This window comes from Patagioenas fasciata, chromosome 5 (genome assembly GCF_037038585.1).
Source record: "Patagioenas fasciata isolate bPatFas1 chromosome 5, bPatFas1.hap1, whole genome shotgun sequence".
Lineage (NCBI taxonomy): Eukaryota > Metazoa > Chordata > Aves > Columbiformes > Columbidae > Patagioenas > Patagioenas fasciata.
Window position 1 is genome coordinate 41,660,045 of NC_092524.1, and position 288,358 is coordinate 41,948,402.

Sequence of the window (288,358 nt, forward strand, 5' to 3'; positions counted from 1 at the left end):
AGATGAAGGGAATCAGAGAAAAGGAAAATGTCAAGGAGAGGGAAGGAAGGACTGCAATGAGGATGGGTGAGTGAACTGCAAGGCGCAGGGCACTCACCAAGTGGCATGTAGGGCTGAAAGTTTAATTAGTACCTCCTTCTGTTCTTTTTGATCTTTGCACAAAGCCTTTCTTCACACAAAGGACAGAGAGGTTTCTGTGGGGCTGTATGGGAAGGACAGCCAGTGTCCCTCGGTGCAGGCATTTCCCGGAATAAATGGGGTGCCTCTCCCTGTTCCTTCTCAGCCTCCAGAGGAAGACATTCCCGAGACATTTCACTGACACCAAACGCATTAACCCGTGTGAAAGCAGTTTCTCTGGCACGCAGTTCGCTCTCACCACCAGACCAGATGCCACACTAGCTCAAGACAAGTCAACACCCGCTCCCCCCCGCTCAGGGCTGGGCTTGAGCTCCCATTTTCTGCCGGCCCCTCAGCGCAGCTGGCGGGGAGCGGCGCGATGCCGGCACCGGGGGGAGCCCTCGGCCCCTTCCCTCTCCGAGCGAGGCATCGCGAACGGAGTGGGGCTGGGTCGGTTCGCCACCACGGCCTCAAAAATAACGGGGAAGAGCCGCCGTCGGCACTGCTGTGCGCAGGGCAGGCATCTACTCTGAGGTGCTGTTCGGCTTCCCAGAATTTTTTCTTTAAAAATAAAAATTAAGTAAGCCCCCTTCTCTCGTAACTACCGCAGCTCTGAGAAAACCGTGAACCGGCGGCTGCAACAGAAAGTGCGAACCATTTCTGAAAAGTGGCGAGCACCCGATGTATCTGCGGGAAACACCTCAGGGAGAGGCGAGCGCAGGGACAGAGGTTTTAGCGGTCATTGCCAACTCTTCCATTTATGCCCAAAGGCGAAAGACCCCCTCGGGTGAAGCCCTAGTTGAGGAGGGAGCCTGCTGGCCATCAGTAATTCTTGGACGAGCTCTCAGGATCCAGAGAAGCTGAGAGAAACACCAGCAGAACCTCCTGACATCTGCATCAACTGCCTTGGATAGTTTTGCATTTGCGATGCTCCCGTAGAAGACCACGCCATGAGGGAAGCATGACCACCTTTGTCCTGTGTGGGAAGCATAAAAATGTGCTTCTGGGGAGATCAAAGATTGGGGTGGAGGAGGGCAGTGGTGTTCTTATCGTTTCTGCACTTCACTTGAATTAAACTCCCACCCCCCAAAATTACGAATAACTTACCTGGCCATGCTTCCTATTTTGCTATGGGCGGCATATCTCTGAACGCATCGCAGTTCTCAAGTGCATTTATTTTCAGTTACACGAATAGATATTTCAGAATGCTGCCTCCCAATAGACAGCTGCTGTCGTGCCCGCTCGCTCCCGGAGCTGACTGCAATGCCTGCACTCAATTTTTTGCCTCGGCAAATCCGTTAACATGCTAATTCCTATGAATTCTGAAAGTTTATTTATATTTGAAAGTTTATGTCTGCGAACAGCCTTCCCAACAGAAGTTAAACAGTGGATGCCGGCAGCCAGCAAGGAATCCGATTTTAAGGCATTTGTTGAAATAAACGCGCTCCTGCCTCTTTTCCCACCCATTCATAAGTAATCCGATCATTTCACATTCGTGCCAGCTGATACTTTATGCCACATATGCATTGAACCACGAAAACGAAGCAGGCTGTAAAGTGGAGTGTTTTGGTTGGTTGGTTTGCTTCTGGTTTTATTTTTCGTGGCGAGCGGGGGGAGAGAGGGCTGTTTTTACTTTAAGCAAAGTTTTGCTCAAATGAAAGGTAGGTACCCGTAATATTTACGCTGACATTTTAGAACAAATACAAACGATGCAACAATGCTGATCGGGGTATTTCCATCTCTTCGAAAGACTAAATCAGGCTAAAATTCCCCAGTTCTCTCCTGCAGTGCCCAGCGGGACGAGTTAACGCCACAGCACGGCTACGGCTCCGCCGGGCTGGCCCGGGGCGGGCGCGGGGTGCAGGCGCCGGGGGGACCGGCCGCTCTGCCCCCGACAGCGCTTCCCGCACTGGTGCTGGGCAGGGGGCGAGCGCAGACTTGAGCCGGGTTAATGCTCGTGAAAGCTTTGCCCCTCCGTTCGTTTTCGTTGAAGGGCCAGATGTGGCGAGCTAACCGTTGGCTCAGTCACATTTCTGAATATATCTGGAAGAAAGACATCTGAAATAATCTATTTAATAATTAATATCTGAAATAGGGATTCAAAACCTGCAGGTGGACGGAAGCTAAAATAGTGTGCAGTCAGATTTGGAAAAGCAAACGGCAAAGCCGTGTTCGCCGCGCACGGGAAGTTTCCCATGCCCCCGCTGCCTGTCTGGAGTGGAAGAGCCCCTGCGGGCCGGGGCGGCGGGAGGTACCGGGGAGGATGAGGTGCTTCACCCGGTTGTTTGAGGCGGCTTTGGGGCGTCGTTCCCGGAGGACCCGGGCTGAGCCCAGGTGAAAAAGGTAGACGGAGGACAGACGGCAGCACCTGCCGGGCCTTGCCCAGCGATGGGGCCGCCCAGCCCCTGCCCGCTCCCTCCTTCCCTCCCGCCCCGGCCACCCTCGCCCGCCCCAGTGCTCATGCGCCCCGGGAGACGTTTAAAGGGGGCGCGGCGGGCTGCTGCCGGTTGTACAGCTCCGTGGAGGGGACAGTAGCCCACGATAGTGCAGCTCGGTGGGCAAGCTGTGCTGCCTTGTGCTGTGCTGCCTTGTGCTGTGCTGCTCGTCTCTGCTCTCGGCTTCCCCGGGGCACGGGCGCGTCTCGCCGCCATGTGGTTCGCCCCACTTCTCCTCGGTGGGTACCGTGGGGAGCGGATCGGAGCCGGCGGGGCGGGCGCAGAACATCGCCCCGACCCGCTCCCTATCTGTTCACAGGCGCCTTCCTGCTCTCCAGCCCCGTGCGCGGGAGCGACGGCTCGGGTGAGTTGGCCGCCCTCCCTCCACCTCCCCATGGGGGCTTTCCCCCTCGGATCGTCTCTGCCTGTGCTTCCCCGGCGCACCCGGTTGCGGCCGGCTCTCGCCGGGATGCGCTGGGAGTCCCCGACGGCTGCACCCCGCCCGGAACCCCGCGGGAGATGCCGCGGCGAGGCCGCCCCGTCCCGGGGAGCGGCTCTTGCTGCGGGGCCGCTGCCGCCGGGGAGCGCAGCGCTGGGCCGGCCGGGCACCGTCATGTGAGTCTCCTCGGGAGGTGTCCTCGGGGGAGGCTGCAGAGGGGCACGGAGGATGTCAGGGAACACTTAAAACGGCGGTGAAACTGCTTCCTGTCACAGGTTGAAGAAGATCAGTGGTGACAAGTGTCCCAATCAAGGGGAGCGCTGATAGCAAGAGTGGGTGGGAGTGTGTGTGTGTGTGTGTGTGTGTGTGTGTGTTATAAAGGTACTTGCACAATGTTTGGCAGTTTGAGGATCTCCAACGTGTTTCTGACCATGGAATCGATTAAAAACTTTTTAAACTTGCCCTACCATTACTTTGACCTGGAAAGCGAAAGGACACACTTCAGATGCCCAGCAGGGCAGGGGCTGTGTGTTGCATCGTGCCTTATTGGACTGCACCCCTGCTGCTGGAGAGGGGCTCTCCTGGGGTCAGAGTGGATCCACACGAACCAGGAGCCATGGGAAGCAGTTAAAGAAATAATGCACCAGAAGGACACAAGCAGCTTGTCTGCCCCTTCCAGCGGAGCACTTCACCAAGGGGGAAGCAGGAGCCTCCAGAAGAACGCGCTTCCAGACTCAGGCCTGGCCTGCAGAAGGTGAGTGACCTCAAGCTTTTCTGAACGGTTCTTCAGGATTTTGCAATCATTAGGAAGCAGGATTTGCTCCTCATTTTGTGTTCGATCAAACATTTGGGAAAATATTTTGGGATAAACTGATAATAGCTATACGTCAAAGAAGTGCTATGGCTAAAAAGGAGAAAAAACAAAAAAAAGCACAGCAATAGAAAAACCTATTCCAGTCCCGGTTCCTTTCCTTTTTATTTTACAGGTGAAGTGCCAACAGTCTGTCAGGAAACAAATGAAAAGTTTTCTGTGATGCTTCCTCCCAGGGTTGGAGAAGAAGTCACCGTAATGTGAAGGTATTTGGAACCAGCTAAAATAACATTAAGGAAATATTGGAAAAATGAAATATTGTTATCAGGATGTGCTTGTAATATAACATGTGAACTGTTACTGTAAGATATTATCTCTTATCATTATTCTGAGCCTAAATTCAGCAGCCTAAATTCCTTGCAGGAATTTTTTTTTAGGTGCTTAAGTTCTGTTGTTTGAAGTAATGAAAGAACATTAGTCCTTATACTTCCCTGAAATGCACACAAATGCTGCTGAGTTTGGCAGTTCTGGTTACGCTCCATAAGACTGTATGGGTGGATGAACATTGGCATGCGATGCTAAGCGACCTTAATTTGATCAGAAAAGAGCAAGTCTTAGATTGAAATGAATGAAATAGCCCCGATGGGACTTTTAAAATTCCACTGCCCGTGTCCAGATCAGGATATGTACTTAATATTACATGAACTAGTGTGCAATCTGTGAACCTGTTTTCCAAAATATAAACAGGTGTATTTCTACTAGTATGTCTTTTTTTTTTTTTTTTTTTTTTAAATCCCTGGCTTGAATAAGGTTTGTGGGAGTATTCCTTTCATAAGATATAAGAAGCAGGCTTGTTTGAATCATCAAGATAAAAAAGGACTTAAAATTTTCCTGTTTGGCAAAGAAACAATACTAAATACTAAAAGGAATAAGAAGCATATAGGGATGTACTGTTTGTTTTATAAGGCTAGTCTTAGGAATCCCTAATGTTTTTTAATAATGTGCATAGGGACTTATGTATTTGTGGGGTTTTGTTTGTTTTTTTTTGGTGGGGATTTGGGTTTGGGTTTTTGTTTGTTTTGTTTTTTTTCTTTATGTAAACAAACTGCTTTCCCAAAGCGATTAATGAAAACCTAAAGATTAGAAAACCTCAGATTTTTGCTATAGATTCTGTTTTTCTAGCGTCTTTTAAACTAGTTACTCCTGTTAGAAATAAAGTGAGAACTTTCGTAAGTGGACATAAGAAACAGCTATTCAGGGCAAACTGGAGTACATGGGATGAGGCACCAAAAAGATGGAAACTGATTGGAAACATGTTTATTGAATGAATGTTTTACCAAAGAAGTGAGCCTTTGCTTTTTTTTTGTTTCTTGTTTAGGTCAACGGTGATGGAGGACATTGATCCCTACCTTTAAATATGGCTTAAATCAGGAAGAAATGCAGTTTCTTTTCTTTGTACTTTGTTTTCATGGCATACCCTGACACAGTGTGTTTCTGCAAGGCTTAAAGAGTGTGTGTCTTGACAGAATGGGATGATGGTTATTTTATTACAGTTCTGAAGGGCTAATTTTATATCACGTAACAGAGGTCTCTAGTCTTCATTAGAGTCCAGAATAGGTAGGAGTCTAGGACTGACTCCTTCCGTGTTAATTACAATCTTTCCTGCTTCCAAAAATACATGGATTTAGAGTATCAGATCACATAAGTACCAGAGAAATGCCTCTGCTGCTACTGCATTCTTAAATAACAGTAATTAAAACATACAGATTTTATCTCAGTTACTTTTTATGTATAGCTCTTTGGCAGCTTCTGCTATGATGAAGTATCTTGGATAGACTAATAAAAACAACCACATTCTTCAATTTTCATTCTTAAATTTGGGAGAATGATTAGTATAAATTTTACTGTTTGGAATGGACTGCCTGTAGTCCTACGGGTTGGATAGCTGATGATGCATTAGCAGGGAAGAACAAAATCCTCTGCAGAGTTGGTATCGTTAAGTCGTAATTTTGGTACCTAGTACTACTTCTCATTTTGATATTCCACCTAATATTGCTAATATTAGTCTCGGTTAGATAATTATATCTTATAGACAACGGTTTCTACCTACACAGAAAACCAAAATGAAACTGTTGCTTTTTAATTAGCAGAATAATTTACTTCCAAGTGTCTTTTTACTTCTGTGCTGAAACTGCTAAATCCCTGGCTATGGTGTGGCAGCTCTTCGGTTCACACAGCAGCAACTTGCTCCCTTCCCTCGGAAGCCCCCCTGTCATGATGTGGTCAAGGACTGTGACAGTCTTCAGGCTATCAGTACATAAAAATCCCATGGCTGGCCTACAATGGATTTCTGTGTTTTTACAGCCAGAGAAAACACAGCATGTTTTGTTTTGTTTTGTTTTCCTGTCTTCTGTGCTATGTTAAATGTTAGCCTGACATATGACTGTAATTAGTAAGTACCTTGTACTGAAGGAAATACAGATCTCCAAGTGATAAAGAGTTCATTAACTAGACATGTCTAATTATTGTCTTTGTATGCACAGCCTGCCAAGGAATTCAGTCCAATACAGTATATTAGAAATGACAGGCATTAAAACTTCCTGTGATGTCTTGTACTTTTGGAGGCTGGGGAAATGTTGCAGTAATGTGTGCATGGCACAAGCAGTACTGTGAGAGCAGAGATTATCAGTGATGCTCATTGCAGTGTTTCCTCCAAGGATATCCAGCCTTCCAGCTGCTGTTTTATTCTTTATAGGTAGAAATCTTCTATTATCCTGAGAAAGAAAAAATGAAGAGGTATTTACTGCTTTTTCTTTTTCTTACTCTGGACTATATAGACATATTTGGCATATTCAAGTCACATCTTTCTGTTGACAAACAGCAGCAAAGATTTTTCAGGGATGGACTCCATTTGTGTTCTGCAATTCAGCAAAATTTGGTCCATTTTTTTGAAACACCCTGTAGCATTAATGAGCACTACATATACTTAAGAGTAAAACTACATGCATGGTTTATTGACATGTGTTTGATTTACGCAGCCTGAATGAACAGACACTTCTCTGTGCATCTCTGGCTGTAACTGTTCTGCTTTTCAGCTCTAAAGTCAGTGGGATTAGCAGGAGCTATCATCTCTTTTGTCCACTGATGAGGAGCAGTGTATGCTCCAAATGCTTTCAAATACAATGGTCAGTAAACACCCTGGGGTAAGAGTGGAAAGAGTGGGCTGATCCCTGAAGCATGCTCTAATGCTGTGGTGTGTGCACGGATACATGGGCCAGCCTTTGTGAGCTCTTAACATTGTGAGGAAGTAACACTCCGAATGTATATAGAAAAGGCTCTTGTACCTTCTAGTGCCCAGCAAGGGCAAGATGTGCTCTTAGAAGTTTGGAATAAATATCCAGTCATGCGTTGAACTTATGATGCTGAATCAATGACAATCTAAGTAAAAGCCCTCATTTGCTGTGCTACCAGACCAGTTGAATGTGCTGTCCTGTGTAGCAGAGGATGGCAGTGATTATCCAAGATTATGACCTCTAAGTTTGAAAATTAAAAAAAAAAAATCAGTTTTCCAAGGAAAATGATATATTGGTATAAATCTGTGTCTGCATACTTATATTGCTCACATGCAAGCACAGTGAAAGCATTGTGATTATAATCTGAGAAGCAACTTTTAAGAAAAAAAAAATAGGCAGAATTCTATGTGAAAAATGCATGTGTCTCAGCTGAATAAATAACGTCTGTCTCACTAGGTGAATCTGACAGTCTGTTGTACAACGATAATGATGTGAACTTCATTGCAATGAATTGATATGAATGTATTGCTTTTTTTTACCCTGGCCTCAGTAGAATTTATTATGGACATTAAGGGAAATGCTGCTCTCAACCTACTTCAGGAATGCCACTGGAGAGAAAATTTGGAGTTTCTCAAGTGATTCATAGATGTCTTATAGCTGGAGATTATTGTGGGATGTCAGTCATTTAATTTCTTGCTTGGTCAGTGCTGCCTGGTCCTGTGTTCCACCAGCCCTTGAAGGTCCTCCCCTTGCCCTTCTACTTCTGCCATAAACTTACAGATGTGAATTGCTTTTTCTCATGTAATATTTCTTGAGTATTATTTTAATGTTGTTTTAGTGTTGTTTGCTCATATTTATTTGACACTTTCCACCTTTTTCTGCCACAAAGTGTATTCTTCCTTAGCATAATTGTGTGTTTGTAAGCTCCAAAGATGTCTTTACAAATGTACTGTAGCATGAGATGAGACACTACGTAATTCCAATTTCAAACATTGCTTTAAGCTTGGAAACTCTAGAGAGATTAAAAACAAACAAACAAAAACACAAAACAAAAAAGCGTCACAGGTTTTTCTTTTTTCTTTAGCTTCCACTGCTATCACCTGCTTTACAAGAGGACTGGACCTTAGAAAGGAGACAGAAGATGTCCTTTGCCCAGCAAACTGTCCTCTATGGCAATTTTATGTCTTTGGGGATGGAATTTATGCCTCTCTTTCCAGTGTCTGTGGAGCTGCCATACACAGGTAAGTCAGTCAGATGACTGGTTAGCAATGTGCTAGGCAAGTTTGCATAGTCTTGCCACACTTTCACATCTGAACCTTTAGATGTAATCATAACAAAGGTCTTTCTGGACTTCGGGAGTCATATTAACTCAATACGAATGTCATTAGGAGAAGACAGAGCAAGGAAGAAAATAATGTCTGGGCAGCTTGCAAGTTATCTGGGTTGCGTTTAAGTGCTCCTGAAAACCACTTTATTAACTTCTTCTGAAATGGCGCAGCAGCAGATGGATTTTCACTTAAGATTACTGCTGCAACACTGGTAGGCATGGAAGGATATAGTGTAAATTATAAGTAATTGGACAATAAAAGCAGATTCACTTTCTGACTTTCATTTACATGACACTCTTTCTGAAATTGTTGAAATAAGTTTAAGCTCCTGTGCAAACAGACCTACCCATGATTTGGTTGAATATGGTCCATAGACTATTACTTTTAATCAGTGTTGTGGTTTTTTGTTACAGCATTTCTCTTCTGACCATTGCTTCCTGGGTGTTAGTCTACTTAATGATCTCTTAATTAGACCAGGATCTAGCTGAATTCACTTCCACATCAAATAGAAACTAAAGACTAAGAAAAGTATCCAGATAAAACATGTTAAATAGATGTCATTAGAAAAGCAATAATAATTCCACAGGGGAAGGAAAACAGGCTGGCAGATATCTTATTGAGGTGATCTGGGGACTTTGGGGGTTGGTGGGTCTTGTTTTGTTTTGTGTGTAGTTGAGGGGGGAGGAGTGGTGTGTCTGTTTGGTGTGGGGTTTGGTGGTGGTTTTATTTGTTTGGTTTGGGGTTTTTTTTGAGGAAGGAGAAAGATTTAATTACTTATTCACAAGGTAAATTCTCTCTTGGATCAGTTTTTAATAAGGGAATGTGGGACAAAACCAGCTGAAGATGGTGAGATATCCATTTTGGATACCTGTGGAAGCCACATTGATTCCTGACTGTCAGTTTACTCAGAGTTTTAGATTTTGTTTTTAATACTTCGAAAAAGCTTTTGATTTTTAAAGAAGGATTTTTAGCTTCATATGTTAATTGGCTGTACAACACGATACTTCTTCCCTTAGAGATTTCACAAAGTAGATTTGAAACTTTATAGTGTTATGGCTCTTAAGATAGGACTGACTATTCAGCAACAGAAATTTGGAGTGGGTGTGGAAAAAAGTCTAACAATAAGGACAGTTTCCAACATCACAGAATCACAGAATGTTAGGGATTGGAAGGGACCTCAAAAGATCATCCAATCCCCCTGGCAGAGCAGGAACACCTACATGAGGTTACACCGGGAATCAGATAGAAATCCATCTGTCTAGAATAAATAGATGACCATAATTGATCCAGTCTTGAAGCAGAAGTATAGATTAGGTCATCCTGCCCAAATTTTTCATAATTTCTGATAATTATTAATGTATTTCAAATTATGTTTTCATCATGCCTATAATCTAAATTACTTGGGTTTCAAGAGGTGCCCTTGACACAAATCATTATATTGAGATGTTGTACTATATTACAGAGACCTTTATTCATGTCTTATTCCTATTAATGATATTTTAGTATTTGTGGATTACAACATAAGTTATCCAGTATCCCCTCAAGCATCACTGCACTTCTTTAAAACTAGTTTCTAGGTACGTTCATGTTAATATATACATAAACTACAATTAAAAAAAAAATCATGGCATCTTATTATATTTATATATTCCAGATAATACTACTGCTGCCCTTGCAGGAAGGCTGAGATTAAAAGCTTAAGGAAACAAAGTGTTTAAAGAAAGGGGGAAATAGTTTCAATCTCTTTTTTTATGCCCAAGCAACAGAAAGAAACTCTTTCAGAATATATTGACGTGATGCTGAACTCTGATAGCAGTTTTTGTTTGTTTTTTAATAAAACAAACAAACCTCATAACAACCTAAAATTTTACTGATAAATAAATTACTAGAAAATAATGGAGGAAAACAAAGGGGTTTTTGAGTTAACATGCATTGCTTGATACTTTAAATGCCATAAAATACATCAAAGCATCTTAAATAATATCTAGGTGGCTATCATTACTGCCCAGAAACCTATTTAAAATGTCAATTAAAATCCTGTAATTTTTAACAAGACTTCCAAAATTCAGGTGACATTTGTAGTATTAAAACTCCAAAGTAACCTAAAATGAACTTCAAAAAAAATATTTTAAATTGGGGTGGGGTTAAGTAGAAACTCCGAAATTTCTCAAACGCTGTTAAGGAGACTAAGAGCTAAGGTACTATAGGGGCAACTAGAAATAACTTGGGAGGCATAAGGAGGGTCTGTGTGTATTTGTTTTTAAAGCTTGAGAATTGGTTTCAAAGATAATTGCATGTCTCCATGTGTGTTATTGCTAGAACAGGCTTCCTTTCGATCCTTCTGTGAAAAGAATTAATGCCTCCATTCAGTGTGCTTTAAGTGTCTTCGAGTGGTTATACCTAGTTCAGGTATATACAAATAGTTTGTGAAAGAATGTCTAGATCAAATATATATATATTTTTTCAGAGAAAAGAAAGGTTATGTAGGAAAATCGAGATTTCTTCCCATTGTCTTTTTTTTTTCTAAAAGGCAGTGTTTGTTTTTAGTGACATAGACATTTCTTTTAGTTTTCAATTTCTTTACTAGTCGCCAAAGATATCTGTTGGGGTCTTTTTCCAAAGGGCCTGAAGACTTGAGTGTTTTGGAAGGTTGCAGAAGTTCCTAGCCAGTTCAACTAGGCACCCACACTAGTGGTGACCATGACTGTGAGAGAAGTCCCACCAAGAAAGCCAGTGGGGCTCAGTTCTGTCACAGCTGGGGAATGTTTTTACAAAAAGAGGAGGTACAAGAAACAGAACATGCAGATTTGTTTTCAAGATTTACAAAGTCTTCCCCTAGATGATAAAGCACAGGTTCTTCCCTGAAGTCTGTACCTCGTAAACGATGTGTATTATTGTTCTCCAGCCCAGAAGTATAGGAGTATAGAAAAATCTGTATTTTTCCATAGTAAGTGTCAATATAAATTATACTACTTGTGAAATGTGCAGCCCTGTTTGTAAAACTTGCATCTAACAATGTGCCTCCACATATGTTGCAAGAACAATGAGGGCTGTAATAGCAATGAAGCGATTAAAATATACTCACGCTTCTAGCCTGTGTCTTGCAGTAAGGATGTAAATTAACAATGCTCAAGTATTCTGAATATGACTAATTGTAGTAAAGCATTTTGAAGAAAGCAGAATATAGGTTAAAATCTTCTCTTAAGGAGAACTGCTGAGTCTTTGAAGACCACCTTTAAGTTGAGGGCTATTAGTCCTGTCGGCCTTTCAGAACAGAATTTGCCACATTTTGTTTGTTTTGGTGCAGCTATTAGCAGCCATAAATACTAGTCCTGGTTAAACAAACAATAAGAAAAAAGTGATTAAAGGAGGAGAGGTGATAGCTGTTTAGTTCTCAGCTAATTTCAGTGCAGGCTGCAAAATCCAACAAAAACATACAAAATACTCCTCCTTGCTCTGTGTTGCAATGGCAAAACTCCATATTGGTGAAATTGCCACTAGGTAATCATTGTCATTTGCTGTTATCATTATGTAACTAGATATGTGCTTTGAAAATTTTATACATTTCTTCCAAATAACTGAGACAAGCACGTCTAGTTTAAAACTAGGTACACCCTACATCATACGTTGCGGTGTTAGTGCAACACAGCTCTATGCCTTAAGCACCATTGTGCACCAGACCTGGGCCACTGTTGGTGTTACCACACAGAAAGCACAGTCGGACAACCACCCACCATTTCAAGAAGCACCGGTCTGAGGAGCAGTGCTCATATTTTTATACCGAAAATGATTGCATGAGCATGGGTCCGTTCCCCCTCCACATACACTCCAGTTTGCGATAGGTCCAAATTGAGGCCTGAATCCTTAGTTTTATATAAACCAAATAATTCTTATTCCGATGAGTAGTTCCTTACTGTGAGACAATTATTAACACAAGAAAATACTGTGTAATGCCTATAAAGAATTTAGCAGAATTCAGCTGTGAATAATTCTGTATACTGCAGATGAATAAGCTTTCTGCAGGTTTTAGTTTGTTATATTTGGCTTTTTCTCTCCTTATTTCATGTGTAATTACTCTCAGGGAACAGAATATTTATTTAATATTGTTCTTTTTTCTGGGCAGAAGAATAAAAGATTTATTTGTCAAAGGAAGAATGGAGAACCTCCTACCAGGCTGATGCTATGTAAGCATGAAGAACAGAGTTAAATCTACCACTGAGTGATTAATTGGATTAATAATCAGAACATCAAATGGAGGACTAGGTTCTCAGCTTGTGCAGTTCTGTTCTAGTGCCAGTTCCACTAAATTGAGACCTAGCTCAATGTAGTAGTTTTTAGATGCTAAATTGGTATGTACATTTTTCGTAATTGTCCTAACTAGTCACAGGGTGGAACCATTTTTAATTAAGTATTGGGGTCCTAGAACTCAGGCGTAACAAAAGCATATCATGGCATTGCCAAGCTGGCCACAAAGTGACCACAAACACTGATGGCCCCTGAGCTGCCCTAGTGTTTGCTACAAGAATATTGACAAAAGGGTTGTCTGGCCAGAGAGATTTCTGAGCAGCTGCAGATCCCCTGGGAAAGTTTGGTGTAGTGCCTGCTTCTGCTGCTGAGCCACTTCCCTGCCAAAAGCAATAGGGGTGCAGAGGAGACAGAAAGAGCACAACCCAGGGGCCAGGGGATGCTGGCATGAAACCGTGAGCAGCTCTGTGTCAGTGATTGAATGCGATCAGGCAGCAGTGGGAGACTGTGCTTTGGAGAAGAGGAGGATGCTGCTTAGAGCAATGGAGAAAGCTGGATGATGTGGAAAGACTTTGCTGCGGCTGCAGAAAGATGGGAAGCTGGGTAATTCAGCTGTCCTGTCTAAATCCTTGAGGATAACTGTTTTCATCCAAGGACCCTACAAGAAAAGCCAGCTGCTGTCACAGCCAGCACTCAGGTCCAAATTATGCTCTTGGGTAGGATGGCAGGCTTTCACAATTCTGCTCTCTGCCTTCTGCTGAAAAAGCAGATAGCCTACCTATAGGTATATATGATGAGCATAATGATTAGCATAAAAACATACCATGTGAGTTTCTGAGCAAACGTTTTGCTTCTGGGCTGCAAGACTAAATCAGCTCAATATGTACTTTTAACAACTCAGCTGCAGTGCTACTGCCCTTGGGCTTGGGAACTTTCCTTGGCATAGAGTATTTAGATCATGTTCAAATGCTTCTCTTCACTCTTTATTATACAACATGGGGAAAAACATTCTTTGCCTATTTAACTGACGATGTTTTGTCATCTTTAGCCATTTCTATCTAGCTGATCCTTGCCTTACACCTAGAACTAAGCTCATTTAAGGGAACAATCACTTGGCTCTGTCTCCAACTTTTTTAAGCAAGTGAATAGTTTATAAGCATGCTGCAAAAAGTGTTCTCTCCATCAGACAGATCTGTCATCACTAGAGAAGCAATGGAAAATTTACCCAGAGGAAAAAGATTTTTACCAGGCAAAAATCTTGTGTTTCCTCTTTCTTTTAACAGGAGATGGTATTTCCGTTTCTCCTGCTGTGTCTAAGGTTACTGACTGCAGTTACATCTGTAAGGGTCATCTCCCATGGCTGGAAAGAGTCTCTTTGTGGTCTAGGCATCAGTTTTGATGTGCAGGCTGCTTGAAAAACACATTCAAAATTCATCAAAGGCAAGCCACTCTCTCTGAGAGTGCAGATAAACAGTTCTTGCACTTTGCTTTGAGGACATGCATGAGGCTCTAAAAAGCTTCAGTCCCATTTGCTCACTTGCCTCAATTCAGATTTTAAAGTTTGTTTTACATGAAATTGCTGTATTTTGTAAGACCTTCCCGTATCGTCTGCTGCCCTTGGCCTATATACTTTCTTCCATGAGCTACTATGCAGTGAGCTATGCGATTGCTTCCTCATGTATCTGCTTTTCTGCTTAAATTGTGTGCATTTTTTAGTGAAAAATACCACTTAGGTATAAATTATGATTTCTTGTTAACAGTGAAGCTAGACAAGAGAAGGGACTGACAGCTTTTACGTAAAATTGCCATCAAGCAGCACTGGCAGTAGCATGAAATATAGTGAGTAAGGAAGTGAAAGCTGTTCCTGAAAAATCTGCAGAGTTCCAGCTAAATCGAAACAGCCATGGCATGCAAGTCGCTCACACAGGAGCAAAGAAAAACAGTGAAAATTACAGCAGATTTTAATGGCATAAATCATTCTGAGGGAATGCATAGGCACTTCTCCACTGTTTAAATACCATCGCAGATCTACACAGGATGAATCCCAGTTTCAACTGTTTAAATACCATCGCAGATCTACACAGGATGAATCCCGGTTTCAAAGTCAGTCATAACTGATTGCAGAAAGGAATTTGCCAATCTGATTCAGAATATGAAGGCAGACTGACAATATGGTTTATTCTCCTTCAACATATTTGAGCATGCACTCTAAGTAAGCTTGCTGGAAGAAACATCCCAAGTAAAACTGATGAGATTGTAAAAGATGGCTTAAGCAGTAGTTAATTTACCTACAGAACAAAATGGCAAGAAAAGTGGAATAACTTTCATAAAGCTATAGTCATGTTATATTCACATTTAGTATCAGCCCCTCAGTTGCATTAAGAACAGCAGAGCTGTTACATGGAAATTGAGTATCTTCAGAAGGCAGTCTAGAGCTTTATGACTTGTGATGAAATACAGGATCAAATGTTTTCAATAAATAAGGAGCAAATAAATCTACTCTGGTTTCAGTGGAAAGTTTCTGAATTCAGTGGAGACGATCTAGATTATTTTTTTCCCAGAATGATTACATGGTAATCACAATGAAAAGACCAATAGAACAACACAGAAAAAAGTGGTTCCACTGTGCCTAAAATAAGCTGAAGTAATTGCTTCCAGGAATAATTCTTAGGTTGTGCTTTCAGTGTGAATGTCATCTTGAGTTTAGTTCAGGCAGCACTCAAAGGTGCGAGTCCACAACTAAGGAAGTGGGAAGAGATACTCGGCTCTTCTTGGGAGGGGACCTTGGCATAGATCAGGTTTGCTGACGTTGAGCCCAAAGTAGCTTCACTAAAATTGCAAATATAAACTTAAATTAGAAACGGTTAAATTTAAACACATGTATTCTATTTCTGACACATATTTCCTTATCCATTAAAACTGAGACACTGGTGAAGGCTTGAATGCCAGAGAGAACCAGGTTATGAAGAAGAAAATATGTCCTAACTAGACTGAAATATTCTAAATACATTAATGTGTTTTTTTTCCTGAAGATAATATTGACTTACTGAATTTTCCTGTCATTTAAAAATAACCAGTTAGAGGTTCTGGTCTGATTTTTTTTCACCATTTTTTTTAAAGAACTGTGAAGTGCTGTTTGTATTTGCCAACTTTATAATCTGATTTTAAACTCATTCTGGCTAAATTTACTAAAGCTCATACATTTATGTATTGTACATGGTATTCCTAGATGAGAAAATATCTGTATATTTTGAAACCACTATCATCATCTTCCAAGCTAAAAGAATTAAGTATGTATAACCACAGTCCAATTTAGAAATGCAAATCATATGATGAATGAGGAATGGATTTTAACAGCAGTCCACAAGGAGATTTATGTGGAGGTTGCCTTTGCCACAGATACCCAGAGCTCATATTACCAGAAATACATGCAAGGTTTTCTAAACTCTGGTCTTGATTATTCTACTTTCACAATATGTTAGATAAGGTCAGGACATCTTTTCAAGGAGGAAGCTGAACAGATAAGAAAAAACAGTCACAAAGGCACATATTTTTGTGTTTAAATAGTCTTGAAATGGTTGTTTGTCTCTCACAGTACTATACCTGCCAAGTACTACAAAGTGTCAAACTTCTACTCACTCTTAGAGAAGCTCAACATTGAATTTTGGCCTCTAAAAGTAGCACATAAAAAGTGATCTGAACAGTTCTGATGCCTATTATAGTCACTTCAAAATTGTTATGTCCTTGAAACATCACTCTTCTGTGTCAGTTTGAAGACTACCTGAATTTCAGTATTTTCCTGCCATGTGTCTAAATCTGTGTGATGCTCTGCAGAATAGTTTCTTTTGAAAGTCTTTTCGGCACCTTATGGCTTGTTTTAGCCTGAACACAACTGTCTACCTTGATGGCATCTTTTTTCAGAAGGCTAGTGTCCAATATACTAATGATGGTATAATTGTATTGAATTTTCTTGTGATTAAAATGATTTTTAACAACTCTTTTTGTATGGCAGGGGGGTGATCACCAATGCAGGAGGAGCTGTGAGGGTACAGACTCTCCCAGGACAGGAAAACTACCCTGCTGTGAATGCCAATGGGATCCAGTCTCAGGTGCTCGCTAGATGGGCTTCATCCTTCTCAGTGACCCGTAGGTGGATCACACTATTTTGCAAACTATATTTAAAATATTAACAGAACTGTAGAACACTTCTTAAGTGCTCCCATACGCATAAATAAATGTGATTGCTATCTGAACTGTAGCTTTCACTTTTGAATAGTTATTTTATCTTCATTTTTCCACAGTTCCCTTAAAACACTATTCCAGCTAGACTAGCCAGTCCGTAGCAAAAGCCAATACATAAAAATGGATCACAGTTATTATAATATAATGAGACATAGTTGAAAACTTAGTTGAGGTTAAACCACCCTCATAAGACTGTATAAAGAAGCCTACGGGATATATACGTTGTTGTAGTTTCAAAAATATTAAAGTGTGTGTGTTTTCTGGTGTTTTTCAGAGCTTGGGAAACAGATCTCTCTGATGTGTTCTTACTGTTTACATAGCTAAAATGCAGCCTACTGTCTCTAAGATACTAGTCATCCTTGTGTAGTGTCTATTGCAGATTAGTAGCTAAGAACTTGGAATTACAGGTGCCTTTGGTGGAGGTGCAAGTGAAACCCAGTTCTCCAGATCAAGTCCTGAATCTGTCTGCTAGAAATAATGACTACTGCAGCTAAAACCTCTCATCAATTAGATATGTGGTAATTACTCATCAGCTGCTGTTGTTTCAAATGCAGAAGCTCAAAGAAGTTCAGTGCCTATGAAACAAGGAGTGCAATACTGGATTATACCAAAGATCTATCTAGGCCTGCGTCCTCCTCTCAGGATAGCTAGTGGCAGATGATGAAGAAAGGTTATTGGAAACAGTATTCTTTGAGCACTTGTAATTTCGTCTAAATGCACTAAAATAGAATATACTAAAATACACTAAAACACAATATTTTAACAGGTACCAAGAACATAGCACTTGAATCAGTTGGACGTTCAGTCTCAACAGCACGTCCTTCTACAGGTACGAGGTCTCTGCGAGTGTGTGCATCCCTGGCAAAAATGATGTTTCATATGATTCATTTATTTTAAAGAAGAAAACATATACAATATTTGGGTTTGCATTACATTTTTCATCAGTAAAGAGAGGAATGATTTATAATCAGGGAGATTGATTCTGATTTCAGCAATGTTTGTGTAAATTAAAAAAATCATGAATTAATTTGGAAAAGTAATACAGATAACATGAAGGAAGGAAAGAGTTCATGAACTCATAGGATATTCATTCCTGGGAAGTGACAGAGAAGACAGAGATCATACATTCTTTCTCACAGAACTACTCAACAGCTGAGTGCTGTCAGGGCTTGTGTAGCAGAAATACAGATGTGTGAATTTCTCTGCAGAAAATGCTGCATTAAAAGGCTAGATCAGTTTCTATGAAGGGTTGGCGATATATAATTACTGGACTTCTATATAATTTGTGAATAGACCATTTGCTTTACAGCTTAAGTCATGCTTTGCTTCCAAAGCATTAAAACTGCGCGCCGTACAGCAGGACTACTGAGAAATGGTAGCACTTGGGATGGTGAGCTGCAGCAATCCACCCAGCTTTCTGCATCCCAGTCATCGGCTAGGTGGGTGTAGGAAGGAAGGTTAAACTGTTTCATTTGAAAAAGGGTATTTGCCAAGGAGCAAAGAAGTAGTGCAAGTTTAATAATTAAACTGATTGACAGTTCCTACTGCAGATAGATTTCAATGTAATTCTTGGAGTCTGAGCTTTTTCTGGTTCACTTTTGCCCATTTGTCCTTTTGTTCTTAAATGATCCATGTTGTTTCCTTCACTGAAGGTAAAAGACCTAAGAAGCCACTTGATAAAAAGGCTGGGAACAAAGGTAAGAACCCACATATTTAACTTTTGCAAAGCAAAATACTATCTTTTTTTTTAATGTTGAGTAAGTCTAGTTATTTTGGACATTCACAGACTGTAAAGCTGATATTGCGTTTCTCATCGATGGAAGTTACAACATCGGCCAACGTAGATTTAATTTGCAGAAAAACTTTGTTGGAAAAGTAGCTGTGATGTTGGGAATTGGAACAGAAGGGCCTCACGTAGGAGTTGTACAGGCCAGGTAAGAACTGATCTACACAAAATATACCTGAGTCATTAATAAGATAAATCAATTAATATATCAGTCCCCATTTTGCAGAACAGTATTCACTCCATAATGGCTGGTACGCAGCGAGAGAAGCAAACTCTTTCTAGCTGTAGCACTGTTTGCTGTGTGCTACACAGAGATGTCCATGTGAGAGGACAGGACAAATTTGATCATCTACATTGCCTGTGCAATATCTGATATTTGGCTAGAGGGAGCAGCTGGACTTTTCACGGCCCCTCTGCTGCTGACAGTTTCATAGGTCATCCTAATAAAACAGCAGAAAGCACTCTGCAAAGGAGAGATGGAACTTCTTAAAAATTGTAGAGAGAATTGTCACAAATGGCTACGTGCAAACCAAAAAAATAAGCACTCTTGCCAACCTATAGGTTACTATAGCTAATATTTTCAAATTGTAAATAGTCACTTTTTTTTATTTTAAGACTATTCATAGAACCATATAGGTTGGAAAACACCCTTAAGATCATTGAGTCCAACTGTTCATACTACTATGCATGTTCACAGACTGCAAAACAGTCTAAAAGCAACTGTGACAGTCAACATGTTGGCAGGAATGTTTTTGGAGACACAGTTTAGTCTGCTAGTGTTCGGCAATAGCATTTTTTCAAGGCTTGACCACTTTGGCTACAGCTTCTGGAATAAAGGAAGCATAAAGAAACCTTTAACTCACTTATTCCAAGAAGATGAAACATCTGCCAGATAAACACAGGGTTTCTCTATCACAAATTTCATCATTAAAGTCTGTTCCTCTCTGCTGTCTTCAGACGACTGTAGAGTAGATGTCCAAGTCTGATTTAATGACTTCGGCTTGCTTTTGTAGTCACTAGAAAGAAAGAGCACGTTCACAGCGCAAAACACCTGAAGCACTTTGGATGCTTCTTTTAGGATGTGATGCATTGCATCCTGAAATATCCAGTTTCTGCCCACTGTAGGCATCAAAAACTCAGGGAAATGAACCTCGCTCTTGCTGTCCTGGGTTTAAATACTATAACATGAGGAGCAATTGATGGAGAAACTGAGCAATCAGTTTAGCACCTTGAATATTCAACCCCTTTTCATTAGGAATTCATCTCACAAGAAATAATATTTATATCTCAAATTGTACCATTTTAACAGTTATTGTGCCATGAGATTCATTACCACAGACCAGCTCTGCTGGACACAGGGGTTAATTCTAGTGATCCTGATGCAGGATCAGGCCATTTAGTCATAGCAGCAGCTTTTTGACCTGCAGGTGTTTACCTTCCTATTCTTCAGATGGCAAAAGTAACTTTATTTCTTTCTATTTTCATTTTCTACTGTAAATCAAAAGTGAAATCTGGAAACTTATCATGGCTAAAATATTTTGTTTCTTACATGGAGTCAGTAGCTAGCATACCTTAAAACTTCTCAAATGAAATAACTGAAACTGAATTTCACAGGAATTTTTTATAAAGAAGGTATTTCTCACAGTAGAAAACACGCCAATTTTCAATTACACAAATGCATTTAGTTTAACATCCGGCAGGTTCAATTTTTTTTTCCGTATAAATTTTCAACCTGATGTTTTCAGCCATTTGATAAGCCTAAGAATCAGCCTGTTCTTAAATAATTCCTCTTCTTAAAGATTGTGAGAATTATGAAGTGAGGAGCATACTTCTATTTCAGTAATCAAAAATACAGAGAAGAATATATATTAGCAAGGACAAAATTATTCAAAGTGTATTTTAGCTTCCTAATGCCATAATAGTATGGAAAGTGAACTACATACTTTATTATCCTGTGGTTTTGTTTGGTTGGGGCTTGGGCAGGGGCTGTGTGTGTGTGGTTTTTGTTTGTTCTGTGGTGTGGGTTTGTTTGGGTTTGGTTTTGTGTTGGTTTTTTGTTTGTTTGTTTTTCCTCCACAGTGAACATCCCAAAATTGAATTCTATCTGAAAAACTTCACTGCTGCAAAAGAAGTTTTGTTTGCCATAAAGGAATTAGGATTCATAGGAGGCAATTCTAATACAGGTGCGTCCATACTTCTATGTAAATAGAAATTACTTTTTTACATATTTATGTATGTTTGTGTTTATATAAATGTGTGCACATATATACTGAAGTTCTTGTAATTGTTACGTAAGAAAGCGTTTTAAATGCCACACTCATCTTAGTCAGGTTCAACATTTTTCCACCAGAAAATTGCCCCATCTTACATTTCATTTCCAGAAATTACACATTTTGTTGGAGTAGAAGTGCAAATACAGTTTTCTGTGTTTAAACAGTAATTGAGTTTTCACTAGTAACAGTGATATCTTGAGACAAATTCATATCTGAAAGGCTTAACGTTTCTTTCTTGTTGAGTGGCTAATTAGACTTAAAATAAACTTGGAATAAGTAGTAAATGGTTGTGAAGAGATGTTTGCCAAACGAGGAAACCGAGCATTCTCAATATGTTGCATTTCAAAAGCTAAATTTAGGTAACTCCTCAACCTTCTTCCTTCTAACCCATTTGGCAGGCACAAATGTATCTACTTCCTAGTACAAAACTAGACCTGTGGGTGAAAAAATGTCAGCAGTATCTTCCTCAGATTTATACATGTGGGTTTTGTTGTTTTTTAACTTCTAAGTTGCTCAAGCTTCATGGTTAGCAAATTTTCTGGGATGCTATTTCACTATTAAACTGCGTTAGACCTATAATCATAAGAGAAACCCCACACAATTTTATATAGAAAGCTGGTACCAAAATGAACTATTATGGTATGCATTATTTCTTTGTATTATTTTTCTGTTCAAAACTAGGGAAAGCATTGAAGCACACAGCTCAGAAATTCTTCTCTTTGGAAAATGGAGCACGCAAAGGAATTCCCAAGATCATTGTAGTGTTTCTAGATGGCTGGCCCTCAGATGATATCGAAGAAGCTGGCATAGTGGCCAGAGAATTTGGAGTCAACGTATTCATTGTATCTGTGGCAAAACCCACAACAGAAGAGCTGGGAATGGTACAAGACATTGGTTTTGTTGACAAAGTAAGAGAGAATATTATTTGTAATGGATTTAATTCTGGACAATTTGCTTCACACTAAAATTCTAATGAACTAATTAATATATACATAGAGGAACTCATATATATATGTTTATACATATATGTATATTTTCTCTAAAGAGCCAATGAAATAATCCCTGCTAATCAGTGATTGAAAAGAATAGCACTAGGAAGGCTGAAAAAACAGTGGGATTTTTTTCCTGCTAACGGGGCTACACCAGAGTACCACTGTCCTCCCGGTTCAGAGTCTTGGTCAAGTTGTAGCTTCTGGACTTGGAGCATCTCTATGTAATGAGAGTGTAGGAGATTGCCCTATCGCAGGTGTGGTTAAATGTGCCAAAGCCATGAAATGCAGATATGGTAACTCCTGTCCTGAAATCGCAGAAGGGAGGTATATCTTTCTGTACCTGCTCTATGGATAATTATTTACTCACTTGCACTATAAAGAGGACTGGAAAAAGTCCTACAGAAAAAGATATCACAGGAAGTTCAGGTGCAAGACATTCATCTTGAATGAAGAGATCTGGATCTGGTTCTGTATGAGTTAGGGGTTAATTCAAACACAGATCACCTACTCTCAGATGAGCTTTCTAATCACTAGGTCTTTACTAACTTACTCTCCAGTGAGAAAACGTCTCATTTTCCACTGAGAGGTTTTAAGTGTCTAATTTCAGCAGAAATTTCATAGCTCAGAGCATGAACAGAATTAAGCACTAGAGCTCTGCTGCTTCTGGGCACAAGATACCTTGCTGCTGATCCGAGTGGCATTGCAGGCAGGTTCAACCCTCATGTACTTATAAGCATGGAAAGACATGACCTTAGGTGACTGAAGCCTGTCCTGCCCTTTTGCATTTTGATCTCAGCCAGATTAGTTACCACCTTGGAGAGCTAATTTTAAATTTAACTCCTTTCTTAATTACCTTGTATGACTTAATTAATTTTCAAAAAACATTATTATAATTTCCAGTTGTTACAGTTCTTGTGGATAAAGTTAAATTTTTAAAAATTTCTAGATGTTGATGGGCAGGGTTGACTTCATTACTGGATAAAGTAAGCTATATTATAGCTTTCACTGACTTCAACTGCAGATGTTCCTGTAAAAGCAAACAAGCCAAAAACCCACCCCAAAATGGCCACCATCAAGCAATTTGCCTTTGAAAGAAAATTGCATAGGTGTCTGGATATTATACATTCAGCTGCCGTGTCAGTATTCACCTGCTGACTTTTTGTTTTCAAACAGGCCGTTTGTCGAAACAACGGCTTCTTCTCTTACCAGATGCCCACCTGGTTCGGTACTACCAAATACGTAAAACCTCTTGTCCAAAAACTGTGTTCACATGAGCAGATGTTGTGTAGCAAGACGTGCTACAACTCGGTCAACATCGGTTTCTTGATCGATGGTTCCAGCAGCATCGGAGAAAGCAACTTCCGCCTCGTGCTGGAATTCATCAGCAACGTTGCGAAGGCTTTTGAGATCTCTGACATCGGCTCCAAGATTGCCGCTGTGCAGTTCACGTACGACCAGCGTACCGAGTTCAGCTTCACCGACTACACCACGAAAGAAAAGGTCCTCTCGGCTATCCGGAACATTCGCTACATGAGCGGTGGCACTGCGACTGGTGATGCCATTTCTTTCACAACCAGAAATGTGTTTGGGCCAGTGAAAGACGGAGCTAACAAAAATTTCCTTGTTGTTTTGACGGATGGTCAGTCTTATGATGATGTCAGAGGGCCCGCTGCTGCTGCACAAAAAGCAGGTAAATGATGCATCTTTAAAAGCAGTGGGTGCTGATTCATCCTGTTTCCGTGGTACTGTAAATGTAAACATTTTAAAGTTTGCCCCAGTGCACAAATCAAGTATCATACCTGTTTTAAATTCAGCCAAATGTAAGACCCCCAGAACCGCTTCTATTAGGATGAAAAAAACCCAATGTTATGGAGCCAGGTATGAATAGACTCACTCCTGGCAGCTTAGTGAAAAACATACACCCAACCTCATTTCACTAAAACCAAGAGAAATTAGTAAATTAAAAATAAAGAACCAAGTAGTGAAGCTCCAATCAGTGATGCGATCTAATATAGCATAACTCCTGTTCCTCATCATCATCTAGGAAGGAAATAAGCAGTTTTGGGCAAAAAGTTTATGAGGCTGCTGATTCTTGAAAGCACTAAGCATACACCAAGGATCCATGTTTATTTTCAAAATAATTTTACACAATGTTACTTGTGTTGCAAGATTGGCATTGTAACAGCTACATTCATATGTGTCTGCACAAAAACAACTAAGACACTAGCTCTTAAGATAGTAAAAATCCTGAAGGAAATATGCATTGAGACAAATCTTCTAATTACTGATATTTAGTGGCAAAATCTAGCCATCTTTGACAGACTGCAGGTATTGAAACACAGTTTTCTGATCCAGATTAATTAATGGGTGTAGAAATTGCTGGTTTTGTTTTATCTATAGGCGAAATAATAACAACTTTTTTTGTTCATTGTAGGAATAACCGTCTTCTCTGTTGGTATTGCCTGGGCACCTCTGGATGATCTGAAAGACATGGCTTCTGAACCAAGAGAATCTCACACTTTCTTCACGAGGGAGTTCACAGGACTGGAGCAGATGGTTCCTGATATTATTAGGGGCATCTGTAAAGATTTTTTGGACTCTAAACAATAAAGCAAAAAAATCTTCTGTTGGATATTACTACTTTGAAACCAAAAATCATGAAACTGAAATGGTCTCTCTGAAGTACAGATGTTTTATTCATATATATACTATCTTAATGCAAAGGGAGAGGAAGGGCTACTTTTTGTTTTTGTAGTCTGTCAAGGATTATCGTGAGCTTGTTTAGAAGTACAATACTTAATACTGGAATGCAGAACGTGGCCAACGGCTATTATTTTCAATACGTATATAGCATCCCAAATTTTAAAGCTATGCATATTGTGCACTTAAGGCTATCAGATATCAGCAGAGGAAACAATGCAGCTCTGACACTTTTGCTGTCACTTGCTAGATGTCTTCTTATGAGTTAAAAATAATATAATTTTAAATACACAGTACTATGCTCCATAAGCCTTTTGTAGCTTAGGATTCTGTATCTTTTCAAGGAGTTCTGCTGATAGCACACAGTACTTTCTGTACTTCAGTTGTGCAACATCTATTATTGCCAGGCAGTTTAAGGAAAGCTATGACAGATTGTAGCTTAACGGTCTATTTTTACTAATTGAGGTTTTGCTGTTGTGACTGATATTACCATCTGGTTGGCGAAGTTTACATGAAAAGACTTTGAACTTCTAACCACAGGTTTTTGTGGATCTATGTAGTTTGGTTCTTTTGGCACAGATTTGGAAAGGTACTTGAGGCACAGTAGCTCTTTTTGAGGATCTGGATCCTAACACACTAGCTGACACTACTGCTTCCCACACCACTCAAGTCAGCAGTGATATTCCTAATACATCTGATAACCAGATTTTTCCCCTCTACTGCCTTGTACTGTCTTGAATTTAAGAAGTTGTTATTGGCTAGGCAGAGACAGGAATCTTGGGCAAAGAGATTAAATTGAACCACACACTGGGAATAGAAAGCATTCAAATTCAAATCCAAAGGTATCATCTCAAACCTTGAAACCTAACTGGTTTATATCAGATTACATGGCTAGAAGAGAGTGGGCAGACGTGTAAGTGCGGTTAACTAGCTCACAGAATAACAGCTCTCTATGCTAGTAAAAACATCTTTACAGATGTGTAAGGTTCTCTGAAGATGAATGGTTTTCTTGAAAAAAAGGCTTTGATTATGTACTTGGTAATGTATTGATATATTTATACCTATATGTGTGTGGTTAAAATGGTGCAATATTCACTGAGTTTTTCTCAAGTATTCTTTAGAAAATAAAGGGTTTTGCAAGTAAAATATATATTAATAGTAGAAACCAAATCAGCACTTTCCCTATCAATTTAGGGTTTCCCTTTTTTCTTCCCCTCCACCTCCACTATTGATGATTGTAAAATTTGTAGTAGTTATGGAGTGGCACAGAAGGGATTGTATTCATCAGGCTTTTGTTGTGCATTTTTTAATAACTTATGACTGGCTATATATTACACTAAACATGAATGGCAAAGATGCCTTGTATTTTTCTATTAATTGTTATCCTTAATTTTGTTAAGTGTTTATAGATAAGAGTATTCAGCTATTGCTGTATAAATTCATATGCAATATCAACTTTGTCCAAAAGTTAAATTCATTTAGTTTTTCAGCTTTTTATAGAAATATATATTGCAAGAAAACTGGGATTGCTGCTATCTGTTTTAATACCCTGTAATATAAAAGTCTTTTTGTGATGAACCTCACATAGTATATCTTGAGCAAGTTGCACGTGATGCTTCCTGCCTGTATTATCTTATATCCCAATTTGCAAATGAAAAAAGCCTAAGTCATCCTCAAACAGCAAGGATACTATTTATACAAATATTTTAATTTAAATTAAGTCAATATAAAAGTTTTAGTCACTGTTCATACTAGGTATAATGCCTGTTGAATCTTTTGAATATAAATCACATGCTGGCTAGCAGAATCACATTTTCTCACCCACTTTCTTTTTACTATTGCAAAGGAGGAGGCAGCTTTACTCATGTTATTGACTCACCAGGGGAAAAACAGTTCTGGGTCTCTGGGACACCAAAACCTGCAGAGCTAAATGTCCAAATATTTCCTTTCACAGGAACAGTGATGCCACGTAACTTGCACCCTTCATACAGCCCAATTACACTGAGGTAGAAAGTGGGTAAAGAAAATACTTTTTCAAATATACAAAGTTTATGTGTCAGTAGGCATTTGTGAGCAAAATTTTGATCTGGAAAAACATCAGTGAGTTACGGATAAAAGGATTGAGGCCTGGTGAGATAGAGAGCCAGGGTGGAAAGGATGTGGATTATGCTGTAAGTAGAAGGTAAGTTTGGAGGAAGAACAGCATGGCAGAGGGTAGCAGACATGATTAGATGCTCTTGTTTGGGTAAAAAGTTTTATGTTGCTGGACCAAATAGTACAAAGAGTGTGAACAGAGCTGCAGCTACTCTCACTTGTGCAAACTCCACTTGGGAATGTTGCCACAGGTATTAGGAGTGTCAATCAAGAATATGTCCTGCAGGGGATAAATTCTGTTCTCTAGTGAGGCTGATGAAAACCCCTATAATGAAAATCATGGCAAGGGGGCTGGACTAGATGGTATTTAAAAGGTTCCTTCCAGCCTAAACCATTCTGTGATTCTCTATGTCCTGTTTTCCTGAATAGTACTCGCAAGGCTGGGGGGGATTTGCAATCTGAATGCTGACGACATACCACTGCACATAAAAAAAAAAAAAATCAAGATTCCTTCACTCAGAAAATAATAAAATATTCTAAGCTTAGAGATTTAGGCATTTACTGCAACTCCCAAAGCCCTTTCGGAATTTTACATTAAACAGTTAACGCAGTCCAAAACCCATCCTTCCCAGTGGAGCTCCCACAGCAACTTAAATTTACAAAGTTCTATGAATTTCCTGTCCTAAATAAACTGAAATTACTTTTTGTACCATGGTAACTTCCAGTAAGAACTGCAGCCTACAGCCAGGCCTGAGCACTGCCAAGAAGACCAATCAAGAAACCAAATCTCTTACATTTCCTGGGTGAATTCTTTACTCATACGCTATTTTACAACTGAAAGAAGCGCACAGGTTCCTCTGTCATCGGCAGCCTGCTTTTCTCAGTGCTGGAAGGAAACTCAGGCCAGGGTTTCTGATTCTGCTTCAGGTTTTACACCTCACACAAATGTTAGACATTTAGACCTCTCTGATCATGAACCACCTTGTATACATACCTTTTGATACCATGACTCTTGCTTGCTATACAGTTGTCTGACAAGCGCAGTATACAGGAAAAGCAGGTACACAGCCCAGGACTGAAGGTCGGTAAACTGCAGAGAAGTCTTAGCACTGCCAGGGCTGAGACCTGTAGTCTTTTATATTACATCCTCAAGCAGAGTGCAAGAAAAACAGGTCTCAGAAGTTGAACTTTATTACCATTTGTGAAATTACTAATAATGAACCAGCGAGAAACAAGAAAGATCCAAAAGCAAGAGCATCCCAACATTCTTAAGATAAAACAATCACTTCAAAAGTCGTTACCTTGCCTTTCAAAAGCAATGCCAATAAAGAAGAGCTATGTAGTAATCATCCAAAAAAACCCAAAACCCTTTCATCAAAAGTTAATGACTATAATTCTCTACAACTTACAAAGTAATTTTGAGGTGGGAAGAGAGGAAGAAGAACAGGGCTGTTTTTCTGGCACATATGAAGTAGTATAGTTTCATCAGAACACCAGTTTCTCCCATAAGTGTTCTTAATTACTTCTATTTGCAATTTGTATTCATATAATCACATAAGCCTTCTCTTCTGTCAAGGATGGCCCCATACAATACAGGTATTACCTTTTCATCTCCCCTGTTCTGGAGAAGAAAAGTGGTGACAACATCTTATGCCTTGCTTTTAAGCCATATTTCTAATGGGGCAACTCTCAATATTACTACCTAGCTTCATCAGTTTTGTCAGCACTTTCCTTCATGTCATTAGGCTGAAGGGTGAGTCAGCTCCAGAAACCATCCAAGCCACAAAAATCACAGAAAACTTCTCTCTTGCACACAAGTTCCACAGAAGGCCTGAGCACACTGTCAAAGAAGATTGACTTGTATCTTAAACAAACTGTGTGGAAACTAGAGGCTTAGATCCCCAGCCTAACAAAATCAATCAAAAAAGTCTTACTGACTGGCTTTGGTTTGGAGCTGGGACAGTAAACAAAATGGTTTCCTTGAGAAGCTGAAGCAGAACGTGTTGGAATAGCTTGTGGTGAACTGTCGTCCAAATAAAGATGCCAAATATATGGAAACTTCCACTAAATGTTTATTATTTTAGAATAACTTTACATTTATATACGTCTGTCAACTGGAGCACACATTCTTTTGCCGCCTTTGGCTTCAACAGGAATTTCGCCTCTGACTTCAGCTGAAAGAATAGGTCCTGAAAATGTGATGTCTATGATTAAATCCAAGGTCTTAATCTCTGCTTTGAAGCAAATGCCCAGTTTAAATTTAATCTCATTAGGATCAAAATTTCTTTTCCTTTCAAACCATCAAGTTTGGTTAGTGAAGTATCTTTGATTATAAGCCACTTTCATTACCTGAAGGGTATTTATTGTTTTCTTACCCTAAAATTTATTCACATTCATCTGAGTCTACATAGAAACACGTGTCCTTACTACTTTTCTTTGCGTTCTACACCCAGAGCAGTTGTTTGCAAACACTAGCAGGGTCAGCTGAACTCCGGCCACCCCAGGGTGACGAAGGGAAGCAGCGATGCTCTGGTCACCATGTTTACTACAGCCAAAAGGAGCGGGGCGTCGCTGCCAAGACACCAAGACCTCAGGCCGAGGGCACCCTCCTGGAAACCAGGTGCTGTTGGTCGGAACACACCCTCTGCCTCAGGGTCCAACTGAACCTACAGATGAACTTCACACTGGACCAGTTCCTAAGACACCAGCATGAGAATCCTGCAAAGCTGTTTTTACTTGCAAATGCTAACTAAACTTTTCCAACCTTTGCTGAGGTCAGATATGGCCTTTGCTACTTACCAGCAACCGGAGCACGGTAGAATGTAAGCAAAGGGATAAGAGCTATTTTTCTGCCCTGGTATATGTGATCAGATTACAAATATGATAAACAATTCTCTGCCAAAGAATACAAGTTAGAGACAACAACAAGTCAAAAGACTGAGAAAAAGACTGGAAATTAGATGGGAAAACAAAAATTACTTACTAACTTAGCACTCCTTTTACATTTTTTGTAAGTTTCAAATCAAACTATAGTATTAAAATAGCCCTCTTAAAATCAAAACCCAATTCACTGTTACTTAGTTTCTGCAATTCTCTGAGACTTACTCTGGGTATTTTAATAACATATTGATACTACTTGCTCAGAAAAGGAAGATGGAGGGAGACAACAACTTTCTCCCATCTAAATATTCTAAGTGAGATGAGGTACACAACTTGGTCCCGTTGACCTGATTCTGGTGAGGACTCAGAGCCAGTTTAGAAACAGATCTGTCTGGCACAGCATGCTGGTAGCAAATGCATCAACAAGGACTTCACTGCCCAATGGTCTGATTTGCTCAAATCTAAACAGAGACTAGACTAACACACACGATTAAAAGAAAGTGACCACAACCAGTTGCCTCTGTAAGTCCACATATCTGCCAAAGCCAGAAAATTTCTGACAGAACGTAATGCATATGCACCATGGAAACTGTCATGTACTAGATCACTCAAACTGAGGAAAATACTTCTTCTGTATGGCAACTGTTAGCTAACATCATCTTAACAGAAAACTTCACTTACTGAGAATGGCAGAATCAGTCACCTGGGTTATCAGTGGTGAAAGAGTCAAAGCACTAATTCAGGAAGCTAAAATACAGCTCCTGTTTTGCAAACAACTACCCTAGTAATTAAGTGGCATTGAAAAGCATTTTAAAAGATTTGCTGTCATTAAGATGCAATGGTACTTCTACATAACGCACGAAAACTCCAGGTAAGGCAATCCAGAGCAAACCTGTGGCTACCAACCAGTCCACCAAAAGCACCAGGCACACAAAACAGAGCCATGACACAGACCTCAAGGTGCGGCCCCTGCGTGCAGAATGTCTGCCCGGACCTTGCAGTTTCTGCTTGGAAGCTCCTGCCGCAGTGTCTACAGCATCCGACTCCTGCTTCTCCCCAGCTGAGCCACAGCAGCAGCAGCCACACACCCTCCCCTGTGCCTGCCTTCCTGCTGCACGCAGGGTGTTTTCCCAATAGAACTGAAAGGTTTGAGATTTTTTTTTTTCCCCCTCCCAGCCACTGCTGAGATCTCAGGGAAGACATTAGTTCTGCATCATGCAGGTGCTCTTTATTCCCACTGAATTAGAAATCTGACCAGAGATAAGATGCAAGATGTCCCATTTCAAATTAGAAGCATTTCCCTTAGAAAATCCTCCTCTTTGGAAAGAAAAACCCCACATATTAATTAAAAAAAAAAAAACAACTCAAAACCTCAACAAGAAGAAACCCACTCATTCCAAGATACGAAAGAGCAACTGGAAATGAAAGGCACCTGAAACAACAGGAAAAAGTCTGCTTAAAAAAGCCAATGAGGTCTGTCACCAGACAGCCACAAAAAGCACGAGACCCCTCGGCCAACTCTCCTTTCATGAGGGAAGAACACATCCCCTTGGCCATTGGCCGTTCATGAGCAAACCTCAGCAGCTCTCAGGCTAAGGGTGGGGGAGCCCAGCTACAGTTGGTTGCTCCCCCCACCCAGCTCCAGAGTCACCAGGATGGCCCCAGGCTGGCAGCCAGAGGAGAAGTATCAGCTCCCTGAAGTCCCACCGCAAGCCCAGGTGCAGGTGGAGGCCAGTGAGAAGTCTCAGGAAACACATCAGGGGTATGTGACCAACCATAGACAATGAGCAGCTCTCCCTCTCCACAGACAAGGCTGCAGGCAGAGGGCACAAGGTCTCTCCCAGCCTGCCTCCTCACAGCTTGCTGCTGGACTCCAGATGCTCTGTTTCCACTCCAGGATCAGCCACTGTGGCTCACTCCACTGGCACCACCAGCTGAGCCCCCTCAGCTCTGCCCCACCCCCAGCAGGTGTGACACAGGCCTCCGTGCATCTGGCTTATAAAGGCATCTTCTCAGTTCCAGAGTTCACATGGACACAGAGGGCTGTAAATAACACATGGATTCATGACCTAACATTTATATGAGCTACTCTTTCCTCCTACAGGTTTCTCAAAGCCTCTGGAGCTTTCCAGAAAAGCAGAGTTGAGAGACAAAAGCAGATGAGAGAAGGCAGTCAGTCAGCTAGCACTAGTGAATGCTTAAAACTGAATAGAATTAAAAGTCTTGAAAATATTATCAAAAATGTTCAGCTACAAAAACCTCCTATTTGAAAACAGTTTAAAAAAAATGGTCACATAGACAATCATATTTTTTGCCATATTTATTGCTCTGAGGACAGAGCTGCAACTCACCCTCTTATGGCAGTATTCTCCCTTCAGGTTAAAGGGTCTTCAAAACATGCAAGTCAAAGACATCCCAAAAGTAAATACTCCTTGATTGACAAGTGAAATGTTTATTCTAAGGGGTCCTCTACTCTGAGTAGAATGGAGCATTTCACCTTAAGAGGTTATAAATCTCACTGCATATCTTCTGTGACAGAAATGAACAATTCTACAAGCCACATATTAAGTTAGTGTTACCTTTATTTCTATTTGAAAGACCATCGCTTTTCAAAGGATTAATGCCATTTGTGAAGAATAGGGCAATATCAATACTTTTGAATTTGGCTAAAAGAGATACAGCTCCCAGTAATACTCAGTTTAAAGGAGACAGCCTTTAACTCACAGAGCTAGTACAAGATCATTATTAAATTCCTACCTGTAGCCTCAGTTTTACTCATATATATATATAAAATAAATTCACAGCACTGATCCTTTAGTTTAGAAAGTTTAAAATTCTGTAATAAATCCACTAACTTGGATCATTTTAAAATGAGAGCATCAGAAGTCCCAGAGCACTGGTAAGATTTGTATAACAGAACACTACAGATATTCCCCATGTAACTGAAGACAACTGTGTATGTTGTTTGCCTATAAAGATATTAAATGGCTAAAGCTGCTACTTGCTATTTGCCTGAGGCCAATCCAAAAAAAAAAAAAAAATAGTATTTTGTTGCTATATATGCACTTTCAGAAAGTGTAGATGATTTCTGTTATGGGGGGGCTGTTACGAGGAAGGACTAAAAAGCAAGCATGTTGTTCTCCATTATTAAGTCAGTCAAAATCTGGTTTTATGTTAAAATTAGAAAGCAAAGTACTGTATTTTTATTACATCTGTAACGCTTTGTAGCTTGAACTATTTATTTTGAAAAAAATCTAATAATATAAGCCATTTAGTCTGCATAGGACTCAAGGATGTGTATTCTCCAATAACCAACAGAGCAAGAATTAAATATGGAACTCAAACCTCCATTCATGCTCACCTCAGACGTAGCATTTCAATATAATTCTGGTACCCTCTCTTTTTGTATTTTTTCTTTGAAAAAAGTTATTATATATATATATACACACACACATCGCAGTGAAAGCAAGACGCAAAAGGTAAAGTCAGTCATATTTTCATACCATGTACCTTCTCTGGGAAGAGAAAGAGTTACACTTGTTTTCCCAGCAGGATTCATGTAGACCACCTGATCTGTGTGTTTAGCCTCTCTGCAAAAAGATCAGTTGCTCTGCTGGGATGCATTTGTTTGAGACACGTTTTATGTGATATGGTACCCAGCAGGAATTGCAGTCAGCACTGTGTGACCAAGAAGCTTTCCAGTGATTTGAGATGGGAAGTGCTAGAGAAGCACATAACACTAACAGTATGCCAGGACAGAGAGTACTAGCAGTTTTGTAATAAATCAATTGGTATTGAATAAGGGAAATGGACAGCCTCTGACAAGGTATCCTCAAGACCACAGAGTTTTTTCCTACAGGAAAATCTACCAGTTATCTACTGGCAAATAAATTCTTCCTTAGGATTTCTAAAATAGGGAAGGGCTTGTTACACCCTTTTTCAGATGTATTTGATACTTATGCAGACAAGATGCTGGACTACACTCACCAATCATCTGCTTAAAACAGTTCCTACAACAAAAAGCAAGACCGGGAATAAGTCTGTTAATGCTAAATGTATTATTAAACACATTTAGATATCTTTCCACACAGGTTCTGAGCCCAAGTCCTTTGGGTCTTTCTTACAAAAGAGAAGTAAATCAGTCCTTTCATAGGTTGAGGTGATTTTGCTAAATGAAAACACTTATTTCAGCACTATCATTTTTTCCCCAATCGCCAGTACTACAGCTCTTCTGTTCTAAAAAAACAAATAAAAAAAAAAATAAGGTTTTTAGCATGTTATGACCCACAATAAACAAACTAAGACTCTATTAGAGACAACTGTCAATATTCAATAACAGAAGCCTCACTACAGCATTTGATCCACTATAGAACAGTGAACTAAGATGACTGTTAAGATTTCAATTAAGGAAAATAAGCAAATATTTTTGGTTTTACCATTTCGATTTTAATACAGTTAAAAAAAAAAAAGTAAATGTTATGCATGGCAATGTTTATTAAACAATCACATTTCATTTAAGCATTAAAATGCAGCAGTCTGGAAAAGCTGCCAGAAACAATGTTTGGCTTCAGAAAAGGCGATTATGAAATTACTTCCAACGAAATTACTTCCAATAAAATTCAAATACTCTCTTGTCTGTTGATTAGTTGAATGCTTTAGACTGGAAGGAACAAAAAGTGCAAATCAGCTGAATGTTACTTTCAAAAGTAAAGTCTTAGTGTCCTACAAGCAGTTACTGAAAGGCCTCACCTCAATCTTCATGACAAAGGACAAAATTCTCGAATTTCTATACAATTATAATTTACTGCAACATTTCAAACAATGTAACATTACTAAAACAAAATTAATTTCAGAATATAACTGCATTATCCTGCCTACCATGAGCACCTTTTATTCCCTTTGTTTTAAAAAAATCTAATTTGCTTGACATGAGATGGCATGAGATACATTCTCACTGCAAAACTGGAAACTTACATGGAACAATACAGTTACAACCACTTACAGGAACATGTTCCATCTGAAGGTAATTTATATCTAAACATAATACTTTGACATGAAAATCTAAGATTCATATTGCGGTATTCTGGTTCTGTTGATAGAGGAAAGTGACTAATCACAGAGTAGCTCAATGTTGACCTGCAGCTTATTGGAGGACTTGTAAAGAAATGGACCCAGGTGAATACATATCATTTGACATATGGTCAAATTTTAAACATTTAAAATATTGGGTTTTTTTTTAATTCAACACAATGATTCAGTGGCAGTTAAAAATAAAAAATAGTATCTTTCTGGCTCCTAAATCACTTGAGAATCACTTCCTATACTGAGTGAAAAACTGTGATTTCCATCCTATAAAGACTCTAAGAATACATGGGCAATTTTCAGATCGGTCTTGTAAAAATTTTTAAAAATACTGTGGAAACATGTTCTTATATGTGGGTACTGCTGCTTGAAACTGAACAGTTGGTTGACATCCAGACAACTATTACAATTTTCAAAAAAAAAAAAAAGCAGCTTATAAGCATAATAAACGGTCATTCTGCTAAAATTTAGACCTAATTTAGTAATTTGTAGAATGACACTTTCAAACTGTGCAACACAAAATAATGTAGCCAACAGTAACATACAGGTACACCATTTAATATTTATTATATGCATTTTATATACATTATTTTTCAACAGCTGTACTTTTGTTATGTGGTACAATCTTAAAAATTCGCTGATTCATAGTTTGTAAAACAGAAACCTTACAAAACTCATCAAAACTCGCAAACTGATCAGAAAAGTTTTGTGGAAGACTAGAAAAAATACTTTATTGTATTAATCATGCATTACACAAACAAAATCTTTAGTTACACCATAAACTGAAGCACATCTGAAAATAAAATAAAAGCAGGGAATAACTATAGTCAAAACACAGCAGATTTATGAATCTTGAATCAACTACTTTTGTATTCTATTTGAAATGCAAATAAAAATAATTTTCACTCCGAAAGTTCTGAAACAAGATTGTTATTTGGAATCAACTCCATTCCAGGTACTTAACCAGAGGAAAAATAATTTCTTGGTTTGCAACTTTAGAGTTATCAAATGTCCCATTTTCTCATCTACTTCAGACTGTTCAAAGAGTGCCATAATAGATATACAGGGCCCTTGAACACACTACATAAAAGGATATAAAGACCAACAAAAAGTGAAATAAATAACAATAGGCCATTAGCAAGATGGGTAATCCTTGATAAATAAACTCGTAAATACAGTAAGATGTACAAAATATCACATAGTGATAGGATGCCAAGATTAATTTTTTTTTAAGAGTTCATTCGGGGGTGTTAACCCCTCCGTGTTTCATCAGAACACATTTTACAGTCCTTTATTTATGAAGACAGTTATGCGATGATGATGAATTAGCATCCTTATGCAAGGACTTAGCTGAGCGGTATTAGGCAAAAGAAGGGAAGAGTGTGGTTACACGGCAGCGGGTCAGTGAGATCTCTGTGTTTTAGGGTTCTATAATGCAGAAAAACATTATCAATACAATCTTGAGCACTGTTGTGACAGGCTAAATATATAAAAAGACTTATAAAAACTAGAATTTTATCCAAACATTTTGTGCAACTAATGCTAAAATATTTTAAGTTAAATTTCCTTTTCTTTAAAGCAAAATAAAAGTTTAAAAGGGGAATCTGTGGCATTCAACTGATAAACAGAAGATTACTAAGAGATGAAAAGAAAGCTACTCTTGGAGCTCACTTCCCCCCACAAGAGCACCACATTCCTAACCCTAAGGCAGCACACAGAGTCCAAAATAAAAGTCTTTTGTAAGATCAGACTCCACGTTTGCTTAAAGACACCTAAAGAACAGACATACGCTCAGTTCATATCCAGTCAAGGCTACAAATACTGGTTTTCTTTTTTGTATTTCTCCCCACCCCCCCCAAAATACAGTAATTACAGTTAAATGAATGAGCCTGACACTGTTCAAGATGTGGTGGCTTTTCACCAGCTTATACCTGCCCCACACAAGAGCCTTCACCCAGGCAGATCAGATGTAGTGTCTTATTGGTAACCTTATCATTGATGGCAGTGACGCATTCCCTCTTTTTTGTCCAAACAGACCTGCTGTTATGACGCAGGTTTGTTCTGCTGTGTCACACGAATACTTTGGCAAGGGCATCAGCTCCTGCACTGGCAATATATGCTTTTGATGGATGAAATGCTACATCATAAATGGATTCATCCAGCTTTTTCCTATGAGCTGTTATTTCTTGCACACATGTCTTGCTGTCCAAATTCCATAACCTAATGGAACAATCATGGCCTGTTTACGGAAAAAAAAAAAAAGAGAAGAGAAAAAAGACAAAAATTTGTCAGACACTTAAATGCATCATAAGTGCAAAATCTATATTGTATATAGAATATGAAAAAACCCTTACTTCCAGACATTAAATAGATTCCATTAGGATCTACAGCTAGACTTGTGACTGCATCCAAGTGAGCAACCATAGAATGGATCATTTTACCTAAAAGCAAAATAAACAGTGAATTTCCTCTGAAGTATTGTTTCTTATAAAAATAACATTGCAATTAAATGTGATATAGCATAACACACTTATTTGTTGTAGATTTCAACAATATTTGCATGATACAGTTCTATTAAAAATCATTAAGTTTCAACTGCAGACTCTGGTACAAGTGTAAGGGTAAATGACACAGAGCACTCAAAAAGGCATCCCCATTCTAAGCGCTCTTTTTATCCATCAGGCATCTTTACTCGCAGCAATGACAAAGAAGCAGCTTGTTTTTCCTTACATGCATCGTTTCACATTTATCGACACGGAATTTGATTTGATTTGCCTGCTTTTAAGTCTATTAAGATCTTCAGTTCTTCCTTATCAGCGTTCATCTTTAATACCTTGAATTAATGAACGTCAGTAAACTGTCAACATACTGTCTCCTGTCCAGATGATTCATATTATGTTGAACCCTTGCTGGACCTGGTAATATTTTATTCCACAAAATGATAATTTACTTCTACCTTCTGTTTTCTGTCTTTGACCCAATTATTTGTTTATGCAAGATTTTCCTCCTCATTCTACATCTTTATTTCTTCAAAATAATACATTTTAATTTCAGGACAATCACTGCAACGAATTTAATGACCAAATTCAAATAGATAGATTCATGGAAGATGAGGAGGGGAAAAATGTCTAGCTTTTTGCCTTTAAACCCCAAATCCCAAGAACACCATCCCCTACTCTGCTCAAACCACGGTTAAAAAAGGGGTTTTCCACACGTGCCTACTTAAAGTCATCTTATGCTGATTTTTTTTTTCCAACTTTGGTAGGATAACATGCAGAAAGCAACCGATAATTTGACAAACGGAAGTCCATCTTTGTTATTACAATTATTTCAGCCTTTTTAGGGCTACAAAGTTGGTGAGTAGTTTGGAGGGGAAGCCGTATGAGGAGCGGCTAAAGTCACTTGGTTTGTTCAGCCCGAAGGCAACTGAGGGGAGACCTCATCACAGCTACGGCTTCCTCACAAGGGGAGAAGGAGGGGCAGGCGTCGAACTCCTCTCTTTAGTGACCAATGACGAAACCCGAGGGAATGTCAGGAAGATGTGCCAGGGGAGGTTTACGCTGGACTTTAGGAAAAGGTTCTTCACCCAGAGGCTGGTGAACACTGGAACAGGCTCCCCAGGGAGGTGTCACAGCCCAAAGTCTGACAGTGTTCAAGAAAAGACTGGACAGCACCCTCAGACACATGGTGTGAACTGTGGGGTTGTCATATGCAGGGACAGGAATTGGACTCAATCATTGTGGGTCCTTTCCAGCTCAGGACATTCTATGACTCTATGATTCTTTTAGTCATGACAGACTGTGCGGTTTTTCCCTACACCCTTCTTTCCTGTTTTATCCAGATTCTTTTCTGCTTCATGAACTTAATTGTGTTTTTAAAGTACAGCACAGGATTCCATTACTACAATTAATTTAGGGTTATTTCTTGCCCTAATAGGTACCAAGCAGTGTTCTTCACTACTGAGAGTTGAAAAACATAATTAACATATATTCTTACAGTTAAAAGCATGGAAATGATGAAGACAGGAAGAAAATGGCAGACATGTTCTGTATAAATTAACAATGCTCTAACTTAAAAGGACTTCCTTGTCCCTCACAACTATCTCTGCCTGTTTTTAGAGAGTATTTTCTGACTGCTGAAGTCACAATTGCAATGGATATGACTATATCATAGAGAAGGTACTGAAGAGGCTTAATCTTACAAATACCAAAAGTTCTCTTTTATATGAAACCACATCACTAATAAGTTTTCTACAAATGGATTCTCCCTATGTCTGCCCAGATTTACTTCAAACATATTCATACATACAAATCAGGGTCTCTTTTATCCTTACCCGTTTTGTTGTCAAAAAATTTGATGTGTCTATCTTCATGTGCTGTAATAGTTACAGGAAGTGTGGGATGACTTACTACCTTGTTAATATGATTATTTGATTGTACACCTGAAAATAAAATTTTAAAAAAATATTAACCTGCCTTACAGAAAGGGTTAAAGTTAAAATGAGAACATTCTAGCATTACACTTCAGCTTAGTATATTAACTAGTATTATATAAGTAACATTTTAGGAAGAGCTTCAATGCATCTCCTAATAAATAAATATAGCCAGGCAGGCTCTAGTCAATGTAATGTAAGGTTAAAGCTGTACAAGCGGTTTACACACACACAAGATTCTCGATGGAAACAGCAAGCAAACAAAGTACTGCAGAGCAGCACTCGCCAAGTAGAAACAAACTATGGTATCAATATGTTTAAGCACACACCTCTTAGAATCTTGAGAAACTTCAGCTTAGAAAACAAGAACTGCTGCTTTCACTACCTCTAACCACTTTCAAATCCTGCTAATCCACAATCTTTTCCGTCATGTCCAAGCACCTTTAAGCATCTAACCAACTCTCAAATTGCACGATGTAGGAGAGGAGCAAAACTTTTTCATTTACTTTACTGTATAATAAAACTTGGATAAAGGTACCTCATCCGAGATGGATATTCAATACAAAAGAGCTTTACTTACCAGATTCTGTTTGTGATGAAAGCATTACCACTGACTGGGATGTTTCTAAATCATAGATGACTGTGCTGCCAGTGTTAAAAGATGCCACCATATGAGCAGGGTCACAACCTATGAAGTCAACTGATGTAGGTATTCCATGCTCTAGAAAGACAGAAAAATGTCTTTAGAAATAATGAAACACTTGAAAATTCTTGACAGTTTATACATTTAGTTTGTTTTATACTCATACTTTAAAGAAGAAATTCACTCACTTCTTTAAAGTAATGCTACAGCACCAGGATTACTTTAGTAAAAGATCTTTTCCCTTTAATTCTGTTATGTAGTTTTGACAAACGGAGATAGAGAGCCTGGACGCATCATCAGCTGCCTCATAACAGATTTTCAAAACCACTACAAACCCCTACCTTTCTCTCCATTGTAAGTGCAAATACAGGGCATTTTTTCTGGTGGGTTCCACAATCTAATAGTGCCATCTGCTGAACAAGATAGTAAGTGATTCTTTACACTACTGTACGCAAGACCCCAGACTGCATCTGTGTGAGCAATTAAGGTGCCAGCTAGAACGTTTGGCTCTGAAAAAAACCAAAAAACAAAAGTTCAGAAATGAAACCTTTGTAGTGAAGAGACATTAAACAAGTATTTCTTGTACTTCAGTATAAATTAAATTCCACATAAAACTGTTACAGCCCTTCCTGTTTAAGCAACAACCAGAATATTACATACGCGGTCAATTTGTACAACCACTGCCATCTTTCTCAAAAAACACACACCAAAAGGACAGACAAACAAAAAACCCCACCAAACCAAACCAAGCTGCCATATGAGGAAAGGCTGAGAGAACTGGGTTTGCTCAAGCCTTGAGAAAAGGCGGCCTAGGAAAGACCTTATCACCATGTTCCAGTATTTAAACGGTGGTTACAAAGAAGATCAAGACTCCCCTTCTACAAGGAGTCACATGAAAAAGACAAGGGGCAATGGGTACAAGTTACTCCTGAGGAGATTCCAACTGGACACAAGAGGGAAATATTTCATGATGAGCACAATCATCCATTGGAATAATCTCCCCAATGAAGTGGTGGATTCCCCAACACTGGACACTGTTAAGATTCAGCTGGACAGGGTGCTGGGCCATCTTGTCTAGACCATGCTTTTGTCAAGAAAGGCTGGACCAGATGATCCTTGTGGCCCCTTCCAACCTGGTATTCTATGGTTCTACGATTCAAAATACTGATCACCATCAATAGTAGGACACTGATGCACAGTTTTCCAAGCAGTTATCAGCTCTTTAATTTTATAGACATTGGTTATGGGAACTGAGATGGAAATCAGAAACATGGGACATAGAATTTGAGTACACTTATCTTAGTTTTCTGAGAAATCCCTATCAGAAGAAATAATCATTCAGAAACTTGGAATTTTGGTCCAAAGTAGTAAGCATACTTCTTAAAAATAAAGATGTACAATTAATTTTTTTCTTTACTGTTTAATCCCCAGAAATTGCCAGTCTTCCTATTACAATTCTACACAAAGCATGTCACCAATGCAAGTGGGAATACATAATTAATGTTTACCACACAGAAAAAGTTGAAAACACAATTTACTTGATAAATGGTAGTTACATTTCACAAAAGCTCTAGAAAACAGATTAGCATCAAGCAACAAATTAATGTTGAAGACAATCGTCATGAGTTACTTATTCTTTAAAAGGCACTTACCATAGGTATCATATGGATCCACATTAGGGCTAGGCATGTTCCACCACTGGATGGTTGCATCGATACCACCACTGAAACACTGTTCTCCATTGGAACTAATTGCCAGTGACAATACAGGTCCACTATTGGGAGACAGGGAAAGAGAAGTTTATTGATACTGCCTACACGGTAGAAGTAAAAATTCGTGATCTACTTTCAAAATGAACTGGATTGTATCAAGCAGTTAAAAAAATTCAAACCACAAAGAAGCAATTTTGTTAAAAGCTTTTCAAAATCTCAAGAGGTGATATCAACCTCTATTAAAATATTAATAACAAATTAACTAGAACTACCCAAATCCAAGAAATTCAAAGACCACCACCTTACTTCTCAGAAGCAACAGTAACTACATCTACAAATGCTGAGTTTTTACCTTGCAGCTAGACCAATCTAGATTGTACTGAAAGAGGCGGTTGTAGCCTCCCACCCAACTATCTTCTCATCCTTTTTTATGAACCGACAGTAACCTATGTCCCAGTAAACTGGCTCAGAAAAATGACCCTAGAAAGTACTTTTTGGCCAAGGTTAGACTTCCACTGGTTTAACTTCTTCAACCTGTTCGCTGTGATATGAGACAAGCACAAGCTGTAGTCTGATGGAAGATGCAGGCCTACTCCTTTAGACACACTACTAAGTCAGGTTTAACTGTATTGTAAAACCATATCCCCAAAATTAGATGCCTGGCTCATCTGACAGGCCATGCTCAGGATATAAGGAGTTTACCAGTCATTTAAGTGCAGATGAGCAAACTAGAATTACATATTTGAAGATAGTGAAAAGGAAGACCATCGGTTGAATCCACCTGTGTATTTGGCAAAGAGCAGAACGAAGCTGGGATGAGAGGGAATGTTGCTCAACGCATATGTGAGGTAAAAAAAAATAACAAAATTACTTTGTTATCAGCCCCACTGGAAGCCACAGGGTGTAGATGAATTCTGCACCAAAACTTTCCCAAACCTTATCTTTTTGTATTCAGTAACAAAAGCTCAAATAATAGCCCAAATTTAGACAGAGGAAAAGAACTGAAGGAGAATTCAATTAGTCAGTGGTCCTCTGTCACTCAAAAGAACATTTGTATTTTATCATGAGGACATACTACTCACCCTGTCCTAAAGAAGAGTGTTTTTTTACACTTCAGTTAATAAGTGCAAAAAATAAGATGTTACATCCTATCAAGTAAATGGCTTAAGGGAATGAGGAGGGTGATGATACTATGTGCAGATGTCCAAGTACAAACTACTTTTTTTTCTTTTTCCCCCATTATCAAGGCCAGCACATGAAGTGTTATCGACTTCCACACTTACAAAGAGCTCTCGTGAAGCTTATCTGGTAACTGGAGACTGGATCTTTAGTTACATAGGGCAAGTACACTCAAACTACTGTGACTACCTACAGACCATGAATTTTTGTCTTGTGTTCTTATCAGAAGGAAGCAGAAATCAAAATTAGCACGCGAAACTTAGGCAGTAATAAAGCAGTTAATGCTTTATGGAGTTTTACAAGTTCCAGCTCAACTTGCACATTTTACTAATGTTGTTTAATTCAGGTCAGTTCACTGTCACCATCTGCCACAACAAGGATCTTTCCTTGTTTCAGACTAGTTTGTCCAATCCGCTTCCCCAATATCTTGGGCCAGGGCACAACCAGAAATGAGAATATTTGTAATAAACCACCATCTGCACACAAAGTAGGCACGCTTGAGATGGGAAAGGAAGCCTGGGTTGACACTGGAAGAGAACTGACTGTGGTTATCAGAACTTCGCTCAGGTATTAATAGACTTTTTGATTATAATAGTTACTTCATTGATTTCCAAGTTTCCCCCAGCACTGAGAGGCATATGTGCTGGTGAATACCCATGCCTTATCTACTACTTTGGCCTATGCTGGCAATGAAATTTTATCTCTTATTCTTGTTGAAGCCCCTAAAAACAATTCAGAACCTCCCTACTCCCTTGATGTCCTGATTTTTCACTCATTGAATCGGCCTTATTTTTTTGATCCTGATGATTGCATTTGTACTTCTAATTTCTCAGACCTGTATCTGAAAACACTAGGTACAATTAATAAAGTCTACCCTGCCTATCTTCATATGTTATACATAAAATCCACAGTCCAAGATACAGGCATCACTCAGGTCATTTTTACTATCATCTTCTACAATCTCTCCTTTCCATTTCAACTAATCACATTTATCACTTCCTGTTCTTCTTGTGTTATCATGGACTGTGTGACTCATGACAGGGACTCAGTATTTGCCTGTTTTCACAAAGTACGAGGGCCGTTGTTGATAAAATGTAAAAATAGAGCACATTTGTGGCTTTTACACTGAAGTGTCTTACGAATCCATCAGATAACGACAATACATTTATCAAGCATTAATTATGTCAAACACTTACATGTGGGCCCTAAATGTGTAGATTGGTTCTACATCTAAAGAGGCACTCCTGAAAGAAAAAGGAAAGTTATTATGCTACATGAAATCTCTAGAGGAAAACTCCGAAAACTTATAAGAGTTTAATCAATTTCAAAGGCATTTAAAACATAATTGATATTTTATAAAAACCCATATACTTGCTTTTTGGCAGGAACCGTTTTCTGCAAATTCCAAAGTTTTAGAGTGTGGTCCTCAGAGGCTGTAACCAGCACAGGCTCTACAGGATGAAAAGCTAATGCCCGCACTCCATCAAAATGACTGCGTAGCGTGTACTTAGGGTTCCAAGTCTTCCGGAAGGCATCTTTGTTAGCTGGCAGCTTTAGGTAAACAAAAAAAGAGAATAGAGGCGTAACTTTATCCTGAGTTTAAAAATATGTATAATATACATCTCCCCGTATTTTAGGAAAACACGCTACTTTTGATTCAGCTAATGCACGTTCAATCTTAAGTTTGCATTTATCTACTGATCTGTCTATATGCATCTGTAACTCCATCTCCGGCCTGTAAGGCAGTCTGCAAATTTTTCTACTATCATAGTTTCTTCCGGCCCAGAGTGAAATGGAGTACAATGCTGAATACACAGACAAGAAGCCTTGATTTTCCAAAACTAGTTTTAATCTTTTTGTGCAATGACACTTTAATTCTTCCCTGAAAAAAGACAAGGTTTCATTGCTTATCATGTTGTCTGCACCCAAAGGAGAGATTACAACTGTCAAAAGCTCATTTATCACTTAAGCTTAACAAAAATGAACCTCAGGTGCCTAGTGAGTGATCATTCTCAGACGAGCAACCTGACTGAAAAATGACAAGAAACATAGAGAATTCTCAAATACTTCTACGCATGAAGGTATGTACACATAAGTAGGTAATACAAATTTAAATACACATTTACAATGATTGTAAACCTAACATCACACATAAATATTTTTAATGAGTTTTACATATACTTGTGAGCCAATAACTTTGTTACTATGTGAAGCAATATATACAAACTTTACTTTTATATACTGTGAATTCAATTAATACTCTTACCTATAGACTGTTAGGCTAAAATGCAACATTTAAAGCTACTTAATACTGACTATAGGTAACTCAGAAGAGTTACCAGAAAACCTCAAAGTCTTCTAGTGAGTGAGAGAGACTAACTTAGAACTTTGAAATCAATTTATATTCTGCAGAGAGCAGACTCTTCAAACACTACATCCCATTTGTCCTAAGCCTCCACCATACGGAGAAATACATCTGCAGGTACTTCTCTCTCTTCCCCTGAAGTAATTATAGAGAGTTTAAAAAACTGACTTTAGTTAGATGAACAAAATTAGCAAACTAAGAATTGATGGAAACTAATCCTATTGTCTGCCTTACACTCTATCTAGTCACCAAGTAATTGTTAAAGTGTGTATCTTAACCACAGGCCAGAATCTCTCAGTATCCAAAGATACTTCCAGCAACACTATTAAGAGACTAAAAATCTCCCATAGCTCCTAAAATCTTAGTACCTCATATCTGTCAGGACTGAAAACAAAACTCAAGATCATCACGTAACATAAACTGTAGTAAGTATTCTTGGACCAAATCTATATCCTGGACTGAATTATCGCTATTCACTCACACTAAATTTGATTCTATCCAGTCAAAGCAAATAAAGGCTCATACAATAAAATTTACTGTTCTGAGTTACAGATTTGCAGGCATTTGCTTTTCTCGTATATTAATGTACATTTCTGGCCTAAGTGCAAACTATGCCAAATGCAGATCAAACACCAGAACTTGTTATACCAGACATATAACCTGGATTTCTTTTTTTTTAATACCATCAAACAAATACATTTCATAACAAAGCATTTTGTTTTCACTCTTCCTACTTCAGAGTATACAGAATACCACAATATTTTTATTGAGATTTAAGTTATTTAGCACTACACTGCATACTATATACAAATTTCATAAAAAGAATAATCTTTTCTTCTGGGGAACAGAGTGGAATTCTGGAGTTCTGTATTAAACTTTATAGATTTCAGCCCAAACTGCATATTTATTCATATGTCTAAATTTAAAGTGGATAAGGGGATTAAAAAAAAGGGGGGGGGGGGGGAGTGTGGAAAATGGGAAAAAAGTGGTATTTTTCTATCAGTCCCCCAGTATTTTTAATCCTCATTATGTAAGGTATTCATCCACCTGGCTAACTCATGTTGCCTCATGTACTTGTGGTGATCTGAGGCTTAGAGAAATTAAAGCTAAACATTTGAAACCGCAATGGCTAATTTTAGGACATGTTGTTATGTCCCAGATTAGACAGAAGACCTTGATTATTTGGGTGTGACATGCATCCACACCACACTGGTTTCTATTACAGTTGTGAAGAAGAGCCACTCAAAAAACCCAGGATTCAATATAGTGGTCCTTCTGTTTCAAAAAAGGGAAAACAGAGTTCATTAACTTTGGCAGACTTTACTACACAGGACCAAGAAGGAACAGCTGGACCCTTGATCCTAGTCCCCCCTCAGCAAACAGCCAGAGAGCAGATGCTTAGAATAATAGCACTGACCACAACCAAGAGTTGTTGTTCCCCTACCTAAAACCACCCACAAATACCCAAAACAAAAACTCTGTCTCCATTAGGAGAAACAAAACACTTTACATGTCCTGAAAAAACCTTTACCACACAATCTCCCTAAACTTGGAGCAAAAAATCCCCATACAAACCATAAACCACAAGAAATTGCTAAACAGATTAGAGAAGCAAGCAGAATGGGAAATGCCTGCTTTGTAATACTTGCTCCATTTAACCTAATGAAAATCCCGATTTGCCTTAGTTTTGTCTGTATGGGAACACAGGCCAGCAACCTATTCATTCTGCCTTGTAAACAACCAGCATTCCAGACTGAATGAAACTACACCTGAGCAAAACAAAACAAAAAAACCAACAAGCAAGCAAGCAAACAAACACAAACAACAAGAAACAAACTAGCAAACCAAACGAAAACATCCCATGAAAACCAAAACAAAACACATGAAAAAAAGAAAAAAAAAGATACCATGGAAGGAAGCTACTCCTTGCCCCTGCAGTCAACAGAATCCTTGCAGTATAGTAAGGAAATGCATATTTCCCTAACCCAATCAACTATGCATCTCCAGCAAACAGGTGAATTAGAAAGCAATAATTAATAACTACAGTCAGAGTTTCCTAATGTTTTACTGTTTTTTCCTCTTGATACTGTTGTGACTGATTAGAAATTTCAAAATTTTGATGCTCTGAAAAATGAGGACTTTCCATTTCTCAGCCACAGTATCACAGTATCACAGTATGTTTGGGATTGGAAGGGACCTCAAAAGATCATCTAGTCCAATCCCCCTGCTGGAGCAGGAACGCCTAGGTGAGGTCGCACAGGAATGTGTCCAGGCGGGCTTTGAATGTCTCCAGGGAAGGAGACTCCACAACCTCCCTGGGTAGCCTGTTCCAGTGCTCTGTTACCCTCACTGAGAAGTTCTTTCTCAAATTTAAGTGGAACCTCTTGTGTTCCAGCTTGATCCCATTGCCCCTTGTCCTATCATTGTTTGCCACTGAGAAGAGCCTGACTCCATCCTCATGGCACTCACCCTTTATATATTTATAAACATTAATAAGGTCACCCCTCAGTCTCCTCTTCTCCAAACTAAAGAGCCCCAGCTCTCTCAGCCTTTCTTCATAAGGGAGATGCTCCACTCCCTTAATCATCTTTGTTGCCCTATGCTGGACCCTCTCCAGCAGTTCCCTGTCCTTCTTGAACTGAGGGGCCCAGAACTGGACACAATATTCCAGATGGGGTCTCACCAGGGCGGAGTAGAGGGGAAGGAGGACCTCTCTCGATCTACTGACCACCCCCCTTGTAATACACCCAAGGATGCCATTAGCCTTCCTGGCCACAAGGGCACAGTGCTGGCTCATGGTCATCCTGTTGTCCACCAGGACCCCCAGGTCCCTTTCCCCTACACTGCTCTCTAATAGGTCATTCCCCAACCTATACTGGAACTTGGGATTGTTCCTGCCCAGATGCAGGACTCTACACTTTCCCTTGTTAAATTCCATCAGATTATCCCCCGCCCAACTCTCCAGCCTGTCCAGGTCCCGCTGGATGGCGGCACAGCCTTCTGGCGTGTTAGCCACTCCTCCCAGCTTAGTGTCATCAGCAAACTTGCTGATAGTACACTCAATTCCCTCGTCTAAATCATTAATGAATATATTGAATAATATTGGCCCCAGTACTGACCCCTGAGGCACTCCACTAGATACTGGCCTCCAACTGGACTCCGCACCATTGACCACCACTCTCTGGCTTCTCTCTTTAAGCCAGTTTGCAACCCACCTCACTACGCTATTGTCGAGACCACACCTCCTCAATTTAGCTGTGAGGATGCTGTGAGGGACTGTGTCAAAGGCTTTACTGAAGTCAAGGTAGACCACATCCACCGCTCTGCCATCATCCATCCACCTTGTTACATTCTCATAAAAGGCTATGAGGTTGGTCAAGCATGACTTACCCTTGGTAAAGCCATGCTGACTGCCCCTAATGACCCTCTTATCCCTGATGTGCCTTGAGATGGCACCAAGGATAAGCTGTTCCATTACTTTCCCAGGGACAGAGGTGAGGCTGACCGGTCTATAATTACCCAGGTCCTCCTTCTTGCCCTTTTTAAAGACTGGAGTGACATTTGCTTTCCTCCAATCCTCGGGCACCTCTCCCGTTTCCCAAGACTTGGCAAAAATGATGGATAGCGGTCTAGCAATGACTTCAGCCAGCTCCCTCAGCACCCGCGGATGCATCCCATCTGGACCCATGGATTTATGGACGTCCAGACTACTTAATTGTTCCCTAACCCAGTCCTCATCGACTAAAGCAAACTCCTCCATTAACCTGGCTTCATCCGGGGTCTCAGGGGTACAGGGTTCCCCAGGACAGCCTCCAGCGGAGTAGACAGAGACAAAGGCGGCATTCAGCAATTCTGCCTTCTCTGTGTCTTCTGCCACCAGGGCACCCACCTCATTCATCAGTGGGCCTACATTGCCTCTGGTATTAGTTTTATCTGCTATGTATTTGAAAAAGTTCTTCTTGCTGTCCTTGACCCCTCTCGCCAGCTGTAATTCTAAGGAGGCCTTGGTTACCCTAGCTGCCCTCCTGCATCCTCTAACAGCAGCCTTATATTCCTCCCAAGTGGCCAGCCCCTGCTTCCATGACCTGTAAACTCGCCTCTTCTGCTTGAGCATACCCAACAGATCCCTATTCAACCACGCAGGCCTTCTGGCTCCCTTCCTCGACTTCCTACGTGTGGGGATGCTCTGATCCTGAGCATGGAAGAAGTAACCTCTGAATGCAATCCAGCTCTCTTGGGCCCCTTTTCCTTCAAGCAGTCTTGCCCATGGGATTTCCCCCAGCAATTGCTTGAAAAGGCCGAAATTAGCCCTGCCAAAGTCCAGGGTTGCAATTCTACTTGCTATTCTGTTCCTGCCACACGAGATGCTGAACTCCACCATCTCGTGGTCACTGCAACCCAGGCAGCCCTCAACCTTTACTGCTTCGACCAGACCCTCTTTGTTAGTGAGGATGAGTCCTACAGCAGAAAAACACCATCCAGTGTAGCTGTGGAATCCAAGAAAATAGAAACAGGAGTATTTGTTTTGATAACAAAATTAATCCTTCAGCATAGGAACCACTACACACACTGGAGGTAAATATAAAAACATGAAAACAACATGACTTGAGTTGACTGTACTGTACTACAGATAACTAGTCTTGTGGACAACTGGTGGACTAAATCACTGACATACAGAAAAACTTTCAGCTATAGTTGAAATTCTTAAAATTTAAAACATTATCCCCATTCTGTCCACATATCCTCTCGTTTTCAAAATATAACCCTCATCAGGGATTGCAACATGAAAGCCAGTGGAACCCTGTTGTGGCTTTATCTACTCATGCACTACTAATGGCTCACACAAGCATTTTAAGAACATGGACCTATTGGGAAAAAAATGCAAAAAGTGGGAATATTAAGTATTTGGGATTCTGTTGTTGTTTTACTTAAACATTAATTTTGCTTAACATTATCTGCTTATCTGGAGATTCACTGGAAAAGCAGTTGGCTTCAGCTAAGCTCAAAGGGGCATGAGATTAATATGTCCTACAAGTGCTGTGTTACAGGTACAAGATAAGACATGATCTTATTGCACTGCAGATCCACAGTTATGTGGAAACAACTTTAGAAATCAAGAACTATCAAGGAATTTTTAACCTGAAGGAACACTGTGATGGAGAACCAACAGTCTCTTCAGATCCGTGACAGGACAGAGATTCCCTTCTTAAATAAAAGTATCAAAAAAATTCTTTCAATCTGTGTTATTGGATACTTCAATTCAGAAGAAGTCAGAAGCCATCACGCATTTTTCAGATATGCTTTAAAAGATAACAGATATCTTAAGAGCACTGGGAAAGCAGGACTGGATAGGAAGGAAGGAAACCAAGTGACAACTATAATAATCACTTCTCATTCCTGTTTGGTGAATGAAGCAGTAAGAGAGCAAAAACTTTTGTCTCCTGTATCAGCCAGATATTAAAGCATGAAATAACCTCTCCACACACACCTCTCAAACCAAGCTGTAATTAAAGAGCCTTTAATGAAGTGTCTCAACGAGAAAATTTTAGATCTCCAGCTACACTGAAGCAATAAGATCATCTTCATCTACAGAATAACTGACACCCTCAAACCTTTGACAAATTTGTGAGGTACTGCCTTCTGCTGCAAATTCCTTGCTAGCTCAGGCAGCATTTCATACTTGTGTATTTATCACTTCTATTCTCTAAGTTTCCCAAGGCAGTAAAGCCAACTCCAAGTTCTATTCTGCATTGCTCCTTGCACAATAAAAACTGTATTGTCAGGTTTGTCAGAAGTCCCACAGATTCTTCTGAAACAGTTTGATCAGTTGGTATCAACAACTCATTTTAATGCTTCCTGAGTGTGTCTTGGCTCACCTGTAAATACTCCTCCCCCTTGGAATAAGCAAAATGGCTATGCACTGTTCTATGAAGAAGCTGTACCTCACAAAAGAGGAAAACATATTGCAAAGTTGCAGCATTGCAATCAAGCACAACATTTTCCTCAAAACAAATCTTGCTTCTGAAAGTCTCTCTCTCACAAGGCATCCTCTATAGGCCAACTTTCCCTACACTACTGGAGTTCTTGAAGGAGACATCACAAATTCCTTCTTTTACATCATAGATATTCTTGTAATCTCTTTAGCAAAGAAAGACGTGGTATAGATTTGCTATTACGGCATCAGAACTTTTATTATTTCATTATTAATTACTGCATTATTTTGATCTAAGATACTTCTGGCTCAGCATGGGCCTCTGACAGTAGTTAAAAACAACCAAAAATGCTTAAGAAAAAGTACAAGATTAGTGATGCTTCTTCTCACCCTCCTTCCAGACTGCTATAATTTCAGCCCAGGAACTTCTTGTTCCTTCCATGTATACAGTAATTCTCAATGGACAGCTAATTGGAGAACAACAGATAACAGTCTACAATAGAGATCTAAAGTATTCTGCTAATACTGGAGTTGTACAGGTATTAGAACTTATGCTACGAATTCTGACTGATAATCATTCTCATGGCATTAAAAATAGCCAACCAAAAATGGAGCCATGTAAAATACAATATTACAGATCAACCATATGGGTCACCCTACTAATTAGTCCATACATTAACTGTCCAGTATATGGGTTGATTTGGGATTTTGGTGGGCAGAAGAGGAAAGAAAGGTGCATAACAAATATTTTAGTTTTTAAAAGAAAAAAAGAAACAGAAAATTCTGTGATTATGAACATGTGCCTTAAGATCCAAATATTGTCATGTTACCTTTATAAATTTAATGAAGAGCAAGTGTGACCCACCAGACCTCAATACTCCAAAGTTTTGAACTCAGGAATAGGACAGACATAGAATGCAATACAACTGCAAAAACAATTTGTGATCTAATCTCACAACTGTAGCTGCCTCACTACTGAAAATATACCATTTAGTTTTCGATGCCTCATACTTACTGTCAGTAAAACCGGGATAACACTTGAAGAAAATAAAACAATCAATAAACAAGTTCAGAAGCTGGATTTGAGATTCTAAACTGCTTTAAAATAAATACCATTAAACCAAACTTCTCTTCACTCTTCGATGAAGATACAGACAGGAGCATTTAGCAGTTATTCAACCAAGTAAATACAGTACTATGTAAAACAACCCCCGACTATTCAACTTCATAATTTCCAGGAGAGATTAGTACTAGTTAGGAGTAGTGATTCAGAACATCCAGTTCCAAATGTTTCAAATTTAAGCTGCCTTAAAGCACTTACAATTGAAGCTTTTGAAAAACTTTTCTTCGAAGTTCACTTGTTCATACATTTCACTGAAACTTTACAGAAAAATAGTAATTTTCTAAACACTTGTACATGACCCTCCAGGTCAGACACATCATACACATGATTACACAAGAGATTTAGCTAGGTAGACGGCAAAATCCTGAGAAAGATAAGAAGCAAAGAGCTGAAACTGAACTCTGATATTAAGTTATCTGATTTCCCAGAAGTGCTATATCATTTGAAATGAAATGGACAACCTGAAGATGAATCTTTATTGTAAGAAGGACAATTTATTATTAAAATTTTAAACCTATTCACAATATTTTAAAAAAATCTCATCTATTTTTATACAGTCCAGTAATACCCAGGATGGATCATTAACATTTTAATTTGTTATTCAGGAAACGGAACTACATAACATAACACTCTGCCATAATGGAGAAATGGAAATATTAGCTCTTACTTCATTACAGTAATTAAGAATCCTTCCTTTTGTGTGCAGTCACACAGAAGTGTTTTCAGACTGTGTAAAAAGCTATAAACAACTTATTTCTTCACTTTGGAGAATCTAAGATTTTAATAAAATCCCCAGTAATGGTTGCCAATACAAACACCATGTATCTAACTCAAAATGTTACAGAAACAGAGAGGTTCCTTACCAACAGCAATTTAAAAAAAAAAAACCCAAAAAACCAAACAGTACAACCACAAAACATAAGACACTTTAAATACAAACAATACCTAGGACTTACCTGAACACTTCCCTAACCAGCCATCAAATGTTACTAGCCAACAAAAAAATCCTATAAAACTATTGGTAGTAGCTTAACAAATATGGTCAAAGGAATCTCAGAATACTCTGGACTGTAATAAAAACATACTCTAAAAGCTTACATCTGATATATACTACTATATACAGTCTATGCTGTTAACACTACATAAACCCACAGAAAGCAAACAAATAAGTTAATGTCAATATTTATGGTTTTTGCCATGTCTTCTGAATACTCCATGTGAGTGTAGCATTGCCATTTTTGATCAAATAAATTCACATTAAGATGTCAGTCTGTATTTTATGTCATAACACATTCCTCCAGTGACAAAATCTAAATTAAGTTATCTAAGTAGAAAACAAACAAGTCATCTCAGTTAACTTTTAATATCCACCTTAGCCCATTCACAAGGTGCTTCCTCCTCCTCCCAAGTAATAGTTTTTGCTAATGAAATCTCTGTTCTCTGCATTTATAATGTTCAGGGTTGGGGAGAAGGGACCCAGCTACTATTGATTAAATTAAACTGTATAAAGAATTTTAAAATAAAATTGCACTTACATCATAACTATAGTCTGCATCATTTGTTACTGTCAAGTCTGCAAGGTCTCCAAGGCCCAGTACACTTAACAACACATCATCAGAACCCGTAATAAACGACTTGCCTCCTCCAGGTGGAAACATTATTGGCTCAGCTACAAAGAACAAAACAGTTTCTTTAAGTCTCAATGTAATAATTCAAACCGATGAAAAATTGTATTATTCATCACTTAAAAGCAGAACAGAGTTTAAAACTGAACATGTACACTCTACATACTGCCCCAACTAAAACAGAGCATGATGACACACACACGTGCAAACACACACACATATTAATTACAAAACTTTTTTTCATGATTCATCATTTGATTTCAACTTACTTTACAGAAGTGTTCAATACTACCGACAAGTGACTTGACTAACATTTCTTTACATTGCAGCACCAAGTGTATCCAAGTTTTCAGCTAGATGTTTCACTCACTACACCACGCCATTTGCCTTCTAGCCGTTTGCAGATTAGTCTCTGTGGTTTATAGTAGTCAAATATCTCTATTTGCATGTGTAAGTAATTTTTACCTCTCCGGGTAAAGGCACCCTGCAAAACATCTCTTCTACTTTGATTTTTCAGATGATTAAAAAAATTAAAACATCTGTTATTCATGAATTCCCGCCTTATTCTCCCAGCATGATTTTGGATTCTAATTTAAAATACACCCAACTGACATTTATCTTAGCTAGCTGTGCCTTCCCCCAAATTAAAATTTAACATTGCTGTTAATTATCATGTAGAATAAATAAGAATTATATATATAACCATTCATTCTGAATAATAAAGTTTCAAATATTCGCCCATTTTCTTTACACTCTGCAACAATTCTGTATATATTATTCTACTCACAAATATCAATTTAGCAGTAAGGAACAGGAATAAAGGTTTAAATATTGTAATACTTCAGCATATCTTAGAAGCTGTTTTTACTTATCAGTATTCCTTTCTGTGCAAAATTTAGGACACTTGTTAGGTGGAGTACTTAAACTTTAGCTAAGTGCAAACGTGCAACATATGTTAAATCATATTTGACATCTTTAAAAACTAAACTTGCTTGACTTTTGGATTTCACTGATTTGGAATAGAGTGTCATGGTCTCACTTTAATGTCACCCCTTGTTTCTAATCCTCTCAGAAAAAAACACTGAAACTGAAGAGAAAATAAAGCTTCCAGATCTCAAAACCACCCATATTTTGGGTTTTTTTATCTTACAAAAATAGTTCCAAACAAGCCAACTAATAATCAACACATTCCTGTTTTGAACGTGCATATTTATTATTATCACCACTATCTGAATGGTAACCTAGTTATGTTCTACTCCAGCTGAAGAAAAGTAATTAAGACCCGGTGTAAAGTTACAGATGCCTGGCACCATTGCTATGGCTACGCAAAGAGGAGCCAATCAAACCACATTGAAACTCACTTCTCAAGATTAAAACAAGTTTCTAATGCTTGCGAACCACCGTAGTACTGAAAAATGTAAGCTTATTAGCACAGACAACACATCTCTAAGTGAGAATCTAAAAAGATAATCTACGTAAGAATGAAGACTGCTGTTTGTATAACTGCTATGCACAATCACCTCTTTTTAAAACATTCTCAATGCATACACAGATCTTGACTCATCAGAATACTACATTAAATTAAAAGCCAAAAATAGCTTACCATGCCTTTAGATAAGTAAGTTTTTCATTTCGCTTACTATTTCACTAAACCCCTCAAATTTGACAGTCTATTCCAAACAACTCATATTTCAGAAAAAGGCATATTCATAGAAAATACCTAATTATTTTCCATATTCTCATCTACTTCCCTTATTATTAGTTTCTGGGCTTTTTTGGGAGGTGTGAGGGGGTATCTAGTCATCCATGCTTATTAGATGAGATCAGAATTTCTATGGATTGATTTCTTAATGAAAGTGTCTGAGTTGAGTAAAAAAGGAGATACAAACAATACTTTTATATGAAGCAGGAAATAAAATAACATCGCAAATATTCTCTGGGCAAACCTAAACTATTAAATCCTCAAATGAACAGCAATTAGCCCCTCAAGTACTTCAGAGACCAAGTTTTTCCTGGGCCTTTTCTAACAGAAAATGAGTAGAAGGGGAAAAACAAAAAAAAGGGCCACAGAAGAAACAGAGGGCTTTTTAGAGGTTTTGTTGTTGTTGCCTTCAATGTTTGGTTGAAGTTGTGCATGCATGTGTTGTGTGTGGTTTTTTTGTTTGTTTGCTTGCTTGTTTTTTCCTCTCCCCCCCTTTTAATCTCCCACAGAAATACTGCAATCCTTACATTGGGAGATTCCAAAACTGGCTCACCTCCACTGTCTTGACAAGGTCCCAGCCTCCCAAATCCATGTATCTATTTATAAGTAAAACCTCCCAAGTCACTACAGAAGCCACTATACAAGCTGCTGATCACTGGGTAAAGGAGGTAAAATGCTCATTTTAAATTTGAGGACACTTTCCATTCCTGTTGTGATGCTGTGACTCCTATTTGATCTTTAAGATAGGCTCACAACATTTAAAATAAGCCCCATAACTTGTCACACTAATTCTTTGTGAAATTAATATCATCTGTCCTTAACAGACTGTCATATGCTTTACACTAGGAGTCTAAATCATAAATTTATCAAGTTTTATTTGCATCAGAGGCGAATATTTATTAAAAGCTTCCAATTAATGCTATCCAAAATTTATAAGCATATTTCTCAATACTAATGTTGCCAGTATGTAAGCATAATATGTTGTATATTTTAATTTATTTGCACATTATTTTCAAATGAGACCTATTCAAATAAGTTTAGAAACTGGTTGCAAGCTGCTTTTATAAAAAGAAAAGCCTGAAAAGCAACACAATGAAAGATGCATGATGACATAGCTACTAAAAATAAAGACAACTCTGCCTAACAAAAACAACACATCAATAGATATTTGCAAATTATGAAGTTAAATTACTTTGTTGAATACTTTTCATCTTTAAAAAAATCCAAGTATTTTTCTAACACACACAGAGTACAATATTATCCTCAGAGCATAATGTATCTGTTTAATGAGTTTGCAATTGTTAAATATCAAGTAAAAATTGAAGTGATAGTACAAGTTTGGTTGCAGGTGAAACTATGTGAAAAAAATACAATTATTAAATACTTGCTTGGTCAAGCCTAAATCAGCACTTCTTACTCTCAAGTCCTTGACATCATACATAATCAAGTCAAAAATCAAGCAGTAATATTTGTACAGACTGAAACTGCTTAAATCTCTATTTAGATATGTATGTTCATATATGCTGTTGTTGCCTGCTCTATGACAGGGACACCTTAATCTTGTTTTCTAGAAAGGTAATACATGGTATACCAAAAGTAGCAGTTAATACCTGAGCAATTAGCTTACTGCTATTTTTTTTCGTCAATCTGTAGATTGACACCCCCACAATCTATAGATGTTAAAAAACAACCCAAAGTAATAATTCTCTGTATAATACATTGAATTGAGCATCGTACTACAGTTGATTCTGTTTCTGAAAGACACGCAATGTGGTGGAATGGAAGCCCCACATTTTTATGGCCAAAACTATAAAGTTTAATCACAGCATAACAATTTTCTCATCATATTTAACCAGGCACTTGAGTGAAAAAAGAAAACCACCAAACCAAACCCCACACTGTCAGATGTATAAAAGATATATTCTCAGCTAATTAGCACCATGGTTTATTTTCCTCTCTGGAACTTCTCCTCCTCTCAAGAAAAAAAAAAGTGAGCTAAACAACACTTTCTTCTCTATACAAAAACCAAATTATCAACCACTGTCTCAGAACCATAACATTTCAGAGTGTAGCATAAACCTTACATACAGTTACATGGCTTGGTAACATTCATCAGCATAGGCCAGGGTGTCCCACTTGTCTGCAAAAAACTTAGCTTTTAAAACACAGCTGAACAAAAAAATTAAGCATTTTATGATAAAGAATCATTTGGTCTTGCTACCAAAAGAGAGACCTAGAAGACACCACTACGCTTGTTTTTATTGCAACTTTGCACCATATGGTATAGACAAAAACTCCGAAAGCCACATAGCATTCAGGATAGACTTTCTGATCCAACAGCAAAATTTAAACTCTAATATTCAAGTTTAAAAGTTACGCAGAAACCACAATTAGCACATATGATGGCAGAGATATTCATATTACTACTCCTAGTGAATAAAGCCCAAAATACACTGGTAAGCTGAAAACATATTCATACATTAAATAGCATGAAAATATAATCCTGAAATACAGTTTACTTGAAAATAGCGTGGACAATCTTTACATGAAGCAGAGCACAATGTTTGTGCTACAGGAACCAGGCAATAAAAATCAGTCCCAATCAAATGCAAATTTAGCATCTATTTCTTCAAAAAGGTTGATTTGTCCAATATAATTTTTCATGTAAAGTCTCTAAAACAAACAATATCTGTATGAGTTCTCCTTAACACATATGGTCTAAGAAAAAATACCCTAAGACAAACTGAGGGACCTGTAACTGAAGGGTCACATGCCCATAATACCCTTAAAAGGCTAAAAATCAACCTAAAGCATATAAATACTAAGCCTAAACACAGACTAAATGTATGTCCACAAATGTTACCAAGTGGATCTTCAGCAGTAGGTTTTTCGATTGCACTCCACGGGTAAATTTGATACTGGTTTATCTTTAAGTTGTAAGTAAAACGAAGATTAAAAGGAAGGCAGTAAAAGTAAAGGTGGGAAGACAAACACTTTTGTAGAACAATAGTTTGGGAAAACAACACCCCCCCCAGTAAAATTTATATTTTCGTGCTTCCTGGTAACAGGCATTTGTGGGGGCAGTGATGAAAGAACAGGAGAACCAACAGATTATCAAGATCAGTAATAACACAAATTCTTTCCACTTCCAGTATAGTTGACACGAGGCCCAGTCTAATGGCTCAAAGATGATACAAAGGAGCCAAATCTGAATTCAGCCGAGTATTTTTGAATAAATATGTTCTGAATAGAGGAATTTACATAATGAAATTCTAATCTCAAAATTAACACACAGAAAATAATTGATTTAAAACAAAAAACTTAAAGCTGAATACAAGATTTTAGACTTTTTAGATAACAGTTTTCCAATAACTTCCATTGTCTAAGATAATCCTGAAACTGAAATCAATACTTTGTAAAGAAATAGTGTCTTTGTACATTTGTGTATATAGACCAAGAGAATTTCAAAAAAGAGAACATTAACCTGAGGAAAAGAGACAAATTAGTCTTGTAACTTAAATACCCACTTTTAACTTTCACTTTAAAATCCAAACTATGTATCAAGTGTTAATACTCACCTTTTTCCCCCCTCAATCAATAACACCCTATTTGTAAAAGGTTTTGCTGACAGGTGGGGTCTGCAAATGGGGATTTAACAGTGAATAATTTTAGAACACACTGCTGTAAATAAAGTTTTTTAAGAAATACTTATGAAAGAATGGTGAATTACGATAAGCCACAGAAACTCAAGGCATATTCTCATAAAACCATTTGGGAAGAACTGCAAATAAAATAATAATGTGGCAATCTGCAATTGCTTTATACTTTATAGAGGGGACAGTAAATTACAGCGTGTGCTTTGTAAAAGAAAACTCCTGGTATATAAGAAGTAGCTGAATTTTTTGTACCTTCCTCTGCTCTTGCACCTTCATGATCAGTCATTCTAGAAGAGGGTGACCTAGATTGATTAATGATTCCTGAAGGGATGTGGGGTATCTCATCATCGCCCAGATCAGCTATCATGTCGTGAAGTTTTGTCCTGTTGACTCCTGTAAATTAATGTCAGCAGCAAAGATTCATTTGATTGCTACCGCTTGACTCGATTGAAGTCTAAAAATCCACTAAACTAATTAAACAAGAATATTAACGATGGGACCTCCTTCAAAGAAATACATTGCTTTGCTTTCGTCTTTGTATATTAAAAAAAATGATCTTTTGGAAATTAAAAGAATGAGTTAATACATCAAATCTGAAAACTACAAGTAAACAGTTTTAATTCACTAAATCAAAGAATAATTCCTTAGTGTTCTGTAGATCTATTCTACAATTTCCTGTAGGAGAGAAAAAAAATCATCTTACAGTTCTACTGAAGCCAAGGCAAATATCAAAAGAACATTAATTATTAAAACACAAATGAATTAAACATTTGCTAATAATATAACACAACTTTAACTATACTAAACAATTTAACACTTAAAAACAGAGCGCAAATAAAAAATAAGCTTAAAAATGAGGGAAAAAGTACAGACAACTCATAACGGGGGTGCAACAAACAATTAACTTTCCCTGCTTTTGAATGGTATTTAAACTGTATAAAGTGCTTATTAAACACAAGAGCAAGAATTATTCCACCACTCTATGAAACTGCAGATGTATGTTATCCTTATTATACAAGCATGCCTCTAGAAACAAAGCATACTGAATTGTATTGTGCACTAAATTAATGAAGCAGATACTAGCAAATAAGAGTAGTATAATTTTTTTTCATTAATAAATTCATTCTTGCTTACAGCTTGAACATCAAAAAGTCAAACTTCAATTGTAAAGTGAAATTTCAGTGACAGAATCCCTTTAAAGAAAACAGTCCACAATGACTCAAGACTTCTAATGGGTAAAGGATTCCTTTCTGGGACTGCAGGTAGTTCTATTGTAGAACATTTAAAATCAAAAAAATCCACCACCCTGCTGCCAAAAATTATGCTTTTGAACTTCCTAAAATATAAAGTGTTTACTATCTTTAAAAGGACATATTAGAGCTTAAAAAATTTTCAAATACGTCCCCTTCTTAGTAAAGTAAGCATTAGGAAACAATTTCTTATATTCTGAGGTGACATGTACCACTTTTAATAAAAAGGAAATCAAACCTAAACCAAAGTCTTTATTCTCGAAAAAGTAAAAGGTACACACTATACTACTTCTTAAATGGTTAAATGTCACTCCAGTCTCAGGTAGAAGTGAGTCTAGAAAACTATGATCTCAATTAATGAAGTGAGTGTAAAATAAAATAAAATGAGGAATATCTCTTTTGCACCAACACTTTTTCTAATAGCCACTAAACAGGCAGGACTTCATTTCAATATTTAATTGTAGTCAGCAGGTGAGATCTCATAGTAAAAAGCTTTTCTTAAATGGCCAGGTCTCTAACACACAGGCTACAAAGCCTGCTTTTGTCTTAATTCTAGTTGGCGGTCAGCCAGCCACCTCTAGTGACCAGCAGCAGATGCATTCTTGAAGATACCATAGAGCCTAAACTGTCTACTTTAGTACACCCTTTGCTTTCTAGAAGAAAACCCATTTGTCTTTTTTATGTCAATAAGCATGAATTGTTCAACATGTGAATGCAAAATGCCAAAAATGGCTTAGAAACTTACTCACATCCCAACTGAAAGCATCTTTTGGAGGTGCTTTCACACCAAACATACAGGCATAAGAAGTCTGTCTCAGAGCACACTCAGAAGTAACTAGACTAAGCTCTCCTGCTCTGCTACTTTGAACCAGACAGTCATTTAGTACATCAGTGATTAGAGGACTGTTGGCCTTGCCTTTTAGTGTTTTTCAGTATGTTTAGTCACTTCTTGTCTTTCAGACGTAACTTCAGAACAGCCTCAATCCACCACACAAAATAGACAGAAGCTTCATTCTGAAGTTCACGAAAGAGCAGCTGCTGTTCCCAAAAACCTCTCTGTATTTCATGCTGAAAAATATCAACATTCAAGACTATGCCACCACCACAGAAGACTCTGCAGATTTCTGCTTTCAAATAAGTGTACCTTCACATTATTGCTGAAGTATTTTAAATGCTACAAAGAGACTTTCAAGGATAAGAATGTGCTGTCTCTGCATAAGCGGCTACGTTCAAGGCATGAACTGGATGCTGTGTTTTATACTCAAGATTAGGATAAAAATAAAATCCAGTAAATAGGAACTTGTTATGAACAAAAGCAAAGCACCTATAATCCCATCTCGGTGGATTCTCCTTCAGAGATCAAAAATGAAAAAGGTAATTGAATATTCAGTGCTGAAAAGTTGTAGCCTGAGAAGCCACAAGCAGATTTCTATTAGCTCCAAGATGTAATAGCCCAAGTCTGAACATAAGGATCCTCCTATATAACAGGTAATAGTAATGAAGATGGTAAAATCCAAATCTGTTTTCATGTCTATCAGCTCTCACCCTGTATTTCCAGAAATCAAGGCTAGCAAAGTAAATGGGACAAACACTTTCAGAAATACAGAACAATTAGAGAAAAGAGCACGAAAGCAAAAATGAGGAAAGTTTCAAGAAAACTAATGAAAAATCAGTAAAAGTATCTTCATTTTAACAGTGACACACACATACAATTAAAGATGTGAAAACTAATTTTAAAAATTACTGAGAACACAATAAGCTGACCTGACAGTATTGTGTCCTGAAAACGTGACAGACTGTGTGTGAAAAAGTCATCCCTTGATTCACCTGCCAAAACTGATCTTAACAAACTTGGGCAAGAAACTGGCCTTAAATTCAGCATACTACTGGAAAACGTAAGCCTGGTTTTGTAGAAATCAAACCTCCTTATTTATTTATCACAATGAAGTCCAGAATAGGTTGTAGGTGATTTCTGGTAGTGTTGTTTGTTTGTTGAGTCGGTTTGTTTGTTTTTAAAAGATCTTCTCATAAGGAAGTAGCATTTCCACATAACTTGTTAACTATCATGACAGGGAGGAAAACAAACCAAAACCACACAATGCAACAAAGAAGTATTACATTATGAAAACATACATGCTGACAGAAGATGACCTAAATTAAGGTGTTTCACCAAAAAGAAAACACATGAATGCAGACTACAGAAGTACTAGTAGTAGAATACCTACTTCTGTTCACTTATTTATCTGTACATTTGGAATGAACGTTATCATACCTGGACAGGGCTATGAAGACAAGAGTCTAAACACAGACTGTGGTAGCTACCAGATGCATATTCACCAAAAGAACCTGTTAGAATATCTGCCCTATTATGCTGTCCTCCAAGTGTTGCAAGAGGTGACAGCTGATGCATGTTTATTTGATCTTTATCTGCATGGCAGTATATATCATCACAAATTCTGATATTGCTCAAAACAAATTCTGATAAAAGTCTGACAATACACTGCGGAACAAAGTAAGAGATGAATATTCAGAATGAAGTTCACGAATGATCTGACATGAGAAGCAGGAATAAAGGTGGCCTTCAACATCACAGGACGTTTCAAAATGATGGACGAAATCTCAAAGCAGTACACAGGTTGTTTCAAAAAGAGGGACCCAATTTGAAATCCCTGCACAACCACAAAGCGCCCATGAATGAAACTGTTACCGCTGGAAACGGTGGGACACAGAGTTTCAAATTATTATCACTTCATAACTCATTAAACAGTTTGTGAACTTCTATGTAATTGTAACATGTTGCCATCATGAAATATACTCCTTTGAAACTGGGTCCATCTTTTTGAAACACCCTGTATTTTCAGCCTCACCATGTTAGAAAGGTTGAGAAAAAGGTCTATGAATCAAATAAACAGAATTTAAACGAGCCTGCCCGACCTTAAATGCATACCTTTACTGTGTGTGGGGGGGGTATCTTATTCAATTAGTTCTGTGATTTAGAGGCAAATTTTTAATCAGAAACTACGACCGTCAACAAGATACAAGGACGGAACTCCACAAACCACCCCGTGAGACTATCTATATAAGCTCAGGGTTTCCCAAAGGAGAATTTAAACTCAAAATCCAAAACGCTAAACAGTGACTTATGTGACCTCACAGCCTTGTGACACACAGTTGTCTCCTGAATATTCTATAAGCAGGCTTCAAAATTACTTTAGATGAAGAAAACACTCCTTTAAGTTTTGATAGTGGAAAACACATTGCTGAAAAACTATATACATCAAATAATAATCACTCAACATGTCGTTCCATTCATGGTACAGAATTTAATGTTATATTGTTCGCAGCAAACGCACAGAACTGGACAGGAGGGCAAGTCTTGATTATAATGTTGCAAAGTTCTAAATTTTGCAACAGGACAGTGCAGAAAAAATAATTACTATTTATTTTAAATGATGGCCACAACCAATTACATCCACAACACAGATCATAAAAATGCCAATTTTTGACAAAGTGCTTATTTTTGGTGGGTGAAATTGCACTCCTCTTCTGGAAATTCTAAGATTTACAGATGGAAAAACAAAAAGATAGCAGATATTGATTGCATAGCAGCCAAAGAAGCAACAAGTGCAGGAAAGAGAAATTCTTTCTAGACAAGCCAAAATAATGCCCCTAAAACAAATTTGGAGGCCTGAGAAAAGTTTTTCATACAATTTATAATCCTAGAACAACACCACTTGTCTCTGTTCTACAGCTGCTTAGCTTGCACAAGCCAGAAGCAGAAACTAAGTGGTGTGGTAAGCATGAAAAGCTTGGAGTCAGAATAAAAGTATGCTTTTAAGAACTTTCCGTGTGCAAAAGACCTAAAGGCATAACTTCCGAGAGAAATATAAAAATCCCCTACATACTTCCTTTTTTCCCCAGAATTCAAAACATTTGCTGTTAGTTTTCAGCCACTGTACTTCCAAAAGGCTAAAACGTGAAGTTTAATAAGAAAATTTCAAATAAAAGTAGGTCATTTTATTATTACAAACTAAATTAAAACTTTCTAACCGTACAATACTTTATGTGAATTTGGTGTCAACTGCTGATTTACATGTTAAATGAGAACACCCATTAGTATCCAGATTACTACTGTAGGTTCTAATCAAGCCAAAGACTTTGTAAAAATTTTTACTTCAAAGCTTTAATATTTTATGTATGTATGTATACGTGCAAGTCATGCACAACTGCTGAAAAAATAATCACATGCGTTAACTGAATTTTAATTTGTTAGCTGTTACGAAGTAAATTCAAAAGTTAATAATTAGAGAGTTCTTTATGACACATTATATTTTAATTACCACTTAATTTAGTCAGTACATACTCTCACAATTTTTCAAATTGGGGGGAAAAATATTCCTTAATAAACATTGCCAGAAACTGCTATATTATACTTCCAAAATAAAAACACTGCAAACAAGGAACCTTCTCTAGAGTGACAGTGATTTAATAACATTTTGTCCACTAAGAGCTTTGTATAGCTGATGACATAAGCTAGAAAAGCATTTTTACCAGGTGCTTCAATATTGAAGTTTGATTTAACTTACATAGTTCAAATAGGTCAACTTGTCTAAAAACTCTTACAGAGTAAAGAGGAGTCACCCAAAAAGTGGTAACTGCACAGAGAAGTGGAGGGTACCATAAAATAAAGATGATATCCTAAACAAAGCCACAAAAATTTCATATTTACATTACAGGCATTTTTAAAATTCTCATTGCCTTAGACTGGAAAAATAATTACAAACCCATAAATAGCAACTATAGACTCATTCAGGCTCATGTTAAAAAATGAGAAACACCACCCCCCCAACAGTACCATAGCATTAAACTTCAAGAAGTAGATTAAGTCTTTCAGAAAGCTTCTCAGAGTAGGAATATCCTCAAAATGCAAGTTGTTCATTATTTTTACACTCACATTTTGAAGCATTTAGCTCTCTTTTCCCTTTTAACCTTAAATATTTGTGTTTTCAAAATGTATACACCTATATGGCTGTCAAAGCTTTTGACATATTCACATTCAGCAGGTAGAAAGTTAAAGTTGGTTGCCCCCGTTAGAGAAAATGATGCTTAATGAAAAAAAAACAAAAAACCAAACAAAAACAGAAAAACAGAACTTGTGAGGAAAAAAAATATCTTCTATATAGATAGGCAAAAAAGCGTTGCATACAAGATTCAGAATCTGCACTTACTCTTTACCCCTTTCTTCCCCTTTCGTTCCTTCTTGTACTGTTCCTTCAGTTTACTTATTAGTCCCTGGTCTACATCCCAAACCTCAGCAGTTGGGGACAGGTCATCTTTGTCTACATGCAGCATATTATTAAAAGAAAAAAAATCAGCAATTGGCAATGCAAGCTGTTGATGTTTTACTATCATAGCTGTATAAGAGCATTAATAAAAGTTCTTAATAAATCTTTACTTTAAAGGTGCAGTTTCAGTTTGAGTTCACAAAATACTAAGTCTCATTTCATACAGTTTTTCAAGGCACTGTATAATATTAGTTACATATTCAAAAATTTTATGTTAATTTGTTACTAAGGAGCAAACAACATAAGCTTCATAAGTAACTGTTCATGTTAGATACTTCAAAATACACAATTCATGTGTGTTCAGAAACAACTACTGCATCTTTAGAAAGACAGCGTTAAGAAATTATTCAGCCAGTGTTGAATAAGCAAATAAAAGTATTCATGCTATATCTCTCATGAAAATGCAAGCTGAGTAAGTCAGTGCCAGTCTGTTCATGAAGACAATCATGCATCCTCTCGCACTCATTCTACATGCACAAGAAAGAAACCTTGGTCCTACATATAACCAGAGGAAAAAAAGTCTATAAATACAGTTTTTTACATAAAGATGAAGAAAAGGAATTCATATAGGTGAATGACATCCCACTGCATTCCAGTAACTAAGTTATAATTAGCAAAAAAACAACATTCCATAGCAACTTCAGAAGACACATCTTCTGTTTGAAAAATATTGCTAAGCTAATTACTGTCCAAGAAAAGTCAAGTCTCTCACTTTTCTACACTACCCATCTCAAAGATTTCTGGAAACACAGAATTAGTAAAAGGATAAACTTATTCCTAAGATAAGGAAAATGTAACCTTTGCAGAAGGCATTTTTGCTAGCAGGCAAGTAGGCAGCAACCAAATTTGGTTTGTGTGCCAGCTAAGTTTATGCTTACAAATTCTTTAGGCATAAAATAATAAAACCAAGTTCCTCAGTTCCCAACTTCCAATTATATGATAGTGTTTCCATAAAGCAGCAATTTTTGAAGTTATAACTGTTACAGTCATAAAAGTACACAAGAGAAGCCATACACAACAGAAAGAAACATGCATTTAGGATGCAAAACTGTAGGAGTTATTCCAAGTACATGTTTCATAACAAAACATGACATCAAATCAGAAGATATTCTAGGATACTGATGCATCTACCATTATTCAAATAAGGTTGATCAATGACAAAGAGAAACAATCTTGATCAAAGAGGTGGAATATAGGAATAGCAAGGCTGCAGCAGGCATGAAACAGGCAGCATCACAGTGAAGTCCCTGAGCTGTCCACCAAGAACTGAGAGAGGGGAATGGGACAATGACGTCCTACACCAAACTGCAGCTACAACTATCCAACTGCAAATACAGACACCTCAATCTTTGATTGCAGGGCCAGAATATTTACAAAGAAGAACACTTCTGTAAAGGCACAGAAAGATAAGTCGGAGGATATGCCCAACCAAAAGAGGAAGGCAATAAGGAAAAAGAAGAAAAAATCCCCTAAAACCCAATGAAAGGAAATTCAGTTAAGAACAAATTAAAATTAAAAAAATACATCCAAAGTACCACTAATAAAAAGAAAATAATCAGCTAGGCTGCAGCACTGCAGAGAAGGATTCAGGAATGAAACTGAACCAGAAGCTGACCATACTTAACAGCAATGCAATGCTGTTGTAAAAAACAAAACCAAACAAAACACAAGAGCCACAAGAAAACTGTCATGCTGGTCTGTTTTCAAAGGTGCGGTGTATTAAACCAGAAGTAGTCCACCTAATTCAGTGATGGTGATGACAAAAATCAAAGTAACACATCCAGTCTGTATTCTACACTAGAAGTTGAGAAAATGCCTGTAGATTGCAAAATAAACAGGGCATTAAATATCCAGACAAAGAATTGGAGGGAACCAGCTCATTCAGTCAACAGAAAACAGGAAAAACGTAAGCCTGCAAATATAAATACTTAATGCTATCAGCTACTAAAATGTCATAAATAAAAAACTAGATAAAACACTAACTCTAAGTGGAGAGGGTGTGAAATAAATTTCAATGAAGAATTTTTAGGAAAATGCAGCAGTGTTTCTCTCAGGTATGCCTAGATATACTTGACTATGTCAGAAGAGAGCCACGTAACTAGGAGACCTCTGTAATTCCCCACTAGCAGTGGAACTTCTTCCAATTGCCTGCAGCCCTTATCACCCACACTGAACTGACACTGGACAGTGCGGAGGATTCAGGATGTTCATTAGTCAATACCATTTAGTGGAGAAAGGATCTATTCATTTATTTAATTATTAAATTTAAAAGACGACTTGAGAGACTTTCAGTTCCAGTCACATTCTGCCACCTGGAATCCTGGGCACAGTCAGTCATTCTCTGACTCATGGTCCATCTGTAAACAGAACTTTTGCGTTTCATGGAGAAAAGAAATATGGTTATGAACGTGTAGTTAGTCATTGAAATCATAAGCAGAATAAAAAGACTACATATTATGTGACATCTGTAATTTGTAACGTAACATAACAATATGTATTTATTTCTGTTTGCTTAAGCAAACAGAAGCTCTATATGCATCTTTTTCTTGATGATACTATATCACAAGGCATTTATGAAGTTTTTAATCTAAAAATGTACATACATTTTTTAATGTGCTGCATACTTTAATTCTTTATTTAACACTGAATTTGCAGTATGTTTTACTGAGCATGACAGGACACTTTAAATCACAGTGTTTGAAAATACTTTAGGAGTCAAAGTATATTAAATGAGGCTCTTATAAAAAAGAATGTGTTCATAAAAAAATGTATTATAAGGGGCAGGGGTGGGAAAGCAAACCAAACTTCCACACTCAGTAGCTGGTTTGCAGAAATCTCCAATAGTAAAAACCTAACTATCAAATTTGGTGATAAAATATTTTAGTGTACACGAAGTTAGACCTACAGATAATATTGAAAGTAATAATAAAGCAAGACTATGTAATAGGTTTTGAGCCTAAACATCAGAAGTCTGGCTTCTAGATACTAAATAAAAGCATTATAAAGAAATACACATGTAAACATTTACATATTTTCAGAGCCTAAATATTTGTAACAGTAAGAAGTGATAGAAGTATGTCAGTGACAGGAAAATTAAAACAGAAGAAAAAGAGAAGCCTGAGAAGAAAACAGAACAGACCAACTATTTACATTATAAAGAAAAATATGAACTATATTTGAAATACTAAAGTTAATGGTTCATGCAATCGTTTAGAAAGTAATGGCAAGTATTCATTTAAATGAAGTTCCTCCTCAAAAATTAATAAATGGATGGATGGACCTGGAGATTTCAAACAGTAACAGTTTCACATAGCTCAAAATATTGTGGCAGGCTAAAATAAATCGGTTTAGGCAATGTATTATTTTATTTTAGAAGGCATTTAAATGGGGCAATATTTAAAATGTTATTTTTGATAGGTAATAAAGAGGTATTGTCTTTAAATATTTCAGATTTACACACTGATCTTAAAAAACCTGACACTTAACCCCAAGCCCTGATAGACTGTATCCTTAAACAGCCGTGTAAGGAAAGAACAGCTGCACTAAAATCAGTGACATACTATGAAAAAAACATTGCTACTACAGCTGGAAACATCTTCTGACTCATTTACATAGTTAGTACAAAACACACAAACAACTTATGGATACTGTGTTCATATGACTAAACTTAGAACACACAGTTTTTAAGATGAAAGGAGGTGCATGTTCACTTCCTCCACCCCACTTCCTTGCCTCAGACATGAGTGTTTTGCTAATAATGGAATTAGTGCAGTTAAACTGGTTGTCATAAAAAAGCTGTCACAAGTCTGTACAAACTCCTAAAACATTCTGCCTCACTTCTGCTATGGGTTCAAAAAAGACATTCAAACTACTCTCTGAAAAGCGTGGTGGGTCAACAGGATTCTTAAAATAGATTTAAAAATTTGATTTCATTTTTAAGTTTGGGATGGTAATCGAACTGCTCAAAAGTAAGTTCAAAAAAATTTAACTTGCAAAGTCAGCATTGCAAATAAATCGGAATCCCCCCATTCAGGGTAACTACTTGAGAAAACAACAGAGATATAACACAATGGAAAGTAATTTTGGAAATCAAGGACTTCGAATTTCAAGATACAGTTTAGTTCAGTAAGTTTCAGCTGCCTGCTCTGAAAAATGGATACATCTTTGACTGTGTGAATTATAGCATCAAGCTGTCTTTACTTCTGTATACAATAGTGGTAAGACTGATGGTAGAACCAGAAGTTTCTGCACCACTGTACATTTGAAGGGATGTTGCAAAATGAAAGTCAAAACCTTGGTTTCAGGGTCTATGAGATGTCTTATAACAAGAGATTTGCCTGTTCGGCTAAACAAAAAGATGATCAAGAAATTCATCAAATAACATCGCCTTCAAAGAGGAACAACACCAAACAACTAAAATGCTTCTAAAAGAAAAACCCAGAGGTATTATCAAAACCAAAGGTAACAGCTTGTCTGGCTTCATCTTCCAACTAGAAATAAGACTGAGTTTAAAAAACAAAGGTGATTGACCCTTTGATACTAATTTCCAGGAAGGAATGCTTTCTAATCTTTGGTACCTTCAAAATCAAGACTGAATGATTTTCCTGGAAGAGTTTCAGTATTTTGATTTCTATAGATCTTTATATTCTCTTTGTTCACCACGGTGTTAGTATCTAAGTATGAAGAAGTCATTGTCTCAATGGCATAAAATGGCTGAACAAGACAATCTAGTGACACTTTTTGGCCTTACAACAAAAGACTTACAGTATGCAACCACAGAATTGCTTGTACCACAATTCAGAAACTATGATGGTCAATCTTCCACTTCAAGGTAGATGTGAATTACTTGGTTCATTATTCTCTTTCCTACTCACATTCTCTCCCTCTTTCTATTTCTTCTTTTGGAACATGCAGGCTCTGGAAGTTTCTGACAGGATATTTTGTTTCACAAACTAATAACGTCCTTAATTTTATTATCTACTCTAAAATTAAAATAAATAAATAAGCAGTCAGACCAGTAGAAAACTATTCTTGTGATTCTACTAATGCAAGCCACATTAGCAACGACATCTAAAAATCTCAGTCAGAAAAACTAAATATACTAATTGCCTATTTTTACAAGCACACCAAAGAAATTCATTCAACTTACGCACAAAAAATATAAAGATCCTGATCAGAAACAAATAGGGGGAAAAATATCTAGACTTGAAAGCAAATTTAATTTAGGTATAACAATGTTCAGAATCCTAGTCTTTCTTATTCAAGAAAGAAAATATTCTCATTTTCTAGTTTTGGAATCAAACTCAATACCTGAAACAAATGTAACTATGATTGCATTTGTGGCAACCACAACAGCATATACACATGAAACTTTCACTATACACCATTACCTAAGCATCGGCATTTGATCATCACAATCATCCACACTTTCACACTGTCTTAGTAAGTATGACAATTCTTATGTACCATCCCGAATAAATATTCCTGTATTTCTAAATGTTTCTGTTAGCATCTTACCCCACTCTGTTCCATCTCCTGAACTTCGAGCTTCTCCAGCTCCCTCACCATCTTCAGCTGTCACTAAAAAATCAAATTCTTTCAAAGCTTCTTCAGTATCAGGGTCATCTGTAAGGTCAGCAGCTAAACCTTCATTACCAATCTGCAAGCAGATAAACATTTTTCTGAATTTGAATCACAAACAGATTTTCTACTCAAATATTTAAGTTAGAAGTGATATAGACCACTCTCACTTAGTACTTGGTTGCAGGGGAAAACATTTTTCAACATGAAATGCAGAAAAAGACACAGATACAGTCAGATTTAGAGCTGGTGTATAAAAAAAAACACAGAACAGAAAGCAGTGCAGTCTAGTGATCAATAGGAAATAAAAGAATACTGACACTGGGTTTAGCAACAAAAACAATCCCGTACATCCCAGTCTTCATTTTTTATTTAAAACACATCATCTGGAAAATTTTGTTGTTTTTCTTGTAACATCAATAGCTCTGCAATGCAGGTTTACAAACAAACTGTGTTTTCTACTGGTCCAGAAGTCTTTTTTTCTTTTTTGCTTTTCAGTTCTGCTTCAGTGTCAAGCATAAGCTTAGAAAAGAAGGTGTTTTCAGAAGTGTCTTTTTACTAGTTCTATCACACCTTCACTTTAAACAAAACAAACAAGCCCCCAATAAAGGCCTGAGTGAAAAGTTTTGTTTCATTCTGCAGGTGAAGAAAACTTCCACATACGGGGTTATGTTTCTATGACTTGCACAATATTATTCCACTTCTGCAGAAAGAGACAATTTTACAAACAGAAGGTTACTGGAGACAAGCTCCTACCAGGCTCTTAACATATTCAGTAAAAAGCTGCATAAAAGGAAGAATTAAACACGCATTTGGCATGGAACTGATTTTTTTTTTTTCCCCATTACATAATTTAGTTGCTTCTAAGGAACTGTCCCTACCTTCTCCAAAATTCAGAAAGGATGCACACTGTATTGTGCTAAATTTGCCTCATAAAGGGATTCAAAGTATGCAGAGAAGCCAAGATAGTCAATTCAGTTCCCTTTCAGCAATTAAATCACATTTGCAAGCAGGCTGGTTGGCTGTTCTTAAGTTTTCAAGGTCGGAGATTCACTAAACCAAGAAATTTATCAATAACGCATCTGCTTACAATCCGTTCAGATGACAAAGGTACAACAACAAACATTTTAACATGACACATTTATAATCATCTGAAACAAGATTTCTTTTCAAAGAGGATTTCATAGCTACATTAAAAAATATTACTTTGTGTTTCTTATTTATCCGGTGCTTTTCTTTTCCTTCTGCAATATCTTCTATCATGTCACTCTCTTCTTCTTCATCACTATCATCTGCGTTTTCTAAGAAGTTAAATGTTTCAAGAACATCACCAGAATTCCTACATAAAGACATTAACAGAGAATCCGTTTTACTTCCTGAAGAGATTTTTAGAAGATTAATCAGATTAAATGCAACTGCTACTTAACACCTTAAGAGCCTTAAGACTAGCAAAACAAGAAATGGTTGTATGGAGAACTTTCTACAGCTGCCTAATTCCTTAATAAAAAAGCAACACTCAACAGGATCTTTCCTTAAAATAACAACTCTGAAGTGGTGATACAACAGAAATTTGACTTGAATACTCTATATATTTTCCTGTATATGATATATATGTATAATATACATATATATATATAATATAGATACATAGGTCCCTATGTCTAACCGATTTAAATTAATTTCATAATCATTTACAGTCACCTACACTCACAGATGCACAGAGGTTCAGACTCTCCAGTTGAAAGCGCAATGCGAACTGACCAGGACATATCAATAACTAAGTAAAAAATACTTTATGCATACTTTTTTCTTTTCTCTTCCCTTACCTTTTCATATCCTGTCCCTTTTGTTTTGATGAAGGAGATTCACCCCCATTGAGGATCTGTTCTAAGTTCTTTGTCTCTACTGAACCATTTGGTTCTGAATTGGAGAGCCCAAGCAAAGACCTTACCCGCTGGGAACGCACATCCAATATTGTATCTGTGTAACCTACTTCCTGAAGATACCTAGATGCATTAAGAGAAAAAAGAAGAAAGCACACTTGAGGGGAAAGGAAAGACATCAGTATTGACTGGTAAAAATGAATGCCGCTATTGTATCATTTATGGAAAAATAAGCTTCATCGCTATCCATCTCACACGGAACACCTTACACTATATTGCTTAAAGATCAAGACTAACAAGTCCTGAAAAATGAACCACTAATTGCCCCCCGCAATTACTCTCTTTCATAGAGTAAGCATGTATACAGCTCCTCATACTTCAGGGAGAAGTTCGAATACACCAATATTCAATCATGTTACTTACTGTCTTAGTAACTGTCTGCCTTGCTTCCAGGTCAATTGGCTATTTTGAGGTACTGCAGGAACCTCTGTATCTTTGGTTTCTTCTGAAAGATAAAGTGTCAAAGTTGTTTTTTGTGGTTTTCCGTTGTTGTATTTTAATCAACTTACTTTTTACAACATACCAATGAAACTAAAAGCAAATCTTAAAAAAAAGCTTTAAATTAGATGCAGTCTTATGTAGTGTTTTTCAATTTTTTTTTTAATTCTTTGCTGAAAGCATCAAGCAAATAATTTAGCAGAACAGAATCAGTTAAAAAATTCTGACCTCTTACATGCAGAAAAGGAAAAGGAAAAATATTTAACCTGCACACAAAAGAAAACCTTGCCCTGATTAGCTGAAGTGTTACTGCTTAGAAAACAGACTATATCTTTTTCACAAAAAGCAGAGCTGCTTAGAAAGCAACATGGAAAATATAGTTAAAATAAGAGAAGCAGTGATGTGTCAGCCTTTGGAGAAAACAAACATGTCAAGTTTAACACAAATTCCATTAGTTTACTATCAACAATTAAAATCTAGACCCACTGCACTTTTACTGTAACAGACTAGAAAACATGGTTCAAACTAATAGTTTAAGAATTTTAACATCCAACTTATTCTGCTTTTAAACAGATTAAAATAAAATCCCATCAAGCAAGAAATACAAATTATGATCTGTAGTTTCACTTGAGTATAAATGTACCCCAAATGTGGCACTTCTAAAGCAGAAGAAAACAGACAAACAAAACCAAAAAGGGGGAGTGTGGAATACAAATCTGCGGGCCGTAAATGTAAGGCTCAAATACAGGCCAACAGTGCAACTTCCCAAAGACCTACATTTCAAGAGAAGTCACATGCAATTCTGTTTATTAAATAGCCCAATGTTATTATGAAAAATTCCCTCTGCTATCTGCAATATTGTGAAGAACAAAACTTATGATCATTTTAATACCTACACTGCAAAATCAGATGTGCTCCAGAGTAACAATAAGGATAGCCTATTTTTTTCTCTTAGGACTCTTTTCTTTGATTTAGGAGAAAAACAAAACATTTTTTCCAGGCCAATGCGGTACAATTTTTTTCCTTATTCTTTAAAAACTCGCACCCTGTAAAAGCAACAAAAGCCCCCAGATTTCTTATGTTTAGTCTGTGCTTAGGGTTTCCTTCTGGATGGATAGCACAATGGCAAAAAAATATTAAATCCTTCAAGGAGGGTTATTACAAGAAGCAATGAGAAGCAGGAGATTAATAAGAGATTGTGTAACCTTATTTAAAGCTTTCTTCAACATTCAGAGGTCTTTCAAAAAAGGCAAGGTCAATTAATTTTGATTTTCAGATGAAACAATATTTACCCAATACCAAACCTTTCCTAGACATCATCTCTGTAACATACATAAGGGGAGGCAGGGGGAAGACTGAAAGCTGCAACAGATTGAGTGGAGCAAACTCATAACACATTATACTAAAACAGACTATTGTAAAAGTTACCTGATTCAAAAGTTGGCATTTTCAAGTCACCTTGGTTCAATTCTGTGCCATATTTTAATTTATGATATTTTGCCCTGAAAAAGTAAATAAATGTTTAACAAATTAGGACACTTTTATCACATCAAAACATTTTATTTTCCCATTTAAAAGAACCATACTAACACAATGCAATTTATTCAAATGAAACTGCTGTATTAATTATTGCATCACACAACTATTTCTAGTCTTTCAAGAACAGTTTTGAGATAACCCACTTACAATTATTCACAATTATCAAATAATTACAGATGAGAATTTAGTATGTTCTCCAAGAATGAGGGTTTTTTCACGTGTGTCAGCTACTAAAAGAAACCTTGAAAAAACATTAGGTTCAACTATTTAGCAGAGAATATATTTTCACCTGTAGCACTGTCACAGCTAGCCAATCACACTGCAATGAATGAACCTCATATTTGGGACTCCTGCCTACTTGCCACCCTCGATTTCCACTTCAGTTTCTATCCTGTTCTGTGTGTGGTTATGACAGAGATGATCTCCTCTGCAGAACCATGTTAGTGAGCCAGTTTCCCTCAGCACAAGTATTCTCTCACTGATTTTCTCTCATTGACCAGAGGCTTCACTGCTCAGTGTCCCTATGCAAACATGCCTCTTATGCCTCTTTCTTTCTTGCCTCCTGATCTCTGATCCCTCAACCTCTCTTCCCCATCACTTTTTTAAAAATCAGCCTTCCAAATCTTAATTTCTACCCAAGAAGGTAGAAAAAGTCCCAGCTCCCTTTACTTCCAGCAATATCACATGAACTACCCACACCTGTATCCTGGAATTCTCTACCTTTATCCTAGCTAGACCTTTCACAATTTGACTTTTGCTTCATAGATTCTTTGCAAAAAATACTCAAAATCTCAGGGACAAGAACTCTAAATGTTCTGCAGCAAAGTCAAGGTGAAAGAGCTCTGTAAAAATGTTAGCGGCCACATTTTAAAGCCTCTACAAAAGGCAGCTGTCTTTATAATTCTATATTAATCATTTGACCAAAGTTTTAAAAATAACTGAACTGTATCTAACTCCCACCAATTTTAAGGACTACTGTCAAACACGCAACTTTTCGAGAAAACATACATAATGGAACATCTGCTGGACAAAATAACGACTTTCCAACAAACCGCAAATGTCTGAGCCACTGCTTCATGTTTTTCCAAACTGAAGGTAGAGGTTCATCTCAAATGCTGCCTGATATATTGGATGCTATAGAAGTTTGTCTTCTAAATTATAGAAGTTTCTGCTAAAATTGCAATTAGGAACAGGCTCATTAACAAATGGTCAGTAGATGGCACTATTGACCCTTCATAGTAAAATGAAATGCTGCATTTCATACCAATTACATTATAACTGAAAAACTGCAAGGCTCCTGGAAGACTAAATATTTGCATGACCTGAATGTGACTGACTGCCAATAAAATAGAATCATAATCTTTTAATTATTTGTGAATGTGTTCATGTTTCATCTGTGCACTGTAAGACAGTCTACCCTAGGTGCTGTCTTTAAACTGAGATACAAAGCTTTGTTCAACATTGTAATAGGGTAGTGTTCCACCAAGCTTTTTTGGTTTTGCTCAGTTCATAAGTGATGCCACTGTAACTGAAAGGCCAACCTAAATTTGTACCATTTAGAGCTGTGGCAAACACTGTTTAGGAGCAGCTGGTTCCATTTTGGAGCTACAATTTCAAAACATTAATTAAAATCCTGCTTTAATTGTTCATTAGAGAAGATGGTGATGTATCCAATCTAAAATTATACCAATGACAGGCCACTAGGAATAAGCCAAAATATTGCTGCTTGTAATGAGATCAGTTGTATCTTTTATACCACATCTAATGCTCAAATTCAATTTTACAGTAAGAAATTGATCTTATTAAATTCTAATAAACTATATATTTGCACATATATTCCTCTCTGTATTGGAGCACAAATAAGGGTAATTATTACATATCTTAAAAATCGCTAACAAGCTACAGTGTTGGTGACCAAGTCAGCAGTGTTACTCCCCCGTACCACACAGGAGCTGAACTCTACAAGAGGCATCTTTTGAATCCTTTCAGTATTGACTTGCTATTCTTCTAAGGCTAGGTTTCCCTGAATGAAAAATTCAGGAGGAGAAACAATCCCTTAAGTTGATTTAACTGCTTGCTGCTATATAACTGTTGAATCCTACCACTCAGCTGCAAGGGTGTAAGCCAACTCCAGTTCAAAACCCATGAAGTCGAAACACAGCCACAGTTTTACAACCTCAGCAAGTCTTATTAATTTAAGCACAGTACTACACTAACGAAGCTTGGAGTAGAGTGGCTCAGTGTACACAACAGAAGAAATCTGGCTGGGTCTGCAAAGGACCATAAAGGAATATACACTAGCTACAAACAAAAAATGCCAAATATATAACTACTTAAGGCCAAATTTAATTACAAAAAAATGATACAGAACTAGCAAAATATTTAAGGACATTGAAATAATAAACAACATATTACTAAGCGTGTTGCACACACACTTAGACATAATACCAGAAATATCAAACTATGTTGTAAGTACTACTGTGCTTTATTTAATCTTACACAATGATGTCCTGTTTCATACCTTCTTCCTGAGAAAACATGACTGTCATCGTTGTCTGAATTAGTTTGTTTCTGACTCCCTATAATCTGATATTTCACCACATGAAACTTTTTGACAGCATCAGGGAGTTAGCAACAAGAGGAGGTGAAAGGGAATAGGGGGAATCAGGCTCAACAGCGAAAATTGCTGTCAACAATTTTCATATCTGAAATTCTCAGAATGGTTTCTTTTCATTAGTTGTGATTCTTCACTCAGAGCAACAATGGCAAAGAAATAACATCTCTTCTTATGAACTCTTCATTCAGTATAACAACCAAGAAACTAACATACTATCATTCTTGGATGATTTACTGACAAGTCAGTACCTTCTTGCTTTCCTTACTCAATCCATCATATTTTCGCAATTAGATCCCCTCAAACTATGGGGCATTTGTAGCAAAAAATAACAGAAAGCTTCCTCGTTGCCTCCCACACATTCACCAATCAGCCCCGGAGTTTCAGTTCCTGCTTTTAGCAATCTTCATGAGTATTCTGGGACTTCAGCAAGGATTTTCCTCTTGAAAAGTATGCACTGTTGGCTTGTACCCACTAGCCGCAAGAACTAAAGCAAACTGTATGTTTGTGCTGTTCTGCTTCTGTTGTATGTATGTTTACAAGCTTCTTGCCCATCAGATGACTTTTGGAATTTCATGGTAAGTCAAATTATAAAGGCAGCTGCCTTTCAGGAGAAAACAAGACTGAGGTTTCATCAATGCCATTCATCTTCAAATTCTGCATTCTGTTACGGGATGTCTTCACACTTCAGCTGTAATTAACTGCCTCTGATTTATCTCAATAAGTAGGCAATCGTCACAGCCTCATGGTGTGCATTTGCAGCAAGTCTCTCTGTGCAGCACACAGAGAGTTTATTATTGCCAAAACAATCAAAATGTTTTCCTTCAACTTCAGAAAGTTCTTTCTAGCCCAGACACTCGGGTCTGCAATGACAGCACATTATCCCTTTGATATGTTCAATGTTCTTTTAAGGAGAAGTACACACGCACCAACACTTTGCATACTTTTCATCTGCCTCGAATCCAGAGTGACTTGCACATTACCTGTTTGATATAACAACGTAGCTTTTAGTTTTACTGTGGTTGGAAACCACGAGTTACTTTCCACTTCAAGGACAGGGTTGAATGAAGAAATAGATCCTTTCTGTCTATGACTTCACTAAAAGACACACAATGTTCTGATACGGCTTTCTGTATGAACATATGCTGTTTTCTGGAGCACCTTTACACTGGACACTTCACACAGAGGTACATAGCCATCCTCACCAAAACATCAACATTTATTATGAAACCAACTAATCAAAGTTATTTCTGTACTAGTCACTTACTCATAGTACTAATTCATCATAATGCAAAACGTACTTACTCCGGGACAACTAACTTAAAAATGTCCTTACATGCCACTAAATTTTGCTACAAAACTATAAGTTTACTCTTGCGGGAATGTTCTCCTCAAATCAAAATAAACAAATTAAGGTTGCCTATTTTGTGGTCTGATCCTCAAGTTGTTTACACTTGAATTTATCAGAAAACATAGTGCAAAGATGACAAACCATAAGGACAGTTTACATGAAGTAACATAGAATCATCTAGAAAAGACAGTTCACATAGTGTGATGGAATTGCTGTTACTCTATAAATTCTTCTAGGTCAGATAAAAGCCGAACAGTCTGTATACCTACCTTTCTTGTTTTAATGCATATTCTAACATTTTTATTCTTCTCACTAAATCTTTCTTCAAATTTTCTTGGCCCTTTCTTTCCCCTTGTAAAAATGCTATCCGAGCCTGAAAATACACACACACAAAAGAAATATGAGATTTTATTCCATTCTGATCCCAAATCAAAGCAACAAAGTCTGTCTTAAAAAAAAAGGTACACAAAACTGCAAAACTGTTTAGCATTGATCACTTCAGTCAGTCATTAACAACAAAAATAATTCTGCCCTACAGACTGAGTATTCTTTTCTGTTCATAAATGCTGGGGTTTTTGCCTTGAAATAAACATATTGAAGTTAGTGTAGTAACTCTAAAAGAAGGCACAAACAGTACTCATATTAAACATTTTAATACATGCAAACAGTTTTGTCCATGTGGCATTGTTAGCATAAATTCTCTTACACATTTTCTTCCAAACCCGAAGCCATATTAAAACAGGCACACGGCATACTTTTAAGCAATTTAGTTTTTAATGTGAGTATACTGACCAGATTAAGAAATGGTTACATGAATTCAAAATCGGAATTTACAATTCTGTTATACAGGAAACAACTATAGTTATGGATTCACATTTTACTTACTACTGAAAACATATGAAGGTTAGAATATCAAGGGAGAACTGGTTATAGTGTGCTGTTCTATATGGCAAAAAATACTGGTGTGGGTTTTTTGTTTTGGTTTTTTGTGTGTTTTTTTGTGTGTGTGTTTTATTTTTTTTTTTAAGCATCAATCATATTACCCACCTATACTTACACAGAAGCAATGAAGCTTCCTACTCACCTGTTAACCTAGTGGATAGCTTATATGTCCTACCGAATTTATTGTTATCTCAACTAGCACAAAAGGTCGTGTGGAAAACTCCAGAGCAGTTGAAAAATAAAGGTAGTAAGTTTGAGAAAAAAGTAGTTACTTCACTACAAAGTGAAAGGGCTCATATTTTGCCTTTTGCAAATCAAAATCCTAGGCAAGACAAGGGAATTTTCAGATGTGAATACAAAATTTAAACAGCTAATGATATTACTGGATTGGTCATCATTACAGGAAACCACAAACTCTTTGTCATCATTATGACTTCAAACTGACTGAAGTCATAGGGTAGCTAACTCAAGGCAAGAGTCAATATAAAATTTTCTTGGAAGAGAGATTTACAATAATAAAATAAGGACTGTAGAGACCACATAGCTCTACAGAGGTTAAGATCAACACCACAATTTCATTATTAAAGGAGGCACAATTAAAAAAACAAAAGGGGGGAGCGGGGGCAGAACTGTAATTGGCACCTAACTTATCCCTGGAGATTTTTTGAAGTGAGTGGTTGTACATTTCACCATTCTCAGTGGTTAGAGCCAGAAACTGTCTAACCAGGAGGACAACATGCTTGTGTTGCTCCCATCTCAAGACTAAGTGATATCATCATATAAAACTACACACATCAGCCCTGATTATAGTCCCTCCAGCTTTCTGCTCAATGCTAAACCAAATTAAAATATGTTCTTTTTATCTTGCATTACCTAATTATTTAATCAATTAAAATTTAAAATCCTAGTGAGAACAAGGCAGTTATGAGTACTTCAGTTTAAAGTCCATCATGAAAGCACTCTCAACAAAACACCACAACGTGGTGAGAAAAAGTAACGTACCAAACAGCGCATGGTAATAGAGAAGAAAAAAAAAATACAACCTTTATAATCATTGCACAGGTATTTCATGATAAAAGGTAGAGACCAAGATCCAGAATCAGCTGTTTTAAACAGTGGGCTCCCAATGGAAGGAAAGAGAGGCAGCTGAGCAACTCAACTGCAATTATGCTACTCGGGATTCTAAAAAAAATACTATCAAACTTACTCTAATCCAACAGAAATTTAGCAGCCTTCTGAAGAAAACTTCAAGTATACATAAATTGCACTGTTCTGGTATCTAAGGCAGCAAATGACCAGACAATTTCACAAGCCCAACTTGTTATCCCAGTTTTCACTAGTCAACAAAAAGTAAACAGTGTCCTTACACAAATTAAAAAATTACACACAAAAATAGTTACAAAAGTAGTGGTTTGGTGTTGTCATTTTTTGGTTGGTTGGTTTCGGATTTTGTTGTTGTTGTTGCTAAGTAAGGTTATCAAATCTCTTATGCTTTTTGACTGGAATGCAGTTCTCAACTCTTTCCAAAACTCAGGTCTTCTGTGACAATCTTCACTCCTTCTACTAGTCTTGTTTCTTTGGCCTGGACCGTTTTACAACTCTTTGACCAATCTTAGTTGCCAGATACAACTGCTGGGCCTTATTTCATCCTCAGTTTGCTAATAATGAAGAGAAAAATAATACAGCTGCAATCATGCACAGAGGGAGGCATCTGCCTCCTAGATGCTCACATCTGAACTATATGCGCCTTCTGGAAATACTTCTGAAGTCCTTGGCCAAGCAGAATCAAACCTCCATATTTACTAGGTATTCCCTAGTTCTCATACTTTCAACCAGAGAAATTAATGAGCTAAGTGATCTTGAGACTTAATATAATACAGTAATAATGTTATAAAAATAAAAACAAAGAAAACCCAAAAATCCACGCTACAAAAAAAGGCCTCAAAAATCTTTATATGCAACAGTATTTATACACAACCTTCACATGGTCCAAAAGGTTGAATAGGAAGTTTGCCACACACAAAAGCATGCACTTTGTAGTTGGGTTTTTGACATTTTTGTCAATACCAGCAAACTTCTTTTAGCATCACTTTCTGTAATTGCTTCTATACGTATTTGACTGATTTTAGGGATTTTTTTCCCTCCATTGTAACAGTCACATGGCTGAAATGTAACAGATGTTATCTATGCAAAAGTTAAGAGCTTTATGTTTAGAAATATGGTAAATCAATTCAGACTTTGGGAACACTTAGTCGTCAAGACCCTCAATACAAAATCAAGAACAAGATCACTGCAGATATGCTGAATAAATTACATGAACTGACTTGCTTTCTCACATTTTGAACTGAGAAATTAGGTGTGTCAAAACTATCACTTGACTTGTTTCATGACTATGAGCCCTAAAAATTAACACACAATTTCCAACACTGACGTTTTTAAAGTTCGATAAAAACAGGTAAAGCAAACACATCAGTCTCCCTCGGGGCTGTTGTACTAGCTTAGGTTCTGTACACAAAGCCTTAAGAAATGCTCTATACATAATACAACTTTCTCAATCTTTAGATACTCTTTTCCTTTGAAACAATTCTTGGGATAGCTAGATTTGATATGATTTACAACTAAACCGATGATTAAAGACTTACTGGCACTAAAATTGGGAAACAAAATGGCACAGAACAACCTTCCCTCCCTCTCAGTTACAACAGAATTCTTTCCATTGTCTTAAACCAATTTGTAAGCCTCCAGGCTGATACTAAGAGGAGCAATCCTCCTCCTTCTATTTCTGTTCCCTCTGCTGTGCTGACTTAGCTGCTTTGCTGCCACACATTAAAACTACTGAGGAAATAGTTACATTTATTTTTTTTCTCAGTTCTGAATTACATCAGTTTCCTGATCCTACTCTGTATAGTCATGGGAGTACTTAGGCTGGCACAAGGGATACAAACAGGATACTGAAGTAACAGCTCCCTTCAGTGACAACATGGTCTTAGATCAGCCTAAATCGACCATGATATCACAATCTGCATGTCCAGAACACAAGAGTTGCAAAAACAAGAGTAGAGAGACTAAGAAAGTCAAATACAAGACAAGTCTTAACTATTTTGAATTATAGATTCAATCAAAGTGTATTTTTAAAAGTGCATTAGCCAGACCATTTCTTAAGGGGGAGAAATCATGTTCTTTTACAGAACATGTATAAAACACTAGTCCTGTAAGCAAAAATATGGTCTCCCATTGCTTTTAAAAATATCCCCTTGAATTGTGTACAGATTCTGTTAGAATATTTTTCCCCACAGACATGGCTAGGCTTCAGATTCTTCAAACAAGCTCAACGAGAAGCTTCTACCAGTCTGTGCATTTTCATATTTACAGTATTTTCACAGACCTCTGAGATCCACTATCTTTCTTTCTAGAAAATTCAGTGACATTTGATAACTCTGAGCTCTCTCTACACCTCGGCCCTCAGCTGTAAGAGTACTACCACATGAACTTGCCCAGTTTTATTACAAAAGTGAATTCAGGGACCTCTGAGAAACAGTTAGAATGACAGATACTTTGTATTTGTGCAAGGATGCATGAAATAATGCCTGAAACTAGGCAAGACAGAAAACAAGGATAAAAAGAATTACTGAACAGCTACTTGAATAGCATGGATCTCAAGGAAAAAAAAAATTGTCTGAGGTTGAAAAAACTACTGAATGCACATATAGAAGGGGATTGATAAAAATTTCAACATCTAATATTACAGACTTTGTAAACTTAATATTGTTTTAACAGCATGCTGCATTTCAGATATACATGCACTACATTTGTAGTTGGAAGGGTTTTTATCTTTTAAATAGGAAGTGTGACCATGTACAAGCCAGGCAACAGTCTTTCACCCAAACTCCAAGATCTCAAATAAGAAACTGAAGTTTTTCTTGAATGGTAAGAATTAGTAAATCTCTGATTACACTGATACTCCACATCCCTAGAATGCAATTACACTGCTTAATCAAAGTGTAACAGATTTTAAAAGTAGTTGACTAGAGAACTTCAACATAACTTTAAATTATTAAAAATACTGCACTTCACATAGAAATTGATAAATCAAAATTAAAAAGAAAAACTGTATTCTGAGAAGAAAATAAGGATTTTTTGTCCTTTTTAAAAAAAGCTTGAAAGAAGGGTCCTAAAACTTAAGAATTGTTGCTCTGCATTTCATGCAGTACTACCCATGATAGCAGCATTCATATTAAAAACTGCATTTTATTGCTTGAACTACACAGAAAATAAAATCTTCACATTGAGCAAACATATTTCTCTTAGCCATTGAGGACAAAGGAGGGAAGCTATTGCAACATTTTGGGCAGGTAAAATTGAATATGCAACCTAAAGGCTATACAATAACTATACATAGGATTTTATAGGCCTATTTTATTAATAAATCCTGGTATGTAGTATTTGAAATATTCATCCAACTTCTCAAACATATCGAAGTGGAAAAGCATGAAACCTGACTGGTAAAGCATGTAAGACTGATTAAAGGACTTATCTTAGGCTGTTGATACACTAAAACTTTCCAATACAATCAAACTATCAAATTCTAATGGATTTACCAATACGGGAACACATTGAGTATACTTCCTTTCCATTTCAGTTGCAAATACTGTTAACTCTCAGACTCTGGAAGTGTATTTCAAAACAATTCAACTCCATATAAAGCAACGCTAGTTGCAATGCAACGCTTGTGTTTTGTTTTTCTAAAGTCCGTTCAGACTTCTAGAAGGAAGGAAGGAAAGGCTGCAGTATTTCTGAAAGAAAGGGAATACACTGAAGTAGTTGGAATATACATACCCAGTGCACACGTGTTTGCTTATCCTACCAGGGCATGTCACAAAACTCAAAACAATAGTAAGATCATATATTTTTTAAACATTTTGTTTTAATCACAAGATTACTGTCACACAAGAAGACTAACCTAATCTTCATTTTTAGACATTTATTATGGCAAAGATGAAGCAGAACACTATTGTTGTAAACTAAAAAATACTGGGGAGGTGGAAGATTTGACTCATAACAGGAATTTAAGAGGGGACACACCTGTAGAGCCACTAATGTTCTAGTTCCTGTTCACAGAAGGGAAACTGAACATAAGAGGAGAAGCCATCAGTTTTCAACATACAGTCTGAAACCTCATCTCATTGAGGACATCTAAACCATCATACATGTAAAAGTACTACGCATTTAGAAGAGTTTTATGTAACCTTATAGACCTGATTAGATCTACACATTTATTACATTTCATCCCTAAACTGTCAGCTCAGGACTGAAGATATCTTGACTGCTTAACATACAATACTTATAAAATAAAAATAAAAATCAATCTTCATTTTGCCAATTAATGTCTCAAGCAAGATTCTCCCTCTAGTACACTGTGCAGTGAGACACGTGTCACTGGTCATATGAGGATCATACACATTTCAAAGATACACCACTTCTGAAGATTCTGTAGAATTAAAACAAAAAAAATCAGAAGACTTAAATTTGAAACACCAACTTTCATATGTCAACCTTCACATCATAAAATAAGATGTGGAAAAAAAAGATTTTGATAACTAGTTAAGACTAGTGAACATCTGAACAACATTTGCAACTAAGGAAGATAATTTCCTGCACAATCTTATGAATAGTCAGTTAAATATCAGATCAGTAACTACTGCACTTAAAGGAGCAATGGTATTGTCTCCTGAAGGTTCCCTTTTTATAGGTCTTACCCATTTGAGCTGAAAATTATTTCTTGCTCAACTGATACTTTTCCAAAGACTCATCTGATCACTTTCTGACCACTTTTCAAAAGCAATTCCCAACCATTAGAAAAGTGACATCCCTGAGCAACTGTCCCACAAGAATGGCAGACACAAGAAACCCGGCTGGGCTGGCTCTAAGGAGGAACCAGGCAAACTAATGACACAACTGACAGACCCAAGAGAATTTACTCATTCATAAGTCACCATCAGCCCTGCAATGGGTATGGCAAAGACCAAGCCTGCAAAACTCTCTCTTTCTCTGAATCTGTCCTTCCTCTTTTCCACTATCACCATATCACCCCCAGCCATTCAAATTCAAAAGTTTGCTTCTTTTCACTCCAGGGCCAAGTGCTGTTGAGTTTTCTCAGTTTCTTTGAACAACTTAAAAAAATTCAGCCTTAAATTTCCTCATCTTGTACACTAGAGTCAAATTTCTAAGCCACAACAAACTCAGTATAAGATTATGTTCATTCTGTCACTGTTCCTTACTAGAATTTTTTTATAGAATCCTTTTTTCTTGTGCTATAATTTTTATAGCCACTGTCCTAAACAATACAGTATTTGGGAATACTAGATCAACAAAACTCATACAACTTGCGGATGTGTTTTTAAAGACTAACACCCTCTAAATTTCATAATCTGGAAACTAAGTAAACCCATTGTCCATAGACCTCTATCCAGTACATAGAAGTCAGCAGCAGAAAAAAAAAAAAAAGGCAATTGAGACTACAAGTTCAAAAAAAGAAGCCACTAAAAACAAAGGACTCAAACTCTGCTACAAAGAGCACTCTCCTCAAAGACTAAGACACACATCTAAGAACTGGAAACTAAATAAAACAATTTTTTTTTTAATTACAGATATAAGTCTCTTAGAAGTTTATAATTCATTGACCATTCCTGTACTTGAGTGCTCCTTATGCAACAACAGGCTTCTTAAATTTTGTTTCAGGTAAAAACTTAAAAATATTGAGCACAGTTTAATTTATAAAAAAGTTTTTCTTCTCAATTTCAGTCCCAGAGGCAATCCAGAAAATTAAGTTCCTGCCTACAAATTTTCAAAGGAACGGTCGTCTTTCTGGAAGGAGATTCTATTCTGTAAGATTGAATGATTGCCGAAAAAATCATAGTCTTTCCATTCAAACATCAAATCAAATGTCATCACTCAGGACAATAGCCAAGTAAAACATAAGCAGCAATTTCTTACTACTTTTAAATGCTTACTACTCTATGAAGAGTCTGGATAATTTGAACTGCGTTCCTTTAGCAGGTTGAATGATCTATGAAACATGTTTGAATACAAGTTCCCAAAACTCTGAGACAGTCATGTTTCTAATAATAATTTAAGAAAGCTCTCCAAACAAAAGTAAATTAAACTAAGTTCTCTTTACAATTAGGATTGTTTGAAAACATAAGTATCCTTCCTCAAGAAAGTATGTACTTTCTAACGATCAAGTAATGTAAAATAAAACAAAGAATCCCACATCTATGGGGCTTTAAATAGTTTCACATCAGATTTTCCAATATAAAATAAGAGTATTAGTGTTCTGTGTCTTTTACAGAAAAAAGTTAATACAGGATGTTAAATAGTTTTACATATCAACATATGGCCACCTTCAATGCGACTACAGAAAACTGCAAGAACCCGAATTATGTAGTTTAATCTGCCAATATATGGTTTGGTTAATGCCGAAATTCAACAAAATTTATCCTACATTCATCTCCAGTCAGTACTACTTTATCAAACCACCTAGCAGGTCTCTGCCACAATATTCACAACAGCACAAACATCAAAGTTAGCTTTTGTTCATGTCCAAAATGGACTGCTGCTGAAAGCCTCTCACATACATTACCAAATGAAGCAAGAGGAACCACATCACGAACACCACCACCACAAAGCTCCCAAATTTCTTTATCATTCAACACAGGAGAGCTTGAGAGTATCTACCTAAACAATCAAGTTTCCTTAACATGTCTTCCACAGGCCTGATACATTTGCTGTCTCAATAGGTTTTATAAAGTCACACAATCTTTCATGAAATATTGGGAATAAATAGAGGACATAATAAACACCCTGTGTTTTTGCAGACCCAATGTTACATTCTTCCTTTGCCACATACAACATTTTTTTCACAGATGAAAAGAAATTCTTGTTACACTACAGTTTGGAAAGAAATTATTGAAGTTTTGCATTTTTAAAATCAATTAAGTCATGGCACTTTACAAATGTCTGCGCTGGAAAAAACCCATAACACAATTGCAACATCATTGTCAAAAGCTGAACTCTTGCCAAAAATACCAGCTATCAACCGTTAAGTGCTCCCTTACTCGATTAACAAGACTATATACAGAATTTACTATGTGAACTTTCTATTTTGGAACATTTCGTACATTATTCTGGCATGAAATGCTTAAGGGAAGCAAAGCTTGTGAGCAGTATCTTCTTTTTGGACAAATTAATGAAAGCAGACACAGACAAGCTTGTGGATAAGCTAGAGTCCCATCACCAGGTTTGATAAGCAACAGTAAAATACACCGCAACCACAGATTAGATTGTGTTTTAACCACTTAGGAAACATTCTTGATCATCACAGGTATGACACCACAGTAACGCAAGCATTCTGAAGACATTTAGCCTCTAAAGTACTTCTCTGTCCAGATCCAAGATCTCATATATATTTACCCATACCACAATAATCTGAGATTCAAAATAAACTCTTGAACATGCTTGTGTCTTCCCAATATATTACTGAAATACAGACATAAGAGCGCTATAGACAGGTCTGCAATTTACATGTGGTGCTACGTAATGGTTTTAGCTTACAGCACAAATTGATTGCAAAATGCAGACTAAAGTGCAGTGCAACCAGAACAATTTTAAGAGAACTTCCTAAAGAAAGGTCAGGATTATTTTGCAACTGGGAGTCCTAGAATTTACACTACAGGGTTCTTGAACATTTTCTTTTAATTTTAATTTTTCAACAACAGCTTCTAGCTCTGGACAGACATATGCAACAAACCACCAACAAGCTGCTAAACTACTGCATTTTGATACTGGCTATCAGTAATCTAATTAGGTCTCTACTTCAGTTAATAGATGAAAAGGTCATTGTCTTTCTTAGCAGAAACCAGCTATATTGAGTACACTTCACCTATTACAGTACAGATATCCCTGGCTTCCTTTTCATTTAAGACAGCCATTCAATACTGTGAATACACTAGATTAATCTACAGTACTCTCATGATCAAATTCCTGCTTACTACTGCAGTTTTCTCTGTAATTGGATTGGAATGCACAAAGCCAAGAGTGATACTGAAAAGAAGCAAACTATGCATTTGTGTGGCTGTATGCACTTATATACTCACACATATTTTACAGGAATTTGATTTGGAGAATATGCTTTTTCTATCCAAAGCAGGCAATACACAGCACTTTTTATTTGAATTCATAAAATTAAGAGATACATGTGTGACTTGAAGTCAAGGTGCTCAAGACCTAGTTTAACAGAAAAGCAGTGCAGTTAACTAATAATACACCTATAAATTCTCTGTCTTCCAAGAGGAAAACAATAGTCCTCTAGCTTCTCTAACAGGATAACTGGAGCAGGGGAATCTTAGAAAGCATGTTTTTGAACTAATAATGATGCAAGTAAGAATTATTTAAAAGACAATAAGATCAATTAAAGCAGTCTGACATTTAGAAAGACCATATTTCAATCGGTTACCTTCGCATTGAATCAAATGTTTGACCTGAAATTTAAAAAAAACCAGCCACACCACAAAACACCCCACACAACAAAACAGAAAGAAAAAAATCACCTAGTTCCCTAAGCAGCTTAATTCCAAGGGTCCAATTCTTCACTTAAGCATGATGCCTTAAGAAAAAGCATGGAAAAAAAAAAAACACCCAAACAGGTAAACTCAACAGCAGTAGAGTAGACTACAGAGTAATAAATGGTTTATTTTTGATCCCTTTATATTCTGTATCTTCATGTAGAAAGGTTTCATAATTTTTCATTGTACAAAAATTATTTCAGTATGTTTTACACTTGTTGCCCGATTATTTCTTCGGCTGTTGTACACACACACAAAAAGCAGTTACCCAACTTTGTACGTATCTCTGTCACACTATATATAGCCCCCTCATTGGGATATTTTTTTTCTTTAAGGTAAAATTCCAGTTTGCTGTGTCAAAGTCCTTAAACTAAATAGTTTTCTTCTTTAAATTAAAAAGCATCTCAATACATATAAAACCCGCAGAGGCACCTAATAAGGAAATCTCTCAGACTTCTTTTTGATTAAACTGAATTATAAATGGATCACTCTTTCCCTCAAATTGTTCTTATTTCAAATTTTCAGCATTCTTTTCAAAATTACCACTGAAGAATGGGACATTATATTGCGATATTGACCTTGCCAGTTCTGCACGGATCACAAGACAGAAATTGCTTCCCGATTTCTATATTTATAGCTCCTACTTGTAAGGCTACAGACCATTCAGGGGTTTTATGATTTTATTTTAGCAGGAAACTCACAGCAGTCCTGGAGGAAAGCAACTCAGCATGTTTGTTTCAGCACAAGTTCATCCTCAGATGCAGTTTCTCATTTTGCCACTATCATCTGTATTTTCTACATTTCTCCTAAATGCATGAACTTTGCAAGTAACATCTTTTAAAAATCAGAATATAGTTACCCGCGTCAGCCCATTTCTATCTAAAAAGATGCATGTACAGTCTTCAGAACTGGTGGGCATTTTTTGGAACTCATCTAAGCTAGTGAAAAGTGTTTTCTTTCCAAGAAAGTCACCAATACAGCCAGTAAGACTAATTACACACTGACAGTAGCACCAAAACATAGTATTTCAATTCGGTAAGATTAAAAATATCTTTACTGCCAGCATCACAATACCAGCGCATCATTCCATTAAGATGAAGTTACACTGTTAAGTTATACAGCTAATAATGAAGTGTCACAGTTAAAGCTTCATTAGACACTCAATATTAAACAGAACTAAAAATATTAAGCTCATTCTCTTTATTACTAGCAGCTGTAGTACAAGACCACAGAAATAAGAGTGAAGTTGTACACTTTGTAGTGTGGCATCTCCTTACAATCACTATAGAGTGGAAAGGGAAGGAAAAATTGCAGCATGGCAAACATCCTCAAGAACGTATACTTCCTTTCCAAAACTAGGAACATCTATTTATTATTTTGGAATACAGAAGGAGGAAGTATAACCCGCAGCAGACTGTGAACACAGTGACCTGAACTGACCTACACTGTTTCAGTGATGAACACTCATGTCAATGTCCATCAGCTGCCAGGTCAGTAACACACATTCCCAAGTAACAGACAGAAGACAGCAAAAACTATTGAAGTGTTAGAACTAGAATACAAGAAGCCATCTAGATATACATAAAAGAATACAGTATTACAGAGCTTAAAGAGCTCTGCATCATTAAGGCAATGTTGACAATAATAAAATCAAATACAATCAAGCTCATAGAAATAAAAGTTAGGAAAAACAAAAGAGTAAGACAGTTAAGATGCAAGTGTATAATATAAAGCATTTTAAGGGAGGCATCACAGAAAGTTGATGAGGAATGGGTATTTTGCACCTCCTAAAAGTTAATCCAGCCTCCTGGCACAGAATAGTGCCAACGCTCTCCGATTTACACCATGTCAGAGAGTTAACACAGCCAGTAGTCCTGCCTTCTACCAAGTCAACTGTACAAATCTTGCTAAAGCTATGACAGAGAAAAGGTCTTCTAAAACTTGTAAACATGTTTATATGTTCTCCTTGAATACTGAGAGTTCTGTTTGTGCAAGTAGGATCTTCTTCCTTTCCCAGAATCTATTCCTGCACCCTGGGGTCTGGGAGTTAAAGCACCTTATGCTCGAGGAAAGCAAACCATTTTAGTTTCACAGCTTTTGAACTGCAAAATGTTTTAAAGGGTTGAACTCATCTGGCTTGTTACCACTTCTTCTTATCTCCTTTAATATACAGTGATATTTGAAATAAAAGCAAATGTACAGAAGTTGTCTGCCACTAAACTGAGCATCAAGAAAAAGATCATAGTATTCACCTGGAAAACTGTATTTTGAGATTAAAATTATTTTACATAGAAACAAACCACAGTTTTGAGTTAAATACTACAATCAAGGACTCTCCAGCTTCTTAAAGTGGTCACTGGTATAAAGCCAAGAGGTTTGGTTTTGGTTTGTTTGTTTTGCTTTTTCTTCTAGAAGGATTATTATAGGATCATCAACCTCAAATTTGGCAGCATCTAAGGAGTGATCATATTTTGGGTGAAGAGAAATTAACATGAGCAAATGGAAGAAACTTTATTACAAGTGATCCTTAAAAAAAAAAAAAAAGAAAAGAAAAGAAAGAGAATCAGAACTTAAGGAATCCGGGATTTCTTAAGTTCATTCCCTATTTCAGGATCAGCATTCAGAGAAGCACAGTTTTTCAGACTGTTATAGCCAACATATGCAGGATTTTTCAACACAAGTGTGCATAATACCTTCTAAAAAGGCTAAGAATGCAGTAACATTAAACGGAAATTTATCCTGAACACAGAAAAATGTATTTTTACTCTTAATCGCTTAGCAGCACATTATTTCTAATTAGCCTTTTTAATAAAAATCCTCAAGTGGCAGTAAAAACTACAGACTGCTTTAATTTATGCTGTAGGTTCAGGACTGGCCCTGAAGAACAGTCAACTTCACCATTAGCTCTTAATACCTGTTGGACTTGTATAGAAGAAGGAAGAAGAGATTGTTAAACTCAATATCCTGCCAAGTAATTGCTTAGGATAATTCAAGAACAGTCCGAGTGACAAAAATAATAATCAGATATGCAAACAAAGCTCTGACAGATAATACATTTGTCTTGAAGATTTGATAAATCAGTGGAGGATCCAACTTCCCTAGCCACTCTTTTCATTAATTAGGAAAGAGTTAATTATAACTTTCTCTCAGGTTCTTAAATGAGAAATGAAGAACACACCACTACCTCAAAACCTACTTTCATTTTGAAATAAATCATTATACCACCAGATATTTGACCACCCAAAAAAACCTCCCCAAAGTGAGATTTCTCAAAGATCCATTACATATGCATAGGTGTGATGGTAATGAAACTAAGAAATGAAATGCATGCCCAGTGTTATATAATTTATCCACCACATACTTTTAGGCTGTGTCTAAAAGAAAACCTCACCAGAGTAACTGTTACAAAATAACAGTTCTGTGCATCGCTTCTAAGTAGTAGTGACTTTATTACAAACAATTATTTCTGAAAGAGTAATTATTACACAGCAAAAAACACTTTTATTCTGAGTGTTGACAGAAGAGAGTTATTTAGGAGCAACATTCCAGAAAAAATTACACTATAACACTGATCAATATCTTCCCATACTTAAACCTCATAGCTATCTAGGTACTTCCTATTCAATTTCTACATGGATCTTTAAGTAGCTCAATGTCGTGTATTCTTTTATTGTGTTTTGCCTCTGAGGTTAATACTGCAAGAAAAGTAAATATAAATGTAAAAGATTTAAATCAACTGATTAAAAAGTAGAATTGGAACAATGGGGCATAAACAGAAAGGTGATGAATGCTCTAACACTTCAGAAACAAACATAGTATCTCAATTTTATAGTGAAAGAAATGAAATATTAACAATGTACCTACCTTCCTTTCACAGGAAAAATCTCCTTATTCCCATTTACCTTGAAATATGTGAAGAAATCTCCTTCTAATATGTGTGCATATATCTTAGGTTAAGCTCTGCTATATGGCAGCCGTCTTTTAATTTACAATCAGGTCTTGTCTGTATAGGTTATTCATCCACAAAAAGGAAACAGCTCTGCACATTTTCAATTCGGAAGCCTTGCCAAAAAGCCTGCGAGGAACATGGGATTTACCCATCCACGTACACAAAGAAGAACAGACTTTCAACCTTCAGTAAACAAGAGGCACCTAAACTTCTACCAGAGGCTATCTGCCTCTAACACAGTTGACTAAACAGCTTATGAAAAGCCACAGTAGGCAAATCCTTGATTATGTCTAATTGCCCTCTACCCAAAACAGACAGAACTCTCAATTCAGTGCCTTAAAATGCAAGAGGGACTTAACTCCATAAAATATGTAGCTGTTTTTACCATTAGCTTAGCAAATGAGTAATGAACAGAAGTTTCTGGTTTTTAACTTGTATGTGAATAAACTTTACTTATTTGTACAAAGAGGTACTTTGCATCCCTGCTACAGCAAGCACCTTAACAGCTTGCACAAACAGAAGTTAGCCATTTCAGATGCATATATTACCCACACAACTCATGGCATTTACATGTATCACAAAGAAGAATGTTGATCAACTTTCTGCAACCTACTTCATTTTATTTTTGGTCAGTGTTAAGTATCCTTTGGGGTTTTTTTTAAGGACTGCTTTAGTAGTTAGTTAAGCTTACTTTCATAATAAATACTGAGAGACACCTGTAAGACCAAATGAAATTGCAGTTTATCAATTATGCATATTTTTTCCAACTTCAACTATCTAGAATGCAATCGATATACAATGCACGTGGTTAAAATACACTGTACTTCTCACAACTGCAGCATCTGCATTTCCTGCCTGCAACCTTTGCATGTTCTATCACAATTAATACTCCAATATCAATTTTGTTATTTAAGCAAAACAGTATCAAAACAGCACTAAGTGTATTTTCAAACAATCAAACCAAAACATTTCAAAGTTACCTCACTGGTCATGAGAGTACAAGAATGTCTATGTCTGGTCAGACCAACAGACCACTAAACTCAGTATTGCACTTTACCACAGGCAAACAGGCAGCTTTACGGCAGTAGCATAAAAACAGACGAATAAACCTCAGAAAACATTCTCATCCAAATGAACTCATCCAAACACTTTTTGCCACAAGAACATTTTAGCATCTGCAACAGCCCCCCTGCACAAAATTCCACTAATTCCCAAAAAACTATTTTTTTTTTAAATACTTAGTTTTATTTCATGCTTCCTCACTGCTGACTGAGACACACTGATTCTTTCCTTAACAAACTAATGACCATTCTGCAACCCTCGTAACTGCTTTCACTTCCAATCTATCATCAAAACAAATTATTTGCTTGCCAAAAGCAAGGTAAAGCCCATGCTATCAGAAGAATTAATTGCTCCTTCAACTTTAGGAGAGAAACATTACTAACATTATCTTGCCCTTCAAATCTGCAAAAAAGAAAAACAAGCTACATATAGCCAAATATTTCAGGAATTGATTCTTGCTACACTTTGTTAATGCTGAAGCTTTGAAAAATGCTGAAACACTGCACAAGTGTATCCACACTCTGAACATGCTTTCATCTAGTTCATATTAACACATTTACATATGTTTACAATTACATGTGAAGTACCTAATTTAGAAAATCGCTTCAAATCTGAAAGATTCCTAGGAAAATATGTTTGTTTGGGTTTTTTTAAAGAACGTCCTGCAATATCTATGAAGTTCCCAAAGCTCAGAAAATTCCTTTAATGAGCTGTTCTCCACTCCTCAGGAGAAGGAGAAGAAAAAAAAAAAGAGGGGGGGGGGAAGAAGCAACACATGCAAGTAAAATCTTTAATCTGTGGGTTGTGTTCTATTTTTTCTTTAAACACTTATGTAAAGAATACAAAATGTTAGATAACAAAATGCTCCCATAATGTCACTAAATAGATAGGAAAAAGAGCATTTGTAAAATTAGATAAACTAGGAACTTCAGTTGTATGTCACTAAAGCTGTCATTTTATATGATAGAAAATGCCTTAACAACCGTATTAATCTTTATGCACTTGAGTTACTTAAAACGATCCATACTAGTTACACTGAAATTGTATATACTTTGTTCTGAGTATTTACATTTCTTAATTATTCTTCCTATTAATTAAAACACGTGAAAGTAAAATCTACTGTTAATTCTCTCTCAGCACAATCTTGTGTGATTTTGAAATATCAGAGAGTACTCAATCTCGTTTTTATCTAGTTCAGAAAATGTGAAGAAACTGCACAGTTGAGATCTTATTTCAGCCAAGCATTATTAGCCTGTAAGTTCCAAAAGAAAGTGGAAGCCTACAGATTTTCCCCCCAAAGTTCTAAGTTTTCCTGCAATACTCCTTTTGGGCACAATATCTTGCTTGTCTGAGAGTTTCTCTAGTTCACCTCCAAAGTATTTTCCCATTCATGTTTTTGTTTGGGTGGGTGGTTTGTTTTTGGTTTTTTTTTTTTTTTTTTTTAAATGAGACTACAGAGCCACTTACCTCCTAAAGGAAACAGTTATTTCTAAGAAATAAGTAACATCAACCAATATGGGCTTGCTATAACATCTCTGAAGAGTGTGGAAGTCTTAGAAAACATGGACTGAATTTACCTCAGTATAACAGCTACCAACATCAAGGTCATTACAGTGACAGATCAGAGTTACAGTTACAATTACACAACATTGTTACAGTGAAAATCATTCCTTTAGTTCACAGAACAGAGACCAGATCCAGCTTATTACTTCAAGCGATCAACACACTATGCAAAGCCAGACAACCTTCTTTCAACACAGCAGTAGGTAAATGCTAAAAAAGTTACTATAGCCACCAATACTACAAGTGAAAGGAAAAAACTGTACTACGGTTCAATACTGCACTCCTGATATTTGATATTTCTGTACTTGATACCAATTTGCACACACAGTTGTCAAATAATCACGGTGCTTCACTTGTGCACACAGACAGAATAGCCAAGAACCTGAGTAGTTGGAAAGGATAGTGTAAAATTATTAACATTTAAGATTAAAAGTCTGATGTGAAAATAGACTTAAGACTACAAGTACAGGACTTCTCCAGGTCCAAAGGGTTGAGAGTCTGTGTCAGTCACGAAGTAACAAGTATTTTAATCACAAAAATGTGTCACATAGACAGGTAGAAAAATAGAACAAGAAGTTCATTACAAGATCCAAGAAATAAACTTGGGACAGATCATCTCTCCCTGCACCAACACACCATACACAAAGAGCACTCTTAGGAGGGGTGGACAATTCTTCCAGTCGCTTGAACTACACAGGAAACAAAAGCGTGTGAGTGGGGAGATCACTCGGAACACCCATTAATTTCATACTGCAGATAAGGAGGTACCACTCTTTGGAAGAATATAAGTTATAAATTCAGAACAGGTAAATAAAATCACACATATTGCTAAATCATTTGGTTTTCCACATACTTTTAAAAAAGCATTGTTTGCAAAGCAACTGAGTTAACTTAGAACTTGTAATTATCAACACTGTGAAACAATGTGTAGAAAGTTTACTGTCATGCTGAAAGAAGATATTTCCTGCATGAGGAGAGTTTGATCCAAACCATACAACTCTCACACTTCCATATTATTATTATTTTTTTTCCTTTCAACCCAGGAGGCCTCAATCATCAAAAAAACTCATATATAGCATGACACAGATTAATAACATTCTCAGAAGTTTCAATGGACAAAACTGTTATTTGAGATCCAAACTATTAAGGCTTTACTAGTCACAAAATATACTGGGAATTTATAACTTGAGCTGTAGCACAACAAAAACACGCAGGCCTGGTAAACACATCTCTTCCAAAAATATTCTCAACACATTCCTGTATCAGTCTTCACCACTGCACAGGTTGACATTTAAAATCCAAAGGTAATGCCCTCCCCGCCTTCTATCTTAGGCTTCCAAAGTCATAAAAAAAACCCCACCCTCGTGCATACGCACTGTGCAATGACTGTGCTGTCTGTCCCATGACCTGATGCACACATAAGGTACAGTGAATCAACGCACAGATAGCCAGGATCAGAACTACTATGGTACCTTCAGAAACAAGCAACTGAAACAGTATGGCCAAGTCAAACAAACAGCAACTACAAACAAAAGCAGCAGACTTGGCAAGAACACTTCACCATGTCTGGAGGACACACGAGTTCACAGTAGCACTTTTTCAGCCAGATAGAGCTTTCAAAGTCTCTGAACTGAGCTTTACATTAGAGTACAGAATGCGGTACTTCGTTTTAAAGTAACAAGCCTATACATAAAACAAATACTTCAAGATGGTTTTGCTTGCTAATGAATGGCACTAGTGCTATATTACTAAGACACTAGAGAAAACAAGAGAAACTGTCAATTGTTCTCTGGAAAAAACACCCACCAATGTCCACTAAACTGATTTTAAAAACAGCAGTTCCACAAGGCTTAAAATGGTAAGACAGACAGTAATTGAAGGAAACAGTAAAACCTCTTCATTTATTTTCCTTGGTGTTTTTTAAAAAATTCTCAATTATAGTTGTAACAAAAATAGTGCAGACTACACACTTTACAGAGATGAGAAGTCCTGAAAGAATTGCCCAGGCTCGGGTATAGTTTTTGGTTCTGAAATCTGAAAATCAATACCTTGAACACATTGGCTGCTGTTACAGCATGCTATTAAAAACTCTAATCAAAGTGCAATTTGTCAGAATGCTGATTCAAGACCGTAAACATTCACTCAATACAAAAATCATCAAAAATTCTTTGGAAGTTATAAAGTTTGTTAACTGTTATTGTCTACATTTCCGTGCTATAAAAGAATAATGACTCCTCTATGGATATCTCACATTCAGCAGATTTTGCAATCTGTACATAAACTTGTAACAGTCTATGCATGGATTTATTTTCACATACAAAGGTAATCATTAGAGGCATTCCTTCTGTTACTAAAAGCAAATATTAACAGCAAGAGATCAATACTGGAACTACTGCACAACCAACACTTGCTCTCGACTCTGAAGAGTTATTCAATTTTTGTTCCTGAGACGAAGTTCTTACTTTTAAGTATATTAAAACGACCATGCTGCAGACCCATCAACTCCTCACTATTCCTCAGCGGCTGCTTTCCCCATACGAAACCTCCAAAAAAACGAGACAGAGGAAAAGCGCGCACATGCTCCACCTGTCTCCGACCAGCGTGTCTGGCCAAGTCCCTTCGTTGAGGTTTACCTGGACACCCTCTCTCCGTCCCTCCGAGCTCGGCTGGCAGACACTCCTGCCCCTTCGCAACTCCCTCTTCTCCCCGCAGAGCAACCGCTCGCTGAGCTCCGGCGAGGCGCCAGCCCGCCCAGGCCCGGAGGTTTTTGCTCCTCATAACCCGCACCCGGGGCTGAGAGCCCGGCTCGGAGAGCCTCGCAGTCATTGTGCCGAGGGAGCTGATCGCAGCTGTCAAGGCGCAGCTCGCTCTACGGCGGGCGGGCGGGAGCCCGGTCAGCAGCCCTGTGCCGCGGCAGCGCCCGCCCGCCGCCCTTCGCCAGCTGTCCTGCGGGCCCCGCGACGCCAGCGCGGGCGAGAGGCCTGCGGAGCAGGGGCTGCCTCCGGAGCCCGGAGCCCAGGCAGGCGCCATTGCTAAAAACCAAAATGGCTGCCCCAGGGAAAGGAGCCCAGCTCAGGCCGTGAGGGGCTGCGCCTCGCCTGCCCCACCGGCCGGCAACGCCACTTGGCCCGCCGGACCTCGCCCAGGTACCGTCCCCAAACCACAGCGACCGGCTCGGCCGCAGGGGCTTCAAGGGCTCCGCTCGCCCGGGCGGCTCTGGGCCCGCACGCCGAGCACGGCCCGGTACCCGGAGCCCAGCGAACCGGTCCCAGCCCGCGCCTCGCTCCGCACGCAGCCCGCCCTCGCCACACGTACCTGAAGCTCGGCCCGTTCCACCTCCCAGTGCGCCCTCTCCATCTCGAAGCGAGCCCATTCGTGCTGGATGTAGTGCAGGATCCCCGGGATAGTGTAGTGCTGGGGCCGGGACAGCTCGGCGGGCCCCGCCGCCTCCTGCCCAGCCGGGGCCGCGGGGCCCTGAGGCTGCTGCTGCTGCCCTCCTCCTCCGCTGGCTCCGGCCCCCACACAGCCCCCACCCGACTGCAGGTTCATGTTCCCACCGGCCTGCAGCGGTGGCTGCTGCGGTCTTGGGGCGGCCGCCATCCCACCGCCTCCTCCGACTCCGGGGTGCTCGTCCATTGTCTGCGGGGAGCCCTCCTCCACGTCCCGCGGCGGGGGCCTGGAGCAGGGGCCAGGGAGAGGGTGAGCGGAGCTGCCTGGGGCGGGGAGGAGGGGGGCGGGCCAGGCGCGGGGAGGGGGGGGGCTGCGCCGAGCAGGATCCGGGTGTCAGAGCAGCGCCGAGCCGCCGCCAGCCGCCATTACAGCCGCCAAGCCGCCGGCCCACCCACCCACGGCCGGGCGGGAGGGGAGGGGGGAGCGGCGTGGTGCACGCCGGGAAATCGCTCTGCTCGCCGTCCGGCTTCCTCCTCCCGGTCGGGCAAGGCGCTGGCGTGCGCATGCGCAGGAGGGAGGTGAGCTCCATGCCCCGGGGGCGGGGGAGCGGGCGGGGAGTGGGCCGGGGCCGGGGCCGGGGCCGGGGCGGGGGCCGGGGCCGGCCGGGGCCGGGGCCGGGGCCGGGAGCCCCCTCACGGGTTGAGGTGGCGGCGCACGGCCTAGGGGACAGCCCAAGGGCAGCGGCCCCTGCTGCTGTCTGTCTCCGTCTGTCGTCTCGCCCCGGGGCAGCCCGCTCTCTGCAGCCGCCACCCTGAGGAGCGGGGAAGCCGCGGCCCGGCCCCAGGTGGGACGGTGTCGGGGCTGACGGCCCCAGGCCCGAGCGGTTTCCGTCCGCTGTGAAGCGGGGAGCGGAAGGGGCGGCGGAGATCGGGCTGCCCAGAGCCGCGCAGCCCCGGCAGTGCCGGGCGCGGCCGGGCCGGGCTCTGCTAACGCGGCGGGCGAACCGCACAGCGCGGCTTAACGTGCCTCGGTGGTGCGCTGAACTTCCTCTGTGAGGAGGTCATTTTAGAATCGATTTCTTAGGTTGATGGTGTGCTTCTGGAGGCTGGCTAATCCTGTTTTAAATGAACGGCCGTGTTCATGGTGTCTCAGTGGTGTGTAGTGTATTCCCTCCTCGATGAGAAGGGAAAGCGTACAGTGTTTGCTGTCCAGGTGTCTTTTCCACATGAGTCAGGTTTTGCAAGAAATCACAGTTTATTTCGTCTGGCTCAGTTTTGTCTGTGATACCAATTCTGTGTTTGATGCTGTGGTTTAACTACGGTGAAATTACCTCAGTAGTAAAATATTGCTCTGAAATGCAGTATTTACAAGTTATCATCACATCCTAATTGAAATGATCTGTAGGTCACCCATTGTAAGGTAGGAGTTTGGTTTCGCCTCTTTAGAATATTTACATGCTGTACTCATTCAGTTAAAAAAAAAAAAAAAAAAAAGTAGTTTCCTAAACAGGGCTCATTCTTGACAGAGCTGGAATTCTTTTAATTACCGAAAAAATATATACCACTTGTCTGTGTACTGGTGTTTCCTTTCTCTATTAATGTCTCCTCAGGTGTGTATTGATATTTCAGTTGGTTCATCCAGTACTTCCTTTCTTCTCCATTAAATCATTTCCTACTAAAATTTCATTCTGCAGTCTTCCTTATTCCATACAAATTAGCCAATCTAAATGCAAGTCCTTTCCAAGTCAACTGATTTTTTTTTCATTGTCTACTGACAGCATCAAATCATTACTAAAAATTAAGACTTACCTCATAACCAGTTTAGCTTTTTGTTTAGCTCCAGTCTTACAGGACATTCCTCATTCCTGAGAATATGGAAGTTACGGCAATTTAATTCCATTACTATATTCAGCCAGGATTTTGACAACTCAACAGTAAAGGAAAACTTTTTTACTCTTTCCTTCCTCCCTGACTTCCCTAGACTAATGAGGTTGCTTTTTTAGAATGCCTGTTCCTGAAGCTGAACACAGTATTTTATTTTAAAGCCACATAGACATAGTTGTTTCATCTTTGGATGAATTATAATGTGTACAGTAATAAGATTTAGAATACAGAAATAATTACTAATATGGATAAATATTAATAACACTGCATGTGAGTTTTAATAAAGCTTTGTTCATGGTCCTGACAAAAACAGGAAGAGCAATGACTTTGCTTATGTGAGCAATCTTCATTTGCTGCATGCTTCTGTACAATGAAGCCAGGAAGCTCAACAGCCTAATATATACATCAAAAATATTTGTTCCCATACTGTCACCTGCTTGTGCCTCTACAATTTAGTCTTTTTTTTTCCTTTTCATTAATGCTTTAATTCCAGTTTAACCCATTTTGTTCTACGTTTAGTGCACACATAAAGTCCTCTGCATCCAGAAAACCAAATTATTTAGAGTTTGGACAGTACAGTAAATTGTTGGCTTACAGTTCTATCTAATGTTTAATTCTTGGTGAAGCAGTTCTATGAAAGTGTACTCATCCATTTCTTGTTTGCTATTTGAGCTCTTATTTACATTTTAGCTGAGAGCCTTAGCACATTGCAAAACTTTGTTATAGCACAGTATGTAAAATACTTCTAGATCTGTGGACATTGACTAGAGTGGGTTTAGCATGAGAGACACACACCTGATTTGAATGGTAAGTGTACTGCAAGAAGTCTCAGACTCAGGTTTTGTTTCTTTTTTTTATAATTTCTGTGTCACGGTGTGTATAAATCAATTTTGAGTGCTTGTGTCTGCTGGAGGAATAATTAGACTTTTGTTTAAAATATGTTTTTTATTACTGCATGTATAATCTGCTAGGTTGGCTGTGCTGGAGACTTAAGTCGTTTTTATCTGCAGAACAGGTATTGCAGGCTTTGCCTCTCTAAGAGATCTCAGCCAGTATGTGAAAAGACAGCATTCAGGGATGTGACTCACAAACAGGGACAACTTCCTTTGAGGTGTCTCATGTGGTTATGCAGCCTACGGAGCTGGCACGTCCTGGAAGCAGTTAGTGAACCATCATAGTTTCTGTCTCAGGATTTTGAAGCAAACCAGGCAGGTTTCAGTTTGTCTTGAAATACAAGGCTGGAGTTACCTGTGCAGGCCGGGGGGGCGGTGAGCTTGCTTGGGGACAGTAAAATCAAGAAGCATTTCTCTTCATGTTCCCTATTCCTTAGTCTTCTGCACAGGTGCTGGCTGGTTTAGGAGTTAAAACCATCATATCAAAGACTACAGACGCCATCAGTCTACCAGTGTGAGTCACACAAGCCAATCATGATACCAATTTTCTCTCATAGATACTTATCTGTGAGAGATATTTTAATGAGAGTGAGATCTAACACAGTGTAACAGCACGTATTCAAACTGCAGTGGTTAAACTGTATGTTGTGTGTGCGCATGCCAAATTATCCTTACGGAAGAAATATTTTATGAAGGAAATAAAGGAGACTGCTACTCAGTCACTCTGGAGGTAATTTCTTTTGAAGGAAAGTTTGCAGTTTCAAGACCTCTTACATCTTCCCCAAGCGACACCTTCTGAGGTTTTTATTTCTAGGGAGCTTTCATTATCTCATAGAGTTTCGTAGGTGTTTTGCAGATCAGGTATGCATGAAGCACATACTGTAGGCTGTTCTGGACAGAATTTCTAATGCATGGTTGGCTGCGATGGAGAGAGCTGGACTTGACAGTTCGTCAGGATCTGGATAGTCCCTTCCAGTCTTCTGTTCCTAAGCGCATTTGTGATGCAGATAGTTGTCCAGTGACCTGGAATGAGGCAGCCTATTCATTTCTGACAAACAGCCTTCAGATAGTGATGTCTTTTCATTACTAAAATGAGCCAAATAATGGCAGAGATATGAAAGGCTTGCATCTTGTCACCAGTTCCCTCGAATCATTTGATTCTGCATGCATAAAAGCATCGTAATTTGTGTGTCTGTGCATGGATACACGCAGGCATGTGCGTGAGAATGCACAGAAAAACATGCAAGAGTTGTATCAGAAGGAATGGAGCTATCTGCGTGAGTGCCGATGATTGATCACAAAAGATAGCTTCTCGAATACATAAAACTTTATGAAGGAATGGGAGTTTCTCTACCCGTCAACATGCACAGATACGCTTTTTGTTTGTGGATCATACTTCACAAGTTTCTTTACATCTTACATATGCAAAACTAATTTTAACATGTTATCTGTATCTGAAAGCCAAGACGAAAGGAGAAGAAATAAACTTTGTTAGAAACAAAACTCAGTAATTTCCTTTTTTTGAGCAAATTATGCAAGCAAATGCTTGTATTTCTACAAGTGATTTTTTTTTTAGAACTATTTTTAAAGGAAATTAAAAAACCCTTAAGATATTTTTGACACTGGTCTTATTCTCAAAATCAGATTCCACAACCATGCTTGCGTGCTTCTTGTAAGTTTTTTAAAAATTGTTCTTTGTACATGTAAATGTATTCCAGTGTTTCCACACAAAATTGTATGCTTATGCTGCTATCTATATCAGCAAAATTTCTGTCTAAAATTTTGGAAGCTATCTTTGGGGCTGGTGGGAAAATACAAAAATGACTGGTGATACTAGTGAACCTCTTTCCTGCAGATTAATGTTAATCACCTGTTCTAATAGTGTCAATAAAGTTTGTCTCATAAATTACAGATAACACTTCTACCTCTGTTACAACATAATTCATTTTTTATGTCTATTCTGGATAAGAGCATTTGTGAGGATTAAAAGAAAAATCTGGTCTAAAGTATTTTCATATGTAAAACAATCCAGGCCATTCATAAGCATACACACAGATACAATAGTCATAACATCAGAAAGGGATTAACCATGTAGAAAGATTAGGTTAATAAAGGAATAATTAGGATTAGGGGCCAATCCTGCAATAGGATTCATACTGTCATATTTTTCCTGTTACATATTCTTAACTAACTCAAAGTACAACAGTTCTGCCAGTGCCCCTGCAGTAGTTTTATTGTCCTCCCGTTCTCAGGTCCCACTTGAATATCTGCAGACGCGTTAAGCTTCAGGTTTTGACTCTTCTAGGATGGATTCATGCAACTTGCTGATTTCTGAGAACAGGACTTAAACTCCTCAGCACCATTCGTGACTAAATTATTAAAGTAGCTTGGAAACAATTTGTTCAAAACAGAGGACTATTATCTCATGCTTCAGCTGTACCAAACACAAAAATGAAGCATAAAACTAAGAAAAAAAAAAACTGCCTGTGTCACTTTCATTACCTGTTCCACTTGGACAGACATGCTTTGTAGTTGGTAGGAGCAATGTGCATAACTTTTAGTCTCCTGTGTCTGAGCTTGCTATTTTTTCATTAAAACAATGGGAAGCATTTCCTAGGTTGTTTCTTTTTCAGACCACAACCCTTTTTTAAGTTGCTTTAACGCTTCAGGTTTCTTTTGCTTGTGAGGTTGGCCCTTGCTAGAGTGCGTTATTCTGAGCTGGAAGGAATCGTTCATTCTTATCCTTACTTCTTGGAAGGTTTGTGTCAAAAAATGACGAAGTCATCTCAGTCTTTTCCCTTTCTTTATGCCTCAGAGTATTAAGACATCTCTTCTTACTGCAACTCTAACTTTAAAGCCACAATATCAAATAAAACAGGGAAAAAGAGCCACACATGAAATGCAGAAAAGATTGTGTAGAGGGTTCTTTCCCATTTAGTTGTAAATGTCAGCCTGAGCCATCCAACAGTGAACATCCCATCATATGTTTCCGTCTCAGCCTTTTTTTGTCTTAATTACCTCGCTCATTCTTTCTCAGAGACCAACTGGTGCTCGTTGGACCAGCCGTGTGAATGAACCGCAGCAGCACTGGCCAGCATCCACAACTCTTCTGTCAGAGCAAATCAACAAGAGTGTGCTCCTGCTCTAGACCTGAGGACACTTCACTGTGCCTGGCAGAGGTGAGAACGCCCTGAGACTCACGATTCCAAATGGACTGCCTTGTCCTGAGGATTGATCCTGGACTCCTATTTCCTGGCGGTGTCCTATGTACAAGAGCATATTAAAGAGGAATTTACAGAATAATGGGCAAAATCTTTCTTGTGAATGTAGTATAATGCAAAGCAAGAGTCCTCCCTTCTAGCTGATGTATCCTTTGATATTTTCCTTCATCTGAGGGTCTTGTGAAGATTTAAGGGAGAAAATGTAGTCCTGGGCATCCTCTGCCCCTTTTGAATGCATTGTCTGTTTTGAAGAGTTGTGTGCAGGGCATAGTCAAGGCAAGAAGAGGATTTAACTCTTTGCCTCTGATGTTAATTCACAATTAAGTCTCTATTTTTGTCCAGGGCCAGCATGTCTGTTAGAAACGGATTTAGTCACAAAACTATATCTTTTGGTGAAGGTTTCTTTACAGCAACGTAACTGCTCCTAAGATGCTTTTCTGAAATAGGTCTGTGGGAACTTCTTTATCTGCTGTAGGAATTTTCCTTTTATTGTTGACTGATTTTTGTGAATTTGGTGTGTGATATCCACCACCACTGCTCCCCATCTAATTTTAAAACTATTTAAATCATGTAGTACTTTCTCAAGGACAAGAAATGCCCCTACTACTTTTTATAATATTTATGCTGATTTGTACTACTAATAGTGCGTATTTGGCAAAAAAACCCCGTTTTTTTTTCCAGTTCTTTAGCTCTTACAGTTGAAATTTTGGTGTTTCAAATGGTTTCAATTTCCATACTGGCAATGCTTCTGAGGCTGTAGATAACACTACACATAAATTATCAATCTTCACTTAGTTAAGAAATGAACTCTCAGTATCAGGTCTAATTAGTGAAGATACATTTAGTATAGAAATCTAAACAACTTTGTGTATGAAGTAAACTGCAGTACACTGAGGAAAATGGGATCACTTTCTTGAGATCCAAGTGATGATAATAGAGGTGGTTTCCCTTTCAGAAAATAATTAGCTGGCCAATGTGAATAAAATGTAAGCAATAATTAATGTCAGCACAATATATGGGAATTTTTTGTATCTTGAAGGGTTTAGATGGTATCACCCATGAATGGTATAGAGACACTTAATTCAAGTTGTTAATAATATTAAGCAGCACCTGTGCAGCTTGCCTCGTTACAAAAAATCAGCATGCGTTTATATGTTTATGAGGTTGCTGCCTCTGCATTTAAATGTCTATGAGGTTGCCGCCTCCGAGACCTGTTTTGGTTTTTGTATTTTTCCCCTTTTGCTTTTCTGCATGAAGATATACTGTTTTTACAGGAAGAGCTACACTGTATCATTCTGTGTATTCCTGATTTTTTTTTTCCCAGCTTGCACTTTCTCACAGGAGCTGTGAGATACTAGAAGAGGATATTTGCGTTATACCTTGGTAAAGCACCAGGCAAGAAACCACTCTTCAGAAATGGAGTAGAGAAACAGCTTTTGCGGCAATTGCTGTGTTTTCAGTGCATAAACCTCAAGAGCATTTGGGCCAAGAAATCTGGGATCCAAGTAGAGAGTCTGATGGAAAATGTTACAGGGATTGTTTTCTGGCGTCAGAGAAAATAACCCAGAACTTGTATTTAAAAATGTTACTTCTGCAGTGTACCTTTTCTGCATGCTTTTCAAAACATGAAAGATTTCAGTTGTTTAGCAAGCCGATTCTGATATATGTTGTGCTCTTTTTTATAGCCTTTTTCATTGTATATTGCATGTGGCATATTTCTGTTCTACAACTATATTTCAGTGGCATTGCATGGATTAATATTTATTTAGATTAAGCTGTTTTGAGTAATTAACATGAACAGATATCTCCTTAGCTATCAAAGACAAAAGATTATATTTCTATATTTATGTTTTGTCTGCAAACTCCGTCCTAGATATATGCAGATCTGGGCTGGGAAGCTTTTGGCAAGTATTTTATAACTCCTAAGCACACTTTACTTTTTTTTTTCTCCTCTCACAGAAATACTCTTCTTCCTTCCTGTACCCCATATTCAAATCTAGCACTGAGATCAACAAAAAAAACCAGAAATGATCAAATTTTTTCTTATGGTAAACAAACAAGGTCAAACAAGGCTCTCTAGGTATTATGAGCATGTAGAAATTAATAAACGGACAATGCTAGAAGCTGAAGTAATCAAAAACTGTCTCTCTCGTTCAAAGGATCAGGTAAGTTTTGTGGGTTTTCCACTAACCATTTTATTTTATCAACATCTTTCATACCAGTTTCCATTGCAGGTCCTTATTTCATTTGTACCCATGAAGAAAAAGACTATGTTTCTAGATTATGTTTTCAGTCAGATTAACTGTTATTCTGCATGGAATAAATGTTTTTCTGAAGCTTACAGAGATTTTGACATTTTGTGTACCACTGCCATAAAGATTCTGCGTGTTTGTTTGAAGAAGCTCAGAAGTCCAAGAAGAATTTATTTCATCCTGTTAATTGCTTGCCTGGTAGACACTGATGGAGAGATATTACTCCTGCTTTGTCAGAAGGTAGTAGGGGTAGCACTAACAGCTCCAAGTTTAAACAAAAGATTTACGAGGAAGGATCCCAAATCATTAAACTACTATCTAAAACACAGGGGGTTTTAGAAACACAAACTTTTAGGCCTCTGTATTGGGCGTTTTTATTTAAGAAAAGTGTTCACACTTTCTGCAAGGAAGTCAGAAAACTCTGAAGGTGTGAATTTTCTCAGAGGAACGTTGAGATTTTTATGGCTCCCTTAATTGAGCCATTGGTTCTTTAAGCAAAGTACCAAACTGAGCAGAACTTTTGAGCACATTGACTTGCATTGGAGGAGAAATCTGTGACTTGGGCTGTGAGAGGGGTTTTTTTTGTTTGTGTTCTGAAGTCAGCTGCTTTACTTTTCATTATTTATGCGTATCCTTGAACGGCGGTCCTCAGGTATTTAGTTCTAAAAAAACCTCACCAAAAAATGGCGGTTTCTATAAAGTACCTTAGTTCACAGAATTGACAGTAACTAAAGAAATTAACCTCCTCCACACTGCTTGCAAAAGCATCTCCAAACAGAAACTTCACCAAAAGAACTAATGCTATGCTGCCATTTCAAGGACTGAGGAAAGTGATACTTAAAAAAGGGATGCATTTTGTAAACCCGTGTATGACAGCACCATCTACTGGCTTCTGTCTTTTATGGTGAAAGATGTGCATTCCCCCCGGGTCTGGGAATTTAATAATCTTATTTTTTATTTAAAAATATTAATATTTTTTTAAAACATGAAAATGAACTTGAGGTGGTCTGTCTTGGAAGTGCTCCCAGTTGAAAATTTAGGGCAAATACTGACCATCTTAGAAACCTGAACAAATCACTTCTGTATGTTTCAGTTTTTCCATTTAATAAGAGGTAGCAAGTTGTCTGCCAGTACATGAAAAGTTTTGTGTAATAGTTATCCCACTAAATTTGTTTTGAGTCAAAATTGTTTGGTAAATCTTGGGAAATTCATTGCTAGGAACACGAAATCTTCAGCTCTTTGAGTACTCTCTGCTTAATACTGTCGTGTGCTTAAATGGCAGCTGCTATATTTGACTCATTTTGCTTCTTCCTAGTGCTCTTTCATTGAGTATAAAGACTTTAGGCTGGTATACCGACAGTATGCAGCGCTCTTCATAGTCGTTGGAATCAACGAGACTGAGGTAAGAAATTATATGCGCTCCTGAAATGAGAGCTTGTAGTAGTCATGGGCAAGAACTCAAGTCTTTTTCCAGCATGGAATTTTGCAAGAGCAAGTAAAGAATTTCAAGGAGTCGTTGCAAAAAAGATGTTTTTATTTCTGTGAAATAAGAAGAGGTATGAATGAACTGCTATGACTTCAGTCTATAGCAGTAGACTGAGCTGTTATCATTCTGCCCTTGAGCACTCTCCCCTGCTCTTGGTCCCTCTGCTGGGTAACCAGACCTCCTCTCGCCATGGGGGCCTGAGCTTGTGCGCTTTGTTGTAGGTCTTACTGTATCTTCTAGTTACTTTTCATACACCACAAACTGAAATAACACAAAGAATACTATTACATTTTCTAGGTATTTATTTAATATTGACTTGGTTTTAATTTCAGAATGAGATGGCAGTATATGAACTAATTCATAATTTTGTGGAAGTTTTGGACAAATACTTCAGCAGAGTGGTAAGTGAGATTGAAGCTATTATGAAATATTTATTATCTTTCAAAACTTTAGTGAATGTGTCATTTCAGCCAATAAATTAAAGGAGAAGTTTTTTTTTTTTTTTAGAATTTTGAATACTTTAGTATGAATATTACCACTGGGGATAAGGGGGGAAAGCAGTATTAGTTGATTTTTTTTTTCAGAGAAGTAAAAGTGTATGTGGGTTATAAATCATGAGACAAGGAATACCAGAAATATTTATTTTAGAAAAGTATGTTTTTATATGCTTATACTCAGGGGTTCTTTGTGTTATCTACTCTTAAAATAGCCACTGGCATTTTATACATTTTAAATAAATAAAAAGGTTTTTCTTCACAGTTCTTTTCTTGCAGTTTTTAACATTACATCCCCCACATGCACTTCATTCATGATAAAGATGGTGTAAGTATTTAGCAGGGAGCTTACATCACTCTCCCTGAGCAAGATCAGAGGGGATGGAGCAAACGAAACACCAAAAACCAATCTGTTCTTGTGTTCCCCATATTGTTGTCATGCAACAGTGGATATCTGATAAAACAGCTATTCTAGATGGGCATTTCTTCAAGGATTCAATATCAGACATGGCTCCAGTTAAAATGACACTGCTCCTTTTGGCGGGAGTTATTTTGCCTGTTTGGTTTTACAAAGTTTGAAAATGTAGCATTATAATCCTGGTTAGAACACATGCTATTTAATGTAGGATTTGTAATAATCTTTTTATAAACAAACTTGCCTGAAATCATACTTCAGCACAATTTCAGTTTATCTATGCTGAAATGTGTTGGATTTCCCTCTCAGAAAAGAGGAGTGGGTAGAGTTCCCTCCACAGTCCACACGCTTGAGGGCACTAAATTGGCAATTACGCACACAAGATATCAGTGTGTGGGGACTGAAACTGGCTTCCCAGTCCTAGTGCCACAGCAGACGTGACAGAGCTCCCTCTGTGAATTCAAGGACATGTTTGTAAAAGTCATCTGCACCCTTCACTATTCAGATGCCTGGCAAATGTTTTAGGCTATTATCTCAACTAATGTTGCCCCAGCCTGTTGAAGAGGCTGGTACTCCATATATCACTTTCTGACTGTAGTGAGTTCAGAATTTGTCTCTTCAAATTGTTATGATTACAGTCCCAACCTAAGCAGTGATAACCAGGAATGGAATTTGATCCCAGCAGCATAGGAATGCACAATAAAATTTAGTCACATCTTAGTTATCTAACTGAGCTAATAGCTGCCAACCACTTCTCAAGATTTATTTTCTTCACTTGAGGCAGAGGAAAAATAGATGCAGTTCTTAAAAATATAAATATAGTATATATAATTCCTTGACGTGGTATGTAACCCAGCCACTGAGAGTTGTTAGAAATTCGCTGAATTCGTCATACCAGAGTTTTTTGTATTTTCCGTAGCATTTAAGGTTTGAAACTAGGGGAACCAAAAAGGAGGGTGGTTAAAGAAATCTCTTGCCATTTCATGGTTCTGCTTTTAATAGCATAGAACATGATAAATGGCATAGCACTGCAAAAGAGGGCTATAATTCTAGCTGGGGTTTCTGGCAGAAACCACAGAGCAAGAAAGTACAAGTCTGTACTATTATGGATTAATGCTTAAGATTTGCAGAATTTTAGTGAAATCCCAAATTATGATTGTGACAACAGAGATAAAAGTCTGGGAAAGGAAGGAACATCTGTCCTGCTCTAAAAGAACATTTTGTCATCGATTATTTTTAGGCTTGTGAGCTTTAAAACATTCTCACATACTCTATTTTTATCTAATGGAGTGTACAGAGCTTGAATTCAAATATCAAACATTAACAGAATTAGGAAGAAAGCTTTCAAAGCTGCTTGTGAGATGTAATTGTGAGTCCCCTTCGCTTTTATAAAGGCTTCCCAGGGAAAACTCTGCATACTGTTCAGAACATGTACTCCAGTGTGTTCAACTACTTCTTAATATTAGGGAAACTTAAACTGATCAGGCTCTTACAATACAATTTTTGTGATGCATAAAAAATTTCTAATTGAAAAATGGCAGAGTCACTCAATGGAGGCCTGTAGACTAGACTCTGCCTAAAGCCAGGATTAGACTGTGAGTGGAAACCACATTAGCAAACTAAACTTGGTAGCAGATAAAGATTCCCTCTTTCAGCAGAGACTGGGGAAGCTCCACCCGAACTGTGCAAGATCTTAACTGCTGAGGCTGTGATTGTTTCTAAATTTAGACGTTTAACTGAGGCGCTTAAGTTAGAAGTTTGCTCATCCTAAGCTCCCATTACCAGCAGTGGAGACTGATGAGTGCCTCGATAAAGTGAGTCACGCCTCAAGCCTGCCGAGTCAACTGTTGAAGATCCCCATCTCTTCTGATGACTGCAGAGAGACCACGAGGGCTTCTCACTCGGACATTCCAGTTAAATGAATAAAACTACTTGGCCAAGACTAGAAGGGACATAACGACTATATGAAGAATTGTGTTGCTGAGGCTGGAGCTATAGTTAGAATTGCTGAGGGTCCAAAACCTTGGAGTTATTTTCCCTGTCCTGATACATCCAGCCACAGCTACCACAGCCATGGGTATATCCAATGTCTGGATTTTTGCGTTGAACTGATCTGCAGCAACATTTAAAATTGTTTTTATATAAATTGTAAACTTGGCATTAACATCCTGTTTTTGCATAAGGAGGAGGAGGAGACTATAAGGCTGGAGTTGCCATGATTAGAGATGCTGGTTTTCCACCCACTCATTCAGATGGCACTGTGTGTATTCAAATTGTTACTTTTGGGTGACCTCAGTGGGTTTTTTAGAGTACAGATTTCAGAACAGTAGTTTTTGTTACTCAGGCAGGTAACACATCAAAGGCAAAGGAGTGTTGCAGGAAAGAGCATGTAATCGTACAGTCCAGAACAGAAATCTGTATTGCCCTAAAATCCTGTATCTATATCTTGAAGACCTTCCTTATCCTCTAAAACGATGTGTAATGTTTAATGACTATGAGATGAAAGATCAAACTGTAACTAATGGTTGTCTATCTCTTTTCCTTACAGAGTGAGTTAGATGTATCCTTTTCAGTATCAGAAATGCATTTGTCTGTACGTTCCAGTTCATAGTGTCTTCACAGCACTGACTGTGAGGTGAGAAAATGCAGAAGTTTCACGAATTTTGCACTTAGAGTAAGTAGCACCATTTTGGCACCTTTTGGAAAGCCTGGCTGATGTTCATGAGGGTCACTAAATCCTCATTAAGATAAGCTTGGTACCATTTAAAGTAAAACAGGGAGAGCTTGCTTAGAGAAAGTACCATTAACACTTAGACAGGAAAAGCCATATTCATGAGGAAACTTTCAGGCTTAATTAATTGTTACTTCAGGGGTTCACTTTTTTCTTTAAGGTTTACAATAACATAGATATTGAAATGATTGCAGTAATAAGAACTGAATGTTACAGCTGGGTCTCGAGTCAAGTAGCAGTATCATCATTGTAAGATGCGGTTTGATCTTGCTTCATGAAAGTCTAAGTGAGTTTTACTTTCTATATCAATGGAAAGAGAGAAAGGCCTAGGAGGGGAAAATTTAGGAAACCAGGCATTGCCACGGATACCTTTTCCTTCCCCTTCCCCCCCTTACACAGCTGTATTTTCATGTGTAAGATTTTCAGGCCATTAACTAAAATATAATTTGGAAAATGAACTAGAATCAAATACAAACAAATACTAAATGCTAAAATCCAGTCCTGAACAATTAAACACAAATAGCAAGTAAATAAAATACTGAATTCAAAATTAAACCAGGAAATGTAGTGCAAACAGTCATCTTTCTCCTCAATTCTTCCAATCCCCCTGCCTGCTCTCTCTGCTCCAGCAATCCTTATGCCTATGTTTGTGGTTGGTTAAGTGTAGATCTACTGGTACAAAGAGATTTCAATTAAACACCTAAAATACAGCTGTCACCCTGGAATTAAATACTTCTAAGTAATTTTATTTACCTTATTTAAGAGGGAGTACATATGAAGGAAGTAGAAAAAAATTTGTCATTTTTCTTGTAATTGTTATCAATAATTTATTTCACTTTTATAACTATTTTAATGCTTACTACATGCTGTCTCATTTACTGAACTTAAATATGTATATGTATGTATACGTATGTGTATATATACTGTCTGGATTTCCTTCCTGAAATTCACAAGGTGCTATGGTATTAAGATAACACTCCTAAATTCACTCATTATGAAAGAGTAATAATTAAATTTCAGCATGAAGGGACTCTTTAAGGTCTCTGAGCAACCATATAAGTACATTTTTTGTATTCAGGTGCTGTAGTTAAGGATGAGAACTACGTGTACTTGAGCATGAGCTTTGCTGACTTAGAGACTAACCTGACTTATTCACTAATTATACATAAAAATAGCCCATATGTTTCCATATGGTGTACTTTGAGTCTGCAATTACCTGATTCTTTTTATATTAGATTGTTTGGAGTACTGATGATTCTGAATTCTGCCTGTGTCTGGTCATCGTTTTCATACCATTAGGAATTTCCTGTAGTTACACACAGTGAGCACCAGTAGCCCATTTCACAGGTGAGAAAGGCTCCTGCGTATCCAGGAGGTTTCTGCACACAGTGCTGCTCTGCAGTATTTAGAGATGCTGCATTATATGCTCACACTAATGTTTGCAATGGGTGCAATATAGTTTCTGAATGACTCCTGTAGAAATTAATCTTACATGGGTCTCATCTGCAGGAGGGAGTGAATATATATTTGCAAAATAGGAGTGTACCTTACTGTCTTATTTGCTAATACTGGAAATAACATTAGAAAAGCTCATGTCTAATATGTTTCTCCTCAACATGTATGACATATGCACGATATACATTGTTTTTCCATTCAGAAAAGCACTTTTGTACATTATACATTTCAGGAACAATTTTAAAATAATTCATTTTATTTCTACATATGTACACAATAATTCATTTAGGAAAAAGAACTTTTCCTAAGTTTTCATATGTTAAAATAGTTGAAATGAAGTGAGACGCTGTCAACATTAAATGTAGAGGTGTAAGGAAGTGGGCTGTTCAGGATTGTATTTATTTTTGACAACAGCTTGAAGAGGAGGCCCAGAAGAACAATGTAAGATCTGGACTACAAGCATCTTAGCCAGATGTTAATGCAGTGCAAGCAATAATCCATCACTATGCTTTTCATAGTGTGCAAGATAGTATCCCCAGCTGGGATTAAACCATTTCCTTTGCCAAATAGTCTTAAGATTAGTCTTAGATTCGGTACAGTTAGCTTGGATGCAAAATATCTGTTGGAAGCAGTACTGTCTGGAGGTCTGTAACAGCGAACACCAAGCAGTATTTACAGAATCTTTGTTTACAGAGTATCTGGTGGGAGACTCTCATGACTTCCTGTCTCCCTACTATTATTTTTGTGTTCAGATCCATAGGAAGTTTACTTCAAAGGTGGTAGTGGCTATTCTACATAGAAAGTAGTGTTTACTAACATGAAAAAAATAGTAGGAAATTACATGAAATCAAACAAACATGAAAACAGATCATAATCATTGAAGGCTATTCACCCACGTACACAGCAAACCAGAACTAAATCTGAAGGCTGAGACCATCACACAGTTGAAAGGTCCCTGCAGATCTCGCAGCACGTGCACCGGTTGGTTCTTGGCGCTCCCCAGCCGCAGCATCACCTCAGTGCACCTGGCAACGTAGCTCCTGCTAACACGCAGCTCCGGTGTTCAGTTCTGTCCAAACACCCATGTTCACCCAGAGCCCCCACATCCCATCTGGAGTCAGGAAGGGCACCTTGGGCACGAGGCAGAGCCTGGGTCTGACCATTCAGACATAATATTTATATATACATATGGCATGGGTGTGGGTGATGCTAAACAATACAAAGTTATCTCATGTGTACTACACAAATGAACACCCATTGGCTACTAGCCCATTAAGTAACTACTTTAATTCCAGAGTAGCCATGGTTGTTACAGAAGCTTTTATGTGTGAATTGTAAAGCATTTTTCCATTATAGGATGTCCACTTTCATTTTGAGTGACAGTCAGTCATGTACTGAAGGGGAGCTATGATGGAATGACATGACATTTCTCAAGTTGTTTGGTTTGTGTTTAAAATACCTGTAAGTAGTGTTGTGGGGCCAGTTGGATCAACAATACTGAAATTGTCCTAGTGCTGTTCCTTCCTAATGTGTTAATAGCACCAGAGGAGCCTCATGAAATCAGTGTGTGGGATTTTATGTGGCTCTAAAACTCCAGTTTGGATGGTGTAGGAGCTATTTTCTTGGTGTGAGGATGATAAAGAGACTATAAAAAACCACAAGTGTTACCCCTGCAGCTTTGTAGGGAATGATATGCTGGTAAGCATAAGAGTTTCTAAAAATTACAAGAAGTTTTCTGCTGCTTGAACTGGTGAAGCAGATCTTATTTGAAGATCCATTATTAACTTACGGAAGAAACAGATACTGATGTGCCCCTTGTGGGAAGGGAGGGGGAAGACAGGGTGGCTCTAGGACCAAGCATTTGAAGAATGTTGTCTTGATCCAAAAAAAACATTACATTCCATTGCAACTAGCTGCTGCTGTTCATAAGACAGATAAAAAGCTTTGCTAGAGAGAATATTTCATGTGAATCAACTGTATTCTTCAGTCCCCCCATGGAATAACACTTTCAGAATACAGTGCACTTCAGTAGTAAGAAAACTGAATACTGTAAAATAAGTGGCTGAAATGGAAACCTATAAGGATTAGCTTAAAATAATTGTTCATTAAGGGAAAAATTATCCTCTAGTGATGCAGGAGTAAATAGACATCAGGTAAATCAGCCACCTTTCAAACTTTGGTAGAAATTCACCTCAATGCAGTAGCAAATATCCTAGAATACCACAGAAATTGAAGGCACAATTTGTCTCCTATTTAATGTCAGCATAGTCACTTGAGGAAGAAGTGGTCAGAAAGCATTCCATGGGTTTCAGTGCCTAAAATCTGCTTACCACTAGGTAGACTACAAGTTACTTAAACAAATGTTAGCACAGGTGAAGTCAGAATGTGTGACTCTGGATTTAAAAAAAAAAACAGCAACTCTAACTAATCCTTAGTTGAAGATGAATGTCTATGATGGAAATCAAAGTTTTATAGTGCTGTATATTCAGTAGCAAACCCTCTGCCCCGTAACTACCCATGCTGTAATCTACACAGTTTTTGTTTGTGCTCCTGGGTGTGTTACCTGATCCCCAGGTGTTGACTGCACTTTATCATCTCTCAAGCCTGTACACACCCTTAATTAATTGCCTGGAAAACTCTGAGATGTCTTAAAATGCCTCTGTACAAAGAAGTTATTTAGCACATGCAAGTCCTAAATGTGCCTTTTTCCTTTCCTTCCCCCCTCCCCCACTTAACTGTCTGCCCATATAATGTTTCGGAGAAGGAGACACAAGACTGCGTCACATTTACCTCCTCTTAGTATGTATGTGCCATAAAAAAATCTTTGTGAGAGCAGAAAGTACCAGCATAACATTCAAATGCCAGTTGTAGTAGGTGTCATTTACCTCTACTCCTGGGTACACAGCCACAACAACATCAACTGAAACCCCTAAACCAAAGGCAGGAAGGGCTCACCTTTTGCCTAGGCTAACAAATCATCAGTATTTCCTATCTGGGTGCTTTGAAAACTTTAATTAGACTTTTATCTACAAATGCACAGATTAATACATGTTTTCAGCACACTTGTTTAAAAATGCCTGTTAAGCTCTGCATGGATCTAGTGAAAGTCCCTTAACTCGCTTTTGTGGGCAGCCAGGATTCTTACTGGAAGCAGGACCTCAAATGACAGCTCTGGGTGGCGCACGTGGCAGCGCACGCACAAACCAGATACTGCTTTTTCCTGTTGCCAGTTGCTCAAACTGGTTTGCTTTGCTGCTTTTCAGCTGGGTGTGGATCTGTGACTTCAGGGCTTTATACCCTGATATGCGGGATCACTTGCCAAACAAGTGACAGGTGGGGAGGACGAGCCTTCCTGGGGATCAGAGACACACACCCCTCACAGGGCAGGGCACTCAGCCCTGAATGGGTAAGCAGAGTGTGTATGATGAGATGTAACCATAGAGGACAGTCATGAGACTTACAGGAAGGGGAAAAAAGCCAAGGTTTCTCCTTGCGCAATCTGACTTTTGCCAAGAACAGCATGGTAAAGGGAGGTGGGAAGGGACCTGAAAAAGGGTGATGTACTATCAGCTCTTTAGGAAATGCAGCAGGGGAAGAGTTCTAAATACTTTCTCAAACAAGGTGATGCAGAAAAATAAGGCTGGAGTGGCGAGTTGCTGCATCATCACTGATCCTGGTTGATCCAGTCTTCTGGGTTTTAAATCCTCGAGACTCTCAAAGGAAGAGAAAGGCCTGGAGAGATGGGAGCTCTTGCTCCTCTGTAGGAACTGGAGCACTGTGAAGTGGTGGCAGAATGTAAAAATTAAAAGCCAACAGGAGTTGGCTTTATCACTTGTTGAAACCTGAATGGAATGTTATCTAACTTTGTTGAAAGATTCTCTTGCCCTGCGTCGAGCAGTGCCAGAGCTGAACTAAATAGCAACAGAAGACTTGTCTTTCTAAAAATTCTCACTGTACTGGAATAAAGAAACCCTGAGTTCTCAGATTAAAATGATTGTGTAAAGACTGATTTACTTGAGAAGTATACCATAAGAGGAAATTTGTTTTGAAATCTGCCCAAGTAAAACATCTGCCTCTGGAACCACAGAAATGGAGACTGTTGAAGTTCTAAGGACAGTACTCCTCCTCAGTATTGAAAGGCACAAGTCTGATTTTTAGAAGGAATTTAGGCCTATGGGCAGACTCAGGAAGAAGTCTTTGGCAGAGCAGTAGGGCAGACTGTTGTAGTTAGATCCACTAGAACTAGTGAGACTGAGCAGTCCTCGTAAATGCCTCAGTCACGTTCAAAAACTGAGGCTGAAGCTTTATCATGCTGAGCAGAGGAAGATGTTGATGATCCCAAAAACCTGGCTCTTGCAACTCCACTGATTAGAATGGATGACCGCTAATATAAATACAAGGACCAGAGCACAATCAGGCTGTCCTGCCAAGCTCAAACTGTAGCATCAAAAATAGCATAATGGTCAAAGTGGAGAAAAAGTATTGAAAGATGCATTTAGAAGTTCCTGTGAAGTATCTTGCAAGCTCCACTGCAGCAGTCCTCAATACACAGGCAAGAGCTGGAAGGAGCAAAACTAAAGCAAAGCTGATCTGTGGAGCAGAGGAAAGAACACACGTGAAGAGCAGCAACAGGTGGAGGGCGAAGCAGATGAGGGGTTATTCACGCCTCTCTATGTACATGCCTGTTAGTTTGGCGTAACAGATGCACCCAGCAGGCTTTTTTGCTCGGCCTGCTTCCATTTCAGGCTCTGGTGAGAAATGGCAACATCAGAGTCTTTTTTCACCCTGTAACTCTGCAGTTGTTCAGTGGACACACAAAACACTGGTGCATGCAGAAGAGCGCCTGCCACTTCATACCAGAGAAAGGCCTGTCACCACGTTTTCTTCAGATGGGTGCTGTTAGATAAGGTTAAGGGAAGACAGATGTGATTATGGACAAATCTCATATTTCACAACAGTACAGATTTGTATTGTTTCAGATTATTTAGGTGAACATTGAAGATTATAAATATCTTTAAGAAAGTATTTTAAGTACGAACCATTTCTTTACTTTTACTGTCCTTCATGAGATTTATTAACTAGATCAATGCCTCCACTTCACATACCAGCGTATTCCTCTTAGGAAGCTATTTTCAAGCAGATAAAATAAATAGTGTCAGTAACTTCAGGTAAGGAAAATTATATTTAAGAATCAAATTTAAGAATTTGACTGACAATTACCTTGCTGAGAAATGCAGGATATTTGCATTTTCACATACAATGCTGCTATCCCTCGATAACATTTTATATTCAAGCGATACATGGTAAAATTAACCACCTACATCTAAACTGAAGTTTACCTTTCTTCTGCTACTATGTGGTAATCTTTCAAGATGGGATCCTGTTGGTGGTTTAACTTCTCTGCTACAAACTTTTGACATTTCTATGGCCAGAAAAAAAGTGTCTGTCAAACTGTTTCCCTAACTCTATTAAAATAAACAGTCTCAAACTAGAATAATATAAGAAATACCTATTTTTGTAAAATTCGATCAAGGACTAAGGTGCTTAAGATTTTCTCTGAATTAGCCTAATGTTGTTCAAAACATCCTTAACTTGAAATGTTTCTAGATCATGTTCAATTTGGACAGAGTGCACATAATTCTGGATGAAATGGTGCTGAACGGCTGCATTGTGGAAACAAACAGGAACAGAATTCTTGCCCCTCTGTTAGTGCTCGACAAAGTGGCAGAAAGCTAGGAAGGTGCGAGAGTGACTACAGCGTTTTACGAAACACGGTGAAACCATCAAGAACGTACTGACTGCAGTTTTCTGATGTCGCAAGACCGACTCATGCAATATTCACATCGGTTGGAAATTATTTCCTGTTTCTTCTACGCCCAATGTACCTAATGGAAAGATACAGCTAAAGTGGAACCTTCCATTTCAGATGCAGCTTTATTGACTCAGCAGAGATCTTTCTAGAACAGTCAACATTTTTGAAAACTGAGGATAAAAGAATGGAAACTTACACACAACCATCTTCTAGGTATCACTTTGAATTACCTAACTTTGTGCCAGAGCTAGAAGACAGAAGATACAGAAATATAAAATTAAACTGTGTTTCAGTGCCTCCTTTAGGCACCAACTTGATTTTTTCACTTTCATACAAATGTGCTGTAAATTAAAGTTCTGTAATTTTTATGACTTTAAGCTAGATTCATCCTTCATCAAAAAGCTGATGTCACTCCCTTTTCCATGTAAGTCATCCTTACAAAAGAAATGTACCTAATAGAAGCATAGATGTATTTAATAATCCTGCATACTGTGTAAGTTGTAATTAGAAGCTGGCACTTAAATACCATAACATTAATAAAAGATAATTAAAATCAAAAGTTTTACCATTGATCACATTGGCTTCACAGATTACACAAAATCCTTTCTATTTTGATGCACCAGTGTATTTTTTCTCTTGTATATTCTATCCATGCATCATGATTAAAACTTTTACAAAAAATGAGTAACAAAAGATACACAGGTTTCTCAGTACCAACTAAGTACCAAACCTTCCTTCTTGAGTAGGAGGATGTAGTTACACTGATTTGTGTTCACAAGGCACACAATACGCTGATTCATACCCACATACTGTAAGTCACGCAAGAGTTACTAGTCTGAGCTTACTTGCACTTACCTTTCCAGAATTAATTATCTGGCTTCTCTTCATAACCTCCCCACCAACGCTGGGCATAACTTGATACTGAAAAAGAATTTACTGTGTGAAAGCACATAATAGTCACATCTAAATTGCACCTAGAAACCAGGGTCTGAGAAGCAGAGTGTGAAGTGTTGTGTGGGACAACAGTCCACATAGTTTTAAAATAACGTCACATTCAGCAAAACAAGTTGACGCTGGATCGGGAGCAGATACTTGTACACAAGGTTTATGCAACTGTTTTGTTGAAGCACAATAGGAGCAGGGGTCAGTTTTGCACTGGGGAAAATTTCAAAGATGATGCCTCCAAGTTCTATGCATAATGCTATGAGAAGAGATCTGGCATAAACTTGACTTGTATGTGTGAAGCAGAATCTTTTGGCAAGCCCTCCCTCAGCAGTGGTCCAAGCAAAGATTGTTACCAAAGAGAACTGGCACAGAACAAAACTTACTACACAGATTCAACTAAAATGATAGTTTTTCTTTTGTGGCACCAAGTACTTAAATATCTTTGAAGACACATTAGCATCTTGCTGATAAGCCACTTTTTACTAATAAATACCTCACCATATGCTGAAACCAGGACAGGCACTCCATCTCAGGCTCAATCAGCTGCATCATCTGACCCGATTTTTATCCCACTGTAATGAAGAACTATAACCTCAGGTCACATGGGCCCGCTGAAGAGCACCAAGAACTGCCACATGCAGCATTCTTATTGCCAGACCGGTGCTTCAGAAGTTGCACAGTGTAATTTTGAAAAGATTTGAGCACAGAGATGACTTTGTGACATAAATTATTGCCATGTAGTTCTCTTAAAGTATGGCACATCATTCAGAACATGTACAGCTATTTAATAATGTAATGAAATATTCAGAGGAGACAGTTTTATATGTTGCAAACATTTTAATGATTACTTTTGAGCTTACACATTGGGTGTTTTTTAAACTTCAAACTGCAACAAGTTAAATAAATGTTTATAATATACAAAGAAAATACAACCAAAAGTAAAACTTGCTTTAAGTGTGCCTTGCACTAGGAACCAGTGTTTTTTAATAGTTTTATTGTTGAGCTGCACACACACACTTAAGGGTTTGATCTTTATAGCAGGGCATTTGAGAAATCAAAATATATTCCCACTTGAAAGAAAAAAAAGGTTGTGCATGATTATATGCAAAAACCCACTAAAATACTCCAATAGTGCAGGCACCATTAAAAAAGAAAAAGCTGGAGATGCCCATTAACGCTAAGTTTTAAGGAAGCAAGTTTCTGACCAGTTAGCTTAAAGCCAGCAAAACAGGGATCAGTGATGGCAACTGTAGTGTACAAGGTATTAAATGACAAACTTTACACAAATACACTGTTAGAAGTCTGTATCAGTGAACACTGAAAATCTGATGATCTGTTCTTTGGAACAGTCAAACAGAACCACCTTAATTTCCAGTTGTGCAAGCCCTTGAAGCATCACACAGTGTTCTGTGCCAATTTCTTGCTGGCTGTGTAGTTACAAGGATTTATTTTGTTATTAGCAGCTAACAAACTTATTCCACATGTTCCTAAAGCCTCACAGGTGAAAAAAAAGGCAAGTCTCATCAGAGCACAGCGTGGAGATCATATTTTTTGCACACAAACACAAGAGGCTTCGCTAGTATCAAAAAAACCACTTCCTCGTGTCCCAGACTGCAGTCGGCGGCTCAGTTGAGATGGAAGCCTTTCTCCATTGTAGCAGCCAGCAGACGCTCTCTCATTATCTCCTCAGAAGAATACTCGGGCAGCTTCAGGTAATGCACACATGTATTCACAGATGGGTAACTGGCATCTGTAGCATCAACCTGAGGAAAAGAGCATTTTTTACTGCAGTGGTTCACAGCACTCAATATGGAAGTTAAAAGTTGTAAGGTCCTCTAATTCAGGGCATTTACTGCATACCTAACATCAAGTGTCAAGAAACAGTAGTGTCAGAAAAGCTACAGGCCAACTTAGAAATACATTTACATGTATATTAATTCTTTTGTATTCAAATATGAAGTCAGAGAACATACCTGAAACAGGTTAGTACTGAACGTTTAGCATAGCGCCATAAATTAAAAATAAAAGCAAAAACCAAACCAAACCAACAAACAAACAAAACCAAACCCACAAACCAAAAACAAACAGCCCCTTGAACAACAAAGAAATGAGTGTTATTTCTTAATGTAGCAACAATTACATCCAAAAGCCAATCTAGTTGGTTTGAAGGGCAACCTGAAGCAGCCGTACCTTGCGTACAACAGTGAGGCGGGGATGTAGGTTTGCCAGTCCCCCTGGTGGGAGTGTTGAACAACCAGTGGTGAACTGGAGAAAAGCCTTCCTTTCATCCGAAGACATACCACACAAGACTCTCACAAATCGAAGAAATCCAGGGCTTAAGATAAAGGTAAATAATTAGTTACGATAACATTAAAAGAGAGTGTTTTGTTTTTTTTTTTTTAATTTCTCTGGAGACAGTACAATTGCAATCTTGAGTCACATCTAAGCAGCCACTGTAAGATTCTAATGCCTGTTCAGTATTGAATTGAGAACATCATAAACCCCTTAGAAATAATTCCTTAACCTGACTGGTGAGTATCACACAGAAAAATGTAGGTAAATAAGAACTTTTCTCCGTGCTTATCTTGGAGCGTTATTTGGGTATTTTGCATACAAAAGGGTAGAGAAGTAGATAAAGCTGAAACCTACTGCAATAGAAGAATCCAACTGGCTACAGCCTTAAGATTTTTCTGCACCACTTCCGCAGTATAAAACCACTTCAACTTTTATATAATTTCTATCCTGTTAAAGAACCTCATGTAAAAAAAAGTAGGAAAAATGTAACAGACCACGTGGCTCTTCAAGGAGACCCCCAGAGCAGACACAGCTGCTTTCACCCCAGCAGCCCAGGGGGAGGAGAGGGCCTGAAGAAAGCTCAGCCTCTGGAACACGCCCTCAGCTATCGGGCACTGTCACCTCAGCTGCATCTCTGCATGCAGGGCAGGGGCGATAGAAGAATCCCTCCACACAGCATTCTAGACTGATCAGGATCCTTCAGCATGCTTATAGTAATACAGTTCCAGAATTAATTTGTATGTTATTGCTACCAAACATGACAAGCAGCAAAAATCCCAAACCCAAACTCCAAACCACTGAACAACCATACCCAGCTGAAGAGAAACCTGTTATTCATGTAGTTTTAGACGACCACTTGTTCTTCAGTGACCACCAATCCCATCCAACTTAGCATCTTTGTCTAATGAGTGTTCTGGACATTTTATCACCTAACGTATCTCTCAGCTACTATTTTAAAAATTGCTCCGAATATAAGTACCTATCTCGTGTATATCCCAGTTTCGGTTCAGTATAATTGATGATATCCTCAGCTGCCCAAGAAGGCGACTGATTTCCGCAAAGAATCATCTGAACTTCTTCATGGCTGAAGGAACTCAGCTTCTCCATTGGGAAGACTCTATTGAAGCCATCTTTAATTCACACAAGATACAGTTAACGTAAGTCAAAAGAACATTTATAAAATAACATCGGCATTTCAATTATATTTTAATAAAATCAGAATCAATCAAAAGTTTCTTAATTAAGGTAAATGGAACCTCTTCAAGATTAAAAATGGCATAACTACTGCAAAAGTGTGATGAAATTAATCTTACCTACTGCAATCTTAACTTTAAAAGTTTTTGAAAGCCATTTTATGCTACCACTTGAAACCAGCACACCCTGAGCACCAATTAGTCTACCTAACTGTACATATATTCTGCCATATGTAAAATTACCTCTGAATGCCTCCATCTGTTTCTGTATACCAGTATGCATGCAGAAGTCAAACATGAGATCTACATATTCCTCTGCATTATCCATTGTTACAGTCTGCAAAGACAATAGATGAACACTGTAAGAATTCACTTTGCATTGGTTACTGCTGAGACAGTAAAAATCCAACTGCTGTTTAAATTGTAAAGGTAGGTTGTGTTTCCTTACCTCATCCTCACCACCTGGCTTGAGATCCACAGCTGTAAACCCATAGACTTTGGATGAAGGGCAAAACTGAAAATTTAGACTTCAAAATACAAAGATAGTTATTAATTGGAAACAACCCTGCTACTCCTCTTGCAAATATGCCAGATTTTTAAATGCACCCCCCATGCCCAAAAGCATCTCACCACATTTCAAATCACTGTTTGTGGATCATTGTGTATATACGTGAGCAGTGGTACCACAGTACAGAACTATGATCAATAATGGACTACACAGGTAACACATTTCAAATCTATGGTATGCACATGCACGCACTCGCTATTTTTTTTTATTTGATAACCCTTGAAAATTTCCTAGAGTTTGATATCTTTAAATTATCAGCTTCAAAACTATTCAAATTCTTAAATTTAGTCCAAACTCAAACAGTCCTTTACATTAAGCACTAACAGTTATAGAGCCACTTAACATATCAGCCATTTAGGCCCTCAGTGGTGACACTTGCTTTATCTACCAAGCCATGCTAAATCCACAAGGCCAGAAGCAACTGCTGAAGCCTGACTACACAGTCCTTGTAGCACAACATAATTTTAACAAATAATATTAATGGTAGAAAAACAACTGTTGTTTCAAAAGAAATTATTCAAAACTACGCAAGATGATGACCTGATGCAAGTTTACACAGGTATGAGCACTTTTATGTCTTTAACGTTTATTTACTAGCTTTTAGCAAATATTCTGTTTAACATGGATGCAAACTCTACACTGCATGTCTGTTAAGACAATTTGAAATTTCACTGTTCTCTTTAGAACTCTCCAAAAAACTTGATAAATTTCAATAGTTGTCACAGCAAAGAAATTACTGATTCGCACTTTTCTAAAGGTCTTTACACATATTCTAGAGAGTCATATGGCATTGCAGTGCAGCCACATTTAAGTTTAAACATTAGGAAACTGAGCAAGTGCAAAGAGAAAAATCCTCAAACTAAGGAACAAGAACAGAGCTACAGATGGCAAACTGGGAGTTGCTGCATCTCCTATGGTTTCCCCTTGCAATGATACCATTTAAAATGAAGAACCTTCATTTTTAATTATATGAGTTGACATTTGTCTCTAACATAAGACTGTGTGCATATTTATAAATAAATACGAAAACTCTTACCCCAAATCCTCTATGCTAAGTGGAGGCCCTGAGCCTGATGGATTCTTCAGCATTAATTCCTGTAGTTTCGTGTTCTTTTCATCTTCTGACAGACTTCTGTTGCTTAAAATTTGACGTCTTTTAATTGCGAGGTCCTTAATTTCTTTTAGAAACCTAGCTCTATGTGGATTTACTAATTCAAAGTCTTCCCACGTTAAAATTCCATTAAACCAGGCAGGAGGCTTAGGTTTTGGTGGATCAAGAATAAATTCTGATTTGGAGTCCTCTTCCAGACTTCCTACTGACAAGGAATCATGCCCTTCTTCTGTAGAAGCCTCCGACTGACTTTCAGTGCAGTGCAAGTCTCTGTCACCCTGTGATTCATATATCAACTTACTCATGTTACTTTTAATGTCCCCCATGCACATGAGTTTAAAAAAAGGCTTAGAAATGGGTAAATCCACAAGTCTATTGTCCTGAATGCATTTAGCCAAGAAAATTCCAAGGAAGTGGAAAAGTTTGGTTATTCTTTCAAGTTCATCACTGTCTTGTGGGAATGGTGCTGTGAAGAGTCCACATGATCTCTGTACATAGTAGCCAGGGGGTTTCAATCCACCACCAATATCAACCTGAATTAAGAGAAACACAAAAAAGTTGACATTGTTAAAGGTGAATTTAATTCAATATCTGTGCTGGTTTACTTATAATACTTCTCTGTTAAACCCCTCCTGGATATCCAGCTCATTTTTCTTTTATACACATACTCAGTTTAAAACGCAAATTGACATCTACCTGACGAGACTCATCATCGGGAAAGTCGTCATCACAAAGCCAAGCTCCCAGATCTGTCCTCTGAAATTCTGCTGCCACCAATGCATAAAATTCCAAGGTGGGACCCAGGCCTGTTCCTTCCTCCCCTAAAAATTCAACCTAGAAGAACATAAGGAATGTTAATAATAAAATAAAATCCTAGTGAATGTTCAGAGCTGGTTATGGAACAGGATATTGAATATCCTGTACATGAGAAATAGCTATCTAACCTCACTCTGCTAGGCAGATATGCTTTACCTCTAGAACAGATTTTCTGTCTGCATGAATCTGCATGACATTTTCTGCCCATTCCATCAAGGATTCACCTCGCGGAACTTTCACTCTTTCATGTTTGAGGCGTCCAACTCTGAATTCTCCTGGATCATCACGTCGCACTGTGCTTGTGGTCCTTGTCCGTTCAACAGTGGCTTCACGTCTGTTCTGTAGCCAGACAATTGCTCTGGAAAAACAAGACAAAAACCACTTGTTTAAAACTTTGGTGTCTACCAGAATGGAAACTTGAATGCAGCCACTATGGAAAAGTTACCTTGTTAAGTACTAATTGCCTCCTCCTGTTTTTGTTTTTTTTTTTTAAACTTATATACCAAAGTATTTATCAGAAATACTCAAAATGCCCCAATATGGACTGCTTTGTATTTTATGAGGTTAGCAAACTAAATAATTTTTAATTACTATGAAGGACCAGTCATAACTTCTGATGTAACAAATAGCCCCAGTAAAAACATACAATTCTTGATCTGAATTACTACAGTTTTCACATTACAGTGGAATGAACAGGGCGAAGCACTTACTTCAGTACTTTTTAATTGCAGCTGCTCAAAACTGCTTATAGACACTAAGACTTCCACTAGATACCGCACGGCAGTTGTACATCACCCCGCTGATACTGGCCAAGTTTACAGCTAAATTTACTTATTAAAGAAACATGGAACCAAAGCTGAAATACAATCACACACATACAGGTGCATACCAGTGAAGGAAGAGCAGCCACCTCTCACAGTAATACTTACATGAAGTCAAAGTTCTGAATTCCCATGTGTATTATCTGTGCAGCAAAAAGCAACCTACAGAGCTACCATCTGGGGGCAGTTCTGCAAGTATGGTCAAGTGTCCCAACAGGGTGCACTTGCCCATGTGCATGTACACACAGAAGTCATATACAAGTTGTAAGAACTATTTCCAGTATTTTAAGAGCTTAAGAAAGCTCTTTACTTACCAAGTGAATACCATGCACGGTTTCCTGAAGGATATCTTTAAAACACATGTTTTCTAAAACATTACCTTTTTTCAAAACAAAACCACAAATACACACGGTCCAGTTGTCTGGACCATTTTTCTGTAGAAGTTCAATTCTTCCATATTAAGAAAATTTAAACTGATGTCTTGCAAGACAATACCTTTTCTTCTCTTCCTTTTTCTTTCTTTTAAAATGCCTCATTTTACACTTTTCATGAGGCATTTCTACTGTGTATTAAACACAACAGTATTCTCTGCAAATCACTGTCTGTGCTTTTCTCCCTCTTTGTAAAAAACAACCAAAAAAAAAGCCAAGGATTACAAAAAACAATTCTTTGCCAGCTTACTTTTATGTTATGAGAATAAAAAGTTTTACACTGTCTACATATTCTCAAGGGAATCACTGCTGCAATCAAAATATTAAGGATTCATAGGTAACCAAAACACTTCAGAGGGTACCCTTAAATGTTTTAATGTCTGGTTTTGTTACAATTTCATTATGCAGCTAATACTAACTTTTCAAATTACATCTATTTGTTAGATTTTGTCTGTTTTGTTAAGAGTTTATTGAATTTAAAAAAAACCAAACCACAAGCACCAAACAATTGTAGGAACAATAGAAATAAAAGATATGTGCTTCGGTGTATGTTTTCAAAAAACATTTAATTCACATTTATTTGCAGAATTTTTCAACTTTGTTTCTTACTTCTTTATGCAGTGAACTTCAACCCAGTCGAATTACTGCCTGATATGATAACCTACCTAGGGATACACAAGCAAGTCTTCAGCTAAAGTTGAGAAATGAATTTCCTGAATAACATCGAAGAGAAGGTAGGCTACTCATCATAAACCTCTAACACCATGAACAAGAAATGTTTCAAGCGTCCAGAAGTCTTTCTGAAGTTTTCCATCTTCTTCCCCTTGTTTCTACATCTAAAATGCTGTAAACTTGGCATATAAAATCTGTCTTTTTGGGAATACTTCTGTAAATTAGCAATTAAAAAACCTATTATTTTTGTTAAAGAAAAAAGGAAGCAGTCTTTATTTTTTTTTTTTACCTTGATGCTCCAAACGCTGTACATGTGAAGTACAACTGTCTTGTTTCAAATGGAATTAAGAAAGGACACTTGCTTGTTAGCTGCTCACACCAGTCTGGCAAAGCTCCACTAGCTAGTGCCAAGGGTTCCTGTAGTTTAATGCAAGAAAAAGAAAGAAAGAAAAAACAAAAAAGTTTCTAATATTAGACTCAGGTTGTCCCAACAAGTTTGTAGCCAAGTACATAGAGACCCAACACACTCAATTACGGAGTTTTCATCTGTCCTTGAGCAAGCTTCTTCCTTCACAGCAACTGCTACTTTTTTTTTTTCTCCTTTCTTTTCAACTCTATGAATGAGAAGTTCACAGAGCTTCTAGAGCTTAAGAGTGGACACAAGGTGCTTTGGCACAAACACACTAGAAGCTGTAGCAAATCTCTGGGATACTGTGCTACTGTGCACTGTGGGGAGATCTCAGTATACAATTACCTGGAGAGAACTACTTTTGCCCAAAGGTGATTAGATACTACCTCATCAATACTAGAAGACACAAAAGTAACCTGGTGGTAGTAAAGATGATCCCAGAGACAATATTACTATAGTCCCTCCTAAAATACAATTATACTAAAAAACAGACTGCAGAAATTATTACAACAAGGATATTCAGGGTGCCTGAACAGCCTTAAAAAAATATGAACAAACAAAACTTTTTTTTTTTAAGGAACACTTAGGGCAACCTAACAGTAATTTAAAAACAAACAAACAAAACCCCAAAACAAAAAAACCAACACTCAAAAAGCACAAGCACTGAGCAAGTGAAGAATCTTCATCTTCAAATCTTTGTTAAAGAAAATGTAGTTCTACCAAAGAACTACATCTCAAAGTTTTCCTTCAAAAGCATCTAACTGACCTAGTATAATACCAAGATTGTTTTCTAAATGCTATTTTTTGAAAGTTTTATGTAGAATGTATAAACAATAAAATGTTTTTGAACCTTAACACAATTAATTACCTTTGTTACAATGTCATCACGCAGACATACATACACTACGTGTCAACATGGATGTTCTTTTTCATAAGCAAATGATTGTATTGCAACTTTTCTTCTTAGAATGCTTTTATTTAGACTAGCCTGTTCTTACAGAATTTCCTCATCCAAAATATAAGGAAGTATCATATGAAACAATTTGAAAGTCAAAATAGCACAAAAGCTAATAATTTCAAAAAGTTAAAGTAAGGGAAAGTACACTAGAGTCTCAAAAACAATATTACATAGATACATGTGAATAATACATCAATGTAATACCTCAATCTGTTGCAGAATCTTTGTAGTAATTTTTTTGCTTGTGAATTCATCTGGTGGAAAGTTAAACTGCGGATGCTCATCACCTTCTGAAAATATCAAGAGAAAATTTGGCCTTTATTTTGTTTTCATTAAAACATTTCAGAAGCTCTGCTAGGTAACTGACTTACCTTCTTGAGAAGTTCGTGCTGTGTAAGGGTCACTGGCAACTATATACAAAATGCGAAGTAACTGCAGAACGTCTTCTACTCCACAGGAGTTCTGCCCACTGCCAGCTTTGGCCTGAGGTTGTTCCTTTGTCAAACTAAGGATATCAGAATTTTGAAGAGTAGAAATGGCCCCTTGATTTAATCCAGATTTCGATCCATGTTCACAAAAATCCTGTAAAACAAGAATTGTTAAGAATGAAAACTTTGTGTTACTATCTTTACAACTGTGTGCTCCAAGTTAGTGAGGTGAAAAATGAGAATGGTTGCTGTGTTTAACCTCAACGCTTAGATGAATTGTGGATGCTTCAAATAATGATTTAAATGCATTTTAACTTGACTATATTTGACAAAAGACATAGAGGGCAGCAAAAACTAAACTTGATATTGGCATGTGAACATTCAACTTTCCTATCCATGTCATATCGCTCCTTCACAAGATCTTTAAAGCTGCAAAACAAAGCACACAGCCATTCATAATGAAAAAGGTTGGATGCAGACATATACCTTGTATGCAGCTATGAGCTGGGAACAATTTCTGTTTTTCCTAATACTTTTATTAGTGCCGGTTAATTTCCAGTGGCGCAGGAAAGCTGAGTCTGCATTCTTCTGCAGGTAGGTTATCAAGTCATTCTTTGGTAATTCGTCAGTGCCAAGGTACTGCTCCACATGCTCTACTGACCAGCAACCCTACAACAGGAACCACCAAATGTTGGTTTTTCCTGGTTGTAAAGTCTTCAAGATTTCACATGCATTACATATTGTCTTTTTTAAAGGAGCATGCATTTACAGATGTACTCACTCATATCCTTCAAGTAATTGAAAACTGTTAGTTTTTTTAATGTAGCATTTCAAAAACTGCAATTAGATTTGTTTTGCTTTCGTTTAAACATCCATGAAAACATATACAAAAGCAAAGAACTAAGTCTTACCATTTTTCCACTTTCTTTCTCTTTATCAGAATCCTTCATTTCTCTGTACATGATTCTAGACATCAAAACAACAAGTTAATACTTCGTTCTCATAACACAACTTCTAAATTCTGAAGTTATACATTGACTTGTTAGATATTAATTACATTTCTATAACATGATGTAAACCAGCAATAGCAGCTGCTCTCTGCTGCACAGAAAATCTGGGATACCCTCACGCAGCAAAGTTCTTAAACTCACATTTTAATTTTAATTATGCCAATATTTATCTTGCAAAGTATTAATTTATGCTTCCTTAAGTGAGGTTTGAATAATCAAACAACCTTCATCATGCAAACTTCCCAGACCAGCTTCAGGTTCTTCACTAAACATACACCAGCTCTTTGAAATTTCAGGTAGTTTGTTGTGTATGAACTTTAGAGATACTCACACTTACAACTATTTCTCATGCTTTCTAACTAGAAAACCTTTTTGTTCGAGTACACAATTTTTGACATAAGAAAACTTAGAAAATAGGTGTAATATACAAGCACTGATTAAATCTAAAATACAGAGTTTAAAAAAAGTGCAACCACCTCACGGCAGTTTTTGCTTTCATACAGGTTAGTTTCCTAGTATGACTGAAGTTACATTGGTGTAGTAAACGGAAAATAAACACAATCATATAGTTGTATAATTTCTGTCTATTACTATAAAGCAAGTAAGGTCAAATTCGGGTAGAGGGAACAGTTGAGGTTGGAAGTGACCTCTGGAGTCCTAGTCCAAAGCCCCTGACTCAAATGTTATGTTTAAATGGAATTTCCCGTATTTCAGTTTGAGCCATTTTCTTCTTTGTCTTTTCACTTGTCACAACAAAGAGACTTCCTTACTTTCCCCCATCAGGTATTCATATACACTGGTAAGATCCTACAAGCCTTTTGTTCTCCAGGCTAGACAGTCCCAGACCTCTCAGACTCTCTTGGCATGACTTTAAGCCCTCTAATCATCCTTACAGCCCTTTGCTGGACTCCCTCCAGTGTCCACATCTCTTTTGTACTGAGGAGACCTGAACTGGACAGACCACTCCAGATGTGTCTCACCAGTGCTGAGCAGAGGGGGAAGATCCCCTCCCTCAGCCTTCCTAATGAAGCCCAGGATGCTGTGGACTTACTTTGCTCCCAGGGTGCAGAGCTGGCTTGTGTTCAATTTTATGGACCCTCAGGGCCTTCTCTGCCATGCTGCTTTCCAGCCAGTTGGCCCCCAGCCTCTACCAGTAGCTATTTCTCCCCAGCAGCCAGACTTTGCATTTGCCTTTGTGGAACTTCATGAAGTTCCTGTCTCTCTGTTCTTCCAGCCTGATGAGATCTCTCGGAATGGCAGCACAACTATCTGGTGCAACAATGACTCCTCTCAGTTCTGTCTGCAAGCTTGTTGAGGGTCAGCTCTGTCCCATCATACAGTTCATTAATGTAGATGTTAAACAGTACTGGACCCAGTATCAACCCGAGGTACACCACTAATGACTGTCCTCCAGCTGGACTTCATACCAATGATCACAATCATCTGAGCCCAGCAGTTCAGGCAGTTTTCAGACACTATCTAGTCCATACTTTATTAGCTTGCAATGAGGGAGAAAGGGTTGAAAGCCTTGATAAAGTCGAAGAAAACAGCATCTACTGCTTTCTCCTCACCACTGAGCTAGGTTATCAGATTGCTTAAGAATTATTTCCTTTTCATAAATCCATGCAACCTACTCCCAATCACCTTCCTGTCCTTTACTGTTTGAAAATGGTTTCCAGGAAAATTTCCACCGCTTTTACAGAGATGAAAGAGAGAGTGACCTCCCTATTGTTCCCTAGATCTTTCTTGCCATTCTTGGGGGTAGGAATGACACTTGCTTTCTTACAGTCCTCAGAAATGTCTCCCAACCACCATGACCTATCAAAGATAACTAAGGAGTGGTCAGCTCTTGTGGGTGCTTCCCCTTGGGTCTCATGGACTTGTATGTCCAGTTTCTTTAAGTGTTCCCTAACCTTTGCTCTTCACATTCCTCAACAGATCCTAATCCCATATCTTCACGCTGGGACAATGTTACCCTTGGGTCACTTGACCCTTCTTCCATCTCTTATATGCTTCCTTTTTTATGTTTTGAGTTCTGTTGAGAGTTTCTTTTTCATCCATGCAGGTCTCCTACTGCCTCTGCCTGACTTCCCACATATTACAATGGATTTTCTTGAGCCTGGAAGAAGTAATCCTTGAAAATAAATCAATCATCTCTCCTGACCTCTCTATAGGACTACATCCCCATGGGATTCTTCCAAGAAGATCCCTAAGCAGACAAAATACTGTTCTCCCTGTCAACTGCTTGACTTTTGGAATACTGTTAAAAAGTTACAGTTGAGCATTAGAGGTTAGGACTTTTTTTGGTTTGTATTCAAAGCACTACCTTTAAAACAAGTAAGAACATCCTGCCATAAACACAAGAAAAACTAATTCTAGCATTGCTTCCTATGGAGCAAGAAAAAAAACTTAACAGTGTTTCACACCTGCTCCCTAATCGGTCACAGTGTTCTCTACACAGAATAACAAACTTGTGAGCTTACGTGTATGTTGGCTCCCAAATACGTCTAAGTTTGTCAGATTTCACATTGCCATTACAGGAAAGCTGTAACAATTTCTGTACATAGTAAAAGATGGTAGATCGAAAGTTTGTTAGGGGCAGCTCTACTTCTCGAGTTGTTCCAAGACCTGAAACCTTCAAGGTGAGCGCTAAACGTGGCGAAGGCATGCACTCAACCTCTTCCCAGAGTTCTGCATGAGGTGTACCTGCACGTGAAAAAATATTTGAGAAGCTGTTAATACAAAATCAATAACGCATGACAAGTTGGCTTAAACATAATAAAGTGGCTCGATAAGGAAGTGTGAAAATTTTCTGCACACATGCCAAAGAGATGATCCTGAGTTGTAACTATGAACTGTATCTAAGGGCTGTAACTGCAGCACTTCTCTACATGTGAGTAAAGCTAACAAGAATTTTTGAAATATCTACTGATCCTTAAGTCCTAATAACATCCCCTTTAATACTACCACAGCACATGCATTCTTTTCATGCACACTATCTTCTTGTTGTAGGAACTTGTTTCAGTTCATCAAAATCAACAATGGCTTGTTTCCACATAAGATAAACCTACACATTCCCTTCTGTAATGAACACTGACTACAGCCGCCCTGATAAACAAGAATGAACTAAGGAACAAGACTGGGAGTTTTGCTACTGGTCATACAGACTGCTCAGTTCCTGTGAAAGCTTTCCCTTGCCTCCGCTTTGGACTGTTTCAACAAGCCCTCTCCAATCAAAGCTGCTCTGGGTAGCTCAGCACACAGATTATTCCTTGCAGGTTGAAGCAGAGATAGCAAGAAATATGTCACTAATCCCAGTTAATTCCATGAGTATGCTTATTTTACATAGCACTTAATTTACTTTTCCCTCAATAATGCTTGGACCTGCAGAGTTAGATGAAACTCTCATTCAAACAACGAAAGCCACACAGCCACAAAAGCATATTGGACTGGTTAATGGTGACAGGAACTCCAGAGCCCAATGGGCCTTGAACAGTGGGTCTCCATCCTAAAGCCAGATCAAGTATCACAAATGTCTTGTCAGCACACCTGGTGGAGGGATTTCTAGGTCAGTTGTTTGTTGAACATTAGTACGACCAGGTCTTGGGTCAAAAGCAGGAACCAGAGCAGAAAACTGCCGTTTCAATACATAATCATCATCCCATGTTCTTCGGCGGCCACCTTTGGTTTCATACTCCTCCTCTTCCTAAAAAAAAAAAAAAAAAAAAAAGGAGTTGCTTTTAGATTCTGCTACAAAGAATAATTTAATAAAAAAGTTAAAACTTAGGGAATACAGCAGTCATGTAAACTAAAACTGACATAAAAAATATCAAAATAGCACATAACAGCATTAGTTCTGTTTAACTGGTCAAGCAGGAATCAAGAGAATTATCAAAACCACAGACAGAGAAATCAGCATAAATGTGTAACCTTACAGGAGGTGTATTTACAGTTTCTGGAAATAATTAAACTTTCCATAAAGCACCAGAACACAGGGAAATACAGAGTAGTGTAGACCAGCAAACTTGATGTACATATCTTGTGTATTCTACAAACTGCGGAGTATCAAAGATGCAAATAAAATCAATGGTGTCAAAATTAACACATTAACTTCACTGAAACCAAGAGGTATTTTTTTTTTTTGAAAGCATATACATATATTGTTATATAATGTATACACATTTTATCCAGAGATTAAATCAAACACCCAAATACTGAAACTATTATGGTGGGAAGAAATCTAATTTTCAATAACCTTTAGCAAGTATTAGCTGCTTACTACTTTTCTACAACAAGCTTTTAACCTGTTCAACTCCTCATTGAGAAGAATTACACAGTACAGGGTGTTTCAAAAAGATGGACCCAATTTGAAATCATTGTATCTCTGCAATCATGAACCACCCATAAATGAAACTCTCACCACTGGAAAGGGTGGGACACAGAGTTTCAAGTGATGAGCACCAGATGCCTCTCCCAGCGCACAAACAGCCCCCAGCTTCAGTCACTGGCCCGATGGTGACCCCATCAGCTACACTGCTTTGAAACCGTGTTCATCTTTTTGAAACACCCTGTGTATCAGAGGGAACATGACTGGAACACAATCAAGTAAAGCCAAATTATCTCTTTCAGATCCAATTCCCTGCAAAGACTAATTTAGCTATTTCTGCTTCTTCCCACGAACAACAACAGTAACTTCATGTAATAATTTCTGAAAAGTGATCAACAGTCTACAAATAAGTTTCTTGTTTGCATTGTAGATTCATTTAACTAGCACTGTTTTTTCCTTTCCCAACTTTGTATCTTTCTGCAAAAGCGAAATAATAAAATACTTAGTAATGTACTTGACTTTCTCTTAAAAACATAAGCTGAGTAGGTTAAAATGGTAAATATTTTGGTTCAAATGACTGAAAGTTGTGCATATTAATTACAGGAGGAATCTTCTATCATTCCATAAAGCAATATTCACGTTTATGTAATAAACATTAAATTATCATCTTATATTTTTCCTCTTGGACCTTGCAATATCCATTCTGGTCACTTCAATGGTGGTAGAAGATCAGGCATTCATCATACCACTAAAGAAAAACCAAATGAAAAGCCAGAACTCACAGTAACGTAGGCAAGACCTATATGGACTAACCTGCTGGGTGTTGCCTTGCCTTTTCCTTTTTTTAAAATAGATATATATAGATATATATATATAATCTCGGGTTGTATTAATTCTGACCTGTAAGGTCTCAGCGTGTGCTGGCATTCAAAACCACTTTTCTCTGGAATAAATGTTGAAAGTGGTACCATCAAATTTGTACAGAAAGGCTACTATCACCAATCTAGTGCTCATTTGAATGCATGAGAAAAACAGTTTTCTTAATACTCAAAATATATGCAAGAACGGGGAAAAGGGACAATGAACTGCCTTCATAAAGTAGCATTCAGTTTGCAGCCCCTGAAAAGCACAACACAATTTTAACTTTGGCATTTTATTTAGAGTCTCAATGGATAGGCACCCCAAACTAGCAGTCCTCAATCTAAACACATCTGTTTTAATTAACAGAAAGATTATAGCTAGGACCTGATATTGGAAAAAAAAACCAAAAACAACCAAAAAAACACTGTGGATTTTTAATGCATCTGTTAGTCAATAAAGATATAATCTATGCTAACTATACTGTACCATAACTTCCTCATATTCTTGATCTTCTTGGTTATCATCTTCATTTTCATCATCTTCTTCATCAGGTTCAGGTAGATCCTCATCATCATCTAACTCTGCCAACAGAGTACTAGCTCGGCAGCTATCAAGAAAATCTATAACACATATATATATATATATTTACATATGGAACAGAAGGCAAGAATAACTTTTAAAGCAAAATTTGGAAAAATAAGGAACAATAGCATTGGGAACACTGAAAAAACAAATCTCACAAACAAGCAAAAGAGATAACTAAAATATTGCTTATGGCATAAGAAGATTAAAAGCTATGATAAAAGCACACACCTGACAAAAAGTTCAGGAGTCCAGTCAATAGTATAAGTAAAAAAAGCACTCAACATATGTATAACTAAGAGTTATCAGCAAGACAGATCAGTTTCTCATTTGCTTATATCAAACATTTTAAAATTACACTTAGGTTAAATTTCAAAAGATCACAAAAAATGCTACACAAATGTATACTGACTCTACCTTTAATTAACTTTAAAAATAGGTTAGTGATGTAATTTCCACTAAGAATGTGTGACTTAGACCTCAAATTACAATGTAAAGGAAATATAAAATAAACATTTTTAAGGTAACATTTTTAAAGATTCAATTGATAATTAATTTCTGTAACAAGAAGCTCAAGACAAATATAAAGTTCAATTTCACCCACTTTGGACTAAGACTTAAAAGACAACCCCCAAAACCAGAAGTTCACAGCAATCCAGGGTGGGCTGGGATGAATCTTTACATTTTTCTTTATGCATATAAATTATCTATACCAACCAAACACCCTTTGAATTGTTGCCAATGCACCAACAGAGACTTTAAGGTAACTCTACTTGCCCAGTTGTTTATAATATATTTTTAAGACTTGTCAACCAATCAAAATACCAAATGAGACTTAAAAATTAAAAGAATAAGGGAGATGGCATATGTAGGTATTTTAATCAACCACCCCCAAGCAGCTCAATTCCAATATCCATTGAAATTACCAGGTATTTTTTAAGCAATTTCAATAGGCTATAGGAGAGGCGACAAAATAGAATGCAACCTTAATCCAGTCCAATTTTAAACAAATCAAGAATCTTCTATTTGTAGAACATCTCACAATCCAAAAAACTTTACATTAGGAAGTATTTTCCCATACCTAGCCCAGACTTTTCTTGACTTCATTTCATTAACTTAATTTCCCCATATTATCAACCTAGTTAACTAAATCATCTTTCGCAGTATTCATATCCTGCAAATAAATTCTGTTCTAAAGTCTGTTTCTCACAGAGTGCCCACATAAGTCCGCATTTTGTTCCTTGAATCATATCTTTCCATCTTCTAAGTAATTTTCATTTCTGTGCTCTTTCCAATTTGTTTTGCAATTACTATTATGGCACTGAGAGACCTGAAACCTCACCTACTATTTTAAGTGTATTATGTGCCTGATGGCAGAGACTTTTCAATCACTGAGCAACACAGGGTACCTCACACTGAGCCTGTAGCATGAACTATACAACACCATGAGAAATAACATTTTTATTTTAATTACAGGTTCATATGCTAACTACATTAGATACTAAACTCATTTGATTAAGGAAAAGATTAAGTGCCTAAACAAACTATACCATAAATAATAATATGGGATAGAAAATACTGAAAATAAACATTTGAAAACATAGGGAAATACTGCTACATTAACGTTATTTTACTTACTGCCTTACAGAACTAGTAATATACAAACAGCTCTATTTTCAAATACTTTTCAGTAAATAAACTACTACATGAGCAAATCATAACAACGGGAGAAAAGGGAAAAAAAATCATTAATGGGAGGTCTGCTTATGTTCATTTAAAAATGAAACTTACCATATAAAGAATATTCTGCCTCCTGACCTGTATCGCTCTCACTAGATGTTGATGTTAGGCTAGTAGTTAGAGTATTACTAAGCGACTGACCAACAGATAAAACTGTAGTTGCTGTAGCTACATTGCTGCTGCTAGTAACACTGGATGTAGACATGGTCACTGTTGATGTGGTACCAGTTGTAGTCAGATTAGGGAAACTTTGGGCACCCATAAGAGGAGAAGCTATAGATAAAGATATGGTAAGATAAAATAAATAATTTGATGACTTGAAGAGCACAATTTACATGCATGAGTCCTGTGTTGAAAAATATATTTGGGGTTGAAAAATTATCAGATGGTTTATTTTACAATAAAGAATAACAGACTAAAGGGGAAAGGTTTCCCAATGCAAAAGTGCACCCTACAATGCAAATGCCCACTTCTGAGCATATTCCCTCACATACATTTAAAACAAATAATTTTATTAAATAAATCCCCAAATCCCATTGTACATCTGAAATAATTTCAACATATGAAAAGTATTTCTGAAATGTGTTATTCCAATATCATGTCTGTCTTTAAGCCTAAAATTTAATTTAACCTCTAAAGTGCAACATAATAAAAGTTATACAGGGAAAACAGTTTAACTATATATAAATTAAGTGAGAACAGAACATAACAAGTGTGAAACTTGGGATTTTTTAGGCATTTTTCTAAAGTTCTTAAAGCAGCTCTGACTTATCCTTCACATATTAGCACATATGTTGATGATGGGCAACAAGCCTGAGTTGGCAGTATTGCAAAACATGTGACTTCATACCTTTCTTATGTTGACTTATATTAATAATTCTCAGAATAAGCAACAATTAAAAATTTACCTTTACTGCACATTCAACTAAAACACAGTAAATACATTTTAGTTAACTGAAACAGGACTAAATCCACTGTAAGCTCAATAGAAATAATTTCAGGTACACAATTGAGTATAAGTTATAGTAACTACACATTTGCATATCAATCTTCAGAAGATTTTCTCACATGCTTATCTTCAAACACAGGAGGTTAATCACATTTGCATGTGTAAATTTGAGGGGTCATCTTTGAAAAACATAAGGTTTAAATTTAAGTAATCTACCTTTTCTAAAATATATTGAATGCAAGTTTTACAGTTTTAAAGTAAACATTTCTGTTATTACAGCTTCTGTAAACTGAGGCACTATCTTAGAAGAAAATTAGTTTCAGTTTTGAATTTCAGACTATTATTATTGAGGCTTGCAATGGTTACTACCCCTGAAGAAGAATACAACTCAACTGGGATTCTTCTCCTAAGTGCATTTGGTAGCTTTTTGAGAAAAATTAATTTTACTGTTTCTATTTTTGTTGTTTGCTAGATTGTTTGTTTGTTTTTCCCTTAGGAACTTAACTAACAGTTTGTAAACAGAAACACAAACAAACAAACAGCAAAGTTGACCCAAGCAGGCATAGTGCTTGAGATTACTTCTATGTGTGGGGAAGGAGAGCGTGAAGTTTAAACTTAAAGCTGTCAATAAGCCAGTGCTCTAGGAAAGCATGGACATTTTCCATTTCAAAGGGTTCTTCTTTTGTTGTTTGAGAACTTGAAAATAAATTGTTCAATACTAACATCTTCCACCCCCTTCTAATTAATTACAATCAACTCTTTGTTATTACAATAAACAGAAAAAGTCATTAAGTGCCAGCATTTCATTTGCTCTGAACTTAAAACCAAATTGAATTTGGCCTCCCCAGACATCACTTCACTCCTGGCAAGTACTGATGTTTTTAAATGCAACCACCACAGCAAGCCCAAGAAGACTTACATCACTAATCATGATTTCAGACTTGATAATTTCAGACTACTTTTTTTTTTTTGGTTGGTTGGTTGGTTCGTTCTTTTTTGCTTGTTTTTAAACTTGGACAGAGCAAACAAAAAATAAATTTTTAAAAAATCTAAGCTTTTTACAATGCTGTAATATAACTTCGGTGAGCCTGCTCAAATATAGTCTCTGATCTCTTTTTGGCTCACAAGCTCCCATTTACAGTTTCTATTTGTATAAAATAAAATCACTCCTAAATGAGGGATAATTCTAAAGTAGAAATCAAATTTTTAGTTTGCCATTTTCTTATTTCCAACTTTAGCACTCTATGATATCCAACAGTCATGAAAACTGTTGAACGTGCTGTTGAAGTATCTTTACTGCGTTTTTCAAAGGTGCTCGCTCTCTCTCCACCAGCACAAAACTACTTCAGAACCAGAGGCACTGACTATATGCCTAAAACGAGATCAATTACCAGAAATCTTCCTTTGAGTATCTTTCTTACATTTTTAATGCAGGCTGAAAACAGTCCCCTACTATCCACCAGTATCACAAGATAAATGTTAAGAACACATTAAAAAAACAAACTCCCCAAGAAAATAAGAAATTACGAAAGCAATCATCATATTCTTAAGTAAGGAAGCAGACAAGTTCTAGGAAAGCATGAAAGCTGAACAAGAAACTAAGTGTTTCTTTCTGGCTTGGGTAATTTTACTTTTTCTTACTTGCCTACCTCATGAAATGCAGCTCTCTGGCTAAAATGTTACCACCATCACAGAACAAAATGCCTAACAAGGCTGGCTGAGTAACAACTCTAATGGGAGCATGCTGAAAATTCAGAAGAGAGCTCACAACAAGCAGGTTTACAATTTACCTGCTAATACCTTGGTCCTACACACAATCTGAGGACATGTAAATGTAAAAGCATGCACATCCCAATTAAATCATAGTTAACTATAAACTTCCTGACGCTTAATACGTCTGAGCAGTTTGCCAAATGTAAGCCTTAATGAAAACATACACAGTATTAGAGTACATTAAGTTATTCAGCCTGATAGAATCCAGGAATCTACTGAAATTGCATCATGCTGCAGTTTACTTCTTTCTTTCTACTGTGTTCTCAGTTCTTAAGCTCCGAGACTTCACAATATGCACAAACTGCCTTTCCCAAGGAAAATGGAAAAGTAACAGAAATGAGCAGATACAAGGTGAGTATGCAAAATCTATACAGATCAGAAAGTAAGAGTATCCCAACACTAGCTACTTTGCTAGTTTTCCAGCTTTGTAATCTAAACCATCTCACTCTTCCTAAACATGTAATAGAAAATAATTTGATGTCTATTTGATGGGTGCCACAGTGTAATCTGACATCAGAGGGCAATATAACACTTTCCAGGTGACCTGAACTCTCTGAGCTCTTCACGAATCTACAGGTACACACAAGGTCAAGGCTGCTCTGAGTTTGTTTATCAGGCCAACAGAATCCAAACTTCTTTAAGTCTAATGAAAGCGAAAGAAACAACAAAAGCTTTAACTAAGATATAGCTTACTTACTTGCAGTACTCATGACATTTCTCCCCAAAGTATTAGTATTGTTATCACTGCTACTTCGGCTTAAATTCATGTTGTTTGTGGCATTGGTACGTGCTATGTTTGCCACTCTTCGTACAAAGGACTCCAGGCTGGAAGTTTCTCGAGATGATAAGTTCGGAACACTTGCACTGGAGCTCATCGGTGCCCCGGCAGCCAGCAAAGAACTGACTGAGAGTCTGTTACTTGCTGAAGAGCTCAGAGGTCGTTGGGAAGCCGCTTCTTTATTAGTCAGTTCAGAGACTGAACTCACATCGGGAGAGCTTACGCTAACAATTCCCATAGATATAGCACTGGACTCCCCAGGAGTACGTATTGAGTTATCAGGACCTAACTTCCTCTCTGCATTTTCGTTTCCCATGTCCGCTGTTAAGGTGCTGGTGCTCGCACTGGAAGATGACCCTACGTCAGCCTGAGGCACGCTATCAGCAGAAGACAGAACAACAATTGGTTCATGGACGTCAGTGCCTGAAACTATATTTTGCTCCATTACACTTTCTGATCTCCGCTCCATTTTGGTCGAACCCAAGCTGATGTCGCTGCTACTGGCCACGCTACACACAGAACTGCTGCTTCCTTTTCTACTTGAGGAGCCTGCAGCAGCAGCCGTCTTGTCTGGACAGTTGTTTTTCACCAAGCTGCTCCATGACTGCGTTGTGCCTGAAACAGTGGATGAAACAGGTTTGGGTGATGCCGCTGAATCAGGGTCGTACCCTGGTGCAAGCTTGAGGTCAAACTTTCCTTCTGCGCCCATACGGTAAGAGTTAGAGCCACCAGCATCCCAGGTGACATCAATCCAGCCTGGAAAGGGACAGGAGTTTGTGAGATCCAGCAGAAAAGCAGACAGGAGCGTGTCAGACAGTAGCTCCACAATGTGGGATCAGCTTCTGATAAGGGCTGCATGTCTGAATTAATTAAATCACTAAATAACCCTTAATGCCAACTAAAAAGGAAGTGTTTAAGTCTAAATGATTTGGTATTTTAAAATATTGTTAACACTGAGGCAGCAAGCACGATCAGCCTCTATCTTCAGGGTCCCAGAATCCAGCCAAAAGTAAAGTTTCCTTCAGGAAGGAAACTGGCTTACTAGGAGACCTCAAACTTTCATTCATAGATGCTCTAATAATAGAAATGTATATTACAATATATCATAACTTTATTAATATGTGTCAAGAAACAATTCTTGCAAAGACATTCTATAATGTTTTTCTTTGCTGGATGCCTACGGATAAGCATATTTACTTGACAGAAGGCATTTTATTAAACTGATTAGTTCAGGATTTCTTATTCTTGGCCTACAAAGCGGAAGAATTAATTTACTGATACTCAACGTTTTAGTTCAATAATTTACACAGACTCAACATTTCCTATTCATAGGAAAAGTCTTATGGCAGGCAGGTAAGTACTACTTCAAGAAAGATTTCAGGGTTCCAAAAAGAATACGTTTCATACAATGAAACTTTATGCTGGGACCAAAGCAGCACTCAGAGAGATGCTACTCTTCAATCCCTTTATTAAATTATTATTTAGAGTACTAGGATTTTTTTTAACAGTTAAATATTATAAATCTGCAACAATGAGGGTAACATGCAAAATTTAGCTAACTAGGACAGAAATTGGGGCAAACCAATCTATTTTAACCTGTCTGAGTATGCCTTGCAATCTGAGAGTCACCTAAAAAACTTCCTTCTAGTATTTCTTATTATATGTTAGCTGTAACAAAACTTGGGTGTCGTTACTTTGATTGATACACATTTTCTTTAAAAAATAAAATGCCTAAAGCTCAGTCATCTTCTGTAACCTCAGACAGAAATTTAAAACAAGATGTCACGTCCAGACATACACAGAGTTTTCTTTAATAAAACAGAAGAGAGTTAATTTGAAGTAAAATATTCTTTGTAGTACTGTCGGGTGCACTTTTACCTTATAACTATCCAAAAGTCATCACTTCTAGACCAAAACAGAAGACTACAGGCAATTTTCTATTTAGAAATAGCACGCTGGAGGAAAAGTATTTAAAAATAAATTAAGTTTTCAGATAGGATAAGAAGACATCCCATCCCCACATGGGCAGGTTTAGATCACATTATTCTTGTCTGATTCTTTTCTGCCTTCATGAGCTACTATATATCTGAGTAGTTTTATGTCACTAAACCTCTGAAGGGTAAAATTCTCAATGGAGTCTGATTTTTTTCCTTTCTACCATTTATTTGCCTTTCTTACCAAATAGAAAAAAAAAAAGTTCCATACTCTAGTTAAACAGTATCATTTTTCCCCTTTATGAATATCTGAACAGTGTACTTTGTAAAAGCATACTAAATAACTGTTCTTGGTTTGTATTGTTCCTTTTCCTAAAGCAGTAATTAGAAACAGCTTTAAATCTGCACAATTTTTTAATACATATTACATACTTGGAGTTTTACTGCTTCATCATTATAGCCCTAAACCAACACCTTGACTCTGTGTAAGCACCAGTTAGCAATAAGGAAAATGTCCCTGTATTACGAACACTGTTTCCAGCACAAATCCAAATCACAGCTACTATGATGAACAGTAACGCTATCCCAGCCAAAAGCAGCACAAATGACAAAAAAGGCAATGGGATACTCTTTTCAAAATTCTGATTTGAAAGAAAACTACGGCAGGAACAAGAATCTCCTGATACATGTTTCACATTGTGGCATCACCATTTGATAAATGAACCTCAATTTCACCTATGCTTAAACAGGAAAGTTGTACTGGAATAGGTATGAAATCACTGATTTAGTAGAATACTACTCACCAATAATACCTAAAATCTTCAAAGTGAGAAGGTAGCTATGGATACTGTTGCATCTGATAAGAACAACATAGAGATGACAGAAGAATCCCCTACAAGCTGTACTGAATTGCTTAATAAAAAATCAGTTTCAAAACATTTTAAGACATTGTACTTTGGACACTTCTCCATGTTTGAGAGCTGACAACTCAACAAACTAGAAGAAATTTTAAAACCTGGCAAAGAAGGAGCCTATGAGTGGCTGAAGATGCTTCAGAAACAAGGCAAGTCTTACCCCACAAGAGGGGGGAGAGGGAGAAAAAGGTGGAAAGCATGTTCAGCTGACAAGATCATCACCTCTTCTGGAGCCTCCTCAATATCTTAGCTTCCTGAACACTGACTTCCCTGTCTGTTGCAGGTTTTTATTCTGCTCCGTAAGTTAAGTTCTTTCTGTGCTTTTAATTAAAAAAAAATAACAATTTGATCCCAATGAAGCTAGCGAGGTAGGAAAGGTACAGGATACAACAAAGTCAAGAAAAATATTGCAAATGCTAAGCTAGAAGAAATGAAGGAGGTAATTATAGATTCAGCAGGCCCAAAGCTTATCTAATCAGTTTGCATCCATCACCTTCCTATACTTTTTCTTCTTTGTAACAGATGTCAAAATAAAAATTTGCTATTTTAATTAAGCAAAACTCCACAAAAGTTTCATTTACAGCAAGAATTTCTGTTCATGCATTAAAGTGGAATTTCACAGCTGCAGTATTTGAGTTCCTTCTCCCCAAAACATTTAAAATTTTATCAACTTGTTCAAGACACTACAAAGAACATACTTCAATGCTGCCCATTCCACATGAACTGATCATGCCACAAACATTTACAAATTCATGCAATTTGTGCTCACCGTTATGCAATTCTCCTGTAACAGTGCCTTCACCCTGTGGGCTTCCATCCTGATCTCTCCATTTCCAATCAATTCCTCTGATGACACGAGCTCCTGGAACCATGTATTTCAACACCTGAGAACGGACCAGACGTCGCTGCCTTCGCAAATTCGCTTCAGCTTCTTTAGCAGCTTTTCCTACAAATGTAAATTGAAATGAAAAGACAAGTATTGAATGAGGAATAATTTTGAGCTTAAGTTCCTAAGCAAGTTCCACTGCAAAGATTAACCTTTTTCACACTGATTTTTATATTGTATGTTTATCAGCATTGTAGAAGAACAAATAGGATGTACACGTTCTTTTTCTTACCCAGCTGATCTTCACATACTCCATTTACAGTGCCATAGAGTTCAAATCCAGACAGGGAGAGGTAGTGTGTTTGCCCACTGGCATTCTTTCCCATCTGTTTTATTCTAACATGTCTCCAGCCTTGTTTCTCATCTTTTGGAGGATCTAAAGGCCATGTTGCTGTAGACCTTTAAATTTATGAGAAAGGGGGCATGGGTGGGGGACAAAAAAAAAAAAAAAAAAAAGGCTAAACCAAAACCATAATGCTGATTATGTATGAATAAAAATCAGAAAACTGCCAAGAATACAAGACACATAAAACCTATTAACACTACGGACATATTCTGGATGAGTGTTAATGTTACCACCTTCTCCAAAACAACAAAAACCACCACCAAAACTAGAATTTATAATGATGGCAAAACACAAATGCTGTTATGCAAACCATACAGAGAACTTTTGTATCATTTATTTTCCAGCCCATCCTTGATAATTCAGATCACCTACCATTTCTTTATATAGTCACATTATTACACCTCTAGTCCACATTAAATTAGTCTACAGCCAAGTATGGTTTTAATTGAGCTGATTTTATAAAAAGTGAAATAATACACGGACATACCCTGGTTCGTTGAGACTACAGTCATCAACATGAGTATACAAAGTAGTCCAGTTCTGTCCGTCCTTAGACACCTGGAAAACCCAATTTCTGAGAGCAGATCGTCCATAACCTCGAGCATGGCGTAATGTGTAAGCTGATGGTATAACCCAAAGGCCAAGATCTATGGCAAACCAAGCATTCTTATCATCGTTAGTATGACAATTGAGAGCTGAACTGTCACGGCTTAGGATGTCTTCTAAACGGCCATAAGGCAGATTTCTTCCTTCTGAGGATGTAACCACTACTAAACCATAGGCTGCTGGATTTACCCATTCATATGCAGTTCTATAGTAAAAAGAAAAATACACTGTTCAATTATTACTTACAGTAAAACCCCCAGGTATTAATAATACTAACATCTGATATTCACTGTAAATTGTATATTACAGATGAGTTTATTACAAACAAAAAAAATTAATTTTAGATACTTAGGTAACTTCAGAGGTGTTCCAAACACCATTTCACTACAGTGGTTCAAAAAAATAAAAGCACACGCATACAAAACAAACAAAAAACAAAACCAAACCCAAAACAAAAACAAAACACACCACCAAAAATTCCCACCGCACCACCAACAAACAAAATCATGGCAAACAAAAACAAAGACACAAACCTTCCTACCCCTTCATTTCTTAAGTAAGCATACAAATTCTCAACACAACCTCAGAGATTCTTATTTTTCTATTATTTAAGTAGAGCAAAAAGAAACTTAATTCTAATGATCAACAGTAAAAGCAAAGATATCTCCTGAAGATACTTAATATCAGTATGAATTGTCCCTCCCCATCCCACCCCGTGGATCAGAGTTTATTGTATCTGACTTAAAAAGATTTAGCTTGGAAGAAACTCACTTTGCATTTGTCCCAATCCAGTAAATAATTCCATTTTCATCAAAATCATGTTGATGCCTAAACACAAATGTTTGGCCTTCACGCAGTTTTCGTACAAAGACAAATGAAGCCCTATCAAAGTCGTACCATTGCTTTGCTACCTATATATGAACAAGAAGAAATCAAATATTAGAGATGCAGAATGCAACCGTTCCTTGTGAACTGTGTGTGGTATGTTGCTCACCATTTTCAGGAGATACTGTTCTAGAGATTCAACAGTTGCCAAAGGCTCCATCTTTAGCATTCTACCTGTCCGATCTATTAAAGAAGTCTCCCCTGAGGCACGTTCCAAACGAAATCTCAAGCGCCTTGTTAGTATCTGAAAGAGTAGCTAAATATTAACACAAGCTTTTCTATTTAGGTTTTATCATTTTAAGAAGAGCAAAATATTTCACAACAACAGTTTTAGAGGTTTATCAAGTATTTTTGTTGTGCAGCTTAAGCAAACTATTAATATATTCTCATTGAATGCTTTAAAAAGTAATTCCCTAGTATTCCACTTTTTTCAATTAATCAAACAATTCTTTAATATGACAGTCTTTAAGTCAATTACATAAGCCAGTATTTTCTCACTTTTCATGTATTTTCATAGCTTTTGTTTCTAAATCCTGTAGATTAGCAAATACGATAACATAAAAACTGAAAATGCTTTTCTAAAATACTCAATAGCAGCAGTGTTTTTGCAACTCTCTGCAACTATTTTCTAATCATTTAACATTGAAACAGAAATATTCACACTTCACTGTCATCTTGCAAAATCCTGAAGTGTGCTTTCAGACAGAAAAAAAGATGACTCCACAGAAACTGGACAAAACCAAATACTTTAGCTTTCCTTTATAAGAAGCTGCTGATGCTGTAGGTGTCTTGTATTACCAAATGAGCACACAGGCCTAGAATGGACCCTTTTAACTATCACAGCCCATCACAAGCCATCACAAATAAACATGTCTTACAATTGTCTTCTACAAACTGCTGGTGCAAACAGTAAGGATATTTACTAGGGGACATATTCCCATACAAAGAGAACAATACAGTAATATGAAAGAACAAACATTATCTCTGCCATCAAAACTTACTTTCACTTCACAGTGTAAAAGTGACAGTAGAGGAACACCCAAACATTTAGGTTAAGTGTTAGAGGAAATAAATGCAAAAAAGTTCATTGTTCTTTGCCTAATTCCATGTGCTTTTACAAGAATATGCTTCATACAGACTTAATGAGTGTAACTTGCACTGAAATTCGCGTATAACATTCAGTTTCGTGTATGATAAATTGTTATCCCAGTACATTTACCTGAAGATTATACGTAGATCCTGGTGTATCATACAAGTGGAGAGGTAGACGTTCAATAGATTCTAACACTGCTATCAACTTCCGAATTAATGCAACTGCTGGACGACTGTGAAAGTGAACAGTTACAGTGTTACTGCACAACAGAGAAAAAAAATTCTGCAGTATCTCAGAGAATAGTACACAGCTGTCGCAAATATCTGGCACTCTACTTCTACACATCTTCTACTGATCATCTGTTCTAGCCACAGGGTTACAGCACAGTAAGAAAAATACTGATCTGCACAGTGATGAACAAAAGCCACCTTTATATTTGTCAACAGATGTATATTTTGTAGAGTTGACTCTAACAGATAAAAGTAATCCAGTAAAATTTTCAATTGCTGCTTCAATAGTACTTTTAAGACCAATTTTCTATTTCAGAAAAAGATAAATTGAAAGAGCAGTTCCTTCGCCTTTAAATTATTTCAAACATACTATACTGCTTCACAGACGAAAAGGTTTCTTTTGGTTTTGTTTTGTTTTTACCTTTCATCATCTTCATTTTCACTGAATGCTGTTTTGAAAACATTAATTCGCTCTACCAGTTGACTACAGTCTTGTTTCACATCTAAATCGACGTTCTAAGAGGCAAAAAGAAAAAGTACATGTTACTTCTAATACAAAGCAGTATATTTGTTCTTCATACTGGCAAAAACATCTGTTCAGTCTCGCTGAACCCCCCATTTAAAATCTGTACATGGAAAGCTAAATGATATCAGCCACTACAACTGACCAGTGTTGATTTAAAGATTTTTTTTAATGGTTTATTCAAAATAAAGTCATCTGTTGTGACAGCATATATTCAACAAGTAAGCCACAAACTGGAGCGAGTCTGCCTCATTTTCATCAAGACAGAAAAAGCCACATTTGGAACAGATTTTTAAAATTAAGGGACGTGTCTACTTTTTTTGTTTCAGAAAGCTTTTCTTCAGAGAGTTATGTTCTATAAACTCACATTATTTAAAACTGTAAGCAACGATTGAACTAAGCCACTACTGCACATTTCATATGGAGAAATAGTATTCTCATCCTTCAATAGTACAATTAAATTTTCCAGAGCAGTCTTCATCAAATCTCTCCAAGTATTTTCTCCCTCAATACACTGGAAGACAAAAAGACAATTATGGTGAGACAAGATAACAGTTTTCACACTTGCTTCATTTAAAAAATGTCCCACTAAGAAAGAATCATATGCATTAAAAAAAATTCACATTTCAGGGAGACATATTGTAAATTTCCTTCACATCACAATAGACCAGTCTCAACATTATTATGAGATTTCCACTGACATCACACATAATAAATTAAAGGAAGCACACTTACCTGTCTGTTTGTATGAAGTTCCCATGCAGACTCCAACTGTGTTGCGATGTTCCTCAGCGTTACAACGACTCCCCGAGGCATGCTTTCAACAGCTTTAAAATGATCATCGTATAAATCTCTCGCCATAGTGCGCACCTACAAATGAGTTTTGACAATCAGAAGTCATACCTTGCTGTAATAAGACTATTATTATTCTCCAAGATACTAGAAATCTGGTCATCTTTTTTAAAGACGACCATGAGAGATGCAAAAAAAAAGGGAAGAACCAAAGTCTGTCCTACATCGTGAAACACAAAGGCCGTGAAATTATAGAAGTACAGAAGAAATAAATGGAAATACACAGAACCTTAAACTTACAGAAACTAAGCTTACCATCATATATCAAATTACAGCACAACTGTAGGAGAAAAGACAGGACTCTCAACCTGTAAATCTGTTTCTTTAGAATTGTATCATAGATCTGGTGATCTTTTTAAAGGCAAGATTAATGGGGTTTTACATGGTTCCTGAATGCTCTATTCACATTCCTTAAACCAATTCACACAAAAAGTCCTTCTGTGATCTTATACTAAGAATTAGTATTTCTACAAGGTATGGATCACCCAAGATACAGATTTGATAAAATAAGTTCTTATTAAACAACATTGTGCTTCTAAGCATTTTCCTCAAAAATCTTTCCTTTTCATTATCATCACATGTCCTACAATAATACATTTCACATGCTTTGGATCTACACAATGCAATCCCAGGTATGAAAGAACACTGCCTTCCTTTTGTCATTCCACCTATCCTCACTCACATTTTAATTTTCAATTTAGTGTCATTTCCTCAGATGTAAGTGTCCTTACAGGTTGCAGATTTTTGGTACAGAACATATCAGCTGCACCATTAGAAACTGCAAGAGAGGTCAAGACCGAAGATTAGCTTGAGCTCCTGGCACCAGCTGGCCACAGAACGTACTGTTACTAAAGTGAAGGTGTTTACACATTTTGCTTCACTACCACAACTTAGAACACAGCCTGTTCACTTCCATCCCTCCATCTGTCATAATATCCTGTCTAATATTAGTATCTGAATGTACCGCACAGAAGTAACATATGCCACTCTGATATAAATACAGTAGTGATCACCATGTCCTCCTTCTTGCTTTAAAAAACAACAGAAAAACCTATAGAATTTTACAAATCAAGGTCAGGAGGATGGGCTTGCCTTACATTTTTAATAGAAAATCCTTTTTCCTCTAGAACAGCACAAAGTTTACTAAGACGGTAGAATAAAAGCACCTGTAGAAGTGCTCTGTTCTGAGTAAAGTTTTCCCCTTCAGTCTTAGCATAAAATTGTGTCTAGCTGAAATCAGAGAAGATTTTCATCCTTTAAAAGGAAACTACAACTCCATCAGCGTTTTATAAAACAAACTCAATTAGACTTTAAGGATAAAATCCACAGATTCTAACCAACCTTCTGCTTTGTCTTCTCCAGTTTAGATTTCAGCTTTCTTCCCCTTTTGCCTGTCCAGCCAGTTACAAATTCCGACCCTGCAACAGATGTTTAGAAAAGCCACAGTTTCTCACAGGAGTGAAACACAAACAGAAAAATTACCTCATATACAGTTGCTCCTACTTGACATAACACCTACATACTTACCCAAAGAGGTTTCAGCTGTAAACGAATGCTTTGTTCCTCTGTTCGATTCAAACACAAAGCCTGGCAGATCTTCTTTCAATATCGTCGCTTGTTGACCATCAGAATTGTGAATAGCAATTTCTCCTTCTTTTAAACAGGTGAGTGACCAGTTTCCCACAGTCAGTTTAGTTGGCCCTGGTGCTGATAAAATCGGCTGGCTCGTGGTAGATGGTTTTACTTGACTTCGAGCTCTTTGCAGCTTCTCAAGGAACTCACTCCTACTTTCTAATTAAAAAGAAAAAAAATACATTTTTTTCTTCCAACGATTGATTCTTTCATCATGTATCCAAAACAGTTTTATTTTATTTGCAAGAGTAAAACGACTGAGTACATTCAATGCAAAATTAAGCTTGAAATTAAGGGTCTCAAAGTGTTCTAAATTTCTTCCCACTATATTTCTGTACTTCAACAGTGGTTTATTCCATGATCACATCAAAGTGGACAACGCAATTCTCTCTGAATGGAGCTACTGACAGATGTATTAATTCATTTTTACAATTATAGTAGGAAGATCGAAGAAATCAATTATAAACTTGTAGTGTTGCAAAAATAACTTATTTAGTGGCCAGCATAAATTATTCTCAAAAGTGAGTTCTCAGAAACAGGAAATTAATCTTCCAACAGGAAAACAGCAATCAACTACACAGCTTAAAGAAAGTGGGGAAAAGATCTAGAAGCTAAATAGGAACCAGAAAAAAATATGAGAATCTGAAAATAAACATGTGCTAAAAGGAAATTTGAGCTGAGACGGTTCTTTGCTCAGATTAGGTGTCACAAGCGCACTGAAAAATAATTTATAAGCTATCCTAAAACTTTTATTAATCTCTTTTGTAGAAACATCTACATTCACCTCGGAGAAAGTAAAAAAAAACACAACTGCATTAATTAATACAGTGGCATGCTAATTCAAGTTATAATGCAGATGCTCCTACTCCTTTTTTAGTAATTACAAGACATGTAAGGACCGCTGTATCTCCAAGACAAACACGACAAAATAAATTAAAAAAACAAACTAAGGGCACAACATGAGCCTTGATTAAAAGCAAATATTTACATGGAGATATTTAACAGATGACAAAGACGATCACACCCTACTTTCAGGATATGTAGGTAATCTAGTCTGAAATTATTCTAAACAACTAACCCAGTTTTAATTAAATTACATTTTGATATAGTAGTAATTAAAAAGCTGCATGATACATTTGAAATTATAATTAGCACAATTCCAGAGAATTTGATGAATTTATAACTTAAAAAATGAAAAGTCCATCTAAAATAAAAATGCAATAACCTCTTTAATGTAAAGATTACATCTCAACTTCAGAGTTAACAAGTATTCTCATCTTTCACCAGACTGATTTAATAAAATATAACTTTTGTAAAATTGCTGTTTTCCTTTTGCTGCAAAATTAATTTGCCATTTTTATTGTTGTATAACATAAAAATAAATATGCACTCTTTAGGTATAGCATTCTTTATTGCTTAAAGTTCATAGCATCCAGAGAGGAGGTTTATAAAAATAATTTTGTTAATTTTGCATATGAAATTTCATTCTGTTAGCAAAACTTTTGCAAATTTTCATAATTCCATTTTAACAAATTTATTATATAGCATGTCGCACTGAAAGTGCAATGACTGTAAATGGCTGGAAATAATTCTGGGTTCCCTTAGACACAATTTTGAGACTCACTTAAAGCTTCAGATTACCATTAAGTTTCAATTTTTGCATTGAACTTTTATTTTTTTCTAAAAATTCAAACAAAACAAGTATTAAGCTCGTGGAGAGGGGTGAGTACAGACCTTCCAAAATGTTCATAGTACATGTATTTCCCCCTCCCAGTCCAGCTTTCATCATGCGATACGCACTAACAAATTTCATTAAAATCAACCCTCTATATTCTTGCCAGTCGTGAAGTTACTAAAAAGTACACCATGAGAGTAATGATTTCAGACAGCAGAACATATAGTAGAGTTCAGGACTCAAGAATACTATTCTGAGGCTATACTGTACTGCAGCAATTTTAGTTAACCAAATACTAGTCTTTTACCTCTTTTATATAAGAGGTTGCTGTACACACTTAGAGCTAATGGTTAAAGTTCAGGAAAATTACAGTGCAATGTCAGCATTCTTAGTAGATTTCTATATGACAAGAACTTGCAAGAAGTCTCATTTAACCATAGTTTAGCTCCTCCCCTTCCATAATATCCATGCTAGGTGTCCTGTTCAAAAACTTGGGATTTATTAATTTTTTTTTTTTTTTTTAAGACTCCATCTAACTACTTTTGATTTAATTTCTCTTCACTCCAAGTACATCTGAGCTATCCCCATTTCACTCATCTTGTATAGAAATAATGAAGTCTTATCCCCATGCCCACATCATTTGGAAGAAAGAAAGGAGAACTGGCATCCAGGAGCTCTGAAGATTTAAGAAATTAACTTCATGGATCTTCTTAAAATTATATTGTATGATAAACTAGTATCTCAACACTGAAATTGTTTACCTTTAGAGGTATTAGCCTTGTCAAAAAGAATGCAAGGACACATTTTCTGACCAACAAAAACAAAATCTGGAAGTGGTTTCCAGCTGTTATAATCTAGAAACACACTATATTGCATTTTGTCTTCAAGCCCCCAAACTGATGGATAAAGTCATTAGCACTTCATTTCTATCCTGAATCATAATATGTTCTGTTATTTCACTCAATGTCTGGTTGAAAACATAGTAATACTGCAAAGCATTTTACGTCTGCTGGTTCATAAATGCATGAACTGTTGCGAAAAAGATGAAACAATAAATGAGGGTTGTTTCTGCATCCAGAACAAATTGTGTATTCTGTACAGAAAATTAAAACCACCTGTGCATTGCCAGTGCATAAGGTCTGTTCCCTTATCCTCTCTCCAACAAAGAATTAAGACACTGTAATTTGTTTCCCAATCTCAATGAGAAACTTTCCATTACTTTGTCTTCAAACACATGCAATTCCATTCTGCTAGCTAGAAGCAAACAACAAATCGCCATTTCAACCTGCTTTTCCTGGGACGGCCACTACAAAGTGCTTTTAATGACTGGGGTGAAAAAAATTAAGTATGCATGGAGAAGAATCAAAACAAACCAAAGTTAATACACTTTCACTGGCAAGATGTTTACTTAACACAATTAACCAAAGTTATGGTCACATGCCATCTGATAAAAAGCATCACAATTAACTGACCACCTTCCACTTGTTTACATCCTTTACTATTTAGTAAGCCAATTCCTGCAAAACAAAATAGCTCCAATCAAATTATATAAACAAATATAACAATCTCAAAATATAACTTGGAGTCAAACTGTAAAGAAACTACCTGAACTATCAGATCCTCCTTCGGGGCTGCCGCTGGAATACATTGTGGCCAGTTTTCCATCCAAGATAAACCTGAACCATCCATTACTACCATTAGATAGCTCCAGGGCTGCAGCATCACTCCAGATATACAGGCAGTCCCTTCCCCGGATAATTGACCAGTCTCTCCAGTGATATGGTTTACCCTGTTGCAGTTCTTTAGCATCCTCCTGTGGTTCATCCTCCTGTAAAAAATTGCATTAAAACAAAACATTCAACCCACAAAAAAAAACCAAAAACAAAAACAACACACAAAAAACAAATCAACAAAACACCACCACACACACACGCACAAAAACCAACCAAATAAATAAACCACCATCCAACACGCCCCCAAACAACTCGAAACCCACACTAAAAAAGCTTAACTATGTAACTGTACACTGAAGGTTTAACTATAAAGACTTAACTGAATGCGTAACAGAAGTGGTCTGTTATCCATTCAGTTCAGCTGAGTGGTCAGTTACTATGACTGTTGCAAATTGGTAAATAACTTCAAGATGCACTTAAAGTTTTCATTATGTAGAAAATTTTCTTTTTTATATTTTTAATATATTCCATAATGTTTAAAACATCTGCAATTATTTGATGCATGTACACTGAAAGAGATGCACTCTGTTCAAAAGGGATTAATTTAATTTACCAGTCATTTTCAAAACACTAGACAAAAACAGGTGTCAATCAACTTGACCACAAGTAAGTACAAATAAGAAAACTCAGCAGATAATAATGTGCTAATAGAAAATGAAGTTCAAGAAAATAACAAAAACAATTAAAGCGAGTGGCATACAATAAATATTACTATAATAACCTAACTACCTTTCCCTGGACATTTTTGTAACAGCAAAAATTGTACTAGAAGTGTTGGTTTTACAGGAACAAATGAAGCTATCAGTTCTGAACGTACCTTCTCAGGTTTAGACTCCTCTTCATTTTCATCATCAGATGACGGCCCCGCCAAAGTTGACACTTTACTAATTACACCAAGTCTAGCCAGTTGGTCTAGAAAAAGATCACCCCCTTTATCCACCAAATCCCTTATGATTTGCAGGGCGAGCAAATGGCCATCATCATCATCCTGGAATACAGTGACATGGAAAGGACATTAAGAAGGAGATCTCTTTACTTACAAATATCTTTACATGCTGAACTTCACACCTTGTCACGGATGCTGTGAACACTTTAGGGTTAGTTATTAATAAGTAGGTGGGATCAATGAGTATAACCATCTTTTTTTACACTGGTTTCATATAAGAGTAATATCTTACTTCCTACCTCTTGATCAAGAACTGTAGCTGTTATCTCAACCAATATCGTGGGTAGGTTGTGGCCAGCATCAGAGTCACAAACTTCCTTCAGCAGCGCCTCAGAACAAAAATGTATCATTTTTCTAATGAGGGCAAGACTTGCTTTCCTTTAAAAGAGACCACAGGAAAAAAAAAAAAAGATTCTGATGAAGATTAAGTAGTAATCAAAGCAACAAAAAGGTTCAAGACAAAACTGCTTTTGTACTACATTTACGCATATCAAAACAAAAAGTTCTAAAATGAGTTCCCGCTTGTTATTGGAACCAAACTTGGTTATTGTTAACAAGTCCTCAATTATCTCTAGGAATAATTCACCTACTGACCTTTTTCAGTTCTACAGCACTACGAGTCTAATGCATTTTTCTCTCCTCAACCCTTCTCTATGTAAACCTACTCTACATTCTCTTCGTCCGCTTTTAGTGATGGAAATTCACTTCTGCACACTTCATCTTCCTCACAGGCACCCAGCCTTCCATTTCTGTCACATAATTCCTGTGTTTTTGTTAGATCCCTAGAGTTTTAAAGTCTAAAATTACTATTAGATCATGTAGATTTCCATATTATGAAATACAATTAATTTGGAAGCAAATCACTTCTGTAAAGTTGAATTTTTATTTGAGTGACTTTCAAAAACATGTTTTACTCGACTCATAAAGACGACTTTAAAATGCAGAGAGTCAACTACATCTTTCCATAATCTGCAACAACAGCTAACCCTTCACAGATTGTTAACATAATTTCTTATTTCTTTCATTTAAAATGACCTAGTTTAAGCTTCTGCTCATCAGCTCATGTAGAGTCTCTCTCCACTAGAGTCCCTTTTTATCTTGTATTTTCATCCCTCTAAGTACCTATAAACACTGGGGATACAAATAAGATATTAAGCAAATGTTGTATTTGTAGTGTAAAAGCCTGAGAGGTTATGGTCAGACCCAATTTACCACAACCATTATGCCACCCACCGTATTCTTTTTTAAGTATTAAATTAGATTATATTCTTTTAATTCTCTCAGTAAGAGGCATCTTCTCCAGTTGATTAACTTTTAAACTGTTATGAAACCTTCTATAACAGCTTTTTCCAGTCTTTCCAATTTAACAGTAAATGTATCTCGATATCACTTCATCAGTTTCCCTCTCCTAAGTTATTTCTTTCATTATAGGGGCTACAAACAGCTGTGGCCAAATATACAGTGTACACAGTCTATACAAGGTACTTTACAAACACAATATCACTTCATTATGCTACTCTAGTCAGAGTAAGCTTCCCTCTCCCTCTTCTGACTAACTAACCATATTTTTTCCAAAACACCACTTCCCCAGAAAGGAAAAAATGCTACTTAAAATACTAAGTAAAAATCAGACTCGCAACACTTTTCAAACCACCACCTCTACCCAAACAGAAATACGTTTAAGTGTCACTTGTATTACTTAAACTTTTCGATGTTATATTTTTACTGGAAAAAAAAAAGCTACCTCAGCTTTTTTAACACAATGTATCAAAACCACAAAATATGCAGGGAAATTGCCTGTCATGACTATTACCTTATTGAAGGCAACATAGTTTGTTGAAATGTTTGTGCAAACACAGGCAATAATCTTTTCAAGTATATGGGTGCCATTTCTGGATCTCCTTTGGGTTCATTACATTCTTCCTCATCCTTGTTTGCATCTTTCTTTTTCTTCTCATCTCCTTTGTTCACAGGACACATCCAGTCCCCTAGAAAATATTTTTCCCCAAAATGCTCAAGGGCAAAACCAACCAACAAACCCCTTCAAAAAATGTAAAAGTTTTTTTCATTAACATCTAAGTACCTGAATAGGAACATGCATTCCTAAAAGTACAATATTTACATGTGCAAGACTTCTTGAAGAAAACTGATGATAAGTACCAAAGACTACTCATAGGAAAAGCTCAGAGTCCTAAAAGTGAACTAATCATGAACATATAACCACTTGTGGCTCCAGCAGTACAAAAGTTTCACAAACAGGTAAAACACAGTTTTCATGTAGAAAGAAAGGATGCCAGAGAAGCTACCAAGGCTGACATCCTCTGAACCCACAGCAAAATCCCAGCCTAGCTCTGTTTCACAGCTGAGGAGTAGGACCACTGGCACTGCGCAGGCCCAGTCAGTTTCTCCAGTACTCCCCATCCCTTAAAAACACCTGAAATATAAAGGTTTTGATAGCTATTTTGCAGGTTAAGGAGGGTTGGTCACAAAATACTATTTTTTAAATGAATCTTAGAGTAAAATTCTAAAATCGAATTACTTAACATATATAGGCATTTCTACTGCCAAGTGTATGGAATGAAAAACTGCACTCACCTGGAGACTGAAGAATAGCTACTACCTCACTGTGCCCCCTTTCGCGAGCTTTGTCTAAAGGAGTCTTCCCATCTTCATCTCTCAAATCAGGGTTTGCACCATGTCGTAAGAGAGTCTGAGAACAAATATTTTAAAACAGGAAAAAAACATTAAGATTCTTTCTTCCATAGTAGTAAACATGCTTTTCATAAATCTTTCCTACACATTTCTCATGCCTGCAAGCAAAGTCAAAACATTATATGCTTTTCATGTCTGTAGAGCTAATATAAAACTTCTTTTTATATTCTGTCCTATCATAACAACAACAAAAAAAATCTATATTTTGATAAACACTGTAAGTATTGTAAGTATATATAAGTATTTAACAGCGCACATTAAACATATTGCAAGACATTTTGTATAGAACAAGGCAAAAAGTCAGTACATAAAGCTTTCCAAAAGCGCGAGTTAAAAATCATACCTTTGCTACCTGAGGTCTTCCAAAACACGCTGCATAATGTAATGAGGATGACCTCTGACCTCTGTTAACATCAGCACCCCTTTCACACAGAAATTCTACCTGTTAAACAAGAAAAAGAAAACATAGGGGTTTTTTCATTGCTTTCTTTACATAAACAACCTACGTTTAAGATTCTGTAAAACTAATTTACCATTTCCTGAGTTCCAAAAGCTGAGGCCCAGTTTAAAAGTGTCTGTCCTACATCATCCATAAAATTTACTTCGAAAGCTGAAAGACACAATTAAATAAAATAATTACAGCTCCCAGAATTATAAATTAAACTTCATCAGTGTTCTTTAAATAAATGCTAGGTCTTAAATTTAGCATCCTCAACAATTCTAGGGAAGCATTTATGCCCCTAATTCCAACTTAAAAAAAAGTAGCACAGGAACTATTACTAACAAGACCTGTGGAGTACTTAACAAAATAAGTGAACTTGTACATAAAGAATTTCAAGGTACTACCTAAGTATTTGTTATGACACCATAGATTATAAAAATAAAACGATATTTTATCTCATTTTCTTTTTCAGAGTATTTTTACTTACCTCCTGTATCAATAGCATCTATTAATGCATCAGTATCCTTACTGCGGATGCAATCTATCAGCTGTCGATGAGAACGTTCCCCAGAACTATCCAGTCTTCGCAATCCTGGGATTCTGCCTGTAGATCCAGCACTGGATTTTGGCAGGGCTTTTCTCCCTTCGAACAGTAGCACCAAAAGAAGATCTACTAACCGCATGGTATCCAGTACACATCTCTCATCACCCTGCAACGCACTTTCTATAGAATCTGGAAGTTCAGATCTTAGGAGATCCTGGAAATAATTAAAAGTCTGAACAATAAAAAATATACAGGGCTTTAGAAAATACTATCAGAAGTGGGTTTCATTTCCATATGAAATGTTTCCTTTTTTCCCCTCTTTACAAATAATCTGTAAGTGCATACATTTATATAAATAAAATCTATAAATTTGCATGTCTATATAAAAAATAGCAACACAATTCTTGCATATATTAAAGTACATGAAGGGAAAAACCCTATGAGAACAAAAAGCTGTAGCATAAAAGGATTTCTTACATGTGTTACTACTGGAGAGCCTCTACACAGGGTTGACAACAGGCTTACAATAGTTGACACCTGATTACTTAATTTAGAATCTGCAGGTGTAGATGGTGCTCCAGTGCTACTCCGTCCAGGTTTGCAAGCTGAAGCTGGTCCTGATGCTGTCCCACCAGCAGCTGCCATGCGAGATAACAACTCCTCTGTTAATCCATGCTTAGCTAATGGGGCTGGGTCAACTCCACGCCGTGTGAATCTGTCAGCTAATGAAGCAAAGCACCTCAGAGCTCCATCTGAAACCTAAGAAAGAAGAGCAAGAGAAAAGATGAAAAATGTGTTACTTAAGATGAGAAGATGCTAAGGTGATATTCACAAGAACACAGGACACACAGAAGCAGCTTATTTCGCCAGGTTCCCTTCAAAGTCAATGAAAGTCAGGCTTTTTGAGCCAGAAACTCAAAGTCAGAACCCAGCAGTGCTCTGAACTGCTCACTGAAGGACTGCATTATTTCCCCCCTTTCCTGATTTCTGTATATCAAATATAAACTATGTTTCTTTGTCTGAAGTTCAGCATTCTGAGCATCTCCTTAACCAAACAAACACAATTCCAAACCAATCTAGAAAAGCAGGTTTAATAATCAAATTGCAAAATTAATAGATGTTGGAAGCAAGTTTTTAAAACAGTTTTTAGTTACAGATGTTGTTCTTACAGGAAACACAGCTATTTGTAAACCCCACTAGTAACTGTCCATTCTAACAATACTATTTGAAAAGAACAAAACCAACCCATAGCTCGTATTGAAATATGGAGTGCAAAACCTTCTGGTTGTTCTGACATTAAAAACTGTTAAAGCAACTTTCTAATAATAAAACTTAAAAACACACCAAGAAAATGGACTATGAGGTTTTACTACTTTCATATATTTGCTGAATTTCAAATTTGTTCTTCAACAAGAAATTAAAATAACTTAAATTTCTTTGCAGTTTTATCTTCTATATTTATAGCATATAAAATATAGTATAATTTGATATTTATAGTTAATACCATGTTAATATTGCAACACATTATATTAATTTGCTGCTTCTAATAAAAGAAATGCTATTAAACAAGTATAAAACTGACAATGAAGTATGATAGTTACAGTTGTATTTAAGGGTCTACATACGTCTCTTAAGTAAAATGAATATTTCAATCGGACAGAGCCTAAAATAGGACAAACTGGAAAAAGCAGATTTTACCCTTAGATAACCCAGACTGTCCACTGAGCACCTGATCTGAGGATATGCAAGTATTTTTGCGACAATAAAATACAAACTCCCAAATCTAGGTTTGTCACTAAAGAAAAAAAAAAAAAAGTGACACTGCAGAAACAAGGCTTACTGATGATCCCCTTAAAAATTCAGCAAAAAATTCTGCTGGCCACCTGCCCAGAAAAGGATCCAACTTCTTTTCATGTCAATGTTGAACAGAAAGGGAGATTTTGCCTTTAACGTCTCTCCCAACTACACACTAAAGGTGTCTCCATCTTCCAGATCAGGAGGTTTGCATGGTCATATAGAGATGAGCTGCTTCTGGCACATTTGCCTTCACAGATGTGCAGTAGCTAACTAGACTGGTGTCAAGAATTACTGAAAAAAAACCAAACCAAAACAAAACCAAAAACACCAAACAAAAAAACTCCACACAAAACAAACAAACAAACAAAAAAACCTTCCCCCAAAAAAACACAAACAAAAAAAGGCAAAAAAAAGCTTTACCAAATTCCAAATTAGTACAGTTCTTATATCCTAAAACATTATCTAGCACAGCACAATTACAAAATGATTGCCAGCTACTACATTCCAAGGGCTTAAAGATTGTTGCTCATCAACACACAGAACAAGATTAGAGTATTAGCCAGATTTCATGAAGTTAAAAAGTTAAATCTTCATTAAGCTTTCAAAGGAATCAAAAAACAAAGTTTCTCCTGAATAAATGCAAAGCATGCTAAACTTCTGGCATGGTCCGTGCATGCCAAACATTCTGATTTATCAGCGCTCTTTCGCAAGGAATTTTTTTCTTTAACTTGTAATGATCACTACTCATGTTCTCTGGCATTTTGCTCTGTTCTTTGGCAAAATTGTTTATCCATCATTCTGTCAATCTCTATGTAATCTGTACACACTTTATGGCCAGCATAGTTCTCTCAGAAATACACACGAAAGGTTCAGCTTATTTAACACAGGGCACCAGCGGCATCAGTTTACAAAACAAAAGAGTGCTGTAGAAGGTGTTTACATTTCTTCTCACAGCCTGCAAGGTTACAAAATCAAACCTATAGATAAGCTGTTCCTGGGGCCACATTCATCTGGTCTGAACTCCTCCCCAAGCGCTGTCACTGACAGCCCACACAAAGTGATCAAATCCAACAGTGTAAAAGGATGGGGGTGGGGAGAACAACAAAACTTTACAAAGTTACTGGAAAAATCCATAAAACCCATCAAGATTCCATGTAAATCCTGAGGCTTGTTTCACAAAAAATACGTTTCTCAAGGATATCAGTACAGATTTATTTATTATCATCTGACTTACTCCAATCTCAAGCACATTTATCTTCAAGCTTAACTGCTAAAGATGAAGTTAATTTGAACTCTCATTCAGATCTCCAACAACCCCAGCAATTGCTTTCTTTCAAAGACATTATAAACTGGGAAACAGTTAAAATACTACAGACTTGTGGTCTAATTTGAGGATTAGCTTGCCTGAAATGATCAATGCATTAATAAAGTTACATAACATCTAAAAATGGTAGCTTGTTCTGAAATGGCTAGTGTGACAGTCCCCTGGCAACTGGGTCTTTCAAAAGGACCTAAAAATATATTAAAAAAATTTAGCTCACAGGCAAAAAGATTTAGTCTCCCAGATACAATGCGCTTAATAAACCTGACTGAGGTGGGGCAGCACAGGCAGGTGGTGTAGAGAAAGGAACAAGGATAGAGTGGGGGCAAAACGGGGACTGAGAATTGTATGGACAAGAAGCCTGGCAAAATTACAAGAAGAATTTGGCTAAATAGCCATTGCAAAACATTAGTATGACATACACAAAAGGATTCTACTAGTAGGAAGGTAATTCCTCTAAGATTCATTTTCTAGATTTTACAAGAACTACTTGATCTCAAGTTAATAAAACTGCAATGAAGTGGTGCTGCACCTATAGTGACACCGTTGAAGCTGGCTTCCAATGTAATATTTTAGCACTGATTGTGGATGGTTTTATTGCTTCTCTTAGTCTGGCAAATAAAAAACAAACCAAATTGATTTTTTTTGTCTCTTATTTATGCTCAACTTAATAGTGACTGAGGTACAGACGCAGAACCGTAATTACTTCAGAAAGTATTTCAAATGCATTGAAAGAAGTTACAGGATATTTTCAGCAAAGTTTTCAGAGGTTAAATAAGATCATAGTCACACAATAGTGCTTCGAGTCAAATGCTAAGCAGTATTTTTATCCTCTTGTCATGACAAGTGTAAAGAAAACTATCATAATATCCAAATATAACAACTACTATATAAACATACAGTTGTGAAAGCCGTATAAAAATACCTAGCTGTTCTTTTATTAAACATGACAGATGTTAAATTCACAGCATATTGAGCCAACTATTACACTACCTGATGGTCTTCGTGTTTTAACAAACTAGACAGTGATTCCACACAGATCTCTAATGAAGAATCCTGAGGCTCCATTTTGCCGCAGAGTCTGGATACTACAGCCATCGCTGAATGCAAAGTGTCTTTATGAACAAGGTGTCCACTGTCACGAATGAATGTCAGAACACAATTCAACCCTCCAGCTTCAAACACAGCTCCTGACTCACGGGTACAGATTAATTCCAACACCTACAACAAAAAGAAATTTAATTAGAATGAAGCACACAAACAGTCAGTTATTTTTTTATATCCATCTACGAGACTGGTTAAGAAAACGAAATAACAAAAAAAAAAAACAAAAAACACCTCCTCTCTTCCCCAATGCACAGGAAGGGTCAAAGCCTCCAGTACTCCAGTAGTTACTGTGTTCGTCAAAAATACAGAAGCAAGTACAAAACATCCCAAAGAGTATGGTTGTTACAGCTCTTCCTTACAGACAGCTGGATAACAGCATCTTTTCCTGGGAGAATTAAGTCTTAGGATAACACACAACTGAGAGCTCAAACTTCCAAGAGTACTGTTACTCCAGTACTTCAGTGATGCAGTTTTGAGTAGAGGAGAAGTAGTGAACAGGAAATACACGCATAAAGTCTGATGCCATAGTGATCAAGGATTCAAACTGTATGCTATCACATGGCCATGAGTTACGCTTTAAACAGGAGACTTTAAGGGTTTTGTAAATTTTTCTAAAAATCTCAAAAGGGTGCAGAGGAGCTGTGTCCAGTGCTACTGAGGAGACAGCAAACAATTTTTTTGACAGCAAGTAATTGATGTATATCTGGAACAACTCGCCATTCCCTTATTGGCATAAAATTAGCCCTTAGCATTCTAGTCCTGTAAGATAAACAGAAACTTTGTTCTAATATTTTTTGTTTCTTTTTCTATAATTGTTCAAAGTCGTAACTAGCTTTGAAGACCAACAGATTGACAGTAAAGATAAGCAGCATCACTGGCATGTACACTTTTATCATACTATATGTTTTTGCTTCACATTTTAATACAGGAAATAGGATTAGAGTATGAGGAAGCTCTTCAAAAACAGCAAATTTTCCAGCTCCTTCTTGAAAATAAGTTTTTCAGAATACATACCTTCACACACTGCTCAGCCAAATCTCTGCTGGTTCTATTGTTAAGTTCAACAACTACTAAACGATTACAAAGTGCCTTGATAGCTCCATCCACTCCCACAATCCTACGGGTGCATTCAGCTGATACATCCAGATAATACGTTATGGCACGAGCTGTTACTTCTAATACATTATCTGGAGCACTTTCATCAAGAAAAATTTTGCACAGTGCTGGTAAAAAAGTTCGAGGAGGGCATCTGCATTAAATAAAACAAACACACACGGTGAAACATTACTAAGCTGTGCAAGTTTATCTACATTAAGTAATTTCATATACTTTCATACTAAGAGATTAACGTTTTTCACACTAGTTATGATTTGCTCAATTAGTTTGTAGTTGGTTTGGAGCATTGATTTGGAATGTTAAGACGCAGACATCTCATACATCCTCCAAAATTCAAACAAGTAATCTGAAAAGAAGCTGTATTAGGGGAAGAACGCAGCATAAAAAAATATTCTTGACATTTTACAATCATACAGGGAAAAATTTACCCTCTTGGGGTAACTTCACATTGCCACATGGAATGCATTTTTTCTTAACAGAGCTTCAAGATTCATGACAATAAATAGCTAGTTAAACATGAAATCTTATTTTCAATAATAAACTATGTTCAACTAAAGATTTTGGGTTTGCTACGCAATTTAATTCTCTTTCTTCCCTATGTGATAAACATTCTCATGTCTCTTTTTATCCTATTCCAGCTTTGTCCCCTCCCACCTCATTCTTTCTCCCTAACCACACTTAGAACATATTTAATTCATATAGCTTGCTTCTGTTGCATTTTTTCTTCATATCCATGCCTCAGTAGCCTCTGGATCCCCTTCATTGTTAGCCTCATTTCCATATGCAAGGATAGTCAAGAACATTCTCACAACTTCATAACAAAATAAGCAAGCTGCAACAGTCCTTCTATCCCTCTGACATAATATGATTCAAACCAAAATGGATGGTCATAATAATGCTTTTCACTATTATGGCAGCTGTGGTTAAGATGGATTTGGATCAAAAGTTCTAAGATGTGGAGCTATACTTGAAAAGAATTTATCTTCCATACCATACTTACTCAGCAACAAATACATCATTATAATGATTGCTCACCACAGTGGTAGATGATTTCCAAGGTGGTGGTGGTGGAATTAAGTGAACGGGATATATGCTGTGACAGTATTTAAAACAACTGGATATTTCATCCCTAGATGTGGGAGATCAGAACTAAATCTACAGGAAGAAGATACTGCAATTCCTTCTTGAACTAGGGATATGGCCTGGAAAAGGTAGCCTAAACCTTTTCTAAATACAAAGAGAAAGAACAAAAATAAGATCATGCTTTTTGGTCTGGAAAACAGGTAAAGTACTCAGTGATGAATAATTCTGAAAAGTAACCCAGAGGTCACTCGGTCTCCCACCTGGTTTGCCCCAGCAAAGACACAAATCCCAGGACAGTAGAATGCTAATAGTTTCCTTAAAGATCTGGCCATGCTTTCTGAAGTACTTAAACAATACTGCCTGACAAATAAATATATTAACCAATGATCCTTAATGACATAAATTGGTAAGTGAAGCTTCAATAAAGCTAAATTACACAATTAATACTTATATTAGCCTATCCAGCCTATACTCTCTGTTCTTAAGAAATTCGCTATTTAAGTCCACATCTTTCTTAAAAAGAGTTTACACAGTAACTCTGCATTTTAAAGACATTATCCACTAGAAAAGAAGTCTGAAATTTGTACTCATTATTAGACAACTACCACACAACAACACAAGAAGCATTTCAGCAGATAAAATTTAAAGCAGACAGTGCTACCTGTTTCAGTGTTTCAGTGTTGGATCTTTCACACTGCATTTCATGCAAGACCAGACAGAACACTAAAATATTGCTAATATTGCTATAAACAGTGATCTTCAAACATTGCATTGCAAGAAAAAAAAAAAAATTACCAATAAACACAAATCCTTAAAAAAAATCCCAAACAAACCAAAACCACATACATGCAACCAAGAGGAAGGTAAGAAGCTTCACTGTCTCCATTGTAATACTCGCAAGTTGTAGTAAACCATTTTTCATAGACTTCCAGAGACAGTAGCAGAAAAAAAACCCTTCAGATTTTTGCAGGGAGTTAAAAGCAGTACTTAGCAAATCTAACATTCACATTTTTTCTATGGTTTAACAGTTTATAAAGAGACAGCACAACTGGAGCTTGGCTGCATTATTTGAAAATGGAAATTTGACATTTTGGAAGAAATCCATTCCTGTCCTTAAAATACCTATTGACTGTAGCCAGTTACCCAGCAGATACAGCAAAAACACAAAGTTACTAAGAGCCTATGGTTTATATTGAATTCTTCACCAGCACACAAATGCCAGTGCACTGTCATCAGCAATGCTCTTCTCACATAAGCACAGCTCACCGGCAAAAACTTCAGGGTTTAGGTTATTTTTTTTTTTTAATTAATTTTTGCCAGAACCTCTAGCTATATTAGTGAGAGACCATAATTTTTCAATTAGGAAGCAAATAACCTTCACTTAGTGTCAGAACATTTGTTTTCTGACTTAGAAGAATTATTTCCAGCTTTCCAATAAGGAAACCAAGTTTTATCGTAAGGTTTCAGGAAGAAACTGTAGATTTGTCATACATTTAACCTGTGGGTATTACTTAGATCTCAAAATAAACAGCTGCCCAGACTTTTTCTGTAGACTACAGTAATGTACTTTGAATTCCTAAAAGCAGTAATAATAACTTCACTTGTGCTGAAAAAATAAATTTATCCTTTCTGAAAACAGCAACTGATCTAATTTTAACCCTAGCTTTCAAGCAACTTCAACCTTTGAGCTCTATGCATTGACACTTCTTTCTTTCAGCAGTTCAGGTTTGGGTTTTGTTTGTTTGTTCCAGGTTTTGGGGTTGTTTGGTTGGTGGTTTTCTCTTGCTTGAGGGAGGTCCTTTTTCTTTAGGTTTTTGTTGTGGGTTTTGTGTTTGTTTTTTTTTTCTGTTGTTGTTTTTGTTCTTTTTTTTTTTTTTTTCTCTTTGTTGGTTGGTTGGGTTTGTGTTTTTGAGGGGGTTGGCTGGGTTTTTTGTTTTTTTTTTGTTTGTTTTTCGGTTTTGGGGTTTTTTTGCTGTTGATGTTTTGGGGTTTTGATTTTTATTAGTTTTGTGGGGTTTTTTGTTTGTTCGGTGGGTATTTTTTTTTAGTTTTGTTAGATACTGCTAGTAACCAGGAAGTTGAGAGCTAGACTACACAATGTAGAAAAGGCATTTTATAAAGATTTATTAAAGACAATAATGAAAACTGAAGAGAAAAGAAAAAACAAACAACACTGATGCTCTAATTTTAGTGCAAAGCTCTTTTCCCCCTCCATTTTCCTGCAGCAAATCAAGAAGCAACACACACAAAATCACAGGCTTGAACCTAAAACAACAAAACGTACTGTCTTTGTGGCATGAAATTTCATGCACTATACACTCCAGTACACACTGATTTACTGCAAACTAAACAGTTGTGATGCATGTTATCTCTAATATTTTTTCTTTTTAAAAGCTAATTCATTTTATTTCAATGCCGAACTCATTGAATAATTTTAAACCGTTTCCTCAGTTGAAAAAAGTCTAGCCTTCTAATGGAATACTCTGGACCAACTATAAACTAATCTAACAAATCATATCATCCATGTGTAACAGAAAAATGTGTAGTGAAAAGGGTGAAAACCAGAATGGTTCATGAAGAAGCATCAGTCATATAATGATGCATATAAAGATAATATAAAGCTTGATCATTAAAGTTCATACAAATCTGAAAATAATAGAAATGTAAACTTAATTTTTGCAGACATTATTATCAGGAACATTGCGGGGGGAGAAATCAAACCATCGTTTTTGTCTTAGTCTCTAAAACAGCAAACGAGAGCTGCTTCTGGCTATTTTAGCACACAATATGTACAGTCATGTCATCATCTCCCCCTTCATGTCTCTCTCAACACAAACAATTTAGTTCAAGTTCTACACAGTATTAATACTTAATTAATACACAGTATTAATACTTAATTAATAACTTAATACTAATTAAGTTATTATCCCTAAAGTCATACCAGGCAATAAAATGTGTGCAGAAGTCTGAAGTATTTCTGAGAAAAGCAAAACAGTCAGACCTGGATTCTATCAGCCCTGAATCTCTGCCAGTGAGACTGTCAAGAAGTATTTTTAGTACTGTTTTATGAACAGCACCTTAACAATCTATTATATACAGCTACTGCTTTTTCAAAGAGGTCATAGCTGGAAAGAGATCCAATTTGTTTTTTCAAGCCTCAGAGGCTGATAGCAACACTGACATTGACTTTGAAAATAAAGTCATCAGTTGTATTCCCAGACACAAAAGACACATTTGTCCAATGCAGTCCACAGTACACCAGTTTGCCTAGACAGGACCCCTACACTAACATGTCCACTGCTCTGTAATATTATTTCAAGCCAATACATTGCTATACTTTCTTCTAAGCAGAGTAGTTCTTTAACATATTGAACATGTAACTACATTATCAGCAGAAAAACTGTTTACTATGCTAGTCAAGTATACAAAGTTCTTCACTATTCATTTACGACAGCTTCTCTGGTCAGCTACAGCCCTTTTATAATTCTATGAAAACATAATTATCAAGTTGTATTTGTATGCATGTCTGAAATACATCTTCAAGAAGCCATGCCCAAGCCTCTTCAGATAATCCGTGTGTGTTAAGAGTTTGAAGCAAGACAAAAAATACATATGTAAATTATTTCCTAGGATTTAAGCAGTATTCCAGTTGTGCAGCTGTGATGACAGAACATGGTAAAATCCTGTGCTGAACTATAATGAAAGAACCCAGGATTCGGGGATTCTTGTGGACAAATGTAATTGACTGGTCTTCATTAACATCACATAAGCAACCAGGCAGGAACATATACACCCATGCACAGACCCCCATACCCTGCAAGTTGAAAATACTGGGTCTTTTTCCCCACTTCTTGTAGTGTTGTGATCCTTAGACACAGTAGATCAAGACTGAGCCTCACTCAGGACTAGCTCTGAACTTCTCACCACATTGCCTTCTATCCAGAACAGTTCCTAACAATGTTTAGCATCTCCTTCTCCTAATCCATTGAGGGCAACACACAACTCATTAGTATTTGTCATCCTGTAGCATCTGAGGGCTCTTGTCACAGATCAGAATCTCCCTGCACTAGCGGAACAAAACAAAAGGTTCCAGCCTAGAACACCTAAATATAATTGCACAGTAGGACAGATACAGACAAGAGAATACAAACTAATAATCTCACGTTATCACACCTTATCTTGATATCTCAGTAGCGTTGACAACTGCAATTCACTGTTTAGCACATCACAACATTACACTGGATTTCTTTATTCCCCCTCCTCACAGCTTTTTAAAGCATGTTACTACCCAGTTTCCTGTCAGCCCATCACCAGCACTTCCCGGTATTTTAATAGAGAGGTTCTAAGGAAGACAATTTTTTATTCCAGCTTCTTCAATAGCTATCAAAGGAATGAACCATACTGCTGTCAGTATGCCCACAACTGCTACCTGAATTGCTGGTGCGAATGCACATGCAAAATGACCAGGTAAGAATGATGCTCTACTTGTTTCACTTGGAGGAATGATATTCAGAACAAGAGGAAGATGTAAAACCTACAAGCAAAGTGATACTATTACACAAGGTCACAGAACAGCTTTGACCTTGGTTGTGTAATAATTAAATATATGTCCACGCATTGGAATATTTGGTAAAATCAAGAGCAGTAGCTGAATAAAGGGAGAGCAAATTTACTACACAACTAGATAAACTACATGGACTGCTAGAGTTCTAAATAGAGGCATTAACACACTTATGAAACACCCTCAACACAAAGCAAAAAAATCAAATACCAATATTCTGTAGTAAAACATCATTGTATTTGTCGAGGGTTAAGATTGCGGGGTGACAATCAAACCCTGGCAGATGTATTGTTAACCTCCTCTCCCCCCCACTTCCCCCTTTTGCCCCTCCCTCTCCCCCCTTCCCACTCAGGACAGGCGATCGGGAGGGAAAGAAGGACAGAGAGAAGAGAGTTGGAAAAATTAAAGATGTTTTACTAATGCTACTAATAAGAATAGAGAAAATAATACAAAATATACAAAACCAATCTTAAAAGTCTCAGCAACTCCAGAGCCAGCCCCAAAAGTCCTGGATTGGACTCTGTAGCCAACCGGAGCTGGATTCAGTCTCTCACTAGGTCTCAGTTCGCAGGGACGACCAGCAAGGTCCTCTCCTAATGTCAGCCATGAGGAAAAAGGGAAGGAAAAAAAGGGCAAAAAGGGACGAGATCCTCACGATCTCCCACTTTTATATGAAGTATTCACGTGAATGGAATGTTATACACCATTGGTCAGTCTCTCAGTCACCAGTTTCTTGTTGCCCCTCTCGCAAGATGTCCATCCGTGCTTATCAATAAGTTTGCATTCCATTGCTAGGTTTACCAAAACATGTGTCTGGTTCTCCAGGAAAATGCAGCTAATATGAAGGCTTTAGCTGACAGGCAAAATTCACTAAAAGAGAAACTTGTTTTTTAACAAAACCAGGACAGTATTTCTTTCATTATGCAAACTACAAACAAGTGCTCCAGTAGAAAAGGAACAGTTAGTAACACAGACACGCTTACCAGATGGACAGAGATTACATTCGTAAACACGCACACACCATACAAATAAATTCAGATTAGTTCAGATTCTTTTTGCCTGCAGAAGGCCACTCAGGCCCTAGCTGTCCTTCAAGTTTCTGCTGGTGAGGGAAAAGAAAGTGACAATTGTGTCTTTCACACACAGCCTGGCTCAGTGACTGAGTCTGTAACTGCAGAGAAGAAGGGTGCACCAACACGTCCACAGTGCTCCAGCCACACTGTTCTCCAACAGGTGGCTAGAGTAATTACAACACAAAATTGTACTGCTGTCATTTTGAAGAACTTCAGCCATTATGCTGTAGGTAACTTTTCTATGAATAACTGTGTTACAAAGAGAACTGCACAGGTCAGCTTTATAGAGGTCACCCTCTAATCCCAAATCCGCACTAAACTGTTACATGGGCCTCTGGTGGCTGAAACTACAAGCATCTGCTCTATGTGCCCCAGGGACAAGAACACGCATGTGTGAGCAGTGCCAGAGAAAAGGACTGGAAAGGGCAGATGGGAACAGCAGCACTAGATGGCAGCTGAGATGCAGCACTGCCACAGCCATATAGCAGGGGTTCAAAGTATGCCTCTCCATTCTGCCACACAGCCCCACTGGGGATAGCTGTGTGCCGGCACCTGACCCCTAAGGAAAATGGAAAGTCTTCTCCTTACTTAGCAGATGGTCTCTACACCTCAAAGTTGTGCAAATGGGCTTTCAAAGTATTCCTTGAGTTTTCACTCAATGCAATTCTGAGTAGAGGCAGCATGTTACTAAAGTGTAAACAAAGGCAGCCCAGGGAAGAAGAACCCACTGCTTTCTTGGAAGCAATTCTAGCAACCAAGCCCTGAGACAAACACTGTCCCGTGACCAGCCTCTCTTTTTAATGAAGTGCCAAGCAAGCAAATACTCTTTAGTTCCTACTGGTATTGATTGTATGTCAGACAAGCCATGTTATATACGTGTCACTATTATACATTAATTCTAAGGTAAATCCCTACTGGTTTCCTTAGGCAAGCCAAAATAGATCAACAGGACTTAAAGCTGTCTCAAATATTTGCTGTAGAAAATTAGGTCCCACCAGTGTTATAGACCCTAATCCTGTTCCAACTAAGACTATGCTCAGAACTAAAACGTACTTACACAGGTAGTGAAGCAAAGCATTTCATGAGTACCTGTACCACAGTGGCCACACATTGGACTTGCCTTTAGAAAACTATCTACATCAGAAAAACAAGGCTGCCAAACTTGCTGGGACAGCAGGGAGGCCGAGCGTAGAACTACAGCACTGAACAAACTGACAGGACAGCACAGCAACTGATGTTAGGCTTTTAGTGCACTCCCATCTACTGAAAGATTATGCTTCTGATTTCCAAGAGAAAAGAACACAAACCTTTCATCACTGCAGGTCTCAACTACCACTGAGGAAAAGAAGCAAACAGCATAATTTCTAAACTTAAAACATCCAAGTATCAAAACCGGTTTTACCATGTTGCTTTTATCAAGTCCATATATTAACTAAAACAAGTAATTCATCTCATAAAAAGAAACTGTGACAGAAAAAAAAACTGTTGCTGTATCCTCAAAATTGGGGGGAGTGGAAATCGCTTTGTTCATAATGAGCTATTTGCACTGGAACAAAAAAACAGTGGTGAGTTTGTTTTAATACAAAAAATATATCTATTTTTAAAAAGTTTTTACTCTTTCAAATTAGAAAACAATGGCTAATAGGTAGCTCCAAAATTTAGATTTCCATTTAGGCACTTCTACTGAATATGAAAACTAAAGAATTTTTTTTTTATCTCTAAGAAGCTATATTAACATCACATCGGGCGATTCCTAAAGTATGAGGTTGTTGCAAAAGGAAATGCGGTTTTTGCATTGTTGAAATTTATCATTCAATATTGGAATACATTCTTAAATAAATGTGGTTATGTTAAACATCATTTTAATGAGCTTTCCTCGCTTTATGGTTTTTTGCTACTGACTTACTACTTGCTGTTTATTTTATATTTACTTAAGGCTATGGAAATGATATTAGACAAAAAGCAAATTTGAGCAATTTTCTTATTTGAGTTCAAAATGGGTCATGAAGCAGTGGAGACAACTCACAACATCAACAATGCATTTTGCCCAGGAACTGCTAATGAACATAAAGTACAGTTGTGGGTCAAGAAGTTTCACAAAGGAGATGAGAGCCTTGAAGATAAGAAGCATAGCAGTCAGCGATCAAGAGTTGACACCAACTGAGAGCAAATATTGATGGCAATCCTCTTACAACTGCATGAGAAGTTGCCGAAGAACTCAACATCAACCATTCCACAATTGTTCAGCATTTGAAGCAAACTGGAAAGGTGAAAAAACTTGATAAGTTGGTGCCTCTTGAGGTGACCAAAAAAACAAAAACAAACCAGCCTTTGTTTTGAAGTGTCATCTTCTTCTATGCAACAATGATCCACTTCTCGATCAGATTGTGACATGTGATGAAAAATGGATTTATATGACAACAAGCAATTACTACTTCAGTGGTTGGACCAAGAAGAACCTCCCAAAGCACTTCCCAAAGCCAACTTACAACAAAAAAAGTCATGGTCCCTGTTTGGTGGTCTGCTGCCAGTCTGATCCACTACAGCTTTCTGAATCCCAACAAAACCATGACATTTGAGAAGTCTGCACAGCAAACTGATGAGATGCACCAAAAACTGCAACACCTGCAGCAGGCATTGGTCAACAGAAAGACCTCAATGCTTCTCCATGACAACATCCGATCACAGATCACACAACCAGCGCTTCCAAAGTTCAACAAGTTGGGCTACAAAGTTCTGCTTCATCCACCATATTCACCTGACCTCTCACCAACCGACTACCACTTCTTCAAGCATACCAAAAACTTTTCGCAGGGAAAATGCTTCCACAACCAGTAGGATGCAGAAAATGCTTTCCAAGAGTTTGTTGAATCCCAAAGCATGGATTTTTCCACTACAGGAATAAACTAACTTATTTCTCATTGGCAAACGTGTTGATGACAATGGCTCCTCTTTTGATTAATAAAGATGTGTTTCAGCCTAGTGATAATGATTTAAAATTCACAGTTCAAAACTGCAATTACTGTTGCACCAACCTAATACTTCAAGGGAGTCCTTTCAAGAAGAGTGATTAGGGATGTACTATGTACTTAGTGAACTAATGAGGTTACTCTGTGTTACTCTTTAGCAAAAGACTGACTTTAGTGAGTTAATGACATTATTCTGCAACCAACACTACAGCTCTTGCTAATTACTTTATGTGTCTCAATTCTAGATGTCTACCCAGCTTCATTGCTGTACTCCCACGATAAGAGCTTCTGCTACTTATCGTCTTGTGAGTCTTCCACCCTAGAAGACAGGTTTGCAAACAAGTTTTTAAAAGGTCAGAAAAACGTGCTATCCAGTATCAATATTTACCCTTTACAACCTAATCCATTAAGATTCTCATGTTAGAGCATTCTCTGTCCCCTGTACTGACATCAAGAACTAAACCACACCAAAAAAATGCTGATTCTGTATGATTTCTATTAAAAAAAAAAAATCATGCTTTCAATGCTAAAATGAGTTTATTAGATTGCAAAAACCATGATACACGGATTCTGTAGTAAATGTTCTGCTACGGAAGAATGTAAAATTGATCTAAAATCATTTTCTAGACATCACAATCATACTGATTCATAAAAGGTTAGGGAAATTTATCAATATAATTATATTACTACAGTTTTTACAGCATTATAATCAGCATAACTCTGAATCTCTTCTTCCCCCTCACGATGCCCCCTTTAGGAACAGGAATATCCATAGGGATGCAAACTTCTTAAATAGCTACAGTGGTAAGCTCCTGCTAGTGCTAAGGTCACAAACTCAAACGAAGTGACTCAGCTGATTTTACAGCTTGCCGGTGTAAAAAGATACCTGTAAAAACAAGCACTGTAAACTCATTTCTGCAATTACATTTTATATTTTAAATGTGATTATGAGCCTTAGCCAAAACAGCAACAATAATGGTAGTTAAAAGACTACCGTTGTGTTAAAAGCCAAAATAAGGAATAAAGACAACCCCACTTGATTCCCAAAAACGGGTAGCACAAATGCCAATGGTTCTAGGGTGTGTTACCCAGTTCCAGAGCCGCCACCATGTGACAAAGCCTTGGGCGGCAGCCGCCGGCTCCAAGACATGTGACTTGTGGCAGAAAACCAAGCTCAGCTCCCTGCCAGCATTTGTGCTGGGTCTTTAATGCAAACCATCTGCTGGGACCAGTTACAAGTGGGAAAATACGGAATTACATGTGCCTACACTATTTAATAATTACTTAATATGCAATAATTTTAAGTAACTAAAAATTAAAATACTGAATTCAAACCTCACTAGTAACTGTTTCTGAGGAAAAATATACCAGTTAAATATTTACAAGAATGTGTCATGCAACTGTAAAGCTTCAAAGAAAATACAGCCTGCACAACTGATTTGTTCTTAAAGCAATAGTAACTCCATCTTATTTTTAATTAATTATTGTTTTTCCTTTCTGTAGTTCTTTCTATGGGAGGAGATCTCAGACTTTCTCTCATTGTTTCTTTTGCTGAAATATCATTTTGTTTCCACATAGGAATAAAAAACATCAGCAGAGTAGCCAAGATCATCCACAAGAGAACCGCCTGCACACCTGCATTGCCTGTTTGTGTTCTTCTGGACCCATTTCCAAAACATATTGTACACTGTTTTGTTACAATGCTGTCACAGAACAAATAAAGGTCAAAAAACATCCATTTACACATAAGACTTCAGAGATACCACACAATATTTTAAAGGTACTAGGATGAAGCAACTAAAAATGAGCTGCTAATTTAGGAACTATTACCACAATTATAAAACACTAAACTTTTACAACTCAATCTCTCTACCCTTAGGTGCAATCACAGCTAATGTCAATAAAATAAAGTCGGAAAATTAACAACTCGATCCTGTATCTATTCCAGCAGAAACTCTACATTATCAGAAAATAAATTAATTTAGAAACCAAACTTGACATTTAGAAACACTTTCAAACTTCCTTTGAGCTAAATAAAGAATAGACAACTGAACTCTCTTCCAAGAGTCCGCTATTAGGAGGGAACATATCATCTACATATTCAATAAGTATCAGTTGTGTAAAATGAAACAAAAGAAAAATGCACAAGAAGAAACAGTTTCTGCAGGATAACTTCCAAATTTCTAAATAAATTATTGTTAGCTTTGCTCTTGAATTTACAAAGGATGTGTCCAGCTGCCTTTTGCATTTTTCAGTATCTTATAAAATACATGCCGTGCCTCAGGGTAGTAATTCCACATACGTTTGTTCTCCAGTCTCCAGAATTTTGTAAATATTTTGCAGAAACTTGGTCCGCAATAGTTGAATAAATTAAAGAACTTGAAATTACATATATGTCTGCCTATGATTTCCACTAGTAACAGCCTAGGTTGTGCACACAGATAATGGTTTGAGCATACATTACATTTGTACATATTTCAAAACCAAATAAGCAATTAAAACAAAAAGTATTATTTTGTAGGTGTGTCTAAATACGTGCACCTCCCTACTAGCTTCTAATGAATTTCCAAGTGTTCAAAAAGAGAACTGACTTAAACAAGAAAACTTCACTTCCACATTACCAATCTACTGAACATCTACACTGTCTATGCCTCTTACATAGCCTCTTCATAAGAGGCCAATATTTAAAATTGTTTGACTAATACAATCATTCAATAATGGACGCCCAATATTTGAAATTCCTCTAATAGCCATTTTATTATTGGTCTCATCCAATCTATTAGAAGTTGGAATCTTTCAAAAGGTCATTAACTCACTGCCTTAAAATTCTGAACCCATCTTTTCCACAGTACTTGCACAAATCACTTCAATTTTATCCCCCACACAAAACCCTGCACAAAACCAAGGGTACTTGATGATACTACTGGAAAAAAATGAAGAAAACTGGAGACTAGTAAATAGTGACAAAGACAGTGTGATGAGTTATATAGAACTGTGTGGACTACTCAGAGGCATGGTTTCCTTTAAACAAAATGTGTTTTAACACACACAAATGCCAAGTTACAGATCTAGGTAATACATCAAGCCATGCCTAAGAAGTAAGCAATCATACCCTGGAAAGCAACTCTGAAGATAAAGAACTAAAACCACACTTCCTGTACAACGTTTTGGAAACATTTAACTAAATCTGGGATGTGTAACTGGCAACAGTAAGTTAAATGTACTACTATAAAGAGCATGGACAAAGGCAAGTCTGGAAAATATTTCTGAAAAACTTGGAAACTGAAGAATGTGGAAAGGGAGAAATCAAGAGGTGATGAGATCCTTGTGTCCAAGTACATTCACAGTAAGAACAGTGTTGGTTTTTGATCCAATAGGAAAAGTTGGACTGCCTGCCACAGAATGCAGCAGTCCGGCCAATTCATATGGAAAAGGACAAGCAAACTTCAACAACAAACAGGCACTAGATTAAATAGTGAAACAGCAGGTAAAATAAGCTGGAAGCATTAGCTATACTTCATGGTTGTATCAAACAAAATGCTCAGTTCAGTAACAACCAAGATACAGAGGCCTGCAACAGAACAGAGGATGTCAATTTAGATGACCTCATCTTCCCTTCCGGCCTTTGCAACCATTAAGATTCCCACAATGACTTGACAAGGCTAATTAACCTCCATAATACCCGTGACAATAAGGTCATAATTCCTATTTTACAAAGAGCAACCAGAAAGACTGTGTTAAAACTCTTACCACTGCAAAAAAACCAACCACCCAACAACAAAAACCAGCCACAGAAACCAGAAAGAGTTCTAACCATTATGTTGTAACAAGATAGCCCCCTGAAAAATAAAGTACACACCCCCACTTCCATCTCAGGGCAGTACTCTTTAGGTTGTATAAGATCCCACTGTACTTGAGTCCACAGAGTGAATGACTCCAGTGCTGGCAATTCACTGCTGCCACATCCTCTGCCTTCATTAAAAGGCAAAAAGCATTAGTAGGAATCACATGAGTCTTGCAATTGTAAAGCCTACAAAATTTCATTTAATGAGTGAGATGTCTGCATTAGTCCTAACCAATAATTCACTACGAACATATGTTTTCCACGGTTTAAAATAATGAAAACTGTAGTAAATACTTATCCTAATTTACTTAGGGCTGCGCTCCAGCACAAAACTGTAATAATGGCCTGATTTTTTTTTAATTCTTAAAATAAAAAAAGTAAGCAAATATGCAGGACACACAAAATAAAACCAACTCCATATGAATTGAGCTGCCCTCTCAGACTGCTAGTTTAACCATGATTGTTATAACAGATCTGTTAAAGGGCACTTTACCATCATCTGAATTACAAAGATGTTTTGAAAGTCAGCCCAAACTTAAAAAACAGGCCAGAAAACCACCACTTGGGATTGCTGTCCCTATCTCTACAAGACGAATTGTTTTTATCCATATATCTCATTTTGATTTACTGGAGTTACACAATCCTGATAAACACAGGAGTCTTTAGTTTTAAGCAATAAGGTGGAGGTAAAGCTAAACTGTTCCACATTATTCTACCACAGTCTCACTAGCTCACATCAACAGTCTTCAGTTCACTAGAATTACACTTGTTATTACACATGTTAGTAAATATATTTCTTCCCTAGTGAACATATACTTAGGAAAGAACAAGGTTTAATGTAAATTAAAATAAACATATTTGATCTAAAAATAAACTGACAGATTTCTGGTTTACACAGTAGAACCCTACATTCTGATCCTTTGTATAATTTCTGGTTTTATTTGTCAAAAAAGCTGATAACTCTTTGCTGACCAAGTCTGTTAATGATAAATATACAGAAGTGACTTAAGGCACAGCCAGAGGGGAAGATATGCCTGCTTTCTCTTCCTGAGCATTAGTAAGGTCTATTTCATTTATACAGTGCAGAAAAGATTTTACTCAGGTTTTACTTTACTTGTTATACAACTGCCTCATTCTACAAATTTTCTTTGTAGTTAAGGAAAATAATTAAATAACATCTTCCTTGCTAAATACTTCTACTCCTGCCAACAGGGAAAGAAAATATCAACATAAAGCCCAGATCTGAAGCGTTCTCATTCTATTTCACCAGAGTGAAACAATCAAGGTGAAAAAAGATAAACTGAAACACCTATGGAAAAGGGCTATATTAATAACATGAGATTGTAACTATCAGCTTCTACATTGTCTTCGAAATGACCTATAACAATTTAAACGCTAAAAATTTCATTTCCATTATGTTTATATAAAATGTATACTTAAACTCCTGTTAAAGTTGACTTAATAGCACACAGTTTAACAGTGGGATTAACACTTATAATCACAACAATTTTAACTATTTTACTCCAATTCAACTACTTAAAAGAACCATTTCTATTCACTTAAGCTTCTGTAGTTCAAGCCACTGGCTTGGGGTGCTGGTAAAATGCTAGCCATTCTTCATGCCAAGTGACTAACAGTGTCTGTGACTCATCATCACCAGAAGATGAATATGCTGCTGATTTTTGTAATGCTAACATGAGTAACACTAAAAATAACTTAATCAGATGTAATATGTAAATCTGTGGAGAAGTAAAGAAACGTCAGTTATTTGGCATCGCTACCTGCTATTGGCTGCATACCCCACAATCTGTTGCGATACTGCCAGAACTTTGCCGGAACGCTCCAAAATACAGCACTATACACTTGTGCCTACTTCCGTTTTTCCGATCTGATCTGATACACTAGTTTCAGTATTCATTACTCTTCTACAGAAACGAATTATTAGCTTTAAAATATACCATTTCCCTGAGAATATGTTTGCAAAGTAACCATATTACTTTATGGCAATAATGAAGTGCAAGATTTTGAATCTATCCTTTCAATATTACCCATTCCCTCCTCGCCCAATTTTGTCATCTTTCTTTGCTAAGTGTATTGCCCTTAACTCCTTAACAAACCAGTCTGGAAACAGTGTTGTGCTTTTAGGGAAAAAGCATAGCATTCATGTCAATATTTTCCACGTGTCTGTTTCATAGCTTTGCCAGTTCTCACCATATGCAGCCTTAAATCACCAGGTGTACTTCAGTAAAATGATTAGCTTTTTCTTAGTTTACATCATAAGAGCAAATAATTTCTTATGCAAAAGTGGACTAATACTTAATATTTAGAGTCACACTGACTGATTCCTGAAAAACATCATATTCCATTCTCCAACAAATTAAGATTCCATCTTCCATCTTTCAGTTGTTGAATTCCACAGATGAAAACATAATTAATAGCAATAAACAATTCCAAGATCTTGAAATAACATCTGCACAACAGAGAAAAATTAGGAAATTCTCTTCTTCATTAACAGAAGAAAAAATGCTGTGAAGTCTACAGGTTGATGCTCTGAGAGAAAAAAAATGTCCACATTAAAAACCAGGCATACACTGAAACCATTTTCAAAATTAGTTCCTGAGAAATGTGTTTGGCAACACTTATGTCACATAGTAACTCTCCTATTTAGACAAGCAATAAGTCCTTTAAAAACATTGCTGAAAAACAACTTCAAAATATTATCAAAGATTATTTTAGTTATACTCCCTCAGCACATGACTACTCAAGTTCAGGTTGTGGCTACTTGAACTGTCATTTGGAAATCTTTTTAAAATACTTTCAAGACATCATCTGTTTCTTATAGAGAGTTTAAAAAAAACTGCCAACTTCTTCAGTGGGTTTCAAGAGCAGCTTGCTCTTTTAGGCAACTAGAGGAGTCCTGTAAGGCCTGACACTGGCATGAAGCAAGAATATGGTTGAAAGGAATAAAAGTGGCGAGTGATAAATGGGAAGATGTTGCTCTCCCTTTTGAAGGCAATGAGCTACTATGTCAGCTGTAGAACCATATCTTCAGTGTATCCATGGTGCCAATTAAAAGTAGCAGCTTCAACTTTACTGTAAAATCACTTGAACAGGCAAGGAACCTTGATAACTTTTTCCCAATTTATACTTTATCCTGATCTGTTTGTCTTTCAAGGAAGCTTACAGCAGCAAAAGAGATCGACAACTCAGAAAAACAGTAAAATAAAATTATACCAAGTCTCAAAACAAAAGTCAAAATGCCAAATGGCATTTTTAAAGTTTCTTCTTTCACACATAAAACCTGATTTTAAAGCCACAACACTGCAATAACTATTTAATTCATTTATATTGAGATATAAGTCTGTTCTAAATAAAATGCATAAAACCCACAACTCATTTATACTTTAAAAGTTGGTATTTCAGTCCTGATTCCAAAATACCCAGAAGTTATCCTTGAAAATGCTTATGGCCAAACTTCCTGCTTTTGTTCCACACCAAATACACCGAAGCAGAAAGTTCACCTAGATTTGTCAGAAAAGTTCACTCTTAACTATAAAATTATTTTCTACAGCAGCAAATTAAGTCAGTAAATCATCTTTTCTGAGGCTGAAAACATAGTGCTCCACCAGTAACAATGCTACGAGGGACAGATTAGGAAGCTGAATGCATCTCCCTACAGCAAGTCTCTTTCAAGTCAACATGTTACCTGTAAGCCCGCCAAGATCAGGCAATTTCAAATTCCAAAGCAGTGTAAAAAACTGTGCTCACTGTTATGAAACTACTATCAACCCAAATTTTAGAGATGTTTGAATGTCACACTTCCTGTAATAAAAGTAGTCGTGAAAGATTAATAACTATTAAGAGAGAAGCCTGAAAACTGTTCTCTGTTGCAGCGTTTAGTTTTATAGCCCTAAACAAAACAGTCACCTTCTTAAATGATTCTATACCCACACTCCTAAGAAGGATGTATCAGAAAGACAGTAGCCATACTCTGAGATGCAAAGTGAGAGTAATGAAAAAAAGATGGAAAAGAAGAACATGCAAAAGCATCAAAATATGAGCTAGAGAGATCAAACAAACAAAGCACCAAAAAATGTAGGGGATGTCAGATTTAAAAGTTGTGATTGTTTACACTTTTGCTACTTCCCTTTCCATACTACTGGTGGGCCCTCACAGGAAGCAGTGTAACACACGCACAGCAACACTATTAAATAACAGAAGTGGTTACATCAGCATTTTGTGCTGTGAGAAATACATAAAGGAGTGAGACCAGGGACTGACCTATATGAAGCGTACAAATGCAGTTGAGAAGTAGGGTGAACAGCAACTCTTCAAAGAAAGGGCAAAATATTTGTGTGAGCAGTGGTTAATATTTGTGATTTTTGTTCGGATTTACAGAGCTCAGAAAAAGCTACTATATCTCTTGAGAAAAGTGTTGCAAGACTAAGGATGCTTAAATACATCTAGGTGATCATTATATAGTTTTAACATAAAAAGTTTTTTCTATCATAAAAAAAAAAAAAAAACAAACAAAACAAACAAACAAACAGAACTACTCCAACACTTCCACACTGCAACTTCAAATACATTTCTTTAAATTAAACAATCAGACCATGTGTCCAAAGGGGCACTGCAGATCACTCACATGACACTACATTTTTAATCAGGCAACAGCACTTCACACAACATAAACAGAAACTCTTAATTTCAGTGATCTACACTGATTCAATCTGTAAAAACACTCCTGAGGCTGAATGTTTCTAGAAATGTTAAATGTTACATACAGCTATCAAGAGAGGAAAACAACATTCTGTAAATGAAAGCCAAAACTACTCACGTTTCAAAACAGCGATCCACGTTGTCTGACATCAGAAGTAGCATGCATAGCTGTTCCAATGCTATTAGCTGCATATCCCGTTCATCTCCCTGCCCCATCTGCAGCCATTCCAGCAATGTGTCTGGGTCCACATCTGCCATGGTTCGTTCTTTTTTTTAAAAAAATCCACCTCTGCTTAAATTTAAAAGTACCAAAAATATCCTTTAATTGTTCAAGACGGACTAACTTGACCACAATTAATGTCTCTCTTCAGCCAGCCCCAGGCTTTTGCAGTTTTTACCTGGAAAACGAAAGGAAAACAAAAAACAATCATCAAAATCTTGTCTTTTAACTTTTTGGATTTACTCCTCTCTATAACGTATGGCATATTTTTTGGTTGACATTAAGACAACTTCCACATATGTGGCAAGCAATTATTTTTTTCAAGCTTTATATGTGAGTAAACAGGAATTAGTTTGTTCTGTTTCATTGGAAATAAATTTCTAGTACCAGCTGACAATCCAGCAAGACTAAGAGTCTACTGTTATTTATAGCATAACTCAAAATTAAAACTTAAGTAGAAAAACTAACCTTAACCCTTTTGTATATTCTCAAAGCTAATATAAAGACTAATTCTGTTGTCTTGCCTATCCCCTTTCCTTTAGTATAATTTCATTATAATGTCCAACTTTCTGAAAGATGGATTATCTCCTCAATAAAGTATTCAAATAGAGACAATAAATGTCACATTTCAAATACAATCCACAAAACAAAAAGATTGAGATGCACAACTAAAGACTTAGAGATTCTTTGCAGAAGTTTTATTAATCCTTCATCTTTTAAAATAGGATTCAAACATAAGGAAAAATAAGCTTATTAAATCAAAGGATAAAAAAGACAATTTAAGAATCACCTCAATTTTCAAAATTTGTGGGTTTGTTGGTTTGGATTTTAGAAAAAAGGCGTATCTAAAATCATGGCTTTAAAAAAATGCAGTAAATAATTCAAATAATTCATGTACATATAAGGAAAACAACATTATTTACTGGCCCAATGCCATAGTTCTACATGCAAGCTGAAGACAAAAAAGTCCCTTCAAAATGTTAAGAGATACTTTTGACCTATGTGCTTGCTTTTTACTTTGTGTTTTACTAACAAATATGCAAATTCACCTCTCATGCCTAAGACCAGTGCAAATATACCTGTTTTCATATAAAAACTAAAACAAATGTTACAAGCCAATCTCTCCAAATTAAACATACAAGAAAAAAAAAAAAGGCTATTTTTAGAATATAGCTTATAAAAAAATAATTCATTTACCAAACTCATAGGTAAATATGAAATACTAGACAGCGTCCCCAGAAATTGGGGCAGGGGCGAGCGAAGCTCGATCTGGACAAAGTCTGCCTACTTGTTTACTTGCTGCCAATGACTTAATAGTTAAAAAATAACTCCATCAAGGACAAAACTCCAAAAGAGAATCAGAAATTGGTATTATATGGAGAAACTTATACCAAAACAGCAGTGCTGTTTCACTACATCTTTGAACTCAAGGATGTGACAACAGTGTGACAGATACGATTTGTTTATAATTTAGGACCATAACGACATTACAGATCACTCAATTACTCCTTGCCACATATATTTTTGTTATTGCTGCAGTCGTGCTGTAAAAAGTAATTCAAGCATTACCAAATTCATGTTCTGTACTTTAAACAATGGCCGTGATCCTCCTAGCTGCTTACAGACTGTATTTCCTGTTCCGAGACTCAACAAAACTACTTTCAGCCAGTACAAGTGGGATCATATTGTAGGTATAGCACATCTCCTTACCGCGACTAAATGATTAACTTCGGGGGGGGAAGAGGGCGGGAGAAGCAGGGGAAAGGGTGAAGGCAACATAAACAAGAAAACAGAGTGAAAACGGGTTAAGTTAAACACAAGCACCTGCTGTTCTTCCACCCCAGACGGGCTCTAACCAGACAGAAACGAACAAGCACCGAGCAGAAAACAGAGCAAAGTGAGAGGCCGGGGCTCCTGGGAGAGCCGCGCCAGAAAACGGGCCAGGCCGCTGCTGAACTCATCCCCCACCACCCGGGCCTACACACACACACACACACAGACGGGCCCCAGTCCAGCACACGGGGAACTGGGGCCCGCTCCCCACACCCGGCCTCTCGGGGCAGGGGAGCCCTCGCACCGCCTCCCCCCTCCCCCGCGCACAGGCCAGCCGGCGGCGTGAGGGGCTTCCCGGCAGCGCCGCCCTGCTCTGCCCCTCAGCCCCCACAAGGAAATTTTACGGCACTCGCCGTCGCCCTCGCCCAGGGCCTCCTGGCCCACAGCGGGGCCTCCTGGCCCGCTCCCTCCGGGCCTGCCGACACCGACCCGCCAGGCCCGGGCAGCGACACTCGAGTTCCTGGCGAGCCGCAGGCCTCGCAGGGTGACCCGGCCTGGCGGCTCAGGAAAGGCGCCGTCTCTCCAGCGCCAGCCGAAGCGGCCCCGCACCACCCCCCCCGCTCACCTCAACCTCCCGGAGCCTGTTCGCCGGAACCGACCCCTCCTCAGCGCCGCGGGAAAGCAGAGGGAGAGGCGAGGAGGAGGCGACAACCCGAACCCCGCAGCAGGCGGCAGCCAGCGGCATCCATGGCGCTCCGCCCGGCACGGGATTGGGTGGGAGGAGGGGGAAGTGAGCAGCGCCGCGGCCTCGGGGGGCGGAGCTGGCGCCGGCCGAGCGGCCGCTGGGGGCGCTGCTTCCCGGCAGCGGCGCCCTGCTCTGCCCCTCAGCCCCCACAAGGAAATTTTACGGCACTCGCCGTCGCCCTCGCCCAGGGTCTCCTGGCACCCGCGGGCGGGCTATGGGCAGCACGGCGCGGACGGCGGAGCCTCGTCTCCTGGTGCTGCCGTCAGCGCAGCCGGCGCTCCCCGGCCTGCGCCCCGGCGGCGTCCTGGGGCGAGAAGAGCCGGGCGCTGCGGGCTCGGCGGCCACCAACCTGAGCGGGAGGGCGCCCACGCTAGCACACCCGCTTCTGCAGGAGTTGGGGCCGCCGACCCGAGAGCCGCGGGGGCCACGCTCCCCTCGGGTGCGGCGCGCACGGCCCCAGCGCAGCGGGCTCTACCTGAGGGGAGCAGCCGGCCCGGCTCCCCCGCCTGGGCACCGCAAGGGCCTTCTCGGCGCGGTGCCCGCCTGGGAACGGGGGCTGGGGCCCCGGGGCACCCGCCTGTCCTGGGCGGTGAGGAGCGGGAGTCCAGGCTCGCCCGGTGTGTCCCACGACCCCCTCAGCCTTGGTTGGCCTTTCCCTGGCTGCGTGGGGATATGTTTTTTTATTATTACGGATCACTTTATTTCGTGCTGTATTGTGGTTATTCATTTCAATATCATATTTTTCGTATTTACTGTAGGGGGCCTTATACCTTGCAGGGCCCACTCTTGAAAACACTTTGATCCAACTCGAGCACCTCTGTTATGATGGTGACCAGATGCGAGTTGCAGTAAGGGCCTTTCAGCACTACTCTGTAGTGAAATTGAGATACTGCAACTATACTGTGTAGCTTGAGACACGTTTTGCAGTAGAGTAGCTGCTGCCACACATGCTGCAAAATGCAGTACAGTTACCTTGCATATGATCATAAAAACAAGCAAACTGCTATAAATTTAAAATTAAGGACTTTATAGCAAATTACTATAAATTTTAAATGGACTAAAAGCGTAATATCTTCAAAATAGTTTCCTTTCCGGTAGGATAACATGCATTTTTCTAAGGAATTTAAGCCTATTAATATAAGTACAGTAAATAAGATTACTGTACATTTGAATGTCACTCCTACCCACCTCATAGTCATTTCCTGTAATTAGGAGGCTAAAACTGCACACTGAACAAAAAGGCAATAGCAGTTGTGCTCACTTAAAGCTTGCCAAATGCAAAAATTGTTGTTTGGTGGTGTAATATCACATCTAGAAAGTGTTACCTTTACTGCTGTCATTTTTTTCAGAACACAAGAACAGTAGTTCCTTTGTCTCTATTTCTGATTTCTAAGGCAGCTTAGCCTTTCTGTCTTAGCCTATTACGTCTCTCTTAACTGCCTCTTGTTCCAGCCCTACTGAGATTTACATGTATATCCTTTGCCTATGCTTATCCTTCAGAGGTCGGCAGAACTTCTTATATGCTTAAAGTTAAGGACATGAGACAGCAGGAAGACTGAGTCTGCAGTCTTTAAATTTAGAAAGTTGATCTTCTTTCACTTTCACTGGTGCACAACCAGCAGCAACAGAATTAGGCCAAACTTATGAGAGCCACATCTGCTAAGTGATCTTGTTCCTGTTGCAAGATGCTAGAACAGTTTTCTTCAGTTTTTTATCACAAAGAGAGGTTTCAATTAAAGCAATGTTACAAATTTCTTCTGAAGACCAGAAATTAATGCTAGCTTTCAATTGTAAACACCAAAAACTTTGAAATCAAACGTTTCACTCTTTGCACATAGGCACTCTTTGCACTTTCTGTTTCAGGTATCTTTGGACAGGTACATGGTTATCCATTGAGAAGATGTAGTTATCAAAGTATAGATCAATTTAGCAGCAAAATCAGAAGCTTAAATATTGTTCATGCAAAGAATACAAATAATGGATTTTAAATAGAATTAAGTAGGAATACAACACTTTAAAATACTGTAATTAGCTTGCAGTGCTGTCCATCTTTATTTCTAAATAGATAAACATAAATACTTCCACGTCCTATTGCATTAATTGCCCAATTTGAAGTATCCTATATTTTAATATATTAGAGGAAGTATATAGTATCATAGAATGTCCTATAAATGTACATAAAGTAATGTATTACAGCCTTAGTCATGAACTGGGAATTTTTTTGATTGTGATACATTTGTAATATTTAAGAGTTTGCTGGTGATTTTTGTTTGTTATTACAAGATTCGTTCTCCCTAGAACAAATCCAAAAAAGAAGAAGTGATCTGCTGACTATATAATCTCTGTTATTTTGATTATATACTTCTTACTATATATGTATGTTCATGGTCTGATTAATACTTTTCCTACTTCATGTGCTGACTGGGTGTTCAGATTGGTTTTGGCAGTTGTCACAGAGTACCCTGTTGAAATATGTCACAGCAAGTGATACCCCTCGAATTTCTGTTTCAGACTCCCTCTGTGTAAAGCACGGATACAGACTAAGACTACCTCTGCAAAAGTGACTGCTTTCTCATATTTAATAAAAAGGAAATCACTAGCAAATAAGAGTACAGTTGCTGGATAAGAAAGACATAAGAATTGCATCCATAATTTTTACGGAATTACTTGCTTTCATTTGAATTTTCATATGAACAAACTTTTGTTTAGACCCCCAGATTTCCAGGCTGTGGCTATCATTGGTTAGTGCTAGGCCTAAGCCTCTTGAGGAGGAAGAAGGTCTTCCTGTGGCTTAGTGCAGCTGGACAGGGAAGGCAAGTTATGCCACGCACTCAAGTGACAAGTAATGGCTCTTGACTGTCATAGTTGCTCTGAATAAAATCATGCTGAACATTGCGTGAAACTTGCAAAACCAACTACAGTTCCCCATATTCGTACAACATACATATTACTCTAACACCAGCTGACACACACTTCACAAATTACCTTGGCCTGATCCCTTAATCACTGCATGTCTCTGTTTCCTCCTTTATAAAACTCCAGATAGTAATGCTAGAGTCAGAAATGTCAGCACTTATGGAACTGTGAGTTGCTGAGGTGTGTTACCATGTTAAGTCTTAGTACTATAAACCAGAATTCCTCTTTATGACTACACTTGAGTAGACCACACGTGTCAGTGACTGAGGATGCTTTTCGAAATTAGGTCACATAGGGTCAATGTAGACTGACCTTTGTAGATCTTGATATTGGCCAATGATCAGCATTTTTGCCGTGTGTTTGCCTGAAAATTAAAAGTTGGCTTTAAAAGATGAAACATCAGTACAATTGCTGGCATAATATTTTGTGAGGGACATATGAACCACAGAGAAATATGCCATGGAGGACAGCAATGGTCAGGGATTGGAGGATTGCGGATGTAGAGAGCTTCTGAGATGTTGTAAAGGACACCCCACTTGAGACAGCTATTCCCTAAGAAGGCATTGTAGGTGTTCTCAAGAGGATTTGATTCTGTTTGAAAAGAAGTCATGTTCGGCTAGAATTTTGCAAAATCTTCTCCAACAGAAAAGAAAAAAGTTTTTTCACTTTTAGCTTGAAGAACAATAGCATTTATTACTGCTTTTCTATTCAGGCTGGTGTTTTCTATATGGTTTTGGCTGATAGCAAAAGGAAAAATCTGTTAAGGCTACTATTGGTATCACAGCATGATAGTAAGGACTGGCAGCTTCAGACAGGAATGACTGAGATTTTGTTGCAGAAAATACAAAACTCTGGCCAAAAATCAAACTGAAATACACCTACGGTTCAAAGAAAACAAGAAGTCTGAGATCCCTTGTTAGATTTTTAATTGATACAGAAGCTAGAACCTGGTATAATTGATGTTTTTGTTAGTTCTACTGCCCACCTCTGTACACCTGCCAAGTTGATGTTTCTAAAAATATCATTCCTCTAGAGTAACTAGATCAGAGGTGACATAAACAGGCCCTGAACACCTCCACAAACTTAATTGCGTAGTTTATGCTAAAGGGCAGCGCAGCAGTGCCAAATAAAACAGTTAGGATATTTACGGATTATTTATCCTTTTGCTTTAACACTTTCTTCTAAGCTACCCACACAATAATGTAACATAAAACACTGAAATTTCCTACTCCTCCAGAAACAAAATATGAATAATTCCACACACATTTAATTTTCTTGATGAATATTATAAAGAAAAAGCTAATAAATGTTGACTACGCATTTCAAAGCAAGAAGGTCAGGTATTACAGAAACTTCCTTGCTGTATCAGGCAGGGTTTAGTTTCACAGAATTTGGCTATTTAAACTTGTGTACATCTTAGATTATCTTCTAGAAAACTTTTTTTTTCATAAAAAAACTGCAGTTGGTAAAAGCTTTTTTTATTTAAATCCTATGTTATCCATGGTCCCTTCTCAGCTGCTTTACTTTTGCACAAGCCTGGGGAGCCCAAACCGGGTGTCATTGTCTTGACTTTCCGAAAGCAGGTGCTGGTTTTTGCAGCCCTGGCAATCGCAGCGCTGTTTTGCGCCCGCTGCTGCGGGACGTGAGGCCTTGCGCCACCTGCTGCGGCCTCCTTGGGAGCCCCAGGGCTGCAATGACACCTGTTGATGTGGTGAGCGTGTGACTGATGTTGACGTGATAAATGTGTGTACGACGCACTGGTGGCCTGTGAGTGGCACGCTGGTGGCTGGTGTTTGTGGAGGTGCAGGGCTGAGTCATTGCTCCTCTTGTTGGGCTCCTCCTCAGGAGAGCAACACCTTCCCAGAAGGTTCTTCTCTTCAGAGATCAGTGAGTGAACATGGAGATGTACAGAAGAGCTTGGTTTTAAGAAAACTGCAAATATTCTAAACTTACCTTCTTTCTGAAATTATTGTTCAAAGTCATACATTATAGCCCTTTTTTCCTAACTCACCTATGAGTTTTCTTGGTTTGGTTCGGTCTTTGGTTTGGTATGTTTTTTTTGTGTGTGTGTGTGGTTGGGTTTTGGGTTGTTGTTTTTTTGTTTGGGGTTTTGTTTGTTTGTTTGTTTGTTTTTAATTTTTTTGTGTTCCGGGCTAGGAATTGAGCAGTGGGTAAACTTTGTATCACTTAACTCCTGTTACCTCAGTTTGTCTTCAGCTGTATCACATGTTTCGACATAAAATAGAAGGTAACCCATCATCACAGCCTGCCCTAACTCCTGTCCCTTCCACTTCTGATTGCCAAAGGGAAAGTGAGGCAGAAATGAGGCAGCAGCTCTCTGTTTCAGGCTGTTAGCTGTACCCCAGCCATCAGTAAACAGGCAACAGCCATCAACCTCAATTCAAGGGAAGTACAAGGAAAGATCAGTGACTCAGATCATAGTCTTTATTACTGGTTTTAATGGCACGGATTAGGTTCTGACCTTCTGAATCAGAAGATTCATCAAGATTTGGATTTGTTCCTCCTAGTGTTACACCTTTGTTATGGAACCTGATGTGGCTCCCAAAATTTCAATGAAGTGTTATAAATGAACACTGATGGTCTCTGCTGATGAGAAGACTTAAAATAAGAAGAAAGTGTCTTAATCACCAAATGATGGGACATCCTGGGACTGAAAAGCCCCAACTACTTTGAGTTTTATTGGAAAGAATGTAATTTTTACATACTTAAAAGCTTACTAATGCCTTTTAATATTCTTGTAATGAAATTGTGCTCTGTTCACCCCTGTTGAATGTCTTGACATGCAAAAAAAAGAAACAGTCTCAAGCTCCTAAAACGTGAATGTCTGGATTAGTTGCTAACTGGAAAGAGCTAAATCCTTCATTCAGCCTGGAAAAACCAACAGAATATCATAGGGGATTATAGCAAAGTTCAATGTTAGAACTGTCCTAGGGCAATGAGACAGACAACAAAAAGTTGTACCACTTACTAATGAAACAGGAAATCTTTCTTGTCCCATGGTGGATCTTAGGGAAAATGGGAAAGTACTGTACTTCACAAATGCTTTGTTCGTTCAGAAGAATAAACTGTGCAGTCTGCAAGCTCAATTAAGCCTTGGATTGTTTGGTGTGTAAGAAAGTAGTAGTGAGATGAAACCAAGTTTCCACAGGTCCTCAAGTCTATATTCCTGCATGGAAAGAATCCACGTTCCTTAAGGAAAATATTACAGGTAGTAAATGGTGTACCCGATTTTCTCTTAATTAGTTTTTATTAATAAATAAAGGTCACATTGTGCATGTATTGGGATATGTCCTTCATTGTATCCTTTGGACTTACAAACTGTATTAAATAGAACTGTCTGAAAATGGGAAAATGATTTTGCAAAGAGAGATGAAGGATTTTTAATTTCAAGAGGGCTGATTTTGCTTCTTTGCTTATTGCTATTGAATGCAGTAAATGAGGCTGGGGGGGATTCCTCCTATTTTCTTAACTTTAGCTTTACTCTGGCTACTCTACTTTTTTTAACTTCCTTAACAGAAATATTTTTTAGATGAGAAAAAAAAAGAACAAAGCTCAGAGCCCTGATATTCATTCTGAATGTAAGAAAAAGGGTAAGAAACACAGCCCTTCCCAAGACACTAAAAGCAAATTAATATATTTCTGTTTAGAAAGTCTCTCAGAAGAAGTAGGTTTTGAATGAGAAACTCTTATGTCTCAAATGTACTTATACTAGGCTGTATTGGATTAAACAGAACCTCTGGCTGAAAAAAAGTGGATATACAATGATAAAGGTTCAAAACATTCATCTTGCTCACTGTGACCCAGGCCCATTGAAGAAAATCTTTTTGATCTGAGAGCACAGAGCTTTGTGGCAGAGCTCCATGTTTGTAGGGGAATAAGTGGCTATGAGAGAAAATTGATATAAATATCAAAGTATTTGCCTAAGAGTTTTCAGTTAACTATCTATTAATAACACAAACATAGGAAGATAAAAAGTACACGTACTTCTTAAGGCATATAATGCACTGTTATTGACCTATTTTTGAAAAGTTTCATCACCTGTGTTTTAACACCATAGGACTTCAGAGATCCACGTGATGAGTGAGTGAGTAGCACAGGATAAATGATTCATACCCATTTTTCTTGTCGTAACCTACATTTTACCTTTTCGACACTCCTTGACTTATGCTGGTGAGATGGGATTTCCATGAACAGGTCACGGATTATTCCAACTACTGTATAGGATTTTGTATTTCCATTTTTGTGTACTTGGTATCAACACATTAAAAGATGAGGCTAGCTGTAAAGTAGTTACCATCTAAGTCCAGCCCAAGTTGCTGCGGCTAAACTTGTAACACTGGTGTCTGTTTGCATTGACTCAGTTATATATGGTAAGACACCAGCATTACTTTGTTATACAAGTATATTGTACATGCTTCTACTATTGGTTCTGTGCTGTAGGGTTATATTTTTATACTGTAAAACATTAACTTGTTGGGCTTTTGCTGTCTGAACAAATTCCTGTGTAAACACTGATCTCAGTGGACACAGGTAACTTATTAAAATGATTAAGCATCGTGTGACTGATCCTGCATCAAAGCAAGAATGTACTCTGCCCAGTTTTTTTCGTACAGTGCCAGCCTTAAAATCAGCAGGCCAAATTATCTTTGTAAAGAAATGCCGCTCTACTGAAGTCAATGAGGCCTCACCAGCTTGGGCCATCAGACAATTTGGCTCAAATACTAGCATCTATTAAAAGAGTTTAGCTAAACTGGGTCTCCAGAAACACAAAAGTTTTGTACAAGATTCTTAGCTGGCTTGACATTTTAAGGTGAGACCCAGACACTGAAGCACTTGAACTAAACGTTTCTAGTCTTTCTCCAACTGTGTAACCTCATCTAGGTGTTCCTGCTCCAGCAGGGGGATTGGATTGGATGATCTTTCGAGGTCCCTTCCAATCCCTAACATTCTGTGATTCTGTGTGATTCTGTGAAAAGATTAATCCACTAGAGTCCATGTTGTACAATAAGTATTGAATCAAGAATAGAGTTCCCCTCTGTAGAATTAAATTCAACAGATCCAGTGGTGGATCTCGTCTTTTCATTTAAGGTGTAGCAAGTTGCAGACTTGAAGAGTACAAAGAGCTGATAGTGCATTTGTAGACTTTCTGCCCATATTTCAATAAGAAGCATTGAGATTGCGTCTTGCAAGCTAATTCTTAGGGAGTGTCAGAGTTATTTTGATAGAGAAATGTTACCTGCTTACAAGGTATTCTCATAGTAAGTGGTGTGCTGCGCTGATGATGTCAACAGTTATTGTTGGTAGAAATATTTGCGTGTCATTTTTGCAGTAACATTTCATGTATAATTATGTTCGCATGTAATTACAGCTCCTTGGCTACAACAATTACTCCTGTGTCCCGGTCCCTGCTCTGACCCTGATGAGAGAAAGTATAGCCCGGGGCTGCTGAATCTTGAGCTAGTGATTCCAAAGTATTTCATAGTGGAGGATCAGTGTCATTGGGAGGAATTTTTAATATTGAAATATAAAAAGGCCCCAACTGAGATTCAGACCTCACTGTACCTGTGTGATAAAAGGCATCTCCACCTCAGAGTTTACAGTAAACAGAAAATTCAAAGGCTACAAACCAGATCAGAGACTAACATAGTCCTTACTGATAAGCTGCTTAGTAGTTTAACTCTGCAGACCACTTCTGCATGTCAGTGGTCTACTGACTATATTGAGCAAACTTTTCCTTGTGCAGAGAAAGCCAAGAGAAAGCAAGAGAAAGCCAGAAGCTGTTCTGTATCTGCACTCCGTATGGCTCATGGCTGCAAGCTAGCCTGTGTCTCCTGGCCCGGGAGTGACCCACCGAGACAAGGAAGGTGCACCCAGAGGGAAGGATTCTGTCCCTGGGCTGGAAAGAAAATGAGCACAACTGGAAGGGAGCTGGTCTACCCAGTGTCACACCAACTCACAACTTCTTTCCCTATCGGGAAACTTAGATGGCAAATCAAAGCCAGAACAGAGTCCCATCTCACAGACAGGGCTAATACCTCTGCCTAGTAAGACTGCCCAACATTTAGCATTACTAGTAATTCCATGGGGAATTAATAAGCAATGTTTTGAGAAAAGCAACTGACTACTGGCTACAGAAGTCATATACAAATATGGCTGCAAGTTGTTGCAAGCAGGTAGTCTTGGGAAGCAGGCTTAAGACAGACATTTAGGGAGGTAAATTGTGCCCTCCATCAAAATATTGTACCCCACAGATGTATGAAATTTGGGATTAAATCAGTAGGTGTTTGTGCAGGTAACTGCGGGGAGAAATTCACCCAAAAGCAGATTTGAAAGTCAGAGACTTCTTCCCATGGTGTTAGGCAAGAAAGATGAGACTTTTGTGTTCAGGGTCAGGCATCTCATGTATGGCAAGAACTATGCTGTAGCAACAGAATATCCTGTTTTAAATAATAAAGATAATGAACGACTTCAAGACTGTAGCCCTGTCTGCTTTTCCTCTTTACCTTGATTAACAATTACAATAGGAAACAGGATCCTGGGACTCATACCCTAATGTCTCCTAAAGTGGTTAGAAGATGCATCAAAACATTCTTGGCTGTAAAGTGATATGCAACTTTGTCTGTCCCATAAGCTAAAGGTCTGAGTCACTATTGTCTTCCAGTATTAACTCATGTCTATTGTGGGATGATTTGCTCTGACACAGCAGTTTTAGACTCCCCACTTGGCTGCTTTAGTTGTGTAGCAGAAGCTGGAATATAAAGAGTTTTTGTAGATACCAACTTCAGGCTGTAAATCATAGCTGACTCTTTGTAGGGACATTCCAAAACGAGAGAATTTATCTTGGGGGGGGGGGAAGAAAAACGTCACCCTAGGCTAGAATGTCATTAATATGGCTGAATTCTATAGAAGGTGGCACTGACTCTGTGTTAACTCTGGATTTTTTTCATTCCCCACTCCCCTTCTGTAGCAAATCTAGGCGGCTTTTTGCAGCTGGCAGAAGCCACCGCAGTGTGGGTGCAAACTGACAATTCCTGCCTTAGCTCAGCGATGCTGGATGCCTTACGCTGTGCTAGAGTAAGCACAAACCACAGCTGAGGTCTAAAAGCAAACCTAATTATTGATATTAAAAGAGGCCCTGTCAGTACAAGTTGTGAGTCATAAAAACATAGAATAGCATTGTGCAAAACTAATATATCTTGGACTACTGGTCTTGAATTATGTAGTTATATTAGTGAAAGGAATAGAGGATTCTCTTGTCTGATGGCCTTAGACATAGTTATAGATGACTGGCAAGTGAAATTAAATATTTGAATTAATTTTACTAGTAGAAATGATGTGACTGAAAATGACACTTCAGTATCACTTCTCAGTGATGCTGCTGAGTTTCTTTTCAGGCAATCTCCACTGGTAGAGCTATTTGGTACAGTCACTCTGAAGACCAGTCCTGACTGATAAAAATGTCTTTTTTCCTCAGGCCCTTTCCTGTCAGATGCGTTTTTGGGTCTGTAGCAACACTCACCCTACCACTCCCTTGAAAGAGCTTCCCATTCTCTTTGCACATACCTAGTGCCACTAACACCAGCTCTCTTTTTAGTGCAGAGTTTTCACAGGAGTTTAAAAGATTTTCAAGAAAACACATTTTGGTTTCTGCAATGCCTTAAATAGTTGTCCAGAATTAAAACTTACATGGAGAAAAGAGTTTGTTGGGTTTTCCATACTTCAAACAGACCTCTCCCACATCATCCTTTGAATGACTGACATCTAGACTTATTTTATTAAGGTCAAAAAGAGCTGATAGGAGGAAGCGAGGAGTACTGCAGTGCCTCCTCCACCTCACAGGCACACCTAAATGCAAGTTGTCCTCTGCCACCAAACCCACAAGCTGCATCTTCGCCTCCTCTCGCAGCCACACAATCCATCGCTCAGTGGGTCCATTGCAGTGAGCACCTGCAGGCCTGGGGGTGGGGCGAGCAGTGCAGGCTGTGTCTGCCTGATAGGACATTGCAAACACTTCTCAAAAAAAGCATAAATCATTTAAATACAAATGATATAACTTTTACGACAATTAGCCCCTCTACTGCTTTTTTTTTCCTGCTCAGAAACAATGCCATGTCTATATCCAATTTGCAGTAAGTTTAACATTTTTCCTTTGCAGTCTGTCTAATCTTTTCTCCTCCTTTTCTCCAGACTAAGGTTTACACACGAAGTAACTTGAAGTTCCAGGACATTCTAGCATTTTGAATCAAGGGTTGGCTACCAAAATTTTTGGATCTTATTTAAATCATGCTTAAGTATTGCTGAGGTTATCGCTTTCAGCACCATTGGATCAGATTGCTCTTTGTGGGATAACCTTACGCTCAACCTCATGGCAGTGTCTGAAGAGAGGACCCACATGAAAAATAATACTGGATAACATGTATTTGTCCGTTTTAATACTTAAACCAGTTCCACGAACTTCAGCTTGAAAACCAAAGAATATCAGTGACTAATCAGATTGACAAATAGTTGAGAAAATGTAAGAAGATGAAGTTAATCTCATTATCACCTTTTCGCAAAAGTATCCCATCTGTATTTTTGATTCTAATCTATGTTGAACAAGAAGTGGAGTAGTGTGATTTTAGACCAGAAGCAACCCAGGAAAAAAAAGCTTCCCCACACTTAGCTTATGTAAACACTTTAACAAGTAGTGATATAGTCAATTTTCTCAAATTTACAAGTAATGTTGTCAAATTGTTACTAAATTTTTGGAGGTTTCTGGTGATTATTTCATTTTCAGAATGCTTTCTTCCTCGTTACAACATTAACCGCTGAGATTGTATTCACCAATTCTAGCGATTTAGTTACTAGATTAGGAGTCAACAGTGACTGAACTGCAGTTCCGCTAAGAAATGGGATAGTCTTGGATTTATAATGGGAAAAGTTTAAAAGTTCAGCCACTTCACAATCATCATTCTGCAGTGGAACAACTCTGTTACCAAGGTCAATCCATCGGCAATGGCGTAGCTGTGAATTAATTCAGAGGCTTTGATTTCTAGAGAGCATTTGCTACTGGGTAACTATGACGACTTGTTAACTAGATAATCTGCGCAACAAGTATCTTATTTGCATGAAAATTTCTATGTGGCCTCAGTGTATGTCTGTAAAGTTCAATAAAGTCGGCACTTTGTGATTTAGATCCTCTCAGGTGGAGTTGGGATGGGGGGAACAAACAAGGGCACAGCAATATTCAGTCTTTACTGAATGTTTTTCTCTGGTACCTCCATGACGTGTTTCCATTTCCCCTCTCTTCACAGAAGGGTGTCAAGCACATTTATTTGTGCTTTTGAAAACCAGTTCCCTTCTTAGGCCCTACTTCGTGTAGCCTGTGTTATCAGCAGCTTCCATTTCTTCAGAACTGGGGAGTAAGATCAAGCTGTAATTAAAGGCTGAAGGTATTTACCCTCTCTCTTCCCTGCCCCAAAGTAACTGAGTTGTTGCCAGCAATTACAGGCAGTCGGCAGTTCCCGGGATCCCAATAACCAGGAACCAGTAATTGCACTCTGGTCCCATCTGCCTGTCCTAGAAAAACTCACTGAACAGTGACAAACACTTCCCAACTCTCTCTGCATTCTTTCTGACCTCTGAACACCCTCCAAGGAATGGTCTTCATTTCCAATGACTACTCACCCATTTAGGTCAAAATCCTAATCTAGAGACAGTGGAGAATATTTTGCAATTCAAGTAACTTCCCGTAAGTAATTTCAAAACCTTCTGATGAAAACACACAAAGTGTGTATGTCTGGGTGTTGTAACCAATACTGAAAAGGCCACAGAAACTAGAACATGTGTCTGCTGCTGCAGTTGGGTTGCATCACTTCAAACTTGTCTTCTGACTTTGCATTTTGTGTGGAAGTGCTTTCTGATGAAATTTCTGTCATTGCAGTGACTGTTTTTGTGGTTTACTTACAGACTTCACAGAATGTGATCCAGTTGTGGCTGCTCTGCATATTCAGTTGACAGGTGTAGATTCTCGGTATTGCATGCATGCAACTTTGCATTACTTGTTCTAGCAACGTCATTGACTTGTGTCATCCTGTGCTGCTTGTACAAAGTGTTTTGCTTTGATCTACATGGACAGCTGGCAGTATCTCTTTTTCCTGATGATAAATAATGAGCAGTCCAAAACAGAACACGCAAAGCTTATGTATCATAAAATTGTGTGAACTTTGTAAATCAGAGTAGGTTCACTTGTAAATTATTTTATAGGATTCCAGTCAACTATTAAGCTATGATAGCTCCCCTGGTATGTTTTGAAGCAATGAGTCAACCAGGTAACTTATTTAATTATTTTATCTTCCTTCTCTTAATACGCATGCATATGCCTCTTGTTCTTCTTCCCACTTCCTTCCTCTCTTAATCCTTCAGCATTTTTTTAATATACAAAATAATCACTCAAGAATGTTGTTGCTTCCTCTACAGCTTTTGTATTTGCTCCTTGCCTGCTGCTTCTCCCTCTGGCCTGCTCCATCCTCACAGCACTCTCCTTGGGTTCAGTCTGGAGCATGTTGCCCTCTAGGCCTTGTACCCAGCAGCAGTCACTCAGCAAGTCATGGCTGGGTGTTGGCTACTGGAACGTAAGGAAGACAACCAGAAAATATCTCTAACAATGAGTTGCACAGACTTCCAGGGTATTAGCATGAACAGGAACTGGATTTTAAATACTCGCTTGTCTGTCTCAGTTCTTGCACTTACTAGAAATACATGGACATGAGAAGAGTAAAAAAAATCAGTTGTTCAGGAGACATCCTGCGTAGTGCAGGCACAGCTTCACAAACCTAGACAGTCAGGAGAGAATCCCTGACAGTTAATATATTTGTTACCTTCTGAAGGAGAAAATTACAGCACTGAAAGCCATTACTTTAGTTAATGGTCAAACCAAACCGGTGAAGAATACAGTTTCAAATCCTGACCACCAGCCATAAAGTTGATCCAGCTGAGATGTACCACAGCCTGGGACAGCCGGTTTCAACAGGTAGTAGCAGTACTTCAGGAGCTGCTGTGTCTCTTCTCATTGATGTATCAAAGCCACTAGAAGATTTTGGCAAATTTCACATAATGGAAAAAATGATCACATAACTACGCAAGGCGGCCTGTCGCATGCAGAGATATTGCAGCCCTGGTGGCCACTTCAAGCTTGACAAACCAGGAAAGTTCCTTCTCCCTCTTTCCTTTTCCTCCTTACAGAAGCTTTGCAGTAATTGTCTCATGTTCCAAATTTGTTTCCATGGCCTCTCTATAGCCAGTTCATCCAACACCCTTTCCTCTCCTGTCTTGGCCAGAAAAGCTCCAAGAGTCCTTATGTGGACTGCTGCTTATCCCAAACCATTGCAGTTCATGGTTCTGAGCATTGCTGCAAGTGCACAGAGCTGAGGAGGACACTGCATGGATAAATACGCATGCGACAACAGGCAACAGCAACTGCTGCTCTGATGGACATCAGAGAGAGACAAGCTTGCATTATGGCACAGACCAACGTGCAGAACAGCTCTCTTCTATGCATCATTTGGATTTGACTTGTATTTGACTACCAACAGTCTCAGCATGGATCAAGGGCACTGGCAGTTGCTGAACAACACACGTACAACCAGCGTTGTGTTCCTGAGCAATGGTAGCTGCACGGTCCAGAGGGATCCCAAAGCAGGTGACTGGGTGAGCAGGTACTTGTAGAAACCAACTGGAAAGGTAGGAAGACGTCTACTTGGAAAAGAAGGTATTCACTCACAGCTTCCCCAGGTTCAGCTGCCCTCAGACAGAGGAAACTACTGTGATAGTTCATACCATGCCCACTGTCTGCCTGTCCTCCTGGTATGGGAGGGCAGAGGTATGGCCTTTTGCCACATCTCCATGGCTTTATATGGGAAAATCAAGACAGAAGGCTGCAAGCCTTTTAGCCCCAAGGGTCCACATGTATCTATATTTACTGTATGGTTTGGAGCAGGGGTGTCAAACTCATTTTCACCAGGGGCCACATCAGCTTTGCGGTTGCCTTCAAAGGGCCGAATGTAATTTTAGGACGGTATAAATGTAACTACTCCCACATTTATACCGTCCTAAAATTACATTCGTCCCTTTGAAGGCAACCGCGAAGTTGATGTGCACACACACTCCCCCCCCCGCGCAGTGAAAATGAGTTTGACACCCCTGGTTTAGAGGGTGCCTACAGGTGGGTTGTGGCTCCAACTCCGGACCACTCGTTCTTGAGTACTTATTGAGAATTCTCATTTTACAAAAGTAAATTATTCCTAGGTTTGTTGGCCTCAAAAGGGAACTAGGAGGAATATGGGCTAAAAAAAGCCCCACCCACCCTCCCCTTGTCACATTATTGTGTCACTTGGCTCCCTGACAGTTAAACATCAGATTGCATCTTGCCTCAGATTGGAAGTGAAAAACCATTTCCTTGCATTGCCTCTTCTGTTAACCCTCTTCATGCCATCCTTGCTCATTTAATAAATATAGTTGATGAAGTATCATAAAAGAAAATCTGATTTTTTTCCTGTATGCAAATTCTTTCATTCCTCTAACTCAGTTTCAGGTACATTTGGTGGCAAAAGCTTGAGCCAGTTATCCTCATATCTGTGTTTCCTGGAAGACATGCATGCATCTGTGACAATTTTTTCTTGGTGTTTTCCATGAACCTTACATGAGAGAGGATGAGGTTAAGAGCATTTGCCTTCATAATGATAGGCTGCATTTTCAAATTGCATAATATTTCTATTTTTAGATGTACATCAAAATTGTTTCCAGAATCCCTGAGGCTTTTATTTCCACTGAAAACATGTCTCATACAAAACCTCCTTTTCTTGTAGAAAAGGACACTGAGAACTGAGGCAGCAGGCAGAGAAAAAAAAATCCAACTTACAAAAATAAAATAAAACCAAAATCTTCCCCAGAGAAGGTTATAATAATAATAAAAAAATCCCACTAGGAGCAACAGGGAATCTCAGCAATTCTATGTTATTTCATTAGCAATGAGATAATTCACATAAATTTTAATACATGAATATTAACATTAACTTTTAAAAAATTCCAATTTAGGTTAGACAATTGCAATTCATAAGGCAGTAGCTTAGAAAAGGATTTTATCAACCTTTTCCACTACTAAATTTAGCTTCTTACCAGCAACTTGCAGAAACAGACTTTCCTCATCTGCAAACTTCTTTACATATATACACAACACATTTTTCTCTTAAGTAGCTAGACAAATTGGCACATGTACACGGCAAAGAAGATTTGATGTCACATTCTGCCTTTTAGAATCTGATCATGCACTTTAGATGGTGGGGACTATAGAAGTGAGAACTGGACAATAGAGCAAAGTTTATATTTGGCTGCAGAGTGAGTGAATTTGGGTTAATCTACCACAGATTACTTCAGGAGGGTTTGGAAGCCTGCTTTTGCTTTGTTTTCTGTTTCTCAGAAAAAGTCTTCAGCCATACTTTTGCTATATTTAGATGTTGCTTCCCCTCTCATTGTTATATATAATAAACTGTTTATTCTCCAGAGAATCCAGAGAATATTTTAGGAAAAAAAAAAGTCTACAACTGTGTATCAACACTAAAATAAGAACCACACAACATTTTGGGAAGGTTGGTGGTGTAGCACTGGCATCTTTAGTGTTGTACAGCCAACATAATGTATAAATGCATCTGTTCAATTTTATTCTACATAATCAACTTCCAGTACTCATTATCTAAAAATATGTTAGGGGCAGGTAAAGCATGTCATACCTAGCCAAATATACTTTTTGATTTTGATATCTTTAGAGCTATAGCCTACCATCATTAAACAGCTCGAATAATATATGTAAAAATGAACTGCTTGCTCCATACTTCAGCTAATTGGAGCCTGGCATGAAATGTCATTTACCACAACAGCTCCACTGTTGCTCAGATGAGAGCATGGATGAGAGATGGAGAAATCCAAGCGCTTCTTTTAACATTCAGCTGCAGGAAAGTGCAGTTTAGCTTTATCTTATTGGCTATTTTTAAGGATCGCAAGTTGCAACTCAACAACTATTTAATTACGTCGTTATTTCAAGAGAAAGGTCGCTTGCGGGTGTGCAATCAGGCCACGGGGTTTCCATGCAGAGCTGGGCCGGGCCTGCCTGTGGGGGCCAGGCTGGCCAAAAGTGACTATTCCTGTGGTTTTGGACACCACGGTGCAGAGAAGTAGAAGAATAATCTACCTTGCTGTCCTTTATTTAAATACTGGACAGCGTGATTATTTTCTGAGAGTTTTTCTCCTTGCTTGAAAGTTTTACTGGCCATTTTTTTTTGCTGGAAGAAGAGAGGAGCAGTTCGTTACCAGATCAACACTGGTCAGGAAACAACATGCTCTTCTAGGAAACAGCTTCTGACTTGCTGTCTACTGATAGAGGTATGTTTCAGGATGCTGAAAACAAAAACATGTATACCTAGCAGTGAGATTATGGATGAAGCTTTAGAAGAGATTGTCACAGTGACCCCTCATACATAGTTATGGCCACAGACACATCCAACTTCATTCAAATTAAAACTATATTGAAATTCAATTGCATTAGCTGCCTGATCCCTACTAAGCAGTATTACTATTACTTCTGACAAACTACCAAACTATTCTGGATCACTCCATCCCTCCTGCAATTGCAACAACTCACAATTACTGCTGTGGCAGTCTTGGGAAAAAAAATCCCTTTGAAAATGCAAATTATTAACTGACTTTTATTAATAAAAAGCCTGCTATGCTTCCTGTGCATTTGTTAATCCTATTTTGTGGTGGTTTGTGTATCGTTTGATGCATCTCTCAGCCTGAAGGGGTCTGCTGCACCTTGGAACACTCCAGATCAGTCTCAGAGTTACTCCAGCCTAAGCAGGACCATTAGAAACATTGCTCATTCAGCTGGAGTGCTATGGACTTATATCCAATTAAAAACAACCACATCCCAACTGTGTGATGCTTTTGCATGATTTTGACTAATTCTGTTTTGCTGCAGTCAACAGAAAGTTGTCTGCAAATAATTTTTGCATAGCACTTAAAAATGCTACCTTCTGTGATGTATGCGTATTTTTATATACATATACACATATACACACATCGGCATAGGCAGGGCCTTTTGTCACACAAAAAACATTAAACTTTAAAAACAAACAGGGGAAACACAAAGTAAGTATGCATGCAGGCCACATGCTTCATTGCAAAGACAGTTACTGGAAGAAAATTTACTGGTGCTTGTAGAGGAATGGCAAGAAAAACAATCAGCAAGGAGGCTCAGGACACAGGAGGCAGTAGCAGTAGAAGTGAGACTTCGGTTTATGGCCAAACATATGTTTGGCTCTTTTTGTTTGGCTAAATGTAAGAGCTGGAATGCCAAGCAATGTCTAAAAAAGAGTGGTATTAAAACCAAAACTGCTCTGTGGTCTTCATTATTTCTTCAGGAAAAATAAATGTATGCAAATTCCTTGTAAATAAACAAGACTGCATAAAAGATATATGATATACCAAAGCTAAGTTTTCTTAATAACTTAAACAAGATTATATCTGTAAGAGTCATTTATAAAATCTTAAATGAGTAAGTTTATTCATGGGATCCACTTTTTTATTTTAAACGGACATGATAAAGCACAACTCAGGGCACAGGTATTTTTACTTTGTGGATAAATTAGGGTCACACAGATGTCCTAATTTACAGAAGACATTAAGAATTAGTAGTGCTTCTCTTTATTGAACTAGGTTTTGTTTCTGCATTTAGGAGACGTATATATGTTGAAAATGGTGCTTTTCCACATGTGGCAACAAGACTTGACCAAGAAACATCAAATCACGTAACTACAGCACTTCTGAGAGATTCAGATGTGAGCTACTACAATGACGTCATCTAAGAAATCTCGAATTAAGCTCTTCTAAACTTTAATTTTTGGCTTTTGACAGCCTTGCTTGGTGCCCTTGCAACTTAAGCATGTTTCTTAAAACTTTTGAGCAAAGTACGATTTCATCAGATTGCATTATCAAAATTAAAAAATGTTAGTGAAAAGAGGTTCATGCTGTTCTTATACATTACTGAAAATGAAACAAGTAGCCACAAATACTTATTGTAGCAGCTTACTTTCTCAGCAGTATTTTTGGCCACTTCGACAGTAAACATGACCTAAGTCTCATTTAAAAGTTTGTGGTCCCCTAAGAATCACTGTCATTTCCCAGAAGTTGCCTTTGGGAAAAAAAAGAAAAAAAAAAAAAGAATAAAAAAAAGTGTACCCAGTAAACTTTGAAGGGAAAATAATGAGAATTACTGATGAGATAAATGAGATAAGCAGCTGCCAAATTTCATGTAACTCCCTTTCAATACAGACAACAACTACAAATTCGACTGCAATGAAGAGGTGGAACAAAGAACTGCTGGTTCTCTAGGGAAAGCCGGAAGGGATTTCAGCCATCGTTCACACATCTCAGCAGCTGGCACAGCACAAGGATTTACACAAACCAAATCTGTCTCCCCGATCCCACCCATTCCCACACTGTGCTGTGCAGAACAGAGGAGCCTCTGCTGTGCCGAGTCACAGACTTTGGTGCATCAGCCCAAACTTTTCTTACAAGTTTCCTTGCGGCAGCTTTACAAACATCGTCCTTCTGTTATGGAGTCCTTAGAGCTCCTTTGCTATGGGTAAAATGACTAAGACAAATCTTAAGTGAAGAAAATTAGCTTTATTTATGTAAATTAGAAAAATGAATTGTTAGAACTTTGGTCAAATGATTAATTCTGTACAATTTACAATTATATTTATATACAAAACTTATAATAATAAAAATACAGTACATCACACTTTTCCTGAGTCACAGTGTGTTTCTCAGTTCTGTAATTTTGTGGGTTTTTAACGTAATTAGATTCAAGAAGGAAATGCTATCCTCAGTTTCATAGTGTCTGGTTTAGATAACACTGGTATCAAGAAAGAAGTCAATACGCTACCTGTATAAAATACTTTATAGCCATTGCAAGTTTGATAGTTATTTTTCTATATTAAAATATGTTTCTTGATAAAAATGTTAATTAAATACTTCATATCATGAGTTTGTTGCACTTAATTTGACACAGGACATGCTGACTTCAAATATGTCCATCTCTCATTGCAGAGATACATACATTTAGGTGAGTTACGAGTACATATAACCGATCATTTAAAGATCAGGAAACACACATCCAGATAGAGCAGATGTCTGAATCGAGGCACAGTATATTAAAATTGCTGTCCTATCCTGGACAAGATATGCAAGCTTCAATTGCCTGGCTAGCCTAATCCAAAATTAACGCGAGTATACACCCTGAAAAGTGAGGCTGTGTCAGGCAGCGCAGCGCCGCGCCAGCCTGCAGGTACTTACACATGCAGAATCGACCCACCGGTGACGCCCTGGAGCCCTCAGTGAGCCCGCACTGCAGAGCCGCGTTTCACAGCATTTGCTACATCTTGTCCAGCTCAGGAAGTTATTAGGGTTAAAGCTATCAATATTACCTTTATTGAGTTGAGAGTTTTGAGATCAACGGTAAGGCTTACAAGGATATTTAATCTGTTTACTTAATGATGCAGTGCGTTAAATTAGTAATTAGGATAGATTACAACCTGCAAGTAAATTTATGTCCTGGTTAAATCCCAGAACCAATCAGGGCAACTTAGTTTTGACAAGCATTGATTTAAACCAAAATTAATTTTACTTAATGGCCATGCGTGGGCTGCTCCTAAATGTATCTATGGTAAAGTTCACTATACTTGTCTAGGCATGTGCATTTCTGGTATCTTAGTCCAAAATAATCCAAAAATACAGATTAAATGGCTTCTGATAGATTTATGCATAGTGTAAGAAGTCTTACACTAACAGAATGTTACCTAGAGATTTGCTTTCTCTTAAAAACTTTTTGTAATACTTCAGTGTAGACTGAAATATGAGAGGTCAACTCACAGGGATCCTGCTCTGATTAGAAATTTAAAAGGGACATTTTTTGCTGTTGATATCAAAGTGCATAAAATGACAATATGAGACTTTAAAGAAAATTGGTCTTCAGCTGAATGCTTGGACTTTTCCCAGGATTCTTTGCATGTTTAGCAGTCTTCACTTTGATGCTTTCCTGATTGCCTTTCACAGCTGACTCAAGCCTGGCTTTCATAGTTGGAGAGGAAGCTATTAGTTTTTTAAAAACTGATGAGTACTGGGGACCAATCTGCATCAGGTTTTGCAAAGCAAACTCATGTAGATTTTTTGCTGAGTTTGTAGCAGAAACCAGGGCATTTTCATCCAAAAGAAAGGAAATAAGGATGGGAAGAAGGCAGGCCACCAAAGGAGCACCTGTAAACATGAAAAACACAACTTAAACGCACACTTTTAAAAAACGTCTTCAGATCCTACCTAGAAGTACTTCTCTAAGTTAACATTTAACACAAACTATACAGCTCAAAATGTTATTTGAACTGTATGGTAAAAAGAACCAACATTCTTGTTAGCAATTTTGTTAGCAAATAGTGTTCAGGACTGGATTCCTAGTGGTCATTTTGTTTTGTTACTTATGGCAACTTCCAGCATGTCTAACACTTTGGATACTAGTAATGGATGTAACTTACGGTGCTCTTCCTCAGCAGCCGCTGTAAGAGCTGTAACCACTTTTATTCCCTCCTGAATGACTTGAAGTTCAGCAGCATTTTCAGGTTTTGCTTTTTCTGTTTCCTGCAGTTTTCCCACAATGGATGGTGCTAGAGAACGAATATAAGGATATGACACAGTTTTGTTTGGATGCTGAAAGATGGAGTGCAGCAGCTGGTAGCACTTATGCTGTACCTAAAGGGAAAAATCAAATGTGCAGTTACAAAGTGTAGTACTTAAAAATACACGTCCGAGTGTTTTAGAACTCACAGCTTGTCAGAAAAAAAATTAGGGAAGAAGAAATACGTGTCTTACAGCTTGAAAATTCATCAGGTTGCAGGTCTCTAATGTATAATACTTTATAGGAGCATTATAACTTGTAATCAAATTATTAAGAGAAATTAGGTCATGCTTCCAGTTTCTTTCCACCGAGTCCTACATCTTCCTACATTTTTGAGTTAAGGAAAAAATATTATTTTTGTGTGAAGATTATGTCTTAGAACTGTTTTGAAAATATAATATTTCTTGCACAAATACAGATGACTGAAAACAGGTGCTTAAAATACAAGCATTACCTCTGCCAAACTGTAGACACAGTATTACAAAGCCTCAAATGGTTCAGTAGCTTGCAGGTCATTGGAAGTCAATAGGACCAAAACTGTAAAGTTCCTACACAATTTCTGAAAGGCTAAGATGCCTAAACACTTGGCTAAAATTTGCAAATGCATACTACCATTTTCTGGCAATCATATTCAGCATCCCCAGTTTCTTATGTTACTACACAAATATATACAGAGAAGATGCAAGAAAAACAGTTTATGGTGAATTGTCGGTCAAACATGAAATCTAATGCATGTTCTTTTCAGAGCTGGACTTTCAGGTTGAGGAAGTCTCAACTCCTAGAAAAGCCATTTGTATTTGCAGTGATAATAAATACAATTTTTTCCCTGATATGTTGGGTTTTTTTAGGTGAAGAATAGTAACAGATGAGCTGTAGCACTACAGTCTAAAGCAACTATGTACAAATATGAATACTAGGTCCGAACAAAGCATTAATCTTGTTCAATATTCTGCCTCCAGCAGTGTCCAAGAGCTGATGCTTATGGGACAGTACAATGTAGTGGTACTTGTTCCAGCTCCCAAAGACACAGAGGTGAGGGATTTCCTGTGCAAAAGACAGTATCTGTGTTTTGAAGATAAAATGAGCAAATAAAATGAAACAGGTGCCTGCAAAACTACATGACTGCATCATGTACTTATCAACATATAAAGCTCTGAGTCTGATGCAATAAAAAAGAAATCATAGGAATACAGAATTGTATACAGAATAAAAAAATGAGAAAATGTACTGCGGGACACGTGCTTGCTAACTTGTTCGAACTGTACTTTAAAATACAACAGTTATAGTTAGGACAGAATTAACTGCAATCAACACACAGGACAAGCAAAACAACTGCACAGAAAATCAGCTAAAATCCATTTAATATGATACTGATTTTCTTAAAACTTCACTGATACTTACAAGAGGATCTTTGGAGTCCAGTGTGATTTTAAATTTCTGAATACAACGCTTTTGAAGGCACTCTATGGTAGTAACTTCTGGACTGGTAGACATAACAAATACTGTAATAGCAGTAAGCAGGCTAACTTCATCCAGTTCTTGGAGAAGCCCATCTGCTGTCAATAAAGTAAGCAGTCAGTTAGATTTGCATTAAAAAGTAATTCTATGAATTCAAATGTTATTATATAGAGAGGTGGAATAGAAATATCAATGCCTCTGTTTCTTCAGGAGTCTCTTTTTCTAAACACATGACGTGCTCTGATGCACTGATATGGACTTGTACTGTAATTAAAGCCAAGGCCAAAAAGGGAATTAAGAAGTGGTTATGTGCACATTTAGAAATAACAGCATACTCCTATTACATTAATGTATAAAGTACAATAAATATCTTTGAAGAACTGGTATGATGTATTAAGGTACAACCTATTTTTAGAATTGTTTACAATTTTCATTAAGAACATAGATTCGTTTGCTATAATTTAAAAAAACAGCACCCTAAACAAAAGTTCCATCAACAAATTACAATTCGGAAATTAAATGTAAGGAATTTTAAAAGTACTACAAACTTGGAAAGCTGAAGAAGCAGCACACAGAAAATTAAGACAGAAATATTTTTCCTTGACCTACTGTTTTAATACCTGTTGCTTCAATACAGACACTAATTCTTTGTGCAGAACCTGCATGCAGTACAGCTTTTATACTCAACTGTACTCTGAAGCTGTAACCCCTGTTTATTCCATCATACCATGTCGCTACACTGCGGCACTACGGAACACAGGGGTCAGCCTGCAACCCCACATTTATACTTCCACACGTGATGACTTCTCATATGAACTGTAGGGACAAGACTGCACTATAGTTTCAATGTGTACTCGGTAGCCAACTAATTCTCTTGTGACTAAGATATTCATCTTTTTTTTAAGATATGTATGAATTTAATTTAAATAAAAGCAAAAAAAAATGGTGAAAGCTTGTTTAAACACACAGACTCAAAATTTGTGTTTACCTTGATCCCAGCAGTCAAGCACTGTGATCAAAGCACTGCGTAGAAGATCAGTCCAAGCTGTTCGACTTTTCTCTGCTCGAGCCATTGGAGAAGACAAGAGTCCTTTAAGAGCTTGCAAAGATGCAGCAACCGTCAAGGGTAACTGCCCATCTTGCAATTTCACAGCAGTTTCTCTAAGTACTCCAATAATTAGGTACAAGATAGTAGGAAGAACTGAAACACTTCCTGTAAAACAAAGCAACTTAATGTCACAGAAGTTTAAAAAATCAGGTATCTTTTACATTAAAAAAAAAAAGAAAGAGTTTTCTTGGATTCTCTTTTTTATTTATAACTTCTCTTTTTTAATCTCCTATCTGAATGGAGGCACTGGTAATTTGCAGTGAGATCTGAAAAATCCTGCGACTTGCTATAGCAAACATGGAATCAGACTGTGCAAGTGAAGTTATTGTATATCTTTGATGATTTTATCATATGAAGTGTGGAACTACACCATGTTCAGAGAAAAGCAAGAACAGAAAGATCAGAACCACTGAGCAGCAGAAAAGAAGCTATGGAAGTATACGAAGTACTGAATAGCAGAAAACAAATTATGAGCATCTAAGCATATTTTGCAATGAAGACAATACAGTGAAGGAAATTAACAGAGAGTAATTTCAAAACTAGTAAGAGGAAATACTTCTCCCATGTGATGTGTAGTCAGCCAAGGATGTCATTGCTCCAGGAAATCACTAAAGACAACAAGTCAGTATGATCAATAAGAGAAGGATCGCAGATTAAAAATGCCTAACAAAAATTCCTAGAATTATAATAAAAAAACTCAAACAAATATTTTGGAAAAGAGGGGACCTAAGCAGAGAACAGACTGTCGCACAGCCTACTGAACAGATCTTCATCTCTCCCTGAGAATCTGATGGTTGACGTATCAGAATAAGGGACTATTACAAAAAAAAAAATATCACAGGAATAACTTGGCATGGCAGTTTTGCATGTTCTTTTGTCTTTGAATCTAATAGTAATACAGACTTCTGCACATATTGGAGACAATCTAGAAAACCGCATACTTATGTGCTACCTCTGTCTTAAGTTGTGATTTAGCAAAGCACAGCGGTAAGCACATGGCTTAATATGCTTATGTCCTTCCCTAATCAGCAAAATGCTTCTGAAGATTTTAACATAATGATGTTCAATGAATAATCAGGGTCTCTGATAAATGCATAAGTATTTTCTGAACTTGAGGACATCTACCTTCTATTTTTAAACAGTCAAGTCTCTGAAAAATGACTGTTTGAATTCAGCAGGAAATGCAGTTCATTATCATAATTTATTTGAAAATTTTATTATGCATACATATCATGGCAAGTGCCTGAAGTAAGAGACATGGTAGTCACAAGACTGTAACTCCAGTTACCTATAAAAGGGGAAAAAATGATGCAATTCCACATAGGAATTCTCTTCTCTTTGATTATATGCATTGACTTTTGGAGATTCTTCCTTATTCAACTGACTGCATAACCAAGCTTAAGCTTCTCATTTTAGTCACCTGACTTAAATGCTCAAGTTCTCTAGTGTAAATGTCCCATCTGGTCTGATCCTGCAAGCTGTCAGTTTGTGGAACAACTTGAAGAGCTAAAGACAAAAAGAACTACAGTGAAAAAAGAAAAATCACAGATTGTTTTTCATACAAGAGAGTTGTCCTCTTATCTAAGTGATTCTGTTTGTTTCCTTTTGCTTTGAACTTACAAATAATGAGGTGCAGATGGAAAAGAGAAATCATATCATCACCCTACAGCAAGAACTGCATACTATTGCATTAGGAGAACGTTATACCCCAAAGAAGAATCTTGTAACAGATAACAAATTAATAAGAAAGAACAAATTTCCAGGGCTGGTAAGTGCAAAAATTCACATAAGGTGTAACACAAATACCTAAGGTGGGGGAAGAGAGGAGCAGGACAGAAATGGTTTGTAGGTGTGGCTGTAACAGTACTGAAACATCATACGTATGAATACGATACTGGGGGAGGTGGGAACCATCTTAAAGATTGGAATGAACCTAAAATTAATCATAGGTAAAAGTCAACTAATCTGAGAAATCAACCATAACCCCCTACGGTGGTTTCCTAATGTTCAAATGATGGCTTTCAGTGAAAAGTAACATGATACGTTTCCTTCTTAAATTTAATTTAGTCTGCATTATAAATTCCAAAACAGACTGAAGTAGAATAGAATCATGTAGCTATCGCATATTTCCCCTGTAACAAATGAATCTATTAATTGCATTGCTATGTGTGGGAGGAAAAGAAAAACTACTCCTTTAATTGCTTCAGTTTTGTAACTTGTTTTGTAATCTGACAGTCAAAAACATAATTAGAACAGGAAACTGTCACAAGCAAATCAACAAAACTCGCTGTCAGATTTATCCAGCTGAGAAAATTAGGTAATAACAAAGGGGCTCAGAAGAGCCCAATATTCTTTCATTAATCTTTCCTTGTGATGAAACAGCATACCTTCAGGAGAGCAGATTGCGGGAACATCAGAGAGAATAACCAATGCTGCTGCTACCAGTCTACTTCCATCTTCTGACAATAACCGATGTTTTCCAGATTGAACTGCAGGGCTGCAAGTTAATTTAGGGTTGAGCTGGGGAAGCTGTCTGACAAGAATACAAACACACAACTCCAGCGTTGCGAAGACTAATGATTTCCCAGGCACCAGTCCTCCTGTATCTTTGCCTTCTCCAAATTCTGGTAACGTTTCCTTTTCTGCAGCACCATCATCAACTAAAACAAAAAGAAGAAATATGGCAGAGACCTGCAGGCTGTACCTTGTTTCCCAAAAGTTTACTTCAGACTATTTCATCACCAAGTGATAATCTTGATACATATATATGTGCATGCATATGTATCCAAAGTTCTATGGGCAAATGTCCATCCTACTGCATACGCAAACTATGGACCGATTGTCAAAAGACAAAGGTGCATGCAATAGATTTCGATGTACAACATGCTGAGGCACCATGCCAATAGCATGTCACCTGATATAAGTGTTTTGTTTCTTCTCCCACCTTTTTTTCTTTTAGAAAACGAATCTTAGGAAGTTACAAGCAGAGTAAGTAGTGGAGTGTGGCTTGTCACAGTCGTGTGTGCAGAGTCTCTCCCTTGCTGTACTGCAGCTGATTCCAGCTTTTCACTAAGACTCCTCACTCCCTGACACCACACAAGATTATCCCAACTGCAGTTTCTCTAGTTTTCCTCCTCACTTCACGCCATCTAGTCACCACCAAAACCACCTGCCAACATCAGACCAGACGGATTTTTTTTATGTCAAGCACCTGGACTGAAGAGAACCAGGATGAGTCACCAACTGCGATTAGTGTATCTCCGAATACCACCTTCAGGAATCCAGTTTTCCAAGAAGTAATTGCTTTAACCCAGATTATATGTATTAAACATCTCATACATTACTATACCTTCTGCACTTCTCCGCTTTTCCTTCACATGTTCCTGAGCTGCAAAAAGAATCAGCCGAACCACTTCAAGGGCAGCAAGCTGAATATCAGGTGATTCTCTGGTCAATATCAGTCGATGTAAAACATTCAGCAGCTCTACGCCCAGCTCCTATGGTAAGAAAAATGTTTAATATATCCACATATCAATGCACAAATTTTAGAAACTTATTAAAGCCAACAATATTACTCTTATTAATCTCAGTAAGGAACACAGTAGAATTGATACCATCACAGGAGTTGGTATTTTGTTCAACATCTAGCTCCTAGCTCCCAGTAGCAGCAGTCCTGTTCAATTTTCCCACCAAATAGTAATCACAGTAATTTAGAGATAAGGCACTTAAAACTATTCAAGAAACCCCCAAGTAATGTTTTATGGCTTTTTAACTCTTGAAGGTGGGGATACTACATTGTATCCCTCCTACAGTATATGCATCTCCTTGGAGAGAACAGCAATAGACAGCAAAATTTGGGCATGTCCACAGGATTTATGGCTTTTCCTGTGTTAGACACTTGCATGGCACACAGGATGGTATATACCTTACTTTAAAAAAAAAAAAATGTTTTTGATGTTACTACTTCATAGCACCACTGGCATTTCTTTAGTTTTGCCTTTTTTTTTTTTTTTTTGGTTAATACCACTGCTTTTATCCAGTTTCCTTTTATCTTCCGCAATAATTACCACAGAATTAATTCAACTGCTCCAGGACAGCGAGAATAAAATAACATTTTTTTTCTGGGATTCTGTCTTTACCTGGTTGTCATCCTACTCATTGCTCCTTCCTGATGAAGTAATCGCTGCTTCCTGATGAAATGTCCTCAAGTTCTCTGCCCCTCACCTATCTTCTTACAAGTTCCACTTTGTGCTCTTTTTCTCTCCTCTTTCTACAGCTTTGGATTTTGGTAAAGGATATAAATCACCTACTACCTATCTGTTGAAGATTCCTGGATATACAATATAGAGTACAGATACTGTTCAAACCAAAATTATGCCTTAATTCTGGGGGGCTTATAATCATTGAGACAGTACCTGATCACCACCTATTTTAGACCTTGGCCATGGAACATCGAAGAGTGCCTGCAGGGCACGTAAGCAAGCTATAATGTTCTCCATTGCTGCATCTGATCGAGGAGAGCAGAGAAATTCCACACTAACTCCTGTAAGCACCAGAAGAAAAAACCTGTATGTACTTGAAATCTGAAGTAGTAATTTTGTCAGTTACTAAGTAACATAATGGTAAGTTGAGCAAGTATGGAAATGGCATTTACATTTTATATTAAGTAAATTAATCTCCTATTGCCAAAGTCTTGGGGCAAGAACTCCATTTCCCTCAAAACAATGAAAGAACTTCAGTTTCTAGACAGTGTTAGACATGATTATAACTGGATATTAACATAAATAAATTTTAAAAATAGAGCAATTTCTGACTAAAACACTGAACACTAGGTCCAATTAATAGGCAGACAATTCTTAATGGGCATAAAACAGAATATTTGCCTAACCACAATGAATTATGTAATAGGAGGAAATAATAGAGAAAGTAATAGTTCACAAACTCAAAGGCTGAGGCTTTATCTTCCCATTTTACAAAAATGCTAAAGATCACAACTACCACAATTGGATCACCAGCAGTAAGTAAATTACATGGAACATAAGCTTGCAAATCCGAGAGCAGATAAAATCAATAACTTTTTTTCTGAGCTTTCAGGACTCTTCAGATGACATTTTATGACATCGGAGATAAATGTTATATACTCTGTGATCCATATTCTCATTCCAGTTGAACAGCTGTAATTGGAGAATGTGTGATGACTTGCAAAACTGCTCACTGTACACTACAGAACAGCTGTGCAAATGCAAAGTGCCTGTGTTTTCAAGTTCTTTGAGTTTCTCTGTGGGAAGTGAAAATGAACAAGTGGAATATGTTCAGAAGCAGAATAAATAAACCAGGAGTTCACAGTAAAGTATATGAAATTTGAAGCACTAATCCAGTAGCACAGGAAGCAGGGAAAATGAGCAGCTTTGTACCAGAGGTCCCACTTGTAACTGAGGGAGCAAAGGAGTTCAAAAGGAAGCTGGGTCTGTGCAGGAAGACTGAAATTCATAAGAAGCCACATGCAGCTGGGTCATACAAACCCATTACAAAAGAAGGATACAAAAGAGAGACTGAATAAAAAAAAAATAAAACCAGAAATGCCTGATTGTGTAAACTTTGAGAACTGGGACTGAATTCGACTGCCTGATTAGCCTCTGCAGTGGTGGAGGCCTAAAGAGAGCTTGATGTGAACTTAAGGAAACACTTTTTCACCATGGGCGTGACGTAGCACTGGCACAGGTTGCCCAGAGAGGCTGTGGAGCCTCCGTCCTTGGAGATATTCAAAAGCCAGCTGGACATAGTCCTGGGCAATTGGCTTTAGGTGGCCCTTCTTCAGCAGGGGGTAGTGGACAAAATTATCTCCACAAGTGTCTTTCAACCTACACACTATTATGTCGTGTAAAATTGCACTTCAGTGACGCTAAATCGTACACTGTAACTGTTGTGCTATAAGTGTGATAAAATCCATCCTTTAACTTGCACGTTTATGAGCAGAGCAATAAGAACTTGTTTAGGACTTGTTCAGCTCACACAGTGTTTTTTTTCTACCAACACATGGGAAAACACTCTACAATTTTCTCACTGGGACTTAAAATTCTTCTGACTGTATCTTTTTCTAAGAGACGCAACAATCAATGATGCAGTTAAATCTGAATAACTAAACATTTGTTTGCTAACAGTTATATCTATCAAAAATGGCATTTTGTGTTACAGCATCTAGACAGATTATGCACTCACTAACCCAAGATAAGATGAAATCTGTCAGTATTCACATCCTCAGGAGATTTCACCAAGGGCCTGGTAGAAGAATCTTGACACATTGTAGTTGGGGTGACAGGTCTAGAGAGATTAATAACTCCTTCATCTGGATCAACAACGATGAAACCTGTGCTAGTGAGCCATAATGCTGTGGCATAAAGTATCAGTGCCCAGGAGTTGTAGTAATGAGGTCTGGCATTTTCAATTGTCTCTGCTGTATAAAATGTACCACCTACAAAAAGAGAAGTTACAGTTTTAAGGATGTAGTTTATTTTCAACTACCATATTTTCTCATTCTTATAAAAGAGAATTCTTCTTTTTATTGAAATTATATTTATTGTATTTTATGTGTAACTTTTTTTTTGTAAATATTCAATATTAAAATGCAGGCCAATGAAGGTGCTTCATTTAGATTTATTTCAATAGAATCCAATACAATTACCTTTTTCTTCTTTCAACCATAAAATTACCCAACAAACAAGAATACCAAACAAACTACTTTTCACATCAGTGAGCCCTCTGGTCTCAAAAGCAGTCTTTAACTTTAGATAGGTAAACAAGTATGCGTATTCTCCGTACAATTTAATCTTATTGTGAACTTAGCACAAGTCAGCTAGGATGTTAATGATGTGCACTTACAAGTGACCTGTGAAAACACAATTGATTTGCCTTCTTACCTTCAGCAGGTAATTGTGACGCATATTCTGAAGGGAGAGTTAAGAGAGCAAAATCCTGAAGTGCAGCAAGCCAGAGTTTGCTTAGTGTCCCAAGATCTGCCTGTACTAAGTCCAGAAGTCCACTGGTTGAAGATGTTAAATCTCGGTAGTTTTCTTCTGCAGAGTTTGCAATTTTTAAGCAGTGATTGTGTGCATCACTTTGTTTTTTCTGCTTTTCAACTGCAACTATGTAAACCTGTTTATATATTTGGAGAGAGATTTACAAATATTAACACTTGGAAAACTACTGTGATCATTAGCACGACTTGGCTGTTGATCAGGCATGAGGCTTCCTAGAATGTATTCCTGCTTCATGTCCAGTAGTCATGGGTGAAGAAGTACTTATTTTTTAAACCTTCTGAATCCACTCCTCCAGCTAATCTTAATGCAAGAGTCCCAATAAAGTGAAACCCACTAAAATTCCTAAACATTGCTGCAGTCAACTTCCCTGCTCTTACCAATTAATTTATTACTTGTACAGTTTCAGCTTCCAGTCACCAAATCCTGTTATAGCTACAAGACTGAAGAACTTGTTGTCAAATAATATACCTATAACCTATGATCCCAGAAATACAGTGAAATAATTCCTAAATAATTTTAACTGAAATGACATACTGCACTTGCAACCAACTTCTAAAAACTATGTATTAGTCTGTGTTAGCAGTAAAGAATGAAGAGTACACTCTCGCATCATTTGCAAACTTTGGCTGATACCATCAGTAGGTTGACTTCAATGTGAGAAGGTTAATTTCCCTAGATGCCTCTCTAGTTATTGGAAAAAGATAGGCTTGAGAACGTTTCAGACCAGCAGCCCTCTTCAGTCCCCAAAATGCCCCTGGAGGGAAGCGCCACTCCTTAACAAAGGAGATATAGGACAACAGTTCAACTAATTTGAAGTTAGCTTTTGTGAGTATCCATCTCCTGAAATTTTAATTTCTGTATCTTTTTCAGGTTTGCTACTTGTAGTGGGTTGACCCAAGCCAACCCACCAAGCCGCTCTCTCACTCCTCCCTGCAACAGGATAAGGGAATTACTTCAAACGCTGGAAACAAGAAATAGGTAAGATCCTAAGAGAGAAGGAACTGCCTAGGGTTTAAGCGAAATATTTGTAAATTACAGGTCACAAGAGCTTATCCCCAGTTTACTTTGTCAGAGCTTCTCATATCTGAGATCCAGTAGAAAGGTATTCAGAGGGTTTTTTTAAGACTTCTAGTGATCTTAATTACAGACTGGAACAATCCACAGATATTCACTTCTTACAGTTCAGCCTCACATCTAGTCTGATTTTTGTCCCAGCTTCTGACCAGTGATAAGTTATTGTTATATGCCATTAAAAACCTTTTCTCCATATATTAATTTTCAATTGATTGCAGCACCGTATCTTTTCCTGAATAAACAGGCTGATCTACTTATATCTCTCAGTGTAAGCATGTTTTCAAGATTTTTATTCCCACTTGCTAGCTTTTCTCCAATGGCTTTCTTATTTTGCCAATAACCTTTCTCAAGTATGGACACCAGACGTCGGTATGTTTTTCTACAAATGTACACATAAAAGCTCTCTATTGCCTGCTTTCTCCTTCAAAACAGCTTCCGGGTTATACACAGAAATATCAAATTAACTATATAACATGCTCATATTTAGCTGGTTATCAGTCATCAGCATCCAAGCTCTTTATCAGTGCTTTTTAAGACACATCTTCTAGAGATTATGTACATTATTCACATTTTTTTATTTTTAAATATCTAACCTTGCATTTACATGTATTAAAACAAGCATTCATGTGAGCTGACTTTAAGGCAGTTAGCCAATGCAGTACTGAACTGACATTGTTAACTTAGATCTACCTGTAAGAAATGAAATGCCAATATACAATGAGAAAAATGGCATCTATTTAAAATGGTACATTCAGTGGACCATCATCACAGCCATTTACATCATGCCAATTTAAAATGAATAATGAAACATCAGAACATGTTAAGAAATTAATATTGCTGAAGTACCAGACATATTTCTTAACGTGTAGTATAATACAGTTTAACAGTTCTCAAGATTACAAAGTTCATGAACTGTTCAGACATATCAAAGCAAAGCAAATGACAAGCAACTTCTACTTAAGGAAACATAATGGTTTCAGGAATTTCTTACATAAGTAAAAGGTTCTAATTCACCTACCAGATATCAAGACTTTCATGACAAAGCTGTTACACTAACCTCTGCCCAAGCCTTTAGCACAGCCAGTATCTCCATAGTTGAGGTGCTCTCATTATATTGCTGACTTTGTGCTTCTTTCCCAGCCTGCACTTTGACCAAAGAGGATATGAGCAACTGGTGAACCCTTCGAAGGTCATTAATATCACTCACTACACCACTTGCTATCCAGGCACTGCATACCTAGTGTTGCAAAACAGAAATAATGAGAAATGAGAGCCAACCAATGGATACTGGTTTTTTTTTCATCTCTAAAATTATGAAAACCAGATTTAATTTCTACTGAGATACAGTTACTCTCAGTTAATCATCAACGTTAAATGACATTATGGTTTAGTATACAAAAGTAACGAAAGTCAAAACCATCAGAGCGATGTCATAAACAATAGCCAAAGGATCAACTGTGACTAGGTTTCCCAAAAGACTTTGAAGTGCATAAAATGGAGGTAACATGGGTGACATTTTCTGCGTATTGAGGATTTGAGGCTAGATGATTTATTTCCTGTTTCTTGTGTGGTGTATAAAGCAAAAAGAATATTTCGGAGGGTCTATTATCTAAGACTTTTGACTTTCAACACTTGCCTGACATGCTTTTGCTGTGACATCAGGAGGAGTTTCGGGAGCAAAGGCAGGCCTAAGTGCTGCTCCAACCTAAAAAGAAGATAACATCTAATACATAGTGAACAATTAACTAAATAATTACTTTTCATAAACAGGCTTTGTTGGTGTTTTCTTTAGTTTTCCTTTATAAAATATAGTTTCCTTTTCATTTTTCCACGGACTTTCAGTGAGGTTAAAGAGCAGGGAGACAGCTGCAGTCATACTTTTATTGTTTTGTTTTGTGTACACTGAAGACATGGTTCTCTTTGAGAGGGGTCTTCAAAGGCGATCCTATTTTTTGTATAGTCTAAAACTGAAACAGAAACTCTTCCTTCCTGAACTCTTGACTTGATGAGTAGCCCTCAAAAAACAAAACAATGTTCCAAACTGTGAAAGACTTGCAAAACATGCAATGAGTGACATTTCCTTACTCCAAAAGAATACAGATTTAAGGAAATAAACAGCTGCAATTGGTCAACTTTGCAAAGTCAAAAAATGGGAGAGCACAAACCCTTTTTGCCTAATAAAGAACACACAAACATACTTACCAGGTTGCAGAGACTTTACCTACTCTCACTGTTGAAAGCTATTTCACTAAAGGGCTAAAGAAAATTTCCTTTGCTGCTTTAGCCAATATCTGAAAACTCAGACTGAAGTCTGGTGCTCTTCAGGATTAAAGTACGAAGTGTAGCATGAGTACTACAAACACAAGTTTTTGAAAATCAGTGAAAAGGAGTTGTTTTTAATGACAATTTTAAGAACAATTAATGACAGTTTCTGAAAACTCTCTAAAGCTCAGACTTCATTTAAGGAACTTCCAAACAAGATTTCAGGAAACCACTACTTAAGTTTGGAAAAATCTGTATCCATCTATTTCTGGTTATTGTTACAGAAAAAAAAAGGACAAGAAAAAGACTAGATATTTAACTGCTTCACCTCTCTTCAACTACTATGAAATAGTTGATGAGAAGTTCTATGCATAGTATTAGCAGAAACACCTTAAGGGTAGTGAAGGTTAGAAGAAGTACTATTAGCTCTACTTGTGACGTGCTTGCTGGTTCCAGACAGCAAGGACAGATGGTATATTTTTCCCCTTGGAAGTTCCAGACTAGATCACGACATTTCTCCTTTCCCACAAAGAAGTGTCATTAGAATAGAATTCTAATGGCAAAAGCAAGATCAAAGAAGGTTAGGATGTCTTCAGTTTCAAGATCTCTCCATTTCTATGAGACAAAGTGATCTGACTAATTCAGTGCCTGCTAGACATTGAAGAATGGGAGCCAGATGAGTCTTAATACAGCTGCCTGTCATATTTAACACAAGTGCACCTGGAATACAAAATGCTCAGGACATCTTTTATTTAAGTTTCAATCAAGACTTAACTGAAACCAACCATGCTTTTACCTACCCCCTCTAGTTTATTTATTGACCAAGATCTTCTAATGTGAACTTCGGTGTGCAAAGGCTACTTTCTTCTAAGCAGAGTTTTAAATGGTAGTTGTTATTAATATTTCTTGGAATACTTCCAGACTTTGAAACCAATTATTTCTAAAAAACACCCCTTTGTTCTATTTTCTTTTTGCTTTATTCAAAAAGGAAAGAGGGAAAAATGCTGAAACTTGAAAAACTTCTTTGGGGCTAAAACATTATACGCCAACTGAAAAGATGTTTTCTAAGTAACTTAAGTACAAAGAAGTTAATAATAGTTTCAGTAACTAACTGAAACCCAGCTCTAGTGCTACGCACTGCAAAAAAAGCAAATTTCTTTTAGTGATAAACTGTAACTCTAAACTTTTATAAGTTATTAGCAGTGGTGCTTACATTGGCTTGATATTGCTCCAGAATTACATGACCTGGAAACTCCGGTTCTGGAACAGATGCAAACTTCCGAACAATAATTAGCAATGTTTGAAGCCCAGAAAGACGAAGTTGATCACTGTGATCTGTGGCAGCCATAAAAGCCATCCGGATCAAGTCAGCTAAATGCAATACCAAAAAGTCATCTGAAGAGAAAGCAGACATTGAAAAAGAAAATAGTTTTATTAAAATTAGATTTAGACAGAATATATTTTATAAGACAGCTCCCAACATTTTCAAAATATCTATTTAACATTTTACCTTAAAACATATCAAAGATCCACTTAAGGCAGCTTACACATACAACAATCTTACCTGAACATCTTACATTAGCTAATCTAGACTCCTGTCCATTTCAATGTAACCAAAAAAGTACTTAGCATAAAGAATAAATATCTTCATGTATGAGGCAGATTTTCTAAAAAAGAGTTTCCCACAAAATGCCTCCACACAAACATAGAGAGGTACTGAAAATTTGCACTGTGTTTCTACTAATAATCATGCAAATTATAGAAAGAAAAAAAAGTGGCATTTTTTTAGTCATACTCCCAGATACCAAACTGTGATGTCGTAGGCTGGTGCCAACTATCACTTCTGACTGCCAATGCTTATGCAGAAACAATGGCCTCCTACACATATGCCATGGTACTATAACCAGGAAAGCGAGGGTAAATGCTGCAGTGATATGCCAATATTTTGGAACATGAAAATTGCTCTACAACTTAATAAATATAGGCTTCTAATCAGAGTAATTAAAGGTTTCAACAATTACAAACACCAAATTTCTGATTAAGATGCAAACAGCTAACACTTATTTTAAGCATACTTTGCATTCTGTGAAACTCTTTCAGGGCTTAACACATACCTCTTGAATCACGTTGTTTTCCTTCCTGAGCCAAAGTTACGTCAAAATGTGCGCTGCCTGCATTTTCACACTGGCTTATAATTTTACAAACACACTCTGCAGCAAAAACTCTGGTAGACCATCGTGGATTACTGAAAGGATGGAACCTCTCATCACTGTCAGATGTTAATACAGATGCATCATCTCCTTTGGCGTTTTCCTCTTCTTGAGTGGTATCTATTGAAGCTACTGTGTTGAAATCTGTATTTAGGACACACGGGAGAAAAGAAGAAATATCATATTCTTTCCTACTGTAACTTGAAACTACAGAAGGTCTCATAAAGTAATCTCTCCAAAGTCCATCTCTAGCTTCCAACTCATTATGACTCTCTTCAACCTTGGTGTCCTACAGTAAATGATAGAATTAAAAACAAATGCAACAGAACTGTCTGCATTTGGTTGATATTACTTGCTGGAAGACAAGATCAATACAACGAAAGTAAACAAAGAACTGCAGTGAAAGAAGTCAAAGAACAAAAAAAATGAAAGTAAGTGTGACACATTAGAAGCTAGTACCTTTCCAAATAAAAAAATCTAAATCCAAGAAGTTTTCCTCTCGTACTGCAAGTAAAAGAAAATAATCCTACCCTCCCACCCCAATAATCAGTATAGTAATTAATTTTATCTGCTCAGGAGTTTCTTATGATATAGTAGGTCTGCATCTTTCCTATTATTAATTGAAGAGAGGGTCTGGTTATTTTCTTTGTAGGTAATTGCACAAGACCCACAAGTTCAAATGTATTCTGAATTTCCTTTTCTGATATGGAAATAAGTTAACATTAGAACCATAAATCAACAAGAACATGAACAGGCAACACATACTAAAATGTTTACAAAAGCGTGTTCAAAGCGAAAAGGCAATTAGAAGGGAGAAAGTCATGTTCCTTCTGAAAGGACTAAGTTACAGGTCCAATGTTTCAATACGAAGTACAATGATACACTTCAGAAATGTCAGACATTGAAGAAACAAGAATACTTTCCCTCAGGACACACTGCACTGCTGCAGCCCTTGTTTTCATTGTGTTCTCAACTAGAGTGTATTAGGACTTACCAGCTGAGGCAGCAAGAATATCCTTACAAAGCTTCAGCCAGAAAGAGAGCTTTTCAACTGCCATTGAAGTAAGCATGTGAGTCAGAGTCTCTTTGATATCTTGGCACAGTCTTTGATCCAATTCTTTGTCCAGCAGGCCCAGCAATGCCCCCTCCAGGCCTATTTCTCTGATGTTAACATCTGCTAAGAACAAAGCCTGTGAGCTGAATGCTGTTCACCACAAACTCCTGTAATGACCATAGAAACCCCTCTGAAGGTTGCACACATAGCATCCTCTGCACAAGTATCTAGCCCTGAAATACTTCAGAAATAATAGTATTAATTACTTTAATACCATATCTAGGTCATCTGAGTATAAAACAAACTTTGAACTTTTACAGAAACATACTAACAACAGGAAAAATAAAATCAAATCCTACTTTGAATTTCACAGCATTACCACCACCATGGCATCTGAGCTCCCAAAAAAAATTATCTTGGGCCATCTGATTCTTCACACTGACTCATATAAGGTAATTCTAAACCAACTTTCAAACTAGAAAGGGAAGTTAAAATTATTCTCCAAAGCAGCTCAAAACCAGACACATAGAAAAAAATTGTTAAATGAATATGACCAATTTTATTTTGCCCAATATTACCAACTTTAAAAAGCAGTATTTTTACAAAATGGCTATAATCTATCTTTTCTGAAAATTCCCAAATGAGCTTGAACTGAAATCCAAAGTGAAATCATTTATTACCCCGATCCCCTCACAGGAAGACACATGAGGATGAACTACTGATCATTCTCAGGCCTTTTAGCAAAAACCTCAAACCCTTAGGAAGTTAAAAATTCAGGGATCCTAGCTGATCATTAACTAGTTCTCCAAAGAGCTCAATAGAAACTTTTTCAACAGGCCTGATACACCTCCCTCAATGACAGATTTTTAATTTAAGAAGAGATTTATGTGGGAAAATAAAATTATGAATATGCATGTAAAATGCAGGACTATGAAGAAGTTAGTGGCTAGATACAGAAAAGCTTAGGTTTCTCTGGATCTTCAGTTGTATCTTCTCATTTAGTGACCCTTACTATCTACAGTATATGAAAAGCAATAGTATCTTCATTGTATCACTAAGAAAGGGTTTGGATGCTTCCATAATTTGGTACTATATAGAGCAGAAGCAGAAAACTTTTTTGAGTTAAAGATTTCCAGAATGTAGCAAAGTTTTCACACCCACAGCAGAGTGTGTTTAAAATTCACTATAAATATGTCAGGCTCTTGGATCTCAAAACTTTAATACATTACCTGGAGTAAAATCTTCTCTGCTCTCTTTAACCAATGCAACAGCATATTCTGATACCTCAGCAGCTTCTCTTTGCACAAGCTGACGTAAGCAAGCTACCACTGCACGTCTCAATAATAAGTATGAGCTACAGAGATTCACCTGGAACATGCAAAAAAGAAATATGGCTAATAAACCTTTATATAATAGCAATACCTCAGTAAGGCAGGTATTTTCTGAACAATTGCAGGTATGACAAATCTGTGAAGTCAGGGGGTCAGTAAGCAGGTAATTGATGCTGTCTTGCTAGGCTAACATATCAGTACTTCTAACATTTTCTCTCCAAGGGTAACTTATAAGGCTGATCTGGGGCCAAATCCATCTCCCCCAGTTCCCACAGGTATCGATAAAAAGACCCCCATTAACTTCACTGACAGCTGAATTGTGGTCTCATTGAATAATTAACTCTATTCCTTGACTACAGGGTACATATAATGGGATTGAAAACTCAGTTCAAGAGAAAATTAGGCAAACTATCCTCAGATGTAACTAGAGAAATGCCAATGTAACCAAGGGTGAGACAGTCAATGAGGCTTTAGTAAATCTCCATGCATGGAAGGAAGTTTTCAAGAAAGGGCAAAGAACACTACTGCAATTTCATCACAAAAAAAAAAAAAAATATTATATACTCAGATTACATTAAATTACATTTTAGAGAAGGTGAAAAAAAAGGTGAGGGTTACTGGTGAATGTATCATGCTGAGACAAGTCAGCTCTCCTGAGCAGTTTCTAGCAAAAAAAGTTTATAGAATCACCATATTTTAACACCACCAGGCCAGTGTTTGGTTTTTATATTGAAAACATAACAGCATAACAGATTCATTATTACAGGAACAAGGAAAAACACTTAAAAAAACCAAACCAAACCGAAGATATAACCTCTTTTTGTTACAGTGGAGCTTTCTGATTATTATACGCTTGCTTTCAGTTTTAAGAACATTCTGAAGAGGATCCCAAAGATAAAATGAACCAGTGCCATGACCAGGCAAGATGGCTACACCAATACTTATGCAGCTTCTTTTAAATTAGGCTTAGGCTATCATCAAAAAAGTTACTCTCTACAAATAAGCAATTCTGTACCCTCAGCTGTCACCATCCTTAAACCAGACAGAGCTGAGTGTCTGCAGCAAGGAAATCTTGCAGTAAGGTCACGCTCCTCATTTGTCAGCAACAGGTCAAGACATGTTAGTCAAAATGACTAGTACACATTAGTTCACATACAGGTTGAAAAGAACAAGTGCAGGACAAAAAGATTAAGTGATACAGAATTTCAGCTTTGTTAAATTCACAAAACTAAGCTTTGTCTTCTGAATTTCTATGCATGCACATGAATCTACAATAGTCAGAATGACACATTTAATACACACAAAGATACATTCTTTGCATAATTCTTCTAAAAGAAAAGAAACCTAACTCAATATGTATGTCAGCAAAATACTTTAATTTAAACTTTAGGAAAAAACAAGTGAGGCATTTAATGCAACATTTATGCAAGCAGGGTAGGCATTCTACTGCAAGTTGAACATGCATAAATTGCATGCTTGTTTTTAATAGGGAAAAACCAGAGGATCCAATTAAGACTACTGAATAATGCAAGATGCACATTTGTCATCTCTCTCATTCTTCCACATTCTAAGCAGGGGACAGGACTAAATTACAGACACAAAGTGCAAGCATGACATACAAACTTAAATGAACAAACAGTTCCCTTTCTGTGCTTAACATGTTAAAAAACAAAATTATGCCTCACTAAGCACACAAATGAACTGCATGTCTACCATCCGCAGAAAGTTAGGAAGAGTCACTTGACATGCTAAAAGAAATTACATTAAAATGGTTAAAAGGAAAAGATAAAAGATGAAATAAAAAACACCACTGCAAACTGCTAGAGTTTAGGATTAACAAGGCACAAGGACCTACCAACACAGAATTATCCAACAAGATTTCCTGCACAAAAACAAATGACAAACTAGTCATGACAAAACCAAAATATAGATATCACAGTGATACCAACCACACATGGAGATCATTACATGTAAATTCAGCATATATTAAAATGCAGAATCTTATCTCAAACATACCAAAATCTTGATTTGCTTAGTTCATTTATCTTATATTGAATGTTGAACATACTTAAATTGCAAGCCAGCTGCCCCTAAAATTAGTACTTAACAGTACCAAGACAACAGTGCGCCATAGTTACTGACATCGTATACTTATTGTATTTCAAAATATCTTTAATGTTTTGCAGCCGAAAACTGATGTTTGCTATATCACGAGTTTACACAGATAAACTTTTTAGAAGTATGTGCTCACATAAATTGGCTTCAGAGCTAACGTTAGACAGGATTAAAGGCATATTATTTCTATTCCACTGGAGCCAAGAATTTAACTGACAGGATAAGCAATACTGTTAGATGCACAGCCCCATGAAAAGAGTTCCAATTGACAAACAAGGAATACTTTCAGAAGCTGAAGAAGGGAAGCTAGATAATGACAGGCACATGTACACAGTTAAAAAAAAAAAAAAAGAGCCAGTGAAGCTGCGTATCCACGGCCCGAGTTGTGTTTTGTTACTGCCAGCACAGTCACAAATGGAACAGCCTAAATACTCATGCTCCAGGGGGTGGGCAGGCAGGTGGAGCAGGCAGCCTGCAGCTGCTCACAGAGGTTGTGTTGGCATGCCCAATGCCACATTTATTTTAAAAAGAAAAGAAAAAGAAAATGTCTGTTGCAGAATTTTAAAAAGGCAAGTTTGAAGACACAGAAATTTTCTGGAAACCCTGGGGGAAAAGGGTAGAGAGGGAAGTTTGTTCAAATGTCACTAAAAAAAATTATTTGCACATTTGTTTTCAATATTTTATGAGTGAGAATTCATGTTTCTATGGACAGAAGGGGAGAAGATCGCTTATCTGACCACAGATTCTTTGCCTTGCCTGTTTTTCTGCCTTAAATAAAGAATGCAGTGGTGAATATCCAAAGTATCTAGCACTCAGCTTTTATACTCTAGTTCCCTTTAAGACTTCAAAACACATTGCAAAGGAGGACAGTCACATCTTTTTCTCCACTTGCAGAAAGTTAAACTCATGGATTACGACTTGCTGAGGGTCACCTCACAAGCCAACAACAGAGTCAAGAGCAGATTTCAGGTCCAGTCCAACAGTTTATTCTGCTTCCCTAGTAAGATGATGATTTAGCAGGTGGAAACTACATTGATGGATGTATGGAGAATTTACAAATGCAGAATTCTGCCTGTGCAATGATCTTCTCACAGACCTGCAAAGCACACACTTAAACCTTCTTTGTTTATGACGCTCTTGAGAGAAATATTGTCATTCACCAAATTGTCAGCATCAGCAACATTGGCCATAGTTTTGTAACAAGTTCACGAGAATAAGAAAAGTTCATTGCGTAAGGTGGAACCCTCTGTGTGAATCTCACAGTAATTTCCGGGGTTGAGGTGAACACACACATCTGTACAAGTGCACGAACACACACACCCAAGTCATGGACCATGCTTCGTCTCAATTGAGTAATTTAATTATTATTATAAAGTACTGTGTGAAGTACTTTGAGACAACTTGTAAAAACAATAAAAATCAATAATATTGTATAGACAAGACAACTTTATAATGGCATCCTTTTTATTAGTAGGTAGTTGCTCTTAGTTAGAGAGGTCATACTGTGCATGGGAGCAGACTGCACATGGACTTACATATGATCCCAAATCCTAATACATCCTCTGAGTAAGACAGTGTCTTATATATATGAGTTGTTCTGATTTTATCAACGTAAGAAAAACTGTGTTTTACTCAGAGAAAATAAAATCATAACTGGTACATGTTAAAAGAAAGAACACGTCAGGTGAGTTCCAGTTCTTCTGCTACTATTATATCCCTGCCTAACACAATGTGAGGCTAAATTTTTTTTTTTTTTTTTTTTCCTGGCTCCCACAATCATGTTTCCAGTTAAACTGAATAAAGATAAATAGAAGGAATCCAAACTTTATACAAAATCAATATATGGTTACTATTGGTATACTAGAGCTACCCAGGGGAAGATGTGAATAAGAACTGTGTTAAGAAAGACGAGAGATTAAAAGAAACCCACCATACTTTATTGTCTAGGTTTTTTCTATTTCTCTCTCATTTACAGAGGGACTAGGCAGCCTTACGTAAAAAAAAAACCAAACACCAACCAAGCAACAAAACGCCCTAGCCAGTCCTTGAAAACCCATGAAGGCTAATAACTAACAGAAAATTATTTATTGTTTCTGCTTTCTTCATAGAACTAAGTACTTGGGAACACCAGCTACTCAAAGACAGAGACTTTTGGGGAAAAAACAAACAGACAAAATCACAGCAAACAAACACCCCCCCTGCCACTTCATCAAATGGGGCTGAAGAAGAGTTTTGGCTATTTTTTCCAAAGACCTAGCTTGACTATTACTTATGAAAGTGTCAGAAATTTTTATAGTGACTGCCAAGAAGTCAGTACACTGAAGCACCCGTGCTGCAGAAATTACAAATTACATGATGAAAAAAAATCCAAACAAAACAATTCTCAGCCATTAGTACATGCTTTTTTTTTTTTTTTTAAATCAGTCCTTCACCTAAGACATCAAAAGCAGCAGAGGAAAAACACTGGCCAACATCAAATAGTTGGTACAATTCCAGCCTAAAACTGAAATGGATGTTATATCCTGCCAGACAACTGGCCTTAATAAGAGTAGCAGAATGTGCTTGCAAGCAGTTCAGAAGGCCAAGATTTCTACGGAATGTGCTCATCTTGTAAAGGGGAAACAGAAACTGAAGAAAAAACTGAAAACATAAAGAATACTTGCCTGTAGGAAGATATGAAACACCTCACCCCTACATAAGGATCAGTTTATCTGGTTAAAGAAGCATCTGCATTTTTTAAGTGTTTCTGAACAAAACATTTTAAAATATAAAGATACACACTAGTAAAAGTGTACTCACACACAGGCAGCTGACAAGGCTAGACAAGTTGACATGTCGAGGAGCAAACATGTGAAGCTGCTGAAGGCAAGAGATGGCTTGAGCCTGAACCAGGCAGTCGGGATGATCCTGCATCACTGCGCAGCCTAGGAGACAGGAGGTTCTTAAGGCTGAAACTGTCGCACTGCTGCCTATATTCAGAACAGAAAAAGGGTTTAGGTTTTCGGTTTTAAAATATCAATTTTTTTATTTTTTAAAACTTGATAACCTTTTTCCCAAGCCACCCCTAACTGTCATTCTCTTGAAGGATGCTTTCTGTAACTGTGTTATACTCTGATATCAATGAGTAACCATCACATTGCTCTGTGAAAATTTCAGTGTCCAGGTATCCAAAGTTGATTTAGATACAAATTTTAAATGTCTGTGTCATAACTAAGACATAGACTGGCTCTCAACTCTCAATATGAATACAGTATGTTTTCATGCTAAATGTAAGACTTTTCAGCCAAAGGTAAGGCTTGGAGAACCAGTTCAAATGAAGGAAAAGATGTCAAAAAGAGACACTACTTTTTAAAAACTAGGAGTCATGTCATCTTCATAGCATAAGTTCATGGCCTGTGAAATACTGTCTTACAATGATGAAAAATACTTAGCACGCAGTTCCTTGTTGATAAAATTTGAATTACACATTCATATAACATTTAGCAATTTTGTTGCTAAGCTAAACAAAGCTGACGCTGTTGTTTATAGCCTACCTTGCAACTCAGGGCCCAACGTGGTAATAAGTGCATTTAAACAGCGACCAAGGCTTTGGTGAACTTCTGCGTAAGCAGGAGGCACAGTCAACAACAACATCAGAACAAGAGATAAAGTAGGTTCCACATGCACATGATACAAGGGACCAGCTAAATCTACTATCAGTGACAGAGAATGTAGTGCCCATGCCTGTAAAAGAAAATAAGCAGTCAGGTAATGTCTACATGATAGAACAAACATAAGATCTTTTTAGAATTTGATAGTTGAAGTGAAATTCAGTAATTAAGTGTAATGAAAATTGCACTTTTAGGCTCCAAAGGGACAAATGGAGAGGTTACAGAAAGAAACTTTAAGAACCTGATGCTTTATAAGCCATTTTGAATATTTTATGAGGAATTCTATGTTCTGCAATGAAAGAATTATTTTAAATTGGTCATTGTTAATAAAAAAAAAAAAATCAACCTAATAGTAAATAAATTTAATAGTGATTATTCCTCAAATACCTCATACTCTTTGCAAAATTTCTTAGTTCCACGTGCAAGAACAAAAGATTTATGAAAAAAATACTACAAAGTTGCTGAAACAACATATTGTTTTAGTCTCCATTATTTGCACCAATAGCCGCATCTGTTTCATGTCAACCTACAGTTCTTCTCTGTGTAAAGACATTGTAGATAAAGCTTAAAAAACTATTTAAGCAAGATTTAGACAATTACATGGAATACACTCAATGTCTCTTAAAGCTATTCTGATAGCTAATAGAGAAATAATTTGAACTAGTCTTCAAAACATCTTGTCTTATCCAAGGCCTTAGTGACCAAGTTCTACAGCATTCAGGCTACAAATCCCTGTTATTTAATACATAACCCTTCAACAAGAAATACTGTGAGGTAAACTTTGTAGCAGACAGACACAAACAAAAAAACTAGCTACTATCTAGTCGAGGTGAATGTGAAATTAGTCAATTCCTAAAACATCAGGTATTCCTTTTGAAACCAGCATATCAGCCTTAACAACCGCATTGAGAGTTAAATAAGAACCTCCCACATGTCATCATAGATCTTGCTTGAGGGTGGATTTCAGTAGGGGCTGTAATTTTTATTGCCTTTGTCCTCCACCCATCACCTATGAGGTACATCTAAGAGGCCGTGAAGTGTTATTCTTACAAGAAAAAACTTAATACTCCAGACCATAAATCAGTTCATGTGTAACATAACATTTTTAGATAAGTGACAAGTACCTGTACATCAGGAGAAGTGTTGTCCTGAGATAAAGTATAAAGGATTCCAACACATGCATTCAAGTGCTGAGTAGAACCTATTCCTCCTAGGTACCTATACAGACATCCCAGAGCCAAAGAATGACCTGTTCTTGACACCACATCCCTAGCAGATTTCAGCCTATTAATTACAAGGAAAGAAAGCTATTAGTGTAATGACCAAGACTGATACCATTTAATAAGCACATGTACAAATGGCATTTATACTACATAAACACAAAAATAGTTTATTAGACATCGATATTTTGCCAAAATTCTAAGTTAATTTATCTGCTCTTATCTGAAGGAAATACCAAAAATATTTTAGATATATGTAAATGCTGCTGCTAGAACAGCAGCCCGTTTAATTTATCTGAAAGTCCACATGCTTACTTATATAAATCTTCCTAAAGAACACAAAAACTAAGAAACACATGCAGAAGCCAGGCAGTGCTTTTTCCTGATAATTTCTTAAGTAACATCAAATTCATAAAGGAAACCAGCTTTTAAAAATTGTTACCATAATAGGGGCGAGGTAGATTTTCTCAAATGTGTTTATAAACTCAACCAGTAACTTACCACACCTTTTTTGATCTTACTTGTCAAAACTGACTTGTGCTAATCCAGCAGCGAAGGCACTGTCAGAAACCACCTGCGCCAATCTGGCCAAACACTCTGCAGCAGCACATCTCAGGAGGGGATTATTGCTTTCCAAGGCACCCATTACCAGTGTCAGGGCAGACCTTCTAACTTCTTCTGGACCTAAATTTCCCTTGCAGTTAGCCAAGTGCTAAAAATAGACAGCAAGACAGTGTAGTAATCAGAATGTGTTTTCCTGTCAGTCATGCAAAAATTACAAGACCTGCAGATGGAATCCAATTTTCTTCCCCTTTTGTCTGAGGAATTTCTCCATTTTTATTTGTTATTTTGTAAGTTAGAAGTCTAACTCAGCTAAGTGTAAATCACGGCACGTTACAATATCGACATTCTGATCTTAACAAATACGGGATAGACTGCAGTAGAACACAATAAAACCACGCACTAGCATAAAATTCAGGAAGCAATATCAAGAAGAAAACCAGTGAAAATGGAATAATGACACAAAGAAAAATACTAGGCCAAACAACCAATGATAGGACAAGGGATAATGGGTTCAAACCGGAACACAAGAGGTTCCACTTAAATTTGAGAAGAAACTTCTTCTCAGTAAGGGTAACAGAGCACTGGAACAGGCTGCCCAGGGAGGTTGTGGAGTCTCCTTCTCTGCAGACATTCAAAACCTGCCTGGACACATTCCTGTGTAACCTCATCTAGGTGTTCCTGTTCCAGCGGGGGAATTGGACTCGATGATCTTTCGAAGTTCCTTCCAATGCCTAACATTGATTCTGTGATTCTGTGAAGAGCTACAGCTGTTATCTGGATTGCATATTAAATATGCCCCAAATATAAATACTGAACAATGAAAGATCTTGCCTATTCTGAAAACATTTTGCCTTAGTTTGAAGAAAGCCTAAGAAGGGAAAAATAAAAACTGCCCACAAACAAAGGAAAATACAAATAAAGTATCATGGAAAAGCAACAAATGGCAGATGGTTATGAGATTATTTTACCAGTCATTACTTTTTTATTTATACAGTAAGAAATATGAAAGAGATAGTGATAAAGACAGAAATGATACAAACAGAATATTTCCATCTCTCTCTTATTTGAATGACATTAGTGTGGATGATAGTGTACTAGAGTGTACTAGCCCTTTAACACTACAAAAAAAGGGCAAAATTAGACTGTGACTCTTCAGCACTTAAGAAAAGTGTGACATCACAAAAAAAAATGGATTATCACAGAAAATAGGACTGATCTTCACCTTGACTGTTAATCAAAATAAGAACCTCTGTGTAGACACATTTGAACCAACAGATGTCACGTTTTAGTGACAGAGAAACAAAGGAGAGAGAGAGATGAGATTTACCTTTAAGGAAGAAGAAAAGGCTGACACAACATTTAGTTGTACTATTTGTTGCCGTGAACCTTTTGTTTGCTTTATGGAATTCAGCAACTGTTCTAACACCTGGAGCCTAAAATAAAAACAGAAAAGAAACCACAGAATTAAGGAAACAAATCAAGCTTTTAATTTTTTTTTAAACATATAACAAAGCCTATATATTATAGGGTAATAGAATTGTTCCACCTCTGTTTCTAACTGTTGAGTATTTTCCTTCAACTGACATCCCTGTCTACTACAAAAAAACGTTGTATTCCATATTAGCATAGGTAATTACTTTACGAACACGAACCTTTTGCCTTTGTTTCCTTATAACATTTGTATTCACAGATAATCACTTATATCTAAGTAACATTAGACAGATGTTATTAAAAGGAACTGTGTACAGGAATGATGCATTTTGGCTTCCACTTGAGAAAGGAGGAGGTAAAAGAAAAGGAAAAGGAAAATGCAGTTATCTGCCACAAGTACTTCGAGTCTGAGAAAAAGCTGAAGAAAACCAATCAGCAATCTGATGACAGTAGGGACAAAAAGCTCAAGGAAATACAAGTCAGAAGAACACGTCATAAAGCACGTGGCAATTTTATTGGCAGGTATGTTCATACACAAACAGCTGCCTTGGGATGACACTAAATCCTAAGTAGTCTAAACAGTGAAGATCGGACTCACATGCTAAGTATTCATCCCTTGCAGGAAATTACAAAACTATCACCACCTATAATGATCATGATCCGAGTGCTAACTACAGCTGGCTTTGAAAATATAAAGCTGTTTAATTTAAAAATAATTGATTTGCTCAATGCTGCATTCAAAAACATTACCAGCAGTACCCAATAAGCAACAGAGTGCAGAAATCTTGAGGAATGTCGTGGCTCAGCAATCGGTGTGCATATAAATGTGAAACAAAACTAAATGCCCTGTGTGCAGTAGGAAGATACACACGTATACACAAACCCAAGTCTGTGATCCCTTTCAAGCATTCTTGTACCTTGACAGAATCGTTATGACATACACTCTTGTTTCTCCCCGTCCACTTTTTATGAAGAATGAGGCAGCATAAGGGTTAAATTTTACTGCAGCTTCCTACCCATTTTGTCCCTCTTTGGTTCTACACCATCTAGTAATTATGTGTTGAACACTATAATAATTGTGTAATATCTCTTGAAATAACTTCTATTTTCATCTGGCTATTGAAGCAAAATAATATTTTTCTTGATCAACAGAATTTATTATGACAGCAACCTCTTACTGGATGTGTGTATTCACTCTGAGTAACTTTAAATAGAAAGTCTAACAATTTGTTAGTCTGAATTATATTATTCAGATGGTTTACAGAATCCACTTATACAATTCATTATTTTTCCAGAATTGTTTTTGTATGTGTTTAATCTCGCACACTGTGACCATCTTTAACATCTCTCAAATTCCCCAACAGTTAGAGTTACTACTTTACCTGTGAGATTCTGCTACATGGGAAAACATAACTCCAAAAAGATGAGTTGCTGCGCTGATAACAGACAATACAGGAGGCAGAGGTTTGGGTACTGAATCCCCTTTTGCAACTTTTTCATAAATTGCGTAAGGATCATACTCCAGGCTGCCACCAGCTATGCTGTTACCTAATAGGAGCTGTAAGAAGGCAAAAAAGTGATGACCAAGTCATAACCAGCACTGACCAAAATAACTAGAATTGTATGAAATTATAACACCATCATTATACTAGATCAAAAAGTACCTGCTCTTCAATAAATCGGTGGTCAGTGTCCTGCAGTAAGGGACCAAGTAAAAGAAGATCACTCTCATGACAAAGGGGTGGAAGCAAGAACGTAGAGGCATCGATCTGGCTATCTGGGACAGTCAAGTCAGCCACTAACTCTTTAAGAACAGCACAGAAGCTTCCTTTAAATTAGAAACATATTCAAAAATTTTGTTAATTATTTGCTACAAGCAACTTTGGGAGCAAGATATTTATATTGCAATAGCAACATCGAACTAACATTTTTTCTTAGGTCTTCAAATAGTTAATTGGAGAAAACTACAGGTGAAACAACAGACCACCACCTAAGATAAGCAAACTAAGCACATACAGCAATCTAGAAGCTGAAAACCAGAAACCTTTACCTTTAAAGAAGGCATAATGCCATACAACAGCTAAGTTAGTTACATTTACAATTGAAGTAGAGGAAAAAAGGCAGTTACAAGCACAGACATACGTCTACTACAAATTTCCTGAAAATTAATGCTGTGGAATGTATTACATAACCACGCAGGAATACTTGGACTTGGCAAGCAGATGTAATTTCAAACATACATCAGTTTGATAAACAACCAAAAGCTGCAGAATGTACTCCCCTATTTCAGGACTTTGCACTCAAAAAGCAAACCACAAGTAATATACTGTAGGCTACGCTATGATAATTTATGCCAGTAGTTAAAACCTTCACATATTCTTGTACGTAATATTTTAGATAAGACTGTGCATTATACATCAACAACAACATTAGGCATTCTAAGTTTGACTATTTTAGGTTATTAAAATAGTCCCTGCAGAGAGAGAACATTTCCAGTGCTGAACCACATGTGATGAAAAAGGTCTGGCTTATCTGGTAAGTTGTGTTGAAAAACACTGCAGAACTGATCTTAAAGAACATACACACTCTTTAGGCAAATATTACATAAGAATTTACCTCCAGAGCATCAAGATTGCAAAGTCAAGCCCTCATGAACTGGGAAATATCAGCATTAAAGGGAGCTTAACTTCACATATCTAGGTCTTTGCATTCAGTTTGGTTGTTGGATGATCACACAATTACCTGTTTGCACTGATTATAACCTCTCAACACACAGAAGTTTCAAGAAGTGGGACAACACAGTTATCAACACCTCACGGGCCTAAGTAGAACAATTTATATAGCTGGAGCTGGTAGCTGCAAGCAGCTGGTTTGCCCTTCCTGAGTCTTGAATCTCTTCTGAGAAAGCTGATCACCATCCCCTACCCCCAAACTCCCCTGGCATCAGCCTCTCCCCTGCAGGCATCTGGTGCTTTGCCCTCCTCCCTGACTAATTAGCAAGGATGTCAGTCCCAAAATGCTTATCTCAAATCTAAATGTAAAAGCTCAGCACTTTAAGATACATACAAACATGCACAGATAGTGTGTGAAAGGGAAAGAAATTGAGTCTTTTTAAAAACAACAATAATTAAAAAGAACAACTAGAAACTGCTCTTTCATTAGATATTACCCATCACAATAAAAACAAAAATTGAAAAATCCCATTTCTGTGAAAATAGCTTTTCAAATAAAATGTAATAGAGATACTTAGCAATTTTTAACCAAATTAACATTTATTTTAGTCCCAGACACTTGGCCATCCTCAACATGTCAAATAATATTATCTCAACGTAAAGTAGCTCAAAAAACTGAGCCAGAATGTGGCTCCAGCATCCTAGCTATTCATCTCACCCTATTAAGAAAGACAAGTGAGTGCTTCTATGCAATTTTATGGTTTAGACAGTAGAACATAACAAGCATAAAAAAGCTGAAGAATGAAAATAACCCTAATGAGTTGTCTGACAAAACATGTTAATTTCAGACCACAGAAAATGTCAACAAATCTAATAATCAAAATTCAAACTCCTGAAATTATTTGTATGAAATTACCAAATTGGACATGATAATAATTTTTTTATATCAACTCACAGGAAATAAATGTTGTTGCCTCAAAAACATGAGGCATCATGTTTTGGATGCACAGCAGCATCCAAAACTAATGAAATGTGAAAATGATCGAGAATATAAATCACCATCGTAGAAACAGAACCTGCTTTTCCCAGCTTAACAACTTGATACTCTGTATCAGCTAAATTGCAATGTCTTAACTGTTCACACAGGAGGGAAGACAGCACCTACAACATGCTAAACATTTTTCACTGATGTTCAAGTTAACCCAATACATTCTCACATCTGTCATTTCTGAAATACTGCAAAAAAATCCTCTGCTACTCGTGCACATTCACAGTAAGCCTTCAAAATTTTGCTGTTTGAGCAGATACTGATTTTTACTGATGACAGAAAGCAGCAAGGAAAACATCAGCGAGGCTGAAAGACAGCAGGAAAGGACCAAACAGGGTCTAAAAAAGTTATCAGAAATCTAAAGCTTTGAGTTGAGAAAGAGGCTTGGAGCCATCAATAAAGAATCTGTTTTCAACTGTTTATTTTGCTGGGTATTTTGTTTTGTTCCTCTTCTGCTACAGAAAAAAAGCTTTGCACATTATTTGCAAATACTAAAAGCTTGTCCTCATCACCAGTTTTCTCAAAAAGAAACAACTTGCATGTTTCTAGTCTCTGCCTAACTAACCACATCGAAGAAAATGGAAGGAAATAAACCCATGAACTGGTGAAAGCTTCTCATTCAGTATGTCACTCTGAGCCACACAAAATGTGTCAGGCTGTGCAACACAAGAGTGCACCTACTATTCTTCCTAGTCATAATAAGTAAAATTATAGAGAGAAAAACCACTCTGGGTTCCATATTCATCTTGTTTTCCCAAATAATTTATTTCAAAAAGTCCCAGTATTTGCAAAGACACAGTTTCTGCATGAAGCTGTCATAATGAAAATAACACGGGAAGAAAATTATTTGTTTCAAGTTCTACCTTAAAACTTCTTTTTTTTTTTTTTTTTTTTTAATGTATTTCTAAATGATACATACTTAGATGTTAAAATACATAACAGACCTTGATAATAAGCTCCGGCTTCCATTCTTTCCCACATCTCATACTGTTGTATTACAAACAGGTGAACAACTCTGAGACTACATCTGACAAATTACTGGTTTGATTCTAAGACAATTTACAAAACTTCCAGCAGGGTGACCACTTACTTTTAACAAACCTTATAAGCTTTTTCTCTCCTTATTGGTTCTAGATTGCAGCATTCCCAGCTAGGATGCCTTCTCACCATAGCCAGACTTCATGCTGTAAAGTATTGTCTATTTTTCAATAAAGTTGCACCATATGCAAAAATCCCAAACAAACCAAGAAATCACCAAAACCATCCACACTCAAATATCTATATTCTACAGTACACTGCCCCTGTAATAGCATGGAAGAACCGAAGAAGTAACTTGCAGTAAGGGATGTAGGTGTCATTTTCAGCCAAGTCCAAATCACAAATGAATACTACACACTACGCTTCAAGCATTATATACAGACTTCTAACGTGACAAAGGCAAAGGTCAGCGATTTGTCCTTATAGAAATTCATTTAGCGGTTACCACTAGATGGAGCAGATTATTTGAGTGAGGATTCCCTCCATGACACAGAGGACACAGCCAACTCAGCGCCCATATTCTCTCTGTCCTGATGAAATACTCTGTACTTCTTTTTACAACCACCAAACACTCTGGTTCCTTATTTCAATCCATACAGTACTCTATGGCAAACTAGTATATTCACATGACAACTGAAAGACAACAAAGGTATTTCGTGTTTTGGTTGAACTGCTAGACCTGTCTAACCATAGTGCATAGATATTGGATTAGAGGATTCTATTTTTAATACTGCCAGTTATGTTTCACTACAGGAAAGTGAGCCTATCCCCAGATTTTTTTGACATTTGTCTTTACATACAAATTTTTCATCCACAATCTACACAAGATCAGATTAATAGATCTGTAATATATAAATCCACTTGAAGCAATTAAATTCTTTTAATGGACTATATTCAATTGGTTTTGCTACAATTACACCTTTTGTACCTAGGTTTCAACGAAAATAAAACAGGCATCAGAATAAGTAAATTCTTCAAGTAGTTTAAAACTGTATGGTTGTCTGCCTTCGAGTTTCAACTAAAAATACAACAAAAGCCTGTATTTGTAATAGAAGAGGGGAAAAAATATGATAATGAACACTAGTTTTTCAAAACCATAGTAACTTCAGTACAATTTCACCAAATCTAAACAGAGGGAATAAAGTTTGTTTATTAGAAGAGGTGGAACTACTCCTTGCTAACTGAATATATGTTGAATAAAAAGTTAAAAATGAGCCCGTGATATTTTAACAGATATCTCTTTGTAAGGAAATACATACCTTCATAGGTCTTTGGAGGCAATACTGCTAGTAATTCATAAAGTTTATGTCTGTAAACTGTTGATGATGTTTTTAAAGAATTTCCATATGATTTACATATTGAAGAAAGCCTTAAAATATGCAAAGCACATCAGAGATGTTAAAGACTAAGCATTATGTAACACTCCGGTTTCATTTGTACCACTTTAATGAATATTATTAAAATCTATACATACAAGTACAGTTTTGATTTACATTACCAACAGTAGAAGCAAAACAATTTATTTCACATGTTCTGACAGAACCTCTGTTCTCCATTCCCAGTCATTACCTTTATTTGATACTAGATAAATAAATAAGGCTTTCTATTGCCTTTGATTATACGTATACTTACTACAATTAACTTTTTTTGTGGATATATCTCTGTAAATTTGAGTTTAGATCCCAAATACTACATATTCTTAAGGCAAAAGTTTAAAAATTACAAAGCCCTTTTCCAGCTTAGCTCTGAATCTAAATATAAAAAATGCCAATCTCAAAAACTTTTGCCCAAGGGTATTCTTGAACTTTGTTATTTTATAAAAAAATTGATCATACTTAAACATAAATGTGCATGTTTGATTTAAAAAGCAGAATAAAAGCACTAACTTAACAACAGCATGCAATAATTTCTTCACTTGCTTTTTGAAATGATACTGGAAAACACAAGACACATTATGGCAGCTAAAGTCTTCAACTATACAGCTGAATTCTATACTCTAATTTTCGTACTTTGAAAAAAAACGTTGTTTAGAAAGTGCACTGAAACAAACACAAGAAGATTGCTCTCTAGCTTTTCAAAACCAGAATCTCATATAACAGTTCGATACACACACTTACTGTGTCAATAAATCAACAGCACTTGGGAGTGGGGGAAGAAGTCTCTGAACAACTTCATCCGTAAGAAGACCAGCACAGTGGGAAACGAAGCTCTTGATAGCTAGAAAAGGAATTGGATATTAAGTTACTTAGTATGAGACATGCAGAAGAAAAAAAAAAAATTAAAAAAAAAATCACGAGTGCAGTAATAACATTGTTACCACACTAATAAATTAGAGGTAGAAGCATGCAAAAAAAATTTAAAAGTATTTTAACTAATAATTTAAGAAACTGACAAGAATCTCAAATGAAAAAAGTCATATTTACAGATGCACTGTTTTGGTGTCTTAGCTTGGATGTTCATACACTGACTTCTAATTGCATATATAAATGCAAGCATTTTTTTTCTTTTTCTTATGGCATATGAATCAACTACATGATAATTCCACGATAATAACTGAAATGATTTTAAAAATGGGAGAAGGATGATAACCAGATCACCTACTGCTTACTTTGCTGGTTCTCTATTTAAATTTAACTTCATTACTGTACTTTAAGAAAATACTTACATGTACATGACTATTTTTCATTATTTACAGAAAATTAAACTTGAACTCGTAGTTCAAAAAGCATCTAGAGAATACACAGTATTAAAGACCAGTTTCCAAAAGGAAAAGAAAATATTTAAAGTTTAACTATTAAGTTACTTCTAAAATTAATTAGCCATTGAATTCCACACTTTCTGATAGATTTTAACAGTGAGAGAGAGCAGCAATCACTATACTAGGGCTCACATTTCTGCAATGCCAAGGATCCTTGAGTACTCTAGAACACATAACTGAAACTCTTGAAGTGTTTAAAGATCACTGGAGTTCTCTCTTGGAAACTCAAATTCACAATATTTCATTATGAAAAACTGCAACCTACCAGACAGCAGTCAAACACATATAGTACTCTTCACTGGCTGAGAATTGCAACTTTCTTATCCTAATTTTTACTTGAGTCTTCCCACTCTCACAAATGTGTTTGACTGACTCACCAACTCTATTTTGCTTACAGTAAGACAGCTACTAGGAAAGAGAACTGCTGTTTACCAAATATAACAGACTGTAAAAGCAACAGAGCGTACCCTGGTTTGGGTCCTCATTCACTACTGTGATATATATCGGTTAAACAAAAGAAAAGGGGGAGAGGGCAGAGGGGAGAGGGCAGAGGGCAGAGGGCAGAGGGCAGAGGGGAGAGGGCAGAGGGCAGAGGGGAGAGGGCAGAGGGGAGAGGGGAGAAGCAACCTTCCTGATGTCATTTACCACTTCGAAATCAACTGATTAGAAGAACAAGAGAAAAAAACCCTTGGATTTTTTGTTTGTCTGTTTTTTACAAAAATGAAACATATGTATACAGATAGATATTTAGGTAAATATTTCTCTACAAGCATATATGTTGGGGAATTAATATGTTCTTTACCATTCAGTGAAAAAAAAAATCACTGAGAAGTATTGTTGTTCTTTCAGAAAGAAAAAAAACCCCTAGCAGTCAAACTATAAATACGCAGAGTGAATATGCACAGTAAATCCCACTTACCACAGAGAGCACCAGCACGACCTTCCAGTGTTACTTGCCAGGTAAATGAATCTCCTCGTGTCTTCTCTGTTTCTAGGTCTTTAGGAGATAATGGAAAGATGCACTTCCACAGTAACAGCATTCGTGGCAGATGGTGTTGGACAACTGCAGGACCTGTAGGTGTTGACAGTTGTCATGTTAGCATAAGGGTTAAAAAAATTAAATTTTCTCTTTGGTTCTTTTATCTATGTTCACAAAATCACTACAGCTGTGAAGAAAATGTTATGCTACTTTTCCAGTCATCTCACAGATCATTTCTCAAATGTTTACTGTCTTGGTACTACATTTTCATACATAACTACATACTCACCGACACATTTATAATTATGTCACCAAGCCAGCTACAATCTCTGTTTTACTAAGTACAGACCCTGTGGATCATCAGCACAAAAGAATGTAATAAGCAACAGTGACGTTCAGGAGAGCAAATATTTGTTATAGGTTAATGTACAAGGTGTGTTTTCCCTTATCTAAGAAACAACTGGGAGCTGCTTGGCACAAGTAATCACTGAAAACATGAAAGGTACCTTAAAATACAAACAAAACAGATAAAATATGTTCTTCATAAGTAATTTAGTGATCACAATCAATAATCTGACCACTAGTAAATATGAGAAAGTTCTGTAAGGTTTCAAATGCCTGACAAGAGGGAAATACAAATCATTAGCTGATTTTGTTCTGGGATACATCTTAAAAATATCACTGTAACTCTTCATGACCAAAGATATTTGGTTAGATTGATTCTGAAACTTATCTTCTACATTTAATTAGCAGCGGTCCCACCCAGCCACTGTTTTTCAGACATTTCTCCCAATGAACTAATAGCGAGTTTGAAAGAAGTGACATTTTTATTTTAAAAAGTTTTTCTAAAGATTCCAATTTGCATTGTTTTTTAACAATTATTTTGCAGTGCTAAATTAAATGAAACATCAAAAGAACTAAAAGAACCAAAATCAGAGAAAGAACACAGAACAGCTTAATTTAGTTTAAGAAAAATTCTAGAAAGCTACTACCTAATGTCATGAGGGCCGCTATCAACAGCCATCCAGCCTGTGTTCGCTGCAGAGAAATGCGACTGTTCTGAGCAGCAGAACACAACAAATCCTCTGCTACTGTCATGATTACCTTCAAAGTTAAAGAGAAAAACAGAGCATCAGCATCTTAGTAACTAACAAATATTTTTCAATACTATTTGTGGTGATACTTAACCCCGTTTCAGTGTCCCTGAATAGAATGCCCTCATCTTCTCACACTACAGCAAGAAACTCAGACTCATGAAGTTGGAATGACCAAATTCAGTACCAGCCTGGGATACCTTCAATATTTCCTGTGGCAAAGTTACTTGGTGGCTTAGTCTCCTTCTTTTATCAGCAGTAAAATGAGAGCTAACAATTCTCAAAGGAGTATGTGTGGTGAGGATCAAAGTGTTCCCATATTTTGTTTGTGACATTATGTAGAAAAAGGACAGCAGGAGGCCTATGAATCAGAGCTCAGAAGAAGTGGTGAAAGGAGTAATTATCTTTTTATCCCTCTTTTAGAATAAGGTCTACCATTCTCTCTGACAGTTTTTAATCAACAAATGGTACAACCAAACAAACACGTTAGAATACTATGATACAGCTAGAATTAATCCTATCTTAGCTTCTCCACAATAATTGCATGCGCCTACTATTATGTGCCAAATGCAAGGCAACAATCTACGCTTGTTACCAGAGCCCGAGCTACCCAGAATTTCCATGGAGGAACAGAAAACACGTCCATGGACAATTACCACAGTATGGCTACAACTCCAAAAATATTCTGCAGATGGTTTGCTTCAATTGTGTTTCATACACACCAAAAAAGGTATTTCTTAGATCTTGCATTATACCTGGTTGCCAAAACGAATTGCTTGTAAATTAGTATTAAAAGTAAGAAGTGTCATTATAAATAATATCATTAAAAGCCTCAGTATAGTAAATTTCCTTCTATATTTTTTTTTGCACACTATAATTTACTTGGACAGTACAAAGAGCATTCCTCTATAATTTATTTGAAAAACTGTCCAAAAAAGGTTAGCTTTGTGGAAGTTTGAAATTTGTATGCTTCCAAAACTTAATGAAATACTAACAGTCTGAAAATAATAGTTTCCCCAGTTCCATAATGCTACCAGATGGTTGCAAATCACAGAATCAGACATTTGACAGATTCCTTATAGATTTGAAGTATTCCACTCTAAAATTAAAATGGCACCCTTGCTAAATTATACTATTACAAATTACTAACAGCTTCGTATAAACTACCTGAAAAAGAAGAATCCTAGAAAGGATTTTATGTAATGATTTCTGACAATTTTTCTGTCTGTGTACTAAGAAAAATGTCTTATTTTTGAAGGATTTCTTTGAAGTGAAGTATTAGCATTAGTGCAGCATGCTAAATGTATACAAACCCACTCGTTACTTTGTTCTCTTGAATAGGTTCCCCCTGCAACTCTAACCATTCTCTCAAAGGAAGTCACTACTGTCTACGTTTTATATTTCCTTTTCAAAAGTGCTCCATTTAACACTGGTCTCTTTCAGTTCCTCAGAAGAGGAGGGAGTCAGGAATCTGGCAGTAGTCCTGGCAGAGAATGGAAAACAGCTTTTGTCAGCTCCTCTGTTCACCCCCCTGCCAGCCTAGTGCAGAATCCAGTGTTTCTCCCACACTTTTCTGAGCCCTCTCATACCTCCTCCTGGCCCTATTTCATCCTATTCTGTTCTTCTAAAAGAAATCTTTAACAGAGAAACTTAATTCTTAATAAACAGAAACTTTGGCTCCGTTTAGGTGTAGAGATTTGAATGGCACTTCTTATCTATACAAATGGGCAAACGATATTCATTTTGTTCTCTCCCAATGGGCTTTCACTAATTGCAAGGAAAAGTTTTTAAAAGCTAAGAAAAACAGGCCTTTTTTAACATTTATAAATTGTTTCATCAGCAGTTAGGACTTTGAACATTGAGAACTGCAGCTAGCAATGTCTGTTAAGGAGTGGTGGGGAACTGTCAGTACCCAGCAATGCTGAAAGGGTGGGCTGGAATCACTCACTACAAGAGACATTTCTCCTAATGTACTAAAGCACTCCTTTCATCTTACAGTGGTGTACTAACAAAAAAATAGCCCACAATCCTTGTGTCAAAGTGTGTCACTGCTCCAGTGTCCACTGGCTCCCAAAAGATATTTTCATAATTGAGAATGGAGGTTTTTGCACTGTGCAGAGAATTAGCCTGTACTGCTGACACCTGTGTTGCACCGTGGTTTTCCAGCTGTGAGTAACTCCATGGATAAAGTTCACATTGAGATGGAAACAGGTTCTTCTCCTAGTCTCTGTTTCTACATCTGTACATCCCTTAAACTTGCAAGCACAGTATATCCTGTCTGAACTAGTGGAGAGACTGGTACCAGCATCTTAGGGTATGTTAATGCAAGAAATTGGTTTCTGTCGAATTCTGTAAAATAAAATGAAAGTGTGTATCTGTTGGACTTGATTAAAGATTTTGTTGGACTTGACCGACGATTTTCAAGACAATACATAATTACTGTTATTGGTGTAAGCACTGACTGAACTGTACACTGGAGAGTCACTGGTGGGCCTGGGGAATATTAATTTGGTTTAATCTGTTGCTGAATGAGTTTCCTAACAGGAAAGTTATTTCTAACATCATAGCATGCAATAAATCTGTATGTATACTTCTAATTATTTTTTAATAAAAGAAAGATATTTTCCTTTGGCAAAGCTTGATGCATTTCAGCCTTTTCTCACCATTAACATCGCTGAAACATCAGATTTCTAATTTAAGCCAATGTCAAACTGGGACAGAATTGCAGAAACTTTGATCTCGCTGTAAAGAATTTCGTTTGAACTTCTAAAAAATTTAACTCTACTCCTGAAATGTTTTCTCCAGGTAAACCTTCTCTTACACTGTTCAATATAAGTCCTTTCAGCTCCACAGAATTTACCTCTGTCCCCAAACAACAAACTTCCCCTCTAACAAACTTTACCATTAGAAGAAGGTAGCAGTATGAGTGGCAAATCAAGTCGTAAGTGACATTTCCTGAGAAATTCACAATCCCGACACATGTGAGAAAAATACTTGCTTGTTTGAGTTAAAGTATACTTCAAAATCCCCTTCTTGAGGAAAGAAAATATCTCATCAGTATACTGGGTTAAGTGATCATGTAATAAAGAATACATGTGAATACTGCTGCAGTGCTAAATTAAATGAATTGCCTGTAAGTGAAGTATTCAGAGCATACCTTCCCTTTTCCATGTGGAATTCCTAAAGGACTGTGTTTTACCGCACCCAGCAAAGCAGCAACAGCAAAGCTGTAGCCAGTTACTGATTCTGGGGAGGATTTCAATGCACTAAGACGTTCAAGGCAACGATCCAACAGCAGGGACACGTAGGAGGGCAATGCTACTGCAATACAGCGTAAACACCAAGCTGCTGTTAGCCTAACTGAAATGCTGGGATGAAGAATGACAGAAATTACTGCTTCCAGAACTCCTGAAAAATAAAATGAATAAACACACCTAAGAAATAGGCAAGCAGATTGTCAAACAAGCAAAAATGTATACAGAGGGCTGGTGAACATCCCACTATCCAGGTTGTGCACTTCTCTTTAAAAGGTACTACTGACTTTTATTGTGAAATATTTCTCATCCCATTTAAATATATCAATACTTTTCAAAAAAGTTACCCTGAACAAAAAGTAACAATATGGAGAAAACCTAACATACTATGCAGTTATTCACCAACATGCACAGAAAATATCTGTAAGTGTTCTCAAGGAAGCAGAAATCCATCCAGTGGAAACAGATGTCCACTTGAACTCATCCGGAAAAAAAGAATTCTCACTGAAGTTAAACGAAAACAATGAAAGTAGATTAACATACCCAGCTCAATCAAACTGATTTACTATAAACATTACGAAGTGCTGACTTTAAATACAACCCTTAATGGAGTTAAATTTGATATGGATTTTTTTTACTTTATTTATTTTAAATTTTTCATACTAGTACAGGCCAGAGAAGGCACTGAACTCTTAATTCTCTCTTTGGGCAATGCCTGAAGATTTCCTACAGCATGGAAAGCAGTCAACTTCCTCTCTTCTTTTTTCTTTTTTTTTTTTCTTTTTAGTTCAGTGGAAGAAAACAAAAAAGGATAGAATAACTAAGGTTGTCCAGGTGAGGAGACTGAACACCAGAAGAAAGGTTGCTATAGTCAATGCCAGACAAAGCATCCCAACAGAATGAAAGAACTGACAGTCTAGCTGCAAGAAATCAGAGAAGATCACAATGAACAAGGAAATACATTTTGCACTCTGATCTGCAACATAATTCAGGGCTTGTACCTGCACTGGAATCTTGCAGTAATGGTGCTACTGTGGTTCCTAAGCCATGGATGAGACTTCCAAGCTCCTGAAGCGCACACACAAGCACATGCTGACTTGCTGTTACATCTGTCACACTAATTCTTGTTTCCAAGTTACTGTCACTCATTGCAGCATCTGGTAACACAATATAGGAAGATCCACATCAAATCATTACCAAAATGAAGCAAACAGATCAAATTCTGCATGATAAGTTGTTTATACTACCAAATGAGATTTTACCATTTTATTATTGACCAAACTGGTTTAATAAAGTTTACCTTCACTGAGACAAGTACATTTCTATTGCTCAGACAGCATAGTAACGTCTGTGAGGGCAGGAGGGCAGATAAATGGAAACTATCAAATTGCTTATCTTTAAGTGATGGGGAACAGTGGCTAGTAAGAGCAATGCTATTCTCAGCCTCACCAAAAGTGACTTGAAGAGGTCATGCCTTGATATAACTTGCCAGATTTTACTACATAGTAGGAAAAAAAAGAAAGGAAGAGTGAAAAGGGAAGAGTGAAATGGCATGAGAGCAAGAGAGTGAAATGGTGGGGGTAGGGTATAAAGAGAGAGGGAAAAATCTGGAGTTCTTTGAAAGTTAATCTTTTGAGACAGTATTGTGTCAGTTTAGACATTTAACATTTAGATATTTAACTAGTATACAGGATGCAGCTGTGTAGCAGGGGACGACTGGTTATGCCCATTATTCTCTTTCTTTTCCCCGACAAGGATGACAATGGGAGATCAGCAGCTTTTTTAGGGACCTGTGTACAAGACTTTAACATGGAAGAGATCTGTTTTCTCCAAGAGAAATGCTCATTTTGGCAATTAGGAACAAATGCTTCTTTTTTGAACCATCAGCAGTGTTAGCTGCTTTGAACAGGAAGGCAGAATCTGGCTAGACATATATTAACTGCCAATTTAACTTATTTTACAATAACATCTATATTGTATTATGACATATATTTATTATTTTATTATATTTGTAATTGGTTAAAACTATGTTCTCCAGGGAAGAAGTGTTAAAAAAGGCGTCTACACTTGTGTGGGTACACGCATGCCGAAACACAGACACACACACAAACAAATAACCAGCTCAAGTTAAAAACAAAGCAGCCCATCAAAAGTTTTCTACATTATTATGGTAATAGACAGCACTATATATTCTATTTCTGCAGTCTCTGGATTAGGAAGTTGGACAATTACTTAAAAAAGGAAAACCAAGTGCTCGAATGGATAATCTTGTTAGACCCATACCCACAACTTTCTTCAGTTTCCAGATGGCCTGACAAATCTCCTTGGCAGCTGCAATTTGAGCTTTTTCCCCAAGAAGGCCTCCGACTGTAGCTCGAAGGATAAACGAAACGCAGCGGCGACAGCCGATAGCATCCGTCTGACTCTGAACAGCCTTAGGGTGAGACTGAGACACGAGATCTAGAATATGGGAAAGGAAGGCAGAGAAGTTCCTTTCAAGCCATCTTGCTCCTAATGTAGAGACAAATACCACATACGCCTGGAAGAGATTTGAAAAGAAGCCATATTTTAGAGCAAAATTATCTGGAAAACCACTGCCAGCTATCCTGCATACATATTTTTTTTATCTCTGCACATTGACACAACTAGAACATCACTAAACTGAGATTATTAATATATACATGCATCCATAAATCACATACATTCACACTTAAAGTAGCTTCAGGTTTTTCTGATCTATTTGAATAATTTAAATTACTGTCAAAACTGCACAAGTGATACTGCAGCCTTCCTTCACTGTAAGTTAATTCAAGCTGCTTGCCCGTATTATTTCATTCCAGAGTGTGAGAAATGGCAGTTTACCCTGCACAGGCACTTGTTATGTAAAACATTGTGTTTGGTCTCACCGAACAACAGCTTCCAGCTATTTAACATTCTGCACATGGAACCCAAATTTAATGTATGAATGCATTTTAAGAACTACTATGTTACAAAACTATAACCCATAACCCTGAGTGAAATCTGTTATTATAGGCTTTGAACTAGGGAATATTTGCAGCCCTCAAGCACTGTTCTTTATCTCAATGAATTTTAATTGTTTGTCTTGCAATGGAGGTGCCATAAAAAGACTATGTTTGTCACAACAAAGAGAAAGAATGCAGAGTCACTTTACAAATCTAATCACCACAAGACCATTTATTTTGCCACATAATATGCTCCCTTACAAATGTGTTCCATGTGCCTGTGTTAGATGTTTTTTAAAGAATAGATGCGCTAACATCAAGAAAACGGAATACAAAGAAACAAGAATATGCAAATGAACACATAAAATCCCTCATAAGAAAGTTCACATATACTACCCATATCAACGAACTTCTCTATTTGTCTCATACATATTGTTTCATGTCTAATATTAACAAATGAATTATTCATGTGGAAGAAAGTGAAGAAGTGAAAGTGTAAATGGAGAAACTGTACTATTAGATCCTGTCAGCATCTAATCCTCTTGAAAAATACTACTTGGGCTTCATAATGTACCAGGACATTACTCCTGTTTTGCAGATTTGAAAACTGAGGAATTTAATGGGGTAAATAGACTTGCGAAGAGTCACACTGCCATGGCTACATCTTGAACTGTATCTTGAACCTGCCTGTGTCTTGGACAAACATAAATTTTTCTTCCATATGTAAGAAGTCATCTTCAGTGTTTGCCTTATTTTTAGATTTATAATAAGCTGCAAGTCACATAATAATTAATAGAAAATTTACAACTGCAAGCATTTTCTACTTAGAGGCACTGATGTATGCACAATTTCTCAATTTTTTCTTATGAATAGGCACAGTTAGAGTCCACAATCTAGCACAGGTACTATTGTGTTAACACAGAAATGCATGAAAAGGAGACAGCCTCCAAAAACCAGTACAAATAGTCAAAACACTGAACTGAAATATCTATTCCTGGAAAACTAATAAAACCACCATGTATACAGAACACCCTAGGAGTCTGGCACGCATTTTCTAGGCAAATAGCTGCCAAGGTATTATTGTTCCCCAGCTTTTCAGTTTCTCTGCTGCCAGTTAATGCTTCCACCCAGCATGATCTGAGCACAGAAGACAATTTGTGAGCACTTTCTAGCTGTTTCAGTGCAAAGTCTGGCACCTTCTATCAGTAACTCAAGATAATTTACAGAATTTTTGCACTGCAGAAGTTGGAATGCACTGAAAAATTCCCTTACAGGTGAAAAGGATGTAACAAATAGCTGTGTGAACTGTAAGATATTAAAATAGTGACAGCCATTTGATATGTAAATGTTCATCATGACCTTCAGTGCTGATTCACAGGTTTAACATTTGGGTGTCTAGGTCTTAGAATGTAAACCACGTTTATGATAATCTTTACAGGAAGAAGACTGATATCTGAAAAAACTATACTGCTTTTATCAACATGCACTAAATAGTCTGACTTCAGTTCTGCTCAGTTAACAAGATTCTATCCTCTAAATGAGCATCCTGGAACAAAGCAAAACAGATATTTGTTTTTTTCCACCAAATTCCGTTTTCCTTATTTTTTACCCACTTGCTCAAAGCAGCACCATTCTTTCAGAATGGCACTGGGAACATCCCTTAATAGAAGGAAAGTATTTCAAGTTCAAAGAATTCTTTTAACTTCCCCCTTTCATCTTTTGTCTAAAGATATCAAGTTCTAAATTAAAGACTTGAGGAAAATACTTATTTATATCACTTATTTGAAATTTATATCATGTGAAGCTTTCACAAGTAATACATACCTAATTTTGAAAATTTCTAACTATCAGATAAACATTAGAAGTCTTTTTTCTTTTCTAACGTAACTCAGCATGTAAATCCTTATTTTAAATTTCATAAATTTCATCACAGCTTCAAAGAAGGATGAAACAAGAGAAAACAAAATTATCATAGGAATGTTTAGCAATCTTAAGATGTCAGAAACAACATAATCCAAACCTGGGTGACTCCAACTCTAACATCTCTGCTGACTGAACTGGTCCCTTTCAGCATATCACCACTGGCTCGTAGAAATCCGCAACTTCCACGCAGAAATCCAGTTCCCAATAACTCCATCACATCTTCCAAAGAGATTCTGCGGAAGTTATGCCTGGTAGATGCTAAGAACAGATGCAAATCTTTAGAGGAACAACTTCGTAAAACTTGTTACATCTTAGAAGAAAAGTTTTGACTCTTGTCATTTTAGAAAAAACAAATTGCACAAGTTTGGTAGCACAACCAAATCTGAATACCGTTGGAACATAATTTCACAACAGAAACTAAGATATTTTAGGACTTGGGTGCTCCAGCGAACCACAATATTTCTCCAGTTTTTCTGCTTCAGCTGTCTTTAAATAGTTTGGTCATCATCTAATATGTATACATATATTTATGCTCCCCCAGTATTTACCATCTAATTTAAGCTCCCTTTGCAAAAATGTGTGTCTGGCCTCCTCCCACCACCCAAAGCTTCATGGAAGTCCTGCCTCTAACTCATTCCCACTTACAGCCAAAGACAACGTGCTATTCCACACTGCAGGCAGGGCAGAATTACCATTCTGCTGTGCTTAGGGTGGCAACAGTAGGCTCTCTTAAGAGCAAAAGCATCTCATCTTGGTATTTAATTAGATCTCCAAAATAATGACAATAGAACATGTTTACAATCTTCTAGGATTTTTTTTAATCCCAGTTCCTATTCTGTTGTTTTATTTCTTGATAGAAAGTTCATTTAAAATACGTGCTGGGACATGTGATTGAGAACGTTGCATGATGAGCGCATAGCGTGCAAACTAAGTGACCCAGATTTTCACTGCATTTTTCATTCCCTTTGAAGTATTGTATCGAGGAAAGAAGTGAGAGCATTTAAGATAATCATGTCCAAAAAAATTTTAAAAACCCAACTCAACATCAGCAGGTTATAAGATACAAAGCAGAAACCTCAGGGCTAGGCAATTCCCCATGCATTGCTTCCTGCACTTCCCCCCGAGCCCCTTCTCCCCCCTCAGCTTCTGTCTCACTTAGCTCTAACCTGTTTTTAACCAAGTGCTTTCCCACTAAAAATAACCAACCAAACAGCTGATGAACTTCTTGTATTTCTAAAGCGCTAAGGTAAGATTATATAACTATATTGCTTACAAAGATTAAAGAAAACTACTGATTTTATAAAGAGGTCAGAGTATTTTTTTAACTTCTATTGGGAAAATAAAAGTGACAATTGTTTTCTGTAACACAATAATTGCCTCCAAAGCGATTCTTCAAAAAATACTTTATAAATCAAGACTTCAGAGTCTCCAATGCAAATACACAGCCTCAAGAATTTTGAAACGCAGTTAGTCGGGCTTAAAGGCATATAATTTTGTCATTTGCTGCTTATTGCACTGAAGATCTTCTCTGATGCCATTAAAAGCAAAAGAAAACTCAGCATGCTGTTGTATTTCATTTAGACTACGGTTAAGTATTTAGCTTTGGACTCCTACGATTAGACTGAAAATGTCCAGCTGGAATGACACGAGAGATTTGAGATGTTAATTTTGTGCCAGGATGCTTCAGTCGGATCAAGTCTGTCAGCAAAAACTGTTACGTACTCTGTTGAGTCAACAAAACTGCATGCTCGTTTCTGCTTCTGGTCACATTTGTACTGCTAGACAATCCAAAGGTGGTTGTGATGATTGTGGAAACACAGCTTGAAAAGATATCCTTAACTCTTTAAGTATGACAAAGAGACACTCCCTTAATCTCAGGCTTTTCTACACAATTGAAATTAACCTTGCCTTTAAATTCTCAAGGTTACTAATTTCTCTCCATATGATAACTAACTTCGTAACAAAGCCAACTAGTTTTTGATAAAACTTTTCCTTGTTTATTATTTTATAAATACATACGTGAATGGGTTAACACAACAAAACATGGCACTTCACAAAATAAATGGTACAAAAAAGATGAAACCGGAGATACACACAGTCAGATGGAGTTTACATTGTGATTTTTAGTTCAAGTTTCAACAGAACTTGAGAGTTTCTGATCATCTGAGATTTTTACAGCTGAGGAGTCAGCAAACAAAGTGCATACTTTACCTGTTGTCTGTTTTGATGTTAGAGCTCTAGCCAATACTGTGCCTAAAAGTTTTGAAACTGCTAATCGTACATCATAATTGGAACCTTCAAAGGATTTAAAACACAAGGTCACAACGCTATCCAGGTCTGTACTCCACATAAATACAGCTTCATTCTGAAGTTCAAGAAGACACTAGACAAAAAAAGGAAATAAATATATTTTTTGATGTGGAAAAGCACTCAGTACAAATTTTAGCTTGTTACATAATACTAAAATGACTTGAATTTTTGCTGCCAATGCAACACCAAAGAAATAAAGATAAGCAACTTATGTATTTACTGCTGTGTTGACCATCCATTAAAAGAGAATTTTATTTAGGGAGCTTACTTAATAAAAACGGCTATTAGAGCACTTTACCTTTGCAGCAGCACAGCGGACTGCCATGGATCGATCTGTCAAACATGATCGGGCAGCTTTGTAAATATCTCTATGACAGGGGATAGCAGCAGCTCCTAAACCATTTAATATGTTTTGCAAACTAAGCATGATTTCATAACGACCTTGAGACTGAAAAATGAAAAAGAGACATGTTGAAGTTTTGTAACCCTAAGCTCCTTGGAAATATAAAATGCCGACTACTGAAATAGGTAAGCAACGGTTTGGCGCTTTTAGACTTCTAGAGATCTTTTTATGTGGAAGTGAGCTAAAGCAGATAACTTGCACTATAACTGTAAGCAAGTAAAAACAGTAATTCTATGTTCTACTGGAAAGTACTCACTAGCAGTTTAAAACTCAAAACGTCAAGTATAAGCTGAAGCAAAAATATTCTCAAGAATAAGGCAATTAGACTTTCTAGTTTATCAAGTTCTTTCATGAAACCAGCTTGAGAATAGCTATGATTAATCCTTTTAAAGCCATAATCCATTAACTCTCTAGTAATTACTTGAAATTTAGACATTGATTTGTATCCTATTACTTTCCATAATTTTTTCCTATTTTGGTATCATGCACTTTCTCCTATTCATTGGTCCAGCTACCAACAGTAAACATCCTATTATTTTTCCAGTCATTTTTTAAACATGCTGTTCCAATACCTCTGCATTCTTCATTGCTTTAAGTACATTCCCAACGGTGTCAGTAAAACTGTTTCCCAAAATTCTTCCCAATTTTTTGTATAAATAGCCCAAGCATACCACCGCAGCACTAAAACAAAAGCAAATCCAAAGACGCGTGAAAATGAATGCAATAATAGATGAAAGGGATTAAGACGACTAATGTAATCAATGGGCAAACAACAAAATAACTAAATAGAATGTCCCAAAAATGTAAGTAGATTATCAAAAGGAAAAAAAAAAAAACACAACATCTGTGTGGGGCACATATGTTCTAGGAGAAATGCAGATACAAGGGCTGGGAAAATAATCTGGATAATACAAGAATTCAGGTGATACAGTCTTCCATTAAATTTTACAATAGGAATACAATTTTCATATCCACCTTTACAACTTAACATTAATTTCTAACTAATCATTCCCTGCATTATGGAGTCTATGGCGCTGTGCTACAGCAGATACTATTAGAACCAGCCAGGGACAGGTTTATTTACAACTCAGTAATCAATAGTAGAGTGTAAATTGTCTAGTAATTAAAATTCTGCCATTTATGTATAATATGGAATAATCAATCACCTTGAAAGAAACAGAAGTATAAGCCTATGTCCTTTTCATGGCACACAGATTCTGAATTTAATTTCCAGGTGAAGTACATGACAACTGGAGTCTGTGTGCTCATTGGCAATTCCTTTAGCAAAAGTAAAAATTGCTAAACATTGAGAAAAATAAACAAATAAACAGTTGCTTAATTAAAGAGTGTTTTCCTTTGAATAACTAATTAAGGAAAACATTTTGGTTTTATATTGACACACCTATAACTAAACCAATTAATTTTATGAATTCAAGGAATAAAGAAATTATATCTTCAATCAGCTTTCAGCTCTTTGGCCCAACCTACTTAAACATGCAGTGATGCCGCTCAACAGCCCCTTCAAGAAAACAACATTTTACTTATTCCCCAACTGAATTCAAATTTCACATAAAGAATTTTAAAATATCATACTAAATACACACTTAATTAGAAAAATCCATTCAATATTAACAGTAATTCCCTAAATGAAAAAGCACAGTAAGAAAAACAAACCGATATTCTTTATCTCTTATCATACCAAAATCCTATTTTCCTTAAAGCAACGTTTTTCATTATTGCTTTTATGCAACTCAGTACATGCCAGCAGTTTGGATTCTAATTTTGTTCATGGTATAGCTGGGTATAAAATTAAAATGGCACCGTCTTATTACTAAATTGATCATCTGATGGTCACAGATACTCTTTTTAATTAGCTTCAAGACTAAATAATGTATATTTCACATAATAATCCAAAGAATAAATATTTAACAAATATGCACCAAAAAAACCCCAAAGCAGAACTATCTTATTACGTGATGGTATAACCTGCAAACACTCCTACACAGTTGGCTGTGCTGCCACGGACTTAAGTGTTGTAGGAAATAATCAATCCATCACTGTTGAACAGTGATTCTAGCAACAAAGTGGCAGTATTTGTTGATGAGTAACATCTAGTAACCTAATGATGAGAATCCAGCTACTTCTGCACAGCAATATTTGAGTTTCTAAAAAAGTTCCAAGCACCAGACTTAGGAAGCTCTTCTGGCTGCCTTCCAGGAATGTATCATGACTCTAGATGTCTATTTTCTTCCACAAATGTTTCTTCACCAAGTCCAAACTGTATTAAATATTGAGTCAGTTTGTCAAATCACAAGCAAGAGCCAGCAGTTTCCAAGGAAGCCTGTAAATTTATACAGGTTTTGCAGGGAAAAACTCACTCTGTCTGTGTTTTTTCCTCCCTGGCAGCACACCTCCATTTGGATATACAGCTCTATATGGGGTACATTTAACTTGTTTTCTCTGAAATTTGGCCTTCGCAATTGTAGTTGGAGAAGTACCAACAAAAATGCAGAACTAAGATACTTAAACATGTGCTAAAACAGCACTGAGATCAGCTATGAAAGTCTGCTGACCAGCCAAATGTTTTCAAAATGCTTATGGTTTAAAAGCAGCCCTACTGGATATTTTTAAAGCTTTGTAATGTAAGTAAAGTAATAAGTGGTATTCACACTACATAACCTGTTTATCTGATCTGATACAGCATTCTCATCACACTCAATTTTAGTAGGAGACGAGCACCTAAGGTCCTTTTTAAAATGCTTGCCTACAACATTTCCACGTTTTGCCTACATGAAAGAATAAAAAGTTTAATTTATGAGATAAGAGAACAGTTCACTAGAAACTTTCCTTAAATGAGTTTCCAGCTGAATCAACACATTGTGAACTATGATGGCGAAGTGTTGTTACCAGACAACATGTACATTTATGATGAAGAAGGACAGAAGACAGAGACAACACTTTAACCAAGATTAAAAAGGAAAAAAAGAAAAAAAGCAGTCTTTGCCACCGAACACCAAGTATTTTATGTATGTGCAGCACAAGATGAAAGATTTTACTCAATAAAGAGTTCTGTAGTTCCAATCACTCTTCTGTAGCCTGCTGTCTCAGTGTCAGTACTTCAACAGATCCCTTTTTCAAGCCTCTTTTGAAGTACACCACATGTTCCCACTCCCCTTTTCTCCACTTAATCTCTTATTTCCTCTCCTCACTCCTGCTTCCATACCCAGCAGGACTCCTCTCCCTCACTCCTCCAGCTACTTCTCTGCCTTCTGAGTCTGGATATCTGGGTATCTGTCAGTTCTGTCTCTGCCATTTCTGCCTCGCTGCCCACAGACTCCACCATCTCCCCTGGCTGTCCCGACATCGTCCCGCTGAAGCAGGGGAGACCCGCACAACTCCATCCCACACTACCGCTCACTTATAATGTTAACGCACCTCACTGCTGAGGAGCCAGTAGTGTAGCAGTAATTTCCTTTGCAGGACTAAAACCCTTTATAGCAAACTTATTCTTAACTCAAAAGACTGCACAACAAGTCAACTGGAACATGAGGGGAAAAAAAAATATTATGATACTGGAAAACACAACTGATTCCTTGCAAAAATCTGTTTTCAGGAAACTTCACATGAGTTGTTCAGAAACAACATGAGCATGTGAAGCAAAGGTGGAAGACAGATTCTGCTCTGCTTTGCATACTGTATCATTAATGCACAAAGATATTTTACTACCTCTACCTTTAATTTTCTTCACCATGGTGAAAGATGTGTGTTGTTTCAGGAATGAAGGTTATTCATAATATTTCTGCACCTTAAGATTTGTTTACACAACCTGCAATAGCAGTAGACGTTTCTCTGTCCTTTGTCTAGGCTCTAGGTGGTTAGTTACAAACAGTTCAGATGTTTCTAACTGTATCTGGTTTCCTAGCTGGATTAAGAACTGTACTCAATAGCTGTGTTTTGCCCCTGGAGTTGTACTTCTGCTTTACTGCTCTACTCAGCAGTATATTTACCTTCTCTTTGTTTTTCAAACACCTGCCCCCTCACAACTCTGTTATCCATTGCTGGTATTTTCCATGTCCTGATTTTCAATTGTCTGGCTGGAGATCACCAACTGCCTTCTACCCTTTTGCTTCCTGCTGCACACATACAATATCTCATACTACCACATTCTTTGTTTTATCATCCGTCATAAGTTACATATGAAAAGTTTTCTTCAACTTTTTTGTAACAAGCAGTATTTGTTTGACTTGCTATAAAGCAAGGTTTCTTCAATATGGCAATATGTACTGCAAGCTGCTTTTGTCCCCTCACTGAACAAAAACATAAAACAAAAACCAGCCTCAGTTTACCCTATTACAATAAAGTATACTATGGTCATATACTTCTGACTGACAGCAACAAGTTTAGTCTTCCTACTAAGTAAATTAATTTGGTTTAGCTTTCAAATCACTCAAGGAATTTATTTCCAGTGGGTCCAGCAAATACTAGCTAGCTAGGTCCAATTTTGTTCTCAGATACGCAGCCTACACAGACTCCCATCAGTCACCAATTGCCTCTCTGTTAAATGCTTCAAAGGTAATGTGTTTTTAAAGCATTTTAATGCGATTGACTTTATGTTATATTTATGTGAATCATAACAAGAAACTTCTAAATAAGGAGGAAAAATATATTTTAAGTTTATTAAACTTTCAAGGGCAATTTAGATTGTAAAGCACTGACCAGACTTCCCCCCCGCAACATGCAACTGAACTTCTTACTCAAACCTTTCCAGTAAAGACACAGAAAGGAATATATAAAATGCTACCCAAGTACTTAACCACTCATAATTCTGCTCTCAAGGCAGCATATATTAAAGGATTAAAATAAAATTGTTATAATACCTAGAGGGAAGGAAGCAATTTGAATTTTGTTTCAGGTTTCAGATAATTCAGTTTCTCTTTGTAATACTCCAGTTTAAAAATGTCGGAGATGTAATACCAAAGAAAAAATTACTTCTACAGATGGATACACCCACAATAATGATACTAATCAGAGAGGCTCCCAAATTCCGTGTGTCATATGGTACAAGCTTCCACTGGACAATGGGCAGACATGAGGGAGCACACCCTCTGCTACATTAATTTCTCACCATCTAAATCTGTCTCTCTTGTTATCACTGAATTTGAAGTTTGGGGTTAAAAAAGATACTTACAGTTTCGTAGGCAGATAACTTGGTGAATCATCTTTACTCCGAATGAGTTCATTGCATTTGTCAATTGTCTGGTAAACAGAAAAAGTGTCTCCAGTGCTATAAAGTACAGCTAAATTCTTGGCAACAAGCCGTCTGGTAGGAGGTCCCGGTGAATTGTTTAATAAAGAAGTCAACTGTTCAACCAGTATCTTCTGGTTTTCCCTTATATCAGCCTGGAAATACAATCAGTAACCAGTTATATTATTTCAGTTAAATTTAAAAGTGAAAGATAATTAATGCTAATTCTCTTTACTTTTCATTATTACCATTCTGATACTCTGACATTCTTAATTAAAAATGAACATTTTATTGCACCTTTCTACTTAAAGACATCTCAAATACATGATTATTTTATTCCTTTTTGTTTTTTAAACATATTTTTCAGAGCATAATTATTTCTAGTAGCATTTCAGAAGTATTTTCCCCATGGCACTCGAATCATTATATCTTGCTAAAACAAAATTGCCATTTCTTGCTTCTTTTATGCCTATTTTAAAATAGAAAAATTTGTAGAAATATGGTAATTTAAGTAGTAAAGAAGAACTTCAGCAGAATTTCAAGAAGTTGAGCATTAGAATGGAAAGAAGTTCCTTTAAAATAATTATGTATTTTAGTATTATCTCAATTTTTAAATCCTCTTTAAAAAAAAAAAAAAAAGAGCCTGGCTCTGTATTCCATTTACATATTTTAACACAAATAACATAAATCTTCAATAGCATTATCTAGGTTGGTTTACTGTTCACTACCCACCTATGTTATTTAGTATACACTAAACAGTGAACAAAACAATCGGACAGTTGGCTGGAAACATGATTAGGAAAATATAAAGCAACGAGAAAGTTGTTACATTCTTGCTTGCTAGAGAACAAACAAATAATTTGCCATGCTACGTGGATGCATGACTGCCATTCTTCATCATCGGGTCGCAAAATCTTGCGGTAATAATCTGAGTTAAAAAATAATAAATTTAAAAAAAAAATCACTTACTGCTTATTTCTTAAATAACTTTCATTGGATAAGTGGTTCTGCCCCTTGAAAGACTGTGACAAAAAACCTGTAACTTTCAGAAAGTTGCTGCTAATACTGAACGAGCTTTCATTGTGTGTATGTAAAAGACATGAAGCAAATGAAATTGAAAACTGCTCTTTGTTTTTAAACAAAATAACAAAAAAGACAGACAAAAATAGCTCTATAACATGCTTTTCTTTTCGAATCTCATTATACTTACTCTGCTAGTCACTGGTAAAAGTTTTTCCAAAAACTGTAACCATTCAAAAATGAACTCTGCTTTTTGAAATTCACCAAGCTGCTTATATGCTTCTTCATTAAGAAGTAAACTGTGAGCTAACTCCATTCCTTGAAATCTTCCTCAAACACCGCAGAATAATGAAAAATAAAATTTTACATATATATATATGTGTGTGTGTGTGTGTGTGTGCGTGTGTGTATATGGTGACTGAATCAGAAGTTTAGACACCTAAACAGAAAAAGGAAAAACAAAATTACCAGCAAGTCAGTGGTCATATTATACTTACACTTGACTTATTAATACTAAACTTTCAAAAAAACACTTAATATAAAAAAAAATACAGTGGTTTTATTTAGGTGGCTTTAGTAATACTCAGTGGTTTTGGAAATTTAATGATGGTATTGATGTCATTACGAATCAAAGTTAAATACGCTTCAGAAAAATAAGAGTGATTCTCACTGAGCTATTTTTTCTTCATCTTGTTTTGTATAAGCAAGGTTTACCAGTACTTGATCATGTGTATACCTGAAAGTAACGATCATTTGTCCCCAGACATAATGACTTTTGCGACATAGAGCTAAGTGCAACAACAGCAGTAATCTACACCTACCAAACTCAAGTTAATTATATTCACAAATAGAAATGCTAACATCTTGTTCAAACACTTCATGTATTTTCAATGTCATGTAAAGCATAAATAAAAACCAGAACTTAATTACTGAACAAACATCTAATGCTTTAAAAGAAAAAACAAAACCAAAACAACAAAAAAACCCAAACAAACAAAAAAAACCCACAACCCCAACCAAAAAAAAAAAAAAAACTAAACAACACATACTTGAAAAAAGGATGTTTCAAAAACTATATTTTACTTATGTATCTCAGACTATTTTGGGAATTTCCACATTGTCAATATTCATAACTAGAAGCATTGCCCCACTATTTAAATGTCATACAGCCTCAAACTACAAAATGTAACATTCTGTATGCTTTGCAAACAAAAACAGTCAAGGAGATTCTGGTAAAATGTCAACTGTAATTTAAACTCCCAAACAAATTATCCTTTCTCGAGGTCACTGGGGTTGCTGAACACACATTTTTTCCTGTGCAGTAACAATATTATAGTGTAAAATGATCCATCAAACAGCAAACGTGCAATACAAAGCAATGTTAAATAATTCAGTACTCCAACTGCCATCAACTGCACAGCAGAAGGTTATCTTTACTACTTTCTATACGATTTTATGTATAATTTACTCACAGAGGAAATCAGCCACATCTAATTCATTATAATGAATGGTCACTTCAAATGTACCTGAAATCCCAGACAGGTTGACAAGGGACCACACTGTAAAATGGCAACTGGGGATAAATATACATACCTAACTATACCTACGTGTATTTAACCTGCATAGGTACAACAAATGTTCACAATTCACCAGTTACCTCACTCCTAGAACACCCACAAAACTCAACTCTATCCTCCCATTTTCTGAAACATACAAAAAAGTAGGATTACATGTGTCATTCGATATTTGAGTAGAATTTCATCACTACTCAGCATGGAAATTACACGAACAGGTCAGAAACCCTCCTTTGTACCTCACCTAAGGCCTGTCCCAATGGCTAGCATATCTAAATCACCTACTACCACAGCAACTGATTCCACATATGTACAGAGCTGAGGATTACAATTCATCGCTGTTTTCCCCAGCTGAGAAGATCACAGTTCATTGCCACTTAACTTACCCAGCAGATAATTTCTCTTCATTGTAAAAACTCTCTCTGCTGCTCCAGGTTCTTGGACAAAGGATGTCAAGAGCTTGATTTTCTAGGAAAACAGTTAACACAAAAATCAACTTTTTAAAAGTCCATGAAATAGAAGTGTCTATTCTACATAAAAAGCCAAGAATTCCAAAGTCTGCCATACTGACAATTTTTATAAGCTAATAGGTCACCAAAAGGAACTAAGTTCCACAAATATTATTGGCTGTTTATATATTGCATTTGAATTGGGCCGACTCATTATATTCACCATGCAATTTGATTCATTTAACTACCGAAACCACCTTTCTTATTTGTGTCTTATTTCAGATTAATTCTAAAAGAAACAAAAAAATTAAGCTCAGACAGCATAATACCATAATTATTTTCTAGGATGAAGATTTCAGTGCCTGTACCTGACTTGATATATCTAAAAAGCATAGGTGGAAAAATATTTATTACATTAATCTGGAATGCTATCACGAATGACCATCTCCTTATCCTTAAGTCATAAGAATACAACAGCATTCATGTCTAAATCAACAACCAGCAGAGCTGGCAAAGGTGACTCAACTGTTCTGAAACATTCATGTACAATCCTACTGATACAAAAAGACATGAGGATTATCAGTCCATTCTCCCAGCTCTCAGATATAATTTTAATATTAGAATCAATGGGCAAAAACTTTCCTCTTAAACTTGATTCAACTTGAACTTTGTCTGGTACGATATGAAATACAGGTTGCATGCTACTTTAAAAGCAATCAGTTTTCAATCAGCCTCTAAAACTATGAAGTTGGGAGCAGATTAAAAGCACATGTAGATTTCAAAGTAATCTAAACTGCTGTCAGACTGGGGAACCAGCGTTCAGACTGGGGAACCAGCGTTCAGACCGGCAAAGAGAAGGCCCAGGGGAACCTAAGAGCAGCCCTGACAAGGAAAGAGAACCAGGAAGACAAAGACAGCTCCTTTACTGAAGTGTACGGAAGGGAACAATACCAGAAGTATGATAATTGGAAATGGGGAAGGTTCCAGCTGAACAGAGAAAAGCAGCATAAAGATTGGTGGCCACTGGGACAGATGCTGAGAGGCTGCAGAACACCCTCAGGGGTTTCTAAGACCATGCTGGACAAAACTCTACGCAACCTGGTCTGAACTCACAGTTAAATCCTTCTTTGAGCAAAAGGTTGGACCAAAACAGCTGCTAGGGCCCCTTGCAACCTGGGCACGTCTACGTGTTGTCACTATCCTGCCCAGAACTCACACAGCTGACATACCTTCTTCTGTTAATGTCAGTTAAAGGTAAAAGTTTATGTTGTTCCACTGAAGTTATTATCATAACATGTTTCTTTATATGTGATACTTCTATTAAACAAGCATATATTTGCAAAAAATCAGCTGGAAATGTTTGTTTGGTTTTTTTAGGATTTTTGTAGTCTAATTAAAAAATAAAAACATTGTGGTGTAGTTGTTGATCTTTATAACGAACACCTGCTAATTAAGATGGCTAGGAACAGAAGCATTTCTCTGAGGGAAGACTATCAGTTCTGAATTACAGAGGCTGATTGTTCATTATGCAAGATTTAGTTTTGTAGAAACTAAGATATAAACACTCAGGGGAAAAAAAAAAAAAATAAAATCACAGACCTGATCTTTGCAGTGCTGGCCAACAAACAAACCCTGGCTCCATAAAGCTACATATGAAACAGTACACTCTACATCCTATCGAAAAAACTTATCCCAAACACCTACTGAGACTCCCTTTAATGAGCTGTAAACCTGCACACCAGAGAAACTTATGAAGCTTCAATAATAATAAAAAAGGGCACAGGCATACAACCTTGTGAGAAGAAAAATACGAATGTAAGGAATCAAGTTTTTACTGCAACATGTTGGTTTTGCAGCCATACTGGAGAGCAGTACAAAAGGCACGGTGCTTGCCAGGCTCTGCAAAGCAGCACGAGGACAGAATGTGAGGATGAGCTGGGTTTGATTAATATTAAATATGTCCTTGCTACGTGTGCCAAGATGTTACTGGGCAATTTCTAAGTGCAGAAGGAAACACCAAACCTAACCTAAACACATACAGACCAGACAAGGGTACAGCCCTGTCTGCTCCAATGAGAGGCACGGCAAAGCCACGGGGTGGGCCAGGCAAGCAAGGTCAGAGACCAAACGTGATGCCAGTTGTTGCGGGTATTACCGGGTCTTGAACATCCTCACACACCAGTAAATGCAACTACAAGCTAAGCATGCAAAGATGCATCCAAATCTACATGACACCCATATTTAAAAATGTTGAATTATTTCAAAGTCCCTTTCCCCTGATGTTAGGATTTGAAAAATAAATATGAAATTTCATTGAATGAAACACATACTATGCCATCAATAAAAATGAAAAGGCATACATGGCTGATAAAAATCTGAATTTCCTAGCTAGCACGCCATACCATCCTTCTTGTTTTGTCTTTAGATAACTGAAGAAATTACAAGATTTACTTTCCCATCAGTGCTACAGGAGCAGGAAAAAAAAAAAAAAATCCCCCCTTTTTTTTTTATGAGGCATTTATTTTACATTTATCCTATGCTACAAAACTGTCACAAAGATTTATTGGACAAGACAGAAGTTGTTCCCACTTATTACTGATGAAAAATTCTTCATCTGCCGACTGCCAATTTGGCAAGCAGAATTGTCCAAGACCGATTAGAAAAGAGCTCAGAAAAGCTCTTAGAACAAGCACTGGATGGAATGCTGCCCTGTAAAGTGAAAGGAATACAGGTTGAACCAAGCATTAAAAGACGACAGCAATTGAGTTTCAAAAGTCCTGATAAACCACAAACAGAAAAAAGGGACTTTTAGTCACCTTTTCTTTTTTTTTTTTTTTTTTTTTCCCAAGGGAAAAAAAGAAAAGGTGACTGAGCCAGGGTAAGACTGATCTGGACAGATCTGAATAGCTGCCTTTAGCAACTGGCTTTAAAATATGAGAACCAACAGATCACCCATGACAAAGGTATAGCAGAGCCAAAAAAAAAAAGGATGAAATTCAAAACAGATCTCTTACCTGTATCAAGTTTGTTCTGAGACAGCCAATCTCCTCAGGCTTTAAAAGCTGAGGGAAACGGTCCATAGACTTGTATTTCTTTCATATGAAAGCCTATGACAAAAATTAATACATAACAAATGGAAAACTATGAGCAGTAGCAGTAACTTCAAGAATTTTACTTTTCCCCTTCCTTCTACCTCATAGCATATTTTGTGTCTTAAAGAAAACATAAAAGTAATCTGCAATAAAGCAGGCTCCTAACTGATCTCCCACTAAAAAAATCAAGTCTTTAAATTATGACTCATCATTTCAAGAAAGATCAACACAAGTAATGGAAGCTACTGCACAGATCAAGTATGTACTTACGTATGTACTTTCTTTTAAGAACGGCTCCAGCAGTTTATCTCTCTTTGCAAGGAACAAGTGCTGCTCAAACAGAAATCAGACCAACCCAAGATGTCTGAGCATGATAATGAGATGAGGATCTAGTATACAATCTAGCTGAGGATCTAGCTCCTTTACATCTACTATGCAGGGAAGAAAAGAAAGTGTCCTATAACTTCTACTAAAAATAATTATTAATGTTTTTCTAATCTCACAAGTATTAAAATGATTCTGTATTAAATCTGTTACAAAACATAAAGATAATAAACCTGTGGGGTGGATTTTGTATCAAACACTAGTCTATCAGAGAAGTAAAAAGGACTTTATTCTTCTAAGAAATGACCACTGTCACTCATTGCCAGTAATGAGCAATAGTAAAAATGAGTAACAGTAAAAATGAGTAACAGTAATGAGTGAGATTTAAAAACGACCAGTAATAACTACCAGTGTTTTCATAACAGCTGCCATTGAACTGACTACACAATCATTGCCATAACCATCATACTGCTGAAAAACAGAGCTGAAGCACATTGACTAGCTTCAAGTTGACCTTCACTGCATCACAGTGGTATTTTAACTGACTTCAAAATCCTAATTTTTTTCCTCAGAAAACAAGATTTATTACTATCTATCTAACAAGTGAACCAATACATTTAAGAGAAAGCCTTCCAGCCTGGCATGTTTAGTTCTTGTCATTAACAGTCGAGATCAATGTTACTCCTGCAGCACTGTTTTAAAAGTTTAATGGGATGATCGCTACCCGTGCGGTTGAGCAGACCGCAGGCCAAGCCAGTCAATGCACAGGCCTGTGTTAAGCCCTTGCATGTACTTGTTTAGAGTATCTTCCAAACATAAACAAAACTCCTGCCCAGCTCCCCTGGGTTTATTTCTGACACGAGAAACAGAGTACGATGCTCTTTTTGCAAGCTGGGCCAAAATAACACCTTAAAGCACCAGCCAAATTCAGCTATTAATGAATGAAACATAAACCAAAGTCCAACAGTTACCATGTATCATTTATGGTAGTAGGCAAACATAAGGAGGCAGGGAGGTCTGGAGAAGGTAAAAAGTGCAAGATCAAACTCCCAGCAACTTCAAAGGCAAGATCCAGTTGCTCAGGGAAGGAAGTATTGAGTTATTTTCAGCTGTAACTTAGCTAGACTTTCTAGCACACAGAAATAATATGATTTCCATAAACTACAATGACAGACTCTTAATAATTTAATAAGAAATAAATTCTGATTATTTTGGTGCCAAGAACTAAAATCCCAGCTTGAAAAAAACAAAAGAAAACAACTGACAATTTCATGTGTCCTTTCACTGCTTTCTTGCATGTAGTTTCAAATAAAACATACAAGGAAATTTGGGCTATTGCAGCACCAAGACACCAAGGGAAGGAGAAGAAAAAAAAAAAAAAAGAGAAATGAAGAAAAAGTTAACTCCCTGAAGTCTGCTTGTGTCTTTAGCATTGGTATGTTGAATTGATTAAACTCTCGATAAGGAAGACTACGAAAAGGTTATGAAACCAGAGCCCAGTCTTTCAATGCATACACAGACATGCTTCAGTTTATCAGTGATCGGTCGCATCAGTTTGGACTGAATTACTCCTTGACATCAACTAGACTTGATTTCTTTTCATCCAAAATTAATATGCCATAAGGATCCAGGTATTTTGCAGTGTTATGTTATACTGGTCAGCAGTCAGGAAATTTCAAGCCAAGCACAGAGATGGTGGGACTGACTGTGATGTTTGACAGAGGTTTGCAAGAACAGGCCATGAGAGAAACTCATCACAAGACCACAACTCCGTGCACACAGAAAAAGAGCATCAGGCCACGGAGAAGGTGGTCCAGGATTTTAAGACTTTTAAATCAAGCAGAACTGTAACTCTTAATATCAGATTTTAAGTGTCCTAGCACATGAAAACCACACCAGATAGTAAATCTGACAGTTGAGTACCTGTCTGTTTTAGTGCATACTCTGTTATGAAGGGATTCAATTCCACTCACAAATAGAGCTACCTTTCTTCTTAAATAAAAACACGTACACACTAGTATCACATGTTTATCCCAAAGAGCAAAAAGCAATGAAGAATGTTTGACTATGAGCAATAAAAAATAACAGATTATTACACAACCATCCATTTCCTCTAATTACTGCAGAAGATTTCAGATTGGGACAACTTCCACTTACATTATATTTTTGCATGCAATTATCCAGCTTAGAAACATGATTCTGAAATCATAGATGTTGAAACAAGAACCCTTTCTTTCAGGCTCTTTGCTTAAAAGTGTTCCAGACTAAGCAATGTGCCCCAGGAAAACTATGCATCTATTCTATCATTGAAAATTTGGCAGCATTTGCACAGGTACTTGTTAAAGATGCGATCCAAGTGCATCTTCATATATTGCACCTTCCATGTAGGTCTTGCCATATTCACACCACATTTCACACTGTGCTACAGAACAAATATCAGGCAGCCCAAACAGAATTCCTGTTAGTTTCTCAGCTACTTTCATCTGTGTTGAAAAACAAAAGGGCTGTATTTTGATGTTTTGTGAACAATGATGCTCACACAAAGTACTTGTTCAGTCCCACAGGGATAGTTCCAAATGACTGGCTTTCCTGGAAAAATGTTCATCAAATGCTATTGATTTTCAAGTTTCAGAAGAATTGCCCTGTATCTGAAAAAGCAACAAAGCTTAAAGGCAACAAAGATCTAAGTGAAATCTATCAGAATCCTTGTTCTGGGCTTGCTGGTTTTAAAAAATATTCGCACAAAGAATGTGACCACCCACAACCCTCATACATAATGGTGACATTGATAAGAACTACAACACAATATACATTTGCTGAAGTGTGAAAGAAATGAGAAGACAATGTCTTCTAGGAATGCTGAATTATTTCTGTGAAGTTTTGAGGACAAAGCTTGACATAACTAAAGAAAAAACACCCTGAAAAAAATGTGCCTGGAAATGCAATAGCTGTTGAAGCAACGCAAAGCATTCAGGACATTTTTTAAAACTCAGATTTTGGAAAATGCTCATTCATCACGTTAAAAAGTAGATATACTCTGCTTTCATGTTTTTTATCATCACTTTAAATCTCCACATGAGAAGAACTGTTCCAAGAAACCAAGAAACAGCTACTTTCAGTTATTGAGAAATACCAACCAGCCGTTTCCTGAGTCTCAGAGCAGGCACCACCAGCACACTCCATCCCCCCTTGCACCCACAACTCTTGAGTACGAGTTAGGTTCATTGCTGAAGGTTTCAGTCAAAAGATAAACTTGGCTCTATAAAGGGACCTCTGAACATGATTTTATTTATAGGCAATCTGGAAAACTGCATGTAAATAATTAAACAATACTTCTAATGGTTAGAAAAATAGTATCATGTCTGGAAGCCTGATTCTGATAAAGTGAGTTTAAAGGATATTTTTTTTTTCCAAAAAAATGGATTAACTAAACTTCAAAAAAACAATAACTAGCTTCAGTCTGAACAAAAATGCGCATAGTGCTTTGGTTTTATTTCTTTGCAGGTTTGTAAGCTGGTGTGATAGCAAAGCAAGTACATAAAAACCACATGAGTATAAAAATCCACCTAAATCCTAACAATAATTTCAATTTATCTCTGAACATCGCTTTATTCCTGACAATGTTGTCAATGATATTGTTTATCTAACATAGACAAAAATATATCAAACTGAGTATAGTGACAGGGCTTTTTTGATCACAATGACAGGAGTTTCACGAAATTAAGTTCTTCGTTAAAATGTTAAATTGACTCACAGTAGGTGATATATATGCATATGGATAATCCAAAGTGCAGGTTGATTTTAGTACCATTAAGGTAAATGTGGAATACAGTCTAGCTTAGAATCAAATTAAACCAAGAGACATTTTTGCTGAATGTTCCTTGAAATCCCAGAAAAGTATACTTATTTTTCCTGAAAATGACTATAGCTATCATAGTACTATGATAGACTTCAACTGCACTGATACCAACACAGAAATTCTGCAGCAGCAGAAGCCCTCGCAGGTGTACACTCTGCAGGAGACTTGTTTGGCGGATCAGAGACCACTATCCAGAAATAAATCACTGACACACCTCACTGCAATGGTTGATTCGCTAGATGTTTTAAATGGCTGTTCTCCAGTGAAAACTCCAAGGCAGCTCAAAAATGTAACTGCATAGGGATTTCTTGATTTTTTGCTTTGTGTTGTAGATGCAAACATAATTAATGTCATTTTTGAGGTTCTGCTTCTTTAAAAACCAGTAAAAACTGCAAAGGTAAAAACTGAATAGAACAAAGATCCCACAATCCAAAAATGCTTTTGTGAAAAGGTGTTCTAACTTCCTGCCTAATTAGGATGTTCTGAATTTTAAACCAGAAGTTCATCAACATTATGAAGTAGTCAGTAACTGACGTATTTTACTGACAATAAAAGCAATCCTCTGTTCAGGAATCAAGCAGGAGTTTTCAATATATTGAGAGACTTAGTGTAACATTAAACTGGCTTCCTCTTTCCCCTCACCCCCCTTTCATTGTGTCAAACCATCAGGAACAGGAAAAGAAACCCAAACTTCCTTCAGCACACGACCAGAAGCAATCTATCTTCTGGGCCTCAATTGTTATTTCACACATGAATTAAGAATGTCACATGTCATGTAGCCAAAACACAAAAACATACTGACTATTTCTGAAGACAAGGAGAATATTTCTGGCATATGAGACTAAACTAAAGTTTAGTACAATTCATGGACACAACTATAAACATTAAAACCTACTAAATCAAAAGAGAAACTTAAAGAAACATTACAAACAATGAATCCAAACTTTCAAAAATATAGAATTTCATTCACACAAGCACAAAGCTGAACTCACCTTATCTTCCTTCCTCCTATCATCCTTCCACCTGTATCTCAATAAATTTTACGTTAATTAAACTTGGACATCTATTATTCTTTCCCTCACTCCGAACTGTCAACACTAACGCAACTTCACAGGTTTCACATCCCTGTACAAAGTCTTTTACCAGTTATACACTGTGGAGTTGCTCCTTGTCCTATCTGGACAGCCAAGAATTCAAACTGCAGTAGCCTGCAATAACACTTCTGCATGTACTGTGCTACCAAATACTGCCGCCCTTCCCTAAAAATATTCTTAATTAAAAAGATTTCTGAGAAAATATAAAAACAACCCCTAAAAACATGTACTCTCCGTGTAAGCGAATACCAAATCCTTCCCTGCAGTCCCAGGAGCCGTGTGGACGGGCACCAGGGGAACACCCACCCTCGCCCGCACCCACTCCCGCTCACCCCAGCCGGCGGGGGTGGTTGTTCTCCCGCCCCTCCTCGTGACATCCCGGCAGCGATACTCAGACGGCCCCACGCGTGTGCCCGGCTTCCCTCCCCCTGCCCCGGCGAGACCGTGCTCCGCTCCTCTCCCGTCCCGGGGCTGAGACCTGCCCCGCAGCACCGGGGGCCGGGACGAGGCGGGACGGGCGGTGCTGAGGGAGCCCGGGAGCCGCCCGGCTACCGGCTTTAGCGCCGGCTCCTCTGCTTCAGCCACCCGGGCGGCTTCGTGGGTGATCCAGCATTTTTCAGGCGCAGGCCTCGGGCAGCCCCGGCCGCTCAGCGAGCCCCCCGGCTCCCCTCGGCCCTCCCGTCCGCCTGCACTGCGTGCCGAGCCCGGGCATCCCGTCCCGCCCGCCGAGGAGGCTGGCACCCCACTGGTTCATGGTCATCCCCGTCCTCCTCCCTCCCCAGCGGCTCCGCGCCCTCGCCCAGCCGGCCGCCGAGGCTCCCTGCGCCCCTCTCCTTGCCCCTTCGGGAGCCCGCTCCCTGTCTGCTCCGGCGGCTGGGGCCCGGGCCAGGACCGGCACCTCCCACCCGACCCGACCCGACCCGTCCCGTCCCGTCCCGTCCCGTCCCGCCCGCGGTACCTGGCTGGCACAGCTCAGCTCGGTTTGGCTTGGCTTGGCTTGGCTCGGTTCGTCGCGAGGCTCCCGCGCCGCTCTGCAGGCGGCGGCGACGCTCGGCTCCGTCCGTCCGCCCTCCTCCGGCGCGGGGGGGCGCGGAGACCTGCGCCCGGGCCGCCGCCGCTGCCGCCCGCCGGCGGGGTTGGGCGGGGAGGCCGGAGGGCCCCGCCCTTGCTTAGGGCTGTGCAATCGGGCCCGGAGCCATCGAGCGCCCGCGGCGGCGGGAGCGGGGCGGGAGCGGCCCGGGGGGAGCGCGGGGCCCCGGGGCGCTGGCGGGCGGGAGCCGCAATGGCGCGGCGGGGGCGGAGGGGACAGAGTTGCGGTGCCGGGAATCGGCAGCCACAGGGGCGCCGTGGCGGGGAGAGAGCTGCGCGCTGCTCCTGCTGCAGCGTGAGGGCGGCACAGCCAGGAGCCAGCGCTCTCCCACCGAAAACAACAACAACAAAATCTTCTCAGTGATTTTTTTTTCCTTTAAGATATCTGGGGTTTGTTTCTTTGTTTTTGTTTTTGTTTGTTTGTTTTTTGTTTTTTTATATGATAGCTCAGTTGGCACTGTTGAGATTTGTACCTGGATCCGATGAGAGTCTGTCATGACTTCTGATTTTCAGTCCACCCCACAGGCACTCATCTGCACTTGCTGGAGGCGGGCCCTGGCACTACACCAGCGCAGTAACATACACACCCCGTTTATATTCCTAACCGTTTGTCAAGCCCAACATTTGCAAAGGTTGTTACACTTGCTTTTCACCAGTGCAAGCTTTGAACCCAAATCGAGATGGGATCCCAAGCCAGCAGGTCATCCTGTATTTTACCAATAGTCAGGCATGGGCTCCTCCAGGATTTTCCCCTGGTTTCTTCTACTGCATAGGTGCTCCGACTGAAAGTTTGCTATGCCATTGGGAATTACTTCCACCCTTGAAAGTTTTTGTAAGTGAATTCATGAGAAAATTTCTGTTGGGGTGGGGTTCTTTTTCTGAATTCTGCCATCAGAGTTTAAGTTCTGTCTTGATAAGGGGAAAACATGTGTCTCTCAACCATTTTTAGTTTAAAAATAAACAAACAGTAATCTTATTGTAGTTTGGTAGCTGATGCCCAGCCGTGCCTGGATTGTTTTTGCATCCTGCTGACCACCTAGCAGAGCAAACTGGAACACAGACACTGGCTCGGTTTCTGCTGGCAACAAGTTAGGTACGCAGGATTTAGATTGTTTTAATTCTGCTACTCAGCTGCCGCTACAAAGTTGATGAAGAAATAACCTTCTTTAGGAATTAAAGACTGGTTTTGACTAGACAACAAATCCTAAAGATGATCTTCTGTCTTATTCCCACTGTGTGTCATCAGTTTAGCCTCAGAGTGGAAAACTAAGGTTCCTCTCCACACACTGTGTTCTCTGGGGCCATCTTCTTTGAAGTGGTCCAAACCATCATGTGAAGGGAATAATGCCTGGGATGTGTAAGTGTAGGAGGCAAAATCATGTCTAGCTCTTACATAAGCTTGTAAATTTGTCTTCAAATAGGTTCAACGTGTAAAGTTTACATACAGTGTGATCCTCTGTGAACATCTGTATTCAGTCATGTAGATGATACCACTGAGGAATATTTCAAAGAGTGCACACAGAACTGCCTGATCACATTTTGCAATAGATGCCAAGAGCACCAGGCTGCATTACCATATATGGACACTGTTTTCATTTTTACTAAATTGCCTGTGATAAAAAAAAACAAGCATTGGTGCAATGACCTTTTACAGAAAAGTTCTGCCAATGGATGTGGTAACAGAGAATTCATAAATGCCTCATACCTGAAGCAGGAAACTATTTCCATACTGTATTTCACAGAAATCCACTCTACAGACTCCTACTGGTGTAAAGGTGTTAACCCCCAGTGTAGAAAATAACATACACCCCAGGAAAGTCATTTGCTCAACTAACCTCATTGTGACCAGAACATGAGTTGTTGCTGCTCAACATAAAGCGATCTGCCATTCAGCTTGTGAGAAAGGTCAAATGAACAATTTATATTCAAAGACTGTTGGTGCTATGATGTTTCCATAATGAACTCAGAAAAATAAAGGCTGCTCTGACAGTCCTGAGGTAACAGAAGGACCTGGTAATAGTTCTGAAGGATTTATCCTGTTTAGCTCAGAAACAAATGAACAAACAAAATCTAGAATATTTTTTAGAATATTATTGCTGTTAGTATAACTACTATTATGATTATTCACTCGGTTGTGGTAACAGGCAGAGACCCACTCAAAATTAGTATCTTGTAATGCTGAGTTTTATGTGAGCACAGGGCAAGACAAAACATCACTCAGTAAGAAATACATTCTTGCTCAGTTCTTCCCAAGAATGATCTTTCCCAGCCCCCAATATACATGATATCAGCTCTAAATAATGCTGTGTTAATGCATGACTCATTTGAATTAGTTGGAATAATGAGGAATACTGATGTAGGATGCTCCTCCCATCGACAAGTACATCAGCTTTAGGATTGCTCTGTGCCAGGAGTGCTTACATGAGGGTAAAGAATCTGTATTTATTTGATTTATAGCTAACTTTGGTTCTTTAATATGATTTTTTCCCTAAATTGGTCAACAGAGTGTTAACCATGCACTGATTCAAATTAGCATCTACTTCAGCAGTAATGTATACCATATTTATCTTTTCCTTTTTCAGTCTGATATAAAAAATATTGTCATGCAAGTTTATATTCTAAAAGAGACAAAAATAGGACAATGAAATGTATTCACCATGTATTAATTCAATTTTGCCTTTCCCCATTAGTCCTGACTGAGCTTCAATAGCAAATTACTTAATAAAATAAGCAACTGGCAAATAATTGCAATACACGAAGCTACTGATTAGTCTTCTTATAAGTTAGTCTATTTTGGCAGTGGGTTGACTGATTTAGAGCATGAATCAGTTTTGCCATGTAAATTCCAGTCATAGAAGAATATCTATACAGGCACATATGCCCGTGAGCTAAATATTTTCTTTCTTACAGCTTTATAACCCTCAATGACTCTACAGAAAGAGAAAACAATGTTCCTTTTAATTCAGTGGGACTGTCTACACATGAGTAAGAATCGCACAACTAGGGGCCTGATTTAAAGTAGATGAAACATCACCAAATAATTACATAGCAAGCAAACCCAAATTACATTATATTTTAAAATCAGTAAGAAGGAATGTCTTAATTATAAGATTACACTTTTATTTTATTTTTGCAATTATATTGCACAGTCAATATACCCATTTAAGTAGAGAGTCAGACTGCTAAGCCCAGATTCTGCGAACAGTTGCACCATCAGTAACAGGCAAACTACATTTGGCTTTAATCTGAATAAGGTTATTAATCTGCTTATAAACATGACAACATGCTCATTTCCAGAGCTGTGGCAGCCCTTGGCACCCGTGGCTGTCCACCAGTGCACCCCGCTTGAAACAGTAAGTATGGAAAGTGCTTCTAATCCCACAAGTGGAACATTCAGGTCCCTGGAGTACAAGCGAGGTTTGTAGAATCCAATAGTTTGGTCTGTCCTAGGTTTTGCAAGGCCTTAGTTAAGAATCTTGGTTTTTTTTCTAAATGAAAAATAGTATGTGGGTTTATTTCATGCTTAAATACTGCTAGACTTTTTTTAATTCCCAACACAGTTGCTTTTTGTGCTATCATAAAATACAGGACCTGAATTCCTGCCAAGCAATTACACAATCCTGCTGTTATTTTTAATTCCAAAATGTAAATAAAAGTATTATGCAGGCCTAGCTAATGTCAGATACTGCTACCCAATGGAAGCTGGAAATAAGAAAGGGAAACGAGTACTATCAGAATCATGACACATACATCTCAAACAGTTCAACATGAATAAATTATCAATCTTCAACAGTAAAAATGAATTTTTTTGTAAATTTTAAAACAAAATACCTGAAGAATCCTAGATAAAGTATTCCGAAAATAATTAGATGCACATTAATGAGATCCAGATATGAATTGCCAACTGAATATTAAGGCCTCACAAGAACCTTTTGCTCTCACTGTTAATCCAAAACCTACATAGCAATCTCTTTTCTAATGGAGCTCATCTAAATAGCCTTAAGCTCCTTGCACATTTTTAATATATACTGACATAATAATGCATATATTGTCACTTACACAGACAAATACAACTAAAGTGAACAGAAAGCAATCTTAGATTCACCATAACAAGATACATAAACGTATATGAATTAGAACAGTGCAACAGGAATACCATTTATTTGCTTTTGCATGCTGTCTGGGTCCTTCCTATTTTAGAAATAGCATGGGCTGTTGCTTGTAGTGATACCACACTGTTCACTGAGGTAGAGTGTCCTGTGGACATGAGCTCAAGTCCGATTTGTGAAGCAGAAGCTAAGGGAGTGGAGTAGGGAAAGGCAAAACTCCTGTAGCTCCAAGAAAGGTGAAGAGAGGTGAGAGCACGCTGCCTTCTGACGCACGAAGAGGAATGGAGGTGATTCCTTGCCTTTGGTAGAAGAGGAAAAAAGCTGTGGTTTTAAAACTCTCTTCCTTCCATTTTCACTCTTTCTTTGTCTCACAGATGGAAAAAGTGGAGCAGAAAATTGCTTTGCCCAAAGCCACACACTGGCAGTAATTGAACTAGCGGACATCACTGGTTTTAATAGAAAATGTGCAATAGATTCGTACTGTTATATTCAGGCTGTTCTGACTGCTGTGTATTTCTCTTGTCCACACATACCATTTACTTTTCAACTGTAGTTGCACAGCACTTCTGGTAGCAGAGTCTTGTAGGGATTCCCAAATTTTGAGTCGCTTTCAAGAAACTTTGAGAAAATAAGAACAAATAGGAGATACCAATTTTTTTACATTGTTAAGGGAGAGTCCCAAATTTTGGGTGGTGTTTTCCCAAGATATTAAGGAGGCAGCTCTGATTTCTGTTTTCATCCAGCAATTGTGATGCTGGTTTCTAATATAAACCAGCTGGAGGATGTCACAGAGTCCAGCCTCACTGTGCTGTGCAATACACTAGACATAGTGGTAGTCATTTTTTTGCTCAATGTACGGTCACACTGAAAAAAACCTCAACACCCATTTATTAGATGAGAGCTGAGAGGCAAAGAAGAAGTTAAGCCAGTCACGTAGGGGTTTGGTGGCAGACTTCAGGTGGTGCCTGCGGATTTCTGGAGAGCACTCTAGTCCTCTGGCATACTGCCACTCCACCTTCAGAAAGGAGACATGATGTGTTTGAAGGAGACCATATAGCAAAGACTATCAGAGACTAAAAGCAGAAAATAATGGAAGCTTAAAAGATTCATTCTCCAAATAAGCTGTTTTTACATCAGAGGTGGGATTGAGGTTCACCAGATCATACTTTTAAATCCAAGTAGATGCCTCAGACTGATGGAATGGACTTTGTTCTTAAGGAGGGGCTAAAAAGCAGTGGTTGCATTGAGTCACAATGAAGAACAAAACTTTTGTGCAGCTTTTGTGGTAAATGAGATCAAGTATCACATCTTCATTAAAGGACCTGGTGAAAAACACCATGAAGGCTGGCTAATATCCAGCAGCCCATCAAGTGGATGCCATTTCAACAGAGGGAGGCAATGGTCTGCAGGAGCTGTTATGTGCAAAATCTTGTTACGGGCAAAAAGAAACCCACCCTATGTGTAAAATCATACAAAATTTTTTATTAGTATAACTGCAACCTTAGCAGTCTAATCAAAGAACTATTAATAGTCCAGATCTAATTATCATAGAAAAAAAGAAAGGAAATAAAAATAAAGAAATTGTATAGAAAGTCTGAATAATAATAGTACAGGTAAAATTGTTATGCATGCACTATCTAGTACCTACCCCTTCTCCTGGTGTCAAGCTTACCTCTTCACACCCCTGTGGCTCCTAAGGCTGACGGCTTTCATCTGGTGAAGACAGAATCGTGGATCATCACTATTTGGAGTCCTGTGCCAGTAAGAGTATGATGTTGGTACTTACGGTTTCTTCTCTAATTTTTTTTCCTCTTTTCAGAACTAGCTCTCACGTGGGGCTATTTTTACGTATTTTCTAACAAAGTTTTACAACTTGCTTTTACTTCACTGGTCTGCAACTATATCTTTCGCATTTTATTTATCTCAGGTACTTGTTCTTCTCTTTTTTACCCGTCAACCTACTTTTGCCCAGCTACAGGTCTGCATGTCTTTGACTGCTGGCAAGTTGTTTCTAGCCCTGGGGTCTCCAGTGCCAGCCTGTGCCCCATCTCTTGCTCTCCATCGCGTCTCCCCTACATTGCAGCTGGTGTTTTCACTTCTCAAGGTTGCTGCTCTTCTATTATAACAGGCCTTCATTTCTCTACACTGAAAGATTGCATTAGAGTCATAAATATATCATTCTACACAGAATAACTGCTACTTATTAATATCTATATCAAAACTCTGGTTACACCAGACAAAGCAAACGTAAAGCAAATTAGACATAGTCCCCTGTTAACAGAAAAATTGTTGTTACAGCTAAATCAAGTACAACCAAAGCTCCAAGAAGATCAGGGAAAGTTCAGACAAAGCACATGTGATAAGCACCTGTCCTGAGGTCTTGTGAACCCAGGACAAAGCCTGCGGGCTGTTACTAGCAATAGCAATCCAGTTGCAGCATTATTACTAGTATTACTAGGCTACATGCTGCTTATTACCTTGGAATTCCAGATTACTATTTGTATGTTACATACTTTATGTGGCAGCAGAGGTAAATATTTCCACAAAGGACATGGGAAGGAAGCAGGAATACTGCTGGCTAGAAAACAAGCTGTTGTACCTCAACTCATAGTTTTATGAGCACAGTTCATAGTCCACGGACGCTCGGCCTAGACATGCTGGGTGTGTACGCTGCAAAAAAGGCCGCAAAACCCCAATATAGCAGCTACTGTGTGACAGTTGCGTTGGAGGCCACACTAGAATAGCATAATGATGACTCCAGATTTTATAGTTTATTTCGAGGAAGTGGGGAATATTAAGCACCTTCCAATAGATATTCTCTAAGTATAGAACAGGATAATTATTTCAGATTCTGTCTAGTCATAGAATAGAAACTATTTAAAGCAGTGTCAGGTCATCTGTTTAAAGCAAATATTCATGGCGGAAAGGAATGAGCATTTGGCTTTGAAAAAACAATTTTAATCAATTTTTTCATCAGTATGGTCCATCATGTTATTCAGAAATGCCTTCTTTCAGTAAATGGATTGTGGATCAATAGCAGATATAAATAAAGCAGTACGAAGGGCACAGCTTTCAACAAGCTGCCAATCACTGGAGCAGAAGACAGCAGAAATAGAGTATCCCAAGATGGATACACAAATACATGAGAAATGGATAGATAAAGATGACGCCTTTTTACAGAAACACCAGAATTTTGTCTTGTCCAAAGAACCACTGAAATATACATAAGCCTACATGTGTTTTATATGCGAGATCAGTACCAGGTGGAGCTTGGTCTGTTTTTCACTAAACATTTTCAAGCTCAATCCTCTTAGAACTTACAGAGCTCCTGAAATACAGACTGTAAATTGTCAGGCTGCCAAAGATCTTTCTGGAGCCAGGAAAAAAAGAAAATATTAAATTCTGCAGACTTTGTATTATACCTCAAAGGATCAGTTCCTGAGATATACTGAATACCTGCAATTCCCATAAGCTCAGTGAAAAGTGGTATTACTCAGCACTCTTTAGGATTTGGACTCCAATAGACAGAGTAATAAAGAAAGTTATTTCAAACACGAGATCATAATTAATTTGTATTAGTTATTCACATCAGGAAAATCTTATTCAAATGTCACTAGTAAGAACTTAGAATATGACTCATGTCTATCATAACTGTTAATTATTAATGAATAAAGATGTCATTTGTGATCTAGCTAATATTTGCAGGCCATTTGTGTGAATAGTTATTTTCACCTGTGAGAATGCCATTGCCAGGAATTCAGCATCCTTAGGTATTTCATAATTACTAACCATACAAATCTGAAAAATCTCTTTACTCTCTTATAAAAACTATGAGCTTTGTATTTGTTAAAAAATGTGATACTCAGATAGTTTGAGCCTGCAGATTACACATTCAGGGTTGGTTTGTGCATGTGTGTGTGTGTGGGGGGGGGTTGGTTTGGTTTGTTTTCCCAATAAAGATAAGGACAGAATATTTGTAACTACTGACGCAGTTTAATATTGCACAGGCTGGCATGCTCACTAATCATGAGGTTTTACATCTTTTCCAGAATAATTATTTAAATAGGATTTCTGGATAATTACTGCAAAATACATAATTGTCTAATTTCGCTTTGAACCCTTCTAAATCCCCGACTTCAAAATCCATGATGCTGCAGTAAAACAGAAAATTGACTCAGGATGAATGCAATTGAATTGGTTTTGAATTTACCACATTTTAATGTTGCTGTTGTGTTCTTATTGCCTTATGAGGCAGAATTTCTCTTCTTAACACCATCTGTTAATAAAGTTTACTACACCACTGTGTAAGAGGTCAGCTGGGAACGGGGCTTCAAATGTGCCAACACTGTATATAAAAGAAATATAAGCTGTTCTCTGCCTGGCAGATTCAGTAGACAAGAAGCTGGAAGGAACTAATAAGGGCAGAGGGAACAATGAGATGGCAGCATACATTGTACCATTTTAATTTTGTTTTCCTTTGAATATTTCAGTCCTTTTCCTGAGGCTCTGTTATGAAAGAATTGAGTAGACAACAAGACTGAGGTAACAAGGACATGGACCAAGCTATAGCAAGCAGCCTATCAAAACACATCAGAGGAGATTTCAGAGTGCAAACTTCAGGAAAGCAATTCAGTGGTACTGCCTCAACTTCAGCTTCTATTAATAGATGTGCCTTACTTTTTCTTCCCTGTATAGCCCATGTTCAGTCCTGGTCCTACCTTAAGTGTCCCACCCCTGCACACTCTGGAAGAAGGAAATGGGCTTTCTTATTTAGTATTTACTCCCTGAGAGCCTAAAAATTCAGTGAATTTTTTCTTCCAATATATTTGTTAGCTAGAAAGCATTGCTATTTTATAGATAGAAAACAGAAAGACAAAAATGGTCTGACTCAGGAAATCTGGGAACAAATAAATACATCAGCATTCATTTTTTTTAACCTATAAACATTGCTTGCTTGAGCATACAATAGCTTATACGTGTAATATTTTTGTCATTATTTACAGTAAGAAACATATGCATTACCCCATTTTCATTAATAAAGCCTTCCAAATTATACATCTTCATTGGATCAATATTGACAATTGTTTTGAGCATGCTTCAGATGAATACGGACATAAAACACACACATTATCACAAAGCAGCCTCAGTCTCAGGTGTCCTTCTGTTTAATGGGATGAGCAATGTCAGTACAGATGAGTACAAGTCTTTCTTACACCATATTTCCCAAACCATTTAAGTACATTAATGCTCTGACATGAAAAAAAAAATTAAAAAAAGAAAAAAAAAAAGACAAGAGTTGCAAGCCAGTACTGTATCCAGGATATAATTTATTTTTTCAAAATTCAATCAGATGAGTGTAAGGTCCATTTGTATCCAGTTTTAACACCTGCCTGTTCCCGTATGTGCCGTGCTTGACAAGAACACCTGCTTCCATGCATTTGGCATGGGATGCCAGTTCTTTTTCACACAGAGTCACAAACTGAGAATAAAGTTCCAGCCCCTTTTCTTTTTCAATGTTTGCATGGTACTGCATCTTTCTTCCCTTTGGTTTGCCACCTAGGGTAGCTTGTGGTATGATTAGCACATCGCCTGGCAGATCAATAACGGAAACGTACTCGCCGCTTTCATTTTCACTTAGTTTAACATTCAACAGCGTGTTGACTGCAAAGACAAATAAAAGTTATTGTTACCAGCATATGTTAACCAGAGCAAATATAACATCATAAACCAAGACTTAACAAATATTGCAATGTGTGACAAAATATTTGAGTAAAATAAGCTGATTATTAATGCAACAAAACACTGACAATCTGTAAATACTCTTAATCAACTAAGATGTCTGAGTATTGTGAAGAATGTGAAGGACATTTACATTAATGTAATATGCCTAAAGAGTTATTTCTGGGCAAAGTGGTTGGCTGTCTGAAATCCTGAAGTTTACTCTAGTTGGACACCCCTTATGGAACTCAGGATCTAATTTGTGACCCTCACTTAATTGCCTGATACTCCAATAGGCAACATTTGCACAACACTACACATTGCAGGAGATCAAACCACCTTCAATGCACTTGGGAGAAGTTTCTGCCCTCACTGTCTTTTCATTCTGGTTGCTCAGCAGTTTGGTCTCAAGTGAAGTGAGGGGTGGGCAGGAAGGTCAGAAGTGCAAACCATAACACGTAAACTTGCAAATAGAACTGATACTTTTGCTAGCATAATATTTTCCAGTGTTTCTATAAGAAATCAAATAATTCCCTCAAAATTTAATCCAACTCTGTTTAAAGCTGTGAGGATAGTAGTCATGTCTCCAAGCCCATAAAAGTTTAATGTTGTTTGAAGCAAAAAGAGCTAAGTTGTGATTCAGGAGCCAAAAAAATACCAATTTAAACAGTTTCAAAATATGTTTAAGAAAAAATATTCTATAAGACAGACACTTAAGAAGGATGGTGCGGGATGAATCTCCTAATAGAAAACAGTATTTCTTCTTCCAGCCTGTTTCATCTGCCACACAGATGAAAAGGTCATTATTCACAGAGTCACAGAATCATAGAATAGTTTGGGTTGGAAGTGACCTTCAAAGGTCATCTAGTCCAACCCCCTGCAATGAGCAGGAACATCTTCAACTAGATCAGGTTGCTCAGAGCCCTGTCCAGCCTGGCCTTGAATGTCTCCTGGGATGGGACATCTATCACCTCTTTGGGCAACCTGTGCTAGTAACACTCTCGTGAAACTCTCACAAGCGCAAAATCAATTCTCATATCATAGCTTTAAGTACACCCAAAGATTTCAACCTTGTTTAGCATCACAGAAAGACTATTCCCTCCAAGACCAAAAGAGACGCCCCCAGAAGCTGCTCTCAGCATTGTTCATAGCACCTGTGCTTGTGCACTGCCAGGTCTTTCTGCTGTTCCCAGCAGGCAGCCTGAAATACACTATTGTTACACAACCCTCTGCAAAACCACTAATATCAGCCAGCCACAGAAAAGGGGCACTTTTATCTGGAATATGTGGCATCATGGAATTTCCCAGGTGATCCAGTGCTACTGATGGAGGAAAGAAGGGAGAAGAAATTAAATAAAGGTAAAAAAGAAAACAAGAACAACAAAAGCTCAAGCAAAACGAACAGTGAGTGAAGACAGAAATCACTGCCATTTGACCTTATCCACAACATCTTATCTGCTTTGATGTAAATGTTAAAGTGCATGTGGAGAAAAGGGAAAGAACTGCAGCTACTGCTGTTAATCACTTCTGAACCAGAAAACCGCACTTGAAATGCTTACAATGTATACAGTATCTCTTAAAGGAGATGGGAAGGACACTGTTCAGCTATCCACCCAACTCCCTCTGCTGGCTATAATTTTCAATAGCCTACACATACTGTGAGATCAGTGTTGAAATAATTCTCAAATCAAACTACAAGTTATTTAAAGGCAATTTTCTTTAAATTCAGGTCTGTCCTCGACTGAACCTGTTGCCCGATACATGTAATATGTCAAACAGCAGGTGCAGTGCTTTCTCTGTTTGCCAGAATCTTTTCATCATGGGAACTGATTTTCTAACAGGTTGATCATGAGCAGACAGACAGAGCAAGAGGTATGGAGTACTGTCAAAAGAAACAAGACTGACCAAGCTGTTCTTTCAGCCAGGTGATTGATTTGGAATTATGCTATGTGATGGCTTGTTGATGACTTCACAGGCTTGGTGCCTTCTCTGCCTCTACTGCTCTTCTTCTTTCTCAAACAATACAATAATTTATAAGGATTATATCATACCAATTTTTGGAACAAGATCCTCATCAGCGTCTTTGAAGAAGCATATGTAGATAACCAGCCCTCTCTGGATCTATGAAAGATTACAGAAAACTATGTCAATGTTTCTCATAGTCCACCACGTACACTTATCATTAAAACTTGTATCAAAAATTACAGAACTAAAAAAAGCTTCTGAGACTACTTTTAGTTATTTAGTATAGCTTCAGACATCAAGTTTAGACACCACACTGTAGAAGCTTATGAGATAGATACTGTTTATCTCCACAGGGCTCCTATGTCCAATTAAGCCAATTTATTAGCTCCATGTGAAAACAAAGCTGGTTGGATTGTACAGTGTACAGCATTAACATAGACAAGGTGACAAGATGAATTAGTGTGCTTAAATCCAGCATAACAAATAATTTAAGCTTTTTCCCTATGAAAAATACAGATAAAGTAATTTTCAGTGTGAATTATGAGTTTATTTCCAATTATGAAACATAACAAATACCACAGGACTCATCAGTAAACTGAATTATATTTTGATGTTGAAAGTAATCTGGTACAGGATAGTTCTGAATAAACAGAGTCTGTTAAATAAAAATTTAAATATGATGACCAACAATGAAGAAGTTGTTCAGAATTATTATGAAGTTGCTCAAAATATTATTTATCAGTTTGGGTGAAATCTTTTTGGTGAAATGGGTGAAAGGATATGCCACTTCTTCAGAATTCAGAGAGACTACTTGTAGGAACTATCTGAGGGAGTAATTAGGAGCAAAAAGCACAAGTAAATTCTTGTGTAGCTTTTCTGCTCTCTTGGTTAGTTCACAAGGAATGCGTGTCCAACAGCCTGTGCCTTAGTAAGACAAACTGATTGACAGGCTCTGCAACCAACAGCAATTACGTCTCATGCATAAGTATACCTGAATGGTTTCACTTCTTCAGGAAATAAAAAGAAAGGTATACAATATCCAAATGCATACAATATCTAAAAAAACCCTCACAATTGCTTTGTCAAGAGTATCTTTATATATTTGTTAGAAGAAAAGTAAATGTCACCTTATGAAATACCACCTAAGAGATGCTAACTAGATTGGGGCAGGAAGGAGTCATTAATATTGATGTTATCAAACAAAAAGGATAAGAAATGTTTCTTAAAAATAACTTTTAAAAGTTTTTTCTCTCTTGTCTTTATTTTTCCTTTTTCCTTTTCTTTAAAAGATAAGGTTTTTGGTGAAGAAAACTTAGCTGTACACATGAGATTTTATCCCTTTGTTATTGCAGAGATGAAACAAAACACTCCAGGCAATGACTGGGAAGAGCTATGCCTTCTCAACTATTTTCCTAGTGACTAAGTCCTGGAAAAAGAATGCTCTTTGTAGCCAAGACATCACATGCTGAGAAGTTTCAAAAGCTTCCAATGGGTCCTTTCAAAACTCATTTTGACCAATGCAGAATATTATACAGGTTCCCAAATGACTGCCTTATTTCATAAACACTGTAAGAAATTAGATGGCCCGAACCTCAAATAACACTTCAAATCACCTGTTCAAATAAGAGAGAGAAACGCAGGCTGCCAAAAGTTAGAGATCTTTGCATGTTTAGCTAAATATTTGTTCCAGAAACAGACCAACATCAGGATATTAATAGAGAATAACAATGCACACATACCTACTAATAAAAATGTTTGTGATAAAATAGGCCAAGCACATTTACATTGTGTGTATCTGACCAATGCATTAGAAAGAAGTGACTCTGTGATAAAGCACACATCACAGAAAATCATTCAAGTTCTAAGACTTGTGACAGCGTGTTTTGCATAGTCTCACATATGGAAGTAACTTTTTATCACAAGATGAGACATACATATTGAAGGATATTAGTGGGAAAGGAGGTTAAATGAAAAAAAGTTAATTCAGAGACAAGTTAAAGGTGCTAGAGGATGCTTCTATTTATATTGCAGGCTTATGATGTCTAGAACTTTTAGAGTCGAGAACGATTCAACTGTTCTGTAAATTGAAACTTACGGTTTCTACTGTTACTGAAACCTGTAGCGGACCACTATTTTCAACATGCGTTCAACCATGTTTCAACCTCTTGTTATGTCTTAAATTCGTTAGCTTTTTAATTTTCCTAATTGAATACGAGACATAAAATTGAATGCAATTTCAGGAGCTAACCTAATGATAATGTATGTCGGTCCTCTGATCTCACACCTATGTTTCAGATGTCCCAAGACTGGTGTATGTTGCCAGTGTGAGGAACAGGAATGTGTAAACCTTCTGAAGCAAAGCAAAACATTGCATTGCTGAAGGTCCTCGGTAACCTATGCAAGTCTAGTTGACTGCCTTTCAGAGCTATATTTAAGGCAGGAAAGCAAACTAACACAAATAAGGTTACAAATTCAACATGCTGACGTGTGAAGAGCCACCGCAAGGAACTTACGTAGTGACAGGCAGGAGTCGGGCAGGGAAACTGCTCTGTGCGCATTTGCTGTTATCAGTAAAATGCCTACATAAATATACCAGTAAAGCAAGTTACTTTGCAACACTGACATTTATTATACAACTGTCCTAAGTAATCAGCAGACCAGGCAACCTCCATGAAGAGTTGAAGCAGCCAGCCCCCAAGGCCACACGGCCAGCCTGAGCAATGCTGCCCTCTACTTTTTTTTTCCTTTTTTTTTTTTTTCAGGAAAATGTAATACTGGTTATGAAAATGGAGGCACTTTATAATCCTCAGGAAGCCAGCTTGTGAAACTGACTTATATAAGTTATTCTTTGACATTTCCATTTCAAGTTCAGATTTGCTACTCTGTGAGAAGATTTCTTTATACT

General features: G+C 37.6%; 6 protein-coding genes across 35 annotated transcripts in view; 2 read left to right on the forward strand and 4 right to left on the reverse strand.

Annotated features, from left to right (window-relative positions):
* Positions 1-2,699: 2,699 nt before the first annotated feature.
* On the forward strand, positions 2,700-26,116 carry COCH (cochlin). Its single transcript, XM_065839359.2, has 11 exons — positions 2,700-2,791; positions 2,872-2,916; positions 8,180-8,336; positions 16,681-16,814; positions 17,677-17,739; positions 18,563-18,607; positions 18,697-18,844; positions 20,776-20,879; positions 21,651-21,877; positions 23,135-23,651; positions 24,396-26,116. Exons 1-11 carry the CDS (start codon positions 2,767-2,769, stop codon positions 24,569-24,571), a joined length of 1,641 nt encoding a protein of 546 aa, XP_065695431.1. The 5' UTR covers positions 2,700-2,766; the 3' UTR covers positions 24,572-26,116.
* Positions 26,117-35,259: 9,143 nt separating this feature from the next.
* On the reverse strand, positions 35,260-100,156 carry STRN3 (striatin 3). 6 transcript variants are annotated; one of them, XM_065839612.2, is made up of 19 exons: positions 99,598-100,155; positions 79,416-79,519; positions 75,071-75,144; positions 73,568-73,649; positions 73,088-73,267; positions 72,468-72,600; positions 71,199-71,340; positions 65,565-65,675; positions 59,339-59,479; positions 53,639-53,772; positions 44,059-44,234; positions 43,880-43,927; positions 41,445-41,566; positions 40,134-40,301; positions 39,730-39,870; positions 39,051-39,158; positions 37,072-37,158; positions 36,755-36,956; positions 35,260-36,145 (listed from the first exon to the last, which is right to left on the reverse strand). In XM_065839612.2, the coding sequence occupies exons 1-18, from the start codon at positions 99,916-99,918 to the stop codon at positions 36,787-36,789; spliced, it is 2,442 nt and encodes an 813-aa protein (XP_065695684.1). In that variant the 5' UTR covers positions 99,919-100,155; the 3' UTR covers positions 35,260-36,145; positions 36,755-36,786. The 6 variants fall into 6 exon arrangements, with proteins under 6 accessions (XP_065695684.1, XP_071665475.1, XP_065695683.1 ...); XM_071809374.1 differs by having other exon boundaries at positions 35,260-36,956; positions 73,568-73,646; positions 99,598-100,156; XM_065839611.2 differs by having other exon boundaries at positions 35,260-36,956.
* On the forward strand, positions 99,303-120,873 carry AP4S1 (adaptor related protein complex 4 subunit sigma 1). 8 transcript variants are annotated; one of them, XM_071809378.1, is made up of 9 exons: positions 100,339-100,516; positions 102,886-102,962; positions 105,486-105,627; positions 106,994-107,064; positions 107,629-107,834; positions 109,237-109,323; positions 109,740-109,808; positions 112,865-112,888; positions 120,110-120,873. In XM_071809378.1, the coding sequence occupies exons 5-9, from the start codon at positions 107,697-107,699 to the stop codon at positions 120,236-120,238; spliced, it is 447 nt and encodes a 148-aa protein (XP_071665479.1). In that variant the 5' UTR covers positions 100,339-100,516; positions 102,886-102,962; positions 105,486-105,627; positions 106,994-107,064; positions 107,629-107,696; the 3' UTR covers positions 120,239-120,873. The 8 variants fall into 8 exon arrangements, with proteins under 8 accessions (XP_065695689.1, XP_071665478.1, XP_071665479.1 ...); XM_071809379.1 differs by lacking the exon at positions 100,339-100,516 and adding an exon at positions 100,563-102,362; XM_065839617.2 differs by lacking the exons at positions 100,339-100,516; positions 102,886-102,962 and adding an exon at positions 99,303-99,428.
* A 1,203-nt stretch (positions 120,874-122,076) lies between these two features.
* Positions 122,077-187,279, reverse strand: HECTD1 (HECT domain E3 ubiquitin protein ligase 1). 5 transcript variants are annotated; one of them, XM_065838089.2, is made up of 42 exons: positions 187,143-187,279; positions 184,643-184,922; positions 166,174-166,408; positions 165,046-165,273; positions 161,412-161,693; positions 160,878-161,148; positions 160,482-160,558; positions 160,292-160,390; positions 159,832-159,946; positions 159,050-159,224; positions 157,476-157,614; positions 157,108-157,278; positions 156,163-156,385; positions 152,778-153,041; positions 152,592-152,668; positions 151,134-151,268; positions 150,766-150,912; positions 150,297-150,391; positions 149,772-149,877; positions 148,662-148,796; positions 148,439-148,578; positions 147,549-147,872; positions 146,948-147,114; positions 146,599-146,775; positions 142,901-143,596; positions 139,533-139,754; positions 137,646-137,779; positions 135,521-135,677; positions 134,455-134,677; positions 131,873-131,927; positions 131,448-131,630; positions 130,905-131,115; positions 130,738-130,823; positions 129,456-129,583; positions 127,399-127,600; positions 127,123-127,260; positions 126,352-126,959; positions 125,196-125,274; positions 124,991-125,084; positions 124,534-124,684; positions 123,450-123,594; positions 122,077-123,022 (listed from the first exon to the last, which is right to left on the reverse strand). In XM_065838089.2, exons 2-42 carry the CDS (start codon positions 184,780-184,782, stop codon positions 122,885-122,887), a joined length of 7,572 nt encoding a protein of 2,523 aa, XP_065694161.1. In that variant the 5' UTR covers positions 184,783-184,922; positions 187,143-187,279; the 3' UTR covers positions 122,077-122,884. The 5 variants fall into 5 exon arrangements, with proteins under 5 accessions (XP_065694161.1, XP_065694159.1, XP_065694160.1 ...); XM_065838087.2 differs by having other exon boundaries at positions 142,901-143,737; XM_065838088.2 differs by having other exon boundaries at positions 160,878-161,166.
* A 19,616-nt stretch (positions 187,280-206,895) lies between these two features.
* HEATR5A (HEAT repeat containing 5A) lies at positions 206,896-273,692 on the reverse strand. Of its 10 annotated transcripts, XM_071809380.1 has the most exons (40): positions 273,531-273,692; positions 267,218-267,310; positions 264,141-264,222; positions 262,851-262,916; positions 262,371-262,619; positions 261,104-261,315; positions 256,488-256,596; positions 255,811-255,960; positions 255,414-255,585; positions 253,300-253,460; positions 250,600-250,855; positions 249,318-249,473; positions 248,220-248,470; positions 244,961-245,072; positions 243,909-244,061; positions 242,349-242,448; positions 241,491-241,600; positions 237,138-237,301; positions 236,856-237,031; positions 235,370-235,475; positions 234,000-234,190; positions 233,383-233,542; positions 232,142-232,331; positions 231,408-231,577; positions 228,349-228,375; positions 226,392-226,530; positions 225,103-225,285; positions 224,013-224,252; positions 223,112-223,293; positions 221,273-221,341; positions 220,694-220,873; positions 218,443-218,677; positions 217,749-217,997; positions 215,941-216,068; positions 214,875-215,022; positions 213,913-214,185; positions 211,406-211,630; positions 210,361-210,515; positions 208,820-209,033; positions 206,896-208,547 (listed from the first exon to the last, which is right to left on the reverse strand). In XM_071809380.1, exons 5-40 carry the CDS (start codon positions 262,494-262,496, stop codon positions 208,246-208,248), a joined length of 6,174 nt encoding a protein of 2,057 aa, XP_071665481.1. In that variant the 5' UTR covers positions 262,497-262,619; positions 262,851-262,916; positions 264,141-264,222; positions 267,218-267,310; positions 273,531-273,692; the 3' UTR covers positions 206,896-208,245. The 10 variants fall into 10 exon arrangements, with proteins under 10 accessions (XP_071665481.1, XP_065694858.1, XP_065694859.1 ...); XM_065838786.2 differs by lacking the exon at positions 262,851-262,916 and having other exon boundaries at positions 225,103-225,282; XM_065838787.2 differs by lacking the exon at positions 262,851-262,916 and having other exon boundaries at positions 210,361-210,512.
* A 9,221-nt stretch (positions 273,693-282,913) lies between these two features.
* Positions 282,914-288,358, reverse strand: part of DTD2 (D-aminoacyl-tRNA deacylase 2) — an 8,451-nt gene continuing 3,006 nt past the window's right edge. For 3 of the 5 annotated variants that reach the window (XM_065840219.2, XM_071809382.1, XM_071809383.1), the window contains exons 2-4: positions 287,967-288,032; positions 285,540-285,609; positions 282,914-283,431 (exon numbers count right to left, since the gene is read on the reverse strand). In XM_065840219.2, coding sequence (XP_065696291.1) covers positions 283,106-283,431; positions 285,540-285,609; positions 287,967-288,011 — 441 coding nt within the window. In that variant the 5' untranslated portion in view covers positions 288,012-288,032 and the 3' untranslated portion in view covers positions 282,914-283,105. The remainder of the gene's footprint in view (positions 283,432-285,539; positions 285,610-287,966; positions 288,033-288,358) is intronic. The other 2 variants (XM_065840218.2, XM_065840217.2) reach the window with 1 other exon arrangement.

Excerpts from the sequence above, each read along its gene's own strand:
- COCH (XM_065839359.2), top strand. The coding sequence starts at position 2,767 with ATGTGGTTCGCCCCACTTCTCCTCG. Across the intron at positions 16,815-17,676 it reads TTCATCCTTCTCAGTGACCC|GTACCAAGAACATAGCACTT; the intron begins GTAGGTGGATCA and ends ATATTTTAACAG. Across the intron at positions 18,608-18,696 it reads TAAAAAGGCTGGGAACAAAG|ACTGTAAAGCTGATATTGCG; the intron begins GTAAGAACCCAC and ends GGACATTCACAG.
- AP4S1 (XM_065839617.2), top strand. The coding sequence starts at position 107,697 with ATGATCAAATTTTTTCTTATGGTAAACAAACAAGGTCAAACAAGGCTC. Across the intron at positions 107,835-109,236 it reads TCTCTCGTTCAAAGGATCAG|TGCTCTTTCATTGAGTATAA; the intron begins GTAAGTTTTGTG and ends GCTTCTTCCTAG. Across the intron at positions 109,809-112,864 it reads ACAAATACTTCAGCAGAGTG|AGTGAGTTAGATGTATCCTT; the intron begins GTAAGTGAGATT and ends TTTTCCTTACAG.
- HEATR5A (XM_065838783.2), bottom strand. The coding sequence starts at position 262,496 with ATGGAGTTAGCTCACAGTTTACTTCTTAATGAAGAAGCATATAAGCAG. Across the intron at positions 255,961-256,487 it reads AAGCAATGAAGAATGCAGAG|TCTCAAGGTCGTTATGAAAT; the intron begins GTATTGGAACAG and ends TTCATTTTTCAG. Across the intron at positions 220,874-221,272 it reads TCACAGCAAAAGCATGTCAG|GTATGCAGTGCCTGGATAGC; the intron begins GCAAGTGTTGAA and ends TTGCAACACTAG.
- HECTD1 (XM_065838086.2), bottom strand. The coding sequence starts at position 184,782 with ATGGCAGATGTGGACCCAGACACATTGCTGGAATGGCTGCAGATGGGG. Across the intron at positions 165,274-166,173 it reads TGGCTGAGCAGTGTGTGAAG|GTGTTGGAATTAATCTGTAC; the intron begins GTATGTATTCTG and ends TTTTTGTTGTAG. Across the intron at positions 125,085-125,195 it reads AGCCAGGTGGTGAGGATGAG|ACTGTAACAATGGATAATGC; the intron begins GTAAGGAAACAC and ends TTGTCTTTGCAG.
- STRN3 (XM_065839612.2), bottom strand. The coding sequence starts at position 99,918 with ATGGACGAGCACCCCGGAGTCGGAGGAGGCGGTGGGATGGCGGCCGCC. Across the intron at positions 71,341-72,467 it reads GGATAAATAAGAAACACAAA|ATTGGTAATGAAGGTTTAGC; the intron begins GTAATATTTTTT and ends ATCTGCTTGCAG. Across the intron at positions 65,676-71,198 it reads AGGAGATGGAACAGAGTGGG|ACAAAGATGACCTGTCCCCA; the intron begins GTAAGATGCTAA and ends TGCTGCATGTAG.